Source organism: Aspergillus saccharolyticus, assembly GCF_003184585.1.
Source record: "Aspergillus saccharolyticus JOP 1030-1 unplaced genomic scaffold BP01scaffold_5, whole genome shotgun sequence".
In the NCBI taxonomy this organism is placed as follows: Eukaryota; Fungi; Ascomycota; class Eurotiomycetes; order Eurotiales; family Aspergillaceae; genus Aspergillus; species Aspergillus saccharolyticus.
Window position 1 is genome coordinate 516,785 of NW_020290615.1, and position 254,752 is coordinate 771,536.

General features: G+C 51.6%; 84 protein-coding genes across 84 annotated transcripts in view, besides 5 other annotated features; 47 read left to right on the forward strand and 37 right to left on the reverse strand.

The window, feature by feature from the left end:
* BP01DRAFT_290159 (uncharacterized protein) overlaps positions 1-1,134 on the forward strand; it is a gene marked incomplete at both ends in the record, with an annotated part of 1,732 nt that extends 598 nt beyond the window's left edge. The window contains 2 exons of the mRNA XM_025571603.1: positions 1-500; positions 571-1,134. The exon at positions 1-500 is cut by the window's left edge and continues 598 nt beyond it. Coding sequence (XP_025434116.1) covers positions 1-500; positions 571-1,134 — 1,064 coding nt within the window. The remainder of the gene's footprint in view (positions 501-570) is intronic.
* Positions 1,135-1,186: 52 nt separating this feature from the next.
* Positions 1,187-2,589, reverse strand: BP01DRAFT_353981 (uncharacterized protein). The gene is made up of 2 exons (XM_025574318.1): positions 2,314-2,589; positions 1,187-1,980 (listed from the first exon to the last, which is right to left on the reverse strand). The coding sequence occupies exons 1-2, from the start codon at positions 2,583-2,585 to the stop codon at positions 1,602-1,604; spliced, it is 651 nt and encodes a 216-aa protein (XP_025434117.1). The 5' UTR covers positions 2,586-2,589; the 3' UTR covers positions 1,187-1,601.
* A 1,296-nt stretch (positions 2,590-3,885) lies between these two features.
* BP01DRAFT_380051 (sodium P-type ATPase) lies at positions 3,886-7,504 on the forward strand (the record flags this gene model as incomplete). Its single annotated transcript, XM_025577200.1, has 5 exons — positions 3,886-4,119; positions 4,203-4,468; positions 4,627-6,709; positions 6,798-7,413; positions 7,482-7,504. The coding sequence occupies 5 exons, from the start codon at positions 3,886-3,888 to the stop codon at positions 7,502-7,504; spliced, it is 3,222 nt and encodes a 1,073-aa protein (XP_025434118.1).
* A 420-nt stretch (positions 7,505-7,924) lies between these two features.
* Positions 7,925-9,780, reverse strand: BP01DRAFT_421241 (putative MFS allantoate transporter; the record flags this gene model as incomplete). Its single annotated transcript, XM_025579501.1, has 8 exons — positions 7,925-8,210; positions 8,272-8,337; positions 8,457-8,557; positions 8,623-8,886; positions 8,944-9,202; positions 9,265-9,324; positions 9,388-9,546; positions 9,641-9,780. 8 exons carry the CDS (start codon positions 9,778-9,780, stop codon positions 7,925-7,927), a joined length of 1,335 nt encoding a protein of 444 aa, XP_025434119.1.
* Positions 9,781-10,310: 530 nt separating this feature from the next.
* BP01DRAFT_353982 (putative 2-methylcitrate dehydratase) lies at positions 10,311-12,581 on the reverse strand. Its single transcript, XM_025574319.1, has 4 exons — positions 12,135-12,581; positions 11,286-12,063; positions 11,049-11,233; positions 10,311-11,001 (listed from the first exon to the last, which is right to left on the reverse strand). Exons 1-4 carry the CDS (start codon positions 12,417-12,419, stop codon positions 10,570-10,572), a joined length of 1,680 nt encoding a protein of 559 aa, XP_025434120.1. The 5' UTR covers positions 12,420-12,581; the 3' UTR covers positions 10,311-10,569.
* Positions 12,582-12,959: 378 nt separating this feature from the next.
* BP01DRAFT_380054 (uncharacterized protein) lies at positions 12,960-14,561 on the reverse strand (the record flags this gene model as incomplete). The annotated part of the gene is made up of 1 exon (XM_025577201.1): positions 12,960-14,561. The coding sequence occupies one exon, from the start codon at positions 14,559-14,561 to the stop codon at positions 12,960-12,962; it is 1,602 nt and encodes a 533-aa protein (XP_025434121.1).
* Positions 14,562-15,409: 848 nt separating this feature from the next.
* Positions 15,410-17,407, reverse strand: BP01DRAFT_407677 (DNA cytosine methyltransferase; the record flags this gene model as incomplete). The annotated part of the gene is made up of 2 exons (XM_025578803.1): positions 15,410-16,038; positions 16,095-17,407. The coding sequence occupies 2 exons, from the start codon at positions 17,405-17,407 to the stop codon at positions 15,615-15,617; spliced, it is 1,737 nt and encodes a 578-aa protein (XP_025434122.1). The 3' UTR covers positions 15,410-15,614.
* Positions 17,408-18,391: 984 nt separating this feature from the next.
* BP01DRAFT_413874 (amidophosphoribosyltransferase) lies at positions 18,392-22,726 on the forward strand (the record flags this gene model as incomplete). Its single annotated transcript, XM_025579022.1, has 7 exons — positions 18,392-18,640; positions 18,863-18,965; positions 19,036-19,488; positions 19,539-20,226; positions 20,287-20,755; positions 20,884-20,887; positions 21,372-22,726. Exons 2-7 carry the CDS (start codon positions 18,881-18,883, stop codon positions 22,724-22,726), a joined length of 3,054 nt encoding a protein of 1,017 aa, XP_025434123.1. The 5' UTR covers positions 18,392-18,640; positions 18,863-18,880.
* Positions 22,727-23,115: 389 nt separating this feature from the next.
* On the forward strand, positions 23,116-25,264 carry BP01DRAFT_353984 (aldehyde dehydrogenase family protein). Its single transcript, XM_025574320.1, has 3 exons — positions 23,116-23,423; positions 23,491-23,672; positions 23,734-25,264. Exons 1-3 carry the CDS (start codon positions 23,163-23,165, stop codon positions 25,175-25,177), a joined length of 1,887 nt encoding a protein of 628 aa, XP_025434124.1. The 5' UTR covers positions 23,116-23,162; the 3' UTR covers positions 25,178-25,264.
* A 1,399-nt stretch (positions 25,265-26,663) lies between these two features.
* BP01DRAFT_380059 (uncharacterized protein) lies at positions 26,664-26,921 on the forward strand (the record flags this gene model as incomplete). Its single annotated transcript, XM_025577202.1, has 2 exons — positions 26,664-26,684; positions 26,742-26,921. The coding sequence occupies 2 exons, from the start codon at positions 26,664-26,666 to the stop codon at positions 26,919-26,921; spliced, it is 201 nt and encodes a 66-aa protein (XP_025434125.1).
* A 427-nt stretch (positions 26,922-27,348) lies between these two features.
* On the reverse strand, positions 27,349-28,664 carry BP01DRAFT_389433 (uncharacterized protein; the record flags this gene model as incomplete). The annotated part of the gene is made up of 1 exon (XM_025577921.1): positions 27,349-28,664. Exon 1 carries the CDS (start codon positions 28,489-28,491, stop codon positions 27,349-27,351), a length of 1,143 nt encoding a protein of 380 aa, XP_025434126.1. The 5' UTR covers positions 28,492-28,664.
* A 623-nt stretch (positions 28,665-29,287) lies between these two features.
* BP01DRAFT_371742 (ATP synthase D chain, mitochondrial) lies at positions 29,288-31,281 on the reverse strand (the record flags this gene model as incomplete). The annotated part of the gene is made up of 6 exons (XM_025576684.1): positions 29,288-29,317; positions 29,396-29,482; positions 29,542-29,937; positions 30,498-30,792; positions 30,855-30,913; positions 31,051-31,281. 6 exons carry the CDS (start codon positions 31,279-31,281, stop codon positions 29,288-29,290), a joined length of 1,098 nt encoding a protein of 365 aa, XP_025434127.1.
* Positions 31,282-31,675: 394 nt separating this feature from the next.
* On the reverse strand, positions 31,676-33,034 carry BP01DRAFT_176879 (60S ribosomal protein eL14). Its single transcript, XM_025570834.1, has 4 exons — positions 33,012-33,034; positions 32,737-32,864; positions 32,328-32,591; positions 31,676-32,171 (listed from the first exon to the last, which is right to left on the reverse strand). The coding sequence occupies exons 2-4, from the start codon at positions 32,860-32,862 to the stop codon at positions 32,112-32,114; spliced, it is 450 nt and encodes a 149-aa protein (XP_025434128.1). The 5' UTR covers positions 32,863-32,864; positions 33,012-33,034; the 3' UTR covers positions 31,676-32,111.
* A 916-nt stretch (positions 33,035-33,950) lies between these two features.
* BP01DRAFT_353990 (protein transporter YIF1) lies at positions 33,951-35,555 on the reverse strand. Its single transcript, XM_025574321.1, has 3 exons — positions 35,124-35,555; positions 34,499-35,062; positions 33,951-34,435 (listed from the first exon to the last, which is right to left on the reverse strand). Exons 1-3 carry the CDS (start codon positions 35,409-35,411, stop codon positions 34,223-34,225), a joined length of 1,065 nt encoding a protein of 354 aa, XP_025434129.1. The 5' UTR covers positions 35,412-35,555; the 3' UTR covers positions 33,951-34,222.
* Positions 35,556-35,650: 95 nt separating this feature from the next.
* On the forward strand, positions 35,651-37,882 carry BP01DRAFT_353991 (signal recognition particle receptor subunit alpha). The gene is made up of 3 exons (XM_025574322.1): positions 35,651-35,936; positions 35,998-36,283; positions 36,334-37,882. The coding sequence occupies exons 1-3, from the start codon at positions 35,715-35,717 to the stop codon at positions 37,770-37,772; spliced, it is 1,947 nt and encodes a 648-aa protein (XP_025434130.1). The 5' UTR covers positions 35,651-35,714; the 3' UTR covers positions 37,773-37,882.
* An 811-nt stretch (positions 37,883-38,693) lies between these two features.
* BP01DRAFT_389439 (MFS transporter) lies at positions 38,694-40,586 on the forward strand (the record flags this gene model as incomplete). Its single annotated transcript, XM_025577922.1, has 2 exons — positions 38,694-40,124; positions 40,224-40,586. 2 exons carry the CDS (start codon positions 38,694-38,696, stop codon positions 40,584-40,586), a joined length of 1,794 nt encoding a protein of 597 aa, XP_025434131.1.
* Positions 40,587-41,697: 1,111 nt separating this feature from the next.
* BP01DRAFT_363322 (GTPase-activating protein GYP7) lies at positions 41,698-44,435 on the reverse strand (the record flags this gene model as incomplete). The annotated part of the gene is made up of 4 exons (XM_025576267.1): positions 41,698-42,101; positions 42,153-42,785; positions 42,833-44,201; positions 44,280-44,435. 4 exons carry the CDS (start codon positions 44,433-44,435, stop codon positions 41,698-41,700), a joined length of 2,562 nt encoding a protein of 853 aa, XP_025434132.1.
* An 813-nt stretch (positions 44,436-45,248) lies between these two features.
* On the forward strand, positions 45,249-46,484 carry BP01DRAFT_290266 (aromatic ring-hydroxylating oxygenase subunit alpha; the record flags this gene model as incomplete). The annotated part of the gene is made up of 5 exons (XM_025571605.1): positions 45,249-45,323; positions 45,395-45,547; positions 45,602-45,783; positions 45,852-46,267; positions 46,372-46,484. The coding sequence occupies 5 exons, from the start codon at positions 45,249-45,251 to the stop codon at positions 46,482-46,484; spliced, it is 939 nt and encodes a 312-aa protein (XP_025434133.1).
* Positions 46,485-46,975: 491 nt separating this feature from the next.
* BP01DRAFT_421256 (putative iron-sulfur cluster-binding protein) lies at positions 46,976-48,587 on the forward strand (the record flags this gene model as incomplete). Its single annotated transcript, XM_025579502.1, has 5 exons — positions 46,976-47,254; positions 47,325-47,784; positions 47,838-48,290; positions 48,360-48,485; positions 48,538-48,587. 5 exons carry the CDS (start codon positions 46,976-46,978, stop codon positions 48,585-48,587), a joined length of 1,368 nt encoding a protein of 455 aa, XP_025434134.1.
* A 599-nt stretch (positions 48,588-49,186) lies between these two features.
* Positions 49,187-50,446, forward strand: BP01DRAFT_353997 (Mpv17/PMP22 family protein). The gene is made up of 3 exons (XM_025574323.1): positions 49,187-49,546; positions 49,733-50,044; positions 50,124-50,446. The coding sequence occupies exons 1-3, from the start codon at positions 49,448-49,450 to the stop codon at positions 50,271-50,273; spliced, it is 561 nt and encodes a 186-aa protein (XP_025434135.1). The 5' UTR covers positions 49,187-49,447; the 3' UTR covers positions 50,274-50,446.
* Positions 50,447-51,472: 1,026 nt separating this feature from the next.
* On the forward strand, positions 51,473-56,013 carry BP01DRAFT_363326 (uncharacterized protein; the record flags this gene model as incomplete). Its single annotated transcript, XM_025576268.1, has 6 exons — positions 51,473-51,551; positions 51,795-51,820; positions 52,098-52,275; positions 52,516-52,704; positions 52,743-55,127; positions 55,202-56,013. 6 exons carry the CDS (start codon positions 51,473-51,475, stop codon positions 56,011-56,013), a joined length of 3,669 nt encoding a protein of 1,222 aa, XP_025434136.1.
* Positions 56,014-56,499: 486 nt separating this feature from the next.
* BP01DRAFT_389444 (Zn(II)2Cys6 transcription factor domain-containing protein) lies at positions 56,500-58,822 on the forward strand (the record flags this gene model as incomplete). The annotated part of the gene is made up of 2 exons (XM_025577923.1): positions 56,500-57,255; positions 57,320-58,822. 2 exons carry the CDS (start codon positions 56,500-56,502, stop codon positions 58,550-58,552), a joined length of 1,989 nt encoding a protein of 662 aa, XP_025434137.1. The 3' UTR covers positions 58,553-58,822.
* Positions 58,823-58,912: 90 nt separating this feature from the next.
* BP01DRAFT_380072 (glutathione S-transferase family protein) lies at positions 58,913-59,563 on the reverse strand (the record flags this gene model as incomplete). The annotated part of the gene is made up of 1 exon (XM_025577203.1): positions 58,913-59,563. One exon carries the CDS (start codon positions 59,561-59,563, stop codon positions 58,913-58,915), a length of 651 nt encoding a protein of 216 aa, XP_025434138.1.
* Positions 59,564-60,026: 463 nt separating this feature from the next.
* Positions 60,027-61,578, forward strand: BP01DRAFT_407704 (putative transporter; the record flags this gene model as incomplete). The annotated part of the gene is made up of 2 exons (XM_025578804.1): positions 60,027-60,252; positions 60,311-61,578. The coding sequence occupies 2 exons, from the start codon at positions 60,027-60,029 to the stop codon at positions 61,576-61,578; spliced, it is 1,494 nt and encodes a 497-aa protein (XP_025434139.1).
* Positions 61,579-63,483: 1,905 nt separating this feature from the next.
* BP01DRAFT_413884 (uncharacterized protein) lies at positions 63,484-67,462 on the forward strand (the record flags this gene model as incomplete). Its single annotated transcript, XM_025579023.1, has 12 exons — positions 63,484-63,527; positions 63,593-63,759; positions 63,817-63,985; positions 64,043-64,120; positions 64,182-64,315; positions 64,370-64,421; positions 64,475-64,683; positions 64,737-64,805; positions 64,853-64,951; positions 64,995-65,168; positions 65,217-66,719; positions 66,774-67,462. 12 exons carry the CDS (start codon positions 63,484-63,486, stop codon positions 67,460-67,462), a joined length of 3,387 nt encoding a protein of 1,128 aa, XP_025434140.1.
* Positions 67,463-68,961: 1,499 nt separating this feature from the next.
* BP01DRAFT_177095 (GAS2 domain protein) lies at positions 68,962-73,483 on the reverse strand. The gene has a single exon (XM_025570835.1). It carries the CDS (start codon positions 73,229-73,231, stop codon positions 69,128-69,130), a length of 4,104 nt encoding a protein of 1,367 aa, XP_025434141.1. The 5' UTR covers positions 73,232-73,483; the 3' UTR covers positions 68,962-69,127.
* A 1,964-nt stretch (positions 73,484-75,447) lies between these two features.
* On the forward strand, positions 75,448-77,243 carry BP01DRAFT_421262 (checkpoint protein HUS1 family protein; the record flags this gene model as incomplete). Its single annotated transcript, XM_025579503.1, has 5 exons — positions 75,448-75,715; positions 75,877-75,995; positions 76,129-76,987; positions 77,085-77,161; positions 77,217-77,243. The coding sequence occupies exons 1-5, from the start codon at positions 75,673-75,675 to the stop codon at positions 77,241-77,243; spliced, it is 1,125 nt and encodes a 374-aa protein (XP_025434142.1). The 5' UTR covers positions 75,448-75,672.
* A 1,204-nt stretch (positions 77,244-78,447) lies between these two features.
* Positions 78,448-83,895, reverse strand: sec16 (COPII coat assembly protein SEC16). Its single transcript, XM_025570836.1, has one exon. The coding sequence runs from the start codon at positions 83,790-83,792 to the stop codon at positions 78,534-78,536; it is 5,259 nt and encodes a 1,752-aa protein (XP_025434143.1). The 5' UTR covers positions 83,793-83,895; the 3' UTR covers positions 78,448-78,533.
* A 1,087-nt stretch (positions 83,896-84,982) lies between these two features.
* BP01DRAFT_334703 (aminophospholipid-translocating P4-type ATPase NEO1) lies at positions 84,983-89,388 on the forward strand. Its single transcript, XM_025573174.1, has 2 exons — positions 84,983-87,094; positions 87,144-89,388. Exons 1-2 carry the CDS (start codon positions 85,303-85,305, stop codon positions 89,111-89,113), a joined length of 3,762 nt encoding a protein of 1,253 aa, XP_025434144.1. The 5' UTR covers positions 84,983-85,302; the 3' UTR covers positions 89,114-89,388.
* A 1,067-nt stretch (positions 89,389-90,455) lies between these two features.
* BP01DRAFT_363335 (F-box protein) lies at positions 90,456-91,578 on the reverse strand (the record flags this gene model as incomplete). The annotated part of the gene is made up of 2 exons (XM_025576269.1): positions 90,456-90,500; positions 90,556-91,578. The coding sequence occupies 2 exons, from the start codon at positions 91,576-91,578 to the stop codon at positions 90,456-90,458; spliced, it is 1,068 nt and encodes a 355-aa protein (XP_025434145.1).
* A 1,358-nt stretch (positions 91,579-92,936) lies between these two features.
* On the forward strand, positions 92,937-93,746 carry BP01DRAFT_354007 (uncharacterized protein). Its single transcript, XM_025574324.1, has one exon. The coding sequence runs from the start codon at positions 92,975-92,977 to the stop codon at positions 93,560-93,562; it is 588 nt and encodes a 195-aa protein (XP_025434146.1). The 5' UTR covers positions 92,937-92,974; the 3' UTR covers positions 93,563-93,746.
* A 1,351-nt stretch (positions 93,747-95,097) lies between these two features.
* BP01DRAFT_177140 (RBR-type E3 ubiquitin transferase) lies at positions 95,098-97,253 on the reverse strand. The gene has a single exon (XM_025570837.1). The coding sequence runs from the start codon at positions 97,027-97,029 to the stop codon at positions 95,182-95,184; it is 1,848 nt and encodes a 615-aa protein (XP_025434147.1). The 5' UTR covers positions 97,030-97,253; the 3' UTR covers positions 95,098-95,181.
* A 676-nt stretch (positions 97,254-97,929) lies between these two features.
* Positions 97,930-99,320, forward strand: BP01DRAFT_413889 (phosphatase PAP2 family protein). The gene is made up of 3 exons (XM_025579024.1): positions 97,930-98,283; positions 98,355-98,544; positions 98,607-99,320. Exons 1-3 carry the CDS (start codon positions 98,236-98,238, stop codon positions 99,071-99,073), a joined length of 705 nt encoding a protein of 234 aa, XP_025434148.1. The 5' UTR covers positions 97,930-98,235; the 3' UTR covers positions 99,074-99,320.
* A 470-nt stretch (positions 99,321-99,790) lies between these two features.
* On the forward strand, positions 99,791-103,636 carry BP01DRAFT_313284 (FAR11/STRIP family protein). Its single transcript, XM_025572502.1, has 5 exons — positions 99,791-102,056; positions 102,108-102,220; positions 102,282-102,451; positions 102,497-102,626; positions 102,679-103,636. Exons 1-5 carry the CDS (start codon positions 100,026-100,028, stop codon positions 103,532-103,534), a joined length of 3,300 nt encoding a protein of 1,099 aa, XP_025434149.1. The 5' UTR covers positions 99,791-100,025; the 3' UTR covers positions 103,535-103,636.
* A 210-nt stretch (positions 103,637-103,846) lies between these two features.
* Positions 103,847-105,333, forward strand: BP01DRAFT_389454 (ribosome biosynthesis protein MAK16). Its single transcript, XM_025577924.1, has 2 exons — positions 103,847-104,023; positions 104,201-105,333. The coding sequence occupies exons 1-2, from the start codon at positions 103,962-103,964 to the stop codon at positions 105,132-105,134; spliced, it is 996 nt and encodes a 331-aa protein (XP_025434150.1). The 5' UTR covers positions 103,847-103,961; the 3' UTR covers positions 105,135-105,333.
* A 136-nt stretch (positions 105,334-105,469) lies between these two features.
* Positions 105,470-106,858, forward strand: BP01DRAFT_177189 (uncharacterized protein). The gene has a single exon (XM_025570838.1). The coding sequence runs from the start codon at positions 105,805-105,807 to the stop codon at positions 106,573-106,575; it is 771 nt and encodes a 256-aa protein (XP_025434151.1). The 5' UTR covers positions 105,470-105,804; the 3' UTR covers positions 106,576-106,858.
* A 1,200-nt stretch (positions 106,859-108,058) lies between these two features.
* BP01DRAFT_177200 (putative MFS sugar transporter) lies at positions 108,059-110,047 on the forward strand. The gene is made up of 2 exons (XM_025570839.1): positions 108,059-108,788; positions 108,842-110,047. The coding sequence occupies exons 1-2, from the start codon at positions 108,224-108,226 to the stop codon at positions 109,942-109,944; spliced, it is 1,668 nt and encodes a 555-aa protein (XP_025434152.1). The 5' UTR covers positions 108,059-108,223; the 3' UTR covers positions 109,945-110,047.
* Positions 110,048-111,518: 1,471 nt separating this feature from the next.
* BP01DRAFT_290013 (zinc-dependent alcohol dehydrogenase family protein) lies at positions 111,519-112,742 on the forward strand (the record flags this gene model as incomplete). Its single annotated transcript, XM_025571599.1, has 4 exons — positions 111,519-111,642; positions 111,696-111,715; positions 111,765-112,158; positions 112,216-112,742. 4 exons carry the CDS (start codon positions 111,519-111,521, stop codon positions 112,740-112,742), a joined length of 1,065 nt encoding a protein of 354 aa, XP_025434153.1.
* Positions 112,743-113,401: 659 nt separating this feature from the next.
* Positions 113,402-114,323, forward strand: BP01DRAFT_177306 (uncharacterized protein). The gene has a single exon (XM_025570840.1). It carries the CDS (start codon positions 113,513-113,515, stop codon positions 114,011-114,013), a length of 501 nt encoding a protein of 166 aa, XP_025434154.1. The 5' UTR covers positions 113,402-113,512; the 3' UTR covers positions 114,014-114,323.
* A 1,825-nt stretch (positions 114,324-116,148) lies between these two features.
* Positions 116,149-117,205, forward strand: BP01DRAFT_371762 (acetyl-CoA synthetase-like protein; the record flags this gene model as incomplete). Its single annotated transcript, XM_025576685.1, has 2 exons — positions 116,149-116,549; positions 116,815-117,205. The coding sequence occupies 2 exons, from the start codon at positions 116,149-116,151 to the stop codon at positions 117,203-117,205; spliced, it is 792 nt and encodes a 263-aa protein (XP_025434155.1).
* A 3,928-nt stretch (positions 117,206-121,133) lies between these two features.
* Positions 121,134-124,611, reverse strand: BP01DRAFT_354016 (uncharacterized protein). The gene is made up of 6 exons (XM_025574325.1): positions 124,131-124,611; positions 124,039-124,046; positions 123,915-123,963; positions 123,041-123,858; positions 122,251-122,987; positions 121,134-122,196 (listed from the first exon to the last, which is right to left on the reverse strand). Exons 1-6 carry the CDS (start codon positions 124,227-124,229, stop codon positions 121,262-121,264), a joined length of 2,646 nt encoding a protein of 881 aa, XP_025434156.1. The 5' UTR covers positions 124,230-124,611; the 3' UTR covers positions 121,134-121,261.
* Positions 124,612-124,787: 176 nt separating this feature from the next.
* On the forward strand, positions 124,788-125,694 carry BP01DRAFT_421275 (MMtag domain-containing protein; the record flags this gene model as incomplete). The annotated part of the gene is made up of 3 exons (XM_025579504.1): positions 124,788-124,869; positions 124,955-125,283; positions 125,324-125,694. The coding sequence occupies exons 1-3, from the start codon at positions 124,832-124,834 to the stop codon at positions 125,692-125,694; spliced, it is 738 nt and encodes a 245-aa protein (XP_025434157.1). The 5' UTR covers positions 124,788-124,831.
* Positions 125,695-125,735: 41 nt separating this feature from the next.
* cwh41 (mannosyl-oligosaccharide glucosidase) lies at positions 125,736-128,658 on the reverse strand. Its single transcript, XM_025574326.1, has 7 exons — positions 128,330-128,658; positions 127,781-128,260; positions 127,564-127,721; positions 127,469-127,514; positions 127,036-127,414; positions 126,079-126,988; positions 125,736-126,013 (listed from the first exon to the last, which is right to left on the reverse strand). The coding sequence occupies exons 1-7, from the start codon at positions 128,574-128,576 to the stop codon at positions 125,765-125,767; spliced, it is 2,469 nt and encodes an 822-aa protein (XP_025434158.1). The 5' UTR covers positions 128,577-128,658; the 3' UTR covers positions 125,736-125,764.
* Positions 128,659-128,852: 194 nt separating this feature from the next.
* On the reverse strand, positions 128,853-130,271 carry BP01DRAFT_354019 (NAD(P)/FAD-dependent oxidoreductase). The gene is made up of 2 exons (XM_025574327.1): positions 130,156-130,271; positions 128,853-130,088 (listed from the first exon to the last, which is right to left on the reverse strand). Exons 1-2 carry the CDS (start codon positions 130,193-130,195, stop codon positions 128,896-128,898), a joined length of 1,233 nt encoding a protein of 410 aa, XP_025434159.1. The 5' UTR covers positions 130,196-130,271; the 3' UTR covers positions 128,853-128,895.
* A 154-nt stretch (positions 130,272-130,425) lies between these two features.
* On the reverse strand, positions 130,426-131,680 carry BP01DRAFT_421278 (SNUT3/LISCH7 family protein). The gene is made up of 2 exons (XM_025579505.1): positions 131,108-131,680; positions 130,426-131,048 (listed from the first exon to the last, which is right to left on the reverse strand). The coding sequence occupies exons 1-2, from the start codon at positions 131,424-131,426 to the stop codon at positions 130,654-130,656; spliced, it is 714 nt and encodes a 237-aa protein (XP_025434160.1). The 5' UTR covers positions 131,427-131,680; the 3' UTR covers positions 130,426-130,653.
* Positions 131,681-132,416: 736 nt separating this feature from the next.
* BP01DRAFT_389463 (MFS transporter) lies at positions 132,417-134,405 on the reverse strand. The gene is made up of 4 exons (XM_025577925.1): positions 133,929-134,405; positions 133,159-133,856; positions 132,891-133,095; positions 132,417-132,814 (listed from the first exon to the last, which is right to left on the reverse strand). Exons 1-4 carry the CDS (start codon positions 134,155-134,157, stop codon positions 132,504-132,506), a joined length of 1,443 nt encoding a protein of 480 aa, XP_025434161.1. The 5' UTR covers positions 134,158-134,405; the 3' UTR covers positions 132,417-132,503.
* Positions 134,406-135,774: 1,369 nt separating this feature from the next.
* On the reverse strand, positions 135,775-137,541 carry BP01DRAFT_421280 (M13 family metallopeptidase N-terminal domain-containing protein; the record flags this gene model as incomplete). Its single annotated transcript, XM_025579506.1, has 5 exons — positions 135,775-136,103; positions 136,158-136,343; positions 136,374-136,740; positions 136,996-137,324; positions 137,442-137,541. The coding sequence occupies 5 exons, from the start codon at positions 137,539-137,541 to the stop codon at positions 135,874-135,876; spliced, it is 1,212 nt and encodes a 403-aa protein (XP_025434162.1). The 3' UTR covers positions 135,775-135,873.
* A 376-nt stretch (positions 137,542-137,917) lies between these two features.
* BP01DRAFT_354022 (ABC transporter-like protein) lies at positions 137,918-142,895 on the forward strand. The gene is made up of 4 exons (XM_025574328.1): positions 137,918-138,149; positions 138,230-141,714; positions 141,806-141,889; positions 141,972-142,895. Exons 1-4 carry the CDS (start codon positions 137,946-137,948, stop codon positions 142,624-142,626), a joined length of 4,428 nt encoding a protein of 1,475 aa, XP_025434163.1. The 5' UTR covers positions 137,918-137,945; the 3' UTR covers positions 142,627-142,895.
* Positions 142,896-144,350: 1,455 nt separating this feature from the next.
* BP01DRAFT_380099 (Elongator subunit IKI1) lies at positions 144,351-145,568 on the forward strand (the record flags this gene model as incomplete). The annotated part of the gene is made up of 3 exons (XM_025577204.1): positions 144,351-144,509; positions 144,621-144,777; positions 144,838-145,568. The coding sequence occupies 3 exons, from the start codon at positions 144,351-144,353 to the stop codon at positions 145,566-145,568; spliced, it is 1,047 nt and encodes a 348-aa protein (XP_025434164.1).
* A 191-nt stretch (positions 145,569-145,759) lies between these two features.
* Positions 145,760-146,929, reverse strand: BP01DRAFT_354025 (SNAP receptor SEC22). The gene is made up of 5 exons (XM_025574329.1): positions 146,785-146,929; positions 146,666-146,700; positions 146,471-146,580; positions 146,010-146,415; positions 145,760-145,958 (listed from the first exon to the last, which is right to left on the reverse strand). The coding sequence occupies exons 1-5, from the start codon at positions 146,816-146,818 to the stop codon at positions 145,896-145,898; spliced, it is 648 nt and encodes a 215-aa protein (XP_025434165.1). The 5' UTR covers positions 146,819-146,929; the 3' UTR covers positions 145,760-145,895.
* Positions 146,930-147,038: 109 nt separating this feature from the next.
* Positions 147,039-148,745, forward strand: BP01DRAFT_354026 (uncharacterized protein). Its single transcript, XM_025574330.1, has 3 exons — positions 147,039-147,308; positions 147,377-147,856; positions 147,926-148,745. The coding sequence occupies exons 1-3, from the start codon at positions 147,192-147,194 to the stop codon at positions 148,637-148,639; spliced, it is 1,311 nt and encodes a 436-aa protein (XP_025434166.1). The 5' UTR covers positions 147,039-147,191; the 3' UTR covers positions 148,640-148,745.
* Positions 148,666-150,337, reverse strand: BP01DRAFT_354028 (short chain dehydrogenase/reductase family protein). Its single transcript, XM_025574331.1, has 5 exons — positions 149,909-150,337; positions 149,755-149,840; positions 149,532-149,696; positions 149,407-149,477; positions 148,666-149,345 (listed from the first exon to the last, which is right to left on the reverse strand). The coding sequence occupies exons 1-5, from the start codon at positions 150,187-150,189 to the stop codon at positions 148,794-148,796; spliced, it is 1,155 nt and encodes a 384-aa protein (XP_025434167.1). The 5' UTR covers positions 150,190-150,337; the 3' UTR covers positions 148,666-148,793.
* A 117-nt stretch (positions 150,338-150,454) lies between these two features.
* Positions 150,455-152,779, forward strand: BP01DRAFT_354029 (CLPTM1 family protein). Its single transcript, XM_025574332.1, has 4 exons — positions 150,455-150,582; positions 150,657-151,718; positions 151,790-152,275; positions 152,332-152,779. The coding sequence occupies exons 1-4, from the start codon at positions 150,541-150,543 to the stop codon at positions 152,644-152,646; spliced, it is 1,905 nt and encodes a 634-aa protein (XP_025434168.1). The 5' UTR covers positions 150,455-150,540; the 3' UTR covers positions 152,647-152,779.
* A 2,315-nt stretch (positions 152,780-155,094) lies between these two features.
* BP01DRAFT_363359 (uncharacterized protein) lies at positions 155,095-155,723 on the forward strand (the record flags this gene model as incomplete). The annotated part of the gene is made up of 2 exons (XM_025576270.1): positions 155,095-155,113; positions 155,359-155,723. The coding sequence occupies 2 exons, from the start codon at positions 155,095-155,097 to the stop codon at positions 155,721-155,723; spliced, it is 384 nt and encodes a 127-aa protein (XP_025434169.1).
* A 794-nt stretch (positions 155,724-156,517) lies between these two features.
* On the forward strand, positions 156,518-159,170 carry BP01DRAFT_334750 (Mis6 domain protein). The gene is made up of 4 exons (XM_025573175.1): positions 156,518-156,793; positions 156,845-156,898; positions 156,951-157,978; positions 158,033-159,170. The coding sequence occupies exons 1-4, from the start codon at positions 156,772-156,774 to the stop codon at positions 159,125-159,127; spliced, it is 2,199 nt and encodes a 732-aa protein (XP_025434170.1). The 5' UTR covers positions 156,518-156,771; the 3' UTR covers positions 159,128-159,170.
* Positions 159,171-159,242: 72 nt separating this feature from the next.
* Positions 159,243-160,226, reverse strand: BP01DRAFT_354032 (post-initiation translation factor DPC29). Its single transcript, XM_025574333.1, has 2 exons — positions 159,972-160,226; positions 159,243-159,917 (listed from the first exon to the last, which is right to left on the reverse strand). The coding sequence occupies exons 1-2, from the start codon at positions 160,183-160,185 to the stop codon at positions 159,292-159,294; spliced, it is 840 nt and encodes a 279-aa protein (XP_025434171.1). The 5' UTR covers positions 160,186-160,226; the 3' UTR covers positions 159,243-159,291.
* Positions 160,227-160,527: 301 nt separating this feature from the next.
* Positions 160,528-166,980, forward strand: BP01DRAFT_380106 (AP-1 complex accessory protein LAA1; the record flags this gene model as incomplete). Its single annotated transcript, XM_025577205.1, has 6 exons — positions 160,528-162,975; positions 163,027-163,383; positions 163,439-164,716; positions 164,770-165,001; positions 165,050-165,351; positions 165,409-166,980. The coding sequence occupies 6 exons, from the start codon at positions 160,528-160,530 to the stop codon at positions 166,978-166,980; spliced, it is 6,189 nt and encodes a 2,062-aa protein (XP_025434172.1).
* A 679-nt stretch (positions 166,981-167,659) lies between these two features.
* BP01DRAFT_313330 (CCDC90 family protein) lies at positions 167,660-169,334 on the reverse strand. The gene is made up of 2 exons (XM_025572503.1): positions 168,079-169,334; positions 167,660-168,005 (listed from the first exon to the last, which is right to left on the reverse strand). Exons 1-2 carry the CDS (start codon positions 169,274-169,276, stop codon positions 167,824-167,826), a joined length of 1,380 nt encoding a protein of 459 aa, XP_025434173.1. The 5' UTR covers positions 169,277-169,334; the 3' UTR covers positions 167,660-167,823.
* Positions 169,335-169,511: 177 nt separating this feature from the next.
* On the reverse strand, positions 169,512-172,166 carry BP01DRAFT_334762 (uncharacterized protein). The gene is made up of 3 exons (XM_025573176.1): positions 171,955-172,166; positions 171,732-171,892; positions 169,512-171,675 (listed from the first exon to the last, which is right to left on the reverse strand). The coding sequence occupies exons 1-3, from the start codon at positions 172,095-172,097 to the stop codon at positions 169,610-169,612; spliced, it is 2,370 nt and encodes a 789-aa protein (XP_025434174.1). The 5' UTR covers positions 172,098-172,166; the 3' UTR covers positions 169,512-169,609.
* Positions 172,167-172,440: 274 nt separating this feature from the next.
* Positions 172,441-173,778, forward strand: cdc123 (cell proliferation protein CDC123; the record flags this gene model as incomplete). The annotated part of the gene is made up of 2 exons (XM_025571597.1): positions 172,441-172,571; positions 172,644-173,778. 2 exons carry the CDS (start codon positions 172,441-172,443, stop codon positions 173,776-173,778), a joined length of 1,266 nt encoding a protein of 421 aa, XP_025434175.1.
* A 77-nt stretch (positions 173,779-173,855) lies between these two features.
* Positions 173,856-175,199, reverse strand: BP01DRAFT_354037 (dodecenoyl-CoA isomerase). Its single transcript, XM_025574334.1, has 2 exons — positions 174,784-175,199; positions 173,856-174,663 (listed from the first exon to the last, which is right to left on the reverse strand). Exons 1-2 carry the CDS (start codon positions 174,972-174,974, stop codon positions 174,024-174,026), a joined length of 831 nt encoding a protein of 276 aa, XP_025434176.1. The 5' UTR covers positions 174,975-175,199; the 3' UTR covers positions 173,856-174,023.
* A 259-nt stretch (positions 175,200-175,458) lies between these two features.
* BP01DRAFT_354038 (uncharacterized protein) lies at positions 175,459-176,337 on the forward strand. The gene is made up of 2 exons (XM_025574335.1): positions 175,459-175,731; positions 175,826-176,337. The coding sequence occupies exons 1-2, from the start codon at positions 175,681-175,683 to the stop codon at positions 176,078-176,080; spliced, it is 306 nt and encodes a 101-aa protein (XP_025434177.1). The 5' UTR covers positions 175,459-175,680; the 3' UTR covers positions 176,081-176,337.
* Positions 176,338-177,031: 694 nt separating this feature from the next.
* BP01DRAFT_363368 (serine palmitoyltransferase small subunit family protein) lies at positions 177,032-177,491 on the reverse strand (the record flags this gene model as incomplete). The annotated part of the gene is made up of 2 exons (XM_025576271.1): positions 177,032-177,276; positions 177,374-177,491. 2 exons carry the CDS (start codon positions 177,489-177,491, stop codon positions 177,032-177,034), a joined length of 363 nt encoding a protein of 120 aa, XP_025434178.1.
* A 206-nt stretch (positions 177,492-177,697) lies between these two features.
* On the reverse strand, positions 177,698-178,602 carry BP01DRAFT_177645 (uncharacterized protein). The gene is made up of 2 exons (XM_025570842.1): positions 178,320-178,602; positions 177,698-178,139 (listed from the first exon to the last, which is right to left on the reverse strand). The coding sequence occupies exons 1-2, from the start codon at positions 178,482-178,484 to the stop codon at positions 177,789-177,791; spliced, it is 516 nt and encodes a 171-aa protein (XP_025434179.1). The 5' UTR covers positions 178,485-178,602; the 3' UTR covers positions 177,698-177,788.
* A 48-nt stretch (positions 178,603-178,650) lies between these two features.
* BP01DRAFT_354043 (uncharacterized protein) lies at positions 178,651-179,432 on the forward strand. Its single transcript, XM_025574336.1, has 2 exons — positions 178,651-178,874; positions 178,949-179,432. Exons 1-2 carry the CDS (start codon positions 178,680-178,682, stop codon positions 179,321-179,323), a joined length of 570 nt encoding a protein of 189 aa, XP_025434180.1. The 5' UTR covers positions 178,651-178,679; the 3' UTR covers positions 179,324-179,432.
* BP01DRAFT_354045 (putative chromosome segregation protein Cse1) lies at positions 179,407-183,134 on the reverse strand. Its single transcript, XM_025574337.1, has 8 exons — positions 182,892-183,134; positions 182,458-182,768; positions 182,234-182,404; positions 180,833-182,157; positions 180,699-180,781; positions 180,341-180,644; positions 180,107-180,286; positions 179,407-180,051 (listed from the first exon to the last, which is right to left on the reverse strand). Exons 1-8 carry the CDS (start codon positions 182,959-182,961, stop codon positions 179,607-179,609), a joined length of 2,889 nt encoding a protein of 962 aa, XP_025434181.1. The 5' UTR covers positions 182,962-183,134; the 3' UTR covers positions 179,407-179,606.
* An 805-nt stretch (positions 183,135-183,939) lies between these two features.
* On the forward strand, positions 183,940-188,436 carry BP01DRAFT_363371 (putative GTPase activating protein (Tsc2); the record flags this gene model as incomplete). The annotated part of the gene is made up of 1 exon (XM_025576272.1): positions 183,940-188,436. One exon carries the CDS (start codon positions 183,940-183,942, stop codon positions 188,434-188,436), a length of 4,497 nt encoding a protein of 1,498 aa, XP_025434182.1.
* A 2,553-nt stretch (positions 188,437-190,989) lies between these two features.
* Positions 190,990-191,824, reverse strand: BP01DRAFT_177723 (uncharacterized protein). Its single transcript, XM_025570844.1, has one exon. It carries the CDS (start codon positions 191,709-191,711, stop codon positions 191,169-191,171), a length of 543 nt encoding a protein of 180 aa, XP_025434183.1. The 5' UTR covers positions 191,712-191,824; the 3' UTR covers positions 190,990-191,168.
* An 811-nt stretch (positions 191,825-192,635) lies between these two features.
* Positions 192,636-193,398, forward strand: BP01DRAFT_354048 (uncharacterized protein). Its single transcript, XM_025574338.1, has one exon. It carries the CDS (start codon positions 192,749-192,751, stop codon positions 192,941-192,943), a length of 195 nt encoding a protein of 64 aa, XP_025434184.1. The 5' UTR covers positions 192,636-192,748; the 3' UTR covers positions 192,944-193,398.
* A 468-nt stretch (positions 193,399-193,866) lies between these two features.
* BP01DRAFT_389485 (putative CTP synthase) lies at positions 193,867-196,095 on the reverse strand. Its single transcript, XM_025577926.1, has 3 exons — positions 195,986-196,095; positions 195,787-195,922; positions 193,867-195,729 (listed from the first exon to the last, which is right to left on the reverse strand). Exons 1-3 carry the CDS (start codon positions 196,008-196,010, stop codon positions 194,154-194,156), a joined length of 1,737 nt encoding a protein of 578 aa, XP_025434185.1. The 5' UTR covers positions 196,011-196,095; the 3' UTR covers positions 193,867-194,153.
* A 971-nt stretch (positions 196,096-197,066) lies between these two features.
* BP01DRAFT_265842 (ankyrin repeat domain-containing protein) lies at positions 197,067-198,926 on the forward strand (the record flags this gene model as incomplete). Its single annotated transcript, XM_025571346.1, has 2 exons — positions 197,067-197,572; positions 197,651-198,926. Coding segments are annotated over 2 exons (1,782 nt in total), but the record flags the coding sequence as incomplete, so codon positions are not given.
* Positions 198,927-204,785: 5,859 nt separating this feature from the next.
* On the forward strand, positions 204,786-207,795 carry BP01DRAFT_371784 (mRNA-binding protein PUF3; the record flags this gene model as incomplete). Its single annotated transcript, XM_025576686.1, has 6 exons — positions 204,786-204,818; positions 204,874-205,018; positions 205,071-206,368; positions 206,416-206,694; positions 206,761-207,316; positions 207,365-207,795. 6 exons carry the CDS (start codon positions 204,786-204,788, stop codon positions 207,793-207,795), a joined length of 2,742 nt encoding a protein of 913 aa, XP_025434187.1.
* A 1,059-nt stretch (positions 207,796-208,854) lies between these two features.
* On the forward strand, positions 208,855-209,901 carry cwc21 (U2-type spliceosomal complex subunit CWC21). Its single transcript, XM_025579507.1, has one exon. It carries the CDS (start codon positions 208,916-208,918, stop codon positions 209,648-209,650), a length of 735 nt encoding a protein of 244 aa, XP_025434188.1. The 5' UTR covers positions 208,855-208,915; the 3' UTR covers positions 209,651-209,901.
* Positions 209,823-213,677, reverse strand: BP01DRAFT_354052 (ATP-dependent RNA helicase ECM16). The gene is made up of 2 exons (XM_025574339.1): positions 213,386-213,677; positions 209,823-213,332 (listed from the first exon to the last, which is right to left on the reverse strand). Exons 1-2 carry the CDS (start codon positions 213,584-213,586, stop codon positions 209,868-209,870), a joined length of 3,666 nt encoding a protein of 1,221 aa, XP_025434189.1. The 5' UTR covers positions 213,587-213,677; the 3' UTR covers positions 209,823-209,867.
* A 142-nt stretch (positions 213,678-213,819) lies between these two features.
* BP01DRAFT_354053 (proteasome assembly chaperone 3) lies at positions 213,820-214,899 on the forward strand. The gene is made up of 2 exons (XM_025574340.1): positions 213,820-214,113; positions 214,166-214,899. The coding sequence occupies exons 1-2, from the start codon at positions 213,940-213,942 to the stop codon at positions 214,460-214,462; spliced, it is 471 nt and encodes a 156-aa protein (XP_025434190.1). The 5' UTR covers positions 213,820-213,939; the 3' UTR covers positions 214,463-214,899.
* A 322-nt stretch (positions 214,900-215,221) lies between these two features.
* Positions 215,222-218,352, forward strand: BP01DRAFT_354054 (uncharacterized protein). The gene is made up of 8 exons (XM_025574341.1): positions 215,222-216,415; positions 216,469-216,660; positions 216,709-216,887; positions 216,945-217,056; positions 217,116-217,176; positions 217,246-217,532; positions 217,609-217,715; positions 217,841-218,352. Exons 1-8 carry the CDS (start codon positions 215,474-215,476, stop codon positions 218,130-218,132), a joined length of 2,172 nt encoding a protein of 723 aa, XP_025434191.1. The 5' UTR covers positions 215,222-215,473; the 3' UTR covers positions 218,133-218,352.
* On the reverse strand, positions 218,329-223,493 carry atrF (ABC drug exporter AtrF). Its single transcript, XM_025578805.1, has 3 exons — positions 219,605-223,493; positions 219,170-219,553; positions 218,329-219,111 (listed from the first exon to the last, which is right to left on the reverse strand). Exons 1-3 carry the CDS (start codon positions 223,310-223,312, stop codon positions 218,572-218,574), a joined length of 4,632 nt encoding a protein of 1,543 aa, XP_025434192.1. The 5' UTR covers positions 223,313-223,493; the 3' UTR covers positions 218,329-218,571.
* A 2,649-nt stretch (positions 223,494-226,142) lies between these two features.
* BP01DRAFT_354055 (uncharacterized protein) lies at positions 226,143-227,575 on the forward strand. The gene has a single exon (XM_025574342.1). It carries the CDS (start codon positions 226,379-226,381, stop codon positions 227,489-227,491), a length of 1,113 nt encoding a protein of 370 aa, XP_025434193.1. The 5' UTR covers positions 226,143-226,378; the 3' UTR covers positions 227,492-227,575.
* Positions 227,576-229,585: 2,010 nt separating this feature from the next.
* On the forward strand, positions 229,586-230,278 carry BP01DRAFT_363382 (uncharacterized protein; the record flags this gene model as incomplete). The annotated part of the gene is made up of 4 exons (XM_025576273.1): positions 229,586-229,613; positions 229,726-230,008; positions 230,097-230,169; positions 230,207-230,278. 4 exons carry the CDS (start codon positions 229,586-229,588, stop codon positions 230,276-230,278), a joined length of 456 nt encoding a protein of 151 aa, XP_025434194.1.
* A 447-nt stretch (positions 230,279-230,725) lies between these two features.
* On the reverse strand, positions 230,726-232,454 carry BP01DRAFT_177959 (camp independent regulatory protein). The gene has a single exon (XM_025570846.1). It carries the CDS (start codon positions 232,332-232,334, stop codon positions 230,913-230,915), a length of 1,422 nt encoding a protein of 473 aa, XP_025434195.1. The 5' UTR covers positions 232,335-232,454; the 3' UTR covers positions 230,726-230,912.
* A 4,974-nt stretch (positions 232,455-237,428) lies between these two features.
* BP01DRAFT_178025 (uncharacterized protein) lies at positions 237,429-238,144 on the forward strand. Its single transcript, XM_025570847.1, has 2 exons — positions 237,429-237,659; positions 237,718-238,144. The coding sequence occupies exons 1-2, from the start codon at positions 237,570-237,572 to the stop codon at positions 238,075-238,077; spliced, it is 450 nt and encodes a 149-aa protein (XP_025434196.1). The 5' UTR covers positions 237,429-237,569; the 3' UTR covers positions 238,078-238,144.
* Positions 238,145-239,814: 1,670 nt separating this feature from the next.
* BP01DRAFT_354062 (uncharacterized protein) lies at positions 239,815-240,489 on the reverse strand. The gene has a single exon (XM_025574343.1). The coding sequence runs from the start codon at positions 240,164-240,166 to the stop codon at positions 239,975-239,977; it is 192 nt and encodes a 63-aa protein (XP_025434197.1). The 5' UTR covers positions 240,167-240,489; the 3' UTR covers positions 239,815-239,974.
* Positions 240,490-250,194: 9,705 nt separating this feature from the next.
* Positions 250,195-250,266: a sequence feature (Protein overlapping with rRNA (BP01DRAFT_371791, PYH48216.1) was converted to a misc_feature.).
* Positions 250,267-250,380: 114 nt separating this feature from the next.
* Positions 250,381-250,684: a sequence feature (Protein overlapping with rRNA (BP01DRAFT_371791, PYH48216.1) was converted to a misc_feature.).
* An 88-nt stretch (positions 250,685-250,772) lies between these two features.
* Positions 250,773-251,037: a sequence feature (Protein overlapping with rRNA (BP01DRAFT_371791, PYH48216.1) was converted to a misc_feature.).
* A 122-nt stretch (positions 251,038-251,159) lies between these two features.
* Positions 251,160-251,228: a sequence feature (Protein overlapping with rRNA (BP01DRAFT_371791, PYH48216.1) was converted to a misc_feature.).
* Positions 251,229-251,401: 173 nt separating this feature from the next.
* Positions 251,402-251,525: a sequence feature (Protein overlapping with rRNA (BP01DRAFT_371791, PYH48216.1) was converted to a misc_feature.).
* BP01DRAFT_354066 (acireductone dioxygenase (Ni2+-requiring)) lies at positions 251,495-252,947 on the forward strand. The gene is made up of 4 exons (XM_025574344.1): positions 251,495-251,527; positions 251,585-252,005; positions 252,192-252,563; positions 252,674-252,947. Exons 2-4 carry the CDS (start codon positions 251,976-251,978, stop codon positions 252,806-252,808), a joined length of 537 nt encoding a protein of 178 aa, XP_025434199.1. The 5' UTR covers positions 251,495-251,527; positions 251,585-251,975; the 3' UTR covers positions 252,809-252,947.
* mmm1 (ERMES complex subunit MMM1) overlaps positions 252,946-254,752 on the reverse strand; it is a 1,820-nt gene continuing 13 nt past the window's right edge. Inside the window, exons 1-3 of the mRNA XM_025570848.1 lie at positions 254,632-254,752; positions 254,537-254,561; positions 252,946-254,455 (exon numbers count right to left, since the gene is read on the reverse strand). The exon at positions 254,632-254,752 is cut by the window's right edge and continues 13 nt beyond it. Coding sequence (XP_025434200.1) covers positions 253,060-254,455; positions 254,537-254,561; positions 254,632-254,647 — 1,437 coding nt within the window. The 5' untranslated portion in view covers positions 254,648-254,752 and the 3' untranslated portion in view covers positions 252,946-253,059. The remainder of the gene's footprint in view (positions 254,456-254,536; positions 254,562-254,631) is intronic.

Genomic DNA, 254,752 nt, shown 5'->3' on the forward strand with positions numbered 1-254,752 from the left:
CGGATCGCAGTGGGGGTCGGACCTCATGGAGGGAGGCGATGGTTGCCTCTGCGGGCAGCAGCCCACCGCGCCCGACGCCGGCCCCGACTCCTCCCCCCCGGGAGCTCACCAGGGCGACCAGCCAACTCCGACACACCGCAGTGCCACTCTTCCTGCTGTGGACGCTGTACTTCTTCACGCCCGGGGCGCTCTTCTGCGGACCGGGGGCCGCCCGGCTGGACGCCGATCTGTTTCGCTTCTTCATCCAGGACGAGGCCGAGCACGCCGGGCTGAGCCTGGCGGAGCTGTACCGCATTGGCCGGCAGTCGCCGCGTCGCTTCTGGGGGGAGGCGTACCCGACCGCGGCGCAGCTGGACGATATCGAGAATCTGCCCGCCTTGACCCTCTACCACCGCAGCCATGTGATGCAGTTCAAGATCACCGAACTGTGGCGCCAGGGACAGCGGACCTCTGAGCCCTCGTATCGTCGTCTCGTCGACGAGCTCACCACGATCCTCGACGTCAGTCATCCTAAATTACCTAAATCCCCCTCCCAATCCCCCTTCCCTCATCATACTAAAACCCACCCAGGAAAACAACACCCTCCTAACCACCGCCCAAACCGCCCCGACCGGCGACCGCAGCAACACCAACACCCACCTCCCACACCGCCGGATCCTCGAAACCATCTTCTGGGCCACCATCACCTTCTACGGCACAATCGTCTACTTCCATCTGTGTTTCAAAGACACCATCCCCCAATCCCAATTCCCCTACCACCACCAGCCATCCGATCTCCCCTCCCTCACGGACGCCGTCGATCAGGTCCTCGCCCTCAGCCTGAACCTCCACCGCAGCCGCCCGCACTTGATGGTCCGGATCGTCTGGCCGTTGTTTATCGCGGGCATCGCCACCCCCGATCGCATCTACCAGGATTGGGTCTCGATGCGGCTGCAGGAGCTGGGCCGGTATGGGTTGAATTATCGTCGCGTGAGTCAAAGGTTTGATGAAATTGTGATTCAGGGGTGTGATCCTTTCGGGTTGGGGTTGGGGCTGGGGATGGGGATGGGGAATGTTGCGGCGGTGGAGGGGGAGGAGGGGGAGGATGGTGGGTGGGAGGGGGCAGGAATGGAGATGGAGGTGCAGATTGGTTGATGGATAGTGGTATGTGTTGGTTCGTTGTAGCCACTCTAGCTGGTCATGATGCATCCTATTCTTGGTATTGAGCTGGACGCTGGGCGTGCCAAGGAGGATGCATAACAAGCTCGACGCAGAGCTAAAGTCATTGGAGAGGCGCAACCAGCGCGGCGAGAAGTTAACATTACACAGAGGGGGGTGAGTCACGCCATCACCAACGTCCAACACAGACACCAAACTAGAAGAAGAGCAAGAAAAGCGGCAGCAAACCCCAAGACGCCGATCATCTTATCGTTACATACCCAGACACCTCACCACACAGAAAACCAGGTGACGCTGCTCTCGCTCTTGGCGAATATATCTCGGCAACCAGGAACGGAAAAACCGGCACAGACATCATCACTACTCGTACTACAGAGAGCCGGGGCCCGTCACGAACGGAAACCAGCAGACATCACCAAGTCACTGCAGAGCACCCGGGACCATCAAGAACAAGAACTATGCTTCAACGAAGCCTGACAGACCGGACACCTATACCGATGCTGCTCGACCCACAGGACCAGACACGCCGCATGGAAGACATGGTTACATCTCTTGAGCACCAAGACATCATTTGCCTGGCCTGGCGCAGGAGCGGTGTCGAGGTCTGAGGAAGCAGAGGATAGCGAACCGCGGCGCCAATCGCTCAACCCTGTTTCTAGGTCCGGGTGACTGCCGTGACCACCAGAACGGGGGGGGATCCAAGCGGGTTGGGGGGCTGTGGGCGGATGATTCATGTCATCGTTGGGAGCGGTTGCCGTTGCGGTGGTGGACGTAGTCGGCATCTTCTCATCCTCCACCTTGAGACGTTCGAGACAGATGGCACTAAATCAGACATAAATTAGCATACTCACTCCGGGGGAAAGTGGCGAATCCCAAACACCCCCCGCCCCTCGGATATGCATACGAGTCCCACTCCCTAGTCAAAGACAACCCGGAGGAATGGAAGATGCCAAGGAATCCCGCCAAGCGACCCTCCCCGCCAAGACCAGGGCCCTCTTGGCCAACCAGAAACCCTCCGAGCTACGCGGGTTTTCAGGGAGGGGGAGATGACATCACCAGAACCCAAACACCCCCCCTTCCCAAGAAAAGCCAAGAGCCAAGACCCCAGGAAAGTTCAAACAACCCTCCGAGAACACACGGACAAGAAAAACGTACCAGGATTCCTGGGCGAAATGCCAGGGCTCGTTGGTGCCCGAACGGGTTTGTTCTTCCAGCCAGCGCTCCACGTTGACCTTGGGCACGGGTAGTCGGACGGTCGAGGTGGTGGACCTGGGGATCTGTTGCATCGAGGGTCTGCCGGTTAGGGGATCGAGGGCGCTGTCCCGCCGATGGTGGGGGGTGGTGCCGTCTGCGGCTGCGGCGGCGACGCGGCGGGCGCGACGACGACGGCGGTGCCATGTGATTACACTTTCGTTCCATATTAGCATTGAGGGGTTGACCGTAGGGAGGTGACCAGGAAAGAAAGAGGAGAGGGGGAAAGACAAGACAAGACAAGACCCAAGCTCTTGGCGCCAGGAGATGCTCGCCCGGAAAACGAGATAACGGTCTTGGCAGTGCCATCCTTCGGGGTCGGGCAGCTGGAGAAGATGATACGTGGTTCCGCGGAGAAAACACCAGCAGAACGTACATTGGCAGAAAACTAATGGCGATGAACAAAGCCACGGCTCCGACGATCACGCCGACGATTTCGCCACTCGGGGGTGGGTTATTGTCCGTCATCGGCGACTGCAGGATGGATGGAAATGTAAAGGAGACTTCAAGTCACGGAGAGGAGAAAACAGGACCGAAAGGAGTATGCAACTGCGTGAGAGGTAGACTGGTCCTGCGTAGACTGATTCCTGTGTGAACCGACACGCAGTACCGCATCAAGCACAAGCACGAGCACCAGCACAAGCAGCAGTAGGAGCAAGCATAAGATCAGATCCGTCGCAACAGACTTCTGCAGCGAGAGAAAAGCAGAGTCAAAAGAAGAGGTAAAAACCGGGCTAGCCGACCGGGGGTGGGACACTGAGCTTTAAAGTCCACCCCTCCCCTATTTTCATTTGCGGGAATACGATTCGGCGGTATGGGGCTGTACGGCTTTGTGCTTTCAGTTCTCGGCCGTCACGGCATGCAACAACCATCCGTAAAAAAGGACGGAACAAACACGAGGCGAGGGATTGATGCATCTTCCCGCCCAGCTGGGGCCCGGGGGCTGCCGTTTTCTTCTCCGCGTCCTTGCGGAACCGGACTTGGCAGAGCGTACCAGCGGGAGACTTTCTAGGGCTAAACGTATCATTCGCCCCCCCATTCCTTTTGTACCCATGGATAGCCCATTCCTGGTCTGCGTCATGGCGTTGGCGGGCGGCAAATCGTCTGACTGGAGCTGTGCTTCGCTTGGCACGGTCTGGGCACGACATTTACCCCAATTCAACGATTCACTGTCGGCCATCCATGCGACTTATGCCGAGAAAGCAGGACGGGAGGGGTTCGGAGATAGAGAGATATAAGGCACAGCCATGACCCTGCCTCTTTTGGGTTGTTGGTTCAGCCGAGATTCACAAGTGATCAGATCTAGGACTCCAGATCTTTGGAACAAAGCGCCGGAATCTAGACTTTTGGATTTGGAATCCGCTGTTGTACAGATTAGAGCAGCAGCAGCAGCAGCATCTATGACAACACCCTTCACATAGATCAATTCGCCCTTTCTTTACTTTCCGGAAATAGACACATGACCTCTACCTGACGATGAAATCGAGATCCAACGACAACCACGCCCCGCACCCGCGTCTCTCCCAACCCGCGCACGCATTATCCTGGGAGACGATCCTGCACGAGCTCGCCGTCAACCCAGACCACGGGCTCTCCAGCGTCGAAGCGGCCAAACGGTTGCAGCAGGATGGACCCAATGAGCTGGAGGATGAGGAGGGGGTTTCCTTAGTGGGGATTGTCATCCGGCAGGTGGCCAATGCGATGATGCTGGTGGGTATCACCCTTCTTCTCCTTCTTCTTTCGCTTCGAGGGTTTGACCCTTATGACAAACATGACTCACAATTTCCCCCCAGGTGCTCATCATCGCCATGGCCGTCAGCTTCGGCATCCAGTCCTGGATCGAGGGCGGCGTGATTGGTGCGGTGATCGGGCTGAACATCGTCGTGGGCGTGTATCAGGACTTCGCCGCCGAGAAGACGATGGGCTCGTTGCGCTCGCTGAGCTCCCCCACGGGCACCGTCACCCGCGACGGGAAGACCCAGACGGTGCCGGCCAAGGAGTTGGTGGTGGGCGATGTGGTGGAGTTGAAGGTGGGGGATACCGTGCCGGCGGATGTTCGGTGAGTGCAGTGATTTTGATTTCATTATTTTTGTCTGTGAGGTTGTCCCCAGCGGTGCAAGTACCGTACCGTACCTCGGATCAGGAGTATTGATTGCCCTTGATATCCTTGAGTATCCTTGAGGTGAAGCAGTACACTCATCACTGACAGCAATCTAGACTCATCGAAACCATGAACCTCGAAACCGACGAAGCTTTACTGACTGGCGAATCCCTCCCCATCCCCAAAACCCCCCACCAGACCTACGAGCCCGAAACCGGACCGGGGGACCGCCTCAACATCGCCTACAGCTCGACGACCATCACGCGGGGCCGCGGCCGCGGCATCATCACCAGCACCGGGATGGCCACCGAGATCGGCCTCATCGCGGCAGCGCTCCACGCCTCCAACCAGTCCGCCGCCCGCTACACGCGCCGCCGGCCGCGCACCGACCCAGACGACCCTCCGAAAAAGCGCGAGAAGGTGCTGACCCCGCTCGCCAATTGGGGCGGATCAACCACCGCCTACATCCTCACCTTCCTGGGGCTGAACACAGGGACCCCCCTGCAGCGAAAGCTGTCGGCGCTGGCGCTGGTGCTGTTCGACATCGCCGTGGTGTTTGCGCTGGTGGTGATGGGGGCGAACGGGATGCGCAATGACCGCGAGGTGATCATCTATGCGGTGGCGACGGGGCTGGCGATGATCCCGGCGTGCTTGGTGGTGGTGTTGACAATCACCATGGCGGCGGGGACGCGGTCGATGGTCCGTCGGAATGTGGTGGTGCGACGCTTGGAGAGTCTGGAGATGCTGGGGGCGGTGCAGGACGTGTGCTCGGACAAGACGGGGACGTTGACGCAGGGCAAGATGGTGGTGAAGCGCGCGTGGGTGGCGGGACTGGGGCAGTTGGCGGTGTTGGGCGAAGGGGGCGATGTCCTGAACCCGGAGGGTGGGGAGGGGGTCAATCTGGCCACCGCCGATACAGACCGCACTCAGCCATGGGAGTCCCGCAGGGAGGCCCTGCTCCAGGCGGACCACTCCGGGCCCCTCCTGCAACAATATCTCAATGTCGCCGCCATGGCCAATCTGGCCCATGTGCATTACTCGGACGAATCCCACGAGTGGCAGGCGCGCGGCGAGCCCACCGATATCGCCATCCAGGTCTTCGCCATGCGCTTCCACTGGGGACGAGAGCGATGGACGGCTGGTCGCAACCCGGTGTGGACGCAGAAGGCCGAGTATCCCTTCGACTCGACGGTCAAGAAGATGTCGGTCATCTTTGAGAACAGCGAGACCGCGGCCGCCATGGTCTTCACCAAGGGGGCGGTGGAGCGGGTGCTGGACTCGTGCACGCAGGCTGTCTGGACAGCCGGTCAGGAGGCTATTCCTTTAGATGAGGAGAAGAAGCAGAAGATCCTCCACAAGATGGAAGAGTTGGCCCAGGAAGGTCTGCGCGTGCTAGCGCTGGCATGGAAGCCGATCCTCGCCCCAAGCGAGGCGGTGCCTGCGCGCGACGAGGTTGAGAAGGAGCTCACCTTCGCCGGATTGATCGGGCTGTATGACCCTCCTCGCCCCGAAACCGCTGGCGCCATCGAAGAGTGTCGTCGGGCGGGCATCACCGTCCACATGGTCACAGGCGACCACCCCGGCACTGCGCGCGCCATCGCCGCCCAAGTGGGCATCATCCCCCGCGACATGGCCGGGGTCGCGCAGGACGTGGCCGAGGCGATGGTCATGACGGCCAGTCAGTTCGATCGACTCAGCGAGGAGCAGATCGACGCGCTGCCCACCCTCCCGCTGGTGATCGCCCGCTGCGCGCCGACCACCAAGGTGCGCATGATCGAGGCCCTGCACCGGCGGGGCCGCTACGCCGCCATGACCGGCGACGGGGTCAACGACTCGCCCTCCCTCAAACGAGCGGACGTGGGCATCGCCATGGGCCAGTCGGGCTCCGACGTGGCCAAGGAGGCCTCGGAGCTGGTGCTGACCGACGACAACTTCGCCTCCATCATCCACGGCATCGAAGAAGGCCGGCGCATCTTCGACAACATCCAGAAGTTCGTCCTGCATCTCCTGGCCGAGAACGTCGGTCTCGCCCTGACACTCCTGCTCGGGCTGGCCTTCAAGGACGAGAACGGGCAGTCGGTCTTCCCCATTGCCCCGGTGGAGATCCTGTGGATCATCATGGTCACCTCGGGGCTCCCAGACATGGGACTGGGGATGGAAGTGGCTGCGCCTGATATCATGGACCGACCGCCTCAAAGTGTAAGTGAGCCCTCAAGCCGTTAAGCCCCTTAACCTCCTTCCTCCTCTTCTTGCTTCCAGCACATTCAAACTAACGACCCCGGAACAGAAACAAGGCATCTTCGCCTGGGAAGTCATCCTCGACACCCTCGTCTACGGCCTCTGGATGGCCGCCCTCTCGCTCGCCGCCTTCTCCCTCGTCCTCTTCGCCTGGGGGGACGGCAATCTGGCTACGGGCTGCAACAGCGACTACACCGCCGCCTGCGACACGGTCTACCGCGCGCGCGCCACCACCTTTGTGTGTATGACCTGGTTCGCCCTCTTCCTGGCGTGGGAATTGGTCGATCTGCGTCGGAGCTTCTTCCGTCTCCCTGCCGCCAGCCCCGACAATCACGCCGCTCCAGAACCAGCATCCAGCACAACCACACCCCGCCCCCTCCTCCAGCGACTCCGCAGCTGGCTCGCCTCCCTCCGCCGCAACCGCTTCCTCTTCGCGGGCATCATGGTCGGGTTCGTGACGACCTTCCCGATCCTGTATATTCCGGTGATCAATGACGTGGTGTTCAAGCATAGCGGGATCTCGTGGGAGTGGGGGGTGGTGTTTGTGGAGGCGGGGTTGTTCTTTGTCGGGGTGGAGGCGTGGAAGTGGGGCAAGAGGGTGTATTTCCGGCATCGAACCCCCGGACGGGCGGGGGGGAGGGAGAAGGAGGAGAAGAGGGATTTTAGTCGGTATACGACGATGAGTCGGGAGGAGGGGGGAATGGTGGTGCAGAAGGAGGTTTCAATGGTTTAGATTTTTGGGATGGGGAGGGTTAGGGGAGTTAGGGCTGGAGATAGAATTATATAGATTTGTGCATGGTTGAGTTCACCACTCTGTGACTTTACTCAGGAATACAGTATTCTAGAGATCATCCATCATTGTTGCTCATTGTTGCAACGGGATCATAAGCTCAACCTCCAACTCGTACCCATCCAAGCAGTAATCAACCTCCCGTCAGGCAGGGTTTTAATAAACATACCTGAACCGCTCATTCCTCCGATCCGTCACATCTACCAACTCAGAGTCATGCGCTTGCTCTCGATCATCAACACCGCCCCCCTCCGCCTCAGCCCTCGCCTCAGCCCTCGCATCTCGTTTGCGATTCTCCCGCCGCAGATACACCACCAACCCCGCCAGCACACCCACCACAACAGCCAAACACACGAAAACCGCCACAAACCCGCTCTGGCAAACAATCACCGATTAGCTTGTCCCCATTCAGCCCAGTCAGAAAACAAGAAACCTACCGGATACCGCGGCGCCTCATCCGCAAAGAATAGTTGCGGTCCGACGATATTCCCCACACAATACAGGATAAAATAGATGGCGCTGACGGTGCTGCGCTTGGTGACGCCGCCGACATTGGCGCTGATCAGCGCCATGGAGAGCGGCATGGTGACCGCGTAGAAGCTCATGAGGATGAGGCCGATGTAGCGGGAGGCGTTGTGGTGGGTGGCGGAGACGAGGGCTGTGCCTAGGATGCTTTGATTGTGTGAGTGAGTAGGAGTATGGGAGAGATGTAGGTATAGGTATCTGGACCAACCTGAGGCAAGTCAGAATGATGGAGATGGTGCAGCGGCTGTTGGGGATTCGGGAAGAGGTGTAGCATCTGTGCAGTGGTTGGTTAGTTCGGGGTCCCACTGGGTGTGGAGGGTGGTGGTGTTTTGTTTTTAAGCAGCATAAACAGAAACAGAAACAGAAACAGAAACAGTGGTAGGCAGAACTTACGAGACCAAGACCACCAGAAATGAGATAAACCCCCCCGGTATACCGAGGAGGAGGGTGTAGAGAGTGTTATACCCGAATCCCTGGAGGATCAGTCCCGAAAACTACCCACCGTGTCATCGTCAGCGGTGGATGCAGCAGAGTACTGTATCAAGCGTCGGGAGTCTACCGTAGTGTACCCTCCATTCGGAATATTGCAGCCCAAAATCAACACCCCCAAGAACCACGTCTTGGGATCCCGCAACGCCTCCCCCATCTGGCCCCGGTCGATCCGGTTGGTCTTGTACCCGGCCCGGTTCGCCTTCAGTCGCGCAATCGCGATGGCCTTTTCCTCCGGGGTGAGGAAGGTCGCGTTGGTGGGCGAGTCGGGCAGGCGGAACAGCATCACCACCCCCCAGGTCAAGGTGACGAGGCCGAAGATGATGTATAGCCACTGGTTATGACCCCGTCAATGGATTGAATTCAAGGGAGCGGGAAGCGACATGCTCACCTTCCAGGCTGGCAAGCTCGTCTCGATCTGCCAAATCCCCACAGCAATCGCGCCCCCGATAATCAACGACAGCGAGTTGCCACAGAACCAAATCCCATGGCGCAGGGGCTGCTCGGAGGTGCGGTACCACAGCGAGGTCAGGAGACTGAACCCCGGGGAGACGCTGGCTTCGGTACAGCCCAGGACGAAGCGAGCGATCATCAACCCGGTGAAGGTGGTTGTTGCGGCGTGGCAGGCGAGGACAATCGCCCAGATGATGCTGGCGGTGTCAGCGATCCCATTTCCCAGGACATGCATGCATGGGGTGTTGTCTTCACATACTAAGTACACGCCAGATACTTCCCCAAGGGAAACCGAACCATCAGCAACGAGGCGGGATAGCTAGACAAATGCACATCAGCCACCATCCTCGACAGCCCAAACCCAAGCAACCAACAAACCAACCTGAAAGCCAGATAACCAAAGTAGAAAATCGCCGAGCTCCAACTATACTCTGACCCCGTCAGACCCAGATCCTGCATGATCCCCATGATGGCCGCATAGCTCAGCATCTGCTTGTCCATGAAGGACATCATATATGCCACGAGCATGATGGGGAGGATCCTGTTGTGCGCATCGTCGTCAGCAGCATACACCCCACCCCACCCCATCTCTCCATGATCACAAAAAACGTAAAACGTGGAGGAGATACACACACATCAGATCAATCTTCCGCACCAGCTTCCTCTCCGTCTCAGCTGAGAACTCTGTCGACGAGCCATTCGCCACGCTCTCGCGGTCCTCGACCTCCCTGCCGGCCTCATACTGGGTTTTCTTCTCGTCGGCGGGAGTATGCATGCTTTACACGATCCAATCCGGTCAATCAAGAACTGTGGTACCTTTGCAAGAAGCAGAATGGAAGGCAGCTGTCGAGCATAGAAGTAAAACCTCCGACCCCTAATGCGAACACAACATGTGGACTAATTATACTCCCAGACCTCCCCCCCCTCTCCAAACATGAGAACCCGAACACTACTCACGTCTGCGTATCCTAGTATCAACCGCCCAGATAGACCCCGTGATAATCACTGCCAAATCCAAGAAACCAGGCAGTAGGTATCGTCCAAGCGTAGGATAAGCGTCCCGCTACAATTGGCTGCGTCGGCAACGCTACTAGCCGTACGTACTATACGTTCAAGTTGCCATGCCGAGATAACGGCCAAACAGAACAGTTCTGTCCCCCTCATCCCTCGCCTAGATTCTTCTCGGCTCGGGTTTCCCCAGGTTCTCTTGGGAAGTTGGGGCGGGGGAGGGGGGTTATCAGGTGGGGCATTGATGTTTCCTTTCTACTTATCGCCGAAATCCTATCGTCTGGCACGGAGAGATTGGGGCTCGCCAATCATAGGACTAAGTATAGGGGATTTGATGCCTGTGCTATCTGGGTTATGATCATGGTGGAGGGTATACTGCTTGACCCATCAGCTCGATGCGGATTATCTCGGAGGTCTTGGAGCGTTGTTGTGCTCTTGGCAGGTGGCTCTAGTACAGCTCAAATCGCAGACGATGCGGTATCTCACCCTACGTGGTATCGACGGGTTCAAGTAAACTTGTTTCATTGAAATCGAGGCTACCGCTACATCATGCTATCTAGTGCGCAGCCACCATCTGATCTTTGACATACAGATCGACGTACTTGTCCACATCGTAGTTCTCCAGGGCAGCCTGGTCCAGGCCGACCTTGATAAGCTCGTCGATGCGAGCCTGGTCAAAGTGGGCCTGCAAGTGGCGCTTGTACTTGGCCAAAATCTCCGGCTTGGCCTCTTCACGACGCAGGCGGTGGCCCAGGGGCGCCTCGACCACGACCTCGTCCAAGACGGTCCCGTCGTGCAAGGTGACAGTCAGGGCGTTGGGGATGGTCCGCTTGGACGGGTCATGGTAGTCCGTGGTGAACTGCGGGTCCTCGACACAGCGAATGCGCTTGCGCAGATCCTCCACCAGCGGCGAAGTAGCGGCCTCGGACCCGTCCGCATAGTCGTTGGCCGTCAGGCGGTTGAAGACCAACATGGTCGAAACCATGTACTACCTCAGTCAGCATCCAGTCAGAAGCAACCACTCGATCATCTTACCTGAACACAGTGATCGCGGTCGGCGAAGTTGTCCATCGCCTTGAACTGCTTGTCGATAATGCGCACACAAGCCTCATGCGTGCGGTTAACAATCTCCTTGATGTCCTTGGCGCTCTTGCCCAAAGCCTTGAGCTTCGCGTTCACAATCTCCGCAGCCTCGATCGCGGTCTGCGAGTGAAACTCGGCTAGGAGACTGTCAGACCCCATCCCTCTCCGTCGATGCAGGGCGCAACTTACCGGGATAGGACACCTTAAACAGAACATTCTCCATGACATAGCTGCCGTAAGGACGCTGGAACTGGAATTTCTTGCTCTTGAACAAGACGTCATAGAAACCCCACACAGGGGCAGACAGCACGGTCTTCAAGCCACCCTCACCCTTCTGCACCTTGAGCACCAAGTTCACCGCCCGCTGGCAGGCATCACCCGCCGCCCAGGACTTGCGCGACATGGTGTTGGGCGAATGTCTGTACGTGCGAAGCGACTGGCCGTCTACAAAGGCCTGAGTGATGGCGTCGGCAGTCTTCTGTTCGTTCAAGCCCAGCATCTTGGCAACAACAGCCGTGGTCGCAACCTTGACCAGCACAACGTGATCCAGGCCGACTTTGTTGAAAGAGTTCTCCAGTGCCAGCACACCCTGGATCTCGTGGGCCTTGATCATCGCCTCCAACACATCCTTGACCTTGAGGATCTTGCCATTGGCAAGGTTGCCGCCGGCCCGGTTCGTGCGGGAGATCCAGTCTGCGACCGCCAGGATACCGCCCAGGTTGTCGGAGGGGTGGCCCCATTCCGCAGCCAGCCAGCAATCATTGTAGTCGAGCCAGCGGATGATCGCACCGATGTTGAAGGCACCGTTGACCGGGTCAAGCTGGTAAGGAGTGCCGGGGACGCGGGTCCCGTTGGGCACGATGGTCCCCTCGACCACGGGACCCAGCAACTTGGTACATTCCTTGAACTTCAAAGCTTCCAGACCACATCCCAGAGTATCGAGGAAGACGAGACGGGCGGTGTCATACTACGATGAAGTCATTCAGTCAGTGGTGTGAGTTTGAGCTTGATGGAGAGTGAAATTAGGAGCCCCCGTACCGCCAAATCCGAGTCCACCTTGTAGTTGTGGATATAGTCACTCAACTCCTGAATTTCAGGGTCATAAGGCCGGTCGGTGGGAATCGTCGGGGGAGCTTGCTGTAGAGATGCCATGGTTGAGAACTGGGAGACACGAGGAATCGTCGACGGATGCGTTCTGGCGGTGATATGGGAAACACTGGAGGAGGCAGGTCTGTTGCGGGAGACGATGCGGGAAGAGGAGAGCCAAGTGCGGGGAGGAGACCTGTGGGTCAGCCGTCTCAACGCTGAACAAGAGGCAGACATAATGGGGATGAGGGAGGGAGAAAGAGGAAGGTGAACCAGTGCAGGATATACCCAACGAAGCCAGCAATGAGTGTGTACTTGACAAGGAGGAGGATCGCTGAGATATAAGAGGGAGAGAAGGGGGAATTGCGAAGAAAGGGAGCAAGTTGAGGGTGTCCTTCCTGGGCCTTACGGTTGGAGAGCCCGGAGACAGACAGTACTGTATAAGGACGGAAAGCTTACCGCCGGGGCTTCGGACCGAGGCCGCTTTGTGTATGGGGGGCGGCTATTGCCGGCAACCCTTCACCTCGGCTGGTTGATCCATACTATGTCTACTGTATGCTACAAGTTGAAGACTATACCTTTCTCAATTCTGAATCAATGGAACCATTTTTGGATCGTTCCCTCAATTGCATTCAGCTAGTTGAGTATGGCGATATTCTGTTCTCCTTTTGACCTGTTGACATGGAACACAACTGGGAAAATAGTGCAAACGGTTTCTGTTGAGCATCATGTGATGCCCTTTCCCCCTCACTCTTGGATCCACTTGTCCCCATCTTATCATTTGGCCCCAGCCTCCTCCTCCTCCTCCTCCCCGGAATCCACTTCAGAAGTATCATCTCCATCAGTATCACCTACCACCCTTTGAGACTGCAATCCTCCGCCATTGGAATCAACCTTACCAGGAATTTGTTCGCCTTCCGCATCGCTGCCGCCTAGTCCTTCCTGGAGGTATGCTACACAATTCTGGATGTGGTTGAATGTCCCAATGGCCGCCTCCACACAGGCGTTATGATGCTTCTGTCTCTGCTCCATCGCCTTCCGATATGCCTCATGCCGTTTTTCCGCCTCCCGGGAAGACGCGAGAAAAGTGTCGAAATGAAATTTGGTCCGCATGACGGACTCGTATAGGCCTGACAGGAGTTGTCCATCCTGACTAGTTCGACGACGCTTGCGGTTACGATCCTCGCCATATTCAGCTTCAGGGGAATGAGTAGTGTCAGAGGCACGGTTGCTAGGCGTACGGGCCGGTGTTGGCTGGTCTTCGGGATAACCACGCTTGACTTTCCCCTTTCCTGTGGCAGATGATGGTTCGGTGCTGGGCGTCGTCGTGGTCTGTCTAGTGGATGAACTAGATGAGCGACACTCTCTGACGAAGTCAGTAGGGCTACTCGCCGCTGTAGACTTCTTCGGGGCAGTGGAAATCGTATCAGGATCGGAGCGCTCCTGCTTCACTGGGTTGGTAGTGCCTTTTGAGTTCGGTGTGTTGCTCGCCGTAGCTGCGGCTACTTGGCGATTCACAAGCTTGTCTGACTGCGGAGACTCTGTGCAGGTGAGACGCGGCTTTAAGGACGCGAGTTTCACAATCTCGTAGGTATCCGGTTTCTTGTACTGCAGAACCATATCATTCAAAAACACGGTCCAGATGTCCGTCTCCGGTCTGGGAAGCCGGGTCTTAGGACCAGAGGCCACATCAACCCCCGGGCAGTGGCTTTGGAGTTTGATAACAGAGCCGTTAGACGGGCGAAGGCTGGGGGATGGCAACACTGGCCCAATAATACATCTTCTAAAGTGGAACTGGTTGCTTATTGCATCACGTTGGCGTTGCAGCAGCCAAGTGCAGTACTTACGCCCTTCCTCCCCGCATAGAACGTAATAACCCTTGAAGATGGGATATGCATACAATCCATGTGCTGCAATCACAAACGTAGGGCCACAGGGTACCCTGCTCTGTCGTATCATGCCATTACCGTCAAAGTCAGCGGGATACCTGTCATGACGCTCAGTCGTAGAGAGGTATTTGCAGGCGTTGTAGATCCAAGCGTCTGTCAATTGAACTCCAGCGGGAGGCCATCCGTGCCTTTTCGGGTCCCAGATCCCAGAAACGAGCGGGCCGGAACGGTAGTGTCCCAGCAGATCTCTTCCCTTGGGCTTGCCCTTTTCCTCACCCTTGGGTGACTTGAGTTTGGGGGGTGGAGGGTCCCCGAGCTCCCAGGTATTCTTGGGTGCACGGTAAGCAGCGCAGTGTTCCTGGCAGACCTTACGCAGATCCTCCAGCTGGCTTCTGAAGGCAGGGGTGTCTTCGATGATTGGGTCGGAGACCTCCGCAGCATCCTTGATGTGTGTTATCTTCCGACGAGCGACCCGCGTGGAAGGGGGCATGATGACGGGGGCGACTGAGAATATGTCAAGGAAAACGAACAAGACGTTCTCAACGGTCTGATAGACTTGAAGTAATGATCAATTGAGTAGAAACGTGTTCGAAGAAAGGCGTTGAAATGTGGGTGTTGGGATGTTAGAAGACCAGAGGCAACGGCGAATGTGCATGTGTCGATGACAGAATCTATCACTGACACGGGTCAAAAACACGAGACACAGTCACTGAAACGAGTGCGGGCTGGACGGAGAAATGTGGATCTCAACCGGACGGTTGAAGACGTAGACCTATTGCAGTAAGTCAGTGTTGGGAAGGATGGCCTCGCCTTCCTGCTCGGTCTGTAAGAAACAAGGATAGTCACACACGTTCTCAGTCTGCAGATCGTGCTTAAGTGTAGCGTTCGTCAAGAGAACACATGTCCATCACATATCCATTTGACAAGTAGCTGATCCCTGCAAGTTTTGCTGCTGAGCGTAGGAAAACAAGCTTCGCATGCTGGGGTTCTTGAAGGGTGATCGTCGCACGAAAGCCAATGATCGCGGAGACACAGGAGTTCTTTCTGGGACTTCAGATGCATCTTGCTATTCTGCAAGATCGAGCAGCGATGTGGCTTAGATCCGAGACCCAGTTGCGCTTACGGAGTAATTTCTCTTGTCAATCTTGCTTGTAATAGGCTTGTGGTACGTGACTTCGTACGGATACTACACTTTTACCCAGTTTTGCTAATGGCAAGTAAGATTGCTGAAACCTGAAAATATGATACTAGATAAGCTACCGATATAGAAACGGACACTCTGACAAGCAGTCCATAAAAATCACGGACCTCCTCGATCTTCCGCCACCATTCAGAGACCTGAGAATAAGAACATGATTGGGGACCAGGCGTCGAGCGAACCCCAGCGTCGTGCGACTTGCAATCGACACTCACCCAAGGAAAGACCTTAGCTCGAAACCGATCTAACAGTTCGAGCCCATTTCGAAAGGTATGCATCAAACGAATAACCAAAGCAGGAAACAAAACTAGCAAAAGCACCGCCGGTCCCATGGCAAAGCATCAGCTACGCAGAGATTTTGCTCGACTCCCTCTCGTCGGTCTGTTGAAGTACCCTTATAATCTCTTTGTAAAGCGCCTCCGCCATCTTCGGAGGTACTGCATTCCCAATCTGCTGTCTTACTCTCGGTGGGCAAAAGTGATAAAGAACAGGGAACGTCTGCAAGCAGGCATACTCCCTATTCGTAAGCGTGCGATTTCCATCAGGATGAGTATTCAATTCACCCCCACCGCAGGTAATGGTTCCAATTTGTCCATTGCCATCGAGGGGCGCCTGGCTCGGTCCACGAGCCAACGCTCGCGCAACATCGTGGTGAGATGCGCCAGGCGGGATCCCTGATATAGCCTGATGAATAGTAACGAACCCCGGAAGTCCGGAGCCAGGAAGCCCGTGAGTAGGCTTGGGGAATGGAGGCAGCGCATCTCCTGGTCTTCGAGGTTACCATGTATTAGCACCTCGTCGACGAAAGGTTTCAAGATCACTTACCCAGATGCAATGATAACCAATCTCCGTCTAAGCTGAGGCACCCCGTATTGGACACAGTTCAAGACCCCCCAGCGCACCGCATAACCAATATCGATGAAATCCAGGATCAAACGATTGAAGGTATCTTTGTGACGCTCGAATAAACCACTCGTCTCTTCCATGGTAATGACTCTGGGCTTCGACTTCTGCAGCAAATTCGAACACGAGAAGATGCATGCACTGTTGGCGTCATCATTATTGGACACGATTGTATGCGCTGGCGAGAAGGTTTGGCACGGCGGGGATGCATGAAGGACATCCACCACCGGGGAATCATCGACATGTAGGAAGTTGTAAATGTCGGAATGCCAGACAAGTGCATCAGCATAGTTGCTCCTGTAACTGTCCACGGCATGCCGGGTATTGTCACATGCCCATTCAATTCGTAGACCAGCCTCACGCGCCCCGCATGACATCCCACCAGCACCGCAAAATGCATCACCAAAGGTATATTGACGGCTACTCTTCATCTGTTGGATTTCAGGGTCGTGTCGTGGAGGAGCCGCATCATCAACCAGGTCCACGACTGGGCTACGTTCGAATGCTCCAAAAGGCTTCGTCTGGCCGCGCCAATTCAAACGTAGCATGGCCGGGTCGTAGCGGAATCCTTCGTCTGCCTCTTCGTAGGTCAAGTACTCCACGGATGAGGGATTCTTCTTGCCTCCGTGGTGTTCTTTAATGCGACAGAAAAGGTCCCACGGATGTTTGCGCTTCTTGTCGTCCTGGTCGATGTGGCAGTAGTTTGTGAAGTGTATGCAGACAAACTTCTTGACTCTGTGCACCGCGATATCCACTTTCTCCATCGCAATCCAGACGAGCTCAAATGTCCATTTCGGGATGTAAACCTCTTTGTGGTGCTGGGTTCTCAGGAGGCGTCTTCCCCGAAACCAGATCTCAGCTTCGCGATCTGCTAGGACCTTCTCGACCCTCAAGAAGGTCCCATCAGTGAGCTCCATCGACTGTCCTGCCTTGTACACAATTCCGTTGAGGTACACCTCCGGCAGGCAACGCTTCTCCGGCCTTGCAGGCCGGGATGGCTGCACTGCCACAGCCTGCTGTGCTTCGTTGTATAATCCCTGAAGCCATCTCTCATAGGCCTCGTCTGTCAAGTAGTCCCCGTCATTGATCTCTTTATCCGGGGTGAGATCAATGATTCGGCGTTCTGAGTCATCAGGCTCGATTCCAAGGGTGACGCTGCTTGCATCCGAGTAGCAGCCATCAATAACAATGACCTCCGGCACCGCCGCCTGCAGAGAGGCCTGCGGAGTAGGCATCTTGTCAAACCCGAAATATACAGGATGAAGTCAAGTTTTTTAGAGAGCAAGTTAAGGTCAAGCTTCGAATGAGAAGTGTAGGTTTGGTGAGAGGAAATTGTAGGAACAAGCAGCTGGTAAGAGGAAGTCAAAGAGAGGAAGTTATGAGGTTTAACACGTGGTAAGAGAAGGCAACGGAGTTTATGAGAGTGCAGAGATGGATGCCGGAGAAATCGAACTTCTTGTGTGAATGAGGGTGATGTCTAGCAAAGCCTCTGAGAGCATTTCTCGTAACACAAGTGGCCAGATTGCTAGTAGCCTTCCAACATCAGCAGCCAAAAGACAAAGACAGAGAGAGGCTTGTGTGAGCAAGCATGATTGCTTATGTCGGCGGGTTTGAGCCATTGCTGCAGTGAATTATAGCAAAAGGCTGAACAAACTGGAAGATGGAATGATGCAGGTATTAGTCTTAAATGCATGTATCTCAATCAAACAACCTGTAACTCGATCATCTTTCACAAAAAGGCCTGGATGTGAGACATAGCATAAACAACAACGTGAAGTGTACGTGAAGGTGTATAGATTACCCGAAGTGGTATAAAGTTAACGGAACGGGATGAGAAGCGAAGCACTATCTCTCACCCGCTTATCCCCATTGAGCTTAGACTCCCTGGCACCCTGGGCTGCAGACCAAAGCCGAAGCCGGGAAGGAAGTCCCGATGGCTGACCGCCTTGCTCCGGCATCGGGCAGTATCCTTTTTCTCCGGACTCTCCGGACTCTGGAAGTGGGAAGCAGTTAGGTAAGGTACCGTATTGCCCCTCCCGCCAGCCAGTGGCCCTGGCGGTAAAAATGGTCTTGGGTTGTTGCGTTGGGCCTAGTGGCTCCTTTCGGTTGGTAGTGGGGAACAATGAGTTTTGGGAACAGCGAAGAAGAAGAAAAAAAAAAAAAAAAAAAAAAAATCAAATCTATTAAGATGGGATCCCCATTTTTCTTCCCCTCCTCTCCTCTTTCCCTCCTAAAACTTCTTTAACCATGTTATCCAGCTCACTGTTTCCTCCGTGGACGTGATTTTTGGGCAATCTTGCCACCTCTCTCTCTCCCTTCACTCTCCTTTCTTACATGATTCTTGGAATGTCTTCGTAGACATTTCCGAATTCATCCCACTTTTTGCAACTCGCCAAGTTCCGGTCTCTCCCACCCTACCACCACACTGTGTGTGTTATCCAGGACTATCCTGAATCTTAGTTGCAGATGTGAGTACATGATCTGATTCAACTATTCCCAGAGTGGATATATCCGCGTTCTGCCATCCTCTTCCCTGCTTTATGATGAATTTCGGTTTTTTTTTATAGATGTTAGACTTCCTAAGCATCATTGCGGATAATTTCCGATCTGATTCAAGCTGCATAATCTTTACCCGTCTAAACAGGATTTCATTTGGGAGAATTGACAGCTGACTTGATTCTATTACCCAGAATCCTTCAACCGTCAACATGTGTGGTATCATCGCTCTGATTCAGGCGAACCCGTCGGCTTCCGCTGCCGTCGACCTCCATGAGGCACTCTACCTGCTTCAGCGTGAGTCACTCCGCTTATCAACCCCAGCGACACCAACTCGTTCTCGCCGCTAATACATCTTCGTATGCAGACAGAGGTCAAGATGCAGCGGGTATTGCCACGTGCGCTACCGGGGGCCGTATCTATCAGCTCAAGTCGAACGGTATGGCCGCCAAGGTCTTCAATGACGGCGCCAGGGTGGCAGACCTTCCCGGCTCCATGGGAATTGGACACTTGAGATATCCCACCGCTGGGAGCAGCGCCAATGCGGAGGCTCAGCCCTTCTATGTCAACAGTCCGTATGGAATCTGCATGGCTCACAACGGCAACCTCATCAATGCTCCCGAGCTGAAAAAATATCTGGACATCGAGGCCCACCGTCACATCAACACCGACAGTGACAGTGAATTAATGCTGAACATCTGGGCCGATGAGTTGAGCGAGACCAAGAAGGCCCGCGTCAACGCCGAGGATGTCTTTGCCAGTCTGAGTCGCATGTACGAGAGATGCCAGGGTGGCTTCGCATGCACAGCTTTGCTCGCCGGTACGTCACGTCTCCCAGAACGCATTCCGAACCATGACTAATGTCTTTAGGCTTTGGTATCCTTGGTTTCCGTGACACCTACGGTATCCGTCCCCTTGTTCTGGGTTCCAGGCCCTCCGCAGACTGTGATGGCATGGACTACATGATGGCTTCTGAGTCGGTTGCTCTGCACCAGCTTGGATTCACCAACATCCGTGACATTCAGCCCGGTGAGGCGGTCATCATCCAGAAGGGCGCCGAGCCTGTCTTCCGCCAGGTGGCCCCCAAGAAGGCATATGCTCCCGACATCTTCGAATACGTCTACTTCGCTCGTCCCGACTCTGTCATTGATGGAATCAGCGTGTACCGGAGTCGCCAGCGCATGGGTGACCGTCTTGCCGCCAGAATCCTCGACACTCTCGGACCTGAAGTGGTCAAGGACATCGATGTTGTCATTCCTATCCCCGAGACATCCACCACCTCCGCTGCTGCTGTCGCGCGGTATCTCGATAAGCCGTACTGCCAGGGCTTCGTCAAGAACCGTTACGTTTTCCGTACTTTCATCATGCCTGAACAGAAGACGAGACAGAAGGGCGTCCGCCGCAAACTCAACGCCATGCAAGCCGAATTCAAGGACCGAAATGTCCTTCTGGTTGATGACAGTATTGTGCGTGGTACGACGAGTCGAGAGATCGTCACCATGGCCCGGGAAGCTGGTGCCAAGAAGGTCTACTTTGCCAGCTGCGCGCCCGAGATCACGTAAGTATTTTCTGAAAATCAGAGCTTTGCATCCACACATCTGCTAATGAACTATGGCAGTCACGCTCATATCTACGGTATCGACCTGGCGTCCCCTACTGAGCTGGTTGCGCATGGTCGTGACGCTGAAGCCATTGCCAAGCACATTGGCGCCGATAACGTGATCTACCAGACCCTGGATGATTTGAAGGGCGCCTGTGCCGAGATCGCCAAGGAGAATGGTCTTGCCGAGCCTCATGATTTCGAGGTCGGTGTGTTCTGCGGTAACTACGTTACTCCCGTTTCCGATGGCTACTTTGACCACCTGGAGGAGATCCGCGGCGAGGGCCGCAAGATCAAGGCCCTGGACCGCGCCAAGGAGGCAGTCACGCACGGCTTTGCCACGGAAAGTGACTTCAAGATGGCCGCAAATGGTGTCAAGGTGGATGCCAACGGCAACATCGTTCCTGCGGCAAACCCTGGCGAGTCCGAGGTGCCCAAGGTGGGCATCATGACTGCCTCCAAGCGCTCCCAGGAGGAGCACCCCAAGGTCAAGGACCGCATGGACATTAGCATTCACAACATGGGCGACCATCATTGATTACTACGAGGTTATGGCTTGACTTGATACCAGTCGATGGCATATTTGAGTTGAATGGAGTCTTGGAGTTATTGTAGATGGGTGAATGCAAGAACTGGGAGGAGGCTATCTGCTTGGTTTACATTGGGTGCATGACAAGAAGGAGAGGAGTTGGAACACCCTTTGCCATTGTTGTCACATATGTACCTTTACATTTCCCGATCATGCACCAAAAGACACGTTCTTCTGAGATGACGTACTGTTAAAGGGGCTGAACGGAAGGAGGGTCCGCCACATCATGTGACCCGGGGATTTGTTCCCCCATTACCTCAACTCAACTACAATTATTTGACTCATCTGATGACGATGGTCCATTCCATTGATGATCTGATTTTGTACATATCGATAGATTTTGCCTAATGCATCTTCTTCCGTGTCGGAAGACTGTACGCTCGCTGATTTTCTCCGAAAGACTTCTTCCTTCCACTTAGACTTCATATCACTTGTTCGGAGGAGCACTGACTGCACTTCATCCACTTTCTTCCAATAATGGTGCGCATAACTCGTTCATCTGCTCGCCAGGCAGCATTAGCTGCATCTCAAGCGCAGTCCAGCAATGCTATCTCATCTTCAGTAACGAGTGTCCGCCATTCGCAACGCAACACCTCCCTCCCCGCGAAGACTGAGGATACTATTAGTAGTATTCCCCCGGAGCCTGCCGCCAAACGGCGTAAGAGGAACACCACTACCACCACCCCGAAGATCAACGACAACCTCGACGACCTCCCACACAACCTCGGCGCACCACTCCCTGCTATATCTTCAACCAGCCCCCCGCGCATCAAGTCCGAAACGCCCTTATCCTCGCCCATCAAACCAGACGCCCTCGCCCAGGACCTCCAAACCACTGTCACCAAAGCCACCACGACCCCACCATCATCACCACCCACCCCAACCAAACCCCCCAGCATATCCAAATCCAAAGCAAATCACTACGGCCTTACCCCCGGCCAAACGCCTTTCCCCGACTGGCCGCACCCCACCCCCGAAGAATGTGAGGAAGTCAACCGCCTCCTCTCCACCATCCACGGCCAGATCACCGCGCCGACCACGATCCCGGAGCCCTCGCTGACGGTCACGGGCTGCGGCGAGGTGCCGTCCGTGCTGGACGCACTGATCCGGACCTTGCTGAGCGGGGCCACGACGGGCCGCAACTCGGCCATGGCGTTCGACGGCCTGGTGCGGCGGTTTGGGATCCTGCGGGAGGGGATTGGGAAGGGCAGTGTGGATTGGGATGCGGTGCGGCGGGCGCCGGTGCAGGAGGTGTTTGAGGCGATCAAGCGCGGCGGGCTGGCCGATGTGAAGAGTAAGAAGATTAAGATGATTTTGGATATGGTTTACAAGGAGAATATGGAGAGGAGGGATTTGTTGGTTAACACCAAATCAAAGGGGGCGGCGGCGGAAGGGGAGGCGGGGGGAAGTGGCTCGGATGGATTGGGAGAATCGGAAGGCCACAAGCAGTACGAGATTGCGTGCGCAGACCAGAACTTCCTGAATCTGAATCATCTGCATGCGCTGAGCACGGAGCAGGCCATGACGGAGCTGGTCAAGTATCCTGGCATTGGGCCCAAGACCGCCGGCTGCGTGCTGTTGTTCTGTCTGCAGCGGCCGTGCTTCGCGGTCGATACACATATTTTTCGCATCTGCAAGTGGCTGGGCTGGGTGCCGCCGACTAAAGTGACGGAGGTCACGGCGTTTGGCCATCTCGAGGTCCGCATCCCGGATCATTTGAAGTATTCCTTGCATACATTGCTCATTCGGCATGGGAAGTCTTGTCCAAGGTGCAGGGCGATCACGGGGCAGTCTTCGGCGCGGTGGGAAGAGGGGTGTGTGATCGATCATCTGGTGAAGAGGACGGGGAAGAGAAAAGGGGGTTTATAAAGGGCTGGTAGGCGATAACGTCGTTGAGATTTTGGTGTTTAGCAAGTATACGGAGTAGTATGATGCCATGGTATAGATTTATACATCAGGGGTCGCTTGACTTTGCTGGTTGCTAGAGTCGACTGTCTCCTTCTCTTGCTACTAATACGCAGAACAATGCATCTTGCTCATTCGTTCTTCTGTCCCCCCCTTTACTACCAAACATCTTGTATCGCACTGAACTGCTTAGTTTACAGTGATATACCACCATGATTAATCCCCATTGCTTGAACCCGTAAAGAGCAGTTGAACCCACCGGATGTGGTCCGTGCACCGCGTATCGGAGGTTGCGATAAACAATCGAACCACTCTTTCTTTCCTCCCGCTCCTTCTCCCCCTCCTGGACTTGTCCCCGACAGCGCCTGGCAATTTAATCCTCCCAATCTTCACGCCAAACATGGACTCGCTGGCCCAACTTATCCCGCCGGCTTTCCAGCCCGTTATCCCCCACCTCCAGTCTCAAGGTCCACTGCTGGGGGTTGCCTTGCTTTCGCTCGGGGCGGTGTATCTGGGTTACGTCTACGTCCTGAGCCAGAGGGAGGCTGCTGTCACATTCAATGTTCCCATTCCGGCGGAGGTTAGGGCCAATTGGGAGGGGAAGACGTGGGATCAGCTTGAGGGAAACGAGAGGAAGGTGATCGAGGGGCAGGTTCGAGGGGTAAGTTGATGGTGCTGTGCTCCCTAAAGCGAGAACCTTGAGAACTGATTCACAATTCGTCGCGTAGCAATGGAACGACAAGCTGATTATGAGCTACTGTCCGGCGGATGGAAGAGTCCTCGGCTCCGGAATCAAGCCTGCCACCCCGGAAGATGTCGACCAGGCTATCAAGGTTGCGGCAAAAGCGCAGGAAGAATGGGCCAAGACCACCTTTGCTGAGAGGAGGAAGGTTCTGCGGACTCTGCTGAAGTACGGCCCTGACCCAATGTCTCTATTAGGGTCAGTCACTAACGGATGTTGCTCGAAATAGATACGTCCTCGACCACCAAGACGACCTCGTGACCGCCTGCTGCCTGGATTCTGGAAAGACCAAAGTGGACGCCGCCTTCGGAGAAATCCTGGTCACCACGGAGAAGCTCAAATGGACCCTTGACCACGGTGAAAAAGCCCTGACGCCGGAGTCGCGCCCAACAAACTTCCTGATGATGTACAAGAAGAACACGGTGATCTACGAGCCGCTGGGGGTGGTCTCGGCTTGTGTGTCCTGGAACTACCCCTTCCACAACTTCATCTCGCCCGTGATCAGCGCCCTTTTCGCAGGAAACGGTATCGTGGTCAAGCCCTCCGAGCAGACGGCCTGGTGCACGACCTACTTCCTGGAGGTCATTCGCGGCGCTCTGGCCAGCTGCGGGCACCCCCGCGACCTGGTTCAAAGCGTCGTCTGCCTACCTCATGTCGGCGACTACCTCACCTCGCACCCAGGCATCTCCCAGCTCACCTTCATTGGCTCCCGCCCCGTAGCACACAAGGTCTGTGCCTCCGCCGCCAAAGCCCTGACTCCCGTCACTGTCGAGCTGGGCGGGAAGGACCCCTCACTGATCCTGGACGACGCGCGCACTGTCCAAGAACTGCCCGCCATCGCCTCGATTCTCATGCGGGGTGTCTTCCAGTCTGCAGGCCAGAACTGCATCGGCATCGAACGTGTTATCGCCCTCCCTGGCGCCTACGACCGACTTCTGGACATCGTCTCCGCGCGCATCGCCAAGCTTCACCTGGGCTCCGTCCTGCTGTCCAAACAGGGCGCACCTGACGTGGGCGCTCTGATCTCCCCAGCTTCGTTCGACCGCTTGGAATCCCTGATCAACGATGCCGTTCAGCAGGGCGCGCGCCTGATTTGCGGGGGGAAACGATTCCCCCATCCCGCTCACCCGCTCGGCCACTATTTCGCGCCCACTTTGCTCGCAGACGTCACACCGGAGATGCGCATCGCGCAGGAGGAGCTCTTTGCGCCGGTTTTTGTACTCATGCGTGCCACCTCCGTGCCCCATGCTATCGAGATCGCCAACTCGACCGAGTACGGGCTTGGGGCCAGCGTCTTCGGCTACAACCAGCAGGACATTGCCCGGTGCATCAAGGCGATCCGGTCGGGCATGGTCTCGGTCAACGACTTTGGGACCTTCTACGCGGTGCAGTTGCCATTTGGTGGCGTCAAGGGGTCAGGATATGGACGGTTCGCGGGCGAGGAGGGCCTCCGCGGCGTGAGCAACATCAAGGCGGTGTGCGTGGATCGGTTCCCGAAGGTGATGGCGACAAGAATCCCGCCACGGGTGGACTATCCGATTAACAAGGGCGAGGGCGTGCGGGAGAATGGCACGGGAGCGTGGGAGGTGTGTAAGGGGGTGGTGGAGACGGGGTATCAGCTTACGTTAGCGGGCAGGGTGAGGGGGATTCTGCGCTTGTTGGGGAATATGTAGTTGTAACTACTGGTGGTATGTGTATAATTGAGGAGTAGGGACTGTATTATAGGGTATCATACTGAGTACATTAATCAAAGAACAGAGAACTCATTTGTATATTGACTTTGGTCCTTGCTTCGGCCAAGAAGAGTGACATAGCTGTCTACAACAGCACTATCCACCATCCATCACCTCCCTTCCCAACGAACTGCAGGATCATCCTCCGAACCTCTGCAGGGACATCAGCCAAGCGACAAGTCTTGAGAATAAGGCTGAGTGGCAGGCCTCGATTGGATGCGTTGACATCATTGGAATTATTTGGTGTGCGCAGATCGGCATTTCCGCCCGCCTCCAACCACCACCAACATCATCATCTCGGACCACACTTACCGCGAACAAAATCCTACGGGGTACTAATGCGAAAGGGAAATAAATTAATTTCCTGGGTGCTGTATGTACTGTACCCCTGACAGGCCCAGACAGACCCTGAATTAGACCCTGCAATTTGAAGCGGGTATACTCTCGTGGGTGTGTACGCCGTACTATTGTCATACTCACTTTACGGTGTACCCACCACTGAGGTTGACTTTTCTACCCCAGACAGGGAGTGGAGATGTCCCTGTGTGCTCCCTTCGTACCCAAAAGTCAGGTATCCATGATGTAGTCACGGTGTACTCCGGCGTATGTCATTGGCTTGAAGGGATGAAGTACCTAGCATTTTTGTAGGGGGACAGGCAGACTGAATTAGAATGCGATCCGTGCTTCGATTGCGTGTGGACTGGCAGATGACGTCATTTTGTCTGAGTAAGTTAGTAGCTTAGTTAACTCTCAGTAAGTAGTAAGAAAAGTAAAACTATGGAGTTGTACAGGATGCATGATGTGGGTTCTCGAACCTGCCAGCCTTATCAGTGGCGCGACCCTCAATTCACTGCTTCGTACTGTATACTTTGTAGACATACTTAGGAGGGTAGATACAGTACAGTAACTGGTACTCTCGTCAGCGATCCGCACAACCCTTTCCCATTTCCGCATACGGCGCAATCAACCAAGGCATGAAAAAGAGGAACCATATGTCGTTATGACGGCATCTGTCCCGTGTTGCATTTTGTCTGTCTCTGCTGATCTTGGGGCATTTTCTTCTATTCTTTGCAACACACAACATTCACACACACACACACTCAGACATCATACATCATTCCAGAGGCCACGAGAAGACATACCCAAAGACTAAAAACCTCTTGTTCGAGATATTTATACTCTCTATATCTCCTCACCTCCCCAGTCTTCGAATAGCATACAATGCGTCCTTTTACTGATACCACTGTCCACACTACTGCTTCTTCGAGTTATTCATCCCAGGGGACTAAGACTGCTAAATAAGCCTTCCTCTATTACCATTTGATACCATCTGATACCCTACAACTGCAACTACAACTTCCCAAACCCACAACCGATCCATTAACAACCAACACACACATACATACATACATAACCACATCTCAAAATGGGTGCTGTCGTCTCTTGTGTACGTCCCATCCCACCCCAGGTTCCTCTCTGATAGAGATACTAATGAAACACACAGATCACAAGCGTCTTCCACGCCATCGGCGCCTGTCTCATGGGCATCGTCAACACCATCGGCTCCGTCTGCAAGGCGATCATCGACGGCATCGTCACCCTCTTCGATGTGATCATCTCGTGCTTGACCTGCGGGTACTGTGGGAACCGTCGCCGGACGCGGGGCCGGAGGTCGAGGGTTTAAAAGTCGGAGTTTGATGTGATTTGATTTTGATTTGATCTGCTTGCAAGATACCGTTTGGTGGATACTTCTATTTCACTATCGACATTTCGACTGATGGGCTGACTGTCTCGTCTATCGACTGATGGGTGGTCACCCCTATACCTCATCTACGACTTACGACTTATGGTTTGCGCTGGGAGTTTTCTGTCTGCCTGTTTTGACTGCGCGTTGTTTGATATCCTCGGATTGATTCTGTTGACGAATTTAAATATGACTCTTCTTATTCACTTGTTCTTGGAACCTATATACACACCGTCGGAACTAAGTAGACAAAGTAGAATGTATGTATCCGTACCTTGTAATGATAAGTCCATCAACCACACACACACACACACACACACACACACACACACACACACACACACCCCCCCCCACACACGAACACACATCAACCCTCCTCCTCCCCCACAAACCCCATCTGAAGAAGTAACTCCCTGGCCTTTCCCTTCTCCTCCTCCCCCCACAAATCCCCCCACCTCTCCCTAACCAACACCCTCACGAACCCATCCTCCCCCACCCCCGTCGGGTCTGCATACTTCACCGCCGCGCACAGATGGTTGCCCGAGACCGGCCACGGCACGGGAAACCCATACCACGGCACCCGTACCTGCATCTGCAACAGGGTACAGAACGCCCCAAACTCCCGGTCCCGAATCGTCTGCCGCAGCGCGCGCCGCGAGCGGTCGTGCGCCGGGGTCTCGTCGATGTAGGCGTCTGCGCTGCACAACAACTGCAGAAATTCGAGTTTCGATGGGGTGAACGGCGGGTGGAGGAGTTTGTCGGGGATGCGCGCGTGGAGGGGCCCGGTTCCGCTCGGGGTGACGCAGCTGGGGAGGCGGTAGGTGGTGGGGTGCGCGGAGGAGGTGGGGGAGAAGGGGTGGGTGGAGGTGTAGATGTCGTTGGGGGAGCGGATTTGGAGGGCGCCGTTTTGGGGGTAGAGGGCGAGTTTGTGGGGGTGTGTTTTAGTGGTGGTGGAGGTTGCGGGGTGGGCGAGGAGGATGAGGTCGCCTTTTCCTGGGTTGGTGGCGATGGTCTGGCCAGTGGTGATGCTCGAGAGTAGGCTGCTGCTGCTGCTGTCCTCCTCATTCAAGAGCGAGTGCAGGGTGGCTTCGTCCTCCGGTCTGTAGTACACAAAATCCACTCCCGGCCGGCATTTCTGGCGCAGCGTGTGCAATAGGTACTCGCGCTGGCATCGTCGCATCAGCGGGAGCGTACACCATCGGCACGCGAGCAGAGTCGTCTGCAGGTCGCGACGCTGGACGGGCGAGAGACCCAATTTCAAGTCCAGTGGGTAGGGGAGGAACTCTTTCGTGAAAAAGTCCCTGTCGACCCCCGCGTTGGTGCTGCTGAAGGCCAGCCGGATGAGCCAGATGTATATCGTGGCTGAGGAGAGCGCTTCTCCAAGCCGGGGAGAGGCGCGCGGGAGGTTGATCTCCAGGCTGTGTAGGAAGATCGTCTGGATGATCTCGACCGGAAGAGATTCAAGGCGTGATACGACTGTTGCCTGGTTGGAGGGAGGTATTGAGTTCATTGTGCTCTGCTATCGATAGAGCGATAGACGTCACTGTATACTACTCGGCAGCAGGTGTGGGTGGTGTCTCTCAGTGTAGGTATACGGACAGATAAGTAGTAGTGTTCAAATCGGTATGGCCAGTTTATACATATTTCATCAAGCGTATACTCACAAAAGCAAAGCAGTGTAGGACACATAAATATGATGGATCATGTGGCATATTAAAGCTGTGGAGTTGACAACTTGATTTAACTTGGTCCGCCTCGGTAGTGCGACACTAAAGCTCACTGCGACAGGACGAGATCTGTGATTTCTTCCCTGCTGTAGCCTGCGGTATTTTTGTTTTGATATACTTCAGGATAACAATTCCACCTTGGTCAAGGTTCAGGCGATCGGGGATTCCTCGGGTATATTAAACCGTGGAACGATTGTGTATAGGCAGTTGAATCCAGGACTGTGTGATGCATCTGCAATAAACTGGCTCCCTCCAGGTACTGTACTGTACCGACTGGCTTGTCCGCTTACACTCAAGAAAACATGCTACTTTATACCTCATACAGCATGCAAATGCAGGTCTTATGCTGAGTCAGACCCCGACAGCCTACGACTCGGAAGGATGAGAAACATAAAATGAACAAGTTCTTTCTATACAGCGCCCAACAACCAAGATCACGACCAGACAGAAGACAGGGGATCCTAGCTGACCACCAAGCTTGACAGAGAATAGAATGGATCACTTCTTTGTTGGCGTGACTATATCTCGAGTTGACGGACAAAAGTGGATGGAAATGGGCATACAAGGGTTTCAGCCAGTTTAGACAACGGACATCTCGCCGAAGCGCTCCTGCATGTCGCAAAAGTGGTTAGCCAATTCCTCGACACCCGTACTCTTGACATCACACCGTATCAAGGGATGACAAACCTTGTAGCCGGCCGGCATCCAGCGACCCTTCTGGACAAGGGAGGCGGTCTTCTCGTCGATCTCGGGCTGGGCAGCAGCAACCTCGTCCTAGAGTAGAGAACTGGGTTAGAGGGGGTCGGAAGTAGAGCAGATGCAACGCTACGTACGACAGTGAGGTCCTCGAAGGGACGGGCGGTCTCGATGTTCTCGAGGGTCTTCTGGAGGTTGCGGAGTTCAACCTCGACCTTGCCCTTGGTCTCCTCGGCGCTCTGGACGGCCTGAGCCTCAAAGGCATCAATGGCCTTCAGCTGGCGGTTGACATCGTAGGTGGCAGGCTTGAAGCTCTTGAAGTGGCTCTCGAGCTGGTCGACGATGGCCTGGTTCTTGAGCACCTTGCGGTAGTGGGCGAAGTCGACAGTCTGGGGCTGCTCGGACAGCAGCTGAACCTTGCGGCGCGCGTCGTCGTTACGCTTCTTGAAGGCCTGGAGGGAGGCAGCGGTCTGACCGCGGAGACCGAGCGAGCTGGTCAACTTGGTCCAGTCGATCTTGAGAGCGGCGCTACGCTGTATTTCAGGCAGTTAGTGGGCTAGATCGCCGCAAGACCAAACCAAAAAATCGGCAGAGATAATGAAAACATACGGCGGCCATTTTGAATTATGTTATGGGGAGAGTGGGAGGGAGGGGGAGGTCAAACGTGCAAAGCTGGAGAGTCCGGGAGGTTGAGGGTTGACTCGGCAAGATTTGGAATGGGGATAGAAATCACGTGACTTTACTTCCCGTTTTCCGAACGGCCACAGCACAACGCAGGATGCAGCAAAGGCCAAGAGTATGCAGTAGCCATGACCACTGTGTCCCATCCACAATCTGATGCATTGAGTAGAAAAGCATAATATACTTCTTTACCAGCTACAAGAACACATATTTATCATCTTCTGGATCATTCAATTTTGCTTTTCGGCTAATTGATTTACACAATGGGACTAGCCAAATCATCCGCCATAGAGGATTTCATTCGGACCTTGCACCCACAATCCAGCCTGTCAGCAGGTCAACACAGCTCACCCACTGACGCGTGCGATTAAGTTGACAAAGCTTATATGCTGAGGGCCATGATGGAGTTGACAATGTCGTTGTCGTTCTCCCGAAGAGCCTTGACGGCCTTCTTGCGAGACACATTAGCCTGGGCCATAACCAGTTCGATGTCCTTCGCCTCAAGGCCAGACTCGTCAACCTCCTCGCCGTCATCCTCCTCCTCCTCCTTCTTGGCCTCAGCCTCGGGGGCCTTGCCCTTGGCGTGGTCGTGGTCGTGGTCGTGGTCGTGACCGGCGTGCTCGTTGGCAGCGGCCTCGGCGAGCTGCTGAGCAGCGGAAGCCTGGGCCTGGGAGTTCAGGTCCTCGATCTTGGCCTCACCGAAGATGCTGTGGGGTAATGCGTAAGCTTGGTCGTCCAATGTTAGTGTAAACTCATAAAGACCACGTACATCCAGGTGTTGCTGGTGGGGGAGCGGTAGACATCGGGCTGGTTGATGACGAAGAGGATCTGTTTTCGAGGTGTATTAGCCATTGCTCTTCAAGATATCCATCCAATCGCCATGCAAGCATCCGAGATGATTCACAGTAGGACTTTTGTTGAGCGATCACGGATAGCGGGGTAAAGGATTCGTTCGCAATGCATACGTTCTTGGGTCTGCGGAGAGTGACACGGGTGATGCCAGGGACGTGCTTCAGGCCGAGCTTGCCAATAGCCTTGCGAGCCTTCTTCTCGTTGCGAGAGTGGATGGTGACGGCAGCACCACCGGGGATGGTGGGCTCATCGCCAGCCTCAGACTCAGAGTCGCTGCCGGCATCCTCAACCTGGGTCTTGGGGACCTCCTCGTCGGGAAGCTCTTCAACACGGGGATCGGCCATTTTGTGTGTAAATTGGAGTAAAGCCTAAAGTGGGCTGGAAAGGTGGTTGAAAGGTCAGCAATTCGTACGGTGGTGGGACTTGCAGAGGTGGTGGTTTGGGACGAGGCTCGAATTGGGCCTAAGAGACCCTGGATCTCCCACAAAATTGCAGAGAATCGCCAAAATCGAGCGGAGAATGCATCTGAACGGTCACAATTCCCATTTGAACGTACCTGGACACAGAACAGGGGGCTGTGGTGGATGGAGGGGATTTTTTTGCCTTGGTTGGAGTTGGAAAGACTTGAAGCTGTGTGAATGTCATCCCGCCGAAAATCGTTAGCGAGCTTATTGGGGACCCTCCCCCCGGACACACACGCAGCGGCTCCTCTACAGAACAGTCTACATAGTACATACAACCAAAGCTCTTCAGTTCACGCTTTCTAACTATATCTTATATCTTGTGAGTGACTTGATTTCACAAATCTAAACTTTTTCTTAAATTGGTTTAAATTTTACAATGAAGATTTCTTTTTGCTCTTTTTTTGAAGTCTAAGTCGTGCTTTCATTGCCCATTTCCTTCTCAGGAGTTGACCCGCTGATGTCAAGTCGAAGACCCAGTTGTATCATATGTCATATACTCAGTGAAAGGCGTTCCAGGCGTTGGACCAGCTTCCATTTTTCCATGACGTACGAGAACAAGCCATGTCAGGATATCAAAGGTTCTTGAATCATTTTTATGCTGTCAAATAATGCATACAGCGTATTTTTTGCTGAATATAAATTAAACCATCAGCAAATAAACCCCGTCCTAAGGCACCCTGTCACACTTTGCACCGAGCCCCAATAACCATCTATGCCTTGGGAGCAGCCGCTCTGAGCTTGGCGTGAGCCTTCTGGACCTCGTAGCGAGCCTGTAGAGGACGAATATGTCAGCCTGCATTGTTCCTGCGCACATCCCATAACATCCGAGTATTCAATCACTGAGCGGAAAGTTCCACACAAGCCCATCCTTCGCGCTCGCTCCTCGTGTTGCGCAAAACCACATATTCATTCCATGTCGCACGTACCTGCTTGCGGAGTCTGAGGACCTTGAAGCGCTCGAAGTCGGTCAGGTTCTTCCTGCGCTCGGCGCGCTCGGTCTTCTGGGCGAAACCGCTCTGAGCCCACTTGCCATCGATCTCGTTCTTCTCCCAGAGCTTCTTGACGGGGCCAGTACCGGCGGCACGGGGCAGCTTGGGGATGACGAAGTGGGTGAGGGTGGCGTGGGAGAGAGGGAGGACGTGGCGGGGGACGATCTTCTTCTCCTCGGTGGAGGGACCATCAACCAGAACCTAATCGTGTTGCAACTCGCATGTCAATTCTCATGTTCCCGTACCCAAGCAGAAATCCCATAGTCCCGCCTCTTTCGAATCCTCAAAATCTCGAGTCCCCGGGATCCCCTCGATTTTCCGCGCGAATATCTCATGATGAACGTACACGTCTGTGGTCGACAATCTCGACGATGGCAGCGAGCTTGCCGGTGTAGGGACCGCTGCGGATCAGCACAACGCGGCCAACCTCAACCAGCTTCCATTGAGCAATCTTGACATCGATATCGGCCATGGCGAAGGCTTCCTGTATTTTGGACAAAAAAGGAACGAATTTAGTTGATGTTGCGTGAGTGTGACAGGGTGGTCGATAATTTGGGGGCAGGGGCGACAAGAAACTCACGGTCGACAGACTCCGGGTGGGACGGTGGTGGTGATTTGTTGTCGAAATGTCGGGGTTGTCGAAGGTCGTCCTAAACGCACAAGTCGCTCGTCTCAACTCAACCGGGCTGACTGGATAGCGAATTTCGGTGGTTGCGGCCCTTCGCCCACAAGAGTCTCGCTTAGCAGCCAGTAGCAGGTCGCGGCACGGGGTTTGCGTGCGGCCTAGGGCTGCTTCCGCGGCTTAGCGCGCTCCATCGGGCGCCGGATATTTTCCGTTCCGAACACCGCGCCTTTTAAGCTGCATGTTCATCATCGTTTTGTCTCATTGCGCTGTACTCTTCCTCTGCAAGTGTTCCAGACTCTAGAGCTCCAGGACAAATGTGGTTCTGAACATGACGATCATTTAATCTCTCGAGTCTTGTGATCGCTACACTAACCCGGCAGTGTGCGCGCATCCTATCTTAAACTGGTACGCATACTCCATTTTTCTTTTCTCTTGCGCAATGTTTACATGATGCGGTAATTTGCGATTGACGCAGTGTCTGTGAAGCCCTCGCCGGGGTTTTCTATACAGCATTGCAGGTTGATATTTAATTCTTACATATTCTGATATCTTTTCTCTGTCACTTTGTTGCTCACGCTCATATCACATCTGTGTTCCACTGCTGACTTTTGAAGACTCTAGCAGCAGATTTTAAGAGTACATCCTAACATCGCCTCTTTCTCACCACATAATGGTATGTTCCAACTTCCCATGTTTTCCTTGCCCTCCCCAGTTCCGGTGATTACAAACATGATATCACGCCTAGATAGTAATTGATGCCTTCTGGCAATGATATTTCCCTCATCACCAAGATCTCTGAGGAACACCTTCCAATCCAAATCTTGGATCATCATCATCTTTGCTTTGACTTGTTTCTAACAATTCGCAAAATAGGTCTCGCATTTCTAGCTTTAAGTCTCTAAACAATGCATACACTTTTTATTTCAAATCCTACCCCGTAATTTTTTTTTAGTCTAGTATAATCGCGTCTGATATACGGAGTACTCTTGCCTATGCTTTGCAGGTCCAGCATACCTGCCCATTTAGGAAAATGATTCAAGGGAGGAAATAAGTCATGCGCTTCGAACATCAGAATATATGCGATCATAACATGTGGTAAAGCTTTGCATGGGAATATGCTTGAGACTCCTGCACAACACCCAAGCTTTCTTTTCGTGAGGTCCTTCTATATCATTACTTGAAGCTGATTGAGTACGGACAAGAGCTATCACGACGAGCCCGCACCCACCCCCGCAGCAATCGCAGTCGGGCCCTCGCGACTCAACACCCACATGAAGATGAACTGGATAATGTACGCATAAACGAACAGGAACTGAGTGCGACGGTTACGCTGCGAGCGAGCAACGGTGTGCATAGAACCAGACCGCATCGAGGTGTCGCTAGTAGAATCCGGGAGGAGAACGTATTTGAGGGAGCGGAGCTGCGTTGCGCCGAGAAATTAGCTAGGCGGTCAGGCAATAAGAGAATCGCTCAAGTGACTTACGAGGAAGAAAGCGTTTGCAAGGAAAGTGTAGACAAAGACCACCCAGCCAACCCAGCCACCGGTGCCTCTACCCGGAGTGAGGATCTCCGATGTCAGAAGCGTGAGGATGATGCCGACGAACTTATATCCGGAGTAGGCAACAAGATCGAGGAGCTGAGACTCGTTGTTGATGCTGAGGATGTACATCGCCAGCTTCAAGCACATAATCTCAAACAAGATAACCGCGATAGCTGTCGTGGTGATCGACCCTAGAAGCTCCGGATGGAAGTTCCCTCGGAATCCTGCCAACATGGCCGAGAGTAGGATGTAGGTAACGAGTGCCATCACGGGGATATACATGTCTGGGGAGTTGAGATCATCCCGCGGGGGTAGGAACATGGAGGAGTACTGCTGTTGGGAGATTTGGCCGTTGGGGCCAGCTGCAGCCGTCGTGAGGCGTGCCTGCTGACGGGACCAGGGTTTGTGTCGCCATGGGAAGAGGACCAGAGAAAGCTTGTTCAGGACGTAGGAGTTCGAGACATTAAAGTAATGCTTGAGGGCAGGAATAGAGACATAGCGATTCAACTGCAGAGTGTGATTAGCAATGTATCTCCTCGATGAGAGCCAGGAACCCAGCGCTACTTACGTTCTGCTCCATATACTCCTGGCCAGCCATCATCGCGGTCTTTCCGACCTGAAAACTCATCTGCGCCGTGGGATCATTGATGAACTGGCCGAATCCAGGGCCATAGGTCCCGCTGCCACCTGGCGCAGGTGCGGGTTGGTATGGGTTGCCATAGCCCGCGGATTGAGACTGCTGAGTTGTCGGGGGCGGCGGCGAGCGCATCATGGGAACTGTAGAGACATGCTGAGGCACTGGGTGATGAAGCGGAGGCGACTGCGCCGGAGGCGGAGCGAAAGACTGGCGATACATGTTTTCTTGAGGAGCTTTCAATAAACGTGGGTAGGTTGGCCAGGGGTAGGCTTCGTCGATAATTTCGGGGTCGCGGGGGGGCGCCGAAGCGGCAAAGTGCTACTTAGTGAGTTTTGCACAATGGGTGTTGGAGAGATGGAGGTGTTTATACGTGGCTGAAGGTCCGCCGTGCCTTCCGCTCCCCGATAGTTCAGCTTGCCGCCCACGCCCACACATTCCCCACCCGCGCGGACCTCTTCATCATCAACTTCTAACTCGACCATTACATCACCTCCAAGAATATCCCCAATTTTCACTTCGAAAATGTTGGAAGCCTTCGAAATATTTGACACCTCTGGTGTAGTCCTCTGGTCCAAGTCTTACGCCCCCGTGGGCGCCCACGTGGTCAACAGTCTTATCAATGATGTTTTCATCGAAGAGAAAGCCCAACTGCATGAAGGCCCCAACAATACCTCGCCAGCTTTCAGAAAGGAAAAGTACACCCTAAAATGGAAGAGAGTCAAAGAATTCAACCTCATTTTTGTGGTAAGTGCTACATGCACTTTGTTTTCTGTTTCTCGCCTCTAATCAACATGCTGTGAGTCAGGCCGTCTACCAGTCTCTCTTACAACTGGGGTGGATCGACAAGCTCCTCGACAACATCGCTACCCTGTATATCGATCTCTACAAGGATCAACTGAGAAGCTCCCGCGCGAGGATATTGGAGTACCCTTTCGACAAATACTTTGACCAACAAGTGCGCGAGCTCGAGGGCAGCTCGGGACCTGTCGCATCGGAGAGTTCGGTGGCGAATGCGGTCGCTAAGAAAGATCCGCTTGTTTCGTCTGACAATGGGGGCCCACCACCACCGTCCGTCCCTGGTCTTCTCGAGGGTAGGTGCTACTGCTCATCTCTAATGGTAGAGTCACTGACAGTTGTATAGCGCAGCGACAAGCTGCGCTCGGCGTGGTTACCTCAGATGAGGGCACGCCACCCCACACACCAGATACATCGAGGTCGACAACGCCTGTTGCCGGCCACCTCCTTACCGCTAAACTAGGCCCTGGAGGCCGTATGTCGCGCCGCGGACGCAAAGCCGCCAATTCCAGCGCTAATGCCTCATCCGGTGACGAAAGAAGTCGGAAGGAAAAGACACCGAAGAGCGGTAAGAAGATGCGTCGTTGGGATGCGGATGGTTTCGCCGACGAGGATGATGGCCAGATCCTGGACTACTCGGCGCCAGCGGACCTTGAAGGGACACAGGTGCCGGCGGTGGAGGCCGTCTCCGAAGAGTCTTGGGGCCGAAGAACAGGTAAAGGCCAGTTCGTGCTCAAGGATCTTGGAGACGAGGTTCACTCGATCCTCGAGTCTGCACAGAACGAGAAATCCAAGAGTGCTGCCTCTTCCGGTCTTGTTGGCTCGGGCTTCAATGCCATAGGGGGCCTCCTACGGAACATTGTTGGTGGAAAGGTGTTGACGGAAGCCGATCTAGAAAAGCCTTTGAAGACTATGGAAGATCATCTCCTGAAGAAGAATGTTGCGCGGGAAGCGGCGGTTCGGCTTTGCGACGGTGTGAAGCGGGAGCTGGTCGGGAAGAAGACGGGTAACTTCCAGAGCGTGGATGCAGCCCTGCGTTTGGCCATGGAATCCTCTCTACGGAAGATCCTGACACCAACTTCCTCTCTTGATCTTCTTCGTGAGATTGACACTGTTACATCTCCCACGACCAAGCAAGCGGCTCCCCGCCCATACGTCATTTCCATCGTTGGGGTGAACGGTGTTGGAAAATCGACTAATCTCGGGAAAATATGTTATTTCTTGTTGCAGAACAACTATAGGGTTCTGATTGCGGCCTGTGACACTTTCCGTTCCGGGGCTGTAGAACAGCTCCGTGTTCATGCCCGCAATCTCAAGGAGCTCAGCCAGCGTGAAAACGCTGGTGAAGTGGAACTCTATGAAAAAGGTTACGGCAAGGATGCGGCAAATGTCGCCAAGGACGCCGTGGAATATGGTGCAGCCAACAAGTTCGATGTTGTATTGATCGATACTGCAGGCCGTCGCCACAACGATCAGCGTCTAATGTCATCTCTGGAGAAGTTCGCCAAGTTTGCTAAGCCTGATAAGATTTTCATGGTCGGTGAAGCACTCGTTGGGACAGACAGCGTGATGCAGGCCCGCAATTTTAACCAGGCATTTGGCACGGGAAGAAACCTTGATGGCTTCATCATCAGTAAATGTGACACTGTCGGTGACATGGTGGGCACCCTTGTTAGCATGGTGCATGCAACGGGTATCCCCATTGTGTTCCTGGGTGTTGGTCAGCACTATGGTGACTTGAGAGGGTTGAGTGTCCCTTGGGCTGTCAATCTCTTGATGAAGTGATTTGTTCTACTCATTTCGATCTTGGTGAACGTCGGATGATAATGCTATAGGTGCTGGTTGAACGACTGCAGCTAAATTTAGACTCAATGCAATGCAACTCATGATTTGGCAAGCTCTTTCCCAGAGTAGATCTCAGTAGTAACTGCTGTACATTTGACTCAAGCTAGACACGGTGAATACAGCTTGAAGTCAACAAGTCATGGGTCCAATGTCAAATTGCGCAACAAAATATGGTCGTTGAACCGTACTAGTAGCCCAAACGGGTAAGGCTGTCTGTATGTAATCGATATATATATCAGTATACTAGACTGACATAACCTCCTGCCAGTGTTTGCAGGTCTTTCAGCATTTCAGTTCAATCGCTGAGTCGACACAGACGACAAATTGGAAAGACTTCCGATGCAGAATCTGATCGTACTGGTCAGATGTGCTACCGAAGCATCGACCCAATCATACTAAGCAATTGTTTGTTGTAACTCTGCACGTGGTCAGCGTGGGCGTCAGATGTAGCGGATGACTCAGCTGCAAGCCTGCCGAGGGCTTACATCATCTGCAGGGTTTCGCCGATGATCTTGTGCTGCTGGTGTGGAGTTACTCCGCGCGCAAGACATCTTCGACCACTGTTTTTGCTGACTGCGCTTATCATCATCTTTGCCTTTCTTCTCGCTCACTTACCTCTGCTCCTGAAATACGTACTGCTCGTGACTCAGTGCTCACTTTTTCGCCTGTGTCGACCCCCGCTCAATCGCTTTCAGCCATCATATCCTGGGGGCTCCAACGCCCCCCGCATTGCGAACGACGTGTGACTCTTGAGCTCCATCATCTCTGCTGAAAACGCAGGGAGAATTACTCAGGTCAGCCACACGATCTGCGATTACTATCATATTTCTACAGTCTTTTACAAGATCATCTTCCGCAAAGATGAGGACAGACGAGCAGGGCCCGTTCAACCGGCGACACTCTTCCACACTGCATTACCAAACCTTCGACACACCACCGCCGAAATCTCGTGGAAGACCGAATTCTGGACAGTCTGGGTCGTCTGGCGGAGACTCCCATAATCAACAAAATGACAATGGCTCTGAGCGCGGATCTGGGTCACCTCTTCCGAAGCGGCAGATGGCTATACTAGCCTTCATCTCCCTCTGCGAACAGACAGCCTTCAACTCGATCAGTCCCTACCTACCCGAGATGGTGTCGTCATTCCCCGAAGCTCGACCGAATACTGTTGGCATGTATGTTGGAGCGCTCGCCACGGCGTTTGCGATTGCGCAGCTCGTGACCAACTACTTTTGGGGCTGGTTGTCGGATCGTGTGGGTCGGAAACCGATCATCCTCCTGGGCACCATTCTTACGGCAGTATGCTTCTGCGCGTTTGGGTTTTGCAAGAATTTATATCAGGCTATCGCGGTACAGGCGTTAATGGGTGCGGTCAACGGCAATCAGGGTCTCGTTTCGACATGTCTCGGTGAGATCACCGACCGAAGCAACCAATCCAAGGCGTTCGCCTATCTTCCCGTCCTGTACGGCATCGGAGGCGTCACCGGCCCCATTCTTGGCGGGCTGCTGGTCTTCCCCAAGAATCCTTTCGACAAGAGCCAGCCCAACCCATACCCGTACGCCGCTCCCAATCTCATCGCCGCAGCAATCCTCGTGGTAGACTTCGTCGCCTCGATCTTCTTCCTTGATGAGAGCCTGGAGGAAGCGGATGTCCTCCCCCATTTTGGCCGGCGCGTTCGGGCTTTGTTTGCCTGGCTTTGGGAATGGACCAGCTCCGCCAAACGCGCCGGTTGGATGAAACCGCCGCACCGTGCCTCGTATCGCCATCTCCGAACGCATTCAACCGACAGCCAGGATCACGATAGCGAGTTGGACTCGGCTTCCGAGGTCTCCGAATCACCCCGCCCGCACCAGGAGTCGTTGCTGCAAAGCCAGATCTGGAACCGGGACACAATCCTGCTCCTCCTGACGTATCTCGTCTTTGCCTTGTGCAATGTCTCGTTCAACTCGCTTTTCCCTATTTTCTCGCAAGCCACACCTCCCATAGGTCGAGCTCTTACTCCATCAGAGATCGGTCTTGCCCAGGGCTTCACTGGCCTCGTCACGATCATCTTCCAGATTTGCATCTTCGGCAAGCTGCGTGACAAGATGGGCAATCGTTGGTCGTACCGTGCGGGACTGCTGGGATTCGTGGTCTCGTTCCTCCTTATGCCGTTCATCGGGTACAAGGGCAACGATACGGATAAGGGCGGGGTCACCGGCAAGACTGCTCTCATGGCCACCGAATTGTGTTTTGTCTTGCTGGTCAAGACTGTGGCCTCTGTGGGAGGATTAACCAGTGCACTTCTACTAGTATGTATCTCTGTCTCCTGCTCACCTCACCATTCTTCTGCCCCCTCTCTGATTCTTCAACGCAACCCTGAACGCGTTTCTAACCGAGTATAAAATCAGATCACCAACTCGGCTCCTGACCACACAGTCCTCGGGTCTTTGAACGGCCTCGCTCAAACCCTCTCCGCCGCCGGCCGCGCGGTCGGCCCCCTCATCTCCGGCAGTCTGTTCAGTCTCGCCTCGCGACTACCCAGCAAAGGCGAAGTCATGCCCTTTGGCGTCTTCTCGGCTGTCTCCTTCGTCGGCTTCGTCCTTAGTTTCGGCATCCGAGCCCGTTCTCTCGAAGCGGAGGACTGGGAGAGTGACGAGGACGAGGACGAGGATGTGAACGATGAAGATGAAGTTGATGACGCCGATGACAACGATGGACGCGGTCCATACAAGCCCGGCAGCCAGGACGAGGAAGCTCGTCCTGCTCGTTAGGTTAGAGTCATAGATGTCCTGGATAGATAGATTTCATCTCTCTTTGTTTTTGTGACGAAATTGCACGCATGAGAATAGCACCAGAACTAAGAAAAGAACAGAACAGAAAACGAAAAGCCATACATACATATACTTTTTCAAAGCGGATTCATGACTGACATACGAAACTCTTCTTTTTTCTTCAACCTTTTTGTTCTCTGCTTGCTTTGGTTCAGCTTTGTCGGTTTCTGAATTGGGTTTTGATAGAGGAAAGCCAGCGCGAGCCATCTTGAAGCTGCTGTTTTGCTTGATTAAGCTTGTTGAAGACGAGTCTATTTTTAATGTTTACCCATTTTCGTTTCGTTATTTCTAAGAAAACAAGAGCGGCGGTTTCATTCCTGTTGATGCTCTGCTTTTTGCATTATCTATTTTTATGCATAGATGGAGTTAACCTTTTTCTCTCTCTCTCTTGTGTGCTGTTTGGTCTTCTGTCCTCTTTACCAGGCGACTGGAGGAAGAAAGAATGAATGAATGTATGTCGATAGATTCCTCTTCTTGATCCCGGACGAATTGCATCTGCTTGCCTTGTGCTGCGGTGGCTGGGGACTTTTGGATTCTGCTGTGTAGTGGGTTGGTTGGATGGGTGGGTGCAGCGTCAGGTCTAAATTACAGCAACAACTGCACGGAATAGATACACTGTGCACAAATCTCAGGTTGGTTAGCGGAACCCCTTTCAATGGTTTGACTTCTTGATGGCAGAGACGGAAGATCATAAATAGATTCAATCGAGAATAGGAGAGAGACGGTATTGACAAAATACTGCAGTACGCAATTGACGACATAGATTGCATGATCATCAATAGAGAGAAAGGCCAAATACCCCATATCACACAGTCAAAAGTCCACTGCATCAGCAGTTATGTTGATTTCTCGCTTGAGGTGAGTCGACAACAATAGGGAGCGAGAGTATAAGCGAGAATATTCCAAGCCATGAGCCGCAGGAACATTAATTGAAAAGGATGTATTTATAGGCAATCAAGAAGAAAAAAAAAACAGTTACAGGTATCATAAAATCATGAGTTATCATTGACGAGGGAGTCGCTGGCTGAGTACTGCTAGTCGAGTTGTGAATCTACGAATGCTGCTCCGAGGCCTCCACCGCTGCCTCCTGTTGTTGTGGGGCGGGTTTCAGTTTCTGTTGCGGCTTTCGAGCCCATGGGATGTCCTTGGCGAAGAGTTGTCTCAGTTCTGGGGATATAACCTTCGCGTCTTTGTCGCCTGGTCCATTGCTGGGTCCGGGGGTGGCGCTGCTGCCGGTGCTGAAACCGGTGGACTGTGAAGGGCGTTCGGGGGATTTGCCTTTATTGTTGTTCTCAGCGGTACTGGCGTTGGGTTTGCGTTGATAGGTGGTTGGAGATGGGGATGGGAAGTTGTTTTTCTTGTCGATGGCTTGAACGGCACGTTCGAACCGGTGGAACAGAGATTCGGCGCGGGTTAGGATGGGAATGAGCTCCATGGTGTTGGAGAGCTCGTTGACTAGTTGGGATGTTAGAATATATCTCGGAGACGTCTGGGTGGGGTACGTACTGTACTTCAACACCTCATCGAACTGCTTCAGATGGTCCATGATGACATCCCGATGTTTTTCAAGAATTGCCAACGCAATAAATAAGTGGAAGCTGCTGGACAGGTAGTCTGTCCACAAAGTTTCCCACAGCCGGAGGACGTCCACCCATTCAAATTCACGCTTGTACCAGACCAGAAGCATGCGGAAGAAGAAGAAAAAGTTGGTACTATCGGCAGACTGGAGATGTAGGTAGAGCTGAGGATCCATTAGCTGGACAAGATGATCTAACGTAGTCAGCTGCGCCCGCATGCCGGATTGATCACGAAGGAAGTTTTGTTCCTGGTTAGGCGAGTTAATATATGGTCGCGAGTACAAGAGAGAGGACAATACCATCCTGTCCATGAACCCGGCAAAAGCCCAGAATGCAACGGCGTCATCCTGCATGACAGCATATATTGGAGCTAACAGATCGCTCATACCTTGGACATATCCAAGATCAGGGCTGTACTCGTTATATGTCAGGAGCATGTCCTTCATTTGTTCTAGATGCACGTTCGTTCCGGTCTCAGCGAAAGGCGAATCGGGGTCTGGATGGGGGATGTCTTCGCCCGCAAACAGGGGTATCGTGCGATCTGTGCGATGAACATCTTTCTCTGTGCATGTATCAGTATGGATCAACCGCAATATCCGAAGTACCAACCTATTCTGTTTCTCTGCTCCTTCCACCAGTCATACTCTTCTGCTGTAGAACTGCCTTCAACCATCTTCTCCCACCAAGCCCCCTTCAAACGGATGTACTCATCGCGCTTGGAACTGATCAAGGCTTGACGCTCGTCGCGACTACTATCCCAGGGATACACTCCGAGGAGGAAGAGCCAGGCCTCTTTCCGAACCCCATCGTTGGGGTCCAGTCCTCCGTGGAAGACTCTCTCTTTCACCTCTTCAACAGTCACCTGCAAACGGCCGGTGTGCGGGTCGAAGAAGCCCTCCCACTCTTTCAGTGTCACTGTCTTCCGGCGCTCTTGGATAGACATGGTTCCTGTCTCCAGCTCTAAAATCTCAAAGTCGCCCACGGAGCTGTTCTCCATACCAAGCACATCCCGCGCAGTCCAGATACGTTGATTCCTTTCGCGCTCACTCTGCTCAGAGATGCTCATGGCCCACCGGGCGAGGTAGAGCCGTGCACTGTCGAACTCATCCTGCAAAGTCTGAATCTCGGGCGTCCTCATCAACCGACGAACCTGGGGAGGTATTCTGGGATTGTCTGCCAATTCGTTCGCAGTTCGCCTGGTGAAGGTTGTGATCTTGCTAAGGGATTCAAGCACCTTCCAGCGTGCCTCCTTGAGCGTTTTCACAAACGGGTCCATGCCAGCATCTGGTTGCCTGCTTCCTCCGGGTTGCGCGGGAGCGAGGGCCTGATCTTGGGAGCCCCTCGCTGCGTCTGATGTTGGCTGTTGTCCGAAAGAGACGCGATCCTCCTCAGACGGGTTTATCAGATAGACGCTACTGTCCAGAGCGGAACGCTGCACCTCGACGTACTTCCGGAGCCACCGTAGCACCTCATCCCCACCCCAGAACACACTCCCATCCTCCCCAAATGGATCGAAGCTCTCTCTGGTTCTTTTCTTCTTCTGTAGTATGGTTGATTCGCACTCAGTGTCGTGGAAGAATAGTGCGGGGAAGCTGTCGCCGGCGCGGGAGTTAATCACGAGACTCCCGAACCACCATCCCAGACTCGGCGGTCGCACAAGAAGCGAGTATATCTCGGACAACGGTACGGCGAAGGCATAGAGACCGATTGGGTCTTTGTAGGTAGTTGTGGTGGGAAGGGCCGGCACGAGGTATTTCTGGCGCGGAGGCGAAGCGTCGTCGGATAAGTCGACCTTCACATAGGTGCTGTAAGCGTCGCCGAGGGAGGATTCCGGTACCCAGGCGAGGAGGTAGGAAGAAATATCTTTCGTGGAACTGGCGGTAGAGGTTCCGGAGACATGAGGGAGGGGCTTTTGTTGGACCAGGGCGATAAAGCCGGGGATATTGTCTTTGGAGGAGGGGGTGGGGTGGACATAGACCTATGATGCGCGGCAGAGGGCGGGGTTAGCAATATAGGTAGTAAGACAGCGGCGGCTGAGGGTGGAAGGGAGACTGACTTTGCTCTTGGAAAATAGCAGTTTGACGCCGCGACGGGAAGTCGAGTGGGAGATGGTGTTATAGTCGTCCTCTTCGTCGTCGCTGACATCGTAGTACGAGGCCGTCGGCGAAGGCGGCGAAGGCGGGGTTGTGTATTTGACTCGGTTGTCTGCCATGACGGTATTTACCATCAGATGTGGATTGAGCAATGAAGTGTCGTATATTGTGCAAGGAATAAAATCTCTCAAAAGAATGAACTAAGCCATAAGGATAGGAGAATTAGCAAACAGGAATCAAAGGATGAGTGAGAAATTGCGGAGAGGAAGAGAGAAATTGGAGGGAGAGAAAGTCACGGCGGAGTTGGAGGTCACGACGTAATCGGACGGTGACCCACCAGTCATTCCCATGTGATTCACCAACCTTACCTTTTGTCACCTTTTGAAGTATGTTTTTTTCACAGAACACAGTGAACACACTTCTTATAACTTACTCAATGAGACAAGTTGTGAGAAAGGCAATACCTCACTGCGGAGGACATTGCCACCGGAGAGAATGATGCCCCGCCCCCAGGCAGCAACCAATCCAGTCATTATCATGCCAGAACATCAGAGGATACAGACTTATTCATCATACCTATCGATAAACAGCTTCTGTGCTGACCAGAACCTGAATCCACGAGGTTATCTAATTTGCTTACGGACCTAAATCTTGCACCAGATATAACTTTAGATGGACCTCTGCCATCTGCCTCCTAGCACTCGGGCCTCCATGGAAAGCTACATAAGTACCTACCGTACAAGTACTCTCAGAGAACACGGGATCGCATAACTCCAACAGGAAACAATACGCCTGTCCAATTGGATCAAATGTGGCTGCAGGATACATTTCCCAGGTGCGCATCCGCATCTATAAGAAAGGAGTCCAGACCAGCTGAGCATTGGAATAGCTGGTGGATCTTTTGGAAGCTAAATCTCACTGCATTCTCGACAATGACTGAACTTCACCGTACTTTGCCTGCCTCCTGGTATCGTAGTCAAGGCCTTTATCAGCTTGAACGGAGAGCCGTCTTTCTAAAGGCAAGACCTCCCCTTCTCTGGTGATCGATCCTACCACTAAATCAGGTCGGAAACATCAGTCATGGTATCTCTTAGGCCCCATTACGCGATTTCGGGAGGTGGGTGCAAAAGTAGAATACGAGATTGCTCAGCGCCCATTAGTCGCCTTTCGATGCTCCGGAGATGATCCCTCCCCTGGCCCCGAGGAGATTCAGGTACAATGTGCGGAAACTGTAGGCTTCGACCCCGATCAGGTTGCAGAGAAAAGGCAGCTGACGAGGACCAAGAAACGATTTCTGAGACACCATGTCACCCCAACCGGTCTGGTTTTCGCAGCCTTGGGGGACGAAGCCCCGGACTTCTACGAATATTTCCCAGACTTGGAACCGTTGCTCGAGAAAGTGAATTTTACCAAGCTTCCGTACCGACACAGCATCAAATATGAAGGCCGATTCAACTGGAAGACTATGTATGTAACCGACCCTCCCAAGCATCTAGAACTAAGCCAGACAACTGACTGACCGGTGTCGAAATCAGGGTGGACGGCTACCAGGAGTGCCTGCATTGCCAATACACACACCCGTCCTTTTCCGTCTTTTATCCCTTAACCTCGTACGCGGTCCACAATCACCAGAATTTCTCGCAGCATATGACCGACCCCGAGAAGCCGGATGATGGTCTCTTCCTGTATTTCTTCCCGAATTGCACCCTGAATGTGTATGGCGGGGGCATGTCGTCCTTCCGCGTTTGTCCGACAAGTGATCCAAATGTGACGAGGATGGAATTTGACTACTACCATATGGAGTCGGGTGAGAAATTCACGCAGTACTACAAGTTTGTTCGGCAGGTGGCCATGGAAGATTACGAGCTGTGTGAGAAGGCTCAGGATAACCTGGTTAGAGGCATCTACAGCGAAGGTATTCTGAACCCGGATAAGGAAAATGGTGTATCCTGTAAGTACTCCCAGCAATTTCATTCTGCAGGCAAAAGGGGGCATAGAATAGAGGTTCTCGAGGCCCACTCGTGATTCCAAACTTTGTGATACTTATCATTGCAGTTTACCAGGGCCGCGTGTTCGAGCTTGTTTGTGAACAGTATGCTACCGATCAAGGATGCAGGCAGAGAGAGAAGGAGCTATTACTTGCGAGAAAGGACATAAGACAACTATGACTGTTCCTGCATGAAGTAATTACATGTTGCGTAATTCTCTGATCAATTCGTGCACGCGTCAATGTAGTGGTGGGCGTTTTGCAATTATCTAGTCGCCAGATTGGCAGCCGAGTGTTACATTACCATTCATACTACTGGCAAGCGAAATAAGGAGCTCAAAATTCCAAGACCAGTGATTCTGAAAGCACTGCCTAAACTAGAACTACGGCACTTGTAGCTGTCTGTATATACCCTGGATAGGCTCACCAAATGCGGCAAGTCAAAGAGAGCCTGGAGTTACGGGTATGACCGAGTCGTTAAGGTTCAATCAATCGTATCACCGCGGCGCTTGTCCTACTGGTCAATTGAGGTTTGTTCATGCACGGTGGTGGAGCCGTATGCTTTGACCCTCCCTGATACGGTTGAGCATGATCTATAAAAGCGGTCCTCGACGCGCTGAAGGCAGCAGTGCTCTATCAACCACCCTACCAACTACTAAACTTCTTGTCAAGATGAATGTACCTGACCCATCATCCTCAATGACATTGACCATGCCTCTAGCAACCGGACTACTAGTCGGCATAGCCCTACTCTACCAGACCTGGACCCGGCCTTCCCTCCAAACCATCCTCAAATCCACAAACAATCAACAAACCAAGCTCTTCCAACCCTCTCCTCCATCTTCGCAACCGTCCCACACCATCACCATAAGCAAAGAACCCGACAACCCCCAAGACTGGTACACCGGCACAAGCACATACGACCTCGAACGCCGCGCACTCTTCAGCAAAGTAACCACACCCTCAAAACCAAACCCCCCAACCCAAACACCCAACTAATCCACCTCCCACCTCCCCACAGCACTGGCTCTGCATCTCCCACTGCACCCAATTCACCAAACCAGGCGACTACCACGCCACCACCATCGCTGGCTTTCCCATCTTCCTGATCCTAGGTAAAGACGGTACCCTCCGGGCCTTTCATAACGTGTGCCGTCACCGCGCATACCCGGTCGTCAGCCAGAAAGACCGCGGCTCGTCCACCGTGCTCGGCTGCCGGTATCACGGCTGGAGCTACGATAGTCTCGGACGACTGATCAAGGCGCCGCATTTCGATGGGGTGGTAGGGTTCGACCGCGCGCAGAACGGGTTGTTCGCTGTGCATACTTTTACCAGTCGGACGGGGTTTGTGTTTGTGAATTTGGAGGCGCAGGCGGTGGGGATACCGCCGGAGATGGGGGATGGGTTGGATGGGTTTGGGGGGAAGTCGAGGTGGTTGGGTGGGCGGGTGGTTGAGGGGCGGGTTAATTGGAAGATGGGCGGTAAATGAGGTCCCCTGTTGTTTTTGAGGATGGTTTGCTGAGAGTGCTTGCAGGGAGGGTGAGCCGTTTGATGGATAGTGAGAGGATAGGGCGCGGGGGCTCCCAGCGCAGGAATCTCCTGTCCTGGCTGATGCATGCGCTTGGGCTCTCGCGAGAAGGCCGCGGGAGCATTGACGTCTTCCCATTCACTACAGTGCATGTGGTCAAGGGGACGTTTTATTGGTATACGCTGGTCTGCGTTCCGGTGTCTGCGCAGTGGACGTCGTTTCGACTCGATTTGTACGGCAGCGTGAACGTCGATAGCACAGACTCGGAAAGTACACTACAGGAGGCGATTGATCAGCTGCAGACGGCGGTGGACGCGGCGGAAGAGGAGTATCGGCCATATATTGAAGATGCTAGGTATTACCCAGCGAACATTGTCATGATCATGATCAAAGCTGACATGTGTAGTACAAGCAGTTCTGCATGCGCGACTGCGACTCAGCCAGATGCAGAGGATGCAGGTAAGCAGATCGATGAGACATCAGTGTTAGAGACTACGAAAATTATGTTTGACGATAACTACCTCATAGATTTTCCACAAGCTGTGCTTCACATCCTCAAAGCTCATATGAAGTTTGAAAGGCAACAAGGAACCGAAGTGTACCCCGCGATGAGACAACCGAGGCGCAATGCAAGGTTTGAGCAGGCGGAGCAGCGTAAGTCCTGGGTGTCCCTTGATCACACAGACAGTTGCTAACCCACTTGAAGTCTGCAAGAAATTGGATTGTGGACTTCGAGGCGAGGATGTTTCCTGGTAATTCGTGATTCGTGGGGGGAATAAGTAGCTAGCCCAAGACATGGAATAGAAAAAGGTGGATCGTCTTGGGACTCTGATTAGGCTTGCTTTGTTGTCATTCCATCAGTAACTTGATGCTCTCAGGTCACTGAAACTCATGCTATGTTCAACCTATAATCTAGAATGTTTGGCTACGATTATGGAGAACACGCAAGCATTCTTGTCCATTCTCCACGCCACGACAACGGTCTGAGCTAATACCAAATCCAACTGTGAGGAGTGCGATTTACATGACCGATTTATTTTGTTACATCGATAGCCAGATCTAGCTTGGGGTACCCTTTGCATGATTGGTCAAATACTCGGTCATGCTCTGTTTCACTTCTGATTTGGTTTACTTGACTCTTTCCAATGTGAGCGATTAGTATTGTTGATAACAATATGTATAGTAATTTCGGCTGGGCGGGTAATTCGGCGGAGACCCTGACTTAGTACTGTAAGTTACTTAATATTGTGGGCCGATTTCGAATCCCACCAACTGCCGCCAACGAACTCGCTCGAGGATCCACTGGCTACCGCGGCGGCGTGTAAACCTTCCTCTTTCTTCCACCCCCGCAGCTCCAGCCTGAATCAAGCTCTTGATCGCTACCAAGTATTAAAGCCCGTCTTAAGTCCATTTGATTCCTCTTTCCATAGTAACTCTACTCTCTCTTATTATTGTGAAACCGCTGAGCAATTCATTGCGTGAGAAGAGACTGTTAACTACGCGTTTAGTCCCAATCAGCATAAGCACTAGGATTCCTTCCGAGGCGATTCCACGTGGCCTTGAACCACAAGCGCCCACTTCCATCCGCGTTGCTCGTTTCAGCCTTTCACCTCGCAATGGCACTTCCTCCCATAGCTAAAGCAACCCTACAAGCCGCGGTAATCAATGCTGGGTCCAACGTGCTAGCGCAAGCAATCGGCGCCTACAAAGATGCGGTACGTAGCGTTACGGTCGCAGCGCTTAGTGGCGTTCGCAAGCATACATCAAAAGTGTTCCCCAGTTTGTTCTGAAGCCTAGAACTGGACCTAAAACTGACAAGGTGACACGGTGATATCGGCAATGCCATGAACGAGCTCTTTTGTTTGCTCGTCCTGGCTGCCGCCTCACCTTTCACGCTGCAGAGACCGTTTGAGCTTGACAGCCAAGCACTATTGCAGTTCACCACGTCCGCCTTCGTCCTGTCGCCTCTGACCTTTCTCTGGCTAGAAGGACTCGAGGCTAGATTTCCTGGCCAGAAAGTGGTACAGGCACCCAAGTCCAAGACGGAGGGCGCGGCGGCAGGGACGCAGACCAAATTGAATGTGATCAACACCGTCTTGAAGATCGTTATTGACCAAGTCATTGGGGGTGCCTGGAACACCGTCGCCTTCATCGCGACGATGGGACTCCTACGGGGTCAAGACTGGGAGACGATCACGCAGCAGATTCAGATTGTATGTTTTCCGCCCGTCTCCCAGTGCACAGACGATGATTCCCTGTCCAGTGGAGGCATGCTAACGCCATTTTGACTAGGATTTCTGGCCTATCCTGGTTGCCGGATTCAAACTTTGGCCGTTCGTGTCGGTTTTGAACTTCACAGTTGTACCAACGGACAAGCGACTGCTCGTTGGTAGTCTGTTTGGTGTCATCTGGGCAGTGTATCTTAGTCTCATGTCTGGTTAGATGCATAGTGGGTCTGAGATGATCTACGCATGTCTTGGGGTATGCAACTTTGCGGGGCAAATTGTGACATCGAACAGAGTATTTATAGGATATCTTGCCAGTTATAGATCTGATCGAGAACCAAGAAGAAGCCTAGGAACGTTGTTGCCGATTCTTAGGTATTGACGTCCGCGACAAAGAAGGAACTTGCAAATCTGGGTTCATTCTGGAAAGGTCGTGCGGAAGACTGTTTCATTCGTTTGCGGGGGAGTTCCTTAAGCGCGACACGACATCTACACATTTTAAGCGGGAGCAATTTCACTGCGGTGTCAACATTGCAACAGGAGATGAAACCGTATATCAGTGCAACTCCCGTGGTTCGGCCGAAGAATTAGTCTAGAATACTTAGCCGGGTGGACCTATCTGGCCCCCATCTTATGACCCATCTAAAGGGTATCCTAGTGGATTGTCTTTGGGGCGGAACTCATTGTTTTTCATTTTCAGGTACATTATCCGTACCTCTTAGGTACAGTACCATCGACTCTCTGCAGCATCTGAGACAGCATGATTCAGCCCTGCTGCTGCTTTGAAAGACAAAGCAGATATTCCTCTTGCCATGCAAGAAGGTGCCCATGTCTGGCTCCGGCCGGGGTCCCTGGATCGTCACCGATTCAGGTTGGGTGCAGTAGAGCTATCCTCTATTAAGAGGAATTCAAACTGTCAGGGCCCATGCCATGCCCCGAAGATAAGGTACTCCTTTAGAGTTTGGCCAGCCCAAAACATACCTATTTTTTGCTGCATAATTCGAGGTCGAGGCGGTCGAGGCTCTCAGTTGCCGTCAATGACCGCCATACAATCAGAAGCAACGAAAGTCCTCTATCCTGAAACAGCGCCGGCGGGTCCCCAATTGCTCAACAGTCGTGGCTCTTTGATCACCTGCCAGGAGAGGGATGCATGAACTCATCGTGGGTGCTTACACTTGGATATGACCTGCATGGGAGAGGTCTTAAGGCTTAGAGGCATACTCTAACCCCCTTTAAGACATGGCTGCTGGGTTAACGTCGGTCGATCTCGCAATCGGGGCTGGTTTCATCCCCCAGTGACTTGGTGCAGGTTTGGTCTTACATGCCGGTGGCCGGAAGTTTAAGCGTGTCGCCGGGAGACAGAAAGAATGTTTGCTTAGCACGGTACGGAGTAGATGATGATATCATGCAACATACATGGCTTCTGCTATAATTAACCAGCTGCATGTTACTACTCGAATCGCGAGTAAGACCAAAGGCCTAGGACAAATCATATGTGAGTGTCTCCCAGACACGCAGCAGAGCAGATGAGCGGCACTGCCTCTTGATTCAGTCAAGCGATGAGTGGGTGCGACATCCCATGCGGAGATACAAGACATACAGATACCCGTGGTACGGTACTGTTGGCAGGCTGGCGATTAGATGGCTGAGCAGATGGCGCAGCCAACATGTGCATTTTGTACCAGTCGCGCTCCGAATATACTGTCTAAGCATTGTTTGATATACTACCTTTGAAGAGATAACATTCTGCTGTTTACGGAGTATGTGAGTAGAAGTCAAGGGGGAAGATTCGATGATCCAACTTGCTTACCACGGTTGGTAGTACTGTATTGTACCAGTCTGACTGCATTGGCGTTGTTTTTTTGGCCCCCCGCGGTTCGAGGTGACAGGAACGAATCCCGTCCCTCCTTCCCCATTCCACTTTCCTCCCCTCCCGCCTATCAGCCCCGTTCGTTATCTCCATCCGCGTCATGTTGTCAGTCGGCACTCCTCCACCTACTTATAGTTACATACAAAGTCCTAACTTACTACGTACTGCTAGACTCCTTACTTACGCTTCTGGGGCAAGGGGGGACCAGAGTGGTCTTGCAGCACGTGGAGACTAAATTGCGATGCATTCTTAGTCTTCTTAAGTCCTCCATCGCCGCGCACGCAATCGATCACTTCCTTCGTCCATCTCAAGACACTGACAATCGTCAGCAGTAATTACTCCCATCCAGGTCAGTTCATTTGCTGTCTCCTGTGATACACAGGAAGATGGCGCCCCCAAATGATTATGTGCACGGTTCCGGTGCGATTTATTAGTACCCCGAACTATCCGTCTGCAATAGTAAGCTGATTTGGATTAATCAAGAGGAAAAGGTCATTAACTCGAGTGCGCTCAACTTGCAAGACGCTGCCCGTCATTTCTGCTCTTCGTCCATCAATCGCCAATTTTTCTACTCGGATCATTTTCTTAGATAGCGGATCAGCTTCTGTCTCTCTGCGTCTGAAAGCTTCCTCCAAGGCTCGATTCGGAACCAGCGCGGTGCGAGAAGGGAACCCCTCGGTCGGTCGCATGAACAATGCCCGAAGAGCATCTAGCATAGAGTACCGTCCAACGTTGTGTGGCGTGGATCGATACCTGCAACTTGTTCCACGAGTGTCGCGTTCGTTCCGAAACTATCTGTTCTATTCAAAATCCCAGCCAGGTATCGCAAGCGGGGTTCGGGTGATTTCATGTCACCACACTCATTGCAGCTTTTCGAGATGAGCGCTCTAGATTTGCCCAGTCATATCCCTCACCAGCACGGCATCCAAAAGTCGCTGAACATTCACGATCTGCACGGTTTAGACAAATTGAAGTCCCAGGATGCATCTTGGTCGGATATTGATGAGGACAGTGAGAGTGACGACGAATTCATTTCGCCCATCTCTGACAAGCCGCCATCGTGGTCGGGAACGCGCTGGGCTCGCTTTTTCCCGGAATTGGCTTCTCACTTCTCCCTGACGTCGCCCACTAGCAGTACCCCTAGGTCCCCTTCGAGCGCAGGTCTGGCATCTTGCCTAAACTCTCCGACTAGCCTGAAATCACCCGACTCGACGGTAGGCGAAGAGCGACCGCCGTCTGTATCTTCGGACGAAGCCTCGGACAAACGATCGTCCAGATCAACCCTAAGATTCTCAATCATGAGACCAGAGTCCCTGGTTTCGTCTCCTCGGCGAGACACCTCACTTCCAATACATGCATCCTCTCCCAGTCTCTCGAAACCTTTTGCGGGTGATGGAATGTTACAAGATTCCCCATCTCGGAAGTTATCGAGGCACTTGTCATTCAAGGAGACACGAGAGAGACCGCTCTCCAGAATCCCGTCGTTTCAACTGCCGCCGTTATTGGCTCGCCGCAAGTCTCATCACTTGCCTAGAGGCCGCGAGGCGGGGAATAACAACTATAGGTCTCTGAACTCTCCCTCGTTACCCGACATACAAGAGAATTATCATCGCCCTCCGCTTTCTCAGGCAGCCGTGGTAGCCGTGCAGAACCCGACCAATTTCGCCGACCCACTGCAGACTCAAACAAGGTCACCCCACAACCACCTGCGTCTCTCTGAGAGAAATTCACAGTCACGTAGAGATAACATGGGTTCAATAGCGACACGGCCAGCACCGATCTCTCCTATGAGTATCCATGACGTGCAGCAAGCCATCAAGGCCCAATCCCGAGAAGGAATGGGTCAAACAATGCCAGACCACAAGAACAAAGGATCGTTTTCTTTCGGTCTGTCGGGCCTCAACCAATGGTCTAGCCCACCCAACCTTCATCATTCTGGTAATCATTTTGCTGGAGCAAAATTGATACCTACTCCACCGTCATCCCATCTCACTCAAAGTGAGAACAAAGATGAAGTTGCCGAACTACCGGGTTCCCCTGTCAATGTTTCGAACGGCATCCCTGCATCCAGTAATAGTACGCGGGAGGCACGTTCAAAACACTCGACACGTTCAGCCCTTGACACAAAGGATGTTGACAATCCTGGTTTCAAGGATTCCTCACCACCTCAGACCATAGCAAAGAAGGCGAATGAGGTTGCCAATCACAAGTCGAGATATAATAAGCTGAATGACGCGGTTCTTGTGGGATCCTCGGAGAAATACTTTGTGTCTCACAGCAAGTATGGTGGCCTTGCTACAAATACGTCGCGACGCCAGGATGCCTCGCAAACCCCTACCATCTACGAGCTCGATGCCAACTCTGCTGCCTCACAGATTGAATCGCACAGCAACACCACATCCACCGTTCCCACTTTACCAGAAGCGATGAACACTACCTTGCCTGAGGGTGTTATTCTAACGATTCTGCGACAAGTTGACTCGCTTGACGACCTCTTTAGTATTTCCTTGATTTGCAAAACCTTCTTCCGCACATTCAAAGATCATGAGTTGGAGTTAATCAAGGATGCAGTGTTTGCCATGTCACCCCCGGCGTGGGAACTGCGCGAAAGGAGTCCCCCTTGGAGTACAGATTGGCAGGTTCTCCTTGACCCCGACGCTCCCGTTCCCGAGTATACACCATCCTTGTATCTGAAACATTATGCGCAAGACATCTGTACTGTCGCCCAGCTGAAATCAGTTATTTTATCCCGATGCTCGTCCTTCCTCCGCCCAGAGACGATACGTGGACTTTCCGGCCTGGATGATGCGCTTGCGACCGAGGTGGACGATGCCTTCTGGCGGGTCTGGACGTTCTGTCGCATATTTGGGTGCGGGAAGAACAGAGAAGGCGATATCGCGGGACAAATGGACTGGATCAAGGGTGGGACAAAGATGGCCGACCAACGTGTCTCCGTGGCACATTCCATCACTGATCATTACGATATGGGTAGTGTGTTGTTTGAGCCACCCCCTGGATTCGGGTATGGTAACGCGGGAGGTTTATCACAGGAGCAGCTTCACACTATGACTGAGATTTGGAATTGCCTCGGCGTGCTGCTTCAGCCCATGCACGGGAAAGCCAAAATGGCACGAGAGGCGGGGATATTTGACGGTCACAATGTGAAGGAGAATGCCACTGCTAAGGAGGACGCAGTACTAGGTAAGAGGACGAATCCATTGACTATCTGATACATTTGGCAAAGGCTCAATCAAGCTAACATGGTCGGTGAACAGAGGAATGGACCCATTACATCCTCACACTCGGTCTTTCGGCCGTTTTGAACCTCGGTTCGATTACCACAGACGAGAGCGCCGTTGCAGCCAATTTCCGAAAAGCTAAAACTATGGGCCTGACAAATTGGCTGTCCTCGGATAGCGTTGCAAGTCGATCGTCGTTCTTGCGGGAGGCTGTATCGAAAGCCTATGGGTCACGGGGAGGAGGCCTGTCCGAGGCGTCATTCAGATCATCCAGCCCCATTGTTCACGACTGTTCCCCCGTTGGCGGCAGTGCGGGGAAAAGTGATTCCACTCTTGAGATGCAGCGTCGCAGACAAGCGGCCTACTCAGCCCAGCTTAAGATCCGGAAACAGCAAACCATGAACCTACCACCTCCCAAGCCCGCCGAAGAGCGACCAATATCTAATTATGAAATGATCATCAGCCGTCTGGAAGGCAAATCACGCGGGCCCGCCCGCGCGGAGAGCTTGGTCTCGCCTCCTCGGGGTAGCTCCACCGTGCCGGGTCTCCACCAGCGTAATGCTGCACCCAGCTTGCAGCAACCGCAGGTCCGTGACCCTACCGACAAAGCCATGGATTTGTTGGTTCGGGAGTTAGGCTTCAAGGAGGAAGACGCCAAATGGGCCTTAAAGATCACTGATAGCGGCGAGGGGATCAATGCCAGCGCGGCGGTTTCGTTGCTCACGCGGGAGCACCGCAATCGACAAGACGGCCGAGGAGGTACAACTCCGCCCAGTGGCAGTCTGCTTTCCTCGGTCATAAATAGTCCCGAGTCGAGGACTTCGGGATGGAAATGGGCTAGATCGTGATGCCTGTCAAGATGTTTAATTATGATTTAGACACCTGGTGACTGTTAATTAGTCGTCTGGCTTTGCATGTGGGGTTCGTTCATCAGTCTTGGAAGCGTTCTTAGGGGTATACCACTGTCTATACTTGGTTGTATCTGTTCTTGCAGCCACAAATGATCGACCTATATAATGATATGAGAATTACCTATAATTGGCAGGTCACGAAAGACAATTTGCTGATAGTCCTGTAGGTTCATTAGAATATACATATGCGATTCTCCTTTATCTGGGATCTTGTGAATTGTCTGAGTACTATGTACTGTGTTGATGCGCCAATACCTCAGGCCCCACTCGACCGGGCTGACATACTACGAAACGAAGTAACTAACTAACTAGTTAACGAATTGACCACTTACAAATGAGTCGCAAACCATCCCTTGACATCTGAATTACTCACCAGACGTACCAGGAACGAACAAACAAAAATAACTTAACTTGCACAATAAAATGCAACCCAAAAACCGCCGCCGCCGCACCGGCTGCCTCACCTGCCGTGCCCGCCGCGTCAAATGCGACGAACGCCGCCCCAGCTGCCTCCGCTGCGAATCCGCGAACGTGGAATGCCACGGCTACGAGGCCCGACGGCGAATTGAGATTCCCCACCGCAGACGCTGGGCCCCTGCTTCACCCTCTGACTCGGCCAGGATAGATGAGATTACCACCCCCGCAGCGTCGTCAACCAGTACCAGTACCAGTACCAGCACCAGCAGCCAGGCCAACAGCGCCACCACCACCATCAACGCATCACTAAAAACCTTCCCCACCATCCGCCCTGACGGCCTCCCCCTCATCGGCCTCCCCACGAACCCTACTCCCACCCAGCGGCCGCACACCCGCGCCCGCGACCTCCTCGCCTACCACCAGTACATCTTCCGGACGGTGTTTGTGCTGTTCCAGGCACGAGACGCCGGGTGGTTCTGGCGGGATTGGGTGTGTGAGATCGCGTGGGAGGTCGAGGGATTGTTGGATGTTGTTGTTGCGATTGGCGGGGTGCATCGGGCGACTTTGTTGATGGGTGCGGCGGAAGTGTGGGAGGGAGTGGATGGTGGGGAGGGGAAAGGGGCTGCTGGGAACGATCGGGTTAGAGGGTTGGATGTCAGGGTGATTGCTGTTCAGCGGTATGTGGGTGCTTTGCAGGTGGTGGGGGAGTGGGTCTCTGGTGAGGTTCTGGTGGCGGGCTTGGTGGGGTTGGGATGGTTTGAGGTATGATTTTCCCTGCTCTTTTGTGTACGTGTGTGTGTTGAGGATATTGATATGTGGATTCTAGTGCCTTGCTAGCAACTTGACGGCGGTGGTGAGGTATGTGTTGCTGGGGAGGTATTACTTCAACAATGGTTTTTTGAGAGGGGGTCCGGGAGAGGCTCAGGATGGCAGGAATGGAAGAGTCAAGGATGCACTGCAGACTGCTCTGTCGGATCTGGAGTTTGTGGTACGCATCAATCTGCCCATTTTTGGGGCGTTGGGGATGGGGGGTGGTTTGGGGCTCCGGATAGACGGTGTGGGAGGGAGTGGTTCGTCTTCAACTGATATGCTGCAAGAATTGCTGGATCTTGTGTCTGATCAGGATGGGGAGGTCCGGGAGCTCATCTGGAATCCAATTGCACTCCATCTGCGCCCCTGGTTGACAACGACGGTGGGACGAGTGCTGCGAAGACTAGAGGATTGGAGAGACTTTCATCAGACTGCCCTCTCGAAGCTCAACGATGACACACAAGCTGCTCCTCAGAGATTCACCAGACGCACGATTGACTCCCTGGATATCCCCCCGCGCCCACTCTCCACAGTCCAGGAAGACGAGTACCTGTATTTGGCGCTGTATACCTTCTACCAAGCAAGGCTCCACTGGGCACTGGCCCTGCGCAATAACACAAACAGAACCCAGAGCGAGCTGACTGCCTATCGCTACCTATACCAGCATATGCGCCTATTAGCTGCGGTCCTCGTCAACCGCTCCTCGATCAAAATCATGAGCCTGATGTGCGAGAGCTTGCGGGTGGGCTTCGCGCCCATGCTTCATCTCCTCGGATCGTTGTGTCCCTGCCGCAGCTGGGTGCGTTGGATCATCACCGCGTTGAAAGATCTCGGATGCCACGGACTATTTGACGGACCCGCCTTCGCGACCAGCTTAGAAGTATGGTTGACAATGCAGACACACGAAGATCAAGGGCGTGAATGGCTCCCAGCCCCTCGGAGTCGGGTCATTGAGGTGCTGGTGCCCTGCCATGCCGGCCGTGGTCGGGTCGCGTGGTATGCCCGTCCTCGCACGGGTTCAGGGCATACTCCCTGCGCTGTGGCACGGTGGTCAGCGCCTACGACGACTAATGAGCCAGAGATCGAGTTCCTTGATACAATTCAAACGTTCGACTGGGAATGGGTGCTAGAGCAGCAGGTTGTGAAGGATTGGATAGATTGGGCCGGTGATGGTGGGTTCGATCCTGAGGTGGTCTTGAGAGACCATATTGAAGGGGGGCGTTTGATGCAACGTGATCAGGCGGTATGAAGACATGATTTCCTGGATTCGATACCGATTATACGCCAGCACAATAAGCATGATGTGATATCGACACCACCTTGTCGCGATGGCTGCGAAATTGTGCTCCACTCTGCCGCTGAGATGCTTGCTGATCTCAAGACACTCGACAGATGCCTATGGTTCTCACTCTGGATTCTCACTACAAAAAGCTTGAACCGGTATACTATACGATTCCCCACAATGCCTGCTATATCTGCGATTATGCTATGTGCTAGAGCACTTCGTACGACTCTCGTGCTAGATTAACTGCGGTTTTTCATTGAGTATGCGCTATTCTATTGCGGTAATTGTCTAGGTGATGCCAAACCATTAGAAACAAATGTTCTGTCACCTAAAACCATGCAATTTTGCTGCCAGGCCAAACGCCTCCAATCCAAGCAGCCTCTCCGCATACATGACAAACCGCGGAAACCTGCTCTCCATATCCCCGAATCCCAATCGTATAGACCACAGATATACCACAACCAGGAACGGATCCACGACGGTGAAGGCATCCCCTACCGCATAACCCGTCTCCTCCCCTCTTCCGCGCAGCTTTTCCTCGATCAACGCATACACCTCCTGGATCACTTTTCGTCCTTTAGCCTGAATAGCCGGGTAGGCCGCGACATCATCAGTGAACCGCTCTGTACGCCAGATCTGTGCCGTGGCCTGGTTGTGCGCCACTGTGGAGAGGTAGTTCAACCACTCGTAGACGCGAATCGTCTCGAGCGAGGTGGTGCCCAGCAGCTTTTGATCGGGCACAAGCGAGGCGATTGCCGTCAGGACTGCGGCCATCTCGGTGACTATCTCGTCGTTGACGACCACAACTGGAACGCGCCGTTTGGGGTTGATTTTGAGGAATTCTGGGCTCATGGCGCCAACTTTGGCGAGGATGAGGTTGGTTGGTATGCTGGCATGGATGAGGGCGACGTGAGGGACGTAAGAGCATGCGCCAGGGGAATAGAAGAGGGTGACTTTGGGGAGTTGGTGGGACATGATGGTGTTTTCTGGATGTGTACAGTACTAAGTACGCTGTAATTGGAAAACTGGATTGGGGCGGGAGATGTCGGTAGTTGTTGGCGGGTTATGATTGAGATCCATATCAAGCTTCTTCCTGCTGGAGGGATTATGCCAGTTTCATCCACAATCTTCTTTCTTATCGTCATGTCTTCTGCATCAAGGGCGTGGTTTTGACATTGGCATTTCTAAGCAGACCTGTTCGTTAAGCGAGTTAAGCGACCGAACCGAGGAAGGCGAGCCTGTATTGCTTGCTTCATCAACGTCAACAAGACATGCTTATCAAACCTCACTGGATTGATGCCAGATTAATAATAGCAAACAGGAAGTCTATATTAACACATCATGTCTTTCACCCCAGTCGAATTGTACCTGGTTTCGATTGCTCCCGGCAATTGTGAAACCACTATACTACTACGCCATACATCCACAGTCCTTAAGCATGGCACTTTCGATATCAGGAGATAATTCAGGCAACAGTCCCTTTCACATCCAGCCGCTCAGCCTGCTCCATGAGATTTCCATGCTCATAACCCTAATATGCACCCAAGTCCTGGTGATGGCCTGTCTGGCGCAAGCCATTTTTGCAGGCGGCGTGATCACTCAGGACTTTGCGACTAGCTGTTCGCAGGGAAACTGGGGCCCTGCTGCTTACGGGCTCACGTCAGGTAAGTTGTGCCTCATATAACCGTGAAGTGTGGTTGTCTGAATCAACCTGTATACCAGGTGCGTTTATGCTTCCTGCTGGTCGCATTGGGGATATCTACGGCCACCGACAGTGCTACATCGGGGCGTGGACCGGGCTCTCCATTGCTTCTCTGCTGGCTGGAATCAGCGTCTACTCTCACTCATTCATCTTCTATGCCATCACTCGGGGTCTTCAAGGCATGGCGACAGCCATGTTACTTCCCTGCGCGCTTGCAATCCTAGGCTCTGTGTACAGGGAGGGTCCGCGGAAGAACCTCGTCTTCTCACTCTTCGCTGCCGGCTCGCCCACTGGGTTCACTTTAGGTGGTATCTTTTCTGGTCTGTTGGTTGAACTGGCCTGGTGGCCTTGGATCTTCTGGATTACTGCTATGATCAGCGCAGGGCTGTCTGTCATCGCCTATGGGACTGTCCCTTCAGCAGCACATGCAGCGTCCGACGCTGACCCTCAGCCTGATGTCACAGGCCCAACGTTCGACTGGACTGGCACTCTGGTAGGGGTATCAGGCCTCCTGCTCTTCAATGTTGCATGGAATCAAGCCCCATCCGTGGGCTGGAATTCCGCCACGTGCATCACTCTTGCGACTCTAGGCTTTGTCCTCATTCTGCTATTCCCATTCATCGAGCGTCGCGCCCAGCAGCCGCTCATCCCCATCTCTCGTCTGTCGACAGAGAGCGGCTTCGTTCTGATCGTCATCGCTCTCTCATGGTCCAGCTTCGGCATCCTCACTTTCTACCTCACCCGCTTCCTCACGGACATACGGCACGCCACTCCTCTCAACGCCGCAGCCCAATTCATCCCCGTGCCCATCGCGGGGTGCATAGCATCTTATCTGAATAGCTTCCTCCTCCACCGCGGCGCCAGCCCCGTCAACGTTCTCGCCTTCTCCTGTATCTGGTTCACTGTGGGTGCCGCTCTACTGGCCACCTTACCAATCCACCAAAGTTTCTGGGTGCAGGTGTTCTGGATCCAGGTCCTAGCCCCCTTGGGAATCGATCTGAGCTTCCCTTCGGCAACACTCCTCATCAGTGAGCTTGTCCCTCGCAACCAGCTGGGTGTCGCCGCTTCGCTGATTGCAACAACCGTCTACTATTCGCAATCCATCGGATTGGGGATTGCGGGGACGGTGGAGGCGTACGTCGCGGATGATGAGCTCCTCCAGGGATATCGCGGCGCGGCGTATACTGGGATTGGACTAAGTGGGATGGGGTTGGTGGTTGCGTTGGGGGCTGTTCTCCGCGCTTGCGCTTTGGGGAAGAGCAGAGAGTCTAAGGAGATGGTTGTGTGATGCTCAAAAACTAGAGTTTCGAGTAACGTGAGATTACTCCCTACAGATATCCTCTTCAAGAGGACTGACGTAGTCCTTTGATTTGACGTAATACAGCGATTTGTATAGGCCCTGGTCGAGGGATACTTGGTCGAGTGGCCGATCATTCACTTTGTTCCTGGAGAGGACAAGATTATCTTCCTTCCAAGGGACTGAAGGGTTATGTTATATTGTCATCCATCCCAGTTGACGGTGTCTACGAAGATATTGACAATCGTTCTCTCTCCTTGAAAAATCATATCGGGACAAAGGGTCCGATATAGATCGGAAGATCATTGTGGACAGGGCGTGTTGATCTTTGTGCTGCAGTGCCGCATGGCCCCCTATCCTTACATGAGCGGGATTGTTGCGTACAGTAGGCACACACACCCATGTAATTCCTCCACGGTGGATCGCAAGCAGTTGTGCGGACGAATGTATGCAGGGAACTGGGTAGATTCAAAGTCGAGAACAGCCTTTGGCTTTGGCTCAGCGATCCATTGCGGGTCGCAGACTGAGTGATGGATGATGGATCAGTCTCCACGCGATAAGGGCTGGAACTTTAAACCAGCCTGCCCCGTCGGTCCCTTTCCTTTTCTTTTTGACAAGACTTAGCGAAAGAAACAAACTCCGGGACTATTGTCTGCAGCGCCAACCTTCCCTCGAATTGATTCTTGGGAGCCGGCGTAAGGATTCTGGCTGCTCTTCGCCACCCATTCTTCGGGGACTCTAGCTTAAGGTACCTGCAGCTTTCCCTTTTCTTGTGGCTCTAGAGAAAGCCACGGAATGTGGTCTGGAAATTTCGATCGAGCTGGTCACAAAGTCATTCAAGACATCTTCATGCCACGCTTTGCGGCGAATGGTTTCCTTCCCAATCTTGGACATAGGACACCACTATTGCCGGAGCTATTCCATAAATCGGCCAATTATTGGCGAAATGTGATCTATCACTCTTCCTTTCGGAGCGAACGCGCAACTCGAACGCGTCGATCGCGGAACGAGGAGAAAAGTATTCGAGTATTTTCTCTCCCCCACCGACCCCAATATGACAGATGATCGCGCGATCCTAGGATGTGATCTATCGGGCACTCTGGATGCAATCACATACGTGGTTTGGTTATGCGGTGAACGATGGAAAGGTCGTCGGATTGTGAGGTGATTCCCCAGTATCTTTCGGCTTGTTGGAGGAGAAGCTCAATGCAAGGGGGGGGGGCATTATGTTCTTGAAAGGGAGCGAAACGAGGGGAACTCATTGTCGCCGTCCAGATGCTTAGCCCTGGGATGGACTTTGTATGGAGGAAGTAAAGGGGAAAAAAAGCAACAACGAAGTAGTAACAATGATGATGGCGATAGAGGGGAGAGTCGAACACCAAAATAAACCAAAGCCTCCCTCCCTCCCTTCCTTTTTCCGCTTCTCTTCCCACCTCCACCTCCCATCACTTCTACCACCACCACCATCTCCAGCAAACAACAACTCACCACCTTTCCTCAACCCTCCTGAAACTTCGTTTCCACACCAAAACTCCCCATGCGAGGGATAATGGGTCCTGGCCACGCTAGAGGCCACCCTCTCCCCAGTTCCTCCTTGAAACTACCCAAGTATGCGGCCGTGCCGTTTACTGCTGGAAGGAAGGACGAATCCACCGAGTTTGACCTGCATATGTATGCATGGAGCATGTATGCACGCTCCAGAACCTTCATCCTCCAGTTCATTGAAAATGACGCCTCACCCACACCGTCCCTGACGCTTGGATTTACTCTTTCAAACCTTGTCTGCCCGACACGAAACAGTCGTCATTCCTCGACGCTATCTGTCTCTGTTTTGATTCTTAACTCCTCACGCCGTCTCTCCTGTACTACCACCCCTCCCTCCCTCTGCGGCTCAACATGGCTGTAGAGTATGCTCCCTACACAACTTCCACGGTGCATAGGTGAGTGGGATTACTTCAGTCCGCTACTGCAGCTCGCTGATTGTCCGTCTCTGATTGGTCAGCAGCGTTATCGATCAGCAACTGTCACCGACGGATGCAAAGCAGCAATACGAGAACGAGATTATCCTCAGCAATTCAACCCACGGCGCCCCTAGCAGACTATTTCAGACTAAGACACGGATACTCAGAGCGTCTGATGTCTTGTTATCGTTAGCTGGCAGATCCACAAGCGGTGCGTTGATCCATTGTGCTACATACAATGCCTGACGGGTGGTCTGGATCGCAACAGTAACTAACCTAACCATGAACCCAGCAGGAGCGACGGAGGACGTGCCAAGCGGGGTGGAGAACTTTCAAGAAGTCCTGCGTCTGTTCCCACCCTTTCGAGACGATGATGGCCCCACGTTCGGTGCTGTGGACATCAAATGTCCTGATTGTGATGCGACGTTTTCCTCGCCGTACGACTGAGTACCCCTGCCTGAGTGCCAGATGGAAGCGATTTGACTGTTAGACAGTGACGAACTCCAACAGCACTATTTGACGAAATACTGTCCCGGGACAACAGTCGCAGTATACGTGATGACACGAGATCGGTATTGGCTCCGCGTCCTATCTTTCTGCATGCCGGTATACTAATTGGGCTTTGCGTTGCAGATTGATCACCAAAGGCTATCGCATGGAGAAACGCTTGATTCCAGTTAACTGCCGGCCCATTCGCTTTTTCTGTGATAACTGTGACAAGGTATTCACATTTGGAGAGGAGGACGAGAAGCCGGATCGCCAACCCAGTAGGTCTCTCCCACCTTTGTCGGTTCGGGGCGACTGCTGACAAGGCATTCAAGATGCGCCTGTGTACGTCAACTGCAAACATTGCGGGGAGAAGTGCAATGTTTCGTAAGTCTCGTCTTCGCAGTTTCCGTCATGTGGGTTACTTATGGTAGTACCAGATATCAACCTATCTTGAACGATCCTCGCGATGACATCAGCCCACGCGACATCCAGAGAGAGCTGGGGAATGTCTGCCACAGCAGAAGTCCGAGTATTGCTCAAAGGCCATCGATGGGCGCCAAGTTTCCGAATCCGCCCGCGACGAACATGGACCAGCAGTCTTTTACCAGAAAAGCGAGGAAGTTACGAGACTCATGGTCGTTTCGAAGTCTGTTGACCTCCACCTTCGTATCGCTGGACTATTATGCTGATTGGGTTCAGAAATGTCACAGAGTGATGAGGATGAATTGATTGCCATCAGTTTTGCTGGTCTATATGACTTAGAACGAGGTAAGGGTTGGCGATTACCATCGATTGACCTAGTACTAACGAAGCAGTCCACGCGCCGAACGGTATATACCATCATATAGAAAACGATAATGAACCTCAACTAAACCAATCAACGATAAGTTTTGATGCCAATGGTACACTCACATGTTTTAAGTCTCTGGTCGGACTGCTCTCTAATTACGTGATCAGGGCTGAATGACGCTTCGTTGAACGAAGCCCAGAAGATAATGTGTGAAGATGAAGACCGGCATCCCGCCAATGAAGATGAAGCGATGGATGACGAGGATGATCAAAAGGAGCAGCCTGCATCATCACGAAGACAATCCTTCCTGCAAAAGTTATTTGGTCGGAAAGTACCAAAAGGTTCGTACGCACGACTTGCAGCTGAGTATCAGTACTTATATTTGATAGGGATATCGAGGGCGCGCTCCGCAAGCAACCGAGGCAAGAAGCTTATCAGGAGAGCAAATACAATTCGATTTTCCTTTGTTACTAAATATACCCGGAGTGAAAGTCGAGCAACGGGACGCACAAGTGACCGAGACTCAATAGATGCACGAACCCAGGATACTTCAGAGCAGAAACACGAGTCAGCTGCTGACACAGAGTATATTGCTTTGCTGCGCAACTGTCAAAATGTCTTCGTCCATACTCAGTATATCAATGGTGGAGCTGTTGTGCATGACGCTTCTGGGCGCCAACGGATCATCAAAATAGACGAGGTTGCCCAGGTCTTCTTGCATATCAAGGAGGAACTATCTTCCGCGAACTCTTGGTCTCGTATGCTAAACACAAGGATGCGAGCCGAGAGCGCCCTAAAGCAAGGCAACGGTCGAGCAGCGGTGGTCGAATATCACGATGCTTTGAAGCTTCTCGAGGATAATCCATCGCTGGACACTGATAAACAATTGCGAGCAGCCATGTTGCATGCCTTAGGACAGGCATATCATGGGCTAGATATGACTGGCGAGTCTGAGGCCTGCTATCTGGAGGCTTTGGGTCTTTACAAGCGCACGTACGGACGTGACCATCCCAAGAACTTCGCGCTTTTACATGATCTGGGAGCTCTGTGCGAGAAAGACGGGTATGCTACGGAAGCCTCCGCTCTTTACGAGCGGTCATTCGCAGGTCGGCTGAAGACGCTCGGGCACAACGCCCCGGACACACTGAGCAGCATGCAGGATCTTGCCTCGCTGAAAGTTCTGTTGGGTGATCTCGAGTCGGCTCTACTACTGCTGGAAAAGGCGGTTCCGGCGCTCGATACTGTTTTCGGCCTTCAGAACGCAACCACTCTCAACGCGATGAACCAATTGTCGCACTTGTATCAGAAGCTTGGCCTGAACAAGGAATCTCGGACAATCTGCGGGCGAACCATCCCTCACTGTAAGTCGTTCTTTGGCATTGTCAGTCCTATCACCAGGGAGGCAGTGGTTCGCTATCTTCAAAGCTCCGACAACTTCGACTTCCCTCCAGAGATCAGGGAGATCCTTGATCACTATCAACGCTCGCGCGATCCCGATGCACTGAGAGTCGTTCACCGTCTGGGGCGGTCATACATGGACGCCGGGCTGAACCGGGATGCCGCAAATTTATTCGAGGCTTTGGTCGAAGACTTCCTTGCGGCGAAAGGACCAGAAGCTCCAGAAACGTTTGATGCTCTCAGCGCGCTGTGTGTTTCCTGGGAACACCTTGACTCCGTTGATAAAGCCATTCTGGCATATAAGCAGCTCGTGCACATGGCTAGCAGAACACCCGAAGACCATCACTCTCGGAAGCGCATAACATATGCCGAGAAGCGGATTTCGGAGCTCAACCGACGACGCGAGATTCTTGCGGCGGAACGAAAGGAATGGTGTCTACATGAACCAGCAGCGTGCGAAAACTGCGGCGATTCCACGACTGTACTATGCAATAGTGAGTGTCTTTTTATAGGGTTGGCAGCAGTAGAAAGCTAACATTTTATCATAGCATGCAAGATCTTCCGCTTCTGCAGCGACCCGTGCCACAAAGCCGGCGCCGACACCCACCTCCCCTTCTGCATCCCCTCCGTCTCACTTCGCGAGTCCAAATCCCTCGCCGTGAAGCCCAAATGTCCCGTCTCAACACGCGATCAAGCTCTCGCAAAGATCCGTAGTCTCGACAGCACAAAGCCCGTCAACATAACTGCAAGCTACACCTTTTACCTAGACCCGCGCAACTTCACCACCTTTCGCATGAAACTCAACGCCAAAGCCAACACCATTATCCTCTTCTCCTTAGACTCAGATATTCGCTACACCATCATGGACGCCGTCTCTGCTTCAGCCCACCAGCATCCCGGCAATACCGCCCCCTTGACTAGCAAGGCTACCGGAGGCGTCAACTGGATCTCGCCCGAGCGCCAAGAATCCATCATTTATATTCCACCTTCGACATCTGACGTAGGTCAACCCGATCTCAGGCAACCGAAAGAAGCGCGCTACGTCCTCATTACCCCAGGCAAGGAGATGCTCCGCTCCGTCATTGACAAGCGCATCCGAGTGCGCGGCGGTTCTGGCGAGAAGGAGCGGTTCCAAGCGTTGAATCTACCCAGCCACGAGCTGATCGAATATGCCCAGGGTCTTTTGCTGACGGGATACTTGGGCGAGGCATTCATGTATGTTCTCGAGTGGGTTTAGGGAACCCTATTCCCTGTTTGATTCTTCTGGGCGGTTTATTGTTTCATCGTATTGAAGGTTGATTTCGAGCCTGGGAGACAGTCGTTGAAAATGGTCTCTTTCTTTAATTTGTGTTATATACATACCTATATACCTGGGCTACTTTCCTTATGTTGGGCCTATGCTTTCGATTGCGATTTTGACTTGGGTGTGGAGTTTGGTTGTATGATATTGCATTGGATACACCTTTTGTCTATGGTCAGTGTTCTTTTGTTGAGATATTATGTGTTTCAACGAAGATCATGATACTATATGTATTAGCAAAGAAGACATTGAGTCGGCTGGCACATAAGATGATTGGAATATGAAGGATGAAACCATCAAAAGCTGCTCCAGCCCCCTCTAATCCTAACCCACTATTCTAAACATTCCCACTCGGTGTAAAAGGCAACCTAACAACCTATGATCTCTGATCCGGCGCAACCAATTCGAACATTCATGTTTTGTCTACTTACTTACGGGACTTGGCAGTCGTGTGCTGTACAATTGTTGCTTCTTTATCAGATGTGTGTTTCGCATCTCCAGAGGATAACTTCGATGGGATATTTGCCACTCGTTCTTGCCATCCACAAAGTCCCTGTCCCCAATCCGAACGATCAAACGTTAGTATCTTTTGATAAAAAGGATAGTGATAGATATAGAGTGTATGATTGTTGGATCTAGAATCACGTGACATTGATTGACATCAAAATGAATTCCTACGTTGACTGTAGTGGCTCAGTGGGAACTGACTAACTATTTAACACATCATCGTCCCCTCCATCGAAATATTTTCGACCTTCCTTACGAAGTCACATACAAAAACAAAATTTGGCATCGATTCTTGCTTTCCATCTCTACAAAAATCTACACAGAACTATTGGGTTCTCTCATTGATTGAGCTCCTGCTACCAAGTGGTTTTTGTTACTATTGCTTTGCTTCGTAACGGAGTTAGTTAGTATCAGCGATGCGAGATGTGGTGAGTGAGCTTTTGTCTACTAGATGGAATCAGCTGGTTTTCTGTTTCTGGTTGCGAATGGTATCTCAAGCTCTGTGGTTCGCTGCCGGGGGGGGATTTAGGGAGGGCTTTGTGTGGAAGCTTAGACAACGGATACTGTGTCTATATCATGTTATTACGAATCCTTGTTGACCTTTTTAAGTATTTATCTGGACTCGATTACGGAACGACAACTGACAAAACCCACAGGTAAGAAGCCTTTTGTTTCATTCATTCAAATATCAAATCTGACTGAAAACGGTAGGCGAGTCAACCAGGACCCGCGTGAGAGAGGAATCACCCCGGAACCGGGGTAGAGTAAATGTTTAAACAAATAAGTAGATCACACGAATTGAAGTGGAATGGACCTGCTGATGCATAGTCAAAGGGGCGAGGAAGAAGAGAGGAAAGACCCGTTCGCCTCGCAAATGCAATCAAGATGCTGGGACTGGACTCAGAAACAAAATGCTTGAACGAACACTTTTTATGCACCCGTCTCTTGTCCGAGACACCGACCAAACATGTAAAAGATCCAGGTAACGGCCAACGCCAGTGCTAGTAGACGAGCAAATAATCCAGGGGGAAGAGGTTAGAAAGATGTTTAGGATGTCGGAACAAAATGGGGGTAGAGGTTAAAGCTGGGCAACGATTAACGTTTCCCAAGTCCACGGAGAGCGACCCGCCGGCTGGAGCCGGCAGTCCCCAGGTCGCTGATACTCCGGGACTTCGAGATCACAGGTGCCTTGTCCGGAACAGGCTCCTGCTCCTGAAGCGGCAGACCATAGGTATAAGGACGTAGAGAAGAGCTCCGTCGGGCCTGTCCAAGTACGTCTTCTACCCAGGCCTCACTTTCGGCACTGATCGAGACGTGCCTTGGACGCGGCCCTGCGAGGCCCAAGGGCGTTGTGTGGGTACCAGCTCCTGCGGCGGTGTTCGAGGGAGAATATGATGATCCATGCCGAAACTCGCTTGCTGAGGACGCACCCATCGAGGCATTGGACGAAGTTGATAGTCGACGCCGCGAAACAGTCGACAGAGGTGAGTATGAAGCACTCAGCGCCTCGCAAATGGTTGAAGTGCGGAACTCGGCCATATCTGAGACGTTGGAGGTCCGCCGGGTTTTGCGCACAGCCAAAGAAGATGCTGGTCGATTGCTGAGGACAGAAGGCGGTCGAGAAGGAGTTCTTCGTCCACTGGCAGCAGGAGCTAATCTACTTCTGGGCGGAGACGTGGGAGAGGTACGGGAGAGTCCTTGAACCTCAACCAAAGGCGTGTCCGAAACGTGTCGACGTCCGTGATGAACGGCAAATTCTCTCAGATATTCAGCCAAGTCCGCCCATCCGCCACCAACCCGAACCATGACGCGCTCGCCGTTCTCGCCGACTGACCGCACAAACAGCTTGGTCGGGGCAGACTTGCCGCCCCGGTGCAGATGATAGAGCTTCACGGAGCTTTCTTCTGGAGCATGTGCATGGGAATAGCGCCGGCGGGATACGGCGGGGGTGATGGTTAACGAGGGAGTTGGTGTGCTGCTACGAGCTGGCGAACCCTGAGGGGAGATAGAGCGAAAGCGCTCTCTTTGCTTCATTGGGTGCGATGCAGTTGATTGCCCATCGTGCTCGCTGTCCGCAGACACTAGATGAATTCGAGCATCGAGGGCAGTCAAAATAGAGGAAATCTTCTCATCCAAATGATCCTTGGATTTCCTCATTTGTGTGGTCGGGGTGGACGACCCCGATGCAGCCTTAAGAAAACCAAAACCTGGAATGGATAAAGTCTCATCGCTAGATCGAGTTGCTGGAAGATACGCTCCAATGCTCTCGAGACTACGATGCGAAGTCAATTGCCTCTTCAAACGCATTGCGTTGAATTGTTCTAGTGGCGCTGCCGGGGCCTTGGGGATCGGGGCTGTTGAGCCAGGGCTCTTAGTGTGTTCCCAAGCTTCGCGCAGCGTCTTCGCAATGCCACCCGTGCCCGGCTTGAGGCTCTCTTCACGAGTAACCTCGGGTGACTGACTGGGGGAATCCCGTATGTTCTTGCCTGAGGCTGAAAATCTACCAGCCTGAGACGGCAAAGAGCAGTTCTTTAGGGCAGGGTGTAGATTGGAAAACACATCTGAAGGCCCTTGGGTGGTTGCAGTACTTTCAGTCTTCCCGCCAATTGCGTCTCCGAAGGTTAGCTCTAACCTCTCATTAATAAAACGCTGCAGGGGAAGACTGAGATTTCTGTTCTGCGTTAACTCTGTACGCGGGGACAATTTCTGACTGTCCAGTCGGAAGAGGCGATCTTCTCTCAGCGTGTGATCACTGCCAGGTGCTACAGGATCAGACTTCTGGTAATCAGCCTTGAATGGCGGGGGAGTCTCAAGTAGCAGAGGGGTACCATTGGATGAAGACCCATGTGGCTCGCGCATTTCCGGGCTTGACACAAGCGACGGATAATCCGAGATAGAAGAACCGATCGACATGCGCCTAGGCCGAGCGTCCGCGCGATCTGCATCGAAGATCAAGGAGCCAGGTCTGTCCTTGGAAAGTTTTATCGGACTCTCGAGAGGCTTCTTTGGGGTAGGCTCGTCATTCGTTTCCCTCTGAGAGACGGATAAAGTTCGCACAGGAACATGTTCATCACTGGTTGCAATGACCGACTCTGCTGATGTTCCAAGGGAACCATTGCTGAGAGCGGATACTGATTTTGCCAGACTAGAGGACTTTCGTCCAGTAGCCTCGGTCAGCTCATGCTGACCCGCGTCATTTGCTAGCGAGGTTGCTTCATCCAGGGTCAGCGAAGACGGTAGATTTCCAACAAGTTCAACTAGGCCATTTGGGTTTGTTGTGTGAGGCACAAGGACTTCTTCAGGCTTGAAACCACGCTTGACATGAGTCTGGGGAGACATGGATACACTGCTGTGCCGCCGTATAATGACACTGCCAGTGTCTGTCTGTGGGCTATTCGGAGGCTGCAGGTTATCTTCCGGGGGCGAAAGACAAGTGGACTTTTGAGTGTGACGAGGAACTTCTGCCTCTTCTACGCTCGAGAGCATATCACGATGATCAACAATTGATCGACTGTCCTGCGGACATTCCAAGCTGCGTGCGGAATCCTTGAAGCCCGAGCAGATCTCGAGAGGCGATGTGATGTCCTCGCAAGCTGGAACCTTCTGCTCAGCCATCTGAGAGTTAATCGGCTGTCCACAGGAACCATTTGGAGTCTCCCGCGCGCGGAGTACTTCATCATGAGACTTCTCTTCGTCAGATTGACTCTCACAGCCTTGCGACTTATCCAAGCTCACCACAACAGGGGGAGTAGATGGATTTGCTTCAAGTGGAAGCACAGCCTCTGTCTGGTCAAGACTGGTTGTAGAGGAAGCAACAGTGACAGGGCAGGAAATCGAGTCAATGGAAGTTTGAGAGATAGTGGCTGTCGCATTGCTGGAAGTCAGCGCAGCAGGCATGTTGGTAACGTCCGAAACTGCAGATGAAGTAGTATCATCGATGTCGGCAGAAGTCGTGTCCATGATAGTCGGTAAATCGGGAATTTTCAGTTCATCCTGTCCGGAATCGTCAAGCTTGGCTTGGACAGGAGTGCTTGTCTCTTCTTCGTCAATGGTCTCCATAGGGAATGAGTGACCTGTCTGCACTACCGGGCCGGACGAGGCGAGAGATCGATCTTCGTCTCGGATATCATCTATAGAGAGCTGGTCGGAGGTGTCCTTGCCTGTGTCGAGATAAACGTCCTTCTGGGCAATGGCCGTCACGCGCTGCCACTCATTGTCCACGGTACGTTGCTCTGCTTGCATGGTCCAGGTACCAAATTCTGACTCAATACTTTCAAGGTCATCGATCCAGCAGTCCGGGATAGAATCTTCGCAGTCATCCAAAGCATCGAGCACGCAATCTAATCTGCGGCCAGCGGAGACAACCGTGGCTTCTAGTTGGGCGCGCGTGGCATGGTAGTTTGCGCGGGAAAACAGGGGGTCCTTCTCGCTAGGGGGCTCGGAAGCCTTCAAGAGATCCAATGCAGCCTCCAATTCCGAGCGCGCGAGACGCAGGCTGTGAAGCAAACCTGGTATTTGACGCAGGACCAGTAGACGAACGTTCCAAATCGAAAGAAGATTCGTCAGGCGCGATAGAAGAGGGAGAGCTCGAAGGATAGTGGCAGTAATGACGGCCGTGAAATCACTCAATTGAACGTAGGAGAATGTAGGAGGAACGGACAAGCTGCTGTTAGCGGACGATGGCCGAGACCGGGCTGGAATGTGGGCATTGAGAACGTGCTCTTTGAGCTCGTCCATGTCAATCACGTCCATTTCATCTCGAATCTCCTCAATGCGCTTCTCGTGTTCTTCCACCACAGCCGCAGGCAGGCTCCCATAGTATTCTTCATTGGTGGGATCGGATGGGGGAGTAAAACCCAGCCCTTTCTCCTCGTCGGTGTGCTTCGGCCAACTCCATGACTGAATTTCCTTGTACCACAGATTCAATTTTTGAGCGACAACTGCGGCGCGAATTGCGAGAGCTCTCTCGGCGGGAGAGACCTGGGCGATGCTCTGGGAAAGAATGTCATGCGCGACTTTCTCGTTCTTTGGGACGGCGTTGGTCGAAGTAAGCGCTCGAAGTGTCGATTCGGGGGAAAGGCTGCCGAGTAGGGGATCAATATGCTCATAGTCGGGAATTGGTCGGTCCGGAGATCGAGACCGCGGCGGGTGAGTGTGGTGGACTGGGGTAGGACGAGGAGTGACGCGACTACTGGCCATTTCGGAGGAGCACGGCAGTCGCCGGAAGAGGACCAGATGGGACTTTTGTCGCGAAAGATCAGTAGTGAGGTTGAAGCAATGGAGGTCGGGTCGCAATATCGAAGGTCGAAGAGAGAGAATATAGCTGAAGAGCAAGCATGCTGACGCGATCCCGCCAAAAGTCTATGAAGAGGAGGCCTTGAGGTTGAAGTTTGGTTGAAGATGAGTCGGAATGTCGTAATGGACGGACGGATGCGGAGGTAAAATGAAGGAATTAAAGTCCGAATCAGGCCGACACCGTGGATAATGCACCCAATGATGGGAGGGGGGGGGGAAAGAATGTATGAGGACCAAAGGTAGGTAGAGATCGGGCGGAAATTAACGAGGAGGGACAAGAGGGGGAGGGCGAGATCTGAACGAGAGGGAGAGGGGGGGAGGCTGTGGGATGATGCTCTGCTGACTGAGTGATAGGTGGTAGTGATGATAGATCACACTGCAAGAGCCAAAAACAGGCTTAGAGGGAAGTTAGGGAGAGAGTTGGGCGGCTGCAGCAAGCGCAATGATAACGAGAGTGGAATGACGCTTCAGATTTCGACCTTCGGAGACCAGCTCTTGACCCAAGAGAATGACTGGAGTGGCAACGATGATTCGAAGACTGAAGGAAGAGGGGGGCGAATTATGCAAAGGTGAGTTGGTGGTAAGAATGAGTGAGTGAGTGAGTTGTTGGTGTGTAAAGAGAGGAACGGAGAACGGATTTGCGCGGGTGAGTTGCTGGAGTGGAGCCGCGTCAGGATTTAATAGGGGGAAACTCCAGATTGTTAGTTGAGTTAACTAATGCCAGTCACCTCGATTTACTCCGATTTTAAACCAATCCTATTAATAATAATGTAATAAAAATATCTTATTCTCAAGCCCTAGACCGCATACAGATTGTGTGTTTAGTGCGTAGGGTCTACTTTCTCCATACTGTGTGACTTTCCCTCCACTCCAACCTCCTCCATTTATGTCAACCTTCTTCCCCCCCCCCCCCCCTTTTTTTCTTTTCCATGTCCGATGGCATCTGGCAACAACAGATGCACATCATTTTGTACGACATACAGTGTTCTGTAGATATCCCGTACAATTGACATGACTGCTGTCTTTCCCACACACACACACACACACACACACACACACACACACGAGACCCCCCATCGCCATGCAGAAACCCAACTGCGGAACCTGACGGACACGCGACTGGGTCTTGTCGCCCCCTATTCGGAGTCATCTTAGTGCATGGAAGCCTGTGCATAATCTAACATGGAGTAGAATAGAAATTGCTTGTGCGAAGTATACCGACTCTTCCGCCATGCGCGTCCCAGTGTCAACAGATTGCTCTTGTCGGTTCTCCCGAACCACTCGGCACTGAAGATGCCTCGGGAGTAGATCGGTGATCGACGCCCCCTTGCATATAATATCTCATTTCTGGAACCGTTCTAGCTCTTTGGCCTCTGCGTTTCGCGATGCTTGCGTCGATTGAGGTCTTTTGGGTGTTATCAGAGGCCTGTAATTGCGTGGGAAATTACATCGGCAAATTTTGCATCTCCCTCAAAAGTCTACCGTGCTTGCGGCCATGGGCTGCCCACGGTTTGATAGCCCAAGTAGGATATTGCTGACTCCAAATCTGCAAGGTATTGCTGCGAAAGGAGTCATGAAAAACAGGACCCTCGCGGAATTGGAACCCATTGGATTGGTTGCAATTGAGAATCCCAGGCCCGATGAAAGTCAGAGATTGGTGGTGACAAGGATGGCCTTAGGTATTTTCCTTCACTTCACGGCCAGACAGGGATTCGATCCTTTCATAGGAGGGATACTAGGCCACGCCTATAATCTATCCCTGGTGACCTAACGAAAAGTTTGAGTAATTTGGGAGCTGAGGGGCAGAAGTCTGTAAGGGAAGTGTCTGAGTAGCAAGGACTGCAATGTAAAGCAATGGACAATCGGTGGGCCATTATGTTGCGCGCCACGTGGGTGATATCTGCCGGGATCCCTATGGGGTTTACGAATGTATCATGCTGTGTCATTGGGGAATTGGCCAGGAGCCGAGGCACGTCGGCGACCAACAGCCGTGGCTGAGCTGGCTAAGCTGTCTAGAAGACCGGAGTAGATAAGTGGCAGTACAGTACAGTACAGTACACTGCCCGTGGTGTAGGGTTGAAAGGTGTGTTTGACCGATAGTTACATGCTGTTGGCCTCTACTAGGAGCAAGATGAGATGTCAAATAATTAGCGAAGCCGGAGGGAGGTACGAATTTTGAATGGATTTGCGTTGTTTGCTCTTCGCGGATCCCCCACCGCGACCGGCCGAGCTCCAAGCTTCATCAACCAAAAGAACATCATCCTTTTCATTATCATCATCATACTACACTCTGCGCTCAACATCAACTGCTCCTGTGCCTTTACAGAACTATGATCTAGCACAACATGCGCTTCCGAACCAAGCTCACCAACGCGGAGACCTTCTCCAGTACGTTTGCTGCCTCTGTCGCGTGGTCCATCTAACCGCGTTCTGGCGTTTCGGGCTATCGATCGATAGCCTTAAAGCTCTCAAGGCCTAGACCAGATCACCACATCAGCCTTCGCAATGGCCCGAGTCCACATAGCTAACACGGCGTACACCGTCTACAGAATTAACCGCCTCGCTCTCTTCCCTGGGCAAGACCTGCTGGATGCGATTAGAGCCAGGGAATATCCGCTTCACCATCATCCCCGATCAAGGCACCCAAGTATGGGCGCAGTTGCCTATTGTAAGCAGCAAGTCATCACCACCACCACCACCACCACCACCACCATCACCAACACCAACACCAACCAACCATCACAATCCAACAACTTAACTTGCCATATCCCCGAAACTAAAACTAATCAACCCCACTCAAGGACGCCATCTTCGACGAATCGACCTACGTCCTCGAATCCAACTCCGGCGGCATCATCAACCTCGAAGTCCCGATCGGCGCCCTCCACCGTGCCCTCCGCTCCGCCGTCGACGCCCAATCCGCCCAACTCCGCCTCACCCAGAAGGGCCGCATTCCGCTCCTGGCACTGACCATCCGCACGCTGTCATGGGCGCCCGGCTCCAACGCACTGGGCATCACGGGGCCTGCTGACCCGGGCAACACCAACAATCCCGCAAATAATACTAACAGTACTACTACTAGTGACCGTCCCGCCGGCGGGCCGGGCCCTACTTCCACCTCCGCCTCCACCACCGCGACGGCCACCTCCTCAACCCGCCCCGGCCGCGAACGTGAAACCGTCATCACGCAAGAGATCCCCGTCAAGGTGTTCCACGAATCCGCCGTCGAGGGCCTCCACGAACCCCGCTGTCGCGATCCAGACGTGCACATCATCCTGCCCAACCTCAGCCAGTTGAAAGCCATCTCAGAGCGGTTCACGAAACTCGCTGCCCCCGGCCAGCAGAACGGCAAGAACCCCAGCATCGCAGCGAACATTGCAAACACCGCCCCAAAGCTCGAGCTGTCCGCCAATATGCACGGTTCCCTGCGGCTGGCGATCGCGACGGACGCGCTGCGCATCTCCAGCGTGTGGACCGATCTCGTCAACCCGTCGCTGGATCCGGGGCAGTTGTCGCAGGGCGAGTTGGAGCAGTTGCCGAGTGAGCGGATGCGGGCGCTGCCCAGCGATGACGAGGCGGGGTGGGCGCGGGTGCGGATCGATGGGCGGGATTGGGGAAGGGTGTTGAGTGTGGGGAGGTTGAGTCCCAGGGTTGTTGCTTGTGAGTTGGGCTCCCTGAGATGAGATATGGAGGGTTTGGGCGGGTGGCAGCAGGCTCTGAGCTGAGGATTTGGGCTAATGTTATTCTTGATGGCTAGGTTTCGTCCACGAGACGGCGCTGATCCTTTACGTCTATCTCCCCGGGACTTTCAATGAGGAGGACTCGTGTCTAACGGTAAGTTTGCGGTGACCCCACGAGTGCGGCGTATGGCTGGCTGAGCTTTTCTTAGTACTATATGAACTCATATGCGGCTTGAGAATCCTCGCTGGGAACCACATTTATATCACGACATCTTCTGCTCACGAATCTCCTTTAGACCTAAAGACAGTAGTCGCTTTTATACCTGTACTATAATATAATGCCTGTCATTTGTCACTGCACATAGATCGGCGGTTTTTATCGCATAAATTGCAAGACTTTACTAAACGCATCACACCATGCAGACATCCCCCAGGTAATGCAAGACACGTCCTCGGAGAAAAAGTCTCATCCTCGAATCTCATGTCAGATAAAATGCTGGAAATGACGATTTGGCACAAAAAAACATGACATATGTGCACACATGTAATATACACGGGTTTAACCAGTCATGCAAGACAGAACGCTCGGCGAGCTTGAAAGAAAAAAAAAAAGAAAAAGAAAAGCCGCTCGGGAATCTCGGAGCAGACGGCATGTAACGCGTTCCTCGGAGCGAACTAGCCGACGACCTTCGCTAGACAAAGCCCTGAGGAACTCGTCATAGAAATGTAGTATAAATGGGTAAAGGAGTCCAACAAAGAGAAATCGTGAGACATTATATAGGAAAAAAGGAAGAAAAATATTAGGATAACACAAACATAAACCATGTTCAGGCCTGAGGTTTGAATCCAGGAGGTTTAGAGGGGTAAATAGGAATATGTCCGTGAAAGAAGAAATCATTTTGCCATGACATCAACATAACGTCCCTTCTTCTTGCCCTTGGCGGCAGGGCCTTTGCGTGCCTGTGGTGCACCAAGCAGGTCGTCGATGGAGCTAGCATTGCTCAGCGATGTCGCCGGCCTAGGAGGAGCAGCTAGGCCAGCGCTTGGCGGCGTGGGGAGAGCAGCACTCGTGGAGATGGATCGTGGAATCGGGGGCGCAGCACCAAGAGCCGACGGTGGCGCTGGGCTACCAGAAAGTGGCGGCGGAGGAGCACCGGCAACAGATGGGGGCCGGCTGTCAGCACCGGACAGCATCGGAGATGCACTTGACGCTGGTGGTGGAGGCGCACCGCTGCTGCCACTGGCCGCCCGGCTTGGAGGCGCGGATCCACGCGGGGGTGGCGGCGTGGCACGAGCTGCAGTTGCGCTGTTGGGATCTTTCTTGTTGACCCATTTCTTCAGCTCAGTATCGTAATAGAAGGAGCTCTCTTCGCCAAGCTTGGCTCGAATTGGACCACCGCCGCCGGCATTGTCGCCCTCTTTCTTCCCACCGAACCAACCTCCAAACCACCCTTTCTTAGCCGGAGCAGCCCGTTTAGCTAGGGCAAACTTATAAGTCAAGCGGTCCAATGAATTAGGGGAGAGCATTATGCTAACTTACCGTCGGCCTCTGCTGCCTTTCGGAAGGCGTCATCTGCTTCACGATCTTTGCGTGCCTTTTCCGCTTTCTGAATTGCAGCGGCCCGGGCAGCTATATCATCATCGTCGTCTTCGTCCATGAATGACTTCTTCTTCTTCGCCGGCTCGTCCTGTTCATCCTCTTCTGGCTTTTCCGATTCAGGAGCAACATTGGTTGTCGCGGGAGGCTCATAGCCGCCGCCACTAGCAGGAGGCATGTAGCCACCTTCACCTGGTTGAGAGACAGCCGAAGGGGTCTCGTGGAGCGGTTGGCCAAATGATCCATACCCAGGAGGTTGATAGGGAGAGACCATATTAGGGGAAGCTGGACCCGAAGTAAACGGAGCTTTAGCCGAGGGCTGAGACACTAGATCTTCCTCGACAGGGGCCAGAGGAATATACGAGGTCTGAGGGGGTGTCTGCTGATAGCCTGCATTTGATGGAGGGGAATTATAAAACATTCCCGCTTGATACGGGCCGTTATCAACCGGCGTCGAAGGCTCCTGCGAGCCCCGTCGCTGCGCAAGACCAAAATTGTAAGAGGACGATCGCTGGGAGTCAAGAGACGATCTGCCACGGAATTGCTCAGGTGAAGATGTCGGAGCGTACTGATTATTTGGCAAATAACGCGAAGGAGCAGTGCCGTGACTTGGCTGCACGCCGTAGATGTCCGACATAGAAGGCGAGCGACTCACAGTAGGCGTGCCGGCAATCTTGGCAAAGGGACCAATATCTGCCTCACCACACTTTGCAGGATCCGTGGATGCAGTATCATTGTCTTCGCCAGCAACGAAACTATTGAACTTGGCCCACATTGACCCGGAAACCTTCTCCATGCTGGGTCTTGAAATCCACGACGATCCCGCATCGCTGCTCGACTGCTTCAGGCGCGCGGAAAGCTCGTCAACACCGTTGTACAAATACTGGTTGTGGTATGGCGAAGTCTTCGTTGTTGCTTTGACAGTTGCTGCGATGGCATCGCAGTACTGCTGAGCTTCTGTCTTGCGGCCACGGTCGGCGAGAGACCAGGCATGGACCAATTTATACGCCAGGAGATGGGGAAGCGGCGGCTTAGGGGAGGCCGAGAGAACGGAGCTGGCGTAGTCATAGGCTTCGGTAAGCAGAATGCAGTCTTCGTCATGTAGCGGAGAGGTAGACGACCGCTGATGGTCAGCCCCCAAGAGAACAATGCTCGTTTGAGGATCGTCAATACCACCAAACACTGCAGCTCGGGAAAATATAAAGCATATTTGTGCAGCTTCTGTCCGGCCATAGCTTGAAAGTAGCCGCCCGAGGGCCAAAAGAGCTTGATGGTCCTCTGTACTGCGGTTGCATAGCACGAGTCCGAGTGTTTCTCGCCAGCTTTCCAAGCCTTCCAGAGCGTTTCTGGAAGACCCATGCCCGTCAACCTTACTGACCATTTGCAAGCCAGCTCGTGCTGATGGGGGAACCAGTTCATCTACGCTCTCCTCGATATTTCCGGCGAAGATCTCGTAAAGAGCTGCAAGGGATTCAGTACCTCCGGAAGTCGATCTAACTTCACGTCGAACAAATTCTTGCACGACCTGCTTCCAGACTGAGCGGTCCATAGTTGACGCTAATAACATGGCGTGACCCCATAGACGACTATCTACTGCAGCCCAGACGGCTTTTTCGCGCTCGCCGAGGAGAAGATTGTTGCGCAGTGCCCCGATAGCTTGACCATTGACCGCATCTGGGCGAGATGGCATGTCGGCGGGTGGAGCAGCGTTGAAAGACTGGAAACCTGGTTCAAAGCTCTCGTCTGTCTCGCCAGTTGGTAAATGAGGAAGAATAACACCGCGCAAAGACTTCTGAATCTCAGCTGAGCCCTCCAGCAAACCGTCATGTTCGACCATTATCCGAATGATCTTCCACAGTAGTACCTTCTCGTCGTAGCGCTTGTGACCGTCGGGAAGTGATCGGGCACTCTCCGGAATACCTTCATTCTCGAATGCGGCTATCTTGCTCGATAGCCAGGCAAGAAGGTCCTTCTTCTTAGATTTGGACTTGAGAGGTCCAGGATGCCGAACAATGCTCTCCGTGGGCGGGATCCAATCATTGAATTGGCTTGTTTTCAACTCGCCAGGGCTTGGCTTGATCCTTGGGGCCGCTTGGCCAGCGGCATATCGGGGTACATGCTTTGGGAAACAGGACAGAACTGTACCGCCAAATCCAAATTTGACTATCGGTGCTCCCTTCCACCGTTCGAGAGGATCATACTGCTGATCATCGGTCGGGGGAATAAAGTCCAGCTGCTGAGAGGCGACGCGATTGTGTGCAGAGGTTTGCGCTGGTGCGTATGGGTTCACGGCTTTAGTAGGTGAGGCAGGACCATGAACTGATGCAGGCCTCTGGAGAGGGTCAACTGAGGGTACAGACAATCGAGGGCCAAGCGCTTGTTGACCGGGTGATTGTGTCATTGATCTACGGGGAGGGAACAAGGGAGTCTCTTCAATCGTGGCGGAAGGAACTTGCGGTGCATTGTCCTGAGCAGCTGGAGCGATCCGCTGAGCGAATTGGTTGACATACTCAGGTGGAGCATATTGATTCCTGGGAGGTGACGTTGGCTGCATGCTCACTTTCTCGCCACTTACATCAAGGCCTGTGATTGTAGCTTCAATAGCGGTTTCACCCGGTGTGAAAAGTGGGTTGGCGGCAGACTCAGGTTCAGATTGAACGTCAATGGCAGGAGGAAAAGCCGACTGGTCCAAGGATGAGCGCTTTTCCAACCCCTCCTGGGGACGATAAGAGACCTTCTCATGATGGGCCAGAGGGCTGGATGTACGGGGTTGAAATGGAAGGGTGACAGATTGGCCAGGGTTGATAGGAGCCTGAGAAGCATAACGATTGCGAGGAGGTGGGGGAGCACTTGATGGAGGGGGTGCCGGAGAGTATCTGGGAGAGGCCGGTGGCTTGATTCCATTTTGTAGATTTGGTGGCTTCGGCGAATACCTCGAAGTAGCAGGAGCTGCAGCTGTGCCGCTAGGAGCACTTGGGGTCAACAAGCTCGCATACGGGTCTACTCTTTCGGGTTGTTGTAAAAGAGACTGAGGCTGAAAATCGACCGCCGGTTGAGGCACGGGAGGAGCACTAGCATACGGATTGACCGGCGGCGCAGGCGCTGAGGGAGATGCCGTTGCTGGCACTGAATTGGGGCCCGGTGTGTATCGCCCCGTGCTAGCCGGGCGAGGAGGTGCGCGAGGCGGTGGTAGAGGCAGTTCCTCAAAGAAATTCTTCGGTGCAGGTGGAATAGCGGTGGATGCCGCGTTGGTTGACGGTGTCGGAATCGAAGGTGTCGAACCCGGCGCTTTCGGTGGAGGGACTGGAAGGCTATTGCTTCGCGGCGGCGGCGGCGGAACTCCCGGTTGAGAAATGACAGTTTTGTTGGTAACAATAGGCCGACGAGGGCGAGTAAGAGCCTCTGGAAGATCATAAGGTGATCTGTAACCTTCCTTGGCACGCTCAGCGAAACTCTCAGCTTTCTTGGTTGCCTCAGTCGGACGTGATTGTTGCGCGAAGTAGCCATCCCGGGGAGTCATTGCGGGAATTCCCTGGAGCAAGTCAGACGTAGATGGCTGGTGTGGCACGTAGGACCTTTGCTGCGCTCTGGGTCTGACCGAATTATCTGGTGTACCGAAGGGACTTGAGAGGCTTGTTTGAGCAGCAGGAGCAGAATTACCAAGTAATTCTTGAAAACTGGGTTCCTGCGATCCTCCGGCCGATTCATCTTCAAATAGTAAATCATCATCGTCATCGAGTTCTGCTTGCCATCGGGCTGCGAGGTCGTCTTCGGCCGGCTGGCCCTCGGCGTGATCATCGTCGAGCTCAGCCTGCCAACGCGCAGCCAGGTCATCGTCCGAGGAGCTTGTCTTCATACCGTCCTGTGCACCTGCGGCAGCCAAAGCACTCTCGAATTCCTGCTCACTCGGATCAACAGCACCGACCAGGATTTCGGAATGTGTTGTAGCCGAAGCGCTCTGAAGCTCTTTCTCGCTGGAATCGGGATCATTGGCCGGGACCCGTGAGCCTGCTGCAGCCAGGGCGCTGTCAAACTCCTGTTCGTCTACGTCGGCAGTATCGACCGGGAACTGTGAGCCTGCTGCAGCCAGGGCGCTCTCAAACTCCTGTTCGTCTACGTCGGCAGTGTCGACCGGAAAATGTGAGCCTGTTGCTGCCAGAGCGCTCTCCGAATCCTGCTCGCTTTGATCAAACGCGTTAGTTGGAGAGTTTTGTGAGCCTGCTGCAGCCAAAGCACTGTCCGAATCCCGCTTGCTCGGCTCTTCCGCGTTGGCTGTTGAGTCTTCTGATAGACCTAATGAACCCAACACTTGAGACGTGCTCTTGCGAGTGATATGAGGTTCGGGGCTCTGCTGAGAGGTTGAGTCCTGCACAGCCTTGAAAAACCCGTCATCTTCGTCCTCGTCGCCCTTGAAGACGTTGTTGATGCGACTTTCGACAGTCTCCGAAGGCTCAATCATAGAATCAATGCCCCTGTTCAGTAAGGGAACGCCTTCCTCAAACCTAGTTTCCGTTTCGGGCGAGAAGTATATGGGCTTCGTCTGCGTTTTGAGCTGATGGAAGAAGTCGTCGCCCTCAGGCTCCTCTTGCGCGGGGCTTCCCCATAGATCGTGGCTGCTTTGGATCTCTCCATTGGGTTGTGGTAGCTCATCGCCACGAAATGTACCGGTGGGGCCGGTGGGAGTGATGTTGCCTGACTCCTCCGCGGGCTCAATGCTTTCCGCAGGCGTTTGCGTCTCATCTCCACCATTCGATACCTGCTGAGCGTCCGCTACATCGCCTCCAATAGGCTTTCTGCTTGTGTCTCCGGTTGTATGAAGCGACTCTTCCAATGGTTCGATAACATCGTCGTTTGTCATGAGCGGCTCATCTTGTGTACCGGAAGCATGTGGCTCTGCGACGAAAATTGGCTCGGCTGGCTCTTGGTCGTGATTCGCGGAAGGTTCAGGGACGTTCACATCTGGCGCTGCCGTTTCATGGGTGCCGTTGGCATAATCAGATGACGAAGAAAGTACGTCGCCGAATGACACATCATGAGGGGTTTCCATTGGTGAGCCGAGAGGTATTGTAGTGGCTTCGATGGCGGTGTTGATCTCGAGTTCAGTGGTGGGAGTCGTCACGGGAGGGACATCTTCATCATTCGACCTCAGCGCCGGATTCCATACGGCCGCTGCATTCGGATATGCCATGATGGGCTAGTGATGCTCAGAGACTGCCAAAAGACGTTGGTAAATTCCTGTCTTCACTCAATCACCACTTCCAAGGGATAATTGTGCCTCGACGGCTGACCAGGAAATTAGTATGATAAGGGTCGTCCGAAATTATGTGATACGAAACATGAATAGCTGATCGGGCTAAAACGGAATAAAAAAAAAGCACCTTGCAGCTGTAGACATTACAAAAGATAAGGGGACAATGAAAAAATCATGACTGCATGTTCGGGGGGCTGTACCGTAGTCCTCCTTTCTTGAGTCTCGGACAGCTGCAGCCGTTTGAGGATGGCTTGGTTATGATGCTGCTCCGACAAACTAATGAACATCAGTCCTTGGGACGCGCCCGTCATCCGGGGCGGATCATGGTTCTGCCGACCGGAAGTGCCACCTAACCTGTTTCCTCTAGTGTCACGTGCTACCATTACTCCGCCGCGCGGGTGTGGCGTATCAGATGTAGTAGTTCCAGTTCACAGTGATTAAGGTAGCTACTGTGTGTCGATAGCTGGGAACGAGAAACCTTAGGATGAGACAATCACTGAGAACCACTTTTTCTTGAGCGCAAAGGAAATATTGCTCACACAACAGGTATTAAGCTAGTGTATACCTACCACTTTACTATGCAACAAGAGAAAGCCAATCATACGCATCTTTTGTTGATGCGAGAACATCTCAATTGGAACAACTAAAAGCTTCCCCATCTCTTGTACACGATCCGACATACAATCATCTGAAGAGAGAATTTGCCAATAATGAAGACAATTTAAGCATAGGAATCAGCGTGTGGCTAAGCAAGGTGGCGACTGATGTGGGCATGCCAACTCGAAGTTGATTCTCCGACGGGCATTCGTGAGACTGAATCCCTCAAGGATATATATCAAGTGAATCTCCAGGTCACATCCTCCAGTACCAGTACTAGCATACAAACTCAGGCTGTCCGCAGAAGCAGTTCTTATTGCTAGGAAGGTGGTGATTGCAGTATAGATCATATCCGGTCAACCTGCAACTGGCACAACAACTAAATACTATGTAGTTAGACAATATTGTACTCCGTAAGCAAACAAAAGCAGCGGCTCCGACACGCCGTCATGTGATCGGGCCGTCCTCTGCCTGCCGCCATCACAGCCTCTCGACCATTTAGGCCACCATGATTAATTAATGCCCCAAGCCTCGTTTCTCACTCGATAGTGAACTGAGTCGACCTCAGGAGTGGCTGAAATCGTGCTGATCATCTGCTCGATTGCTCAATCTCGCTTTCACCATTGCTTATCTTCGCTCATCCCCTTGCGCGCATCAGCAGTCGCAGTCGCAGTCGCGGTCAAACCTACATACACCCGCCCCCTCCATACCCCAACAACAGCAGTGCTATGTTCGGGACAGTTTGCTTGCAGTTCACCGTGACATGACAACACAACTAAGTATAAAGGAGCTTCCGGAACGCCATTCTCGCATGGAACGCCCATCTTAATTCATCTCTCTTCTGCCTGCCATGCCTTCATTATCCGAGTATCCACATCCTTACGGCCGATCCAGCATCGCAGGCGATTCTGGCTCCGATGACGACCTCGACCTGGAGGAGCTCGACCCAAGTACAACGCATCTTTATGGAACACATCGTCGATCGAGAGAAGAAGAGACTCAGCAAAGGAGTCGTAGCCCGGGCATAGCGTTGCGAAACCTCCGAGTTGGAGTGGGAAACCGGTGGAAGCGGAGCATCTCTGGTACACTCGGAGGAGGGCAGGAGGATACCGCCGGTTTACTCGAGGATCAGGATCGCGACGACGGAGGAATTCGAAGGTCTCACGCCAGTTCGCGAACATACACGGATGATGATGCCCCGCTGCTTAACGAACGCCGGCGTAGCTCTGCTCGTTCATTAAAGGATGCAGAACGGCTGTCGCAGAAGAGCTCTAGGTTCAGGATTCCCGGTCTCAAGGCTGCAAGAGCTTGGTTTGGTTCCTCTAACTCTACAGTGATAGAGGAACCCAATCCGACCGAGACAAAGCCTCCGCGCGACGTGTTCGTCGGGCAAGCGCAGCGCTTAAGATACCCGCCAAACATTGTATCCAACGCCAAATACACGCCTTGGAGCTTTCTACCCCGCACCCTGTATAACGAGTTCTCATTCTTCTTCAACATTTACTTCCTACTTGTCGCTCTGTCACAAATCATTCCTGTCCTCCGGATAGGTTACATGTCCTCATACATCGCACCTCTGGCATTTGTCGTTTCGATTTCACTCGGGAAGGAAGCTCTGGATGATATCGGTCGCCGGCGCAGAGATGCTGAGGCAAATGCGGAAGAGTTTACTGTCTTGAGCTTTGATAGACCGACTGGCGCTCTGGAGGTGACGAGGAGGTCAAGGGACTTGAAAGTCGGTGATATATTGAAGGTTCGCAAGAATCAACGTCTGCCTGCAGATGTAGTGATCCTTAAGAGTCTTTCAAATGACACCGCTGCCCGACAAAGCTCGGCCCTGGAAAGACCCTCGAACCTTATACCGGCCGACCATGGCGATGAGCCCAGCACGAGTGAAGTGAACGATGAAGCAAGTAACCCCTCAGCTTGCGACACGTTCATACGTACGGACCAATTAGACGGAGAAACTGATTGGAAGCTAAGACTGCCTTCACTGTTATCTCAAACCCTCTCACTCCGCGAATTCACTCGACTCAAAATTACTGCAAGCGCGCCAGATAGGCGGGTCAATGAGTTTCTCGGAACTATCGAGCTGGGGTCGTCTTCCTACGACCCACATGTGGACAAGAGCACCCACGAACGCGAGCAGGATGATCAGGAGTCACAACCGAATTCTGCTCCCTTGACGATAGACAATACTGCATGGGCTAATACTGTTCTTGCATCTAATACTATCACTTATGCCGCTATCATTTACACTGGTTCACAAACGCGCGCTGCGCTGTCGACGTCCCCGTCGCGGTCGAAGGTCGGACTACTAGAATATGAGATCAACAACCTGACTAAGATACTGTGCATCCTGACTCTGGCACTTTCGATTGTTCTAGTCGCGCTGGAAGGTTTTCAGCCTACCAACGACAAAGTTTGGTACGTCGCCATTATGATCTACTTGATCTTGTTCTCGACAATTATTCCGATGAGTCTGCGTGTCAATCTGGATATGGCGAAATCGGTGTACGGACGATTTATTGAAAAAGACAAGGATATACCTGGGACTGTTGTGCGGACAAGCACCATTCCTGAAGACCTTGGTAGAATCGAATACCTCCTTTCCGACAAAACCGGCACTCTGACTCAAAATGGTAAGCCGCTTGATGCTATGGCTAAAGAGAGCTTGCTGACCCAAACCAGAAATGGAGCTCAAGAAGATTCATGTTGGAACCGTCTCGTACGCTAACGAAGCGATGGAGGAAGTGACGTCGTATGTAAAGCAAAGCTTTTCAGGGGACTCCCTAACTACTCCGTCAGCCCTATTTGGCATGCAAGCTGGCTCCGGTACGGCTCCACGCACTAGGAGGGAGATAGGCTCACGTGTTCGAGACATTGTTTTGGCTCTGGCGCTCTGCCACAATGTCACTCCCACAACCGACGAAGAGGATGGTGTTCGGGTCACTAACTACCAGGCTTCTTCGCCTGACGAGATTGCCATTGTTCGATACACAGAGGATGTTGGACTGAAACTGGCATATCGCGACCGACAAACCATCGTCCTGGAGTCTACTCACACTGGTAATGTCGTTGTGCGTGCTCGGATCCTCGAATTGTTCCCATTTACGTCTGAAAGCAAGCGGATGGGGATCATCGTTCAATTTGAGACAGACGAAAGCATTCTGGACTCGTCCCAGAACGAGAACGAGATCTGGTTCTTTCAGAAAGGTGCAGATACCGTCATGACTACGATCGTCGCTGCCAACGACTGGCTCGATGAAGAAACTGCCAACATGGCCCGTGAGGGATTGCGGACTCTAGTTGTTGGAAGAAGAAGGTTATCCGAACAACAGTATGCAGAATTCACTACAAGGTACAGACAAGCTTCGCTGGCTTTACAAGGCAGAGATGCAGGTATGACGAAGGTGATCGGTGAATACCTGGAACGGGACCTGGAGCTTCTCGGCGTGACTGGTGTGGAGGACCGTCTCCAGCGCGACGTGAAACCTTCATTAGAGCTTCTTCGCAACGCCGGAGTCAAGATCTGGATGTTGACAGGAGACAAGGTCGAAACCGCACGTTGTGTCGCGATTTCAGCCAAGCTAGTTGCTCGTGGACAATACATCCACACTGTTGCCAAGGTCAAAGATAAGTCTACCGCCCAGGAAGCCCTGGATTTTCTGCGCAACAAGACCGACTGTTGTCTCCTTATCGATGGTGAATCCCTTGCTCTTATGCTCAGTCAATTCCGGTCAGCCTTCATCTCTGTCGCCGTGCTTCTCCCCGCCGTCATCGCCTGTCGCTGCTCGCCAACTCAAAAGGCCGAAGTGGCCGACCTCATCCGTCATCACACTAAGAAGCGTGTTTGCTGCATTGGCGACGGCGGCAACGATGTGTCTATGATACAGGCTGCAGATGTCGGTATTGGTATCGTTGGCAAAGAAGGCCGACAGGCCTCTCTTGCTGCGGATTTCAGCATCACGCAGTTTCACCACCTTACTAAGCTCCTCGTCTGGCACGGGCGCAACTCCTACAAACGATCTGCCAAACTCGCGCAGTTTATCATGCACCGCGGTATTATCATCAGCGCCTGCCAGACCATGTACAGTATTGCCAGCCACTTCGACCCCAAAGGCCTTTTCATCAATTGGCTTATGGTCGGCTATGCGACGATTTACACTAGCGGTCCCGTTTTCTCCCTCGTATTTGACCGGGATGTCGACGAGGAGCTCGCTAATCTCTACCCGGAGCTGTACAAGGAGCTCAAAACAGGTCGCAGCCTTAGCTACCGGTCCTTCTTCACCTGGGTGTTGGTTTCGGTGTTTCAAGGTGCGGTTATCCAGGGCTTGTCGCAGATCCTCCTCGACACAATCACCGGCCCTCGGCTCATCAGCGTCTCTTTCACTGCGCTGGTCATCAACGAACTCCTTATGGTTGCCATCGCCATCACCACCTGGCACCCGTTCATGATTTTCTCCATCATTGGCACTGCCCTCGTCTACGCCGCCAGCGTCCCCTTCCTCGGGGATTACTTCGATCTCGCCTATATTATCACACTTGATTGGCTTTGGCGCGTTGTTGCCGTTAGCGCAGTGGCTGTCATCCCCGTGTGGGCCGGGAAACTGATCATGCGGTCCTGGAGTCCGCCCAGTTACCGGAAGGTTCGGGGATGATGTTTTATACCCGCTTGTCGATTCTTCTGCCGTGTGTTTTGCATCCCTTAGACTTGACTTCTTGTTCAACACCCCTCTTGTACTCTCTAGCTCGTCCACCTGTCTGCTCTCAGCTATCTCTAAAAACGACCGACTCAGCCGTTGCAACAACCAAATGATGTATAGCTCAATCACAGTATCGGAACTTGGGTATAGAATCTTCATATGACCTACAAGCGGAATCTCCCATACTGTCAAATACCTTCCGCTACCTAATCCACTAGCTCCGATCAAGCCACTCAGACCATCCTAAATGGGAATAATATCCATCTTTAACGCCTCAAAAGTCGCAGTATGGTGGGTTGATTGGTCCGCTCACGTATACTTGACTACTAGTCTGTGGGGGCGGCACGGGGAGAGATGAATAGATAAACACCTTCACCCGCTTACCTCTGTATGTACTTGTACTCGCTAAGTTACAAGGTTACCCCGTCTATTCATATGTACCTACTTCTCGATCCTGTAGAATTCACTCCCAGTGATGCAGCACAACCCTCCAGCACTCTTCCCATCCACCTCCCCGAATCTAACCCTCCTCCCCGTCACCCCCTCCCAACACATCACCGCCACCGAATACAACAGTGCAGAAAAAAAAGGCCCCCTCTCCGTCCCCGCCTACTCACCCACCCGCTCGCCACCAACGGACCACCTCACCTGTTGGAGGAGCAGGGTGTTCCGCTCGTGATGCGCGAGGCGAGCGGTGTTCCAGGGATTTTGTGGATGGAAGGTTCTGAGCAAGGGGGCGAGGATGAGGGTGGGTTAGAGTGGATGTACAACGAGAAGTATGCTTGGTGCTAGTCCCCGGGGTGTAGAGAATTGGAAGCTTACCTGATGTTGGGGGTGTATACCGCTTCGAATGCATTGACAAGGTGGATATTAACTTAAGCATCGAGGAAGACGTGTAAGCCATCAAAGAGACTAATTAGCAGAGAGCTGTGTAGTTTATCCAATCAAAATACAGGTGTAATTTGAGGGCTACACTCCGCAAAGCATATATTGCGTTCTGATACCCAAGCCCACCCTCTGTTGCGTACGACGTGTAACTTAACATGGTCATATCCGAGAAGTGCCGTTCAGGTCGAACACGTCCAAGTTCTGTCTCAGGAAGAGTTCCTTCAGTACCTGGAGATACCTCTCTTAGCGCTTTCTCAAGTGAGTCAAATCGCCAGGCAGGGCAGGGATGTTAGTCAGGTGATTCGAGATGGACTGTCAGTTAGTTGGGGGTTAGAGATGTTCGGAGCCAACGCATTAGCATTGTCTATTAAAGTAATTCCGGCTTAAGATATCCTCAGGACTGAAAGAGCTAGATCAAGCCAGCCTTGATGTTCCTGCGTCTACCATTAGCCGCCTGGACCGATAAACAGTACAGAACTTAGCCATCAGAAGGAGTCGACCTCGCTCACCTTGAAAAACCACTCCTTGGACCCATCCGCCCTGACCCAACTAAGGGGACCGTCAGGATCGTCCGCAAGGGGCCGCTGAACCCAGAGTTCCGGTCCACCCAGGGCCACGCGTCCGTTCTCGAAGTAGACGAGCTGCTTCAGGACGGGACATTGGGCCTTCAGCCCAGGGAGCCGGTTGCGATTAACGGCGTCAGGGTTCGGATTGAAGCCCGGAGTCATGACGGCGATGTGCTCCAGGGAGCGGCCGTACTTCCCGAACAGATTGATAATGGTCGCGCTGAGAAGAGCACGAGGGTCGTTGATCTCCAACCGCTTCAGGTGCGGCGCGGGTTCGAGATGAGCCAGGTGTTCGATGGTCAGCCCACTCACCCAGGTCTGAGGATGACGTAGTCTCCGGTCGTAGAAGAAGCGGAAGTCCTGGAGCCGGGGGGCGTGATCGAGAATGATGCAGACCATGCCGTCGAGGAGTTTCTCAGAGTGGACGCTTGCGGGAATGTGGATGATCAACTGGGTGAGGTTGACCCAGAGAGTGGAAAGTCGGCGTCTGCGGCCGCCATCCCAGAGATCAATCTCGGGTACCACCTCATCATAGTGTGGGAAGTCCTTGAATATGTTTGGAGGTGCGCAGAGAGTGAGCGATTGGAGCTGGAGGGCTGAGGGTTTGTTGGAAAGCAGGAACCGGGTCAGCGCCACAAGGCTGGCCCTGGTGATGTCGTGGTTTTTCCAAAGATGGTTGTGCACCTCGAGGACCAGCTGTTGGGCTTTCTGAAGCGCCTCGTAATCTTCTGGCAAGGTGCGACGCACAAGCTTGGTTTCCTTGGGGCGAAGGTGCACGCTCTTGGGATTGTCGACGTCGAGGTGGATGGACAAAGGATGCAGGAGGCTGCCAAGCCAGGGTGCAAAGGCCTTCTCGCGCATGGATTTGGAAACCCTACCCAGAGCGCACAGAGCCTCAAAGTCCATATGCTCGGTGATGAGCAAGAAGATCTCGGCAGGAAGATCGTCGAGAGTAAGAGTATCCATGATGATGGCTGCTCAATGGCGGTGGTGAGGATGGAATGGTCAACTAGCCTGGAGGCTGTGGGAGTACTTAAAGGTTTGGAGAGACTCTTCCATGTCTAGAGCTTGCAGTGAGGTCTTTCTGTAGCAGTTATCTTGTCGGGGGATTTCTGCATCTATACGGAAAATATCTGGGGAGTGTCCAACAACCGGAATTGCAGCATCTGCGTGGCAACTTGCGACAGAGCCTAGGTGGCTCTCTCGGCTATGAGTTGAGGCACTTGTATTATTATTAAATTATTTTTGTAGTTTGTGCTGATATGGTTGGTTCTTCGCAGACACGTCCGCAGTCATTCAGATGCAGTATCCTGACTTGTAGTTGAAATTGACAATTCCATCATAGATCAGAGCTCAGCTGATGGGAGCTGCCTGAGTTTCAAGCCTGGACAACGTTGGCCATCATGCGTAGTAAGTGCATTATGGCTAGCTGAAGATTAGGAATAACAGAGTAGTCCATCGGCCAGGTCGCAGCATGATAGTATCTACACGATAGGCACGGGCATTATTAGAGCTTAGCACATGCTTCCTTGGAAGATGTGCTCCTCTTACAATTTATTTCCCAGTGATCAACAGAAGTCGACAGCAATGCATGGGAGTACTGTTTTATTCGCTAGACATCATACAAACCAGTGTGGGCTACAAGCCCGGTATGAATTCAGCATCACAATCTCAGAGAAAGTCAAACCTGCCCTAGCTAATTTCATTTCAACTCAACCTTCCCCAACCGTTGTATCCTGATGTCAATTGTTTTAGCAGGGCAACACCTTATCGTGAGTTTATGTAGTTGACCATGTCCAGGGCTCTCTAGGTCTCGTGATCTTTACTCGTGATGCCTCAGGCATGCTGCTTTGGTCGTCTTTTGGAGACTTCCTCAATCTGCCGCTGTTCTCTATGGAGTTCGGTTAAGACATCCTGATGAATAAACTGTAATGATATGCTAGATATATGTCAGAAAGTAGGCATACTAACCCCGCGGCTAATGCAGCTGTGAAGACATCTCTAACCCTAAGCGGGTTGGCTTTCTGTAGCTAGCGGGGCCAACCCTGAACCCTCAGCGTCGACTTCCGCCTCATTGTCAATAGTCTCGCCATCATACGAAGATTCCATTGGCGAGCTCGTATGGTCTAGACCCGTTCAATTCCACCGTCAATGATAGCCCGCGTTAACAATGCCTAAGCCGGTGCAGAAAGTGCGCAGGGTTGCCAGTTCTTCAGCCTCCACCCGCATCCTGTGAGGGGTAAAAGAATGACGGAGCAATTCGTGCTATGTTTTAAAAGAGAATGAGCAGCCCATCATCTCCTTCAAACTCGCCGATTGAACACATCACCTCTCTTACGACCAAAAACACACCAAGCTCACCATGAAACTCATAACCCTCAGCCCCCACCTTCTTCTCCTCCTCATCGTAGTCAGCATAACTAGCAGCACCCACGCCATCCCCTCCGCCTCACTCACCACGCGCGACGTCTCTCCCTTCACCACCGGCCTCGCCGCCATAACCGCCTCCGTCAAGGATCTGGACGCCCGCATCCTGAGTTACCCAGGCGGCGACATTTCCAACATCACCACGGGCGCCGCCGCCTTAATCACCCTTCTCCTCGCCGAGACCAAAGCCATCCAGTCTGACTTCCTGAATGCCACGGAAGCAGCCACCCTCCTTCCATCGCTCGAGAATCTGGCGGGCCAGTTTGCGACAGTTGTGCAGGATTACATCGCCATCCACGACGCGATCGCCGTGGCGGATGAGGGCTGGTACATCTACTCACAGCTGCAGGAGGAGCACACGGCCGCGTTGACTTATACCGGGAGTGTGGTGGCGCGGATCCCTGCTGGGGATGTCAAGGATGCGGCTGCTGGGTGGGCGACTGATCTCACGGATAGCTTGGAGGCTGGGAGAGATGCTTATAAGGATATTGCGGTGAGGCCGACGGGGTATGCGAGGGTCTGAGGAGAGGTGGCGGCTGAGGAGAGAAGGGATCGTCTGATAGGTGCTCTTGCTGAGTATTCCACCTGCATGACCGTTTGATTCGAGGTGTCCGCTTATGCCCATTACAGACTTCAGAAGATGAATAGCTTGACGTGATGCGGAGTATGAGTTCACTGATCTGTATCTACATCTTTCAGATGGAGTATTGAGTTAGTAATCCTTTAGCTAGTTTCTAGCCTGGCATAGCGAATCTTGTGCCTCGATTTCTAGCTGAAATTGTCCACTCCAAGCTCTTGAGACATCGACAGTTTGCGTACACTACACCACATCCGGTTATTGTTCCCTTATCGTCGTATCCTGGAGTCTCCACACCACACCACGTTGCTGAAGAGCGACTAAGAACCAGCTGGATCCATACTCGACAATTGACAACCCGGAAGGTCGTACACCTTTCTTGATTGGGGTATAGTGTACGATACCTAGAGATGAAGATAGCCCATGGAGGAAGACTTTCGTTGATAGTAGAAGCTCGAAAAAGTCCCATGCTGTCGTCATTGCATATGTATATGTTATAAGGAGCCTTTGTTGTGAACAGGTACTTCAGGGCTAGATAGCGGAATGTTCGGTTTGGTTGTTGGTTGTTTTAACTACCTAGCTCGATTATTCTAGGGTTTGTTCATGCAATCAAGGCTTCTTCGAGGATCCAAATTAGATTCAAAACAAGATTGAAGTCCGGCACTGAGATGGGTAAATTAATCAAGTTATTAGCTCTGTACTGGTAATTGGATTGAGTCTTGCTCACTATCAGAGTTAATCGAAGGTCTATATACCAGTAGGTCGTCGGGACTCGGCGAGACCCACGTTGGACACTAAATGCTGACCAGAAAATTAACCTTGAGTTAACTATACCCGGCCGATGAATGGCACAGCAGGCTACATACTCGCAGACAGCCATCTCACGCTGACAACAGAGGAGAACGACTACCTCGAGAAGCCGTGTTTGCTGAAGCAGCTCTTGACATTTTGATGTGAATTCAAATCGAGCAGTCGAGCTCATCAGGAGATGATGGGATGGTTGAGCGGAGGTCGTGCTGAAAAATGAATGTGGCAACGAGAGGTATCGATAGATGGATTCACTGAGTAGATATATGTGTTGGAGTGGAACAGGTGTCTATCTTTAGGAAGGAGATAGAGGGTTGGCTAGGGTCTTGGATGTTTCTTTCGCTACGATGCATCATACACAAAACTCATAGGGTATAAGGATGTCTTATGCAACAAATGCACTGCTTAGTCACTTGTGCAAGTACCTGCAAATGCTGAGTTGATGCGCTTGTCAGTCGTAGCAAGCCTGCCCCGAATCCGCTGAGAAGAAAAAGACAGAAGTTGCAATAAGAGAGAATTGAGGTGTTTGTATGTCCAATCTGAGATAAAACGCGCCGAATAAGCTGCATGATCGCTGTACAAACACGACATAAATACGGGTCATCACAATCATAAATGAAGCGGGGCATCAGGTCTCTGGAAACAACGTAGTTGAGACTCTTGCAAAAAAAAGTATGAGATATGCCATAGACCCGAACACGCGTGTAGTATTACAACATGGCGTACGATTGATCACAGGGGTAGAACGAGAAAAGTCTCTAGAAGTCATCATCAAGTTCGTCACTGTCCCATTCGTCTTCTCGGTCATTCTGAACCAGTTCCAGAAAACGTTGAAGACCGGGCCGCGCATGCTGAGCTGGTTGGCCTTCCCTACCTGCTGCTGCCTGCGGACGACGCCGGACTTCGGCCATGGCTCGCGCTTGCGCTTGTCTCTCAGCTGCTGCGGCTTGAGCCGCCGGATCATTGTCACCACGTTGACCATTACCCCCAGCGCCGTGATTGACTCTCGGAGGCACTGGAGCTGGAGGAGGGGGATTTTGACCCAGTTCCATTGCTACTAAATCTTCCTCGTCGCTGCCATCGTCAATCTCTATAAGCTGAGCGGGTAATTGATGCAAGGCTTCAGCTCCATCAGGATCAATCCCATCGCCGCCTTCCAGATCCCAGAGCTTCTGGTAGCATTGGCTCTCTGGGTCGTTGAAATGACGGTAAGGGTTCTCCTCGAACAGCCAACAAGAGCAGAGATAGCAGAAGTGCGTGTCGCATTTGAAACATATCATATGATTGCAGCCCATTTTCTTCTGGCAAGGAGCACTGCATGTCGGACAAGCGGATGTATACCGCCGCAGATATTCTTCCGTCGCCTTTTCTTCGGCAGTCAGCTCCGCTGCACGGCGAGGGAAGCAACGGACGAGCTCCCCATGCCAGCCTTTCTTGCAGACGCAACAGAATGCGTAGCTGCAATCCTCGCAAATCGCCAGTCGTTCGGCCACTGGTGGCAATTGAGCCTCATCACCAAGGGGATCGAACACAGGGCCCTCTTCTTCATCATCGTCAGAAGCTTCGAGATCGTCGGACATTGGATCCGTGGGTTTGGGGTGCTTTTTTGAGCGAGCGGCACCTTGGCACCATTCGCGGGGACAGTAAACAGTTGACTTGTCCGCTTCGAGCCTTTTCTTGCGCTTAAGCGAAACAAAGCGCTGCACTGTCTCCTGCTCCAGTGGAATCTGTAGCAACTCACTAGGACTGAGTGTTCGGTCGACCTTCTTTCTTTTCTTCGGTACGTCATCCGCAGAGACCTTATTGGCGGTTTCTTTACCACAGCCGGGAGACAAGCATTTCACACTCTCGATATCGCCTTCTGTGATGCAGCTATTGTAAAAGTCTCGCAGACAGGAAATGCAAAAGACGTGCGAGCACCGAAGAAGACGGTGGCAGTTTATACCTTTCTTGGGCTCCAAGCACACACCACATTCAAAGGTCTCCTGATCGAACCTTTCCTGTTCAGCTTTGTTGTTGAAATCCAACAATGCTATCTTCAAATCTCGAGAGAGCAGCATCTCGCCGTTAAGACTATCGCTGTATCCAAAGCCTGTATCACATAATTGTTGAAGGTGGTCGATGTAGGTGTACACCACCAGGTCCCGCCCGCATTCCTCCCAAAGACGCTTGCCATCATCTAAGAGTTGGGACAATTTCGAGGGAGGTAACCATGCAGGATCCGTCTCAAGATGAAACGACGGTGCTTTGTCGGCCGGATAGCCTTCGGGTAACTCGATCTCAAGACAAAGAGGCGGGAAGTGCGATAATATGTGAAAGTCATTATCAGGTTCGAGTGGAGCGATTCGCTCTTCATTCTTGAATGGGAAGCCGGTTTCGCTAGCATCGACGGACGTGGGAGGAGTTAAAATAGCAGGGAAATTATTCTCGGCCAGGTGCGGCTGCTGTTGGAAGCACACGCGTACAGGTGTGGACGGTTTGACAACTATATCTAGCGATGCCTTGTATGGCGTAATGGGATCGATCTTGATTTCCGGGAAAATAGCGGCGATAGACGATAGCTCGACCGAGCGGTCATCGTCCGAAATTGAGTCGGGCTCCGTCATGTTGCATCCGATATTGGTGCCAGAAGGTTTTTCGAAGGCAATAGACAACTTTCCCGAAGAGTTCTGACCGCGGGTTGGATTTGGAGCGGCGAAACGATGGGTGGCGACGCTCGTCGAGTTGGCAGACCTGCGCAATGTCCGATTCAGAGACGATAAACTCGACAGCGCCCGCCGACAGCGAATTGCATTATCTATGAAGGTAGGGTGACAGCAGATTGAGCGGCAAGGCGACAGAGAGGGAGTATTTCTGTAGCTAAACCACGGATTAGTCAACTAGACAGCGCGATTATCCAAGGTGGTGGCGGTGGTCCGACCTCTCAGGTACTGCAGGCGTGTGTGCGGTCTAGACAATTAATACTATGGGGGCGGCAGAACCGTCGCGAAGTCAAAAGAGTTGAAGGCAGAGATAGAATGAATGGAACGATGAGATTCTAGTATTATGCGCAGTCTAGATAATATGTAAAGAGAGGAATCGAAGTGAGGAAGTGAGGAGAAGTGCGTCATGGTTTGGCTGGAGATAAGAGTAATCGGTGGTGGATTGAGAGAGTAAGGATGAGCAGCAGCGAGCGGTAGGAGCAGCAATGGGAGGCAAACCAGGAGGGTTAAGTACTCGCAGAACACGAGTAGAAACAAGGATATTTATGGCACAGAAGGGCAGGCATAGGGAGTCAGGCATAGAGAGCTGAGCTGGATTTTGCTGCCCAGTCCTCGCCAGGATAAATAGTTTCCACTGGAGGTTGAATCAAGTCGACTGATTCTTTTCGGCCTGAGGCGACGAGGCGGCGAGAAATTCCTTCCCCTCCCCCTCATTTTCCATGCCGCTTTAAAGCCCCGTGACTTGGCCTTAATGTGTGTCTTGGTGTCTCCCCTTGCAGACCCACTCACTTTTCCTCTCCTTGGAATTTGGATGCTTGCTCTGCGGTCTAGCTAAATTATATCATCTCTACACCTGCTTGGAGGGAAGACTCTTCCGTATAATAACTCCAGCAATCTGCCCTCTGGATTCATCAATCTTGGTTCGCACGATATGTTTGTTCAATAGTCTTCGATTATCTGTGACTCGGCTGGACTGTCGCGACCGGTGCATTCTTATCGTTTGTTGCTTCTAGAATCTCAGTTAATCTGGCCCAAATTGGAGGCCGCCCGGATAACAGAGAAATCTTCCCTGCTCTCGCAGCAACACGAGACTACGTCACCCACAACACAATGGCCGACGTACCCTTAGCATCCTTATCACTGACCCATGTCCATTATGTGAGTTTCATTCAGGCGTATGGAGGTATATACGCTCGAGGACTATTTATGCTGATGCTACCAACCCGTAGAATCCCGAAGATCCGCTGTCTTTCGTGTCTGCTTGGCTCGCTCTAGTGCCACAGGCCCTGGTGATCTCCTATGTCACCCTTGCCTGGGCAACAAGAGAAGTCGAAATAGCACTGATGTTTGCGGGTCAGATGGGCTGTGAGGCCTTGAATTTTGTCCTGAAGCGCATCATCAAGGAGGAAAGACCGAAACGTAAGTAGACTGACAAGCAAGACAAAAAAAAGCCATCTCGTCCAGACTAATAATGGACGCAGAGATGTATGGCAAGGGTTACGGCATGCCGTCGTCGCATGCTCAGTTCATGACTTTTTTTGCTGTGTATGCTGGGTTGTTCTTAATTGTCCGACATTCCCCTGGCTTGAAACGTCCAGCGTCCACCATTCACTTGGGGGTGCGGATATTCATCTCTCTAGTGCTGTGCGTCGGTGCTGCTGCAGTAGCAGTTAGCCGCGTTTACCTGAACTATCACACTCCGAAGCAGGTTCTCGCGGGCTGTGCTGCAGGTGTATCTTGCGCTTTCGCGTGGTTTTTCATTACGCGACAGGTTCGTATTTTCGGTTGGATTGACTGGATGTTAGACTTGCAAGTATCCAAGTTCTTCCGTTTGAGGGATTTGGTGGTAAGCGAGGATCTGGTTGAGGCCGGATGGCAACATTCAGAAGCGAAGCGACAGTCGAAGCGGAAGGGAAACAGTGAGCGTCGCTCAAAGAAAATTCATTGAAATGGCTATGTCCCTGAGCTGCTAATCAGGGACTAGGGCTCCCGAGAGATACTCTGTTTGAGTAACATACCGGCGATGCCGCAATCTTAGCCTTGACCTAGAACGCGTCTGTGGCTAATCTCTGAGCCTCGACACTCCCACCCTACGCCGTTTGGAACCTTGAAGGCGAGAGTTTCCATCTCAATGGCTCAATTGAGTGCATAGAATAATATCATTACCCTTACACTCACTGGCACAGTAGAAGCTTAATCCTACACGCCTCATAATCCCTTTGTCCTTGAGTTGTACCGAGGTTTAAGTAGTACTAGTAGTAGTGGTGGGTGGAGGGGAAGCTCAGTGGGTCCCCGCTAACTGTAGCAAATGCTAGCCGCGGAGTTAAAGGTCACAGGGAATATATATCCAATCGATTCTTCGGCAAATAACATACGTTCTAGAGTATTTGCGATCGTAACTTGTGTAGGCATGGAAATTCAGCTCAGATTCGAGTCATGAAGAAAAGAAAAGAAAAGAGACAGGAAAATCAACTACAAACAAGGGACACAAGTATCACATCAAAGAAATAACTTGAATTCCACATGCAATCCAGTAGCAGACAACAAGCCGACTCATTGGCCGAACCGGCCGCAGTTGCACGTGACCAGTGGCCGCCGCCGCGGATCGACGGCTTCCCTCAGACACATCGCGTGGCCCGTCGAATTAATCAAGAATGTTGCGGACCGCCGCTTGTTCTTATCGACTTCTAGCTGGCAGACACACTATATTCCTATTCTAATTGAACGTCATGTGGGACGACTCGATTCTAATCTATTCACGCAGTAGCCACTAGTCTAGGCCAAACGACTAGTTCCGTTCGGTTTCACCAAGTCCCGGTTCACCTCAGCATTAATCCCTGTTGGGGGCATTGATGTTCTGACTGCTTAAATCGATTGTGCCCAATTCAGTCCATCAAAATATGTCTAGGGAAACTGTTACATTATCCCTCACAATGGATAAACCTCCAGCCTCCTTGGATGCCGGCCTGGAAGAGCAGCACATTGTCAAAGCGGACGAGGTCGATCAGACGGGAACGGACATCAGCACTGTTTCGGATGACCAGCTCTTGGAAGAGGTTGCTGAAGGGCTGCGACAGGAACAGCAGGAGCAGCAGCAGCAGCAGCAGCAGCAGCAGCAGGAAGCAACTGGCCCCACGACTGCTGGTATTGACAAAGCTCCGAGGGTGACTGCCGCGGAGAAGGGGCCGCGACGCCCAGAGCTGCGCCGGGACTCTTCCGCCCCGCCGCCTCCTCGCCAGCCTCCGCCGCCTGCTCCCGTCCAGCAGAATCAGGATGCTCCACCGCCCGACTCGCTGAGTCTGGCCCAACTGAGACAGCTGGTTCAGGAAATGCCCAAGATTGAGCAACCTGCCTACGCCTTTGAGTATGCCGACTCTCAGCCATTTGTAGACGAGATTGAAGAGTGGTTCCAGTACAGTGAATACGACCGGGCCATGCTGGTGGGGATGAAGTGGTCCTTTGAGCATAAATGGCACACTTTCTGCGAGGATCGATCGGTAGATGCTTCGCAGCAGAATTGGCTTGACGCCCCTCGAGACCTGCAGAAAGCGTTCTTGGGCCATATCATCGAGGGCTTAAGTGAAAGCACGGGCCTGGTTCGCTTTGAGGCATCCGAAGCTCTTTGCTATATTATCACAGGGCTCTGGGGCGCCACCGCTGGCGAGGCTGTGCCTGACTACCCGCGAGGTGTCTCCCACCCAGGAGCCGAAATCCCTCAGGACAAATCTCTACAGGTCAAATGGATCGAGCATAGTGTTCACCTATTCCACGAATGCAACGGCCTTCAGGCTCTACTGAACTGCTTGTGTCGGGTTTTTGAGAGACACCGAAGCTCGTCTTCCCAAGGACAGGAGGGTGCCGGTCCGGACGCCGCCAATTCCGCGTACATGGAACGCGAGGCCAACCTGCTACTGACGCCATTATACTTCATTGTAGAAGTCGGACGGAGACAGGAAGTTTTGGACCCGGAAAATGCATCGCTGCGGGAGACTCTCATGCGGCTGGAGCCGAATCTGCTGGTATTCTTGGTGGAAATTATCGCGAGGTTGCGCTGGGACGAGTCGGCCAATATTCCTCTGACTAGGATCATCCTTCTGTTCTGGAAGACATTACTCCTCTTCTTCGGGGGCAGCAGCAAGTTGAAGGAGGCGAAGAGAGTATTAGAGCCCGCCTTCGAGGCAAGAGAGAACGCTTCACCACGCAGAACTCCTTTCCTGACTGCCTCGCCCCTCGATTATCACAACTTCAGACAAGAGATCACCTCAAAATATCCTGCTTACAACCCGCCTCCACCCGCGGTGCCCCTGGAGCTGGAAAACAACTCGATTTTGCCACCGCTCCCTCAACATCCGAGCCGAATCAACACGTCAAACGGTCCATTTTCGGGTGTGGGACCCTCTGTAGCGGGTGGTAGTGGCTCCATCATCCATCAGTCTGTTCACATTGCAACGCCGGCACCTTCTCCGCCGCCTTCTCCGATCGGGCCTGGTGGTAAAGCAGGAAAAAAGCAGAATTACCAGACGAATCAGAATTTCCCCTTCATGTACCCACCTCTTGACAATGCAAGTAACGACCTCGGTGGAAAGGGGACAACGGAGCTGCAAGACTTTCTTGTTGGCAAGAAGTGGGAGGGGAGTGATGTCCCTGCATCTATCATCGAGGCTGGGAAGTTGTTTTCAACCCACGTCAAGATGACCAGGGCAATGCAGCAACTGTGGGAAGAGAGAGAGCGTTTCATGAAATACGACCGCGGCTGGAGCTCAAATGAGACTTTTCTGACAGCTATGGAGTTCGAGACGGGCGAATTAGCAGACGAGATGCGGAAACTGGGAATAGATGCAAGAGAGAGGTCGAGCATTGACCAGCCTCTGGAGAAAGAAACAGAGAACCAAGACATTCAACAACGCTTGGATGCCGTTGAATCATTTTATGTGAGTGGCCTACGGGCCGAGAATTGATTCCCAAGCTGACAACCGCCGCAGAGACAAGCACTGGTGCATTTGCAGTCGATCACAATCGTCTTTCTCAAGGTCATTTTAACGAACGTCAGTGCTATGGTCAACCAGGCCAACGGACAAAATGGGCAAGGGATGGGGTAAGTAGTTCCTCGTCATCTACTGTGCCGGACATCGAAGCTGATGATTGTGTTCTTTAAGGGACAACTACGGTCCAGCGAATGGATATCCATCCGCCTTGGGTCATGGCCCTGGAGAGAGGAGCATTGAAGCAGCCATTGACGAGTTGGACAATGTACGACTCCGAGAAATAACGTCCAAAGCGATATCGGGCTCTTTTTTGCTCCTGCTCAAGTGGTTCAAGCGGTCACGTAAGTTTCTTCTTGTTGCATGCGAATCAGACTAACGAAGCTCAGATATACTCAAGTTTGAGTACATGACGCAATTACTTCTTGACTCCAATTATCTACCGCTGATCCTCAAGATGTTCGCTCATCAAGACGTCGATCAGGCCGTTGCGCAGAAGAATGACCGCGAGGAGCTGGGGTATGTCAATGTGCTTTTGGATCTGAATCTTGCACTATGCTAACCGACGCAGCTTCTTTCATTTCTGCCACCTCAAGTCCGACCATCCGCCAGCCGAACTAGACGACGAATCTTTACCCAGCGAGGACGAAGCCATCCCTCCGCCCATCACGCGCCAACGCCAGGACACAACCGGCCACTCTTCAGTCCGAGGCCCGTCTCCCGAATCCCTGCTGCCAGAGTTTGTAGAAGGACCACACCGACCCGAAGTGGACGAGCTCGGATACCCGATCGCACCGCCCCCTAAGGAGCCCATCACCGAGTTCTCCTTCCGCAACTTCTTCTCCGCCATCAACTACCTCCACATCATGCAGAAGATCACGCGCGACAAGGCCCACCGCTGCCTCCTGCTGGTGCAGTACAAGTCGAGTACTATCCTTCGGAAGGGGCTCAAGATCCCGGATCCGCATCTGCGCTTCTACACGCTCAAGCTCTTCAAGTCGCAGGTCCCGTTCTGCGGGCGCAAGTGGCGGCAGAGCAATATGCGCGTCATCACCGCCATCTACTTGTATTGTCGCCCGGAGCTACGCGATGACTGGCTCTCGGGAGCAGACATCGACTCAGAAGTCGAAGAGGCGTTGCCGCTAGAGCAGGCACTGCGCGGCCTCACTCACTGGTGGCATCTCCGACGGTACAAAGACGTGATGGGCGGGGATGAGGGCGCGTCTCTCATGGAGGAAGAGCGGGACTTTTTCACCAGAGAGCTCGAGGCGATGGGATGGGGGATGGCTGGCGAGGAGAGTTTCCATGGCAGTAGCGAGGAAGCCGAGTTGGCAGCGGCGGCGGCGGCAGCAGCAGCAGGCGGTGGGCCAATGGTGAACGGGACGGAGTGGGATGGAGCTCCGCTGCAGATGGAAAGTGGGTGGTAACGATACTACGATACTACTACACTTACCTAGTACCCACCCAGTATAGAGCTATGTTGTGCTCAAGCATACCATACTAGCGGAGATCTGACTGCATAGTAGTTGAAATTGATCAGTAATAGCATAATAAACTGCTGAAATATGCCAGCATCAAGAAGCAGTAAGGTACAATTCCAAGGACTGTGTTTGGCTGAGAAGACGGCGACGGTCTTATCGATAAGAAACCGGATGGGAAACTCCACACCCCACGTGACCGATCACTGCGGCAACTTTTTTTCACTCCTGCTCACTTTCGCCCATCGCAAAGTTTTGGTGGTCCGGACCCCAGAGAAAAGATCTATCTCCCACCCCCCTCTTCTTCCTATACCACCGAGAACCTGGGACGGAGGACGAACTTGCGGACATCGCAAGTCACCCACTATCATTTAAGATGTCCTCCGACGAGATTGTCTGGCAGGTGATTAACCAGCAGTTTTGTTCCTACAAATTGAAGTGAGTTTTTTTTTTCTCTTCCGTTCCGGTGCAACCAAAAAAATCCCCCCATCAGATGCTTTACGCGACCTCTACACTACATTTTATCCCACATACTTCTCTATCCTCTTATCGTGAATTTCTTTAAGACTGCCCCCAAGCATTAAATTCATTCCCACTAACCATATCCACAAACAGAACAACCAAAGGCCAAAACTTCTGCCGCAATGAATACAACGTCTCGGGCCTCTGCAACCGGCAATCCTGCCCGCTGGCGAACTCCCGATATGCGACGGTGCGCTCGGACCCGGAGACGGGGGTGATGTACCTGTACATGAAGACGATCGAGCGGGCGCACATGCCGAGCAAGTGGTGGGAGCGGATCCGGCTGTCGAGCAACTACGCCAAGGCGCTCGAGCAGCTGGACGAGCGGCTGATCTACTGGCCCAAATTCCTGGTGCACAAGTGCAAGCAGCGACTGACGCGGCTGACGCAGGTGTCGCTGCGCATGCGACGGCTGGCCAAGGAGGAAGAGCGGTTGGGCGAGACGGTCGTGCCGCGGTTGGCGCCTAAGGTGCGGCGGCGCGAGGCGACGCGCGAGCGCAAGGCTGAGTCTGCGGCGAAGATTGAGCGGGCGATTGAGCGTGAGCTGATTGAGCGGCTGCGCAGTGGGGCGTATGGTGATCGGCCGCTTAACGTTGAGGAGGGGATTTGGAAGAAGGTGCTGCGCGGGTTGGAGAGGACTGGTGAGGGTGAGAGGGATGAGGATATGGATGACGGAGAGAGGATTGAGGATGAGGAGGAGGAAGAGGAAGAGGAGGGCGTGGGGCAGGTGGAGTATGTTAGTGATGTTGAGGAGAGTGACTTGGAGGATCTGGAGGATTGGATTGGTGGGAACTCTGGCGATGATAGTGAGGATTACAGTGAGGATGATGAGGACGAGGATGAAGACAGTGAGGAGGATGACAGTGAGGAGGATGACTCGCAGCATAGTGAGGATGAGGGCGCCAAGAAGAAGCCCGCGCCGGGCTTCAAGCGGAAGCGTCCTGCTCCCCAGGCTAAGCCCCGCAAGAAGGGTCCTCGCATTGAGATCGAGTATGAAACTGAGGGTCCCGGCAAGGTCTTGGCCTAAAGCCTTGTTGGAGATTTCTATGCTCGAAGGAAACGTGGACTACAAAAAGCTCGGTGTTGATCGTCTTTCGTATGGCGTTGTCTGGTTGCTCTTTCGTTTCATGTACTTACTGCCTCATTTTCTTGTTGTCTTATGCTGCGATCGGGCATCTCATACCCAGCCATTGCATATAGCTTGTTGAATGTTGTTGTCGCTGATGCTAGTCGCTTCCCACAAGTAGTCACACGAATAAGTGGCCCGGTGTTTTGTCCTTCCTGTAGGCAGGCCACCAGTTGGTGCTTGGCGGTGAACCAGGCCCCCTCACGTGCTGTTGCCGCGGAGTGAAACACGGAGAGTGGATCCCCAACATGGTCTCAGTCAATCCCAATCAATGCCAAACTTCCTCAGGAGTGCGCGCAAATCCCTATCAATAGTTTCTGCTACGCTTTGTGTCTGATATCTTCGGCATACCGTGTCTTAAACCCCCTCCAATTCGTCTTGGACAGCTACTTTACCACCCTAGTTGCTTGCCTTGCAAGGCGCCCTGCCTCTTGTTCCGCCCTCTCCGCATCCTTCCTCTACCCCTCGTCTTTACGCTCCATACCCCACCATTGGCTGATCCTCGAACCTTGTGATTTTCCCCTTCCTCACAATAGTCTCACCCGGCCAAAGCCTGGTAACCGCAAGTGAAATGACTTCATACTTCTCGTCGCTGACGTCCTCGTCGGCCATCTCGAACCTGGGCACCAGGCTCAATTCCCTGAAACGGGCCATCACGTCTGGCGACGAGCGCGACGACCCGGACAACGAGGACTGCTCGCACATCTCGAATGTGTTACGCGCCTACTACACGGAAAAGGGGCGACCGTATCCCTCTTGGCTGCCCCCCGACCCGAAGGCCCCCGCGCCGGCGCCATCACGGGTCATCGCAACCTCCCAGATCCAGCCCGGCGCTCCAGGGGGCGCCCCAGCGTCATCAGCATACGGACGTGGCGGCGGGCTGGGCGATCTGTGGGGAGATGCAGGCGCGGCCACGCCTCCCACATCCCAGACATCCAGTCTGCGCCGGGGTCGCATGACCGGCGGCGGCGCCAACAGCAACAACAGCACCAGCAGCCTAGGGGCGCCCCTCTCGGCGACGGCCAGTGCCCCCGGAGGGCCGGTCGCCCACAACAGTCTGTCCCCGAGCCCGTCGGCAATGCAGCAGCACCCTCACCATCCAGCCGGGGGCCGTCCCCTGCCCAGTCAGCGAGCCGGATCCTACCAGACGATCTCGGGCCCCGTCACAGGCGGCTCGACGCAGCCGCTGGAGCGCGCAGCGTCGGCCCAGGAACGACTCCGGGCACGCTTGCATGGGGGGCGGTCACCCAGCCCCGGCCAGAGTCCGAGCAGTCGGCCGGGTTCACCCTATGTGGCGGACCCTAGCGCACGAAAACCGGTAGGGATGCCGGGTCGACGATAATGGAAGGAGCCAATGATTACGTCGGACCACCGGAGCAGTCCAGTCCAGATGAAAGATGAAAGGGAATATCCGGAGTCAAGAAGAGACTAGAAGAGACGGAGAAGAAAGCTCCTAGTTTAGTGGGCATCTGGTGTGCAGGGAAGAAAAATTGGAGACTTGCTGGTTCTAGTCCTCGCTTTTTTCCCACAATCGGGTAGTTCCGCTGGAGAAGGTGGGTGGAAGTGAGAAATTAAGGCCTTAGTAACCTTGAAGGTCTGAGGTGGGATGGATGGCTTGCGGTTACATAATTCCTTCCCTGTCTCAGTGAGTGTGGGTGTAATATTTCTCTTGTCGTTGTTGGGGTGTTTTCTTTCAGCGATGCGGTTCAGTTTAGTCTGTTGTTGCAGCTAGCTTGTTACAAGTATTTGAAGGTCATGATAATAAATTGCACCGTCTTTCTCATTGCTCGTGATCTCTTCCAAGCCACAAAGTCAGTATACCCTTGGGAGGACGGCGGTCTGGGACTCATGGGACTGGGACTGGGACTGGAACAGCGCAAACATTCCCCCATGGTCGAATGATGCCGAATGTGTGGGGGTGCAACCTGTTCTAGGCGGGTTTTAGTTTTGGATCAGGACCAGTCTCAGCCGTGGTTGAAGGACGGGGAAGCTTTTGTTCTTCATTTTTTTTTCCCACTTAATTTTCTTTCCAGCGACTCAGAAGAGAGAAGGGATGGGAAAGAGTATTGCCGCTGACTGGTCGAACTGCCAACTAGTGCCCAAGATGGGCATTTCTTGGATTTCGTGGGGGATGAAATGGCACAACTCCAAGTATATTTCTCCATATTATGGGGAAAAAAGGCTCGGAAATGGAGTCACGCGCGCCCCAGAGTAGGAATGGTGCCGGAGAGTCTCCGAAATTGTCCCGGTCCGACTTTCTTGCTCGGTTCGGCTTACCTCACGTTTGAATTGCCCACGGGGAACTTTTTCTTCGCCAGTATTTCTCCGCAATTCCTACCAACTTGATGGCTCCACTCCCAACTCAACTCAACTCAACTACCCATCCACTCGCTCGTTTATCTCTCCCCATCCCGACCTCTTCTCGTGTCTTTCACCCTCTAGTCACTCTATGGCCATGGTTAGCCCCACTCCCCGGTCTTTCTCCCTCTTTCCATTCGGTCATTCTCTATCCCGCCTCTCTCTGTCCTGCTGGCACTCCCTGGTCGTTTCGGCTTCCCAGACTGGTCAGACGGCCCGATGACGCGGTGGTGCCTGCCGACGACCAGGAAATGAATGAAATTTCAACCCAACTGAAGTGGATAGAAAAATTTCAACCATGACGATGGTGTCAGTCAGTCATGAATTCTGGGGTGTCTGGGACTCTGGGGTCTTTCTGGCCTGATGCGCCTTGCCTTTAAAAGCCTCGTGCATTCCCCTCCTCCCACCTCCCCGGAATGGTTGCACTCGATCTGCACACTTCCCCGCTTCTCATTCCTCTCCTCGTGGTAGCCCATCCCTCTTTCCTCTCCCTGTCCTCTCTCTGTCTTGGGGCTGTGGTCAACCCTCCTCGTGCAGAAAGACATTCGGAATATAATTGTCCATTGCTGCACATCGAAAATCTTATCTCCTAAATACTTGCAGCTGGCATACAGCCACCCCACTGACCAATCATGGGTACTATACACGATCTGGACACCGCCCATGATGACTACAAGGATGGCACCGCCGTCGAGATGGACGACATTCACAAGGACCCCAAGGCCATGGAGGAGCTCACCGAGGCTGCCATGGACGCCGAATTACAGGAGCTGGAGGTACAACTGCAGGAAATGAAGAAATCGCGCTTCGAGATTGCCTTCTCCAGCCCTCGTATCTACACTTTCATGCTAGTCGCCTTCGCCTCGATGGGAGGTCTTCTGTCCGGTCTGGACCAGTCCCTGATCAGTGGTGCCAACCTTTATCTGCCCGATGCACTCAACCTGACCTCCAACCAAAGTAGTTTGGTCGACTCTGGTATGCCCTTGGGTGCGGTGGCCGGTGCTATCCTTCTGTCCCCGTCCAACGAGTACTTGGGTCGTCGTATGTCCATCATTGTCTCTTGCATTCTCTACACGGTTGGTGCCGCCCTGGAGGCTGGTGCCGTGAACTTTGGCATGATCTTCGCCGGCCGATTCATCCTCGGAGCCGGTGTCGGTCTGGAGGGCGGTACAGTTCCCGTCTATGTCGCTGAGAGTGGTACGTTCTTCTGTAAAATCCTGTATTGTTCGGCCATTACTGACCTCATCCAGTCCCCAGTCGCATTCGTGGTAACCTCGTCTCCCTATACCAGCTGAACATCGCCTTGGGTGAGGTGCTGGGCTATGCTGTCGCTGCCATGTTTCTCGACGTCGACGGCAACTGGCGCTACATCCTCGGTTCCTCCTTGGTCTTCTCCACCATTCTCTTGGTGGGTATGTTCTTCCTGCCCGAAAGTCCCCGTTACTTGATGCACAAGGGTCGGCCTGTGGAAGCTTACGGTGTGTGGAAACGCATCCGCGGCTTCAACGACTTCGAGGCTAAGGATGAGTTCTTGGGTATGCGCCAGGCCGTCTTCGCCGAGAACCGGGAGCAAGAAAACACCAAGAAGTACGCCTGGTTGGACTTCTTCACCAAGCCCCGTGCTCGTCGCGCGCTTGTCTACGCCAATATTATGATTGTTCTTGGCCAGCTAACGGGTGTGAACGCCGTGATGTACTACATGAGCACACTCATGACAAACATTGGTTTCGATTCGCGTGACAGCGTCTTTATGTCCCTTGTTGGTGGCGGTTCGCTTCTTTTGGGCACGATTCCAGCGGTGATCTATATGGAGCGATTCGGCCGGCGTTACTGGGCCAACGTGATGCTGCCGGGCTTCTTCATTGGTCTCGTGCTTGTCGGCGTGGGCTATCAATTCAACTACAACACTCACCCGGCTGCCGCCGAGGGTATCTACCTCACCGGCATTATCTTGTACATGGGCTTCTTCGGCTCGTACGCCTGTCTTACCTGGGTCATTCCCTCCGAGGTCTTCCCCACCTACCTCCGTCACTACGGAATGACCGTGGCGGATGCCAATCTCTTCTTGTGCTCGTTCATTGTCACTTACAACTTCACGCGCATGATGGAAGCGATGACCCGGACAGGTCTCACCCTCGGCTTCTACGGAGGCATTGCCTTCATTGGCTGGATCTATCAGATCGTCTTCATGCCTGAGACCAAGAACAAGTCCCTCGAGGAAATCGACGAGCTCTTCTCGCGGCCCACTTCGGAGATTGTGAAGGAAAATCTCGCTCAGACCAAGGAGGTTGTCGGCGATCTCCTGAGTGGGCGGTGGAAGAAGGCGTTCTCGCCTACGCCCAAGTCAGAGTAAACGGATGAGTTGGTTGTGGTAGTACAGTCTTGAGGCTATACTTGTGTTCAACCCGCTCGATGAATTTCGTCACGATGTTACAAAGCGTGCCTTTGCATGCGTTAATGATTACCAGATAAAAGAATTAAAAGGAGGATTTACCTCAACGTGCTTTACGATGTACTTAAAAATCAGATACTAGGAATGAAGCTCAATCGATGGACTGGTCAATGCGCAATGATAGGAGTAGTGACTGCTTGATAATTCTCTACTAAAAGCGGGGTGATACCGGTGTTATAGGGCTGCTCCGTAACTGCCAAGAGATAGTTGACACTACTACTATGTCCCTATTTCGATCAACCCACTGAAACTCAGGAAGATAATTGGTAGCGACGTATGTACCACAGCCTCATCCTCCTACGACCGTTGTAGTAAGAGACTACCTCCTTACCAAGAATACTTGCGGTACTGTACTTAAAGAGTGCCAGAGGGTGCCCCCAACTCTAGCAGCAGCGGTTCAGGGCCCCGGCCAGGGCGGGGGACTCATCCCGGGCCGGGAGGCCGACCCCACCCCGGATATCTATCGACGTCGCGCCCGAAAGCGGCTTAGTGCATTATCCACCTCCATGCTTCTCGAACGCAATACGGAGTCCGTGCTATAACACAGTCGAAGCTACATATCACCTCTCTACTGATCAAAGCTGAAAAGTGCTTGGCGCAGAATCAGAATGTGTCATTGCAGCACGGTGGGACAATCGACCGGTGAGAACTGAAAGGTATTGAAGAGTGAGGGTTGCACAGTCTGAAAGAATCGTTATTCGCATCTCTTAGTATATGTATATGAGTTACGGAATGTATGAATTTTTATGTGGACGACTGCTGTTTCAACTCCCGAAGATATCGCCGCACGTCGGAGCTGAAAGGATGTCTACCTCTCGACCTCATAGATTCGGACAGCTGAAAGCAAAGACATATTGCAGAAGGACTTATAAAGCGCCCTCTGGGAAAGTTGTCCTCAAGGACTTACCTCGCTTTCGATCCGCAGCAGCCCCTACTCTCATTCGCTCGATGAAAATATCAATGCGATTCCGACTGCTGCCATTGTCGAAACTTGGCTGACGATGAATTCCGGCAAGGGAAAGGAGGAGGAGGGGAGAAAGCAGAAGAATAGAGACAAGGGTATCAGATTGAGTTAAAAAAAGTTACGTGGCTCGTTCACATTGCTTGATGAACAGCTTCCGTGGATGTGCTGTGACATCAACAACCAACGACTGGCTGTTGTTTCCTCCCATCCCACGTAAATTGACACTGTGGCCGAGGTCGCCCGAAAATTATTGCAAATTCACAACAGGTGAGGTCAATCGATTGACCATTTAGCAATATAAGTGCCATAACCCAGGCGACCAGTAGGTACTCCAGCCTTGCTGCGCAAGCGTAACTTTACAAGGTAGTACTGTGTAGCTGACAAATCATTACTAAGACTAACCAAGAGCTGGACGGTCTGACAGCCTCGCATAGTATAAAGCTCAGCGTTTCTAATGCAGGGAGAAATCGAATCAGAATTCAGTCACTACGCCATCTCAAACTCCTTGACTATGTCCACGAACGCCCCAGCAATGGCTCAACAATGGTCTGTGATGGGCCAGAACGGGATCGAATCCCTGGTATACAGCCAAGTGCCATGGCCAACGCTTGGGGACAATGAGGTTCTTGTTCAGAGTACGTCAGTGAGCTCTTGCTCCTTGTCTCATTTTGATTGATTCAGATCATAGTCCGAGGTGCCTCTTTGAATGTACGTTCAATAGCATGCAGAGTTGCGCGCAACTGGCTGAAATTGATAGCCCCGTGACCTGATGATTACTCGCGGTCAATACCCCTGGACTGTCAAGCTGGGCGTGGTGCCCGGCTCTGACGGCGCTGGTGTTGTAGTATCAGTCGGTCAGAGCGTTACTCGGTTCCGGCCTGGAGATAAAGTAGTTACTATGCTGAACCAAAAGCACATCGCCGGTTCTCTGAACGCCGAAATCGCGCAGGTTGGAACTGGTGCCTCGGTCAACGGTACCTTTTGTTCTGCAGGAGTGTTTGACGAGCACGCATTGGTAGCAATGCCCGATGGATTAACTTTTGTTCAAGCCGCTACGCTGAGCTGTGCCGGGCTTACGGCTTGGAATGCGCTGTTTGGGCTACGCGGGAAGCAACTCACTGCAGGGCAATGGATTCTGGTCCAGGGCACAGGTTGAGCTACTTTCAATCGTATCTTCTCATCTTGCCACCTGCTAACACGAGAGATAGGGAGCGTTAGCCTCTTTGCGCTCCAGTTTGCGCGATCCATTGGCGCCAAAATTATCGCCACGACCAGCTCGCCCGACAAAGTCGGCTTTCTCCGCCAGCTCGGCGCCGACCATGTCATCAACTATCGGGAATCCCCAAAGTGGGGAGCCGTCGCTAAAGAACTGACAGGTGGATGCGGAGTGGATCTCGTCGTCGACACCGCGGGCCCGGCCACTTTGCGGGAAAGTGCAGCTAGCGTGAAGCTTGACGGGACAATCGCAGTGATCGGTATCGCTGGTGGCAACTCAGAAGGACAGGAGATGCCCAGTCTACTAGAGGCCTGGCTTAATCTATATACTGCGCGTGGTGTTTGGGTTGGTAGTCGGGTACAGATGGAGGAGATGTGCCGCTGGATCAACGCCAACCCTAACTTCCGGCCTGTTCTCGATCGCAAGGTTTTCAAGCTTAGCCAGCTGAAAGATGCCTACGAGTATGTGGCGTTGGGAAAGAATCTGGGAAAAGTTTGTATTGAAAATGACTGGGACTAGTGATATCGTACGGGATTGGGGAACTGATAGGTCAATTTGATGGTTGTGCTCGTGGTGCCAAATTGTTCTCCCGTGCTCTTCCTTTTCTCTGCGTTGCTCAGACACTGACTCGTGCCTAGCAGAGGCATAAGAATTGTCACACCAATCGCAATGTCTGCATGAACATGGACACGAGAGGCTTCACTCATTCCGTGTTGGAGGATTAGGCGTGGTCGAGCAAGGCTCGAGAGGCGGGGGGGGATTTGCGCGAATAGATGCGAGGAAAGGTGCCGGTTGATCGATGCTGACGCTACTCGGGGGGCAGAATAGGAGAGAAGCATTGGAGCTGAATTTGTCCCATGCGAGGGGAGCAGAGCCGGCGAATTGTATCTCGCACCTTGATCTGTTTTCCTGTCAGTCAACACACGAGGCTCGAGAATTGTGAGGTGAAAATGCTGCACGTTAGTTTGATACTGCAAGACGCTGAACCGGAGTGCCCCTGGGCGAAGGCAAAGGACAAAAGAGCAGTGGAAATGGCAGGGTCGATGTGTAGCCCGAGCTCTATACATGGTGAAGTGATTGCCTGGTGAGGGGCCATTGCCTGAGGGAGGAGTTCCTTCCTCAGTGTTGTGCTCTTTCCCCCCCCCAGTGCCCAGCAACCCTCGCCGGCTGTTTACCTACCCTCCTCTCCCTCTCCCGCTTCCTCTTCTCTTCTTCCTCTTCCTCTTCCTCTCTTCCTCTCTTCTTTTCCTCCTCATACCACTTGGTTCCTTGATGCTAGTATCGTTTCCATGCGCTCTACGTTCGTCAAGATGTTCTCTCGTGCGTTCTCCTCTGTCCCCATGTTTTCTTCTCTTTTTTCTTCTTCTTCTTCGCCGAAGAAGGGTCCGGTACGCCCTTCTGAAGCAGCCACTCCTTTGACTTCTCTTGTGCAGCCAGTCACTCGTGTTTTGTCTTCTGTTTTGTCTTTCTTTAAGCCTGTGCGCTCTCTCGAAGGCGCGTCCCCTCGTTCAATTTTGGTGAAGGGCGATGTCCGCAAGGACAAGCCAAAGAAGAAGGTCTCATGGGTGGAGACAAACACAGTCCTTACCGTCGATCGTTGGCTCGTTCCAGGCGTTAACGTCTGGAGCGACGAGGATCTTACAGATCCGTCCATTCATGAATTTGATGTGGGGTGTACTCCTCAGAGTACCCCTGTCCGCTCTTTTAACCCTCATATATTGGGGGCTTTTGCTCTGCTTTATCTGGGCATGTCTCCCCTCCTGACAGTCTTTGTCAAGTCATTCTTTTGAGACTGCCTTTTCTTCTCTGTCCGACCTGGTCACTCCTTCGTGTCTGTGCTGCCACTTTCTTCATAGGCAGCTTATTCTGTCCGACCTGGTCACTCCTTGCTGCCAGTTTCATCTTTCTTGTTTATATGTGGCTCACTTTGTCAGACCTGGTCACTCCTTGCCACTCTGTGTTTCTTTTGTACCCACACTCTTTTGTGCCTGGTTGTACCGGAACCAGAGCAGGTATCGCTTACTGTGCAGCAGATCGAACGGCTCGCGTTGATCCCTATCCGAGGTTGATCGTGTCACCGGACACTTGACTTGTGTTGTGTTGGATAGATTTTCCCCCAAACATGGTAGGTGGCATTGTTTCCTGGCACCGAATGCAGCTAACCTTGTTGCTACAGCTTGGTAACCTCGTTGATCCCGATCCGAGGTGATCGTGTCACCGGACACTTGAATTGTGTTGTGTTGGATAGATTTTCCTCCAAACATGGTATGTGGCATCGTTCCTGGCAACGAAAGTAGCTAACCTTGTTGCTACAGCTTGGTAACCTCGTTGATCCCGATCCGAGGTGATCGTGTCACCGGACACCTATGGTGAAGTGATTGCTTTCAAGCTCTGATCAGTGATGATAATTTTCTCGTTAGTACACAGTTAACTTGTGCTGCAGCTTGGATAACCGACGATGAATCCACCGCAAGGCAACCGTGTGTTGGATCAAGCCTTTTTAAAGCTCGAGTACGTGATACCATATTTGTTGCCAACTTGAAGCTAATATCGCCTCGCCGATAGTCTGGACTTCGACGTCTATACCACCGGTTCGCGGTCATGCCACGGACGGTTTTGTTGGATGGAGGCCTTTTAGACTTTGGTGCGTGATACTGTCTTCGTTGGCAAACTACAACTGACCTGTTGTCCAGATCAGATTGTTGATGCTGGATGCTTCGGGGCTTCTTTTTTGTCTTTCTCTTGTTTGGGATTTGGATTAGGGCGTTTTTGCTTATTGTGTGCTGCGTTGTGCTTTTGCCTTTGTCCGACCTGGTCAATCCTTTTCTGCTCTGCCTTCAATTTAAGATTTGCTTTGATTCTACTGTTGTATTTTGTGCAATAGCTGGTCTAGATCCATTGTCTATGGTAGTGAAGAAATCTCAAGCTTCATCGTTTTCAATTGCCGAGTCGATGGCTGCTGGACACCTTTGCATACTACCTAGTGGGAGAACGATCAAGCGGCTAACGCACACTGGAGATTGCCGACATACTTTGTGAACAGCGGTAATAGATGCAATGCCGATATATACACATCTTAGTCCAAGCCTCATTGTATTCGTTAAAACAGACCACTTGCAGTGTTTGCCATGCCGTTGTGAGATTGATATGTCACGTCGGGCTCACTTCCCGACTCCCCGGGAATCCCAAATCAGCTTGTGCTATGAGCCAGTCTTAGTACACCCCATACGTCCTCATGCTTTAGGTCCATCTTAGTCTACTCGATTTGACCCCTGGAAGCTATTATCAGTCGTCTTCGGACTGGCAACGTTCCTCGGCCCGGTCATCACCTCTTGTTCCTTCACTTCACCACTCTCCACAAGCTAGGCACGGACAGGTTACTGCAACATACAAGATAACTATAACCCCTACGTATGACTTCTCTGCTCCTGGAACAGAGCTTGTACTGCACGTCTCAGCCCCTGCCCCTCCACGTGAACGCTCTTCATTTAGCCGCCGTATATCGTCGATACACAACCCCCTTCGCGAAGTCCTCAGCCGCCGCACCGTCCGCTGTCGTTGATATGCTCAGTTGGTTCTTGCAGACCAGAGTGACGCTCTTAGGGACGGGCTTTGACCGTGCAAGATTTCTGCCGTATAGTTTACCCCATCGCTATGGAGAAACAAGCATTACACAGCACTGTTTACCTTGTTCGAGTAGCCTTCAACCTGCAGCTTTCAATCGGTTTACTCAGGATATCGGAATTAAGATTGCTTCTGTGCCCAGTCCCTACCCTCCACTGCGCCATGCAGCTCTTCTGATTTGATGCTCATTCGTGAAGTCTGCAATTGACTTTCCAGCATCACAGGATGTGTTGCAGATGTACATGCCGGGGGGACAGTAGCTGAGACGGAGGCGGCAGTCTTGATATACTGGCGCCCAATCATGCACCACGCAGAAGCCACACTGGAACCCCATGACGCTTTCTGGTCCGAGATTGCGATCTCCTCATTGCAATGGGACAAGTCTTTCCATAGGACCCGCCACGGGTCTCTGAAGGCCGGGGACCACGCCTGGTTCCGTGGAGGCAGGCTCAACGCCAGCTACAACTGTATTGACCGCCATGCGTTTCAAACCCCGGACAAGGCCGCGATCCTCGGCGAGGGTGACTTACCCGGAGGCGAGCCCCATCAGATCACCTATGCGGAGCTGCTCAAGAATGTATCCCATCGCGCATTGGTGCTGAAGAATATGGGCGTGCGCAGAGGAGAAATAGTCACGATCTACATGCCTAACATACCCGAGGCTGTCAGGGCAATGATGGCCTGTGCTCGCGTCGCAGCCGTGTAATCTGTTGTCTTTGCCGGGTTCTCTGCGCCATCGCTCCGGGGCCGGTTTGAGGATGCCTGGTCGAGGGTGATTCTCACCGTGGACAGAGGCGTGCGCGGCGGCCAGATCATCCCCATGAAGCGGATCATCGAAGATGCTGTTGCTGACTACCAGGGGGCCCGCCATCCTGACAATTGCCTCCTAGTCTAGAAGACCCGAAACAGGGACATTCTGTGGTTCCAGCAGACGCAGGATGCCTGGTGGCATGAGGAAATGTGCCAGATGGCCCGGCTACTATGAGCCCGAGTCCATGGGTGCAGAGGATCCACTGTACCTACTGAATACCTCCAGGTCGACCAGCAAGCCCAAGTATCTCTTGCACGCCACTGCTGGCTACCTTCTAGGCTGTGCGGTCTCTAGAAAATATGCACTGGATCTGCATGTCTCGGACACCATGTTCTGCGCCGGTAACGTAGGCTGGATCAGCGGACATAGCTACCTCGTCTACGCCCCGCTGGCCTTAGGTCTTACCACCGTCATCTTCGATGGCACGCCTTCCTTCCCAACCTCTGATCGCTATCTCGCGCGGACCCAAGTGACTCATATTTATACTGCGCCCACTGCTCTGAGTGATGAAAAAGGGCAACCCGGCCGCACCCAACCACGACGTTGAGCGTTTGCGCGTCGTGAGCCTTTGGCCGCCAATGTCTGATAGTGGTGCTACGACATACTTGGCCAGCAAGTGCATGTGCTCAATGTTAGTCTTCTTGTTCTTTCCGGACCCTAGTTGCGCGATACATGCAGAGCAACAATCAGTCACTAACCGGAGAGGGATATTAGACGTATTTTCAAATAGAAACAGGTTGCCAAGCCTTCACCCCTCTGGCTGGAATCACACCTACCAAGCCTGGCAGCGTCACTTTGCCATTTTTCGGGCTCAATATCATGCTGCTTTGATCCTGTCTCTGGAGAACCAATTCGGGGAAGTGATAAAGAGGGGTTGCTGGTTTTGAAATCAACAGTGGCCCTAACATTTGACCTCACCGCGCCATCGAACGACCAGATTCCGATCAGTCGCCTGTTCACACTCAGTGCAGAGCGAATTACAGCGTTGAGAAACGCGTGCAATCAAGCGCTCCGCACAACCGACAAGCCCTTGTTCCTCAGCTCCAGCGACATCATCACAGCTCTCGTCGGTCTCTGCGGCAATGCTGCGAATTCACATACCTGACCCACCTCACCTCTTACTTCGGACCCCCAAGGTCATTATCGCGGCTCATGTGCGCAAGTCCACCTATAGGGACAACGCTCTTTCCGCCGTCGAGGCAACGTACGACGCGACCAACAAGACAATCCCAAATGGAGGCCAGGCGGCACCAACAGGGCTTCCAGCTTCCTTGGACAAGGATTCCCTCGCACAGTTACTGGCCATTGCCGTCTCGCTGCGCGGGGAGATCAAGAAGTTCTCCGAATCCTACATCAAGGGCATCTTCCGGTCTATCACCGACACGACGACCGGCCGACCCTCTTCCTGGCATACGGAAGCAGTATCATCGTGTCTACTCTGCGATGGATGGATTTTTATCTGGATTTCGGACGCCTTGAGGTGGTCCAGCACTAGGATATTCTGGAAAGTAAGGTCAAGGGCGTGTGCTGGGTGCTTCCGGCGAAGGATCACGGGGGTGATCTCGCGTCACAGCCGTAAGAGCTCCGGTTTGTGCTGGAGAAGGCGGCCATGGCACGGCTGCAGGAGGATGTGCTGTTTCGGTGGTTGCTCGTAGGATAGGTCGGAGATCGCGCGGCAAGAGAGATTTCTGTCTTACAGTCGCGCATCATATTTCTAGTCAACTTTGAGGAGAAGCCCGAGTGAATGAAGACCGGAGTAATGGCGCCCAATCTTTGTTTCTATGTTGCTAGCTTGTGCGGACCACGCAACAAGTAGGGCCAGAGCCTGGTCCGGATCAGAATTGGGGTGTCGGTTACTTCGCGTACAAGTCCTGTTTGTGTTCTAGGTGAGGGTTCCCGCTGCTGCGACTCTGTGTATCGATTGGATTGACATTTCCTTCTTGTTGATCAAAAGAGGTTAAAGAATATATTGTGGTGATCCGCAATATCAAGCACATACGACCACAGGGTGTGGAAAATAGGGCTTCCCGTCCGCTCAGCCGTACTCAAGCCACACGCCGGGAGGTTAGTAGTTGGGTGGGTGACCACCAGCGAATCCCTTCTGTTGTATGTTTTTTGTTTGCTCTTTGTTTGCTCGTATCTGTCATACATACTCACACAGTGTGGTCTTCGTTTGATTCACCTGCGATAAGCACTGGCCTGCCAGTACCTGCAGCTCTTAGAACCGTAGAATATAGCAGCGTACTACGGCCATGACAATCTCCAACTCATCCTGCTAGATCCAGTCAACTTTTTCGTCCTTTGCAAGAGCAGGCCACGTTGAGCTATCGGGCTCAGTAGTGGCGCTCTTGACTTCACCCTGGCCATCGGACTCGTTGGAGCCGGACCCGAACCCGGTTAACGTGGCACTGGAAGAGTCTGTTCTCTGCGTAGAAGTGTCACTGCTCTCTTGACGTGCAGTGACGATCTCAATTGTTTCATCTCCAGGTTACTTCACGTGCGAAAGAGAGGAGGGTCTCATTGACAGATACCATGGCGCAACCGGAAAAGCTATCCGTGATATGCGCTGCTGGCCTGGGATCCGACGAGTCTTGGATAGAATGATTCAGTAGGGTTCATAGGGCCTTGTTCAGGCAGTCTTACCAACAACAGGGTGTAGATTCATCGCAATCATGGTTTGATTGAGATTCTTAGTCAGGTGAACTTCTACCTGGGATTTGGCGCTAAGCTGGTGTCCACCGGCTGGATGGAAATCCACATCTGAAACTCTGCTCAATCCTCGTGTCCTTGTATTGAAGCTATTTCAAGCTCTTGTGGGATGTTTCACGAACGGAGCTTTGGGGCCTGCTTTGGAGATAGCAACAAAAGCGCATCAGCGTCTGATCGAACCCTGTCCCAGTGCTTGGATGATCACATTGGCCTTCGGTTTTCGGGTATGTGGATGAGGTCACGGCCCTCTGAAAGCATTTCTGACCCACTGCTTCCGATCCAGTTGTCGGAAGCCTGCGTGCGTGCGCATCATCGCGGATGCAGCCCAGTACTCGACCTTCCTAGGAACAGAACTAGTTCATTCCCATTTATATGCGTCATCCTCATCTAGTAGAACCGTTTTTCTAGACTCACCAACACGGGATTGTGGTCGACAGGCTCGCCAAAACTGGCATGGACATAGACAGGTCTACCGCGCGATGCATTGCCCCTTCTGGGAAGTGGCGGCGGCGGCGGCGGCGGCGGGTTCTACAGCCCAAACGAAGGATTTGATAATCCGGTCTCTCCTCCCGGGATATCGGAAGCTGTGCGGCTGTCAAAACGTCGAGTCTTCGTCAAACACCCATCGCATTCTATACAGAGAAAGAGTAGCACTCACTCTCGCTCAGCGGAGGGCCTCCAAACTATTGCTGCCACTGCGCGGCGGGAAGTCGGAGATTACTGTCTTGAGAGCTCCATGAGTAACAGCAAAAGTCAGCCAAAAAAATCTCCGGACCTAGACGAGCGTCTCGCAGCTGTGCAAAGAATGATTGAATTGCACCGTGACACAATTCAGGATGCGCCAGGGTATCTTCAATGTTTGGTGGATAAAGTTATCTCGTTCTTCCTGGCGTCTAAATTAATCCAAATTGTAGATCGGAGTTTATCAGTAGGAGAATGTTAGCCGACCTGTTATTAGGATGACGGAATGAATAGACTTTCTGATGGAAATACTGGGTTCGAGTTTTCATATCAGGCTTAGCGACTTACACTAGTACAAGCTAAAAAGAAGAAAACAAAATACTTTTCTCATCAGCGTTTCTTCAAGATAGAAATAACAGCTCTCAGCGAGTCTAGATCGTTGTTGGTATACGTCAGGCACTTGGCCTGGGAAGGCGCAAATCTGGATAGCACACTCCCATAGTAAATAGTAACTCGCTCCTAAATAATTTGGTCAGGTAGGCAATATACTTTATATCTATTGAAGGGCTTGCTACATACCTGACACCTAGTGGCTCGAAAGACAAAGACCAGTTCCAATCAATAATAACATCATGCCTTCACTGAACAGCCAGATAACAGCCAAAGCTCCTCCGCATGACTGGACTGAGTCATTTGGGTCAAACATATCACATGATATATTCTTAAAGGAGATAGAATTTCTGGAAGAGAACAGGAGATTCTGTTTTGCTAACGGATCAGGATCCAGACAGGAATGCTTGTCTTGTAAGATTGTGAGCGGAAGGTGATCAGGTGGAAAAAGAAAAAAAAGAGATTCCTGGGTCCGAGCAAGACCTAAAAGCAAACCGCCTTTCGTCACGGTAGTTGAAGTTAACGGCTATGAGTTCCCGGCGAATAGATTCCAGTACGGATTGGGTAGCGGTTTTTGTTTGCTAAACCTTACGGTAATGTCACTCCAAGCAATGCGGTTACACATAATGTCTTGAACTAGCAAGAAAGAACTCTATCATGCTTAACCCTAGCAACGTAAGCCAGCACATATCTACCAGGAATCTAGCCAACTGACGTTGAGACGCATCCCTGACACGAGATTCAGGCACAAACCATTCCATTGGTCTCTCTTTGTGGGTATATAGACAAGACAGGCTGCCAGAATACACTGCAGAGAACTAGGCTACACAATCAAAATCGCCTCTTCATCCTCTTCCCCCGGACCACCATTCTCTCCCGCGGTGTTCCAGGTGTACCAGAACTCGTAGCTCATCACCGTATGATCAGCGTACATCAGTATCAATCGATATCGTCGGGAAGGATTCCACCCTCGCCAGCTTTCTTCGGGATGATAGGCCCGGGTGGCAAGAGCGTGGCACTCTGGAAGAGTAAAGGGTGTGGTGGACGAGGACTTGGATGGTCGTTGGGTGGAAGACGAGCTTGAATGAACGGAAGCTGAGGGTTTTTGGAAGTCTGAGGGCGGGATGAAGGCATCGTGGACGAGCGAGATAGACGGACGTGGTTCGTGTCCTTTAACACCGGACCATTTCCTAGCCGTGTGGGCATGGTAAGAAGGTCGTGCAGGGAATGCTGGGTTTCTTCTAGACGACTGCGCTTGGCTCTCTCGTGTGTCGATGACTGGAGTAGCATCTAGCGGCTCTTCACTCATGCCGGGACCAGTATACTTATACCGAAACGTGAAGTCATCATTCCTCACGTCCCGTGGAATATAAGGCACGTCAGGAGGTACCTCAAACCCCTGCACCGGACCGACGGTCATACCCAACAGGGGAATCAAAGGACGATCGCCATACTTTTCCTGATGCTCGAAAGGGACAATCCAGTCTACACGGAAAGAATGTCCGATTACCTCGGACTCAGTGAGAGCAATTATGGCCGCACGACCCTTTTGCGATGCTGCAACGACAATCCCATGCTCGGGTACATATTTTACCATGTTGAAGCGGTCACAGGAGCGAATAGAGACGATGGGGTGTGTGAAGGGCTGCCGGAGAGGTTCCCCGCAGACGACCTTGGCATGGGTTGCAAAAGGGTGAGGAATAAGCCGAATGTCGGTTTGAGAGAAATGAAGGATAGGAAAATTGGAGTTCATGGGGGCTGCGCAAAATTAGCGGTTGTATTTGGCTTAGGGACTGAAGAGGTCCGACTTACGGTCAAGGATTTGAAATCTAGCTGCCATGGCGGACGCTTCGTCTGCCTCGGACTCGTCCAATCTAGCATAATACCGCTCAGTGTGCCAGTCTTCTTCGGAATCCGAGTAGTCTTCCATATCATCATCACTGTATTCGGCTCCAGGAGCATCGCCGCCGAGTGCTTCGAGTAGCGCGAACTGGAGGAATTCCGGCGTTGTCAACGGGGCTTGACCGGGAGGAAGAGGCGTGCCATCAATCTGCTGCCCCTGATTATCAGGAAGCCCAGTACTCATTTCGGTGTCAGACATGCTATCCAGGCTCGTGTTGTCCTCAAATATAGAGCTATTCACGGCCCGGTAGCTGGACGTACCAGCCGGGTCCACGGCTCGAACGACCGCGGACGGGTTATCAGGCCGCCGAAGCTCTGCTGTCAGGTCGTCACTCTGCATTTCTCGTAGTCTCCATCGCGAGCCATCAAAGATAACGTTTCGCGTAGCATCGTTTGGTTTGTTGATGCGACATTCTGGTCCCAAAATATCAGGAAGAAGCGTTTGCTCCGGCTCAATCCTAGGCGCAGGCGGGAAATAGTTGTATATTTGAGAAGCCTTCGAGATCTTACTATTGACTCTAGTCAAGTCGTATACCATTTGTCCATTTTTCAGGCGGCGTTGGAGGGACCCGCCACACGCTTCTTCCGGAGACTTGAGCAGATGAAAGCTCCGAGGATCTAGAGCGAGTACCGCCCAACCACGATCTCTGTTCCAACTATCAGTGACAGCCAAAACCGGGGATGTAGGTCACCTGCTTACTCTAGGTGCATAGACTCTGGGAATGACCTGAACGACACATCGTTGAAATGGTAGACATTGAACGGGCCGAGGCTTTCCCAGGTTTTCCACACGAGAAGCTTGTTGTCAATGTCCGTACTGACCATCCACATTCCATTCGGGTCCAGGTCACAATTTAGAAAGGCAACCGAGGGAATATTGGCAAAATGACCCGTGTATGTCAATCTGATATTCCGAGTTCGATGCTTGTGCGGCATCAGCTGCCGTAGCTGGGCCAATTGCTCCCCGCTTTTGATGTGCAACCAGGTCTGACCGTAGTCGGCAAGATCATCTGCTTCCTCGGGGCCGCAATCAGACTCGCTACTCTTGTCCGAAGAAGAATCAACCAGAGCGAATGCGAAAATAGTGACAAGGCCTGTATTTGCAGTCACAGCAATGAGACGGGCGAACTTATGGATAGCCAAGCCCCAGGCGCTAGCTTCGACGTATTCAGCGAAGAACGGGTCCACCTGGGAACCATCAATGGGTCGACTTTCATTAGTCTTCATGGCTCGCTTCAAGGCCGAATAAACGGCCTCCACCCGGTAGCCGCAGACATTTCCAGAGTCGGTTACAAGCAGCAAGACCTCTTCTCGACCCAGATCCTCAACGAGGATGTTGTTGATTGCGTGAGGGGACGACGGTAGGATATAGCCTTCAGCATAGGGCTCCCGCATGACCGGAGTGATAATCATCTCAGGCCGGTTGCCTAGGGTCTGATAAAACCCCACCGGCTGCCAGACATAAATTTGATGGTTGTAGGCGACAAATAACAAGTTGCGACGCTGCGACAGCGCAATCTTTCCACCAAGAATTAGCGACCCAACTGGACGGTGCAACAACGTTAATAACCTACCAGGTTGTTTCTCCATGTCGCGGTTTGAGGAGGGAAAGTATCAGTTGCACTGTGAGCTTGTTCAGTCTCGGCTCAGCCGTGGCACCATGCCAGGATTTGGGGTTCTTGGAAATCAAATACGTACGTAGAATACTAAAGTGGGTGATCAGTATCCAGATTAATAACTACTGACTGGAGATTACGGGTTGAGGTACGAGGTAAGAGATTAGCACGTACTCTATCTGCCCCTTTCTCCACATTCAGGGGTCTAAGTTGCAAACCCTCTCGTGAACGGGCCTTGGGTGATTTGTTGCCGGGATCGCTACTGAACGCCATTCTGGTGACGCAACACACAGATTGTGGTGACACTCGAGACCGCTGAGAGCAGACACTAAATAAGCGTCAAAGCGAGTCTCTGGGGCGTGCCACCATCCGCGTGAAAAGTAGAGAGTGGTCGAGTGGATCGGAGTGAGACGACAATAATAAGTGCGGACAGAAACTGTCAATCGTAGCAAAAGAAGCCGAGAAGGAATTGGATTGAGTCCCCGGTGACATCACACGGAGGAGAAATGCTTCAGGCTCTTGCGACTCCGTGTCATGAGGCTTGAGCATACTCGAAAATGCTGCGGAACGCACAGAGAAACAAGAATGAAGCTTCTCTCTGAAAGATACTACCTAAGTTAAGAAGATAGGTACATGCATCATTCGACCGGAAGTGGTTTCGCGCTTGTTGCATTTGAACAAGTCTAGTCTAGTTGAATGTTACCAGTCGATTATGAAGTCAGCCAATCCAACCCCACCATGATTCGCCGCCTCAGGCTGGATACTGCGCACGTGCCACCCAGTGATCGCCCGCCGCTTCTCTCTTTGCCTAAACCAACTGGTAACTTACAATTAACAGAAGGAGTTTTGGTGCATCAATCAAAACCTCCACCATAATGGATTTGGTCGCAGGTGTACGCAAGGAAGGCAGCCGGTATGTACAGTTCCAACTCTCCCCAGACCCTTGCACCATGTTCAAACGAACAGCTGAAACGCATACTAATATCTCATCTTGCCAGCGGCGGCCGCGGCGATTTCAAATGGTCCGACGTCAAGGACTCCTCGCACCGCGAGAACTACCTGGGCCACTCTCTCATGGCCCCCGTCGGTCGCTGGCAACAGGGCAGGGATTTGACGTGGTACGCTAAAGGCGATGCAGGCGATGAAGATCAAGCAAGGAAGGAGCGTGAGGAGAAACAACGTGTCAAAGAAGCCGAGGAAGAAGCAATGGCGCGGGCTCTGGGTCTACCCATCCCAGCCAAGGCGTCAGAAAATGCCAACTTGACCCCACTTGGTGGCCCGTCAGGAGCGGAGGATAGGGAAGCTGACGAGGCTAGAAGGGGAAATGGTTACGGTCCATCTCGGGATGATGTTGACCCGCGCTTCAGTCGCAGACGGCGAGGCGGACACAGCCGGAGCCCAGGCAGAGATCGCAGGCGGGATCGGGCAACTGAAAGGGATAGAGATAGGGATAGAGATAGGGAACGGGAACGCAAGCACCGCAGACACCGGGACGAAAGTGACCGGAATCATCGGAGTCACCGACACAGATCGCGATCAAGGTCGCGCGATCGAGACCACGGAAGAAGGCGATCACGCTCACGCTCGCGAAGTCAAGATAGAATACGCGACAATTACAGGCACCGTCGAGAGGATCGTCATCGCGCAGATCCAAGAGACAAGGAACACTCTGACCGTCGGCGCCGTTGAACATGGAATCTACTCGCATCCAGGGAGTCTGGAGTTTGGGTACAAGTAAGAGTGTACAATACTTCGCAAAGCTTGTTATCTAGTGTGTATCGCCTCAAGATAACTTCACCGGCCTATGTTCACAGTTCGTCGTGGCCCTCTGCTCCGCTGGCGGGAAGATCGGGCATGGACATGATCTTTACAACCATACTTGTCCAGCCGGTGAAATGCTGTGTCCGCTGGCCTTGTCCAGTCTCAGGGTTGTATTGCTCCCAAGCAAATCCAGTTGCCTTCCACTGTCTGAAGACATTCTCGACCAAGTTCTTTCGCAGGTTGGAATACAGCTCACGGGCTTGTTCACTATGAGGACCGGGTTTGATTGCAACATCCTGTGCGCAATTGTCAGCCTCATCTATCATTTCACTATCATTTCAAATCGGTGACCATGACTTACATAGAGATTCTTGACCACGAGATAGTTGATATTAACCCAGATGGGACTTCTCCAATAGTTCTCATCGGTGCCATAGAACTCATCCTTCTTGCTCAAACTTCGGATACCGAAGTCACTCCAGAGTTCTTCCGGGTTGCCAATGAGATCCAAAACAGCCTTCAAGCGAGGGCTATCAGTGCCCAGCATTCCAGTCAGGAACGGGAAGATTGAAATGTAGCCCTTATGACACACATGAACACTCTCCTCGTATTCGTCGATCGTGGCATCGCAGTACGTCTGCGCGTCGTCGTCCCAGTGCAAATCATCAATGTTGCGCTCAATAGCGATCTCGTAGTTCTTGAATTCTTCGGCATCTTCTGTGTTTCCAAGAGCTTCGGCGATACGACGAATGGCTCTGGTCATCATGCCCATCCAACTGATCAAATCGACATGCAGCTCACCAGGGTGAGGAGGCTGAGGCCGCGGGTAATCATCCAAACCGGAGGTCAAAATGTGCTGAACTGATCGTCCCCGCCAGCGGTACGCTTCCTTGGTAGAGAATGCTTCCCTGTCGTAGGACTTGATGTCTCCAAACTGAGTATTTCTGTACCACGAGTAATGCTTCTTGAGTAGAGGGTAAATCGAGCGCATATAAGCGTCACCCAACTCCGGAGTCTCTACGAAAGCCGAGTTAAGTCCCTCCGTGATCTCATAGTCAGTTGGCTGGTTGACGGAAGCGTTCTTCCTGGCATCGAGTTTTTCGATGAAAGCCTCCAGAATGATGAAGAGTGTCGGGGGATTGGCATAATGAGGATATTGAATAGTGAACTCTGGCGGGACTTTGCTACGAGCCTCCGAGCCGAGAATCTGCTCTCGAGCAATCCAACCATCCTCATCCATAAGGTTGAACCAGCTCTTAACAATCTCAAGACTTATTCATGTTAGCAGCGTACAGTTAGAGGGTTCCTGGGTACATACGCTAGATCCATGTCCCAATCAACAACAGGAATCAGGTGGAAACCCTCGTCCCAGAGAAAGCCTCTAGGGAAGAAGGGGCGGGAAGGGACGCAAGTAAAGAGGCTCTTAGGTCCTTCGAGGACTGGACGAGCACGCGTACGGGCTTCTGCGGTCTCTTCCCAGAAGCCCTCATTCTCCTCGTCGTACTCAGGTGCCTCGGATCGATCAACAATGTCTGTACCATGAAAGTAACCAATTCCACCAACAAGGTTGGACAACATTGACTTGGAGAACTGCAAATATTCTGCTGTGTCAAAGGGAGCTTGCGGGGGATGGATTTGGTTGAATCTATCAGAGAAAGCGAGAGATGCAGTGTTGATCTGCTCAGTCAGGATATCCGCTAGTTGGATAGTTAGCTGGTAGCCATAGCAATTGGTGGGCCTGGTCTTCTCACATGTCAAAGGTAGTGGTGCGGATCCAGATGAGAAAAGGATATCGAACTGTGTTCAATTAGACACTGGCCATCAAAGGTCCTAACATGTACTTTACCTCAAATGACCCCTTAAAGACCTTCTGCACAAGATGGATGTTGCCATCACCGGGTTGATTCTTAATAGTGAATAGTTGGGAAGCAGGCGGAGGGTTCTCCTGGCCATGCTTCTCGATAGCAGCATCGACCTCTTCCTTCATTTGGGAAAACAAGATCACTGCCATCGTATTAGTACTTTATTCCTCTATGCAGCGGTTCATCAAAGGCAAGATTTACCTTTGGTCTGCCAGAGCTGTTCCGGGTTTAGAGCCAAGCTGGAGACCAATGTACGGTCCAGGGGCTTCTCATCGTAGGACGGGTGGTCATTCTCCGGGTGATCATTGCTTCCAGGGCCAGCAGTAACATCAATGGAGAATGCTCCAAGATCCGATGTATAGCCAGTAAGCTTCACATCACCTTCGAAACCGCGGGGGTCCTCGGATTCGATGGTCACGCCCAGATTTCCGAGTCCCTCCATTCCCGTATAGAAAACAACCGTTGTAGACTGGTCGGGGGAGCCGTTCTCGCGGGGCACACCTTTCACTCGAGCAGCCCAGCTGCCTCCGTGCTGTCCACCGGGGACCTTGATGAAATTAATTGTCATGTCGAGAGCATTGCCTTCGTCGTGGATCGTCTGGCGGCCACCCTTCCGGATATCGTACTCGTCCCAGCCGTAGCCGGCCATTCCCTCATTTTGTTCGCATGTGTGCCTAAAGTCTTTGGAGCTTGTCAGTACATATGTGCTCCGATTGCCCTTCGTGATGACAATATGTCGCCGCGACTTACTCTGCTGCGCCGTGGCATAATTGTCCACATTGGCCCACATCAACCCGGCAAACAAGCTGTTAGGAATACGAGGGCGAACGCCAAAGTACAGATTCGGCTTGTAAGGACCCCATAGTAGAGACTGATTGTTGGCTCTTGCAACCTCGTTGGTCAAGACTGATAAATCATCTGCAGGAGCTTGGTCGGAGAGCACCGCAGCGGCATTGAGTAACGGCGCTAGCAGCAATGGAAGTTTGGAGAGATGCATTTTCTCAGAAAACCATCAAAGAAATATAGACAAGTCTCACTAATGAGGATTGATCATGGGAAGAAGCCTAAGTCGTTGAAGCTTCCCCCGGTTGAGTGGTGGTACAAAGTACAGATTTACTACGAAGTTATCTGTCATTTAATCCGCAGACGCAATCGGCCGCTCTTCCGCTCCGCAAATTACGTGGCCCAAGCTCCGCAATGCCGCGGCCGCTCACCCAAGGTACAATACCTGCGCTAGTGCTGTACAAGAGCTACGCATCTACGAAAAAGACAGCCACAGTATCAACTTTATTCGGCTTCTATCTATATTACCTCCTTCAAAAATATGCTCTAGGGTCAAGCGCTTTAATGCGTGCACTTTTAGCCTCTCCATCGAAGACGAACTCGCTGATGAGTTTACCAGTTCCAGGTGCATTCTGGATACCCCAGCAAGTGTGGCCAGCTGCCAGATACAACCCCTTCGTACCTGTATGGCCAATCATTGGGCCCCCGCGTGCAGCGGCCACATTTGGCAGATAGCAAGCCTGTCGCGCACAAATCTCTCCATTGCGAAGGCGATCAGATATACTGCCAACCTGTTTGATTATCTCTTGGCATCGCACGTCATCCACCTCGACTTCGGCGGACGTTGGAGGCAGAGGAACAGTTTGATCGCCCTCGCCGCAAGCGTAGACAGTATCGTCCGGTCGAGCATAGATTTCTGGACTCGCAACATTCGGACGCGAGGGCTTGCTTGGATCAAAGTTGGCCGGTAATGCAATGCTGGTGAAAAGCGTATATGCGCTGACCGGTTGTTCGGGACGGATCACAACACTGTGGGCACGAGTTGCCGTGATGGGTGCTTTTGGCAAGACAGTTCTAGTCCAGGGGCCGGCAGCAACGATGACATCTGTTGCAGAGATAGTTTGCGACTCCCCGGACGTCTTATCAGTATAGGTCACCGACTGGACGGCAGCGTCAGAGTAGTTGATGCCAGTAACAGAGCCCAGGGTGATCTTTGCGCCACTTTCCTCGGCTAGTTTCGCGATGGAAGTGGTGAACAGATAGGGATGAACTTGAGCTGTCTCTCCGGGATCGCTCATACTCTCATAGCCTCTCACGAGCTCAGGCTCAACCCAGTCTAAGTCCTTCGGGACGCGGGCAGACTTCAGCTTCTCTAAGGCAGCAGCGCTTCGCTTCTGAAGCGACACAGACTCTTTCGACTCGCTTCCGCCTTTCTCTTTCTTTTCAGGCAATTGTCGACCATCAATGATGAGCTGGCCACAATTGACTTCTCGGTAACCCCATCGGTCTTTGCCATTGTGCTCCTTGGCCAGATCAGCATGTAACTTGTAACTCAGCGGCACGATGCTGCTTGGATATGCCCACAAGGCCAGCAAACCACCGGCTTTTCCCGATGCTCCTCCTGCAATCTCAGTAGCTTCGATGAGAGTGACCGAATGGCGTGATGGATCAAAGGACGGATGGCGCGTTAAGTAGTAAGCCGAACAGCATCCGACAATACCACCACCTAGGAACGAAGTGTTAGCGAGCACCTTCGGTCATGCGGGGTAGAACTGCTGAAGCAATCAACATACCCACAATGACAATCTCACGGCGTTCACTGCTAGCAGACATTTTGCGATACGGCGCAAGTCGCGAGCCTATAGTTCTTAGCGAAGCCACGATGGCGATTGCGTCGCAAGAAGTTGTGTGGTTCAGGGGAGAGAACCAGAAGAGGGGAAGGAGGGGCAAATTGACATTGAAAAGCACGCACATACGTCACTCCGGTCATGTGTCTCCGAACGCCTACTGGAGGCTGCTAAGAGCCTTGAATTGCTTGATACCTGGTTCGGTCTGAGAGAATGCAGGCAGAATTTCATGATATTTATGCGCCTGTTTCCTTAAGTTTGAAAAAAGCAAAGGCCACCCGTAGTCGTACTCCATCAATGCATTTTGCGGCAAACCCATGAGGAACAAAAACAATGATATCACCCAATAAAAAAAAAGATAACAAGAAGATGAAAAGACACGAATGAGAAAATGGCTTGTAATGGGCAGGCCACAAAGCCTGGAGAAGAGTAGATTTTGTGAAGTCACTGCCGCGATGGACTGAGTGGTCGGTTGAATCCTCCTACACGGTTCATGTACTGTCTGTACTCCGTTTTCTTCTCTTTCCTGACCCCATAGACATTATTACCAGGAACCTTAGTATTTTTCGTACTTCGGAACCTTGTGAAGCCCATGCTCCGACGCATCATCGCTTCGAACTCGTCCTCGTCGGCGGGTTCGTCGATGTCCATTTCGGTCACGCCATGAGGCCGGTTGTGTCGCGATTTCGTATCCACAACATCATTTGACTGTGTTCGGGGATCTTTGCGATCGGTGTTGCGGTCCCCTCGAGGACCTCTGGGTGGCGTCCTGGATCTGTCTCTGTTGCCATTTCGGATAGGGGACCGCGATCGATATCTGTCCCCTTTCAATGGGTATCCTGGGGAGAAGTATGTTAGAAGATTGCACTAGCCCAACGAATTCCAGCGAGCCGCATACCTCGTCTATCATGGTACCTCTCCCTGCTGACGCTCCTCTCCCTTGTACCTCGTCCATCTCTGTCTCTGTCTCTGCGGTCGCGGTCCCGGCGATCTCCTGACCTGCTCCTATCACGCCGTCTATCTCTCCTATCCCTCGAGCGAGAACGGTATCTTCGATCATCTCTAGGTCCATCGCGCCGGACGTGCTCCTTTCCATGCTCCCGCCGCGGACTTCTGGTGTAATCTAGCTCTGGCTCGGGCGATCTTGTTCTCCTGTCTTGATCCCACATTGTAGAACTATCGGGTCTCCGTGCGCGTTTTGTTGAAGGCTCTGCCATTTCTTTAGTGTCTGTGGATCTGACCTCGAGATAGTGGTATGCGCCAAAAAGACGGGTAAACTTGTGTTGTGAAGTTGAGGCGTGAGGTTTTGTTCCCGCGGCGATTTATGACGGTCACGGGATATGGTAAGATGGCTGGTGGGAAGGCTTCAATGAAGGTCATTTCATGATGGTAGTCATATCAAAGCGGTTATCAATTGCATGTAATTGAGCGGGTTGAAGCACGCACGAGCTAGTTCCAGGCAATGGGACTTGGTGACTGACTCCAGAACACCAAAGCTCAAAGCGTGAAGTGTTACGGTCGCCGGTTAGCACCAATGGCGCGGCCGGCTCTTAGGAGGCGACAGTGCCAGCATTTGTCCTCTTGTGCATCCGTTAGATCAGTAGCACCAGCTTATTAAATGAATTTGGTGAGGAATCAGTATAGCCTATGTTACACTACTGACCGGCTGGAAAATGTGGGATATGTTTTGCAATTCATGGTAGATTCCCAAACCAGCAGATACTAAGACCTGATGCTTGACTGTCAAGATGAACTACTATATAACTAACGAACTGGATTGCTGCGGAAATCGAGCGAGTGTTCATTGGGCGAAATAAAAAAAAAAAATCTTCCCGGTGAACACCATGGCTGGGTTTCAAGTTGGTGGCTGCGTATATTGTTTTGGCACTGGGGGCAGATCGAGAAGAAGAGTGCGAGGTTTCGAGCTGCTGGCACGGGGCGGGTTTCTTGTCTCGGGCTTCTAGTAGTTGTTTTTTAGAGTGAGACTCGTGTACTTGGCATATTCCTGCAGAAATTGAGTCAATTTCCCTTTCTACTCAAGTCTTACTTCGTGCTGTTTTTGTGACGAAGTAGTCCTGACTGACTATCATGTAAACAGAGGATCTTGAATAGTTCTATATTAATCTACATTGCGGACATATATATATATATGACAAAGTATGAACCTAGAATACTATCTTACTAGAACAGAGATCTAGTACCGCTCCCGGTAGGTTGCGACATTATAACCAGATAATTCGAGATCCTCCTGTCCGGCAAAATGAGTCTTCTGATGTGCTTCTGAATGGTGTCGCTTAGAGTGTCCCAAAACCAGGCTCTGGCACAAGCTCGTAGTCCTGACGGGGTCTGATTGCCAAGAAGGTAGGCAAGGTCAAAGCCGCCAGGATGGCTGCCAAGACGAAGGGAAACCCTGTGTACTCGATTCCGAATCGCAGGCCGAAAGTAAAAACACTGGAATAGATTGGACCGGCTAAAGAGGTACTCATGACGTGGAGAACAGTAAAGACGGAGTAGACCACGCCGAGATTCTCTGGCGTAATCACCATTGTCACAAGAGACCGGAGGGCCGCTTGTAGACCCCCAGCAGTCGACATGAGTATAACCCCTAGCGGGCGTCTGTTAGCCGTTGACTGGATCTGCCGTGCATGGCTCACGCATGCACAGGAAACATTTTAACATACCTATAACGGTGCCTGAGATGGAAAATCCAAGCCCAAGTAGCATCGCGCCCAGGCTAAGCATCATTGCGCTAAATACGGCGATAGTGTAATCAGTGAAATACGCATTCATTCCAGAACGAGCCAGCAGTAGACGGCTGGCATAGGGGAGCAGAGCTATAAGACATATGAATTGAATAGCCTCTCCCAGCGCCCATAAATAGTTCGCCTGGAGTTTCACTTTCGTCAGGAGAAAAAAACTAGAAAGAAAAAGTCAAGGACTTTGACATACCTGAGCAAAATCCCAGCCGTAACGCTCTGAAATGTAAAGCAAGAGCACCATCGGAAGCGAGTCTTCACCAAGCTGGCTCAGAAATGACAGGCTTAGGAGCACAATGAGCGGGGGGTTGAAAAAGATCATTTTTAATCCTGTGTGCATCTGCTTTGAAAGCTCTCTCAACCGAGACTGTATAGTGTCGGCAACCGTCGTGTCAAGGGAGCCATTCTGCAGGTGCGTGCTATTTGTTTCGGATAGACGCTCTTCCTCAGTTCTCAGAGAGGCATCCCCATCCACTTTCCTCTGGTCGATCGGGTTCGGCTCTCGAGGTGCGGCGAACACAGCTAGGAAAATACAGAGTAGTCCCAGAGCCCAGGGCAACCAAACATCACGGCTCATAAGAAATGAACTGACAATCTGGGCCAGGAGGGCGGCTGCAATTCCAGTTGCGCGAATCACAAAGAATGTAGTCGTCCGCTGTTCCTCTGTAGTGACTGCTGCCGCTATTAAATGAAGCATTGTGGTGATGATAGCTGGGCCGCCGCCGAGCACTTCAAACATCGGAGCCCAAAGAATAAGACGAATTGGAGCTGAATAGGAGCATATGAGGTAGCTCCATGACTCCTCGAAACATACGCCCAGTAATGCCAATTTTAGAGCCGTACCGCGTCCATAGCGCTCAGCAAATATACTCCACGGGATCACAAGAATTGCTGTTCAAGGCGAGGCAACCCATTAGCACCAGTATCGACAGAAGACAATATAGGAGCCAAATGAGAATTTACTGGGCAATGCCCCCAACAGTCTCTCTGTTCCTTTGAGAAAGGCTAATTCCTCTTGCACTCGGTTGTTCTTGCATTCGGTCAGGGGCTGGTTAAATTGATTACAAATAATGCTTTCGTAGATCTGGGTTCGTGGAGCCTGTTGGATGTTTTCCCCAAGGAAAAACAGGAAGGCCGTAAAAAAGAGTGATAGAAGCACACATTTTGGTCGCCTCGAATAAACGGAACTCATTTTGTTCGGATGTATAGATCTTAAATAGGGGTGTAATGAGTGATTCGATGGCTCAGTAGTTAACTATAATAGAGAGAAAGATAGGAGGCGTAAAGAGAGGAGAACTGGCCTTGGCATAGGGACCGTAAGGTGTCCGGTTAGTACCTTTCTTTGGGGGCTTATCTGAAACCAATCGGGTTAACCCTCGAAGACACGCATCTTGAAATCATATCTCAGAAGCAGTAAGCGGGGTTTGACATAATAACTAGTAGCATGAATTCAATATGAAAGTGGATACAACAACAAGATTGTTGCCAAGATAAGTCAAGTTTCCCGGCCCGATCCTTGTACCGCTAATGCCGCGATCCGGGCTAGAGAAGAACTCACAGGCGCCCTGAGCGCCGCTTAGTTTGGCCCACTGACCTTACCGCTTTAACCAGTGAGATTCAGCAACATTATCATTACAGTTTGATAAGGCCTATCGTTTATTTGTGTCGCATTACCACGGGGCAATTCGGGGCACACGCTCTGCGCAGTCTGCTCACATGTCAGCCGAGTACAATACGTATCATGTTGAAACTGAAATGTGCAATACTTTCATACAGCAAAGAGTACTTTTCGAAACGTGGGACACTCTGAGAAATCTCGCCTCTTTATATGTGAGCAGATTTCAGTTACGTTGGCCTTATTAGCTTACTTATTCTTGGTGTGAGCTATATCAATTGTACCGTTTGCCACTACTCAGACAAAGGTTCTTATTCAAGCTCAAGCTCAAGTCCCCAACTACTATCTCTAAGTGTTTTTGGTTTCAGCAAATTGCTCTTTAGACCATGGATCTTACTTCAGATAAGTCGGCCACAATGAGCGGGCCACAGGCACAATCGATGAGCATGATCCCTTTCTTCCTTTTGACAATTCCATATCTCCTGGTCCGAGAGAACGTCGTGCTTGTCGAAATACCGTCTCTTTGCCGATTCTAATTCACATCAGTCTTTTCACTTTGTGGGTGACGGCTACTTTCTTTGTCGTTCAGATGAACGCATGCGTCAATCATTGTCCAGCAAGTAATGTATACTGTGAGTGACGGGCCTCCCTGCTTTTGTTGCAATTCCAGAGGCCAAGTGAAGTCGGCTTTTTGGCAAGTGATTGACGACCCATAGCACCCGCAGAGAGTGCGATTGAGACGGAACCGCGTGTTTTCCAGGTGGAGATGGCTCCCGGAACTACTCCTGGAGGCAGTCCATATGCAGAACCACCACGCCCAGAATTGGACAAGGCATGGTCTCACCTTTTAGAATGTAAGTCTAACGCCAGCCGTGCAAGCGCTAAAGCTGTAAGACTACTTGGTGGGCTAAACAGTATCATCGGGTAATTCACGGATGAAGATTCCAACATTCGCTCAACGCTTGATGAGATGAACAAGATTGATCCGGCGAGAAAGGATGATGCCATAGCGCTTCCTGACGGGGGCTATTTTGGAACCCTCCAAGTGTGGCATGAATTGCATTGCGTGGTAGGTTGTTCTGCTATGCCATATCGCAATCCGCGTGACTTTTGACAAGATTTGATACATTAACAACCGACCCCCTGGGCAGAAACATCTTCACCGATTCATTTACGCAGAGACATACTTTCTGGAGCTCACAGATACCCAACTGGCGGACCGCCAACTTCACTTGGAACATTGTCTCGATACTTTGCGGCGGGGTATCATGTGTCGAGCGGATATAACGCCCATTACGATGCGCTGGGGTCATAAGCAGGCGATGCCACTGGGGTATGCGATCTCGATGCCCATCGAATTGGGTGTTTCCCGATGCTGCGAGTACGTGTTTCCTCCGACATCCAAAATGACTCTGAAATAATCTGCTTGAGTTTGTTTTGGATGTTGTATACAACATCCCGAGCGTAATCCTGATCTGTCTCACTCAGACGTTCCTGCACATAAGCTCGGCTCACAATCCAGCCTAGTGAGAGAGGTCAGTATACGACTATCGAGGAGAGGTACTCTTCCATCTCACCCAGGCTATCCCTGACATTTTGTACGCAGAATCTCCATCTTTCGCGCTCATACTCTGGGGTTTGCCCTGCAAGTTGCCGCAGGAAATCCTGCAGAGGTCGGAGAGAATCAGTCATAACATGACTATAGTACCTTTGAATGAGCTTCCAGGACAAATATGCCTGCATAATCTTTGGATCGGTTTGTCCTATAATCTTGGATTGCAGCACCAACTTACCCCTCGAAGGAACGAGAACTGGCATCAGGCGGGAAACATTGAGGTCCTTAAGTACTTCGTCGATGTCTAAATTGGGTATTAGACCTTTAAATTGGGCAAGGGACACAAGCTGGTCAGATGTGGACAAAAATGAGCCGGTGTCATCATCAGCAGCTATTCCAGCAATTCCAAATTCCAACCGTACAAAGGATTTGGCCATTTCAGGATCGAAAATAGATTCTGCGTTATTGATCTTCAATACTCTAAGGACCCTCTCCACGGTGCCGACATAGCCTTTCGCAAAGCCCGGGTCCAGGTAGTGGGCGCTGGAAGGCCAGTCCGAAGTCAAAGGACTGCTAAACGACAAAGTGTTTGTCCCGTGCGCCGCCTGTGTGAATGGTGTCGATTAAAGAGATTCTGAGAACCGTGACGAGTCGATGAGAGGTTACCTCGAGACAAATATCAATAAGCACTCTGACATCCACATCTAAAAGAAATCTTAGGAACGTGCTAGCCTTGTCGGCCAGGCATCATTCGAATTGTTCATATGCTCTGCCAAATGATTCAGGAGTTAATCTAATGGCTCGAAACTCTTTTGGAGAAGTATAGCTTCATTCGTACAAGCTGCGTAGCTGCTTCGTACTTTGCGCAAATTTGCAATGTAATTGTTCGCAGCGTAGGAGCCTTCCAATGCTTCATCTGTTTCAAGTATGGTTCGGATGAATTCCTCGCTGTGGTCCTGCATCACCGTCCTCGGGCCGATATTCGCCTGATCCGGTCGCATAGAGTGAAGCTGGCTCCAACCTCCGCAAACATACGAGTGAAGGTCAGTGCAGGGATCTGTCAAGGCACTTTCACTGGTAATACCCTGGAGAAGTTCTGCTGAGACTTGGTAGCAAGCCTCCGACTTACAAACCTCGTTGTTAGTAGCAAGACCTGGTAAAGGTAGGGTGGTCAGTCCAATATTCAAGACTATATCAAAATCCATAGCAGATCAGCGATATACCGAAGAGTAACCTGAATCAAGACACACAGCCGGAAATGAGCATTATACTAATCGCAGTCCAGAAAGAGCACAGCTTCACAGACAATCTGTGGACTCGTATATACACGATTCAGGCACCGACTCAATCTCATTGCCACTGCCTGTAATGATGACAGGGATGGGATAATATCTAGTTTCCACCATGATTACCTGCGTGCTTTTCAAAATAGGCGGAGGGGAAGGGCGAGTTTCTTCCTCGCAACAGCAGGATTTGGGCTCGTGATTGATAGATATATGCTTAGCATGGGGTTGTGCGGGGATTGCTCAGGTTAGTATGTATTTAGATAATCAAAAAAATCATTGAATTCCAAGCATGAATGATCAGTACAGTCATCCTAAGCTAGCGTACCGTACAGCCCATAGAAGGCCCATTGTCGAGCTGCCCTATCAATTGCCCTCGATAAGCCAGCGCTAAGGCTAATTAATGTAAACCTGGCAGTCCTGAGTTGACCAACCTATATGAACCAGGCCTTTGCCGGGATCACCTGTTAAGGTCGCTCGCCGCGCTTCACTTCTCTGTCAAAAATACTAGCAATTCCCTGCTGAGAATGAATCAATGCAATGACGATCAATTTGGGCCCGGGATAACAGGTGGTTGTCGCTCCAACTTCGATTTTACACTATTATTTGAACAGAGTATTCTTTCCTTGCTTCCATCAACCATCTTGATTCTGGTGTTTCCAGGTCGACTTGCCCACCTTGTGCGGCAGGACATCAAAACAGCGCCTGGCATCCGCATCTACAAGAGAGTGGTAAGCCTCCCTCACAATGATCCACTGAGGACTGAGGACGCAACCAGGAATAAACAGTTGATATCTTTGGATTCCCATAGATTACTTATGTCATATTCGCCGCTTTGCAAATAACACTACTGGCCGAATGGGCTTCCGCCGCCACACCCCATAGCCGCATGACCATTCCAGCAGCTTCGCTCGCGGTCGTTGACGCTCTAATCATCATGATCCTGTCAGTCTTCGAGTATCAACGGTCTTTTCGACCCTCTACAATCCTGAGCGTCTATCTACTGTTTAGTATGATGTTTGACGCCGTTCAGCTACGAACTATTTGGCTACTGAAAAGTCATTCAGCTTTGTCTGCCATTGCGACAGCCAGCCTGGCCACCAAGCTCTTCCTGTTGGTACAAGAAGCCCAGAACAAGCGCAAGGTCCTGCGGGAGCCCTACCGGAGTTTGTCGCCTGAGTCCGTCGCTGGCGTGCTGAACCGTAGCTGCTTCCTGTGGTTGAACCCTCTACTATGGCAAGGTTTTCGCGCCCTGCTATCTGCCCAAGACGTGTTTCGGGTGGACTACGACCTGTCTTCGGCCCTTTTGAAGCAAAGATTCATTCAGAACTGGTACACATCGAGATCTGGCGCTCATCCCAGGCTGCTTCTCTCGGTCGCTCAGTCTCTGCAGCAACCAATCCTTGCTGCGGCTATTCCCCGGCTATTTCAAAGTGCCTTTACTTGGTGTCAGCCCTTTCTCATCTTTCGCGTCATCAGCTACGTGAATAATGACGAAGAGAAGAATCCCAGATACGGCTATGGATTAATTGGTGCAACTGCCCTGATTTATGCTGGGGTCGCGTTCAGTAATGCCATATACAAGCACAAGACGTTCCGGATGATTACTATGATTCGCGGCGGCCTGATATCGCTCCTCTACGATAAGACTTTGAAGCTGAACGTTGAAAGCATCACGGATTCAGCGGCCATCACGCTCATGACAACAGATATAGATGGCATTGCAACCAACTGGGTCAACGTGCATGAGATATGGGCATCGCCTCTTGATGTAGGGATTGGGATATACCTACTGAAGCGGAAGTTAGGCGTCGCTTGTGTGGCGCCTGTGGCGCTAGCTCTTATCTCTACCTTCGGAAGCGCCCAGATTGCAAAAATGATGCGGGGACGGCAGGGTTATTGGCTCGGGGCAGTACAAAAGCGCGTCAGCCTCACATCATCCCTCTTGACCAATATGAGGGGGCTCAAAATGATGGCCATGGCATCTTTTCTCGGCCAGAAAATCCGGGAGTTACGGTCGATAGAAATCGCTAAGGCGAAGGCCTACTTACGAATCGAGTGCTTCATGAATATGTGCGCGAACATGTCGGCGCTTCTCTCCCCCGTTATAACACTTCTGATCTATGCTTTTGTGACGATGAACCCTGGGTCCAATCAGCTGACGAGCTCCTTGGTATATTACACTCTCACCATCGTCTCCTTAATGTCGTCCCCATTGGGCCTGGCATTGAATGCGGTTCCAACGTTCCTAGCTTCCCTGGCATGCTTCACAAGAATCCAGAAGTATTTATTGTTGGAAGAGAAACAAGACTATCGGGATGTTAAGCCCTGTCATCAAGTTCGAACTTGCGTTGTCTCTCGCACGCTGAACTCAAAATCCCCTGATACCGAAGAGATTGAACTTTCTGGACGTAATGTCGGCGAACAGATGGACAGCCCATGGTTTTCGATTGTGGATGGCTCTTTCGGATACTATCAAGAGGGAAAGGCCGTGCTAACCGATGTTTGCTGGGACTGCCATCCTCATTCCATTACGATGGTTCTTGGACCAGTCGGATCGGGCAAAACAACGCTCCTCAAGGCCATAATGGGCGAGGTCAAATGTCTTAAAGGTTCCGTCGTCATATCCGAATCAGCCATTGCATATTGTAGTCAAGATGTTTGGCTGCAGGACCATTCTTTGCGTGACAATATCCTCGGAGGGCGTACCTTTGAGTGCGAATTTTACCACAGAGTGCTCCACGCAACCTGCTTAGATTCAGAGATTGCAAAACTTCCTCATGGGGATCAGACGAAGTTAGGATCAAAAGCAGTCCGCCTTTCTGGTGGCCAAAGCCAACGGGTTGCTGTTGCGCGGGCAATCTATGCACGCGAACCATTGCTTCTCCTAGATGACTCCTTCAGTGGTCTGGATAACACGTCTCAGGCCTTGGTCCACGACCGTCTTCTCGGCCCGAGAGGGCTTTTGCGGGAGCTTAGGTGTACCGTCGTCCTAGCCACACACAACACGCGTTACATTAACTATGCGGATGCGGTTCTCATCGTTGAGAAAGATGGCTCCACTCACTTAGAAAAACCGTCAGGCATGAGACTTGAAAGTGACAGCTCTTCTCTAGGCAACTCTCCACATAAGCCAGGAGAGGAGATCCAGGCCAGCAGATGTCAACCGATGTCTGAAAACAGCACACAGCCCTTATCGAGTACATCCAAGCCCCTTGCGAAGGACATAGCTCGACAAAAGGGCGACCTTTCTATCTATGCGTATTATATGAAGAGTGTCGGTACTTATAACCTGCTCGTTTATTTGTTGCTGAACTGTCTCTATGTGTTCTGTACTCGTTTCGGGCAAGTCTGGGCAGGGTTTTGGGTCAATGCGGCCGAAAAGAATCCGAGTCGAAACAGTCATGTCCATGCTGTATACGGCGGATCTTACGTGGGGATCATGACCAGTGCCATGCTCTTGTACGGGGCCGTTCTCTTCTTCATGTTTCAAGTGATCGTCCCGCGATCGGCTCAATGGCTTCACTCGAAACTTCTCAGAGCGGCGATTCAAGCGCCCTACAGCTTCCATGCTGCCACCGATATCGGAAGCACTCTCAATCGATTCAGTCAAGATATCACTCTGATTGATGTTGATCTTCCGTCGGCCGCAGTTGAGTTCTTTCTGGACTGTTTCACATGCCTAGGCCAGGCAATTCTTATTTGTACCGGAGTGCGATACATCGCAGCATTCTTGCCCGCAGTGATGTTGGCGACCTACTTGATTCAAAAGCTATATCTGAGAACATCCCGGCAGATCCGCTATCTAGACTTAGAGGCCAAAGCACCGTTGTTCAGTCAGCTGCTGGATACGTACAGTGGGCTTCTCACGATCCGGGCGCATGGGTGGGAGGACCGATTCCAAAAGGAGAATATCGTCCTACTAGACGAGTCCCAACGCCCCTTCTACGCTTTATACTGTATTCAGCGTTGGTTGACCTTTACGCTGTCTCTATTAGTCGTTGTAGTAGCAGTTGTCCTAGTGACATTTGGGACACAGATCAAAAGTATCACGTCTGGGAATGCAATAGGCACTGCACTAATCAACGTCATCAATTTCGCTCAGACACTGAGTTTGCTCATTACAGCCTACACCACACTTGAAACCTCAATAGGAGCTGTTGCAAGAATCAAGGACTTTGTCACAGATGTAAGACTGGAGGATGACCTCATACAAGACGATCACAATCCGCAGCTTCATTCGCCTTCCCTAGGCTCCGGACGAATCGAGTTTAAGTGCACCACCGCATCCTACAGGTACAAAACCCCACCCCCGATTTTCTACATTTTTCCCCCTCAAAAATTCTTCTCGACTAAGGCTGATATCTCTGTTTCTACTACTACACAGACCCATGTCTAAACCCGTACTAGACCACATCACATTCTCAGTCGAGCCAGGTATGAGAGTAGCTATCTGTGGCCGGTCAGGCAGGTATGTCATATATAGGCTCTGATACTATAAGCTAACCTACGAGAATCATCAGCTAAGACATAGGAACTTATTGATCTTATAGTGGAAAATCCTCATTGATCCTTGCCTTGCTCAAAATGCTCCCAGTGCATCACGAAGAGGGCACTATCCTAATCGATGGGATGGACATCAATACCTTATCGTCTACGACAGTCCGCTCCCTCTTCAACACCATCCCACAGACTCCGGTTCTCTTCCCAGGTAGTATTCGTGACAACCTGGACCCTTCCTCTGTCTGCTCAGATACCGAGCTCCGAGACGTCCTCCAAGCTCTCGACCTGTGGACGATTGTGACAGCGAGGGCGGGCGGGTTGAATGCCGATATTGAAACCGCGCCACTTAGTCAGGGCCAGAAGCAGCTACTGTGTGTGGGACGCAGCTTCCTCACCAACGGAGACCGGCGTATCCTTCTTCTCGACGAGAGCACGAGCAGCCTCGATGCCGAAACAGAGGCGGTTATGATGCGCTTCTTGACGGAGCGGTTCGGGCCGCAGCACACGATCTTGGCGGTGACGCATCGGCTGAATACAGTGAGCGCGTATGATCGCATCGCTGTCCTGGAGGGAGGCCAATTAGTGGAATGGGGCGAACCGCGATCACTCCGAGAGCGTGAGGGTGGGTATTTCCGTTCGCTCTGGGAACACGCGCAGGAGCACAGACTCTCCCCGGGGGTGTTATCTGGACCTAGCTCGGAGTAGATACTATTCTTTCTACTCTTGCTAAACTGTAGTGCAGTTCAATATCGTGGTGGACTATTTCAAGTTGCTAAAACCATAGGTAGAGGTGGATAGAAGGTAGAACAACCGCTACCAGACACCCCCAAGCACACTTCACGAGAGGATGATGCTCCGAATCTGGGTTTTTCAAAAGCCCCGGGAACTTCTGGTAAACCCAAGTGGCACTGGATAGCGCTCGTATGACCAGAGTGAGATGCAAGCATCCGCACCAGATTCTTCCCAGGTGATAATGACGCGACAGCATAAGACCTTGGCATCGCCGGGACCTTTGTTGCGGACCGCAGAACTTGGCAAAGCCCAGCTCCATTTCTGGGGGTGCGGGAAGGGATCATGCCTCGTCATATGAAAAAACTGTGAACGATTCTGGGGACAAGAGTCCAAGGTAGGGCATGGTGGGTGATTCGTAGAGTGTATAGCAGCCACCTTCTTTTTCCTGCAATCACAGTCCACAAATGATCCACAAATAATGTTCAGTCGACTATTCACCAAGAATAATAGAATGGTAAGAATACTTACCCGTATCTATTGATAAGTCAAGGATATGCGAAGAGAATCAAGAACAAAATGTAGAGAACTAATGTGCTTCACTACTACCAGATGGTTTTTAAGTTCTTAAAGAGACTTGAAGTCTTTCATTTAAATACAAGATAAACAGATATAGTATCTTTTAGACATTTATAGATGCACAGTTTTAGATGAATTCAAGACAAACACTCAGCAGCACCTTTCACACCACATATACTGTGAAGTCTGTAATAGATATAAAGCACATCATGTAAGGGCCAAACCAGCCCTTCCAACCTTTGCAGATAACTGCAAAGGTAAATCTACATAGCAGGCCTCAGGCATCTGTCACGTGATAGATAAGTGAGCAGACTACAATCTCCGACGTAGAATATAAATATCTTGTAAACTAGATAGATCAGTAATAATATCTTAAAATAATAACTCAATATCTAACCTGACCATAACCTGGCGGTCAGGTTAAGGTATAAAATCAGATTAACCGCCGGGTAGAACGGTTAACCGCGGTTAACCGTTATACCTGGGCTAGGCCTGAAAGGGCTAGATTAGGCAGAAATAGGCAGAAATCAGGTGTAAATCAGGCATAAATATTCTGCTCCCTTTTACCGCCTATTTTAATAGGCTTGGTGCCGAGAAATTAAGCCCGCCAATTACTGCCGGTTAACACGGTCAGGAATATATATATTTTTTATACCTGACCATTAACGTGCGGTCAGGTATAAAAATTGAAATTAACCTGACCTGACCTGGCCGTTAGCCACTCTACAGCGAGCTGATAGAATCACAGGGGTTATCCATAACAAATTTCTATTCTTAAGATTAATTCTTACCTTAGAAGAAATCACAAGATTCTTGATTAAATATAGAATTATTATATTATAGTAACTATTGTATTAATGATATGTGGATGGACCGACAGCGAGCTGACAGGGCCACGGGGGTTATCCATGACATCAAGGCTCAGCTTGAGCCCGGTGGATCCGACTACAGCAGCAGGCGCTGAGCTTAAACTTAGGCAAGTTCGCTGATTGGAAGTGTGAGGTGCGCCGGACCCCTCCACAGGCAAAGGCAGCTTCTCCGTTCATTGCATGCAAAAACCGACCCCGCAAATCTTCGCATTTTCTTCACTGTCCGTCGTTTCTCTGGCCGATCCCAGCGAAATGGCTCCCACCAATACTTCCCACAGACAGACTCATAATCTGCTCTTGATCTCAAAGCTTCTCAGTCTCAGAGATACCGCGTCACCCCTCGCGCTGGTACTGGATTCTCTAGAGCAGCCCGCAACACCGCTAATCAAGGAATATATCCGGCGCGCAAAGGTGACTTGACCCGTGCTTGTATAGTCCCCACCGATTATGGATTTCTCAGGCGCTTGTTCTCTCATATCTATGTGTCGCAACTGGCGTCAAGGCGACTAACATTCTGTACAGCTATCTAAAGTCCATATCACGTTTGTCGCATTCGAGACGCTTCAGCCATTGGAGGGCGTCGACGCCTTTGTTGCAGCTCGAAAGAAAAGTCCCTTGGAAATAGTTAGGGCCGTCAATGCAGCTCACACAAATGTCTCTACCAGCGGTCCCGTCCGCAGTACGTATATCGCACTCAACTCTCGCCTGTCTCAGTCATGACACTGCTAACAGAGACCAGGGCGCCTGATCCTGATCGATGCCATTAACCCACTTCTCCATGCGCGAAGAACCGACGCACACTTCAACATATCCTCATTCCTGAGCTCATTCCTCATGCCCCAGAGCCCAACAGCCTCCAAAGTTGAAGCCTCGCTCGTCGTCACTTTCCACCAAGATGTCCCTAGCCCGCCCCCTCCGTCGCCTTACACCCCATCGCCCCTCTCCATGTTGACCTACCTCGCAACCACCATCGTCCGCCTTCACTCGTTCTCTCACATATTAGCTCAGAAGGCTGCTCGTGATAGGAGTCTGGTTCCGCCCGTTTTTGGTCTGGAAGAGGAGCAAGACGGCGTGCTGCTGGGCAGGTTAGACAAGCCTGTCGGCAATGATTCAGCCCAAGGTGTGGTACTAGAGCTGGAGCACCGAAGAAAGAGTGGCCGTGGCGTTCTGGAGTGGTACATCCTCCCGCCAGCTTCGCACTATCCTCGGCAGTATGCAAAGGAAATCGTAACGTTATTGGACGATCACCCCTTGTATCGCCCACCACAGGAGCCAAGTTTCGGTGCCGGAGAAGAAGAACCCGAATCGACTTTCGAGCTTCGTCTTACAGATAGACAGAGAAGGGATCGTGAGGGTGTGGTGCTGCCGTACTTCGATGCACAGCAGGGTGACGGTCCAGGCGAAGGAGGCCGGATTTTGTACGATATGGGTGAGGAAGACGACTTTGATGAGGAGGAGGATGAGATCTGAGTTGGACGGACCGGCCATAGTCTGTTTCACGGGGTTGAAAGCTATTTAGTGTCCCATCGAACGATGGTCCGCTCCTTATAAGCTCACCCAGCATGATCACCCTAACGACTTATGACTTTGTAGAAGGATCCAATGCCTATCACATTCGCGTCATACAGGCCTCGCGCTACACATCCTTCCCCAGGCAATGCAGCAAAATATGATTTAATTCAGAAATTCTCTCAAGCTTTGAGCCAAGGACGATGGTGTCCCGCATCCACCGAAGACATTAATTATGCATACATTCATATTAGTGGGTATACAGATTTGTTGCTGCCAAGTGCAGGGTTAGAAGAAGCGCCACCAGATCATGAAAAGGAAGATGAAACCGACACCCGCAAATGGTCCGTACTATAAACGAATTAGCGACATTTATGCGTGTTACGGAGGTAATGTACTCACCTGCTTGATCAGCAGCTCCCAGTTGATGCGGACGGCCGCTTTTCTGTACTTCTTGCTGTCTTCCCGAAGACGACCAGACAGTTCTCCCATGCGTTCCAAGCTATCACCACGGTACAGCAGGTCTTCGATGTTCTTGGTCATCACCTTCGTTACATCCCGAAGCTCGTCATTCAAGCGGTCAAGATTCGCCGACGCGCGACTGTCCTGATAAAGCTTCTTGGTCCGTTGAATGAAAGTATCAAATTCGACAAAGGCGTACGGTCGCAGGGTGGGGGATTGGTATTGTGCAGGTGAGTATGTGGTAGTAAATTCTGTTGCAAGGTCGGCGAGATAAGTGAAGGCAAGCTTGCGCGGATAGGAGCGATCGCAGATGCAAAGAAAGCAGATATCGTCTTGGATGATGTAGCTAAATGACGAGCGGTGAGAAGAGTAGGATTCCCGAGCATTCATTTCGTTCTTACTGTAAATTGAACTGGCCGGATTCGATGCTCGCCTGCGGCTCCGAGTTGCGGTTCAAGCGACGGAATATCATCTTGGCCTGAGACTTGATCTCCGACAGTTCCACTTCTGACTATACAACCAAGAAGCGCTTTGTGTTAGTGACAGTATCATAACCGTTCCTTTCACCTGCGAGAGCACTCTGATAACCGACTTACCTGTTCATCGTCCACCGACGCCGCCAACATCAAGCCTGTCTCCAAACATTAGCCAAGCTGCAGATGCACAACCCCCCTCCACTCTTCGCCCGCCAACAACACCAGCAGTCAAAACATACCATCAATCCTGGCAATTTGCGTTGATCGAACCATCTTGGAAGTGAGACTTTCAGCGCTTCTCCTTTTAGAAAAACGAGCTAACTGCCGTATTAGTGATTGTGTTGGAGACACCTAACTACTACCACTTATCTGGCCAGGCCGCGGAACAATGGCCCGCAAGCGCAAGGCGGTCGATGACGGCAATTCGGAGTGTCAGCGAGTGACAAGGTGTGTACGACCAGATGTCCGCCAAGGATGATCCCATCTTTTCCAGTGACCGACCGATTATCCTTGTGGAAGGGGGAAGGCTTTTACTATCTTCTTTTTTGGCAATGCTAAGCAGAGGTAATGTTACAGGAGCCAAAAGACCCGATTGTCGAAGGCGGAGGAACAGAGCAACGCGGGCGGATCTAACAAGAACTGCACAATGTCACCGAGAAACGCCAGACCCAAGCGCAATCCGCGGCGGGCCGCGAACAAACAATGGAGCGAGGAACATTTGATGACCAGTTCGAAGTCGCAGCTGGTTAAACTGGACTTGGTTGTATGTATTCAGGCATTCGGAGTGGAATCAATTTTGGTCCGCGAGAACTAATGGCCGCGATGTCATAGAAACTACTTTCGCATCCCGAAGCCTGGACATGCCTCGAGGAGAGCGAGAAGGAGGAGATCCTGAAACTACTTCCTGATGATGCGCATCCGACCCCTTACCCTTCACCCGACGACCCTGAGGCGAAAATCCCTCCGCCCCCAGATTCATTTCTACGCTACTCGAACAACTGGCGCGACGGAATCCGTCAGTTCCAGGTCGACCTCCAACAAGGCCGCTATGAGCCGGAATGGCAGCGCCAGGCGGAGCTGGCCTCCAAGGAGCGGGCGGCCGGGAAGTTTGACCGGTTCAAGGAGGAAGAATTCGAGGAGTTCTGGGGTCAGAAGCAGAAGATGGACCGAAGCTCGATGGCCGGGCAGAGCTCTCAGGTCAAACTGAAGACATTGACTGATAACGGAGTGATCCGCCAAGGCGATATCCTGAAATACTCCCGAGCCTTTTCGACAGGTAGCCAGAAAGTTCTTGTTGAGAAGGAAGCTAGAGTACGTGGAGTCTGCCGCTTGCTATTCTATGTCACATAGAGAGTGTATAGGTTGCTGACGCCGGGCTAGATCGTCAATATTGAAGGCCCAAACTTGACATTCGCCGTCCCACCGGGACAGCGTACCTTCCTGACCTCTGCGCCAGCTTCTGCAATAAGTTCGACAAGCCCAGCGGGTGGTGCCAGCTCGGCAGCAGATGCAGAAGCTACTGATGCGAATAGCCAACACGAGCATGATGGGGTTGACCCAGGCACGGGATCGAAAGCTGAAGGGACAGGAGTTGGCTCCCGTCTCAAACGCAAACCAAACGCCGAGCTTTCCGACAGCAAGAGACAGTGCTCAGAGTCCCAGCCCAATGGTGCAACAGGTCATCTAGATCTGACCATTACGGAAAATGAGACATCCGCGACACAATCGCCTCCGGGTATTAAGAGCAAGTGCTCGGAGTCTCAGACCAGCACCGCAATAGGCCATCCTCATTCGGAGACCGAAGAGAACCAAACATCAACCGAAAAACCGCTACCTGAGGCGAACTCGAACCAGAGCTATTCCACCACAGCATCATCTGCAGATGATGTCAAGGAAATCGTTTTACCTAATATTCAGGGGCTCAATGCGTTAGCCTCCAAAATTATAGAAATCGACGGACGGGTCAAGAAGGTGCCGAATGGTAATTCTTGGAAGGAGTTTCGAGCTTACAGACACAACCAGGACATGGGAAGCTTGTGGGAGATCAGGCAATCCTGGTTTATGCGTGAGAACAAGTCAGGGAGAAATACCTGAGTGGCATAGGTGCCGTGTTAAAGGTGATTACAAGGCGCATGTAATCGGTTCTTGGATTAGCCTAGGGTAGATATCTCATTTAGATCGAATATGCCCAGTCGGTAGCTGGCTGAGAATACTTTGTCATACGCTACACATGGTCCTTCAAATAAATTCAGGCCGCGTCCTGACCAGTGCTCATGCCGTCGTCCTTAGGTAGTCGGCTGGCATCATCGGCTGCGTAATCCACAGCAAAGCTTGATTGAATGAAGTCCTCCAACTCCTCACTGACCGTCTTAAGCTTCTCCTTGACACTAGCGACACCTTCCTGGCCCACAATGTGTCGGGAGGGCGGGTTTTCATGACCACCGATAGCCGTAATAGCATAAACGGTCTCCGTTACTAAGACTTCCATGTGCGCAGAACTGAGTGGAGGGTACGTTGAAATGACATCTGGTGCAGAAAATGGACCGTCTTCGACAGGATTCCCTCGGTTGGGGCTGGCCAAGCCGTTCGCTGTCCCTGCATTTCGAGTATCATGGTTCGGCAGGCGAGATACGAGACGATTCAATATTCCGCGGAAAAGTGGCGCTTGGTTGACTGCGGAAGAGTAGACTGGCGTGATCGGAGGTACACTGGTAACTAGATTGGTCAAGATTCCAATTTCGATACTGCATTGAAAGATTGTGAGTTTGACATTGAACGGCGCTATCTCGTAGGCGAGACTCTGGATAGGAGTGGCAACGTCAGCCACAAGTGTTCGATGTGCATCACTTAAGTATTCTTACATCGCAGAAGCCTTCCAAAGCCCAACCTGCGGCGCAGTACATTCCCAGCCCTGGTGTGCCGATGTGAGCAGCTATTTCCTGTCAGAGTTCATGCTCATTACTAACACGTGTTTGCTGGTCCTTACTTATGCCGGAAAGAATCATGATGTGCCCCGATTTTTGTCGACGCATATGAGGAAGTGTCGCCTTGATGATGTTCAAGGGCCCAAAGTAGTTGATCTCGAATTGGTCCCGAACTAAGTTCAAGGTCTGCTGGGAAGCTGCTAGCTCTTCCACTGTACCAATGAGGGCTATGCGACTTTTAGCTCGACATGTCTTAAATGTGAAGTACGTAGATTTGACTCGTACCTTGGCTAGTGCAGCACAAGAGAATGTCTACTTTGCCAAAGGTCGCAACCGCTTGCGCGACGACTGCTTGGCATTCACCGACCATTCTGCGAGACAACTATGAGCATGCGCCAGACGTTCCATTTAGGGACCACATGCAAAACCTTCTGCGTACCTTATATCTAAGGGAACAGCCATAAATCGCTGTCCCCAGCCCTCGTCATTGTGCCTTTCGATCTCAGCCAGAAAAGCGTCGAAGCCATCGCGACGGCATTCGTCTCGATCCGACTCTGAGTAAGCCCGTCCGACCAGAGCGCAGTCACCATGCTTGAGGATCTGGCGAGTCACTGATATCCCGATGGGTGAATCTCCAGCCGTAATCACCCATACCCGTGGTTCATGATGGGTAGGAAACTGGGGGCGGGAGTAATCGGGAGAGGGATGATTGTCCGTCATTGGATTTAGGCCGACATTCGATAGCCCAGCATGTCGATTGCGCGACGAGACGCCCTGCAGAACCACGTAGATCCCGGTCTTTCGCCGGGAACAATGTGTCAGTATACGTGGGGCAGAAGGTCTTTGCGCGGAGGGGGTGCAACCTCGGTGATAGATGGAGATCGCAAGCTCTTGGTCGGCAAGACCCGATTTATGTCATGCCGGCGGCGATAAGACGGACCCGCAAAAACACCCGGCCTTAGTCTACTTGGACCACCCTCCGTCCTTCGTCGCGCGCGTGGCCTTTTCTCTCTCATCCACCCCTTCCACCTCGTTCTTGCTAACCAGGTGCGATAACAGCGGGTCGCAAAAATGCCTGAACAGAGACAACGTAGGGAGGAGGAGGGCCAAGGCGTGAGTTTATGCTCTGTTTCTGCATCGCCTGGATTCTTTCGAGTTGGCTGACATCTACGTTTTTGCTTTTCTAGTCTGGCCTCAGAGGCGTCCTTCAGGGTCTGGCTTTCTTCATGTTAGCCAAATTCATTATGGGTCAGTTCATGGGCGGTAATCAACAGAGTAGCGTCTCAGGTGCAAAGCCAAATGACGTGCCCAGTTTCGCTACTCGTCCGCCTCGCAGCCAGATTCCCAACTACAGCCACATCCCTGATCTCGTGACTCCAATCTGGCCTACCGATAGCGTCCTTGATATGAATATATATGTTTCGCCTTCTATCGCGGTTCCAAACTTCAAGTCTCTTCCCTCTGACTCACTTGTCTTGGAAGAGAGAAACTTCACGCTCGGGAACTACAGCGACATCAGAGAGATCGACACCACTATCAAAGTTCCGAAGGAAGTTCAGCGCAACGGTACACTCTGGGCGCACTTTTTCGTTGGATTGAGTGGGCATCAATTAGACCCTACAGCCAAGGATTATAGCACGGACAGCGCAGTTCACTTCTTCCGCCCATTGAATCAGTATCTTCCCAAGAAGAAGGCTAAGAAGCTCAAGAATCTTCTTGCCTCAAATGAAGAGGCTGCAGAGCAAGAGGACGATGGCGCCCCGGCTGTGTCAATCGCTTCGTTTTACCACCCCAACTTCACGGTTTCTTTCGTTCCCGACTCTGGTGCCCAGAAGTACCGCCAAGTTCATCCTGCTATCAGACACCACATACAGCTGGAATCTAGCGGTGCGAGAGATGCCACCGGACAGAATGGATGGTATTACCCGATTGTTTTTCTCAACACATTTTGGCAGCTCAAGACCCATATGATGGAGCTTAACTCTACTGTTGACACCGTTCCTCTACGCATCACTCTCAATAATCTGCAGAATTGGAAATTCAACATGATGGCGAGTCTTGACGCCAATGCCAAGGAGACCGCCAGACAGGCTGCCTTTGGAAACACTGCCCCTGGTGGCGGCGATGGGTCCGAGTTCGAAATGATAAAGGAAGTCTTGTTGGACACGAACATCTGGCTATTGGGTACCACCGGTGTTGTCACCGTTCTCCACATGGTCTTCGAAACACTCGCATTCAAGAACGACATTGTAAGTCATGTGTTTCCATTTTCGGACGGCGCTCCCATCGAACAAAGCACTAATTCCTGGGTTTCTGATAGTCCCACTGGCGCAAGAAGAAGGATGTTGTTGGAACGTCCGTCCGCACTATCCTTGCCAACGTGTTCATGCAAGCAGTCATCTTCCTCTATCTCATGGACAATAGCGAGAATACATCCTGGATGATTCTTGCCAGCCAGGGATTCGGTATCTTGCTTGAAGCGTGGAAGATCACGAAGACTGTGGATGTGCGCCTGCGACCACCCCCGGCTGGATCCTTCTTTTCTTTCCTGCCCTACGTGGTGGTCTTCGAGGACAAGCACAAACTCAGTGAAACGGAGCAGAAAACCAAGGAATATGACGAGATCGCGTTCCGTTACCTATACATCCTTGCCGTGCCTCTTCTCGCAGCATACGCAGCCTACAGCCTCATTTACAACACTCACAAGTCATGGTACTCCTATGTCATTGAGACTTTGGTTGGGAGCGTTTACGCCTACGGCTTCCTGATGATGGTCCCTAGTCTGTACATCAACTACCGACTAAAGGTCAGTACATAGTCCGATTGTTCTCGTTTAATCGCATTACTGACAAGCCGCTCTAGTCTGTCGCTCACATGCCTGGCAAGGCATTGATGTACAAGTTCCTCAACACTTTTATTGACGATCTCTTCGCCTTCACTGTCAAGATGCCCTGGCTTCACAGACTCGCCACGCTCAGAGATGATGTTATCTTCTTCGTCTGGCTGTACCAGAGCTGGAAATACAAGATCGACTACACTCGTGTCAACGAATTCGGCCAGGGCGGAGACAGTGATGATGAAGACGAAGCTACCCAGGCTGAAAAGCCCAAGCTTGAAGCATCAGCTACTGCGTCTGGCAACGAGAAGTCTAAGGAGGCCGCTAGAAAAAGAAAGTAAGAGCTGCTCATCATGACGCAACGACTGTTTCTATGATAAGCACATGCTTGAAGGCATAAGCAGACACTGTAATAGAGTCAACATAGTCAGTATGTCTTTATTGATACAAAGAATTCATTAAACAACACTGAGTGCTATCAATGCTCATTTCAGCCCATACAAGTAGCTTTCACGTTCACATACAAGGCAAAAATTGTGAATTCCAAGGATCTGCTTCCCGCTCTTTGAACTGCCGCTTACTGCAACATCCTTGCCACATCTTATTTCGCAAACGACACCAAGCCAGAGCTTGCAACACAAGAAGTTTCTGATTGCCATTGACCGTGATTCCTTGAGATGACTTGGCTTGCGAAGAAACAGAATCCTTAGAGCTCATCGGCGCGTACTTTCCGTTCATATGTTCGAAAAAGTGGCCTGGGTGTGTGATTCTGAGGGTTGACACGGCCACCGCGCACATCTTGTACCAAGATCATTAGTTCTGTGAGTTCAGTCAGAGATTTACAGTGCTCAAGCGTACGCAGATTCAGAGATGACGAAGGTGAGTCCGTCTTGCATAATGTGATTCTGTCATCCACCGACCGTCTCGGCAACACTGAAGAGCTAAAATAGTATGCGCGGAATTGTTTGCGGTAATGCAAGAATGTGTTCGTGGTCAGCGTGTCTCCTGTTGTCAGGATCGACAGTCTGTACTTACCGGTAGACACCCCGCGCATAGGTGGTTGAAAATGCCACCAAGATGCTCCCTCAAGATCCAGAAAGCTTTGCTCTCCCGAACAGTCTCAGCCTCCACCGGCAAATGATGCACTCGTGCCCAAAGTTATTGCCCCCACAGTATCCCGGACACTGCCAGAGTAACCACCTGCCAGACAATTCCGGACAACATGATATCACTTCCGAGTGAAGCGTCGTCAGGATTGGTGGCTGTGGCTGCAAGATCACCACCTCTGCCTTGAAGAATGAGGGACAGGAGATCACAAGTGACGAAAATCTAAGGTTACAGACCCGCTCTAAGCAACGAGTACTGGCGGTCAAAAAGGTTGACACGGTCCTTTAGCGTCAAGTAGATAGCGGCCGGACCAAAGCGCAGGTGCAATGATCAAGGTGCAAATCTGAGTTTCGAACCCGATGTTGGACTATGCGTTACTGTGCAGCATGAGTCGGCCAATTTATCCTCTTCAAGCTTGGTTTCAGACTCGAATCTCCCAGTGTACTTTACTGCAGTTGGTACCCATGGATTGACTTGCTGATAATCTTGGAAACGGCTCCTAGAATCACAGCAATGCCGAGAGACCACATGCGCCATTTGAGTAACTGGATTAGCTGGACCAGACAAAGAACTCCGAAGATGGCACAGAAGGCAATGCTTGCGGCGAAGTTGGGGGCTTGTCCCTAGATAGTCCCTTCGATGGGGCATTCAGAAGTCACTTTTGTGCACTCAGTCGGTGCTCCATCTCGAGTGATCAACATTGTGATGGCAAGGCTTTTTAGAGAACTGATTTACATGTGCAGTTTGAAAATAATGCGACACTTGTCAGTGTTTATGTATAGTTCAAAAGGGATCGCTCGCATCTTGATAAGTTCAATCACCGTTGATATTACTATCTAAAACGAAATTGCCTTGTGGTTGGAATCCATTGATCATGGCAAGGGTCCCAAATAAGGCCGGTGTTGTCGCCGCTCTAGGCTGCACAGACCTGATACTGGCCTATACTACGGAAGACTTCCTTGCGGAGAAGGATTATGCGTACGAAGACCCAGCTCAACAGAGCGTTGAGGACGTAAAGCATGAACCTGGGGAACTCGCGGCGGCGCCAAGCCGGAGGTTTGGAGCTGCCAGCGAGTCTCTACGGCCGTAAGATCTGTGACTAGGGCAGCCTATATAGCTGCCATTATGAAAGTACAATCTTCGCAATAAAGTCCTTTTACTGCTGGATTCACCGTCTCTATCATATCAATCAAACTTATTTCTATCTGGAGAAAATAGACTCAACAGGGCATATATCCTTTGCTCCGCTCGGTAGATTGATAGAGGAAGGAAAGTCAGAAGAATAAAGAAAGAGAGAAATAGAATTACTTAGTTCTATATAGAAGACTATTATTTAGTCAGTCCCGTATAGAATATCTTTGATGTGGGAAGATCTCTGACACAGAGAAATCTTTTATGTAGAAAGATATTCAGGAACGGGAAGCCCTTCAGCTTAAAGCTAGTAAATGAAGATCCTTCTTCATCAAAGATCTTCATAGAGCTGATCAATTAAAAGTCTTCTTTATGGAGCTAGTAGCTAAAGATTTTCAATACTCTATATAGTATAAGATCAAACACTAGTTAAAGACCTCGTTAAAGACCTTGATAGAGTTAGCTAGCTAGTATAGTTAGCTTAAAGACTGATTCTGCTGGTAGAATCATGGGCACATGATAAATAATAATCACTTTTCTACAATCTCATCATGGCAGCTATAGGCTGCTGTATGAAGCTCTACCCGCGGGACTTTAATTTGTCAAAATGGCTCGCGTCAGAGGTTCAAGTACTCACAGGGAAGGAGCTGAGACAGGGCTAACTTAATCCCCAGACTGACGCGAGATTGTCAAAGCTTAAGGCATGGCATCCCACGCCTTCTCCATCACAAGCCAAGTCACCAGCCGGAATTTTACATGTACATCATCTCTCACTTATTGTGGTACAGTAGACCCTCACTCTCCGTGATTTCTAGGCATGTCAGGTCTGACGTCTTCTGCCGACGGAGCTCATCGACAGTGCGATGCTCCTGACATTAGCAAACTCCGCAGCCCGGTGCAACAACCGCTGGCAGCGCGCCCCCCACCCTCAACAGAAGGTCCGATTCGTTCCGGAGACTCGATGATCGACGTGCCGCCCCAAAAGGACGGCGATGACAGCGATCCCCGGATGCAACTAAACTATGCACACAGGGAACCGGAGGCAGATAGTAACGCTCGAAATGCTTCTACACCCCCAATTGATGTTATTCTTGGCTATGGGAATGTACAGTCGCCAATATCCCAGCTCTGCACAGAAATGGAACTCGAGAGTGGAATTGGGCCTCTCCAAAGATCATAAATACTCCTAACTGCACCACAGATAGTAGTACTTTGGGGACAACTTTACGATTTTCCCCTGGGACGCGAAGAGGAGATCTAGTACTCGAGAATCTACTACTTGACTCAAGCCAGAATGACTTACTGGCGAAAACAACGGGGAACTTACCGGTAGCACACCGCGAAGTGAATGAACAGCCAAACTATTTAAACACACAGGTGCTGGAGATCGACTGGCTTTACTGACAGACGCCTCAGAGCCAGTGAAACATCATATCCCCACCACAAATCAGAGATGGCAACCTGGACATCTCCAAGGATGTTTGTGGAGTGGTACTCTATACTAGCGAAGCTGGCGTTCTTTGCCAAAAATTAGTTAACACCTCATTGTCTAGAATGGTTCGAGCCTGCCCTTATATGTCTGTGGCTGCTGCTCAGACCCATAGATCTGTCTCATATTTCCCTAGCAGAAACTGCTGTTGCTTTAGCGACTCTTCCTCAGTGTGAATCCTATAAACGAGAGCCTCGAAGCCCAATTTTCAAGATCCTAGAAGGGTGTGAGAAAATGTCGCGGAGCTATCACTGTACTCAAAAGTCCGCAATATGGATAGTTCTCGTAATTTTCTGGTCATTAAAGATGTCACTGTATTAGAAGTGTTATGTTGTGAGAGCCAGTTCTCACGAAGGGGAGAGCCCAGGTCAGGTTGCCGCCATTTTGAGTGTCGCCAGTTGGTTACCAGATTTGGCAAGGTCTCGCGCATCTTCAACTTCCCGCGCCTTTTTTCACAGAGTTATCTACCTGACAGCATTTATGGTCGACAAAAACGTGCATACCACGAAAGAATTTAAAGAAGCGACTCGGCGGAAAGCAGCAGGTCTAATTATTACTCTTTACTTCTGTGGTAGTACTGTTGATCTGTCGCGCCGTTGACGCGACTTTCGAGTCCGCGCGCGACTTGAATGATCGAAAGTGATCAAGGCCTCGGTGCAGTCTGATATGCGCTGCGAGATACCGCACTCGATCTGCACCGCGATTAATTTACTAATAGATAAGCAAGTTTTAGACTACAATGTCATCCGACTCGGACAGAGGTTAGTCATGTATCTCACCTTTGTTTACTGTCGTTTTGACATTCCATTTAGGCTCCGATGCTGCACCAACCAGCCTACAAGATGCGATTCAGCATCTCGAAGCAGGTCAGTCGCCAGACCTATCTCATTATGGAATCTCTACCCTGACACTTGCCAGTCTCGTTTTTGCCATCAAAGCAGCGATACACGGATGCTGGGCAGTTAGCCAGAACAATAGCAACACATGCCTATGAGAGCGGAATTCCCCAGTCTGGCCTAGAACATCTGCTTCAGGTCCTTACGAAGAGTAATCAACTTGACCAGGGAACAATTACTATCCTAGTTAAGAATCTCTACCCGCAGGAGAGGATATCCTCCAAGACTGTCACGCAAGTTGTGTGCTGCCTTGGCCCTGCTAAAACAAAACCTAGTCCCGCAACGCAGGCTTTGCTTTTGCGATGGCTGATTCTCGTATACGATTTTCTCGATGATCGGTCTCATCTAGCGAAACTATACGCGGTTCTCTTTAACCACCTTGATATGTTAAGCTTACGGAAGCCGTTGTGTCATCTACTCTCGTTAATTACGAGACGGAAACATGTCAAGCCTTTCAGAATCCAGGCTCTTATGGAGCTTCTTGGTGCTGCTGGATGCGATGATAAAGAGCTTCTCACTCTCTTGAAAGCTTTCAAGAACTACTGTCCCGATGTAATTGTGGGAGATCTTGGGTCTTCGGGAAGAAAGGCACTATTCTTCAAGCACCCAGATCTTGAGTGGACAGCCCACGTGCGACAAATCCAAGAAACGCATTCGGAGCGACTTCAAGCTGCGCAGCCATCAACTTTCCAGGTAGTGCATCGTGGTATGGTTAAGAGAGGCAAAATGGAGGTCATTGTACCTGCTGTACAAACATCGCGGGTCTCATTATATCATACTGCGCTTGAAGAATTGCGCAGTGTGGACCACTTTGTCGAAAGACTTGATCGAATCGAAATACCTAACCAAATCATCTCCATGATGGGAGATCCCTTGGCTCAGAAGTATCTCTTCCTGACTCAGTCCGACGCTGCACATCGTCGTCTGAATGATTGGTTGAAAAGCTTCCTTGATGATCAATTGGAGCACATGCACGAGAACGATCACGAAGGGACCGAGTCGCTTGGGTACATTATGGATCTTGCACTCAACTATGCGCAATATACAAAGGTATGGGTCCATGACACGTCTGTGTTTCTCTCTAGAAATCTTACATGACTACAGGAAATTCCCCACCCGTTGGTTCCATTCCTTAAGCAATATATCCTTTCGTGGGACGGCTACGACAATCAAGACAGAGTGCTCCTTTTATTGTCATATTTACCACTTCAGGAGTTCAAAGACCTGCGAGAAGAGTTCCTGGGCCACCTAGAGGTTTCAATATTAGACGGCACACCTCGCTCTCAAGTGACCCTACTCGACTTCTACTCTTCGCTAATTCACCAATGGGGCGTACGTTTGAGATCTCAACCGCTCAGCGCTCGTGAATTCAAGCCACTGGGCCGCCTTATCTCACACGCAGAATTGTTGGCTCTATCGAGTCTCGAATCTACAATACAGCGTACGGCAGAGGTTGAGCCCGAAGGACAAAAACCTGCTACACTGTCCGTCCTTGAATTTTACTGCACATTAGCCGAACTGTTTTCGCATGCACCTTTGAACAGGAGCATCCGTCTTACTATCCCCCTCGCTCCAACAGTTTATACCCTTGTCTTTACCCCGATAAGCTCCGTTATGTCGATTATGAGCTCAGTACTCGCTACCTACAAATCGTCATTCGAAGCTTCTCTCACTTCCCCCGCCCTACAGATTCCACATGCGACCGAATCATTATATCCGACAGACCTTGTGGGTCAATTCAACGGGTACATCATGGATATCTGCAACTTGATCTGGCGCAATCGCGGACTCAACTCTGATGACCCGAACGCACTAGGTTGCTTGATTCCGGCACCCATTGTCAACGCCCTGACGCGCTTTATCCGTAATCTGAACGATAGTTCACGGGAGAGAAAGCGAGATGTCAACTTCTTCTACACCATATCCTCAGTATTTTCGCTGAGCCACCATGTCGCTCTATGCAATATGTCTGCAGCGTGTTTTGCGGATATTGAGGAGAACAATGGCATTGATGAGAGTCAACCAAGGTTGCAGAAACCTGTGACTCAGAAAGCACTCAGTGCCCTCGAGAAAGAGGGAGGCTTGAAGCTGACCTGGCAGGAGTATCGTGTTCGGATGCTTGATTGGTTGGATGCAACAGGAAATGTGGGCATTGGAAATCTGATGCGCAGCACTATGAAAGCTTTGAGGAAAGAGTAATAGCTGCAGAACTCAATGATAGTCGCTGTATATCATGCCGAGCCTGGCTCTAGCAGCTTTTCATCTTGATGATATTCAATTTACATCTAGTATGACATGTTAATTCTATTATACACTCTATACGTGCTCGGCGTTGGGACCCGCGTAACTTAGCCCGCATAATGTTAGAACAGCTGACGCGTGTTCATATATATGTCGTTGACACATGGCTCCTCTCGAAGCTTAGCCATGGCTTTCTCGATATGTTCCACTTGCTCTTCGTCTTTGAGGTCCACCATGGTGTCTTTGTTGGGATCCCAGAATATTTCTAGTTCCTCGACGGGCATTCCAATTGCCTTTGACAGTGATTCTCCAACACTCTTCGTTTCTGTGGGTTCTGTGAAGACAATAAGGCGACCTTCATCGTCAGATGTAATATCGGTTGCGCCCGCTTCGATCGCCTGGTCCAAGTAGTCATCCGGATCCACACCATCCTTCTTCTCGAAAACAATTCTACCTTTCTTCTCAAACAAATAGGTTGTTGGGGTGGCGGACCCGCCAGCGTTCTTGATGGTATGTCTAATGTCCTGCAATAGACGGGCTTTTGAGTCGGTCTGGCATTCAATCACGAGCGCAACATTATGTGGCAGGATAGCCTCAACAGTGACTTGCTCCAGCGCCTCACCGGTCAGACTAATGCCCTTTCCTCTGGCTAGAGCGGCTTCAATAACGTTCTTGGGAATTCCGGCTCGCTTCGCGTTCGAGAGGGCAAGGGACAGGCGCGGATTGTACTCCGGGTCAGGGCCAAACACTCCGCCGAATTAGCCTTGACATACAGTGTGGTTGTGAGAGACTGTGGCCTTACACTGAATTGCATTGCTGATCTCCTTATTCATGAGTTGGCGCTCCTTGCTCTTTAGCTTGTCTTCCTTGGCTTTATCGTGCTTGATCTTAGACCACCGGTTATGCCCAGCAAACCATGGGGCGCTGCTGCTGAAGCTACGGCAACCATAGCATATGAACTGATTGGCGCGGGTAACGCGCTGGTGCACCAGATTCTTGTGCATTAAAGACGCCATTGCAGAGCAGACCTGAGTCTATCGATTGGCAGACGGCACCATCTCTACCGGAGATGCAACGAAAGGTATCTACAATCAGTCCGCATCTTTCCATCTGATAGCGGGACCGGCACAACAGTTTCTCCGGCACCGCCCGTCCCCGGAAATGAGGCCAAGTGCCCGCTTAAAGGGGCGGGGAGGGGGCCGCGACACATTCGAACTACGTAGTGGAAGGTCGGCCAGTACTCGACTGCCCACCTAGGCGCCAGATTGCCCCCTCCCTCCGAACCTGTCTTCATTCTCGTTCCTCGATACAACTTAGAGCCCGAATGGGTGACGCCCTAGGTGGCACGATCTAACCCAATGTCTGCATCTGAGAACGTTACGTCTACTTCCGCCGCCGATAATGCGGCTCCCCGTGCGGAGCTCGACATCAGCAAGCTTCATGCGCTTCCCTCCGAACAACAGGACCTCTACCTCCTCACCTTTACCTCCGACCTAGTTCAACACTTATCAGGATTGGATCAGGCGCAGGTCTCATCGCAGCAGAAATTCCTGAAAAAAGAATTGTTCAAGATTTTGACGCTTTCTTCGCCAACAATCACGCGGGTCATTCGCAATAACCTGGGACGCTGCTTCGGTGCTATCTTCAGGAAAGGTGATCGCGGGGTACTCTTTGAAACAGTAAATGACCTGCTAGGAATTTTGAATGCAAGCAAAAATGATGCCGAGCTCAAGACCAAATTCGCTGCAGCCCACTGTTTGGGAGAAGTGTTCGCGGTCGCGGGGGAGAGTGTCTTTGCCCAAGGCGGCGTTGTTGTGTCAAGCTTACTGAAGCTCCTCAAAGCCTCGAGCAACCATACAGGATGCCGTGGGTCAGTGTTTTCCGTTCTGCGAAAAGTGGTAGTTGGCTCTGGGGTCCCGGTCGACGAAACTACAGCACGAGACATCTGGAAGCAGGCCCGCAATGCCGCAACCGGGGATAAATCGACCTTCGTTCAGGTCCACGCATGCCGTTGCCTCGAGCAACTCGTGAACACAACTCCATACTTCAATAATACGAACGACTTCGATCACCTGAAGGCCGTGGTGTGGAAGGCGGTTGACAGTCCTGTCGCTCCCGTCAGGCACGCAGCTGCAGCCTGTCTCGCTCGTGCACTAGCCAAATTGCATGCTTCAGATACCCGGATCACGTCTGTGCCGAAGCCTAAAAAAGCAAAAAGATTGTCAAGGAAACCGACAGCGAAGCCGACAGAAGATGATGAGGAGGCAGAGATTTCCGAGTCGTCAACCACCAAGAAACCGGAAACTCGTCTGTTTTTCCTTCTCCCAGACCTCCTTCGCCAACTCTCCACGCAGTACCTAAAAAGCACGACTTCGAATCGAGCTCGCGCTGGTATCGCCGTATGCTACAAGCACGTTTTGCGAATCCTCGGCGACAAGATAATAGAAGACCGTTATAGCCAGATTGCGACTCATCTTTTGTTCGACCTTTTGAACCATCCCACAGTGACATATAATCGGTTCCGAATGTTGATGACGAGAAAGTTTGTCAAAAGCATTCTGGAGGATACAGTCGGGCGCGAATCGCTTCGGGAGACCAGTCAGCTCAACGCGGCCAAATGGTTGATCAATGATGTCCTCAAGGATTATCCTCAGGTGGTTCAAGAACGGCGCGAGCCAAGCAAGCATTCTTTGACGAGCACTTTGAGCGCACTGTCTTCCCTGATTCAATGCCTTGGGTCCGCATTTGCGACTCTCGCTGAGCCTTGCCGCGAGGCTCTGCTCCAGGTCCTGTCTCACCCCAGCTATACTGTTCAAATTCACGCAGCGCACTGTTTACGCAATTTTGTCCTTGCCTGTCCGCACCAATTACTGTCTTGTGTCACTATTTGCCTGAATACCTTGAACAGAGAAGTCAGTCAACTGGGCACTCCTCGGCAGTCGCCACGTCGTTGTGTGGGGTACGCTAATGGTCTCTCGGCCATGCTAAGTACATCTCGACTACAACCTCTATATGGGTCTGTCGATGTATTCTCCCGTGTATTTACTCAAGCAACCGACCTCTTGAAAACAAGCAGCAATTCTGAGCTACGTGCCGCATGTACGCAGATACAGGTTGCTTGGATCCTGATTGGTGGTCTAATGCCACTCGGTCCAAGCTTGGTGAAAATACATCTGTCGCAATTGATGCTGCTTTGGAAAAATGCGCTTCCAATCCACCTGAGCAAGGAAAACTCTGCTCAGCGTGGAGTATTGGAGACGAGCTTTCTTGCCCATGTCAGGGAATGTGCTCTGGGCGCATTGCTGGTCTTCATGGAGTTTAATAGCAAGTTAATCACAGCGGACGGAGCGAAGAGAATAGCAGGAATGCTTCAGAATACAGTTGAATTTCTCGAAGACCTCCCGCGGCAAAAGGCTGTAAATGAATCATCGCAGCGTCTCCACCCTTCATTGCAGTTGCACGATATCGAAACGATGGTCCGACGACGTGTTCTGCAGTGTTTCTCCAAGCTACTTCATGTCCACCCTTTGAGCCGTGGCGATGTTATCTCTCAATCTAGCCTCTTGAGTCTGGCAATTTCGTCCTTTGCAGACCCCGATGCTGCCCAGGCGGGTCCTCTAGAAAGCTCAATTGCTGCCTCGACTGCACAATTCGACACTCTGTGGGATCTCTGCGATAACTACGGATTCGGAGTCACGGGAATCACCCGTGACTATGTTCGCGCGGCGCTCACTGGCAAGAACGAGAATGACAATGGACCAGCATGGTCTGCTGTTGACTCGGCGGATCAAAGTATCGATGATGCCGTAAGTAGAGGGCATGCGTTCTTGCTACTTGCTTGATACTGACATATCCAGTTGACTTTCCCTATATTTCAAGCAAGCGAGCACGATTCAGTTCTGCTATATGCTTCAAGGCAAGGCGACTGTCTTTTGGCTGATCCGCACGCAACCGGTGTTGTGAATGCGGCAATCGAGCTTTTCTCAGTTGCAATCTCATTACACGGGCCCAAGGTACAAGAAAGCAGTGTAGAACAGATTGCCACATACCTTGTATCGCCAGGGCTTCAGCGGAACCCTGGCCGCAAGGCTGCTATGAATGTTAATGTTGCCGTGGCGCTTCTCCATGCCCTCAAGGTATCGGCCAAGGGAATCGGTCCCGGTGCCGGGAAACTCAATCCTGCTACTGATAAAGTCCTGCAAGAGCTCGTCCAGGTAAGACATCCAAGTCAGTGTTCCAAGCCTCAAGACAGTAAATTGACCCTAGCAGAAATTTGTCACTGATCCTGATCTAATTGTCCGCACGATCGGCGCCGAAGCGCTCGGACGGCTCTGCGAGAGCTTTGGCAACACGTTCACAAATACACAGGTCAATTGGCTTGTGGATACGATCGTCGAAAATAGAGAACCTAATGCCCGTGCTGGCTGCGCTACTGCTTTAGGTTGTATCCATTCTCAAGTCGGTGGTATGGCAGCTGGTCTGCATCTTAAGACCATCGTTGGTGTTTTAATGTCTTTATGTAACGATCATCACCCTTTAGTCCACTTCTGGGCTCTTGGTGGTCTAGAACGAGTCGCGAACTCTGCGGGATTGACCTTCTCGCCCTTCGTCTCCAGTTCTCTTGGAATGCTCGCTCAGCTGTACAACGCAGATACTCACAACGAAGAGGCAGCAGCCCTGGCTACATCCAATATCGAGATGTCCTTCCTCACTCCTGTCCTGATCAGTCGCTGCGTGGACTCGCTAATCAATGTGCTCGGACCTGACCTTCAGGACATTGCAAAGACAAGGAACCTTATTCTCACCCTGCTCAGGCAATTCCAACTGGAGGACAATTCGGCTCTGGTCACAGAGAGCTCAAAGTGCTTGGATCACTTGTCACTGTATGCGCCGGCATATGTCGACTTTTCTGGATATGTTAAACGATTGCAGGTCGAGCTCTCTGCCGATAATCCTCTGATGAGAGACGTGGCTATCCGAGGCCTTAGTAACCTAATGAAGAGAGACGCTGCTTCTGTTATTCGCACCGCTACCCCGGCTCTTGAAGAGGACATCTGGCTTGCATTTGACGATACACCTGATAATCCGATTTTGAAGGGTATGATCCAGGACTGGATGCAGCAGACAGCGCTTGAAGAGACAGAGCTCTGGATTCAACGCTGCCACAATACCTTGACCAAGACGCGCTTCAAAGCGGAGGAGCCGCCTCTTACATCAGCGGTGAAACCCTCTGCTAACGACATGCCGGACGACGAGGTTGCAGGATTTGCATCCGCTATTGCAGGGGCCGGACAGTCAGATGGAACAAATGACACAGTATCCGGGCAGGAACTATTGAAATGGCAGACTCGGAATTTCGTTATGAGTTGCCTGAGTGAGCTCTTATGTTTCGTACAGGAAGCTATCCTGCCGGATCAGGTGATCCCCGCGGAACTTGCTTTACAACAGAAGGTCGGAGATATTGTCCGCATGGCGTTTTCAGCTTCCACAGCAAACGTAATAGAGCTTCGCATCTGGGGTCTAAAGATCATCGACCAAGTGCTGAGGGTATGTTCTCTGTTCGGCCTTTTTTGATTGAGCTTACTGACGTACAATCTCAGATGTTTGGCAAAACTCCAGACCCGGACTTTACTGAGGCGTCTCTTCTTGAGCAGTACCAGGCCCAGATCGGATCGGCTCTTACCCCGGCGTTTGCTGCAGACTCATCTGCAGAGCTGGCGTCCGAGGCCATTAATGTCTCAGCGACATTCATTGCCACGGGTATTGTGACGAATGTTGAGAGGATGGGCAGGATTCTCAAGCTTCTAGTCCTTGGCCTCGAAAATTTCTCCAGTGAGTAACCTTCGAGCTACTGCCTCGCCTTCTGCTAACGAACCCAAGATAATCTGGACACCACCGAAATCGGGGAATTGAAGGGCCTCAACTCCAACGCCAGAGTTATGGTCAAGATGGCCTTGTATTCCGCCTGGGCACGGCTTCAGATCGCTAGCATCGAGCAAGAGTATCTGAACGAGGTTGTGCAGCCATACCTTACTAAGCTCACGCCGTTGTGGCTCTCCTCTCTTCAGGAGTACGCACGCCTGAGATTTGAGCCCGATATCTCTGGAAGTTTGGGTACCGGGCCACTGGGCGGCGATTTGGACGAAGTGTACGCTGCGTTGAACCGGGAGACACTATTGAAGGTTTGTTTGCTCTGTGTCAATACACAGTCAATCTATATACTAAGATTCGCTTTTCAGTTCTACCAAGACTCGTGGTTAAATCTTGTCGATGCAATTGCTGGGCTAGTCGAGAGGGACATAGATTTCGTTTTTGACGCCTTAGACGGCAAGTCCGAGCTCGAGAAATCGAAGCCGGATGAAGAAGAACAAGCTGCGTCTAAAGAAGAAGTGGGAAGCAAAGGTCACGACATTAACTATCGCGACGAGCCGGTTGCTTTCTTCTTCGTCCTCTTCGGGCTTGCATTCGAGGCTTTGGTCGACCAGTCGACTACTCCGTCACAAAGACTGGAGATTCTCCAGGCACTCAAGCGAATCCTACGACCGGTGATTTCGGGCAATGCGATCTATCAGGACGCTATCTTCTCGGAGACTATGGACTCGTTGGATCGGCTCGCTTTGACGGAGGGCACTCCTATTCAAAATGTGATTGTGGAAATCGCACGCAACCTCTCCCTAGACCATCCGTCGGCCAAGGGAGGCGAGGATCGAGACGACCATCTATCCGACGACATCGAACAGCTTTTCGAGTTGACGAGGAGCATCATTCTTGTCCTTGCGGGATTGCTACCCAACCTGCGCGAATCCGCGCCCCTTGCGCGTTTCGGCGTGGGATCAGAAGATGCCTTGTCCCTCATCCGGCTCTCGCTCTCGTCCCTTGTCAATGTTGCCTCAATATTCCCATCGATTATCCGCAACGATCTCAACGCATGCATCTTACACATTTTCAGTACAATCTTAGCTACGGGCTTGTGTCAGGCCGAAGTCGTTCCCCAGGCCCTGCCAACATTCAAGCATTTCATCAGCAGCGTTAGCAATAGTCCAGACATTGGCCCGGAAGACCCGGAGAACGTTGCCGTCGTCTCTCGCCAGTTACGCGGCTGCCTCACTCGCTTCCTCACGACGCTGACCCTTGCCCAACGGCGAGAGTCCGAGTCCTCACTGCCGTGCGCTAAGAACACTCTTTTGGCCATCGCCATCCTTCTCACCACCGGCGGCCACCTTATCCCACCCCAAGACCCGGTCGTCCCTCGCGTCTTAGACGAACTGCTAGACTGCCTCCAGGATGTTGGCCTCGCCAACGTTGCCGCAGGCTGCATCCGGTCCATCCTTCTAACCTCTACGCCCAAATCTACTACCAGCGAGGCCATTGCCCGATACCTCACTCCGCGCCTCATTGCGTTCTACGTCGGTTGCCCCAGGGAGAACGGCGACATAGCCAATGACCCGGAGAACTCCAAGACCGTCATCGCGCGCACTCTCGTCTCTTGCGTCACGAATGCCGTCTTCTCCGCGGACGCGACGCCGACCGCCATGTCGCTCGTCATGTCCACGCTGCTCTCCCGCGCCGAACGCGAGGGCACCGCCGTCTACACAGAGACCTCCGCCCACCTCCTCGAGCTTGCGAAAGCCAACCAAGTCATCTTTCGCGCCCTGGTGGCCACCATGCAACCCGCGCAGAAGTCGATGCTGGAGGACATTCTGCGCAGTAGCGACGCGAACTCCGGAGCAAACAAACAGGCCCGGGATCGCGCGGACTCGGACCACGAGCAGCAGAGCATGCCCAGTATTGCACTGCGGATGGACTTTTGAATCAAGTCGCGCTTTCAATTGTCCTATCGCGTATACTCGAAGCCCGTCTTCTGTGATCTTGCTCTCTTGTTGATTAAGTGACACAAATCCCAGTTCTCCCAGCCTTCTAAAACAATGTAATCTCTTCCGTTTGGTTTTACGTCTGATTTACATGGGTTCCGCATCTTTCATGTCTACGTGCTACCGCTTTTGTAAGCCCGCTGCACACTTCTCATTGTTCTGTCTTGTCTAATATTAAGAGGAGTGGGAGGGGTATGACATACATGGGTTCTCACTGTCACTTATTGATTGATGTTACTTACATGAGCCGAGATGATGTGCACATGGGTCGAGATGATCTAGGTGGGACGAGTCTACTCTTCTCACTCGGTTGTACGCATATCATGGTATCGAAATATTTGCGCAAGACATGATTGCTTTTCTGTCCCTTCTTCTTTGCATATATGAGGAGCTCTATTGCAAGCAAAATACAGAATGTTAATAGAGGCGTTGATGATAGATAGAACGGTGTTATGCTATGAATGTTATTTTGTCTATGCGCAGGAGATTCTTCATTGAGTTGACGTGTTGTGGTGAGGGGCAGGGGGAATCGACATGAGTCCGAGGCGGAAGTAGCAGTATGGGGTCAGTGGAAAGTGCACAGGATAGGTGAGGATGTATATGTCTAAGGCATGATAGTAACAGAGAAAAAATCTATGAAGATGGGAACAGTCAACTGTGCCCTCTAACCCGCGGTAAAAGTCTATGAATCGGGAAGAGATGGTTATATAAGGGAGATAGGGCATGATACGAGAGACAAGGGGATCGTTGGTGACTCAATTCCAGCAGCTTGTGCTATCCACTCTAACCCAGAGATTCGCCGAGATGGATCATAGTCGGAGGAGGTGTCGACTTCGGTGGACGGATAGGATCCGGGGTGATGACCCGGCTTTCCTTGGCTTTGTTGGCAGGCTTCTCAGCATTTTTCTTGCCCTTGTCCTCCCCCTTGCGAATGGAGTAGTACTTGAGGAAGAGAATGATCATGACTGGTGCGCGCGTCAGCAGTTTACCTTGGTTTATAGCTTGGGTTTGGGGACAGGCTTAGCCGGGAAGACTCACAAGCACTGATGGCAATGGCCATCGCTGCTCTTCTTGTTAAGATCCACCTTAGACCCTCAATCTCGCTTTTGCCATCACTATTCAACGACACGGTGATCTTATAGTTGAGCTCCTGCACCGAGGTATCTATGTTGCGCTGCTGCTCGCGAGTCGACATCTTGTGATCGTTGAACATGCCCTTGATATCGTCCTTCAGACCAGCCAGCTCTTGGTTCAGTCGCTGGGAAAGGATGTCCGCTTCATGCTGCAACTGGGTCCGGGACGCGCGCTGCCGTTGCATCTCGGAGGTCCGAGCCATCTGCAGTGAGGACTGCAGCTCCGAGCACGCCGCCCGAAAGAGGTAGGATTCGTTCTCGACGTCCGACTTGGATGTAAGGCTCTGCCGGGCGAGATCCAGGTTGCTCTGGAGGATGCTGCGGACGGCCTTCATGATCGTGATGGATTGCTCGTCGGAGAAGCCGCTTTTCGAGAGGTCCCGCACAAGCGAGTAGGTGTCAAAGTAGTGCACGTAGGGGGCCGGGGATAGGTTCGGGGGGTTGCTCGTGGGGTCTGTGCCCCCTCCCGTTGTCAGGTAGGATGACGGGGATGGCATGTGGAGGACGCCTTCAAGTGGGTTCTGCTTGAAGATGTGAGGGTTGAATTGAGATTCTTCGGAGGAAGATGGAGGATGCTCGTTGTTATGGTTGTTGGTGGAGGGTATCGGAACTGCCTCTTTGGTAGAGGCCGCGGTGTCTTGGAGGTCGGAGGTCGTGGGCTCGGTGTCTGTCTTGGGCTTGGACCTGGTGTCCAGCTCTGCCTTCTCTGTGTTCACACTGCTTTCGCTTGACTGGGCTGATTGTGCGGCCTTGTCCTTGGAATGGGGAGAGGTGGCTTCTGTAGATTTGGCCTTGTCCTCCTTGGGCGATGACTGTTCTTGCGGGGCAGCGTTGGACACATTGGTCTCCTGTTCTGAAGGGGATTCGGGGGCCTGTTTCTCGGAGGACCCATCTTTCGGCTTGGAGGGCGGAGGTAGGTTGGCTTCTGCCGCAGGTCCGTATCGTCGATGGTAGGTTTCCGGGGCGTATCTTTGACCGGTGTGAAAGGGGGCTTGCTGGTTGCGGGAGTATGGAGCACGAATGGAGCGGTAAGTCGTAGGTTCGCATGACCTCACCGCTCGCATCAGGTTCGGATAGAGAAAAGGCAGCCTCGGGGTAGCCATGGTGGGAGAACGGAAGACTGGAATGGCACGGGGGAAGAGGTCAAAAAGCACCACAAGCAACAACCCGCATGAGAATGGCCAAAAGGAGGAGATGAGCGCATCGCTTTTTCCCGCGGCGAAGTCATTGTGACCGGCGGAAACGTGACGTGGGCGGTGAGCTGCCCTCCGCGGACACTACACCTAATATGTCCAAGTCTATATACAAGGATTGTGATTGGTGCGAATGTCCATTTGTGCAGTTCTAGTAGTTAGTAGTGATGATGGCTCTATATACATAATACATATACAGTAACAGTAATACAGACTGAGCCAGTGGTAAATGAAACCTACACCTTATGGCTCGATCGCATCCGTCAGAAGGCCAAACAGAAGATGAGTTCGCTTCCAGTGCTCACGGGCAGCCTGATCGATTCTCATCGTGGCCTGCGATTGATCTTCGAGCTCCCCACGAATTGTCCCCAGTACCTCAGCCAGATGGCTTGTCTCCGAGTCTCCGACCTCAAAGGCATTTTTGAAATAAGAGGTGTCAAAATATAGCTGGACCATATGATCTTGGAGAGATTTATATGGGTCTGTGTTCTCCGTCTCAGTCTCCGGATTCGGGGGTGAATCATCATCCCCGTTCTGAGTTGGTGGTTCGCTATCATTAACTTCAGGCAAGTTATCTTTAGCCTCTTGTGGGGCAGTAAAGGATGACTTCATCTGTTGCATAGTAGAAGCGGCAATCTTGACGAACTCCTTTTGCAAAGTCCTTTTGAGACACTGAACAGTGGAAGCGTCCCAAAGGCCAGGACCGTAATGACTCATTGACTTCGTTAGTCGGCGCAGGTATTTGAACGCTGACGGAGATGGTTGCACAGGGATCGCAGGATCACCCTCCCAAAGGGATCGACCTGGAACGCCTCGGTCTGTTCCGACTGAGTAGGCCGGCGGTTTCCAGGGCCTTGTGTGTGCCGATATTTTGGTAGAGAGGATCAGTTGCAACTGAGGAACAACACCATTGGCAAATGCGTAATTCGCTGGCATAGACTCGACTGGGACTTCTCTCTGGATCAACCTGATGAGCTTAAGCATGAATGCGGCCTTCTCGCTCAGACTCGGATTCTGAAGTGCTTTGAAAGTTTCGTTGAACGAGTTGTCCAGGGCTTCGAATGCTTTTTTGATGGCAGCTTCCAGAGCCTCCCGCAGCAACCGAGGATCATCATCGGTCAAGATTGCCGGAATGCCCACTTCAAGATCCTCATCCTCACCTTCATCAAGAACATCCGACCATCGTACCTGGCGTAACACGTCGATGGAGCGTTTTGACTTGTCCACTGCCTGTAGCCAAGCTTGATATTGTCTAAGAGACACAAGAATATCCCCATCCCGTCCTAAGAGTCTGTTCACAACAGCTTGCTTGAAATGAGAAGAACCATTCGAGTAGTCAATTGAGATGAGACTCTCGTCCCAAAGTGATTGAGAATGCGAATGAGTTTGATCGCTCCAGCTAGCAATAGTGGACGCGACACTTTGACCGAATTTATCCAAGTCTTGAGCTTGGTCTACCAATATGCCCATAAGCCGTTCGTTCAGAACAGACCTGATGCCCTTCAGAACTTGCAAAGATGAATGGGCAGGTGTTGAGCTCCGAGAGCTTAGCCAGAGTTCTAGGACTTTCGCGCGAAGAGTCAAGAGTTCTGAGAAATCCGACCACTTCGTTAGTGCTACTCGTGACCCTTGTACATACTTCTCGAAAGCGGGTTTAGACCATTTTTTGATGATGTTCTCAATTTCTGCCTTGGACAGTTCACTCAATTTGATCCAAGGTGTGAAATTGCTGACCTCTGGAGTGACCCAGCGCCCAAGGACCCCGAGGTCCAGATCTTCCAGGCCGCGGACCTCTGGGTCTGTGAGCAGTGGCCGCGCCTTCAGTTTGTTTAATACATCGGACAGCCGTCGCGAGAGCAAGATCTTGGAGGTTTGCAGTGTTCGAATATAAAGGCGCAAGCTGTTCAAGATGTTCTCCCCCGTGGGATCGTTTACTTCCAACTGGCTTCCAATCGCGTCCAGGCGTATCTGATGGAAGTATCGTATAGCATCGTCTGAAGAAGAACTGGTTGCTAAGCAGTAAGCAGCCAAAGCTTCGATTATTTCGTCCGGAGTTGCCTTGGCAGGGGCAAGGCGCTTGTCGACTCTTCTCAACAGGGTCCGTCGAAGGGAAGCGAGTTGGTTGCGGAGATTCTCGACAAACGGCGGCACTGCCGGTTGTTGTGAGAAAGTCTTATGAAGCAGTCGGGAGATCACCATGAGTTTTGCGACGAGTAATAACGGGCCTCGTCTTCTCAAGAGCCGCGAAATCGATATCGCGGAACGATGAAGCAGAGCAAGCTGGCCTGTGAGGGAACGTTCGGGAGAATCTGGTACACGCCATCAATTGGTAAAGGATCAATTTCGCATTCAGAAGTAGCTTTACCCTTGCACGAAGCAACTGCCTGCACGTGGGTGTACGCTTTCTCCATCAAGCGCGGGTTACATCTCCGTCCTATGTCAGCCAACGTGGAATCCACTTCCTCCATTCCACGATTCATGGAGACGATCTTCTCCGCGGTCCCGACAAGCTCCCGATATCGCGTTCTGCTCGCGCAGGTTTCAATCAGTCGCCAAGTAGATCAAAAGCTGGTGCAACTAGGACATACCCAACAAGAGCCCGGAGCTTCTCCTTATTACTCGCAATGTCCCTCCGGAGCTCCTGCTCCACGCGACGCACAGTAGGGATTGGATATTGGAAAGCATCCTGCCATGATTTCAGGCTCTGAGGATCCGGACCGTCTGGAGACATAGCGGAAGAAGTCCAGTGCTGGGCGAAAGATGACCAACGACTGCCGAACGACGGTTATGCCGACCAGGCCGGGGGCTCGGAGAACATTCGATGTTGCTACGCAGGCCAGAACGAGTGGATGACGATCGCCGGTGCCTGAGGCAGCATATGACATTGTACTGTACTGAAAGCTGAATACTAACACGCCCACCGTATCCACTGATCCCAATCTAGCAAGACTTTCCTGACTCAACGGTCAGAAAAAAGTGGCTGCCCCGCAGACTGCCTTTGCGATCGACGAGGCACATCCTTCTGCGGATTCAATCTCGCACCGTATCTTGCATGACTTGCATCCGAAGCCGATATGCCTCATATTGACCCGCCAGACGTTTCTGCAACGGAGGGATCCTCCTCCGAACCCTTGACAAGGCTGCCCTTTCCTCCGATCACATATTCCCACATCTTGAACTGCTCATACCATAGCTGGCAACCTCGGTACGTTTAACCGTTTGACAAACCAGTTAACCCATGCAGACAGACTAACCCGGGACTTGTTTCAACCTGCAGATATCGTAGTTTCGTTCCCAAATCTCGCGCAATTCCTCTCAGCTCCCAATTTGTCTCCTACCTGCGTGCCGACGGCATCGTTCTGCCACCGGAGGCTGCCCCGCCCACGGACGAGGATGATCTCGACACATTCTCCGACGATGGCGAAGCCGAAGAATCAGATCCATCCGTCGAGTGGCCAGAGATCCACTCCCAGATCAAATCCACGATCCGCGAATATGGAGGAAAAGTAACACCCAAGTTGAACTGGAGCGCTCCGAAAGATGCGAGTTGGATGTCTGCTACGAACGATTTACAATGCCGTACTCCGAATGACATCTACCTGCTTCTAAAGAGCAGTGATTTCATCACTCACGACTTGGAGCATCCCTTTGATGACTGCGTTTCCGACGACGCTGCTGTTACTGCCGCCGCGACCGAGAATGCCGACTCCGTGCCCTCCACGACCCCGCCTGAAGTCCCCTACCACCTCATCCTCCGCAAATATGTCAACTTTAACCCTTCTCTTGAGTTTCGATGCTGGGTGCGCAACCGCGTGCTGCTTTGTATCTGCCAGCGAGACCAGAATCACTTCGACTTTCTCTTCCCCATGCGCGAGGCACTCCGGTCTCGCATCCAGGCATTCTTCGACGAGAAGCTCAAGAGCACATTCCCGGACCCGAGCTTCGTGTTCGACGTATATATTCCGCCTCCCCACGAAAAGGTTTGGCTTATCGATATCAACCCATGGGCCGAAAGGACCGATTCGTTATTATTTAGCTGGCTTGAGATCTTGACAATGAAGGACCCTGTCGGTATTCAGGAAGAAGACGATGAAGCAGGAGAGCAATTTGTTCGTCTCTCCCTCAACGGCGCCAATGGTATCAGTGCAGAACAGGCCGAAGATTCCGAGTCGGAAAGTGAGTCGGAATCAAGTGACGAGGGCGATGATGCCCCGCTGTTCCCTGAGTTCCGGCTGGTGAAGCGCGATGATCCCGAGGCATATGCCTTCACAACACCACAGTATTCGGCTCACAAGTTGCCAAAGGAGGTGGTAGATGCCTCACTCACTGGACCGGGAGGAATGAGTGAGTTCCTTGGGCAATGGCAGGACATCCTGGCCAAGCAAACCCAGGAATCTGACTCGGACGAGTGATATGCTACGAGGTTATTAGGTCTTGGTGTTTCGGTCAGAGTTCGGCGGCGTTATTGACTAGAGTGTTGTGATATCAAAACAGGCCTATGAATAAAATTCCTATTGAGCGTCTCACAGTATCAGACTCAGAAGCCTTGCGCTTGCACAGTGCATCGCGCATCACTTCAGTCAACCTCAGCCCAACTCTATATAATCCGTCTAGTCCGAAATACCGATCCCCAAGACTGTTCAACAGTCTTCCATCATCACAACTTATGCTTCTTCTCCCCGGACGCCAACTTCCGGAACTCCTCCTGCGGCACCCCGCTTAGGAACCGCTCCATCCCCGCAAAGACCTCCAATCCATTCTGCCGATCCAGCACCTCTCTCCCCGGCCGGCGCACCAGCTCCTTAATCTTCAATAAACTCTCCTGGTTCAGATGGGTTCCCAACCGCTCCTCTACCTCCACTAGCACCTTTGCCAAAAACCCATCCGAGTCGTCCCGTTGTCGCGAGTCCGCCTCAAACACCTTGTTCACAAACCCGGAGGCCACCAGCTCTTCGCATGGAATGCGCCGACTCATCAGCAGCGCCTCGTTGGCCTTGGCGACGCCTAGCCGCTCGACAAAGGCATGCGATGCCCCGCCCTCGGCCACCAGGCCCAGCGAGGAGAACGGTGTCAGGAGGAAGGTGTGCGGCGCAGCGTAGATGAAATCCGCCTGGGCGACCAGCGCAGCAGAGAGGCCGACGGCGGGCCCATTGAGCGCCACGATCAGGATCTTGGAATGGTGCGCAAAGGTGCGCGTGATGTCGAAGTTGTTGGCTACGAAGCCGCGGATGATGTCACGGCGGGCGTTACTGTTCAGACTGCCGCCGTTGGGGCGGGAGATGGTCACGTCGGCGCCGCTGGGTCACGTTAGATTGAGTTTTGTAAAGCAGAAAGTCGGCCAACGTGGACATTGGATAAATTGCTGCGTTTGAAGAGGACTTGCGGGTTTAGAGACTGATAGCAGGGACAGGACTTACGCGGAGAAGAACCGTCCCTTGCCGGTGAGAATCGTGATATAGATATCCTTGTTTGCGTCGGCTTCGCGGAGGCGTTCGCCGAGGAGGTAGTAGAGATCTTGGTCGAGGGCATTGAGTTTCTGGGGTCGGTTCAATGTGATGATAGCAATTCGACCTTGGTAGGCTATTGTGATGAGACTCCCGTCGGCCATGGTGGGTGAAATCTGGAGGTCGATACTTAGCGTCGTAGGGGCTTGTTGCAGGTCGATTTTAGTTGCCGACTCGGATATATGCAATTTGGCCAAATGAAGGACAAATTGAGTTGTTGATGTCAAGCCTCACGTGCTTCTTCTGAGCAGGAGCCTCTTCAGTTTAAGTTATTTCGAGCCAGATATATGGCTGGTAATGTGAATTTCCTCTGGTCAGGGAGAAGGGAGAACAACGCTATATCTACCTGGGGGGAATATTGCGCTAGACGGGGCCAATCTCCGCGCAGCAGGGCCAGGATATGCGGGGAGATCCCCAGCGGGCGAGCCGAGAGAGAATGAGCCGAGGCTCAACAGCGACGGCGAGGTCGCTGTGGTCACATGACGAACGGTATCCAGGCACGTGGGATGTTTGCCTGATTTGCAATTGCTCTCGGGGCTTCGGTGGGCTCCGGGCTTGTCAGAAAGCTCCGTGGAGATAACCGTATCAGACCATTTGGATAAAACCAATTTTGTCACTCGGAGACAGCCTCGAGACTCGGAGTAGACTAACTATTCTCAACCACCTTCGAAACACCCTCGTCCATCCTGATCAACATACACACATCAACCCCGCTATCAAGTGCTGAATAAACCGCATCTAACCCATCGGAATTTCATCAGCCCCCCCACCTTTCTCCGCCACTGAATCTCCATTACTATCCATAGCGCAATGTCCTCTATTCTCCGCAAACTCCAGGGGGGCAACCTCGAAGTCTTCAAGGTAAAGCATTGCCTACATCTTCTTTATATGATACACAGACCACACACTCGATCAAATGAAGCCGGCAGCTACTGACGCACCTCTTCCCCTTCAGTTCGGAACGTATGTCCTTTTCCCCATCGGCTGGATGTACTACTTCGGCACGAACCTCGATGAGCGCTTCACTGTCCACGGCTTCTGGCCCACCGCCGAACAATCGCACAAGATCCCGCTCGAGAAGGAGGAGATTGATCGCGAATTGAACCGCATGCGCATGGCCGATGCTGTTCGGCGCGAGCGGAGACAGAGGCAGGCGGAGGCGGAGGCACAGCAAGCTCAAGTGCAGACGCAGTCATCGAGCGCGGAGTAAAGGAATTGGCTTGGTATCATGGAAATCTGCTCATCAAGTATCCGGAAGCGACAATTCCGGTGTGGCAGCAATGCTTATGGGGACGTCTGCTCCGATAAGGGAGGTACGTGGCACATGTACTATGTTTTGGCGGGTATATTTGGGGTTTTCTTTTCGTTGTACAATAATCTTCTTTGAGCATGACCGGAGTTTTTCTGTCCTTCTTCCGTTTCTTTGTATCTTACATGGGAGTTCATAGTGACAGAACAAGATACGATTTGATGCTTTTCGCGATGAGTAACCCACTATCAAAGAAGTCGAAATTCGTACTATTTTCGATCGGGATCCAACAATTGCGAAGTCGGATCTGCGCAGGGGCTTTAGTGCTTCGCGCGGTATCTACCAATGTGTAGTCCAGTTTGCAGTCCGTGTTACGGAATCAAGGTTATCCGCACTGCCATTGAAGAACAGTAGGCGGCCAAATGGCCTGAAATGCATGCACATTAATCGAGAGGATCTTTGAGGGTATCCGATCATAACAATAGTAGCCTCAATACAGTATGGACAGAGAAAGCGGGTCGAGGTGCAAAAGTTAAAAATGTCACAAGAATCTAATGATGACGAACGCCTAGAATGCGCCGACCCGGTCTGGATAGTTTGCTCGAATGCCATGAATCAACGTTGCAACGACATCGTGAACCAAGAGGCGAGAAAACCCCGGGCTTTATCGGGCGGTGCTGATGCGAGGCCATGCTCGAAGATGAACCCATGCGGTGCAGATGAGAAGGTAGATTAAGAAGCGGTAGTAATGAAAGTACTAATAGCGGAAGAATTGTAATGCGTCCCGGTGGTCTCCCAGCTGGAATGCACTCCAGCGGGTAAGTTCGTCGTGAATCCGAACTTCCGATTGCCGAAATCCGAGGGAGAAAGAAGAAAGACACATCCATGCAGAGATCATGCCAATAAAGGATATTAGAGTTCGGCGATGGAATCAGTAACGGTAGCAGCTTGATTTTTGGCTGTCTCGTAGAGAACGTCCATAGTCTGAGTACCAACTTCTCGGAATACGGAACTAATGGTAGGGAGGTTTCCAGAGATGAACGGACGTTCACCGACCCAGTAGTAGTATAAGTGGCTGTAGATGGCCCGAATATGATCGGGCAAATAGACGTAGATTCCGGTGACAATCATCGTGAGAAGGGTTAAAAGGAGCGAGTCTTTTCAAATTACAGCGTTAGCGCATGGCAGAAATTTGGGGTTGGAAGCATTTTCTCTAAGCAGGAAAGTGTTCCGGAGGGACACAAGCTGACATACTAAAGATGAACTTTTCTGTAGGGGTGAGCATGTACACGGCGAAAGTCACTTCATACTGATATATCTTGAGTCGAACCCAGCGCACCAGACTCGTGACAAGCCAAAGTAGGAATGTCATTGCTGTGATCCACCAATTGCGACTGCGTTGGAGCGACTGACGAGAGATGGTCAGCCGGTAAGGCTTGTCGATATGGTGCAGCGAGCAAGAGAGGAGAAATCCACTGTGTTGGAGTTGTGTTTTGGGGAGAGAATCGACTCCAGGGGATTTACCACGAATGATCTAGAGGGAGAAACACTTTGTTAGGCAGCGCGCGGTGAAGGGATGAGTGCGAGTAGTGCCAAGATCTACCAAGCATCCATGATCTGACAGGCAGAAAGACTGACAGCCGAAGAGACAGGCTGTGAAATTCCTAGTCTAGGCAGACGAGTAAATGGCCGAGAGGGGACGGGGGGCGAGAAACAGCGCGGAATCAAAAGACCGCCGTATGACGATGGGCTTCGCAAAACGCAGCCACTTGAAATGGTAATAAATGGTAAATAAAGGGTCAAAGGGAGGATAAAGGTAAAAGTGGCAAGTAGTACTGCTTTTGTGTCTTATGGAGGTGGGGGAGAGGAGGTGGGAAGAAGGGAAAGAAGCTGGAGAATGGTTGGGAAATACGTTAATACTGAGTACTCCGAGTAGCTTCAAAAAAAAGTAGTAGGGAGCGAATGAAAGACGTCCATGCTGGATCTGGACAACTGTTTCAAAATTGGCTGCAGACACTAACTAGATTGACGACCTACACATTAGTCTAACTAAGGCTCTAAGAGTCTAAATACGGCAGCGCAAAGAGGTTCCACTCAAGGGTCCAGCAGACAGATTGGTTTGTCTGTCCAACGCAGGCAGTGCAGACTGCAGACACTCAGCACAGTCTGGCTGGATTTCCGTTTCGGATCGTATTCGTACCGGTAAGTGCTTGCTTGGTCTCATTGGCGTGTCACCCCATAAATCCACTGATAAGCGTACGTCAGCCTCTCCGCTGGAGGATGATTTTCCACGGCTGATCAAAAAGCATGAAATAGTAACCCAAGTCTCAAAGAAATAGAACGCTGTATAAAGTTGCAACGACATGTTTTAGTGTTCGATGGTCAGAGGTTGCTGAGCGAGGGAGGGAGGGTCTTGTGTATTACAAATGTCGTTTGGTATAACTACTAGAAACGTATGGTAATGGAATACCGATTCAACACAGGTTGCCGTAGCTTCTTCAATCATGAGCACCTTATCCCGTCTGGTGAATAGAATACTGCCGCAACTCCTTCACTCACCATGTTCCGCGCCTTACACCTAGCACACTGTACTAACCCCTTCACATACCTCTCATACATAAACCTCTCGCGGAGATCGTTTTCTATCTCCGCCCTCTCTCTAGCCGATAAGCCCCTCCCTCCTCGACTGAAGTTCCAAGATGCCGACTTGACCATTTCCTACCTCAAGGGCACTGGTCCCGGGGGGCAAAAAATCGTGAGCCACGTCTATAATGCTCTGGCCGGCCCTTACAAGCATCACACGCTAATCATGCTCTATTGAACGCTTAGAACAAAACCAATTCCGCCGTCCAGATCATTCACAAGCCCACCGGCATAGTGGTCAAGTCACAAGCTACCCGGTCGCGGTCGCAGAATGAGAAATATGCTCGGCAGATTCTGGCTGATAAAGTCGAACAGCTTCTCAATGGAGACAATAGCCGCGCCGCCATCAAGGCTGATCGAGCACGAAAAAAGAAAGCAAGCAAGATGAAGAAGGCTCGGCGCAAATATCGTGACTTAGAAAAGGGCCAAGAAGGAGCAACGGAAGAGCTTGACAACGTCGAACTCATGGGAGAAATGGACGAAAGTGCAAGCGAGTTCTTAGAACATCGGCGAGGAGGGGAGACGGACGTCGTTCCAGACACGCATGGGCAGAAGCAATAGCTTATGCCTTTTCAAAGTTGTAGCAGGTACCGCGTGGTTCTAGCTTGTTATTGGTAGGCACACGCACCATTACACAGACAGCAGTAAGTACATCAAGTTATTAAGCAGGTTGAATTCTTCATCTATAGTTCATCAGGACATACAGGGATGCAGCCGCACCCACATATCATTTCCTCTCCGTGGTTTATTTTAGGGGAATATGCAAATAAGAAAAAATATAAAGCTTATAGAGACGCCAGCAAAGTGCCTAGACTTAGGATGCTAAACCAAGTCCACGACTTGCTTATGCAATGTAGCTGGTGAGCACGCGCTTGGCATCCTCTCCAAGACGCTCTTGAACAAAGCCAGATATCCGGCCACTGTACTTGGCATCTGCTTCCTTTAAATACTTTCCGGTCCAAGCCTTGAGATCGGCACCAGTCTCGGGCCAAGGGTCACGGGGCACAGGCCGGATGCTGTTCAATGCGGTAAAGCCGACACCAAATGCCATATCCTCGACGTCGTGCTCAGCAATGATATCGTCCTTGCTTGCAGGAAGAGGAGGAAGCTCCAGAAGCTTGAGCAGAGCTTCGCAGGTGAAAGCCCACCCCTTCTTGTAGCGGTTGGCAAATGCCTCCGAGTTAGCCAGGGTCTTGGTGAATGATAGTACAGCGGTCTTGCGATCCAATGGGCGGGCCAGCTTTTGCGTCTCTGGGAGGATAATGTTCAAGTAAATGGGTGTGAACAGGCTACAAACATGTCAGCATGTTGATCACCGGGCAATGGGGGCAGAAAAATCCTTACTCTGGTTGTACCTTGTCTACCACTTGAATGAAGAAGTCGGCGCTGTAACCCCTCTCGTCCTGAGCGGATACAAAATGGAAGAAACGAACAAATCGAATAGTGAGAGTTTCAGTCTTCGAATTTTGGAGACGTGTAAGGATGACCTGCATGATAGAGACGAAATACTGCTCAAGTGTTGCACTACAAAGCCGTCAGTAAGTCCAACACGGATTCTTTCTCGAATGAACTACTCACGGAGGGAATCCTGTAATGACGGCCTCCAACAGATCGAAACCATAACCTTCATTGGTCTTGGTCGAGAGCAACTTCTGAAAAATACCGAGGATAGGTGCAACCTGGTCATTTTGCATGATGTACTGAGCACCGCGAGGAATGATGCTGGATAGCAACCGCACAAGCGCCGGGATGTTACCCTTCGACTCCCACATGACAGGCATCAGGATTGGCGCAATCAGATTTTGGTAATAGTTCGGCAGGGTTCCGGAAGGATTGGCTTCAAGCAGAGCAGCAAAAAGCTGGAAAATGTAAGGCATAAACTCTGTGAATGTATCAGTAACAGTCCGTACATATTTGTGCCTGGGCATAATAATACCTTGAACGTCGCCTTGTAGGATTTCGGCGAAAGGCGTGTAGAGGGCTTGCTCAAGTTTCTCCGGATTGGCAGGGGCGGCAAAACTAGTGGGAATGTCAGTAATCGTAGCCCGGATGGCCAGATAGCGCACGAACCGTATAAAGGCACCCAAAGCTTCGAAATGGAAGTAATAGAACCTGGGGTTGCTAGGGTTGCGGCTGATCACGGTTGTGATGTTGATCAGGTGCTGAAGGACCATGTCAGTGTGGGGGACAACACCCTCCTTGATGACAATAAGAACTCTCATGGCACATCTCATCAAGAACTCATTCTCCTGGACCTTCTCAGGGGCAGGGTCCTTTTCGATCAAAGAGAAGATGTGTTCTAGAAGATCCTTGGCCAAGGGCGTGATAGTAGCAGGAGCAATAATCGGTTGGCCCTGGCTATCCGCAAGGTATAGCACTCGCTCAACAGCAATTGCTGCATAGCTATACACGACAAAGTTCGAAGAACCAAGCTGGTTGACAAGCATGGGAAGTACTTCTTGCCACTGTTCCTTGGTGATGATACTCCGGAAGAGGTACAGATACTTGATGGCGTCGACCTTGAGAATGGGGTGTACTCCCTCACTGTTGACGAGGTCGGCAGCAAGATGCTTCTGGAAATAATCGGTAATGCTAATGAGCGAATTCGTAGCGGTGACACCGTGACTGGCAGTCGCAACTCCCTTGGCCGCCACAGCGGAGTAGAGATAAGTGGCAGTATCCTTGGCCTTCCAATTTGAAGCAGGATCTTTGGCATACTCCGCAAGATAGTGCTCTGTGTACTTAAGGACCACAGTAGTGACGGACTCTTCAAATCTCTCAGCAAGACGTCTCAAGAAGTCAGTAGCAGCACGGCGTCTGGTGTCGCTGTCGGAACCCTCCAGGTCGCGGCGGATGAATTCAATCGGCTCATCCTCGAAAAGCTCTTCGTCGGACTCACGCAAGCTAACATTGGGCAGAATGACCTTTTCAATTATCTGGCTAAGTGTGCCTTCGGCTTGGAACACAACTGCATGCTCAGACATGCCAGCAATGGAAGTCAAGAACTGCAGAGCTCGGCTGACCAGAATGTCGTACTTGGTTTCTTGTCCGACCGTGGTCAGGAAGTTCCAGGAGCTCTCAACAAATTGGCCGACATGAGGCTTGAACTCATCCATATATTTCTGAACATAAAGAGTCAAGACTTCGAAAATTCCGGCGCGAGCGAACTCCAAAGGTCCGGCTTCGGTGTCATCATCAGTGTGCAGCAGTTGGTTATCGTACGTGAGGTACTTGAGCAAGAGCGAAGCTATCCCTGAAATATTTTCTTCGAACATGGGTGGAAGATCGTGGCAAGAGAGGTCGTACATCAACTTGACCATCAAGTTGAGCTGAGTAAAACCTTGAATGAGGTTTTCTTTGTTGGCTTTGTTTTGTTCAAGGAAGGTGTCCAATCCCTAAGATCGATTAGCACAAGGTCAAGGCCATTCCGTGTTCTGAAAGTGAGGATGAAACATCCCGGGTGATACGTACCTCGAATAACGCCAAGAAAGGACTGCCAAATCTCTCGAGGACATGGTTGATTTCACTGTAAAGCTCATCCGACCGGAACAAGGGTCTCCATCTCTTGAAGATGGAGTGCGCAACTTGTAGGACGCCGTTGTTGACCGTGGGGTTGATAGGTTGGAGCCTGGAAACGAGATCCTAAAATGGTCAATCGAGAGCGCAGCGGATGATAAGCGCCAGTGATCACTCACATCCACTAGGGTATCCCATCTCTGCCAGAAGTCACTATCAGCAATTACGCTGACAGCTTCACCGAGCTGGCTTTGGATGTTTGCAGGCACGGAGATCATCAAGCTGATCAGCTCCCGCTTGATTGTGGCGACCTCGTCCTCTTGGAGCTTGTAATTTCCATCTTCGTCGGTCCAGTTCCTCTTGATGAAGTTCTTGAAGCAAAGCGCACTAGCCAGACGGGTGGTATAAGGGTAAGTAGCGGAGGCAGTGATTTGAAGAAGCTGCAAAGAGTAGCCCGGCTTTTTCTCCTCCTGGCGGAGAGCAAGTTCGGCTGGCAAAAATGTCAATTATTCGCTCGGGGATGTACAGAAAATGAAACATGAACAGACATCTCAGAGTGGATCGAAGAACAGATAACTACAGTGGCAACAGAGAGCTAAAGGATGATACTAACCTTGCTTGTTTTGCCTGGGGTCCAAACTTGCCTCAAGGAGCTGCGCAAGAGCCCCAAGACCGTCAGCCATTTTGAGGAGTGGGGTAGAGGTCGAGGTGCTCAGACAATGAACGAAATAGGTGGGGGAAAGCTTGAACCAAGAGCTGTTGAGATCAGTCCGTTGTTAAAAGGATATGGTCACCGTGAAAAGTGGGCGAAACTCCTTGGTAGAGTAGATTATGTGTTTGACAAGATGGATTCAGCGCAAGCCGGAGGAGCTAAAGTTCTGGTTTGGGCAGTTTGTTTGGCGGTTGCTTTGCAAAATCTAGGCGGTGAGAGCAATCACCGCGGGGTGGTTTGGCCTGTCAGGTGACTGTGCGGATCAAACCCTTCCCGAGCCTCCGCCAGATCATCATCATCGATGCTCTGAGGGGAAAAGTGGCTTGGCACACTCTTGCTCTGGATATAATCTAACTTCCTTTAATTGTTTACTATAGCTCTATTGAGCCGTGCTTCTGCAAGCGAATTCTCTCCTTATATGGCAATATATTCACTGCCTATCACCAAATCCGTTGCTTTTTGTCACGCGGGGTAACCCGTCCATCGATCAAAAGAGGTGGTGACAGTGTTTTTAAGTGTAACGCCCATCCCGAAACCTCATAACCCTTCGTGGCCCTGTTGTTGTCATTCAAGGTCTTCATATGACCCGCCAATGGTATGTGAGCTCGTGTGCAGGGTGGAACACCGCTCTGGACTTTGCCTGCTTCAGCTGACCATAGCAACCTGTGATCATGGCCCGTTGCTAACTAGTCATCCGCCAGCGATACGATCCGTTGCCTTGAAGAGCCAAATTTAGCCCTCCATTGTACCAGGGCGCATGCAATTTGACGATGCTGCAGTTCCTTCTTAGTCTCAACATTCAGCACCAAGTTTTCCCCGAGTTTCCCATTCCCTAGGATTATCCAATTCAGGTCGCCCTCTCCTGTCACTTGCAGACAGCAGTGATCTTGTTTATCACAAATACACGGATGAGCGCAATAATAGCCGCCCTGGGTGAGAGCAAGCATCAATGCATCGTGGAAGCGTCGTTTCCAGCTCTTCCGACACCTCAGGTGCACGGGACTTCGACGCGGCACTCCGAACACTGACCCAGAGGCAGAATTTAGGACATGCTGCCGATGAGGCAGAACAAGTTGCGAAGTCGGTCCAATGGTACACTCCGGAACAAGCTATCGCTCTCTGGGAAGCAGGAGCATATCTTATTCAGAATGAAAGCTCTCTAGAGGCTCGACGGAGTGGTTCGCTGCTGCTGGAAGCTGTCGCGGCACGGCAAGATCTATCCCCTGCAGCACGTCGCACGGTTTTCGACGCAATATCGAGCCCTTCGGAAAGTGATGTCATACCAGCGCGTATTCAGGCGCTGATAAAGCTGTCGGATCATGGGAGAAGAATGGAGTTCACTGGTTCCTCTGTCTTTCCTCTGATATCTGCTTGCCTTGTTCCGCTCTATGAAGTAACCTCTTCAGTTCGGATGAAAGCTAGAAAAGTAAAGCCAGGGAAGAATGGACTCACCATTGATGACACTATTTTGGATGATGTGCTGCAGTTCGTGGTCGATCTCATCACTTTACAGCGGAAGCCTCCTAGCAGTGAAGAAGTACAAGCACTGTTAGAACAGCTTTTCGCCATATGCAGAAAAACAAGCGTTGCAGCAGATATCAAAAATTCGCTCAGCGTGTTTGACGCGGTCATTTTATACGCCGACGTACCCGATGGAAGTTTTATTCCCTTGCTTGAGGTATTGTGCAGCATCCATGCCTCTGTCAAACCTTTGTCGGGTCCGACGTCAAGAGTTGTCCGAAGTCTGGCGAAGTCGAAGAGGAAGGCGGATATGGTCAAGGAGTTGTTCTCGTTTCTGACAGAATGCTCCGAAGAGAAGAGTCGGAATCTCAATGTTGTGCGAGGAACTGTATATGTGTTGACGGACATAATTCGTGCACATGGCCAGGACGGGATTCCAGAAATGCAATTCGAGCACTTGGTTGACTGCTTGAAAGCCGCCACGGGGAAGGATGAGAGCCGGCTGGAAGCAGACATACTGGATCTATGCTTAAATATTCTGGAGGGGGACTATGTCCGAGTGGCTTTAGAAAAGGACTGGGGTGCTTTCGTCGATTTACTCAATGTGTGTTCCGCCAGAGCCGTTGATGAGCCTGAGCAACCGGACCCCACAATCTCAGACTCTCAACAAATCACCCCCAAAGGCAGCGTTGTCGATGATGCCAAATCCAGCATCCTTGCCAACACTATTCAGATTGCTTCCAGCCTTGAATCCCTCTGGGACCGTTTGAACAAACAGCAACGTTTGGACTCCACCCGATTCCTCATGAACGCCTGTCGCTACATCGAGCCTCCGCAGGCTGAGCTCGTTCTGGACACCATGCGCCAGGAGCGTTTCTGTTCTCCTGGGAGTGAGGATTGGCTACTGCATTCCCAAAGAATAATTCGCTGCTTCATTCGCTCACGCACAAAGCCCTCTGATATTCGAATTCTCGCGCTAGATACACTGAAGGAATCCTTCAACAGCCCCGAGTCACTTGCTTATTTCCAAGAGGAAGGTCTTCTCAAAATAATGCTTGAGAGATTCAATGAAGAGGACGACATATTGCTGCTGGAATCGCTGGTCGCTTTTCTTGTTGACGTTTCCATCACAGTCAGCGACCAAGATGCCTTCGATCAGCTAATTCATGCCCTTGGCTCTCCTATGAGTAAAGATCTGGAGAAGGAGAGTCTCGCATTCTCGGAAGCAACCACACTGTCTCCTGATCGACAGTCATTCACAAGTGTACTGGAGTCGTCTCTGGCGAATGTCTGCGCGGCTGGGCTTGTGAAAATATTTTTGCGAACACTCAACATGTCAGCAAATAAGGCGACATCGGTGTTCGAGGCCCTGCTGAAAATAGCGCAATCCCTTGAGCGGCCTGTGGATTCACGCCTATCCTCCCTTAAGCTACTTTACCGGCTGCGATGCGATGCCACCGGTTCTATAACCGTTGTCTCGACTCCTGAAGATGATTTCGTGATGCAGGTATCTGGGCGGAGTGTTGACGCAGGCTCCAAATCACATGAAGATTCTACTGCCGACCTAAGTGCTGACAATGACCAATCGCGATCAATATCAACTGCTCGACACCTACCACGAGAGCCCTCAAGCAGCATTTTATCCAGATCCACGGGAAGAAATTCGATTGTTGCTTTCCGATCCTCAAGGCCGACGCCCCCAGTCTGGACATTTGCAACCCCTCAAGTTCTTCCAGAGGAACCTCCAGTTGAAGCAAGTCCGTATGTGTATGCTTATGCGACCGCCAACGCATCGAGTCCAATCGAATCAGATCCAACGCAGAAAGTAGCTTTGAAGGCGAATATGTGGTTGGAAACAGTTATCTCGTTATTGCAACGTGAAACGAACTGGGACATCTACAGCTACGTGCTCACTCATTTGGCAGCTCAATTGCAGAACAAGGACTTATTCAGCAATGCTGTACCTCAAATCAAACTGTTACGCAGTGTCTTGTGTGATCAGGTCAAAAACGATAGTTTTCGTGAACCACCACCATCAAGTGGCACCAAAAAGACCGATGTTGCCGGGTACATTTTCGACTTCTTATGCGTTTTGATCAGTTACCATGAGCATTTCGCTAAGAGCGAAGAAGATGAGCTTGTGCGTGCTTTCATGATGGGTATCATCGGGTCTTGGGGTGGCACTTCTCGTGGTTGCATCCATGCTCTTTCTGTCTGTTGTCATGAAATCCCTCTATCGGTAACGAAATCATTGAACGGGATTCTTGACAAGATGTCGAAAGTAATCACGATGTCTAATCTCGCTGTCCATATCCTGGAATTCCTCGCTCTCCTCGCCCGTTTGCCCGAAGTCTACGTCAACCTGCGTGATGAAGAAATCCGCACAGTCTTCGGCATATGTATTCGGTTCTTACAGACATCCAGAGAAAGTCGATTCAAAGCCGACTCGCCTACTCGAGCTGGCCCTGGAGCTGCTAGACTTGGCAGCACTGGATCCTTGATATCTCTCCCAGAATCGTCAGAGGATGGCATGTCCAAGTACATTTACACCTTGACATATCACGTGATGGTGTTCTGGTTTCTGTCTTTAAAACTGCAAGATCGAGCAAAACACGTCAATTGGATTACCAGCAGGCTCATCTTCAAGGACGAGTATGGAAAAGAGACTGTTGAAGAACAAAGCCAAGTGTTTATCGATCTCATGCAGAGGGCTGCTTTCTCAGATCTCGGCGATACTATCCCGTACACGACGTTTCCACCTTCTCCTGAAGACGGTCCAGTATGCACAAAGTCCTGGATTGTAGGCATGAGTATCGTGACTGTTGAGACAGCTGGAGTCTCTGGATTGACGCAGGTAACGAAGAGGCAGGCATCTGGTACCACGTACGCAACGTACCAACAACGAACCGCACCTGTCCTGCCTCACCAAGTTTCTGCGGCTCCTGACGCGCATTTGCATCCAGGCACCATGCGCACCGCGGTTCTACCTAGTCATGTAATGCTCCAGCTAACAACCACAGCCTTCCCGACACCTACCGTTATGCAACCAATTCTCTTGCCCGATGATGACATGACCCGTCGCGCTCTAAGTAGTTTTGATCGCAATGACATAGTCGATGGTCACAAGATCGGCGTCCTGTACGTCGAGAACGGCCAAACAACAGAGGCCGAGATCCTGTCCAACACTGGAGGTAGCGCGGATTATGAGTACTTCCTGTCCAAACTTGGTACCAAGGTTCCGCTTCAAAATGCTCGCTTCAACACCCAAGGCCTGCATGCTGATTTCGATGGCGATTCCACTTATGCCTGGAGAGATCGAGTGACAGAGATTGTGTTCCATGTAGCGACGATGATGCCTACCAATTTCGATACCGATCCGGCCTGTGTCAACAAGAAGCGTCATCTTGGGAACGACTTTGTCAACATTGTGTTCAATCGGTCGAATACACCGTTTAACTTCAACACGGTGCCCTCGCAATTTAATTTTGTGAACATAGTCATCAACCCCATCTGCCGCGTCACTGATGACCCAGCGGCATTCGATCTCAAAGGGTGCAATTTCGACAATTTGTTCTATCAGGTCAAGGTGATGAGCAAGCCTGGTTTCCCTGAGATCTCACCTGCAACTGTGCCCAAGGTCATTTCCGGAAAGAATCTCGGTGCTTTTGTTCGTATTCTCGCCTTGAACGCTTCCGTACTCTCGCTCGTTTGGAACAGCCAAGGCGGCGAGCACGTCTCATCCTGGCGCAACCGGCTGCGGGAAATCAAGAGACTCCGCGAGCGCACCCTTGGCTCCCAGGCGCAGAGCTCCGAGGCTACTGAAGCCACCTATCCAGGTCAGCGGCGCAACACGAAGGCTAATATCTTCTCCGAGGAACTCCCATCCCGCACCGCGTCTGCAAAAAGCGACTTTGCCACGGATTGGAACGCAGCTGCGGATGCGAATATCCTTCAAAACCTGGACTTTTCGCGATGGGGACGCTGAGTACTCATCACGTCTCACACTCAATGTTCGCTTCTTTGGAATCTCTAGCATGAGGAAGTTGATTGGTGTCACAATGGTTTTCTTCTCCACCCGTGTCTTTTGTTTCCTCCCTTGCCATGATAAACGAAATGTATATCTTACCACTTTACGTCCTGCGGTGTTTTTCTGTAAATACCCCCTTTGCCATGCAGCGTGCAGAAAAGTTGTCTTTTTCAGTCTGAGTTTTTCAGGCTCATTCTTTTTGTGTTCGCGTGCTTGCACCTATGGTGCGTGTCACGTCTAGTATCATCTTGCAAAAAGGGGTGGTGAATCTTGTGAATTGTGGTTCTCATCTTCCAAAACATGTACTGCAATTGGCCCAGCGATATGATCCCACCTAGGTATTGGGAGGCATTTCCATGAACAAGAAAGTAGGATGAGCCGTTCCTCGAACGAGTATATAAGGACCGATAGAAAGGACCGACCCAAGACTGGCATGGATTTTCTGCCAAGGTCACTCACCAGCAGCATGGGTGAAATCCCCGAGCATGCAGGCAGCATTCTTTGTCTAGCCCACTGCTGCGTGATACCATGATCAGAGAACATGATCACTCATGTCCCAACGCGCCGTAAACCCGATTATTTATCGTAGCATATAATCATCGAATAGCGTACCGACTACTACTGCGATTGCTACATTTCACTCGCTGCCTGCCTGCACGTTCCCTCGCATGGGGCTGGAGGGTCTAATACATTTCATGAACTACCCCAACCGCCTACCGCCCCCAGCTCAATCCCAGAACAATCTCAGCCCAGCACGCGGCCTTCGTCCAAGATCATTTACAAGTCCACGACGGGATCGGCAAGAAGCGAGAAGAAGAGGGAATTGAGAAAAGAGGGAAACGAGGGGGGTTTATACTCCGCGAACGCTCAGGTGACTTCTCCTCCGGCACTCAATCAGGAAGGAACGTCGCGAGATAAGAAGTAACTTGGTAGGAAGATTAGGTAGACCAAGGTGGTTATGTAGCTGCCTAGGTAGGGACCTGGATAGGGGGTGAACAGCCGCGTGCATTACAAATTTGGAAGTTTACGATCTCTAGCAGGCCCCGTCCCTGTCCCCGAATAGCAGGATGCAGAGAGAATGCTATTGCCCACTGGCACCGGTCAGCATGGCCCGCAGAAACCCTACTATAGGTGTAAGGTCTACATCGGCGACAGCAGTGATAGGTAAAAGTCCAAGGAATCGGAACAAAAGGAAACGACGCGGCTAGATCTATGATGAATATCGAATACAAGTGGTGCCAGAGACAAACATAGGGGTCCCGATGGAGACTGGCGGGGTCAAGAGAGGTGAGACACAAGCCAAGCCAGTATGCAGTCTTCCTTCCTGGGAGCGTCGACGGAAGGGGTTCTAGCATCAATGAAGAAGCCATGTGGATGTAAGTCATCGAGCGAGTGAATCTGGGTATGACTGTATAGTGGGCTTGCCGTCGATCTGGTATCGCGAGAGTCAAATAGTATGAGGTGGGTTGTGACTTGCTGTATGGAATCTCAGTCGGTTTGGTTTACACTTCCTAGAGAAAACGAAGGATGATCTCTTGAATACTGTCTCTCGTTGTCTTAATCTACTGTTTCCCACCTTACTGCAGAGCAAGTGTCCACCTTCCTAAAGTTTGGTTGAGCGCTGGCAGGCGGGTGCGAACTCGGTGGCAGATCTACCCAAGGCCCTGCGGCCAGGGCGGACATGCTTCCCGTGATATGACTAGCTCTCATCACAATGCGGTGGGTCGCGGCAGAGACCTCACAGAGGAGACAAAATGAACCCAGGTGACGATCGTAGGTTTTGTCGCAAGTCGGTACCATACTTCCAAGATCAAATGCAGGCCTTCCGTCATAAGTAGAGACGATTTCGATGCCTCTGCGGCTCAATACTACAGCGCGAAAAATGTACAGAAGCATAGCCGTGTTCTGAGGATGGCGACATGGGATAACTTCTATCTTTAATGAAGCATTTGTAGTCAATATTCATGTACCTTGAGTGCGGCGAGAGTTGCATCGAGGCGGGCTACTTGACGAAATGAAGAGTAACTAGCCGCTCGATGCATCAGAACTAGTTACATACATTACCCAGCTGAATGTCATGCTTGAGAGACAAACCGAGACAAGAAGGGGTTCGGAGCTGGTTTATCGAGAATGGTAAAGTGGGAGAAGAAACAGTATGCAGAAGGCTCAAGAGAGACTTTCAACAAAACCAAATACGTGAACGGCTTCTCGGCCCTAGAGACGTGGCAGGGCGAGAAATCCAAGGTGACCAAGCACAAAGAATCGAACGCCTTATGAAAAGGATGGGGTAAGAAGGAATATGAATCAAAAAAAGGCAGCATCCCCTTGACCATACACGATCCTGCCCAGTATATGACCCCTAGCAGTTCCGGAACCGATTCTCGCCCGTTCAGTGAGAAAAAAAGCGGTGCTGTGGAGCTTGCCGCGGTGATCAAAGAGTTTCGTGCTGGGCATGGTGGCGGTGACAGAACAATAGGTGTTTGGATATGTGCAAAGTCCTAGTGGACAACAAATTGGAGTGTTCAAAATATGGATATGGAAACGAAGCAAGCGGCGGGTTGAAGATCGTGATGCTTTTTCGAGTATCGTTTGAGGAGGCGACAGGGGGGAGATTCGGTCATCCGAGGGTATCAGTTGGAGATCAGTGGGTGTAACAAATGGCCGTTCTCATATTCACCAGCACAAGTCTTTTAAGACCATCTGGCAGAAGCCTCCTTCTCTTTGAGCCCACCCATGCGCTCGATATCCAATGACTGAAACCGTTCAGCATCGCTTGTTTGATAGGGCGGCAGCTCGTCGTTGCAAGGTTCCAAGCCAACACTACCGGCCTCACTAATCCGCACAACCACCACACGGCCTGACTTGCGCTTTCCGGACTCGTCTTCCTCCTCCGGGAAAGTGATGCGGATCTCGGGAACCGGGCTGGGGGGAGGGCTCGAAGAGTTTTCAATGAGGCTGCGCTTCTCGTCGTAAACAAGGACCGACTCCGTCTTAGCATTCGGCGAGGCGGACACTGTGAAGCGGCGGTGGCTGGGCACGCATTGCCCGTTGTGCACGGGGAGGTCGGAAAGACTGCGGTCCATCCGCTTGCGACGCAGAACAAGCAAAGCCCCGATCAGAACGAGACCGAGTAGGACAAGTACCAATAGCGAAATGAGAAGGTCGACCATGGCGGGGGACAGCCCATCACCGCTATCGCTGCGGGCGGCAAGCTTTGAAATGGTGTTCAACATTTTTACGGATTCAAGGAGTGTCTCCGGGTTGGCTTTTCGTCGCGATCCCGTCAGAGATAGGTCCACGAAGGAGGTAATGTTCGCGTCAAAAAGATTTAAGAGTCGAAGTCCCAGTCGTGCTACGACGATCGTATGACAGCGAAGGGAATAATTGGGTAAAATAGATGGTGATCACTTGTAAAGGCCTCGAGCAGGTGGTCTTATGACAAGAGAATGGCGACAATGATTAGCTGAGTAAGTGATCAGTGATATCGAAGTCGTTAGGACAAAAGAGAGAATGTATTGGGTCGGTTGGTTGAGGTTGGTCGTTTGGCGTGAAATCGGTGATATCTCGCTGGGAGGAGGTTCGATTTCGACCAGGCTGGGTCAGACGGAACGAATGGACAGCAAGGTGAGCAGCTGAAAGAGTGAAGCCGACACCTGCTAAGGATGTGAAGAGAACGTGGTAGAGGAAGAGAAAGGAGGAAGAATGTGGAAGAGGGGTTGGTATGGGGGGAAATGGAGGAAGTTGTTGCCGGGGCCGGGAGGAAAAGAGGGAATGAAGAATAGCAACAAGAACGGGGAATAGGAAGGAAACCAGAAAAGAGTGGACTTTGGGGGGGAAGAAGAAGGACTTGAGGGGAGAAAGGGAAAGGGAAAAGGTGGACACTGGACAGTAGCAGCAGGGCCAGGAAGAACGAGGCGCAAGGGCGCTTACTTAGGCGTAAGCTCACTCCATACTAAAAAGTCCAGACTTGCGGTTCTGGCTGGCGACTATTGGGAGACGAGAGGAACTAGAGCTCAGTGCAGTTTAGCTCCGGTCATCTTAGGTTTTCTGGTCAACTGGTAATTTCCATTGTTCAGCCTATCACACCCCGAGTGTTCCTGAACCACTTCATCTTTGGTCCTTTTTTTAGCTGACCCGCCCCTGAACTACTGCAGCTTCTTAGCTGATCCTCTCCAAGGCTTCCCTTCGGAGTGCGACACGAGCAGCCTTCGCGTGAAGAGAGACAGAGGAAGAGAAGGGCAAGATCTATCATCATCACATCCAGCATAGCATGTCTTGTGTCTACTACTGTTATGGCACAGACTGGGTGAGACATTCCTCTCGAGTCTCGAGACATGGCGGATACTTCCGGATCCAGCCCGGAAGGGGGGATTTCCCGGGTCTCTCGCACAAACACCACAACAAGAAAAAACAACACCCTACCCCAGTAACTTACATCATGGCCAGGAATGCTGTTCTCTTCTGACCTCGCTCCGTTCTCACCGGCATGCTGTACTGGCACCAATCGTCAGCAACCAGGATTCCAAAAGACATGTGACATCAAAACCCACCTGTCAGACCCAGGGAGGTGAATTGCAGCTCCATCTGTCACCTCGGTGGTGAAACGCAACGACTGTTAGAGACCCCGTCGGTACCGTTAAACAAACAGCCTGACAGCAGCCACATCCACCCACGTCAGACCTACATCTTGCGGGGAAGGAAACAAATGGCGAGGGACCATCATATTGCCTATTCTTGAGTACAATTTGAAAGTATATATCTGGTCGCAGACGTGTCATATCTTGGTTGTACTGCTGGGTAGGTGACTACCGCTTCGACTGGACTGTACTCCGTACGGTACTGCATAACCTATCATCTTATCATATGTGATATATATAGTAACGAGGCAGAGGTCTTTCTCCCCTCTCCTGATGCTAGTACCACACCTGGTCCATATCATGAAGATTACAATGAGTCGGAGCCAGATCAAAATAGATAAAAAGCCTTGTCTCTCACCCTGTTGTCTCGTCTCAAGAACGAAGGACAGTCAATTCCCTTTTACTCCCGAGACCAATGGGTGTATATCAGTGATTGATAGCTGCAACAAGTCAGGAGCATTGTTTATGCCCACCCTGCTCGTTTCTTTTCCGAGACATGCCAGGTTACCCAGTAACCACATCCCACATTCTCAGTCCGATCGGAAATGCGGCATGCCCATCACTCCTTGAAGAAACGATGAACACAACAAACATGGTCATCGATTCTTTATCGGGTTCTCTAGTCCAGCTGACGCTGCAGGGGTTCAGAACTGGCCCGGTTTAAATATGATGTTCAGCTGTTCTTCATCCATGGAACCACATTTCCTCTCACACTTAAACTGCAGACTTCCAGAGAGAGGGTCCAAGAACTCCAAGATGTGAATTTGGTGCGACACGACGAACTAAGGTGCATCCATCGTACCAAGACCACAGTGATTTGGTATTAAATACACATGAAGCGACTCATAAGCCACAAATTGCATTGACACTGCCTTCTAACTACCGGATTTATATTTTCAACGCCCAGAAAGCAAAGTAAGTTAAGATTGCCGTCATCAGAATCCCTCCCAATGGAACTCCCGCAAGGCTAGTCGTACCGCTGCCCCCCCACTTGTAAACCAGAAGTTGTCCTTCACTCACACTCTCTTCCTCTGTGACCTATTGCTTGCGAGCAACGCTGCGCTGGCCCTGAACGACGGCCTCGGATACCTCGTCGAGACAGCCGGCCGCGGCAGCGAAGAAGCCGAGGAAAGCCCGGCTGGGGCTTAGAACACGGCTCAGGTACTCGGGGTGGAACTGAACACCCACAAACCAGGGGTGGTCCTTGATTTCAACAATCTCCATACGCTCGCCCTTGGTGTCCTTGCCGATGAAGGTCAGACCGGCCTCTTCGATCTGCTCAATCATGGCCGGGTTGACCTCGTAGCGGTGACGGTGGCGCTCCTCAATCTGCGAGACAGAGGGACCGTACATGCCCCGCAAGCGGGACCATTCTGTGTTCTCCTGGAAAATACAAGGGTGCTTGCCAAGACGCATCGTTCCGCCAAGCTTGCCCTTGTCGACCTCGGGCATATAGACGATAGCGTGGTTCTCGGCCGCGGGGTGCAGCTCCTCGCTACCCACGTCCTCAATGCCAACCACATTGCGGCAGTACTCAAGGACAGCCAGCTGCATACCAAGACAGACTCCCAAGAAGGGCTTCTTGTTGGTTCGTGCCCAGGTGATAGCCTTCATCATACCCTCGGTACCCCGGTTACCGAAGCCGCCAGGAACCAAGACACCGTCCGCAGTGCAAACGGCATGCCACGCCTTGTGGTAGTCGGCGGGGGCGGTTCCGTCTTCGAGGTGCGACGAGTCCACCCAGATAATCTTGACCTTCTTGTGGCAGAACATGGCGGCGTGTTCAAGGGCCTTGGACACACTGATATAGGCGTCGTGAAGAGAAGTGTACTTGCCAACCAGGGCAATCGTCACCGGATCGTGCAAGAAATCCTGTCCCTGGGCGAGATCGACCCAGTCCTTCCACATCCGACTGCCCCGCTCGATCCGCTCGGGAGTGGGTTGGATCGGCTTCAGATCGAGCATCTGGGTGATTGTGTTGATAAGCTTCTGCTTCTCCAACAGAAGGGGAACGTGGTACGTCGTCGTGACATTGTGAACGGCGATGACCTGGTGTTGCTCGACAGAGCACATGTTGGCAATCTTCTGAATCGTGCTCGCCTCAAGGGGCTGCTCGCAGCGACAGGCAATCAAGTCCGGGCTTAGACCGGCACTCCGCACATCGCTGATGGCTCTTTGTGTAGGTTTCGTCTTCTGCTCACCACCCGGTCCAGGAGGGATAACGGGCACGTAGGAGACGTGGATCTGGACGAAGTTGCCCCTACCAGCCTTGCGCTGAAGCTGGCTCAGAGCATGGATGAAGGGAGCACTCTCAATGTCTCCGACGGTACCACCCAGCTCGATAATGCAGACGTCAGGCTCGGCGCGAGACTCGTCCACGGGAATTCTAGCAACGCGCTCAATCCATTCCTGGATAGCGTCGGTGATGTGGGGCACGACCTGAACGGTCTTGCCCAGGTAGTGACCAATCCGCTCGCGATTGATAACATCCTGATACACCTTGCCCGTAGTGATGTTGTGATCCCGAGTAAGTGATGTGAGAAGGTAGCGCTCGTAGTTGCCAAGGTCAAGGTCCATTTCACCGCCGTCATCAGTGACATAGACCTCACCGTGTCTGGGTGAAGTCAATAAACGGGGTCAGCACCAGAAAGCCGGATCTCAAGATACTGACTCGGTAGGTGCCATAGTGCCCGCATCGATGTTGATGTAAGGGTCGATCTTGATACTGGTAACCGTAAGACCAGTAGTTTTGAGGAGCAAACCAGTGCTGGAGGCAATAATGCCCTTGCCCACGCCGGAGATGACACCTAATTGAGACATTCTGTTAGAGATTTGACGTGATCAAACACGAGCAATGAGTTCAATCTTACCTCCAGAGACCAGAACGTACTTCATCTTTGCAGCGACCGACCGAGATTTTGTGGTGACGACAGACGTGAATCGATGCCGCAAGAGGGGTGCATGGGGAGAAGGCAGAAAAAAAAGTTCAGTGACTCCGATCGGTGGAGAAGTCACGTGAATGCTACTTATCTTATCTCGAAACACTTCCGATACAGGGAGGTAGATTCGTGGGTTGGCGACGAGAAGACTGGCATAAATAGTAGTATTGGAATAGTTTTGCTCTTACCTCCTCCTTTTGAAAAGAATGATATATAATATTTCTTCAAAGATCAATGTATAAGACACACCGATCCTTTTCCCATGCATTTCAGATTTGAGTCATATCGAGTCACCAGGGTTTCATTTTCACCGCGCTTATCTAATCGGGCTATAGCAAATGAAACACGCCTCGTCGTTACTAGTAGAAGCCTAGAAGGCAGCACCGCCATCTACTGGGAAGCCAAGTCCCTAGCCTGGTGGATGCCTACCTGGACTCATGTGAATTTCCTCAGCCTTGCGCTGCGTCATGCAGCAAACGCCGCTCAAACCTTCTGCACATCCACCAAACAGCAAATTGCTCAATAAGGTCAAGATCTCCAGGCCATATCGGAGAGGCTTTGTCGATCAATGGGTTCTAACTCGAGAAACCGTTCCGACAATAGCAGACAGGGGCCCTCATCATGGCGGAGGGTTGATCGTGTCACAAGCGCGTCGAGCAGTGACATCTACATGTATACTGACAGTGATCTCGAGCTTGATGGAGTAGACAAACCGAAGACTCTTCACGAAGCAGCCTACCAGGGTAATTATGACGGAACGAAGTTACTACTCCGCAAAGGAGCGGCTATCGACCTTCTTGACTTGAACGGAGATACCGCGCTCCACATCGCTATTCTAAAGAATGACGATCATCTTGTGTCGTTGTTGATCGATCGAGGGGCAGACGTCAACTTTGTTGGCAACCGGGGTATGACTCCTCTGCTTCTGGCCAGCAGTCATTCCAACTATGGTGTAGTAAGGCGTCTCCTTGAAGTCGGGGCTGAAGTTGACGCCACGGATGGCGAAGGGAGGACTGCATTACATCATGCCTGCATTCAAGAACGTGAAGACATGGTCGAATTGCTCTTCAGTTTCCACGCTCAAGCTAATCTTCGGGATAATTCTGGGCGCACGCCGTTGCATTTAGCACTGGCTCGCCACCAAACTGAGGTGCTGAGAACACTTCTTCACCACGGAGCAGATGGTCATGCAGTGGACCCCGAGGGCAGAGCACCGCTGCATTATGCTGCTATAGCGGGATGGGTTGGACCAGTACGTGTGCTGCTTCAGCATGGAGTTGATGTCAACGCAAACAGTGAAGATGGGAATACAGCATTGCACGTCGCCTGCATCGGTGGCTTCAAGCAAGTGATGTGGCTTCTGCTCCATCATGGAGCGAACGTATACGCCAAAGACTCTAACGGATTGACGGTGCTACAGTTGGCTTCTGCCTCAGAACAGTCGGCGAGCATAGTGCGCTTACTACGCCACTTCGATGAGAAGGCTGAGGCAGATAGTGCTACACGCGCACGGTCGCGGTCGGTCTCTCCTCCATGCAGCGTGCATGTATTAGACTCGGCTAAAGACACCACAAAAGACGAGGTTGATATTAGAAGCGCGTCTAACCATGAGATACTGAGAACGCGAAAGGAAGAGCCGAGGCGCAGGCCGAGCCGTGATGGGCTGGGATTAATTGAGGACGATGTAGCAGACGCTGAAATAGATTCCGCGCGAAACAGGCTGGGTCGGAATGACTGGGATGGTGTTCGCCGTGAGAATGGCGATGGCTTTACACTGGCCAAGTATGACGGTCATGATATCTACTGCGACGCCAAGATGGAGTCAATCCATTCATCTACACATGAGGGGCAGGAGATGCATGCAGTTCAACTCAAACTAAATTTCATGAAGCCCCATGCGCTGAAACACCGCATTCGATACGCAGAGGTTGATGTGGCCCTTCAGGCAGCTAGCTCAGGAGCTTCGCCCAATATTCGCACAATTATGCCACAGGCTGACCGGGTGGAAGTGTCGGAACAGGAGATAACGACAGGACAGAAATTCACAGTTGGAGCGAATGGAAACGGCGGACCGTCCAGTCTCAATATTAGCATGGAAGGCTCCAAGGGCAAGAAGTCCACGTTCAAGCGGGTTCGAATCATTCATGGAGCGGTCAAAGACCGGATGCATGCCTCCTGGCGATTGTATGAGGAACCTGGTAGCAAGAGCGGACTACCAGAGATAGTTCGCCTCCTTCTAGTGGTTCAGTGCGAAGCAGAGTTCGAGCTGCGTGTAGCAATGTCCGCCAAGGCCAGCCATTCCTTCTCATTTGGAATTCCGCGCACGGTGTCAGCAAGAAAAGGACCGTCATATCTGGTGCCCAACTTGGCGGATATCATGTCCCTTGAGCAAGCGATGAAGCTGAAATTGATCCTGGGCGTCGCAGACCGTGCGGCAGTTGCGGTAGAGGATGCAAGAAAGCTCGAGCAGCAAGTCACCCGGTCGATAAAGGAGCATAGGAAGAGAGCTCTGATCATGGAGGCAGGGGCCAGTGAAAGCAACATCCGAGACTGGGCGGCAATTGCAGATGCATCTAGCTACGGGGATTTCGCTCTCTTGTGCGAGAAACTGCTTCGCACGAGTAAAAGTGAGTACCCTGAGGTGAGATCAGGACGAAGGCGTTGGAGCCCTCCCCGAGCACCGATAATAGAAAGGTCGTACTTGCGGCGGAGCCCAAGCCCCTATGCAGAAGATCGCGCGTACACGCGACGAATGCGCGCAAGGCTTGGGGTTGATGATGCCGAGGAGGCGATTGCCCCTACACATCGCTCGAGGAATGTTCACGGATTTTCGGCGGTTGGCCCAGGCTATAAGGTATCACGGTTGGCCTAACGAGTCACGCATGAGTAGTGATTTGTTCGTCGGCCAGTGTGTCTATAACTATAACTGGCGAAGGGAAGCCTTCAAGACGAGTTTTGGCAGTATAGCTCGATATCGAGAGCATTGCACGTGGAGATTTTCGGGCTCATTGGTTGCTTATCGAAGTATACTCGAACGAATAATATGGATGGCGAAGAGCCTATGGGATACCGTGAGGACGAACAATAATATGTCATGGGCAGTTCAATGTCCCTGCATGTTTTAGAACTGCACGATCATATCAGCAATTGTCATATGGGCTTCTTATATACGAGCTTGTTAATAGGATCATAATTCATGTCATTCGACATGCTAAGTAGTAAAGTGTGCATCAAATGACATCGAACAGATTGAAGCTTGAACCACAGGTTCCTAAGTTGTGCCTGTTCTTCTATCATATCTTTAGCCCATAGATTATCAACCTTCACGTAATCAATACAAACTAAGAGGAGCAAGTTTTTAAATTGTTGTGCAGTGTGAAGAATATATTCAACAACCTATGATCACATGACCCTGGTCCTTCATACTTCTTGACCGCAGCCTGCAGTCAACATGGCAGCATCAGCTTGTTAGAAACTATAGCCCATGTAAGGACTCTTGGCATAGGTTTTAATGGCACTAGCTACACTGCTTGGTTGAATGAGCATTTGCAGAATCAGGATCTACTACTCCGAGTCAGCATTGAACAACATGATTCATCAGGCCATAATGTTAGCAATATATGTATTTGCAATTTCATTAAGTATCATTAAAATAACTTGAAGGGACTCTCAAGCTCACAGCCTTTTCAAAAACCGAGTGACCAAATGTCTTGGAAGAACAATTGCTCACTTCTAAGGATACGTTAATTCGGTTTATGACTCGCGAAAGTAGTCCTCCATTTTTTTTAGTTCTGATATAGTCGCCACAGATTCCGGGCTAGAACCCGAGTTCAGCTTAAGTTGTACATGACCGCAGTATCTCTCCACCCCGGGAATTCAACGTACTCAGCTACCTTCAAGAAGTTCCCATTATGACAGTGTCTTTTTATCAACTGACCCTGTTAAGCTAGCTGCTATACGGGGGAGCGCCAGACACCGAAGGCCCCTCACCCGAGTCATTTTGGCGAGCAATACCTGGAATGGTCCTGAATCTTCGAGAGCCAATCTTGCCCAAAGCATCATCCAGGCAGGTTATTTGTTATACAACTACGCTGAGCACCGGAAGACGGATCCGAGGCGAGCTTCGACCCCGAGTCAACACTAGTACCATCTTCACAAACATGGTACAGGCTACAGTAGCCAGACGAGATGCGAAATGAGCTCACCTTGTTACGCGGCCCGCTGACAATCTGAGATTTCAAATGCTAGTAAGTCTCCCTCGTCCGGATAGCACGGCAGAACTGTTTCATGAACGGTGACTACTAACTACCCTCTGGATTTAACGGAGAAGGAATCCTTCCATAGAACGGGCAGGTAGTGAACCAGCCTACGCAAGAGTCATCGTGTACTTTTCACGGAACAGGCATCGTCGTGATCCTGCGCTCAACCCCATCTGACTCCAATAATTCTCACTTAAGTCTCGTGCTGTGGTTTCCTTTCTCCGTAACCTTGAGTAGTGAACACTCGGAAGCAGAGCCGGATGCTACGAGTCATCTACCAACACGACCCATGTTCGTGGTGTATCTAGCAATGCTTTAGATACCCGAAACATGCTTGCCCATGGCATGGATCTACAGTCTTTAGGCGTGTTGACAGCCAGAGACGGTCGGTGGTAGGTGGATGCACTTGAATTGCGGGACACATACGTAGGGGGTCGGAAGAATGGGGGTGGATGTAATCACCGCTCCCCTCTCAGCCACTTGTATGGGTACTAGTATATCAAGTGGTTCCGTTGATAAGGAATCGTTCGGGGTATGCAAGGTGAATATTGTGCCCGAGAGCCCTCTCATTCGTTGATTATCGTTTCTTGAGGGCAGGACGGACGTCAAGGCTTCCACTCAAGGTCAGTTGTGCCTTTGAACTTACTCGGTATTTAATGTCTCGCTAGTTCTATTCCATTAGGAGAATACGGCTAGTACCTACGGAGCTACACCGCATACGAACTCGCACATGCTACATGAGATTACCTCGAGAGGCAGTGCGATAGAGTAGACATGACGACGAGAGGAAGTAGAGCCCGACCAAGGAGATGGCGAGGGCGAGGTCCGTCCCCTGGGAGTTCTTTGGTTCCTCGGCCGTCAAAACGGCAGGGCGGATGAAACCTAAATCAATGTTACTGTTTGGACGCAAGGGGTGATGATGAACGCGTGCCTTTGTTCAATCGAGTATAGCGGGGAAATCAACCAGATAAGCTGGGACTGAATGCATTGATGGCATTTGTACTTATGAGTCGCACCAGCGAGAGAAGAGCGTGGGGATAGGGATAACGTGGGGGTGACGCCGAGGGGTGTCCACTGCCTAGTAATCGTGACGCGGGGCTAGGCATGCATCACGGAAGGGGGAGGGTGATTTAGATTGAATAGCTGCGTAGAATAGTAGTCTTCTCCTCGCTCATGGTGTCGGTCGGTTAAGTGATCTAGTACAAGGCTAGTAGCGAGCAGCACACACACACACACACACATATATATATATATATATATGATACAGTCTGAGTTGGTTGCCAGGTGGTTCCATGGTTGTTTGAAAGCCATTGATTATTGTAGCACACTCTATTAGTACTAGTCGAATGATAGGGATGGAAAGACTTCAACGAGCCGGTAATGTGTGAATTGAGCAGTTTATCAACGTGCAATATCAATAGGAATCAGGGGCATGCAAGAGCAAACTGGATCATGCGGCTTGTGCAATCAGATGAAGTGATGGGTAGTGTTGCGACATGGGGTAGAGAAACACGGTACTTAATATACAAGTACGTCGAAACGGGAACATCGCTGTAGGAACTGCTCGGCCCGGATAATCAAGGCATCATGAATTTCATTGTCGAAGGAGGGTCCAAAGGTGGCTCGAGAATAATAATAAACTCTGATTTATCAGGAAAAATTCAAGCTAGTTTAGTGGATCCGATCGATCGGGCTGGAGCGCAACTTAACCTTTACGTGTGCTGCCAATCTTCCTTAGTATCAACCACCAACCTCTCATGAAAATGTTTTGTAAGAAAAAAACTAAGCCGTAATGACTCAAACACAGTATAGAGTATAGGCAGAGTAGCTGACTTGACTCAAGTATCGGGTCAGGCCAGCTTTAAGCCAAGAACAAGGGACCGGAAGTTACGATCTGAGGTGTTGGTTAGGAATTGATGTCCGTCCGAGATGCTGAAAATGCCCCCCCGACCTTCATGGATGGGGGACCCCTCAGCCCGCCGCCCGTCTGCCAGAAATGATAGCTACGGGGACGACTCGGGAGATGGAAACGGAAGAAAGAATCCATTACGCCACAGTAGCCGAGATGTCCGACAACCAGGTCAAGACAAATAAGGATAGTTATGATGATGCTGATGATGATGATGGCAATGATGAATGATGGGGATTGGGAGGAGAAGGGGAGTGAGTTTGACTGTGGCGGTCAGCCTATTCTGCTGCGGTCCTTGGTTAGAAGGTTCTCCCCTCCCTCCTCAACTTTGTTTGTGCAACCCTTGATAACTTAGCCAGTGCCAGGAAAATTGGTAGTCACAAATAGTATCTATCTCCTGGTAACATTGGAAGAATCGGCAGGGTGGAAGAAAGTCCGGGGTGAATTGTGGGTGATGAATGAATGAATGAATGAATGAATGAATGATTGACCTTCACAGTTGAAGTTGAGAGAGTCTCACGCGATACGCCCAGACTTGACAGGATTGAGGGGCCGGTCGCCTTAGATGGAAGCCTAAAAAAGAAGCGGCGGGAGCGAATTTGGACGGCCCCAGATTCAGCGCCAGTGTAGAACTGGAACCGTATCGGAATGGAACTGAGAAGTGGGTGACTGGGTGGACAAGCGCCTAGAAAAAAGAAGGGTCGGGAGGGCGGAGGAGGGCTGAAGAGGAGAGGATCTGGTACCTGCTCGTCCAGTGCGCCACCCATACGTTGTGCAAGTCACTTGAGAAGGATCGACAAGATCGTCTGGTATTGTCATTATCCTGTATTGTTACCAAGCTGCGGACCACCAACTGGTACCCAGAATTCTTTCTCTGTTTCTCATGAGCAGCACAAGCAGCTAGCAAGCAGTAGCAGCCTGGCAGCAAGACACGCAGCACTCTTTTTTTTTTTCCAGCTCAGTTGCTTGTGCTGCTACTGATTGCTTATCTATCAATTTTCTCGAACTACCTTAGAGGTAGGTATTCATCCAACTCATCCTCCTCTTCATCAATCAATCAATCAGTCAAACAATCGACTCCCTCCTCATCCTGGCTGCTGCTGCAGACTGAGTAAGGCTCAATCTATTCCTTTCTTCCTCACTTTTCGTTTCATTCATCAATCCTCCCCTCCATTTCATTCCCCTTACAATTCGTCATAATTTTCCTTTTTCCCCTCTCCCTCTCTGTCTCTCTCTCTCTCACTCACACACTCTCTCTTTACACACGGGGTCATCTTTGGTGCCTCTTTTGTGCTACCAACTTTCACTTGTCGCGGGTCAACCCAGGTCTGTTTTTTTCGGGTTCGATTTTTTTTATTATTGAAATAACCTTTTTCCTTTCCCTACCCTGAAATCATTCCGACCTTCAACCTCTCAACCACTGCAACTCTCTCAATACGTGATTCTCTCGTCTTCTTCCTTCGGTCGCGGTTTTCCAACCCCCGTTTATTGTTTTATTTATTCTTCTCTTTCTGAACCCTTCTCCCTCCTTATATAAACCACCCTGCTGCTCCTGTCGAGTTCCAACTCCCTGTGGGAACTTTCAAACCCAAACGGAACGGAGAGGTGCGATAAAATACTGATCTACTTTGGGGCCAGTTCGGGTGTCATGCTTGCCTTCGCCTTGTGTCACAACTGAATTACATTAATGCCGTGCTTCGTCTCTCGTCCACATTCCCATCGTTCGACACTCCACTAAATCACGCCGTCTTACGCAACAAGCACATTCTCCTTCCATACCATCTACAGTCTCCTTCAACCCTTCGCCCCTCCCCACACCCCTTGCCGCTGCGAATCATCCGAGCTCCTAACGTTTGTCTGATTAAAACTGGACCCGTGTCGGCTATCCCTCTCTGCTCCGAAGAGCACATGAGGACGATCTGCAAAGTTCGAGGTTTCTGGAGCATGCACGGAGCATAGTCACATCGCAATATCTTTTTGGCGATTTTTGATCTAGCGCTGCGTGCTGAGCATCGCGCTGCCAAACGAAGAAGCCCAGGTTACCTTGCGTTTCTTCGCCCGGCCTACCTCCTTCCTCTGTTAAGCATTTTTCGCCTGCCACGCTCCTCCTCCCTTCCGAGCTCCATCCCTTTGAGACCCCGGTGTAAAATCTCGCATTGCTTGACCGTGTCGGTTCTGGACAAAAACACCTTTCTATTTTTCCCGTGGAACCTGTCTGCTCCTTTCTGCCCCCTTCCCTTCTTTACCTCGATTCGCTTTCTTTTGCCTCTCGTGTGAGTTTATCCTTCGTTCCCAGACAGCTTGATGGCAGTGGACCGATCATATGGCTAATGATGCTGCAGTCCGCTATCCTTTTACAGACCTCGTGCCCTCTTTCTCCCCATCCCGGACGGATATACCTATTTGTATCGTTTCAATCACGACCGTGGTATTGAGCGTACACCGGAGCATCCACATTACCAAGAAGAACACACCAAGCGTCTTTGGAGTGGGCAGTAAGCGACGGCGATATATTCATAAACCGATTATACTGGACAACGGAAGTGCATGGTGAATGCTCACTATGACCTCCAACAATTCTAGCACAGGTCACAATGTAGGTGGTAGACATATGTGGCAGAGGCGCGCAATGTGGCTGACTGCAATCATAGGGACGGTCGAACAGAGGGTCCAATATAAACCCAGCGAATGTGGGTACCAATAGGCCACGAGCCTCCCAGAGAAGTATGGGAAACAGTTTCGGTAGCAACAACGGAAGCTGGAACTCTAACAACATTTGGGGAAGAAGTTTCGAAGGTAAGAGATACATGAACATGCCTAAAGAGTTGAATTGACAGGCAACACTTAGACCAACACACCTCGGATAATGCCTTTGAAGGCAAGGCTGGTTCAAGCTCCCTATTGTCAACCTCGGAGTCCGACAGCTGGAACAGCCGGCCCAATCCTTGGGGATCCATCAACACACCTGGTAGCGCACTAACCAGGGGTCCCAACGGCGGCATGGCTTCTTCGCCTGTTCAGACCCGGGCCAATGATCGCAGCGCAGCCTCCTTGTCTGAAACAGCAGAACCTTCCTCGTATTTTGCGATTCAGAAGTCGGGAATGAGCAGCTCTTCTGTTAGCGCAGCCCATCCACCATACATGAATGGGAGATCCGAAGGCATCTCTCCTTCGAGCGACGGTATAACGCTTGGAGGCTTCACAGGGTTTCGCAGTAACGATGGCAGAAGACAGGTCAATACAGCTACATTTGGCAGCAGCTCTGGGGCTTCGGGCTTTCCAATGAAGCCCGGTTTCTCCAACCTCGAGAACACCAGAGCGGAAGAGGCGCCTTCCTCAATGACCATGCCAGGTCTTTCTCAGCCTCTGACCGATTTCATTCCTCAGCACATGAGCCGGAATTCTTCTTATGCGCATGTCTCCCACAACTCTGCGTCTTTTGTGCCGCACAGACCGGCCCACTCATCCTACTCGTCGTTCAACTCCGAGACTCAGGGGTTCGAGGGTAGGTCCGGATCGGTAGACATCAGTGCGGGGCTTGGCAAATTACAGCTCAGTGATGGTGGCATCGCGGCGCACCCGGCCACGCGGCCGGCTTTTATGACACATCAGTCATATGACAATGCTATGCAGCGGCTGAACTATCCGGGCGGGAACGAGGACATCAACTATCACATCGCTTCTGGCTATGGAAATGAGGATGTGGCCACAGACTTGTCACTTGCTTATCAAAGCGCCAGGGCTCGTGTCATGGAGGGCCATCCCATCTCACCAACCGAGTACAATCGAATGGAGAGTCCGTTTTATGCACCTGAGAACGGTCCCCATTTTCGGAATCCATCTGTGAGTCAGCTGTCGGACAATGCAGTGTTCATGCGGGTACGGGAACAGCATCTTCCTCCGCAATCCGCCGAACCCCTGCAGCGTGTCGCCTTCAATGCCGGCTACGACGTTAATGTCAACGGCTACCCAGCAGGACAGAGACTTAATTCCTTGAGTGGATTCTACCACCCTGCAGCCCAGCTAAGCGCAGCGAATCTCGTTCAAAGGGGACATCGCGAAGACCTATCTTCGCAGGTTGCGCGGAGCGCTGTTCTCGAGGAGTTCAGGGCCAACAGCAAGGGAAACAAACGTTACGAACTGAAGGTGTGTAGGCCTCTCCGATTATGATGAATGGTTACTGACAGCTTCAGGATATCTACGGCCACATAGTCGAGTTTAGCGGGGATCAGCATGGCTCACGATTTATCCAGCAGAAGCTCGAGACTGCGAATAGTGACGAGAAGGAGCAGGTTTTCCGTGAGATATGTGAGAATACCCTGCAGCTTATGACTGACGTTTTCGGCAACTATGTGGTCCAAAAACTGTTTGAGCACGGCAACCAGACTCAGAAGAAGATTATTGCCAATCAAATGAAGGGACATATCCTGGGCCTTTCGAACCAGATGTACGGGTGCCGTGTGGTGCAAAAGGTAAGCTTCACTTGTAGTATCTTGGTGATGTTTTGCTTTTACAGTCGCTAACGCATCTCCCCTCAGGCCCTCGAGCATATATTGACAGATCAGCAAGCGTCTATGGTCAAAGAGCTAGAGCATCATGTTCTTCGTTGTGTGCGGGACCAGAACGGCAACCATGTTATTCAGAAGGCAATTGAGAGAGTTCCCTCGGAATATGTGCAGTTCATCATCAATGCCTTCAAGGGACAGGTGGAGAAATTGTCCGCTCATCCGTACGGGTGCCGTGTCATCCAGCGCATGTTGGAGCATTGCCAAGAAGCCGATCGTGAATCAATACTGGCTGAATTGCACCCGTGCACAGCCAAGCTCATATCTGACCAGTTCGGCAACTACGTCATTCAACATGTCATCGAAAACGGTGAAGAGAAAGACCGGTCGCGAATGATCAATGTTGTCATCAGTCAGTTGCTGACATATTCGAAACACAAATTTGCCAGTAATGTGGTGGAAAAAAGTATCGAGTTCGGCGAAGAATCTCAACGTCGCCAGATTATCGACACGCTGACCAGTGTCAATGATCGGGGTGAGAGTCCGCTCATCGGCTTGATGCGTGACCAGTATGGCAATTATGTCATTCGTAAGTGATACCTGGGTTCCTGTCGGAGTCTGCCGCTAATTCTCGCAGAAAAAATTCTCGGTCAACTTCAGGACTCGTCCGAGGAGAAATATGCCCTTACACTGCGCATCCAGCCGATGCTCGATCAGTTAAAGAAGTACAGTTACGGCAAGCAGATCGTTGCTATTGAGAAGTTGATCGCTGGGACCAATCCCGGTCCCGCAGGGTCTCTGCCTCACGCAGCAACGTCCACCACGCCGCCCAACTCCCATAAATCATCTCCGCAGCCATCGAAGCGCGCGGTCAATGGACTCGAGACTGGCCGGGCCCCCGTTGTTGGAGCGGCCCCTCCGACGCCGCCTCCGACTGATAGTCAAACCGGTGCGGACAGCTCTGCTGAGTACAAGAATATTCCCAAGACGACTGTGACCTCATTGGCTGGATCGGGACCAGCCCAGGCGGACACGAGCGCCTCCGTCGAAGTTCCTGGTACGACATAGATTGCAACGACTCTATACCTAATCTTGCTTTCTTTGAAATATAGCTTTATTCTTCAGATGTTCAGAGTTCTTCAACGATTTATTGACCGGGGCGTATACATACAGGGCTCTGAAGGATGGATTGCTCCTCACCTTCGCGCTCTTCTTCATGGCTTGACGGCGCAATATGCAGGGACACGGCGGAGACTTGAAGTCATTTGCTTTTTCGCTTTTTACTATTCCCCACCCCTTTTGCTTCTTGAAACTTATTTCTCTATTTCTTTAATATGCTTATGGATGTATTTCTTTCTTCTGTTTACCTTTGAAGTTCTGTGTGATGAAAACGAGGACATGCCTCCATAGCTATCGGTATTTTCGTTTCTCTGTCCTAACAACACGAAGGATCGGCGTCAATTATTGGTGAATTACGGGTTACGGGGCATTGCGCTTGATTTCCTTCGGAGGGGTTTAACAAAATGCGACCTTGGACATAATGGGAGACCTGGAAATAGGGAACATAAGGTATGCCTAGAGCATGTAGAGGCTCCGCTCTCTAGTATACAGACCACGAAATGAAACGCGACTGTTTTTACGCTTATTCGCGAACTGCATTCTCTGCTTATGATATTGATGTAAAAACCGTGGTGTTTGCACCTGCTATCGAAGGCATTTGCATGTTTGCATGTACGTAACCGGCGCGCTATCATCACGTGATAGATAGACTGCGGTACCAACCAAGGCGGAGGAACCTTGACGGAGATATCGTCGTTGTCTGCAATAATTCCAGCTCATCTTCGCTACGCAACCAACGGCCAGACAGTTCCTCTCGACAATCCTATCTCGTGACTTTAGTCTTGCCTTCAACTCATCCTCGAACACGTACATACTCCACTAAACCGACCCATCGCCGAAGGATCGCTACTGATACCCCTGCGGACGAACAACAACCCTCCCAAACAAGCAAAACCGATCTCAGCTGCTCATTCTCTCTCCCTCCTCTTAAGAACTGAAATCACGATCTTAATCGCCGAAACCCACCCCACTACACCCTACCTAGCCCCTGACGAAACATACCGAAGCAAAATACAAGAAAAAAAAAAAAAAAAACAAAAGGCAATAAAGGGTCAAAAGAAAAAAAAAGATGTCCTCTAACGTCGGCCTCTCCACCCCGCGTGGCAGCGGCACCTCGGGCTACGTCCAGCGCAACGCTGCCTTCATCAAGCCGCGCACCACAGGTTACGGCCAACCGTATCCGCCCGTCTCCGGAGCGAATTCCGCGATTGAAGGTGGTCGTCCCTTCAAGCAGCGGATGCCGGATCAGCAGATCCTCGAGCATGATCGGCGGCGGGCGGTGGAGGTGAAGGTTATGGAGTTGCGAGAGGAGTTGGAGGAGGAGAATGAGCGGTTGGAGGAGGAGGAAGCGAAGGAGAAGGCGAAGGGAAAGAAGGCGGCGGCGGCGGGGAAAAACGAGGAGAAAATGGGTGAGAAGGAGGAAGGCGAGGAGGGTGAGGAGAAGGACCAGGATTCGCGAAAGGATCGGAGACGGGTATTGTCGGAGGAGGAGATTGACGAGCGATGCGAGGAGTTACGGGCAAGGTTGTTGAAGGATTTGGAGGTGGAGGAGCGGAGGGCGGCGGAGAGGAAGGAGAGGGATGGTAGAGGAGGAGGAGGAGGTGGTGGTGGTGGTTATAATGGTGGGAGGAGATGGGGCAGGGAGAGAGATATGCCCCCTCCTTCGAGGAAACAGTTCAAGTCGTATCAGGTGCATGAGTTGGCTGAGGCGAAGATTGAGGAGAGTGAGCGGTTGAGGAGGGCACTGGGTATTCGGGAGGACAGGGAGACGGGGGAGATTTCCGGGGGAAGACGGAGGGATTAAGTGCATGTTTTTGGGGGTCTCATTTAGGCTTGGGAATTTGATTCGGATGGGTGTTTTGGGCGTTACGTTGGAGGCATTGTTTCTCTTTACTGCCTCTCCCTCATTCCTCCCTTTTTCAGTTCGGGATTACTGGATTGACACGAATAACCACACATACCTGTGTATTAACTATATCATCTTAACTTTTTGCTTGCAAGCTTCATGTTCTATGTATAGCTCAGCTGGTAAATTTCTCAATCACCCATCCCTCCTTCGGATCCTTCCTCTGAATGACCTTCTTCGCGGGCAGAGGCCACCTGGAGCCGCCGGCCTCACCCACCAGCGACGGGATTACCCAGCAGGAGCGTCGCTCGGGAATACCCTCAATAGTCTCCGCCTTTCCTATCGGCTTGCCGTACTCGATTAGCGGCGTGTTGTGTGCGATTGCAGAGAGCTGCAGTCCGCTCGGAGTAGCCAGGGGGTACATCCGGATCTTGGGTGCCTGTTCTGCTGACACCACTGATGGGGAAGATTGTTGGAGATGGGAGTAGACAATGTACTGCGGCATCTCCTTGGCCGACATCTGCGCAAGGATGGAGGATGGGTGCACATAGACGCACTTCTCGGTGACTTCTAAGCCCGGGCCCTCGCGGGACTTCATCAGCGTAAAGTATGGGACGTCGATTGCTCGCTTGGGTGTCCGGGCCATCTCCGGGGGTACAGGCGCCAGATCTGCGCGAAGGGCCACATTGTCAATGAAACCCGCGGTGACAATCTGCTTGAGCGCCTTGACCTGCTTCTCAGACGGCTCCGGCAGACGCGCTTGATATGCGGGGACGAGACCAGGGTTGTTGGTTCGCACAATATCCGTGAGTTGACGACGGAGTTGAGTGGCCTCCTTGAAGGCCTTGGCACGCAGGAACATCTTTTCACAGAACGAATCGCCGTCGGAGGCGTACCCGTAGGCGCAGATGGCTGACAGGTATTTCATTGCATCAGAGGTGTCGTCGTGCTTGCTAAAAAGACGATGGACCCGGGCGTAGTCTTTGTGGCGCTGCTCCCGAGCCGTGTCCTCGAGGCGATCCGCGTTGGTGTATACGCCTCCATCATCGTTGGCTCTGGGTGGCACAGGGTCAATCTGACTCTGGGGAACAAAGAGGTCTCCGACTGCTAAAGCTGAAACGAGGGCAATGACGTACGGCATGCAGCCGTGCTGGTGACCAACGTAAAGCATCTTGCCGAACCGAGGAGATAGAGGATAGGTAGAAAGGCGGTTACCAATCTGGGTAATTTTGCCCTCCGAGGTCAAAGCTCCCAGATTCTTCAGGAGCTTTTCGGCCTTGGCCAGGCCTTGACGGCTAGGGGGCGTGGGGAAGGGGAAGTTGATGACATTGTGCAGACCCATGCTCTTCATCTGCAGCACGACACCTTCGATCGGTGTGCGTAGAATCTCCGGTTCGGTGTACTCGGCAAACTCGTTCTCATAGATTGCCGACGAGTAAAGACGGTAGCAGTGGCCAGGACCAGTTCTACCAGCACGACCTGCTCGCTGGTTTGCACTAGCCTTGCTGATCCATTCAATCTGAAATTTCTGCACTCCTGTGGACAGATCATACTGCTTCTCCTTGGCTCTGCCGCAATCAAACACGTACTTAATGCCAGGAATCGTCAAACTGGTCTCTGCCACATTGGTAGCCAGAACAATGAGACGCGAGCCCTCCGGTGGCTCTTCGAAGATTTTGAGCTGCTCCTTGGTAGGGAGCTGGGAGTACAAGGGCAGTACGTGAACCCGAGTGGATGAGCTCATGGACTCTTCACCTAAGTCGAACTCTTCGTCTTCTTCACTGTCAGGCTCATCCAAACCAGTAATCTCATAATCGCTTTCATCATCTCCTTCACCGCCAGGAACAGATATATCGGCACCGCCGATTTCCAGATCTTCGGCCTCTAATGGCGCATCGTTGGCCGAGATTTGAACCTTCACCTGGTTTGGGTCTCCTCGCTGGGTAGGCTTGAAGGCCTGCTTCAAACGCTTGGAGAGTTGGCGGATCTCGTTCTGTCCAGTCAAAAATACAAGGATACCACCTGGAGGTAGCTTCCGATGGCCTCGAGATACTTTGCGGAAGGCCTCCTCAATGTAATCACGGTGAGTGCGTCTAGAGAAGTGAATCGTGACGGGATATTGACGACCTTCAGCCTGTACTAGTGGGGGTGGTCCCTGGCGGAATAGACTGGGGTTTTGCGTGAAATCAGAAATTCGCAGGGTAGCAGACATGATGACCAACTTCAAAGGCTTGACAGACGGATCTTCCTCGCTCATAGATTTCCGGAGATCGACGATTCGGCTCACCATGCCGATGAGGATATCCGTGTTGACACTTCGTTCGTGGGCTTCATCAATCACAATGACAGAGTATTTGCTCAGTGAGAAGTCTTCGGCGATTTCTCGGATGAGGATACCATCGGTCAAGAATTTGATAGCAGTCTTGCTGGTTGCCGTGCTGTCGAACCGGATTTGATAAGACACACGGTCGGAAAACTGTCCCATCTCATCGCCTACACGTTTCGCCATACTGACAGCAGCGACTCGGCGCGGCTGGGTAACTGCAATCATCCCAGGGTTGGGACTATCAGGACTACCGTAGCCGGCTTCGAACAGAAATTGGGGTAGCTGAGTGGTCTTTCCGCTACCAGTCGCACCCCAAATCACGATCGAAGGATTGTTGTAGATGGCTTCCATGATCTTCTGCTCCTCTCCAACAACAGGCAGGCCTTCACGTACCTTCTGTATCTCCTCAGAACGATTGACTTGGACACTGAACGCCTTGCGGTTAGGATCTCCGGTGGTGACTTGAAGCTCTCGGGGCAGCGGCTCCTCCTCGTAAACGGTATTTCTTACGGGTTTCTTGGGTTCGGGGATGAAAGGCATTGGTTCGGAGACGATTGGGACTGTCGCAGGTTTGAATCCCACCGCTTCATTGATCTGCTGCCTAGCCCAATCCTTGAATGCGGACTGTCGTGGTTTGACTTTGCTGAGATCACCTGTATCGTCTTCGTCATCCTCGTCATCCTCTTCATCATCTTCGTCATCCTTTCCATCATCTTCGTCATCTTCGTCTTCATCCTCGTCGCTTTCTCCTTCTTCCTCCTCATCGTCTTCCTGGTCACTCCCACTTTCGCTGTCCTCGTTACTAGTGTCATCATCCTCGGACGTTTCATCTGAGTCCCGGTTGGTTTCTTGTTCAGCCGCCTCGCCTTTTAATTTCTTGCGCTCATCTGCTGAGTTTTCATCATCTGAGCCAAAACCGTCCCATGGAACTTCAGGCATAGTTATCGTGATCATTGGTTTCTTCGGTGCGCGCTTCCGCTTCTTGAGAATCGGGAACCCATCTGGACCTAATTCAAGTGGGCGCTTCAAGCCGCTGCCTACGTTCTGTGGCTCTGCAGATGTATTTGCAAATGTATCTGGTATAGTAGCGACGGCAATGGACTTGGCTGGAGGTAGCGAATCGTCTGAATCATCGTCGGAGTACTCGTGGACAGGGCGAGCATTGTGGCCGGCGACGGTTGGTCGCGGCGGTCTCTCATCAGGTCTTTTGCGCTTTCCGAGCTCCTTCGAACTTTGGAGAGCGGAGGTATCGATCTTGCTTTGCGCGAGCTTTTTCAACAATTCAATGTTCTCTTCTTTCTTCAATTTTGTTTCCTGCACGTATGGATTAGAATTATTCGTGAGACACATACGGGCGCAATACGCACGATATACTTATCCAGGCGCTTCTGTTTTTTGGAGGAGATAGCAGGGTTCTGCGCTTTGAGTTCCTCCTTCAGCCGCTGGCGCTTTGCTTCCTTTTCATTTTTGGAGATGGGCAAAATTTCGGCGGCATTGGTGTCTACTCCAGTTGACTCCACTTGCTGCCGATGTTTTTGCTTCCGCTGACGAGGAACAAACTTGGGCATGGTGCCTGGAAGCAGAAGCGCTTGCTCCTACTCGATTAACCAGGATCGAATGACCGCAAGATGGATAAATATTGGAGAAAATTGGGTTATGATAAGGATGCTTGACCCATGAGGAGAGAAAAAAATCCGCGGCGGAATGAATCTGCCCCGCAAGCGGTGAAGGATATACTCACCGCCTTTGGTGATGATCGACAGCGGGGAATGGGCGGGCTACAGAACCATCGTCTTTACTATCTCCATAGCTTTTTTGCTTGCTTGTACTTCTGATCATTGTTTATGCAGCTTGACGGACATCCTGCGCTACTTCAGAGTCTTATAATCCAGACTGAAACTTGTGAAACTTGTCCGACATCATGGCTACCGCACTCGATTTCGATCCTTTCCAGAAACCAGTGAACCTACCCTTCCCCGCAGTTACAAAACAAACCGCTGGAATCATCAATGGTATCCCAACCGATGTTATGCTAGTCAAGTTCAGTGATAGAATTATGGTCACCATATCTCAAAAGGGCCGACTTGGTCACTGGGTCTGTGATTTTTTCGAGCAAACCATCGACTTTCTTCACTAACCTCCCGCAGCTTCACGTTCCCTTGGAGAACAAGAATCCCAGTACAGAGGGCTTTCACAGCATCCCTGATTCTTCAGATGATAGCCTTCTCCCAATCAGCAACCTGACCGCTACGTCACTTCTGGGAGGTCGTGCTCCAGGTCATGAGATTGTTGGCCAGCTGTATGCTCGTCAGATCGCTAGCGCTATTGTTACCAAGACGCCAGATGAGAAACGGTTGCTTGTCCTGGGGCTTGGGCTGGAGACTGCCGTTGCTGACCGGGATATCTTCTTTGCTGTCATTGATCTGGTACTGCAGTGTATCTGAACAGTAAGATGTAGCGGGCTGGAGACGGCCATCTGCATTGCCAAGTCGAAGCTATGACGGATTCAAGTGGCGAGTACCCGCCTTTGAACCGCGAAAGAAATCGAGAAACTTCCTCTCGTTTCTTATTGGGCTCTTATGGTCTTCAAGTTCGGGAGAATATTATGACTTCCAGCTGGAGGCTGGGAGAATAAACTGAATCAGATGAAGCCGCGAAGATTCTGGGCCAAGGTCATGATGGCAGCCGCAATGGTGCACCTCCCTGTTGAGGAGTGAAAAGACATTTACCGGAGGGGAGAAGACAATTCGCGCTCTGTGGGCGCAGTTGGATCAAGGAACTACGTGCCCAGATGGTGAGCAGCATAGCCTAGCCCTCAGATAGCATGAGTGATTTCGGGATCAAAAGCAGTGTGAATTATTATCAGGTATGAGCAAGTCAATATTTGAAGACACTCATGATACAAGCCAGCTGCAACTTAGTCGGTAAGAGCATCCTGAGGCTGCTGTTTGCATATCAATTCACGGTAGGTCGCATTAAGGTCATGAGCAGAAGTCACGGTGCACCAACACTAGATAGATCCTTTGTAAATGACAGCACATGCTCAGTAGGTGTATCTGACATGTCGGAATGCTGAGATGAAGGGATAGTGAGGCCAGAGGCATTGTCTCAGCCCTCTGTCAGCTTGGTCACGTGTTGGCGGAGAGAGGTTCCCAGCGAGCGTTGGACAAACGCCCAGCAACTTTTCATCATAACTTTCACTACTTCTCCCAACTACTGCTTTCAATCCAGTACTCAAGTGAATCAACCTTCTTAGAGCATTTGTGTTCATACTCACGGCAGCAGAGCGCATTTAAGCCCACTTCTAGCGGGATTCATACAGCAACTGACACCAACCTTGCAACCAACAACATCAATACAACACTCGATTCGGTAATACAGCCGCAGAACTACAATACGCAACCATCGTGAACACTTCCAATTCTCCATATTTACAGCAAACAAAAATCGTCAAAATGAGCTCGGAAGACGGAGATGATCCTGATCTTCGAGCAGCAATTGCTGCTTCGCTGATCGACATGACTGCTCCCGCGGACGGATCGCCATCGCAGCGCTGTCAACAGCCTGTGGTCGATCTAACCGGTGACACCGATTCTGATGCTGAGGATCGGGTGCCGGCCTTCTTCAAATCAAATTCTGTCATAGGCTCTGACACTGACGATGAGGAGGATGAGGACATGAAACGAGCGATTGCGCTCTCCTTGCAGGAATCTAGAGAAGTTCAGGATCCCTCCTCCGCGAGCCCGTCAACGACTCTGGGTACCATCACTGATCAAGCTCCCAACCCTCCTTCGTTGATTGAGTTGATAGATGACGACGATGACTTGGAGAGAGCTATCTCAGCATCAGAGGAGAGTGTTTCTGGGCAATCTTCAGCATCTCGCTTACCTATCACGCAGCAAGCCAACGCGAGCCAGACTCCTACTTCTGCCCCAGTGATAACTGTCGGAGATGAGGTCACTCAAGCTGAACCAGCTAGGCCGGCCTATTTCTTTGGTCTTGATCGAAAGCAAATGGAGCAGGAGCGTCTTGCGCGACTCGCGAAACGCAAAGCTGACAACAGCACGTCCCACGATGAGCCTGTATCCAAATCAACCAAAATAGAGGCAACTCCAGCTCCTCGTACCAGCCAACCCAGCCGTAACTTAAACATCTCCGGCATTCATGCTTCAACATCTTCACCTCTCCAATTTCCGGATGGCGTGGTGAAGAAGACATGGGCGTTAGGTCATGCCCGAAACGGTTACGATATCAAGATTGAGGAGGTTTTGCAAAAGTCAGATCTAGAGGTGGCAGTGCTAAGCTCGTTCCAGTGGGACCTGGATTGGCTATTTTCCAAGACCGACAACAGAAGAACTCGCTTTCTCTTAATGATGGGAGCCAAGGACGAAGCAACCGTGAGTACAATTCGCTCAGATCTCACGTAAACAGAAAACTTACTTTCCTCGAGAAACGCGAGTATGAAGCAGAGGCAGCAGCTCTGCGCATTGTTCGAGTATGCTTTCCGCCGATGGATGGTCAGGTGAACATCATGCATTCGAAGCTGATGCTCCTTTTCCATCCTACATATGTACGGATCGCGGTTCCAACCGCCAATTTGACTCAATATGACTGGGGGGAAATGAACGGAGTCATGGAGAACGTATGATACACGACATGGGTCTAGTGAACGCCGCTAATCGGGGTACAGAGCGTCTTTCTCATCGATCTACCGAAATTGAACGATAACCAGCAGGAGCTTCCAAGGACCGCATTCTATGAAGATTTGGTACACTTCCTCAAAGCCTGCACTCTGCAAGAAAGCATCATCGCGAAGCTGAAGAACTTTGACTTCTCCAAAACAGCCAAATATGCATTTGTCCATACAATGTAGGCTCCTCCAGTATCTTGGAAGAAGATTCCTGCTGTGACTAACCAGACACACAGCGGAGGTGCACATGCAGGAACCGCATGGGAACGTACAGGCTACTGCGGTCTCGGGCGTGCGGTAAGAAATATGGGCCTGCGCACATCCAAACCACTAAACATTGATTTTGTTGTAAGTAGCCTTACACTCCGTCTTCGCTCCCGACCTCCATAGCTGATCCTTTGCTACAGGCGTCTTCACTTGGCTCTCTCTCCGACAATTTCCTCAAATCCCTCTACCTCGCCTGTCAAGGTTCGTTAACTTCACCCGTCTCCATCCAAACCACAATGGTCCAGAAACTAATCTAGACCTACTCGTCAGGAGACAACGGCCTAACGGAGCTTAGCCTTCGCAGCTCCAAGACCTACCCTGCAAAACACATCACCAACCCTGCCACCCTCATCTCCCAGAGCACAGCTGCAGAGTGGAAAAACGACAGGTTCCGCGTGTATTTCCCCTCTCAACCCACCGTTGCCAGCTCCAAAGGCGGGCCCAACTGCGCAGGAACGATTTGTTTCCAATCGAAATGGTACGATGGCGACAACTTCCCGCGCCATGTCCTCCGCGACTGCCAGAGTCGTCGGCAAGGTCTCTTGATGCATAACAAGGTAATTCTCCTTCGCCAAACATGCCCATCTCATACCATAATATGGAGATCTGGCCAACTAAAGCTATGAACTACAGATCCTTTACGTTCGACCCGATGAGCCCATTCCCCTCACGCAGGACAAGAACTCTGTTTGCCGGGCGTGGGCGTATGTCGGTAGTGCCAATCTCTCCGAAAGTGCATGGTATGTATTGTCCACCCACCGCCTCGGAAAAACCCCCTCTCTTGACCCTCTCTTTCCTCTTTGGTCCCTATTCCACTCTGTCGAGGAAAATTCGATTACTGAGATCTATACATTTTCCGATGCAGGGGCCGCCTCGTGATGGACCGATCAACCAAACAGCCTAAGCTCAATTGTCGCAACTGGGAATGCGGGGTTATTGTCCCCGTTCTTGAGGAACGAGGCCAAGGGGTGTCAGAGACTGCGGGCTGTAGTGTCCCGTCCTCGATAACAGCCACAACGGCAGGAGGACCGGCAGAGGATAACGATCAGGCAGGAGGCTCAATGGGCTTGTTTGACGGAGTAGTTCCCGTGCCGATGCGGGTGCCAGGGCGTCGGTACGAAGGGAGCCTGCGACCTTGGTTCAACTCGCAGGGCTGAATCTGGTTTGCACCATTACGCTGGGCAGTTTCGAGGCGGTGGGGTTTGCTGTTTGTGATGCCTTGTGCCAGCGAATAGGAACCTTGGAGCCTTGGAAGGATTGTAGGTAGCCTCAGTCCGGTTTGGGTTTATGGATTATCATGCAGATTCAAGGTTTTGCCAACAAGAATGGTATGGTATGTAAGAACTCCTTCTTTCTATCTAAATAATAAATTCCTCATAAACAAAATGAATCCCTCTGCGCTGATGCATAACCAAAAATGCGTTTTAAATCCTGGTATCTAGAGATATGTACTTTTCATGAGATCCAAGTAAATGAATGTTCATACCCTCCGATCAGTGTTGAGAAAACAATCCGAGCCACTGACTCCCATGGCACGTGACATCATATGGATCGCCAGCGACGAAAGGCTACTCTCCCTTCACAGAACGACCCCGCTCACTGCTTCTCTTCCTTGTTCTTCTTGGTGAACAGGCCCTTGATGCCCCCGATCACCTTGCCCAGTGCGGAGAATACATACCCAAGACCGAAGGACCAGCCACGAACACGCACACAGTAGATCATAAAGTAGACCAGGGCCCAATTGATAATCACGTACGCCAGGAAAATGCCAAAGCAGCGCCACTTGTCGCCATCGTGCACGTTCAGGGTGTGCATGTACTGAGTGCCGTTGGCGTAGGGACAGTACTGGCAGTCCGAGGTGGCGCTGGGGTTGGATAGGTAGCCGATACCGACGCTGGAAACCCAGTCGCCGGCATAGCTGGAGCAGGTCTGGCCGGGAGGAGGGTTAAAGTGAGTGGTCTCGGTGGAAGAGCAGCCGATAGTGACGGTGGGAAAGACGGCCGAGATGACACCGCGGAGCCACCAGGTCACCGGATTGACGTAATACATCCAGTACTTCCAGAAGACGGGGTAGTCGGAGTACGGGCGGACAATACCGTTGAAAAGACTGGTCATGACGAAGAAGAAGGGGAGCACCTGATTTGCATGTTAGACGGAGAGCAAAGAGGCCATGGGCGAGGAGAGCAAAACTTACGTTGGAGATGACAGTGAAGGAAGGGGCAAAGGCACAGATCCACTGACCCCAGCTGGCTTGGAAGAGGAAGAAAAGCATCGACATGAGGAAAACGTAGCCTGCGCTACTGGAATCCGTGGGAAATCCGGCCGGGTAGTACCAGAGAACCCAGTAGATCAGAGCGGACACGATTGCCATCGGGATCTCGCAGATGATGTTGGCGGTACAGAAAGCGAACCAACCATAAATCCGACTAGGGTATTCACGTGCTTCCCAAAGGGCACGGTTGATGTAGAACTTCGGGACCAGACTGTTGAGCACAATAGGTGGGAGAAGGATAATCAAGAAAGTCGAGAACATGCGATTCTGCATGCTAGAAATGGTGTCGCCCAACATCCAGAAGGTCTGCGATTGTTAGTACGGGATGAAGAACGGACCAGTCCGAGAAGTACTCACAAAGCCGTTGAAGATACCGATGATGACACTGACGAACAACTTCCCATAATAGTAGGATGGATCTCTCCAATACTGGCGGAAGATTCTCATCATAAGATGGTATGTCTGTGTCGTAGCAGGGGCTGCGAATTCATACTCAGTGCCCGATTCGGGCAGGGGAATCTTGCTGCGCTCGTCCCGGATAGTCTTGATCTCGTCCATAATTTTCTGATTTTGTTCCGAGTTTTGCCATTCCTCGTTCCAGTCATACGTCTTGCCATCCTTCTTAGTCGCCTTTGCAGCCGTTTCAAGAATGAATTCCGCGACATTCTTGGACGGGGGACAGACAACTCCACGATCGGCGAAGTACTTCTTCACATCGCGGCCCTCATGGCCGACGGGGCCAAAATAGAAAGTGTTACCACCCGGATTCAAGGCTAAGATCATGTCAAATTGCTGGATCAGCATGGACGAGGGTTGGTGAATTGTGCAAACAATAGCCTGTCCTGCCTGCGAAAGCTTCTTCAGGAATCGCACAATGGAGAAGGCTGCTTGACTGTCCAAACCACTGGTGGGTTCATCAAGGAAGAGGAGCAGACTCGGCTTGGCAGCCAGCTCCACACCAATGGTCACTCGCTTCTTTTGCTCGACATTGAGGGATCCGATGATGGCATCCTGGATCTCTTCCAACTCCAGCAGGTCAATGATCTGGTTGACATAATCCAGTTTTTCTTGCTTGGGAATCTTCCGATCTTGACGAAGGAGAGCTGAGAATTCGAGAGCCTCGCGAATGGTGGCGGTGTTGTCATGAAGATCCATTTGCTCACAGAAACCAGTACCACGTTGGAATTCCGTGCCCAGAGGATGACCGTCAACAAGCATATCACCCGTCACCACACCCGTCTTTTGACGTTGAGCCAGAGTGTTGAGCAGCGTTGTCTTGCCGGCTCCAGATGCACCCATCAGCGCAATCATGAGTCCAGGCTTAGCATAGCCGTTGACGCCGTTCAGAAGCTTCCGAGTTCCGTTACCGTAAGGCACTGTGTACTCAACGTTGGACCAAGTGAATACTCGGTCGCTAGACGAGATGCGGTTAAATGACTCGCTGTTGGCGCCCGACTGAGATGGTCCCTGGCCCTGCATTTGCATCTTTTCTTCATCGTTGCCTTTGCTTGCCTGAGCCTTGAGCTGCTTAGCACGGCGGGAGCGTTTGAACACCAGCGCACCACCTCCACCGCCAACGAAAGAAAGAGTTTCAGCTGCAAACACAGTGACCAGAATGTAAAGAACAGTAAAGGCAACGACAACACCAAAGTTACGCCATAGATGGTGGCGCGTGAACTGGTAGGTTGTCTGCAGGTAACTGCTGCCGGCGACAGTGGTCTGGCCCAATTGAGAACCAGTCAGAGCACATCCCTGGTATCTCGAGTCAAGGCCCGCGCCTTGCGGTACCAGCATTGACGAAGCACAGTCCATTACGCGATTGGCAAACTCGTTGGAAAGAACAGCCTCATAACTGTATGAGAGTGGATTGACGTAGAAAAGCCACCCAAACCAGATGGAACCGTCGATAAGAGATTGCTTGGGAATAACATAGCCGACGAACAAGATCAGCACATTCAAAGCAATACCACTGAACCGGACCGCATCGTCGATGGATGGAGACAAGGCCGCGAACATGCGATACATGGAAGTAATGCAGAACGTGGTCGTGTACACGAACAGGAAATAGATCCAGAACTTCGATGCGTCAACGTCAAGGCCAGCCATGAAATACACGATGATCGTGAAAGGAACAACCATGCAGAAAATTGCCGGGAAATCCACGACAACACGAGCGATCGAGACAGCGGAAGGACGATAGAACGCATAGTCTTTGTGGCGTGCGACAATAGCACGTCCGCTGACCGCAGGCATCAATTCGGTCAATTGCAACCAGCCAAGGAATAGGATGGAGAAGAACAGAGCACCACCACGCGAGAAAGCACCGCCCGTGTTTAAGGATTCTCCGTAGAACAGGGAGGAGACGATAAGGCCGTTGGCCAGAATGATGAAGTACTTGGTGTAGAGTGAAGTTTTGTCGCCCCACAACAGCCAGAATTCACGCTGCACACACGCAGCAACCTGGCGGACCAGGGACACTGTGTACGGAGACTTCTTGGAGACGGTCTTACTCTTCGATTGCGCCACCGATTTCTGGAAGCGACGAGTGCTCTCTAGGTTAGTATCCTGTAGCTGCTTCTCATAGCCAGCGACATCATCCAGGAGTCGCCTGTAAGCACTGCTTTGTCGGAAAACAGCCTCAAGCTCCTCAGCAGTCTTAGGAGTAGATGCTTCACGACCTAACTGAAACTGGCGGGCATTGACATCGCACAGGGAAGTCAGGAAATCGGCCGTGGTCGATCCGTCCGGACAAGCAAAACCAAGGTTTTCGAAGTACTCTTTAGCCTCGCTGGCGGGGCCCTGATAGAGCATGCGTCCTGAATCAATCACCAGGACCTTGTCCATCAGTTCGTAGATGCTCTCTCCAGCTTGATATAGGGTGACGAAAGTCGTCCGCTTGCTGACGTCAGTCATGATTCGCAGTGACTTCGCATAGTCCAACGCCGTACTGGCATCTAGACCACGGGTTGAGTTATCCCAGCAGACAACCGAGGATTTGGTTGCCAAAGTCTCGGCGATACTGACACGTTTACGCTCACCACCGGAGACACCTCGAACATATTCGTTTCCGACGACCGTGTTCTTCGTGTGGGAAATCCCGAACATCTTCAACAAGGCATCAATGATAACGGGAATGCTGTCCTTGTCGTGTTTCTTCGTCTTGTTGATCAACGAGAACTTCAGCGTCTGCCACACAGTCAAGTTGGGGAAGTGTTGGTCGTCTTCCTGGTTGTAGTTGACCTCACCGCGGAAATGTTTGTGCTGCTCTTCAGCCGACATACCACCGTAACTGACTTCGCCCTCGACACCGGCGAAGGCGCCTCGATCATTGGCAATCGTTTTAAGGAAGGTGGTACAACCGGCCCCTGGTCTACCTAAGACAAACATCATTTCACCTTCACGGACCGCACCGGTGAAGTCATGAAGTAGGTCCCTCACGGGAGGCTTGCGACCGAAGTGAAGCTGCGGCACGAACCTGCAGATGATTTTGTAAAGATCGGGACCAAAGGTACCGATAACAGCATCAGGCAGGGTACGGACAAACGAAGCCCCGGTCTCAATCCCCTTGACGGTAATGTTCTTGAACACGACGCCGACTTTCTTCGCTGGCTCTCCTGCCGTGGTTCGTCGCTCAAGATGACCCCCCATGAGGAATTCCCCCAAGTCGAATGCATCGTAATCGCCTTCAGTGGAGCCAGACAGTTCATCTCCTTGCAGGGCTTTCTCCTCATCGGCTCGAGAAGCCCTCGAGCGACGCCGTTGAACATCACCTTTAACGGAACGAGTACGATGCAAACTAAGCCTGGTCAGCTCTCGTCTCATCTCCTCTAAGTCCTCCATTGCACCCCGACGAGAGACGGGCCCAGTGCCCCGCTCCCCCCAGTGACCCTCGTGGGAGCTCTCGCTATCGCTCGTCGAAAGGGGGGTTAGCGTTGGATCGGATGCGACAGCATGCGACACATGGTGGCTTGCTTTGTGGCTATCAGAGCCGGGTTCCTGCGCCACCGTCGGAATTTCGTGCAGGTCGCCCGGCATACGGCTTCCTCCAGCCGTGGTGTTGGACATGACTGACTTTTTACTCGCAGGCGGATCGAGGCGGGCTTTCGGAGCCTGTCGATATTCCGGAAGTGAGAAGCAACCAATGCGTTTTCAATTCAACTGTTGCCGGAACCGCGGTTATAGAGTTCCGATGACGTTGATCGAGATGGACCAGTGGCGGATCGGAGGAGTATTAGGAAGAAATAAGAACAGGAATAGTAATGAGAATATTGATAATGATGTTACCGGATACGGTGCAATCCGGAATATATGCAAATTGGTATGTACAGCACTGGAGCTACAGCCGGAATGCGTCAAGAAAAGAAAGGAAGGTAATTAGAGAAATTATATCAGGAGTTGGACACGTATAAGAGCCCAGTGAGCTCCCACCGACACACGCCTGCAAAGAGGAGAGGAGAGGGTCTATAAAACGACAAATGCAAAGCTTGAATCACCCACGCCAGGAAGACAAGTTAAAGAGCTTAATATATAGAGGAAGACCAGGAGGGGGCAGCCGAAGGAGGTCGTTGCATCATGGTTTAAAAGCCGCCAGTCTGGCTGGTTAACTCCGGTGGGCCACCTTTGACAAGAAAAAAAATCTGGCAGATTTGTCAGAATCTTCTAGCCGTGGAGAATGGGCAGGGTCTGCTTCAAGCAGGCATCAATCAGAGGATGCAACGAGGTGGATTGGGTGGAGGGACGACACCAACCGAACTGTGGATCGAAGGTGGCTGCTGGGCGGCGATGGCAGTAACTTACTACAGTACTCCAAAAAGGTGGACTAGACTTGACTAGTCCAACTGCTGGATGTTCCAGAGAGGAAAATGAGTCAGGATGAGCATGAGGGGTGTCATCAGGAAGATCATAGATTGGACAGAAGGGCAGCTAACTGATTCAAGATCGGCTGGGCCCGATTGAACCCAAGAGTCGCTAACTAAAGAATTGAAGCATGAAAAAACTTGTGCCGGAGATAAGGCCGGGGCAACCACCTGAAAGTTAGTTATCCTCGTGTGTGATTGGTTGGGTCGGGTCATCAACGAAGTCCCTGAGTAAGCAGCAGCAGGCTCATTTCACCGGAATCCATATTCCTCCCTGACTATTCAGTTATTAATAATGATGGTTGCTTACGACGGACAACTCATTCGTTTCCGGACAAGAGATCGGGGTCTGAATTCGGTTAGCCAAGATGCTTGGATTCGTGATCATGGATGATGAGGACGACTGCTCGTCTTGGCTGCAATTGCATTGCCCTGACTCGCTCCCTCCTTCACCTCTAGTAGTGTCGACTGTCGGCAACATAGTAAAGGCAGCGCACGGATCAGGCAGGGATTCTAAAGGCTAATGGTACATTTCGATAGATATCTATCTTGTGCCTGTGGTCTCCCTGTAGTTTCGGTTTCACCTCAACTCAAAACCGCCATAGTACTATGAGGCAATGATGACACTCCCGTCCCTCTATTTCTTGTGAGTGAGTGCCGGAGATTTCGGCCGATCTCTCAGGATGAGTATCGATTGGTTGGGCAATGCTCTGGACGCATTAGTAATGCAGCTTTTTCTCGGCTTTGCGGGTCGCTGGCTGGTTGCCGAGTCGGTCTCCAGCCGAAGATCAGTCACATTAAGTCTTCCACAGACAACACAATCTTATCTTCCATCAACCCAGGTGGCCACACCGCTCGAAGCGAAGTAAAGCATCGACAATTTGCGGTGGGAGACCACCAGCTGATACCTTACTCAGAGGATGAGCATCGCCATTGAATCCACTTTTTGCGCTGCCCGGCATGCATCCCTCTCGGCCGCGCTGCCCTGTTTGGCCTCCCGATATCAATTTGATGGGTGAAACGTCCTCTCTGGCCGACGGTGCCGAACTAAAATCCCACCGGTCCCCATGCATATCACTTTTGAACCCTCACACTCGGCTGCGACACGCAGCGGCTCTGACACGCACCAGTAGGAAGTGGTTATACAATGTGTTCAGAAGATAAAGACAAATCCACACTAGTCATAGTATTCTTTCGCCAGCTCAGCGAAAGAACAAGCACAAGGGTCCATATGGCGGTATGGGCTGCCCATTCGGATATACCAGACAGCTACGCAAGCTATCGGGTTGAAGGACGTTGATTGAGGTTGAGGCGGCCAAAGCGCCAACATGCAGGAAAGAATGGTGATTAGACTCTGCAGACGTCTTGCCCCGCGAGATTTGCTCAAAGGTCCGAATTCGTCGTCTCGAGGCACTTGTGCTCTCAGCTCGCCTGCAACTGTGGCCACCAACACCTCTTTCGTGGCATTCCCATTGCCCGCCTGTCTGCTGTGCTCGTCCATAAGTCAAATTTAGCATCACGGGTAGTGCTCGCCAAGGCGAACCAACAGCTGATACTAACCACGTGTGATTGTGGAACCTGTGGATTCGGTACTTTGGCCGGTATATTACGTGCTCGCTATAGTCCGGGCTTTCCGGCAATTAAAGACCGCAAGCTGTACTTGCCAGGCGGAGTTGTAAGCAATTGTCGTGGATCACGGTTTGGAGAGAAGCCTGTGAGAGTACTAGGAGTAGATCGTAGCTATGGTAGCACGAGGTATGTATCTCCAGGTAGCATTGGCGCAGGCTTTGAATTTAGCATTGATTCTCAACCAAGGGAATTTGATCGTGACGGGATCAGCCCCATCCTTCTCAATCACCAGCAGGACAACATCGATCGCAAGACTAAGGTATTGCCAGGCGCAGCAGCTGACATGCTCTGGTTTGAGAAGCACTAGACTCAAGGCGTCGACTGATTCCTCCCATCTTGGCAGCCGGCGCTTGCCGTTCGGTATCGCATCGTCTCATCTGACTTGCTTCCCTTAACCTCACCTGATAAAACCTCATCCATCGGTCGCTACCATTGTCGTCATTGATCACTTTCATTTCATTGCCAGAAATATGACTAACATTACTCATTCTACCCCGGACTCCCATATGCTGGATTTGAACCCCAGTTTCAGACTTATTGATCTACAACTGGCTCATGGAGATCCGACACCGGCTAACTCGCAATGGGCGTTCGAGCTGACAATAGCGGGAGAAAAGCAACATACTCAACGATGAAGACCTCCACAATGGCCACAGTGACCATCGATCACTCTCCAGCTCCGTCACGACCCGTTGGAGCGGCTCCCCCGCCGTCCTCTCGTCCCCCGGTCCTTCAGCCATCCGACACGACGAAAACACCATCAAACTCCCCGCTCCCCGATCCCAACCTCGTCAACCCTCGTCTCCTCATCAATGGCGCGTGCATCTATGAGCGTCACCTTCCTGGGGACGCCTATATCACGGCGCGAGTGCAGCGCCTACAGCATGGATATTACTCCAGCGCCGCCGTCTCTAACCAAGACGTCAATCATGTGGACTTTCTCGGGTTGACCTTTGTCTTCCATTCGCCCAACACGTTGTCGCATCGTTTCAAGGCCGCGACCATTCGCGCATCCGTCCACGGTTCCAGGGAGTCCTCGAGAGCATCGTCTGGAGGCGGTCGGAGCCGAAACAACAATCCTCGGTTCCTGATGCACGCACCGCACCTTCTTTACGGCGCGGTATCACCGGAAACCATGCAGTGGAACTACAGCCTCAGCGGGTCCCTGGGGTTTGCTGATCTGCCGCTGATCGCCAGCCTGTCGCCGAGCGGGGGCATGAACGGACGGTACAAACGGTACGAGATGATGCGCATTCAGGGCTCTGTTCGGTCGCGGAAGAGCCCCCGGGGCCGCAAATACGATGTTGAAGCCGGCGAGGTTGTCTGGTCCCTGGAGGAAAATACGCTGCAGCGATCGGGACTCCCGCGGGAGTTCACCTTCGCTATGCTGATCCAGAAACCCCGCGCGGACAGCCGGGTGCATTTCGCGTTGGAGGTTGAGCCAGTGCTGCAGAGCTGGTGCTGCAGTTATCCCGGGTTGCTGCTGGGGTTGCCTTGGTACAAGCCTGTGCGACGAGGACCGGTGGACTTTCGCGAGCAGGTGGGCCAGCGGTTTGAGCCCGTCACTCAGGATAGGGGGTTTAATTATGCGGCTCTGGAGAGCTCATTCGATGACTACGTTCAGATGCCGGGGCGGAAGCTTGCGGCTGGGGTAGGTAATCTCCTCAGCTTGAGCCGACGGGTTCAGTGGCTAACGAAGTTAAGGTATCCCCCGACGGTGGAATATTCCAAGACGACAATGAGATCCGACGAGACGTGAAGCGAGACTTGACTATGATCGATCCGCTCGTGGCTGCGCCCAAAATACCCGCCACGGCGAATGCTGCCTGGGAGGTGGTGGGCAAGCCGGCGTTGAATCAGGTCGCTTTGCCGACCATGCCGGGCTTTGACCCAGGCTCGTTCACCATGCGGCTGCTGTTAGCCAACGACCCAAGTACCAAGCATACACAGGTGGCGTCGGAGTTGATCACGGTGCGCGAGACGAAAATGGAGGAGAGTAGTGGGACGCGAGAATCCCGTCGAAGCAGTCGAGGTCAGAGCAATTAGAGGAGCATTGCATAAGTCGGAGGTTTTCTGTTCGTCCCTGCATTTACCAGCATGATATACCCTTCCCCAGTATTACGATAACGATCAGATGGCATTTGTTTTGATTATTTACTTCCGAACAACAATAAAAGAATCAGAGTTTCAGTCTTTAGGTTCTGACTTCTCCCGTCTAACTCTTTGCGAACCTCATCCAACGCGACCCCCGCACAATCCCCGTAAGTTCCAGCATGGTCGAGCTCCCCTGCCTCGATCTTGTGACCATACTCGTTGATCCCACAAACTCTTACCTAGCTCCGACTGTCTGCAGTCTACCCACAGGCAATCCTCCCCGTCTGCTACCTGTTCCCCAGGAGTCCACTGCATCCGCGTGCACCGGCTCTCCGGGAACCCTTCCACCGGAGGACTCCGCATCCCACGGCATCGGGGGATTATCATACGGGCCCCTGGCAAGCCAATTTTCTAGGAGTTCAAGCGGTGTGAGCACGGCATCCTCTAGATAGAAGAGCGCCACTTGAACGGCCGGCGCGATGAGCGCGGTGAGATCTATGCTCCTCCTGCATCAATTCGCCACCATCCAAGCGACAGACACCCCACCACACTACAAGATAGCGAAGACTAAAACAAGACCTATGACAATATAGTGACGCGCAGGTCCAAATTGCCATCATTCCTCCGGTTTCTGACAGACAGTCTCATCTGCTCCCTGAACTCCCGCATGGAGAAGCAATGCGCCTATGGGGTTCCAAAGCCAGTTGCACCCTACTCCTATCACGCAATCAATTGCGGAATTGGGGTAGGCACGGACCGACATAACGCAGAGCACTAGATTGACCATCCCATCGTCACTGCCTTCATCTTCTGTAGCGGCGACGACAGCAGCAGCAGCAGTACACTCCTAAGCTTCACAGTCAAGCAAACCTCACTTAATCGCCCGTGCGAGTCCGTACATTGTAAATCAAGGCGCCGGCTGTCTCGATCGTCGCTTGCTCCGAGTCTACCTCGATGACGCCGTGGAGGAAAGGCGCCGGATTCCGGGTTGCGTTGTCGGGGCTGCAGCCTACATCTAGAAGGCGGACTTGTTGATCCCGATGTCTGCTTGGTGCGTGCGGATGGCCGTGTACAGTATAATGAGGGATGGTAGGAGGAGGAGGAGATCGCGAGAGTGTAGAAGGCAGCTTGAGAGGACGTGTAGGTGCGCAGGGTTGGATCGCGGGTCTTCGTTTCGTATGGACGTTATACGTGTGCGATATGCGGTTGGATGGAGGTCCCTGAAGTGCATCCAAGCCCCTGGCAATGATGGATGGTACGGTAGGAGCTTACAGGGCTTATCATGCAGAGCGACTTCGGCGGGGTGTGATTCATATAGTTATTAGCCCGAGATGACGAGATGACATCGTCGAGTTTACCGTAAGCAGAAAGATACCTTCACCGAGAAGCTACAGTGTTGTGAAATGCGGACACAGCACAAAAGACTCATTTCATTAATCCGACACAGTGCACAATCCACACTCAGTAGTGCTTGAAACATTCCCCATCGAATCCGTCATGCTCCCCGATAATCCCATACAACCACCCGTCTAGGTGTCCTTCCGGGCAGGAAGTCATGCTCATCTTCCCAGACAAAACACTGACTCGGATACGAGTGGTAAAGCAAAACGCAGCCTGTAGATTCATATTCCTGAAATCACCAAGGAGACTACCTGGAGCAATGGTCGCTAATTAATGCAGAGCTCGCGAGTGGAACAGTCGCAGGTCTCCACCAAAAGAACTAAGACTCACCAAGTGGGGTGGCGCAGGAAAGACGACCATGGATAAGGATTTGGATGCCACCTCACGTACGGTTGGAAACTGACCTGCCTGTTCTGGGAACTGGTCCAGATCCACGCTTGATCGGAAGATTTCCAAGATACCTACATTCTGTGAATGGACTATTACGAAGTCTATCAGACCCCACTGGAGATCGAGGTCCAGTGAGAGATCTCGGTTTGTCACCTCAGACCGTCCAACAACAACCTAGTAGCAAGTATCAGAGGAATATAACGAATCTCTATCATATCACAAGGATTGACAATAGAAGAATGGCTATTCATCTCATAGTAGTAGTAGTAGTGGTGTCCTCTGCCGACTTCTACAACAACAACAACAACAACAACAACAACAAGCCCCTCAAATTTACAGCCTACTCAGTAGTGGATCATCCTGCCGGATCCTGTAATGATGCGGAGGAGGAGTGAGTATTCGCGAGCAGGTGACTAGCTGGCTTGCAATGAGAAAAAGTCGACTGACTCGTTGACTGGTTTGATCTTTCACAAACACAGACCCCCCAGAGCACAGAAGAAACAAGGATTCCGAACCATTGGCTTCATCTCCCAAAAACACCGTGAAACTCCTGTAGGGACATAAGAACGCCCTGCTCTATCCTCCCCAGCCAACGAGACCCGAGCTGAACACATTCAGAAGCTTAGAGTACAAGTCAGATCAGTCATTTGCTCACTGGTAGGAAGGCACTTTCTATATACAAGACTGCTGGGAAAAAAGGGTTGAGAGAATGAGAAAGAGAAAGCCACAAGAAGTAGGCACCAGAAAGAACTACGAACGCCAATTCAAAATCCGAGCTGATAGCACCTATCATTGCGCTTCAATGTACACGACCCATGGCCATTATGTGACATGGAACACTAGGAATATGATAGCAGGATCGTCATCACAACCAGCAACAGCAACAGCAACAGCAGGAATCGCAAAGAATGAATTCAGATAACCGCCCCAGAACCATGCCACCCAAGCCAACCCATTGCTCATGACCACATAAAAAATATAAAATCCCCGCAGAGAATCAAAACCACCGACGAATAGGAGAAGGAAAGACGAGACAGGTATTTTGATACTGCATCATATCATCGTAGTCAACTGGGAAAGAAGCGCAAAAGCAAAGAGAAGAGAGACAGCCACCCATACCTCCTCTAGAGCGAGTTCTTCATCCGGGTAATCATCCACAGCATATATGCATAGTCTATTCCCAAATTGCCGCCCTTCTGGAGAATAAAAAAAAAAGACTTATAAGAAGAAAGTGGGTTCGGGAGAAGTGAAGGCTAAACGAGCGAATACAACAGGAGACAAAGAAAAGATAAGAATCAAATCTGAGGTTGCGCGGGGGCTGCCGTGGTCCACGTCGAAACGGGATACCCGGCATGTGCGCCCGGGGCCGTGGCCCCCACGTAATATTGGTGTCGGTCCCCGCCCGTGTAATAAGGTGTAGGAATGGGATTGGATTCACGACGCGAGATACCTGAATCATATCCTCCCAGCCCTCGCTGTTCCAGGTGCTGGTGCACTCCGTCTAGCGGTCCCAGGCTGAAGCTCCCGCCCCGAGAGTATGTAGCAGGAGTCGACGGGTCGATGGGTGACGTGGCATCCGTTGCGACGCTGCGTGAGGAAATCGACGAGTTACGGTAGGCTGAAGGACTGTGGTCAGAGTGGGAACGGTTGCGATCGCTCAAGGAACTGGGCATGGCCGTGTTTAGAGCTGATGGGATCGACGAGGACAGAGGATTGTGACCCATTGCGTCATAACTGGTGCCATACGAGGGCTGTCTGAATTGCGTGTAGTCCTCCGGTTTCGGGGGCATTGCAGTAGGAGCGGAGGGTGCAGGGAGATATGGATTAGGGGCGGATGGTGCCGGAATCGAGCCTCCCATCGAATATCCAGGAATCGGCGTAGATTGTGGCGGATGAGTCGCCGCGTAAGGAGTCGCGTGCATGTAGAATTCAGGGTGAGGGTTCGGCATCGCATAGCCTGTAGGCGCTACCAGGTGAGGTCGATATCCGTACAAACCATGCGACGGGTCATTCGGATTCTCTAACCCTCCCGTATCCATATCGTCAATTGGGGCCCGAAAGCTTTGCTTCTGCGTTAGTTCTGCCCGAGGCCGGATGTATCTCAACGACTCGACCATCGACGGGGGGCTCAGCATTCCCCGGGTCACATCCTCCACGCTGTAATAAGACACTAGGTGGTGCGTCACGCCCGACACCGTCACGCTCATTGTCTTCTTCACCAACCCAGAATCCTTGAAGCCATACGAATCCACCAGCGAGCCGACCAGCGCCCGTTCCACGTCGGATTGATGCGGTCTATCGCCAAAGGGCCCGGTTGTTGAAGACGGCGAATACCCTCCGTTGCTATCATGCCGCGGATACGGCTCACCCGGTCGCGTTGACGGTACCGGACGTCGATTGGCCTTCTTCATCGCTCGCTTCTTCTCGCCTGGAGGGAAGGGCTTCTCCAGCTCTCGATACACCAAGAAGTTGCCCAGGATACGACTGGGACTCCAGGTCACACCATCCGTCCACCGCTTGATCCCCGACGAATTCTCTTCGTAGATGAAGACACTGCCGCTGCGGACTAAATGACTCCGTTCCCGATCGTGCGGACGTCGGGGGACATGGTGCAGCACACCAGTCAGACAGGCCTCGAATAGAATCAACGCATCTTGTGTTGTTGCGACATATCCCATAAAGGTGGGCTCCAACACCGTGGTGGTGCCGTTGACCATTGTTTGCCTTTGTTGAAGGTTCGAACCTAGTTGGCAAGGGGCCAGAGAGGTAAAGCGGATCAAAGTTAAGACCACCGAAGATCAAGGTTTCCCAGCGACACGGCTAGGTTGACCGGGGTGTGTCAGTGGGAAGTCCAGAATTCCCGGAACACAGAAGGGGAGGGGGGCGATCAAAGAAAAAGGAATGCAGGATGACAGCTGCCAAAAGGCTCGCTCGGACTGGTAATTTCGCTTCCACTGATGGATTTCTGGCCAGTATATGCGCGACAGCGCACACACAAAGGAAATAGCAAAGCTTCAAGTAAAGCCCTACCAGCAGGAAAACAGGGCGGAGGGAGGCGAAAAATAACCTTTTCGGTTTTTGGGGTGAGGGGTTTGGTTTTAAAAAAGAGAGATGGGGAGTGGAGGAGGAGAAGGAAGGGGAGAATGACTGGAAGGAAAGGAAAGAGTCGGAGGAGTAGGAGTAGGAGAGAGAATGACAAGTCGAGTTGGAACCGATGGGAGCTTCAACAACAGTCTTTCTCGACAGCGAACCGTAGAAAAGGGTCGATGGCGCAAGTTTAAAAACCTCCCCCCCTCTTTTTCGTTCTGGGTTTAAGAAGCAAGCAGCAGGAGACCCGGATCGACAGCAGAGCACGGGCCCGTCCTATTCTCAAATCAATCCTCGTAAAAAGAAAGGAAAAGGTGGGAAATCTGGAGAGAGGCAGCGTCTGGCCCAGTGGCCTTAGTTGACTTTTTCTGGGTCAACTGGAGCTGCGGTTCCACGGATGGCGATCGGATCGAGTAAGTCTGTCTGTACTCAGTCTGTACGGCGTAGGTTGAGTCTCCAACCTAACCAAAGCTGCGGCAATTCCCCCCTCCAAGCTTTCTGCTGGCAAGTTGAAGCCCGTTTTTGACAGGGAGTCTAAGTCAATCGGTCCAGGGTTGGAGGTTGAGGAAACTCAATTGACGGCGATCCAAGAGAAGATAGAGAGATAGTAGTTAAGGTAACTGTTTGGGAGCAGGTATGTAAGCCAATCGTCTCACACTCAATCTCACAACTGTCACTGGTGCCATGCGACACCAACTGCGCAAATAGGTCCGGAACGTGCAATTGAAGATAAGAAGTGTTTCAGATGCTCCGTGGAGGAATAAGGAGGGGAAAACAAGCAATGTCCCAATGATAGGATAAAGGAACAATAGACGTACAACTTCCAGTGGCACAGGGAACAGAGAGGTAGATCACAGCACAACCAAACAAGTATAAGTAGTAGTAGGGGTAGGAGTAGAATCAGTACAATAGTATAAAGACGAAAATTGATGTTGATGATGATAGTAGTGATGATGATGATGATGATGATGATCACAACAGGGGAGAGACATAGAATTAAAGTAATCCCGACGGGAGAAGATATAATGTTTGCAAATTCACTGGTGGATTCTCCCAGTAAGGTAAGGTGAGAAAGATGGAGATCTGCTGCTCTGTTCTGCTCTGCTCTGCTCTGCTTTGCTCTTCTCTGTCTTTGGTGTTTCCCTTTCTCTCTCTGGAGTGGCGCTTTAGTAATGACTATGGGGGGCAGATGAACCAAGAGAAAGAGATAAAGGTAAGAAAAATAAGGGGAAAAAAAAATCAACCACCATTATTTTAATTGAGATGGAAGGATAGGTAAAGACCCATTTCCCCCCTCAGCCCAAAAAAAAATAAAATGGGGACAAATTAAAATTAATAAAAAAACATCGAAAGAGAATTAAGAAGTAAAAAAAAAAAGCAAAAAAAGAGAAGGAAAAATAAGAAAAGATCGAGGCGGACCCCCCCCCTTCCTGGTGATCAAAAAAACCAGGAAACATCGCAGGCGATGAATGGATGGAAGGCCAGTCAGACTAGGCCAGAGCCGGGTGTGGGAGCGGGTTGCAGGGAACGCCAAACGGCCAGACGGGGTCTTACTCTCTTTCTCTCTCTCTTTTGCTAAGAGAGCAAAAGACAGATAGTCGGAAAGATTTCCTTCCTTTCCCCTCCTCGCATCTCTTTCGCTCTTTCGCGCACTCGCTCTACTCTCAGAATAGTCATGTAGAGCGAGCGACCGGCGTACTGCAGCGGGGGAAGAGGGGGGCATTGGGGGCTTGGGGGGGGGGCGACCCAGACTGGTAGGTCCGAGCAGAACCAAAGAGGCAGAGACGAAAGACGGATGAGTGGGTGCAACTAGTGATCCCAAGGAGGAGGACGAGCCCGCCAGAGGACTGGCAACAGTGGATCTCCCCGTCCCATGAAGCCTATCGCGGCTCCATCAACTGCTCTCCTCCCCTCTCATTTCTCCCCAAAGACCAGACAGACGGTAAGGGCCGACAGTTCAGAAGGCAAACCCACTCAAGGATGTAATAGGAAGGACTTATGATTCATACACCCAAGAATAGAGGCGAAATTCAGAGAGAAATAGGCCGGGTAGGAAGTTACATGACCCGAATAGCAAGACCCAGATTCTCAGCGATGAAGAGAAAGGGTCAGAAAGAGAAAGGGAAAATAGTACTAATAGCAGCAGAGCGAAGCAAAGCCGAGCAGAGCAGATGATAGTAGCATGAAAGTGAGGATACCAACTGAGGAGGAAACATGGAACCATGAAATAGATGACACACGACTCACTAGTGACGGAATCATTCACAAGCAAGTCCAAGAAGCGACGAAAAAAGAGAACCGAGAGAAAAATAGATACAAAACAATCAGACAAAATAGAAACAACAAAAGAAGAAAGCCAGCTTCAAGCCGAACATAATGGTGATGCGTAGAAGGAAGCCAGGCAAGTGGATGGGGAGAAAATCATAGTCCTCATCCTGGTTCAGGGGAGGACTGAGACCGTCTGACTGACTGACTGACTGACTGACCTGAAGAAATTGAGGCAAACCCAGCGGGGATGAGAAAGCAGGTACCCCGTTTCACCTCGCTCTTTGGGGGACACAACCTTAGCTGAAGCAGCTAATTTTGACGTTCGATATTTCTTGCGCGACTGTCTTGTCACCTCTGGTCGGCTTTTCCACCGACTGTTAACACGAAACAACGAAGCTCTCCCAAAATAACGGGTAGCAGCGAGGATGCACGAGATACTACTCCGTAGCAGAGTGCGAGGATTTCAAACTACGATAAAGGGAGCAAAAAGTGGATCGTCGGGGCGAAAATAAACCAGAAAACGTGACAAGGACCAAATGAGGCCCTCGAAGACTTGGGAGTGTTAATGGCAGGTACGCGGATGATAGGCACCGGGGAGAGCAAAGTTGGAGGAAGACGACGACGATGATGGTGATGATGGTTATGGTGATGATGGGGATGGGAAAAGCGGATACACTCGGGAAGGGGCCAAGGACTGACTTAAAGGATCAACGTGGAAAAGGTAGGTAGGTAAATCGGGGGGGTGGGATGTCGATACAGGAGCTAGATCCAATGGAAATTTATGAGAATAGTAGAGTAGGGTTAAGTGGCTGGTAACGAAAATTCAGGCAGGAAGCAGTCGGGAGAGCGTCAGCCAGTGCTGTCAGATCGATTGAACGAACCAGATACAGTAGTAGGTGGTCGCAATTTCTACCAGTCACACATATGAGGGCCACTGTACTCTAGCCCATCGTTGTAGATCTAGTGTAGCAATAGTCTTCGTCCCTGTACCATGGGAGCAACAGGTGGAGCTCCTTGAACTGGGGTACCCATAATAGTTATACTTGATTATATTAAGATGAGATCCTAAGACTCGCCGATAACCCACCCCCTGCCAATCTCCATAATATCTATCAGATTAGTATGATTGCCGCTGTGCCATGGGATCCAAATTAGATGAGCACGAAAAAGCGCGCGGAGTATTAGCTTAATAGCTAGAGGAGGGGGAGGCTGTGTCGGGTAAGGAATTTGCTGGCACAGTATGAGGGCGGAGTGTGTAAGCCGTCTCGCATGGCAAGACAGAGAGACGCGAGTGAGCTTAGACCTGTCTGTGAGTGAGCATGGAGTGATTATCTTGTATCGTGTCCGAGGTCACCGGATCTCCTTTGGGACCCTTGGAAGGTGGGTGGAAGGTGGTGGGAAGCTGGAGCATTGAATCAATCAATCAATCATTTTATTCATTCTTCGGAGGAATTGCTTGTGAAGCATCGTACCATCACGCTCTCCTTGGATGACAATTCCATCCCATGATGTCTGTCTGGCAGATTTTCCAGTCCAGTCAAACCAGTCACTCTGGCACTCCCCCTCCCACCATCCCTAAGCTAGCAGCACTTGGCCCGTGAACATCCACGGACGGATTGATTGAGGGGTTGGCTGCAGCGGTGGAGCCCAGCCCATCCAACCACGGCTCCACCCCTGACGAAAAATTGATGTGCACCCTGTTGTTGATTAAGAAGTACAGTGGGAAGTCCATTCCCACTAGGTCTACTAGAGACGGTCTAATATCGGTACACTAACCTGCCCATTTGTACAGTAAGAATACTCGGCGTGGTCATTGCCTGTCGCTATCGTCTCATCAAAAAGAAAAAGGAAAAAAAAAGAAGAGGGGCAAAAAGAAGAAAAATGGAAATAATGATATATTCTCGCCATGCTTCGCATCTGTGTTCCGAACTCCATCATAGGTTAGTTACATCACAAATGACGTTCCGTCTCCTTATGACTCCACCACATGGAAGATAATTGTGAATGCCGGGATATTTCTGCCTCTTCATTGGGGATTGCAATCCGGAGATACTTTAGTCTCTATTGTGGCCTAGGTTAGTCAATCCTTCCAAGTCTCTTTTTGCTAAAACATCAAATCATTCGAATCAGGTAAACAACTCCATTCGAACCGAAGTGGTGAGACTAGCAACGGCCGCCAAGGACTCAGATCTCCGGCACAAAAAGGACGGGTCATTATTGCATGGCGTAGCAGCGGGGAGTCTTCGGATTGGTCCCAGAAAGAGGGTCTGGAGAATTCGGACTCTTCATTTGATGTACGGTGCATTGAATCCATCCATGCTACACATCAAATAGACAGGCGACTCTGTTCCTTCTTTCAGGACGGAGTCTGACTGTCCCAAAGAGGCAAACGCACTCCGAAGCCGAGCTTGAGGCCTGAGGCTGCGACCAACAGCGCCGCGTGCCAGTAAATCCTGACACCCGATCAACGCAAGTAAAAAGACAAGAGAAGACAAATCTACGCACAGATAACTAGATAAGTGACGGCATTTTTCTATGGCCTGTCATAACTTCATCCATGCTAGTCCCAATGCGTTTGCTTATCTTGGTCGATTAATATGTCAAGATACTCGGTCTACCTTCGAGTATCTCAGCTTACGGTGATGAAGAGACGACGGCGTTGTTCGTTTCCAGAAATCCCTTCAGCAGTGGGTGACAACGCAACGATGGGTGGGTGACCTGTAAAGACTAACGACTACGGAGTAGACCGCGATTTGTTACCGGAGACTGAGAAGGGGACTGTGCGCCAGCCAACTTCCACCTCGCATGTCCGATCACCATGACCATTTCGTTAATAACAATGTAGATCGGAGAGTGAGATGTTGCTTGGGAAGGCTTTTGCATGAGACTTTAGCGTTTGATCCAGATGGGCCAGGAATCCCGCCTACTTGTCCTTATCTTTGGTATACCGGTAGATGCGAGTTCACTGGGATGTTCACATCAGCGGGCGGGGGTTCCAGTCAGCCTCCATCGGGGTCCGTGCAGAATTTCAAGGGAACAACAACAACAGGGATGCCCAATACTGTTGCGCGGATTGCTTTGAGCGACCCGGAGATATCATACTGACAATGTTTAACAGTAAGCCAGCGATGGCATTTCTGCCACGATGGATACGACTTACGTGGAGACACATGTAAGGTGGAAAGGAGAAAGAAAACCCAGCCGGCAAAGAAGCGACAGGTCTTTCCCCACAATGACGATCAAATTGAGAAAGGCACAGCAGGGGATCGAGGAACGGAAATGCCAGAAATACCGATAATGTCTTGTCGAGCCATGAAAGTGCTTCGAGCTAGGTCGACTAGAATCATCGGTAACTTTGTCAGGATTCAGGGGTGTCTTTCCCAGAGTTAACATTGGACAGTCGCCAAAACCTTCGCGGGAGATCCCCAAGCAGTCCCAGAGCTACGGTGATTGTGATGTATATTATCGTCGGAACGGATCCTGTCCTGCCGAGTCAAGCTCGGAGGCATCTGGTAGGGGGTCAACCGCTCAAATTGGAACACTGCATTATCGGCAAGGAAACTGCGTCAATGTTGTCATCTCCGGCCTTTGAAAAAAAGGCCATGGGGACCGCAGGAGCTGTGATGGGTTCGGCGGCTCCGCTGGGAACGACCCGACAAAGCGGGTGAGCAGACGATCGCGTGCTTGTCGAAACTCAATTCAATCATGGGGAAAACCAACAGATCTGGAACCGACTAGACTCTTTCGATCGTATATAGCCTTTCGCTTTGCACCCCTATAGCCCGTTGTGTCGCCATAATTTTATGATCATCCTGCACTTGACTGGGTAAGCGAAATCTGGGGTTTGGGGATCTTCGAATGAGCTTGGTTTGACAGGTCCATTTTACGATTCCGAGGGCGGTAAGCCAGCAACTTGCCCAAGCCAAGGAGTCCCCGGGCCCATTGCTGGGTTTTGAATTTCTTCATCGACAACATTAGGACTTAACAGCCTGGGGCTTCTTTAGCCCTGAGAGCTTTAGCAATAGGGCTCTTTTCTCCCCCAGGTTTTGTGAGGTCAGTTCATGTCAGCTTGTGTGAGGGAAACTGCTGCCTCGCGGGCACAGAATACCGTTTTCCAGAAACTACTAACATGGAAGACATAGCGCCTACTCCATACATTGGGTGCGTCTGACGGCTGCAAGAATCATATTGTGTATGAGGAATAGGATGGGCGAAATGTTACACTCGATTTGCAAGACCCGAGTCCACGGTAGGTCAAGTTGCTTATTGCGCATTTACCATCAGACATTGCGCAGGCTAGTTCCTGAATGTCAGATCGACTTAGGGTGGTGCTTAGGTATGTTATATGGAAGATGAGGGCCAATTCACACTACAGTATGGCTTCAAAGCCTAGCATGTCTTGAGATGTCCCATCAATGCCCATGTCTCTTATATTCAATGGACATTAAGCAGGTGGGAGGTACCATATGTATCCTCTGGGACTTTGCCAAATGAGAGCTGCTCTCCCCTCGTGTTTTCGAACCATAACCTCGGGACGGCTTCGGCCGGGAGGGGGAACCAATGGCTGGTGAGGTAAGTGAGCCTGAGGATTTAGCCGTCAGGTCCGGTAGTACTCAGTACCTACCGGTACTCCTTTAGTCCTACAAGTACCGAGTATTTCCAACTGACTTGGAAGAGTACTACATGTCTTTAGTCCGTACAATACCTCGGAATGTCATTAGCAACCTGCCTCCCGTTGCGGATTCACATAGAGCAGTGTTCTACTGAGTACCCCGTACTTGTCGCTTCGTATCCATCCGTCCCTCCTGATGCGAAGGAAGGCGAATAAGTGGTCTGGTCCGGTGCCATAGAATGAACAACACTGTCCGTGCCTTTTGTGTCTGGATTCGGATTGAGACCCCACTTCATCATCTTAAAAGCAGCTCTGAGTGGACAGAGTACCGCCCCTCTTCCCGGTCAACTGATGGATGTCCCCTTCGCGCACCGCGCACGTACACGGCGGTTAGAGAGGGGGGAAAGACTCGGGCGGAGGGGAGGAAACGGAACCGGGGGGCACAGTCATTCGTAACAGGAAAATAAGCGCTTGGCGATTCGCCCAGCGCCAAAATGCATTGAGCAACGCCACGAACGGTGAACCATAGACCTGGGAGATCTGCTCCACCAGATAGGAAGGAGAGTGGCTAAATAATCCCATTTTTTTCTCTCTGGCTTCTCAACTGGACCCATGATAATTAGGTACTACCCTTTTCGATCAATAGTTATGGCAGACACCCGGATTAGTCATGATTGGTGAGAATGGCATGTGAGTACTGTGTAAGGTATTGATCTTGATGGTGAACTGGGTTGGCTGGGCGGATCGTCCTAGGGTCGACAAGGCGAATTAAGGAGATTTCGAGTGGTACGAAGCACCTCAGATTTCTACTAGTTGTCCCAATGCTCAGAGAGTCTACCACAATAGTTAGTCGGAAGAGGGGGAAGTCAAGGGGGGCGGAAGAATGAATAACTTAGCAAAAGCAGAGGACGAGTGAAAGAAGGATGTGGCGCACGCAATGACATCTCACCCACTAAGCAGAGAAATACCGCACAATGACAGGAAGGACTGGATCTTACTCCATACAGGCAGCACCTACAGGCGATCATCCCCTCCTCCCAAATGTGTCCACTCATAGTGGCCAGAATGGGGCGACGTAGAGCAGACACGAGTTCATCGACATCACACTAGTATCAAGTAGTACTAGCCGGTACTGTATAGCAGATCATTGTAATTTAACAAATGGGTCGAGCGCGCCCTCAACACTATTCCCTCCCCACAAAAAAATAAGATGAGGGATAGAAGCAGTCTGCAAACCAGTTTTCAGCCAAATAGCCCCGGGACCAGGGGTAATTTGTAAACATAAGGAAAAGGAACCCTTTAGGAGAATAGGGGAGGGACTCGAAACGAAATGCAACAAGCATCGGTCTAGAAGCACAGTGGAATATCAACAGTGCCAGTAGTCCAAGACAAAGAAGTGTCTGTGTCAACAGCGTCTCGCTAGTGATTCTATCCAGGAATCAGGGATCCATGCAGGGCGCAGGAAACAGCGCCTCTTCTGCATGCTAGACGCAAGAGACCTATTTGAGTAACGCATGGCAGCACTGCACACCAGAGAGGTAGGTAGTATGCTTTGGCAATAGCTTCCGACCATAAGTAACACTCAGTGACAGGCATCCAATCACTGGTAATTCCAACAGTCACATTCGCGCACAATCCAATCTCGTCCACCGCTGCCATTATTTCCCATCCATCTTGAACCACAGCTTTCCATCCCGTACGCGGCATGCAAACGACCTACATCTCAATGGTAGACAGCAGTTGGCGACTCGCTGCATCCTGGATGCTAAAGGCTACGTACGGTACGATAGATTCCCAGCTTGGCTAGCCTGCATAGAACCAGGATGCACAATGCTTCACCTCTAGCTCGTGTAGTGAGGTGACTCGATTTTGGTGGCACTCTTCTGGGGAAGGGAGCTGATGAACCTGGAGGAAAGGAGGCTAGAGCCCTGGGCTTGTCAGGACTGTTTGTTTGACACCATGGCCCTCCTGATGGGCTCCTCGAGAGATGGGCGATTCCGATGAAAGCCTTCGGTCATTATAGTGTATATCAGAAGACTAGAGCGGGACCCTCGAAAATAGATTGTTTCTCGGAGCCCATGATGTGCAAGGCTATGCTTGTAAAGCGAATTGCGAACTAGACATCGTCATTTGTGTTGGGCGGATGAAACTGTGCCTGGTACTCCGACACTACACTTTGGATACAGATTGTCAGCGTATCCGCTGCTCCATACATACTAGCGGGAAACTGGATCCAAGTGAATGGATGAGCCACCTGGCACTGCGGGCAGCTACCACCGTCTACTAGGATCTACTAGGTACCCCTAGTGTCCCTCTATCCTGATATCCATCTAGCAATTTGGTGAAATTGAGAAGTGGGTGGCCAATTTAGCTTACTTCCCTGTGTGTAATTCTACTCCAGGGTTGAGGGAGACTGTACCTTAGCGTACTCCGTAGTTAGTGAATCCGGTTATGGTGATCGGTCGGGCGCTCCCATATTATGGGCCCTAAGTCCAACGAGGGATCCACTGTCAGCAATAGTTCGGGATAGCGCTCGTCCGGGCAGTTTTGAGATCAACCACAAGTTAAGCATTCTGCGTGGTAGTTGAATGCGGAGAAAGCCAGCGCTGAGCTCGCTGAGCTTGCTGAGGTTCTGAAGGAGAAGACTTGGAAGTGGAAGCCTTAGGCCGCTCTAATTTTAATTCGAACAACTTACTGACTCGCTGGTGTCAATTGTAAAAGGGGTACGTAACGGACTGCTCCGTGCTGTACAGTAGGAATCTCGATAACGAATGACTAGGCGGACCAACCTACCCATTGATAAATTTACTGTGGACTTAAATGGCTTCATTTATCTTTTATTAGGCACAGGGTCTTGGCTTCTTCCTTTTACATGAAGGTCCTAAACGGAATCCTCGGTACGCCGACGCCCTCGACCGCTCTTCATTTCCCTCCCAACAATTACAATTGTCACGACGGTCTTGTGTCCCCCATCCCCACCCACTCCTGAAGATTTGATTGCTTCGAGTGCTGTCGAACGGAACACCGCTTAATGATTGGGGGTAAGGGGGTTGGCACGATCGGTCGTACGTTCCCAATAGTCCAAGCTGTAGTGCTGTACACAATGCGTGAGCCGGTCCTGCAGAATGGAGAATATTGATCATCGGCGATTCAAATCTAAGGTGATAAGAACTGACATAGGACCGTGTCAGAGCTTGGAAAGTATATTTTGTGTTTCACAGTTGCTGCGAATGTCCGACAGAATCTTGACTGTACGCCGTAAACACTACTCCGTACAGTTTAGCCATACCTCGCTTCACCTAGAATGGTGACACATCAGCAATATCATTTCGAAGACTCTTTCCCAGCGAGAGCAATGTTCCCTGATCTGCGTGCCGTCATCCAAGGCCGACAAGCGTATGTACTGTAGATCAGGCTAGCAGGAAATATGGATATCCATAGCATAGCGATGCTCGGCACCTATGCCCTGCCCTGGCAGTTGCGCATCGTTTCATGCACACTAACCACCTTCCTGCTGAGGATGTGAGACTAATTTGATCAATGTCAATCATGGCCATGTGGCCGATCAAGATTACTGACCGCAAGATTGCTAAGCCGTTTAGTCCGAAAAATTAGTGCCCTCTAGGAGGTGTAGCACGGCGAGTCTGTTCAAGGGGAGAGGATGGAAAGGCTAAGGATAAATTAGTTAGTCGCTTGGTATTCATAACCTCCCATGAGGTAAGGTAGTACATTTTCTCGAATCTAATAATGCAATGTTGATCCCAGGGCCAACCAAGTAGGACCTAGTTCTGCTTAGCGTTGCTTTTACAGCACATCCTAATATGCTGATAGCCTGCTACTTAGAAATTTTCCATGGACCAGCCTTCGCACATGGCAAAAACTAGTAAGTTACTCCGGAGTAGGCTACCTTATTCAGCCTGCCACTAGCCTTGTCCAATACACTTGGTATGCTTCCACACTTGGCTTTTTGCCATTCAGCATCTGAATACAGTAAGTGGTTCTTCTGACCGGCCATTCAGCGCAGGCTTCTAGATCTTGTTCGCGTTGTTCGTAAGTAAAACTCCAAACCCTTGCTTATTTGATGCTTTCTTCTTTTCCATCTTCAGATTTTTTTTCTCTTTCTTTCTCTTCTCAATTGCTGGCTTTCCTGCCGGAATTTCAGCTGCCCAGACGTTTACCTCAGCTTGCATTCACATGCGACGAGAGCCTTATCAGGCGCGTGTAAGCGACTAATAGACGAGGTGTTCCGCTGGCGGTGTAGGTGGTTGAGTCGGTGCCCAAGTACTAAGTACCTATCCTCAAAGTATGCTTTCCAGCCTTGTAACTACTCCTAAGCTAACTAGTCAAATTACAATCGAACCCTCTTTGTCACCTGCAACCGCTCCTCCCTTCAACAGCCGCGTCAAAAAAAAAATAAACAGATTCAAGAATAAAAAAAATAAATTAAGATCAACAACAATTTTATCCATCCCAGCCCAAGTCAATTGACAATAGACGGCCCCCCCTCCCACTACTCTGCCACTGCCCACTACCCTCGTTGGTTTGTTTTCCATCCCCCACATTCTCGTCAGGGATCCAGATCCAGACCATCAGACAAAAAACGTGGCTCGGGCGCCTGCGTGTGTCTCAAAGTTATTACTTTTATGGAATTCTTTGCGACACAAGTTTGAGACAACAGACCGCCCTAGACCTATTTCCTTCAAAAGCACTGTGATAACGGGCATAACCGATTCCCCTTCGTCCAGCTCCGTGCACCTCGCGTGCGTTCTCTTGGGAGGGAACTCGGTGTCAACCCCCTGGAAAATGTGGTTTGATGTCATCGGCCAATCTAGGAGGATTCCTGACTCGGTTCTTGGCACTGCGCCTGGCAGCGTCCCATCACTAAATATCCATGTGTGCAACCCCTACTAGTGCTGCCGTGGGTAGTAAGGTACTCCGTCCCTAATCCTGACTAGTATCTAGGCAATCATTTAGGGTCGGATTTTACAGCAAGCTCGACTTTAGTGCTAGTGGAGTGGGGTTCAAATGAATGGGGTGCGTGCATTTCCTTCCTATCATTATAAGGAGTTTTTTTTTTTTTTCTCTGATCCCTGTCATAAGGCCATGATGATATAGGCCCAGACAAGGGAGTGTTGTAGCATCTACACCGTACCGCGTACTTGCATGTAACAAAGCGGGCTGTACTTGTACTAGCACATGGACTTAATCAAAGAGAAGCGAGAGAAGGAAGAGAAGCCATTTCACTTTGATACCCGTAATGGTGATCGACATGCACACTTACTCCGGAGTAAACTGACTAGCAGTCGACTCCACTAGAATAGACGGGGACAGAGATGGTCAATTGGAGACGTTGACGCTTGCGGCCTGTAAAAAACAAGTGGACGCCAAAAAAATAATTACTCAGTGTCATCCAGCCCTTGGAAGCAGCGGGTTTGAGGCACTCGGCGTTCGGGTTCCAGCCTCTGCTCCCCTTCATTCTGGGAGTCACCAAGCAATGAAAGGGCCTTTCGACCGAGCTAGCGATAGCCAAGAGACTCGGGTGGCATGTTGATAGGAGCGCTCGTTTAGCACACGCTACTTTCTCCCTCCTCTTGTGAGTCGTTTCTGAAGTGGAAAAGGCCGGGTCTCGTTAGGAGCCTGGAGTCACAGCCACCGAAGACCCGCGCATGAATCGGTGTCAGGACTCGGGGCTAATTTGGTTCGAGCTGCTAAATGTAGATCAATGGGCGGCATTAAATACGGCGGTATCTATAGCTCGTTTCGATATAGCTTGCCTTGGAAATAATATGGGGCAATGGGTTCGTTCAGCATGCTCAAGGAGTGGCTGTTATCCAAGAGCACTTTTGGAGGGGCTTCGTTTAGCTTGCCTTCAAACGTGTGCTGACCATGGACTATTTGTATAAGGGCCTCGGGAGAGTAATGATATGCTGAAGTGTGAAGAAAGGTCTCTCATAACTTGAAAGGCAATTAAGCTTTAAACGGGCACGCAGGCATACTCAAAAGCATGATCTGCTTGTTTTTTTTTGTTCCAGGAAGAGAGGATCCTCCTTAGTATGAACTATGAATCGACGAAGAACCATCGTTGCCTTTTTTTGGTGGCCAGGATCTCTCGTGGCTCCTCATCCTACCTGTCAATGCAGCATTGCCCCGCCGCTTGGTGGCTACAGATGGACGGCCAAATACTTGGCGTTATTCTGGGTTTGCGCGAGATCCTAAGTGTTTGCGAATCTACCGAGCATGATTGTATGGTTGTAGGTTACTAGTAGCGAGTCATGTGCTTGTACGGAGCATTGAGTCTACCTCGAGACACTTTCTCTCACTTCTCTACGTTTCAGGGTCTCCGTAACCTTATCTGTGGATGTGTCCGGTCTCGGCGAGCCGTGCTTGTGAGTAGTGACTCTAGTTGTAGTGAGCACCCTGGACGTGATAACTTAAGTAAGTTTAACCTAGCTAACTAATCAATCAGTCACAGTAAGTAGACTGAGTGCAGTCAAGATCTTTAGATCCGTGACAAGAAAGAATTCCGAAGTAGCCTTTCGGAACAACAGCAGAAACAGCCATACCATCCAGAAAGGCACCAGAACCGTGATGGGACCATTCAAGAGATCATCAAACTCTTCAGAGAACGAGTATCTGCAATGGAGCACATTTTCCTGAGTCTAGACACAAAGTCTATGTGCGTGTGCTTTGACACGATCAGCCTAGTCCTGAGTTCCTCCTCGGTGGAAAGCCCCGCGGTTGGTACAACTCCTACTATGAACATACTAATCTCTACTACGGACTATTACTGTGTAAGCTGAAATATCCTACAGCCAAAAGCTCGAAGACCCATTGCCTGACTAAGGTCACTGTTCCCGCTGGTGGATATGGTCAGATCTGATCCCAGCTGTCGCTCGCTCGCTTGAACAAAGAAAGATGCAAGGGGTAAAAACTCAAAGCCAATCTGATCTGAGCACTTTTCCCCTCCCTTCTCCTCTCAACCTCATCTCCAGCCGATATGTGCTAGGACCACCTTCAGATCTTTGTTCGTTGGGCTATGCGTTGCGCAAGACGATCCAACCAAGATTCTGTGAGGTCACTTCTGTTAAACCCGTTTCGTCAACAGTCTGATCTCTTCTGCGCCCTGTGTGGATACCCAAGCCGCAGCGGAGGTACATGCGACGATGGATTGTCGTGTGCACTGACAATATGGGCTCAGCCTGCCTGCAGGACGAAGCAAGGCTCTTCTCGTCTACCTGCCCTTTCTTTGTTCTCCCTGTTGTCTGATCTGATGGTAGGGAGCAACTAGTGTCTTTTATCGTTTGCTTTCATTGAGGACTAATTCATCTCTATCCCATTTCAGAGATCACCGACCAGTATTCCCCCCTCCCGAAGCCCGAACCTCCCGTTCACATGCTCTCCGGAGAGTTACTTCCGGGAGGCTGATCAGCCCACTGTGGTATGACAGTCCTTCTCGGCGTGCCTGATGGCTGTGTCAATCACATGGCTGTCAGATTTTTTGACTTGCTCAGCAGGCAGGCAGGCAGGCATGTTGGGCATTGGGCCTGGCAGGAAGGGCACTCGGCTATACGGTACTATAGACGCTACCCTTGCAGCACTGCGAATGCACGATGGGCTTTTGTAAGCGTCAATGCGGATCGTCGTGGTTTTCTGCCTAGTTCCTACGCCCCTTCTACCAAGCACGGGATCTCCGCACTATATCGGAGTCCCCGTTACTGCTAGTCGCAATTCCGATCGCATACCTGCAAGTATACCGTGCATATGTTGGGCTATTGGCACAGTGGCACCAAAGCTAGATGCGCACGCGTACGAGGTGACCTGACTATTGATTCATGATGATAATCAAACCGGTTTTGGCCTTCCAGGCCACCGGAACCTATTCCCACCACTGTGATACTGCCTCATGTCATGTGCGCAGTACAGATTCTTCGAGCGGGCTGGAAGTGGAGCAGCTACACGGATGCACGAATTCTCAATGCAGCTGGATGCTCTACCGTCTAAGCAATACCCGGTGGTTCGGAATGCATAGATTATGTCACTAGAGCAAGTTCATGGGGAGCTATCGCGAAGAACAAATCAGGGCTTGGATATCATCTCTGCAATCAATATACGAGGGTCCACAACAGATACTCGCAATTCGGGATTTGGTGGCTATTGACCCCGTAGGAGGCAATCAATGAGCAAGCGGACTTCATGAATCAGGTAGCTCGGCTCACGCCGTTCATGTTGTGTGTCGTGTCAATGTCTCAGACATCTTGACCGCCGATTATAAAAGCTCGGGTCTGGTGGCAACGACAGAGAGGTGAAGCCCAATCGTGCTCTCGCAGATTCTCCCCTCCGTTTACCTAGTATGATTTGTTGAACGCAGCCCGGGTCTGGGACCGTGGTAATGTTGCGCCTTTCCTTCCCTAGTTGAGTAACGAGGCTGCTGGAGCCGAGCCCATGGCGGCTGGAGAACGAATTGTCCTTCCTCAGCTCCAGACACTGACTCAGGCGCTCCCGAATTCAAGGCCGAAAGCCATTGCCTCTTTCTGTCGGATGTTCGATTTTTTGCCCTTGAGATCAGAAAGGGACCACACTGCATGCCACGTCAAATACCAAGCATCGAGCACCGAGCCCGCTGTACGAGCCGTCTCAGACGATGTACGAGCCATATAAAACGACCATTGGGAGCGACGACTACGCGTCTCTTTCGGGAGTGTAGGCTCTAACAGATTTTCTAGTGATTAAAATCGCGGTCCACGTCATTGCACCCTACTGGCTTGAAGGTCTCCACCTAGTGTGATCAGTCTACATAGTTCCTTTTACTCCACTGTTGGATTCGGTCGTGTCAGTATCGTGTCCAGAGATTGTGTTCAGCGCACCCAAACAATGACGCTTTAACCAGGAATGTGGCGATCCCGAGATCGCAGCGTCGGCCTTGGAACAAACATACGTGCCGAACAAGGCAGATCGTCTTCTAATGCTGAAGATTGACCACATTCTCGGGCACAATTTCTGTGCTATATGCTCTTCTCAAAGCGATGGGCTAGGGACATACGATCTCTATCCATACGACTCAAGTGACTTGCCATGGGAACGTAGATTAGTACGTTCTGTCTGGCAACATATGTCTCGCATATACTTCCACTAGACTGACATCTGACGTCGCATCTGCGTGCGAATAACCCTGCTTCGTTTTTGAATTATGTTTGAATCTAAATTGCGAACGCGCAGCTCTCCTGATCCAATAGTGCGCATTGTGTGTACAGGAATTCCATATATAAGAGAGTCATTTGGCACAGTTGCAAGCACTGTGCTCTACAAAACTTGATACTATGACTCTCCCATGTGAGACTCTAGGCTACACTGAAGCACGAGTCGGTTAAGCTAAGTCATCATTTGTAGCATCTTCAAGTGTTGATTTTGTCATCATAACTAGGTTTAACTGCGAGCTGGCTAGTCCGCCTTCTTCTATGTTTGGCGTAGCCAACAACGGAGCTAGATGAGCTATGCGATAGTGGTTGAGCCTGTCTGCTCAGTACCAGAATGATAGAGTCGCAAGTACGAAACCAGAACTCTTTCTCATGCTTTGCATGCTGATAGCCAGGCAATATATATTCAAGTGATTTCATCCAAGTTAAAAGATTTTCCACACTTTGAGCATAGAGGCTCACATTCTGTCCCATGAGATGTACAGGACGTCCCAAAGTGTTTTCTTTTTCAATGAGACAGTAGACTTCATATACTTCATATACTTGGAGACAAACAATGAATACTGATTCCAAGATGTTTTCTATACAGATAGTCACATGAGCACGGTATAATGTTTCTCCGGGGGTATTTTGCTCCCATCACGGTTCACGAACATCATGTATGGGTTCTCTTCCATCTCTTCCGCCAGCTCATTTCGAGTCTTGATCATTCTTTCTTCTCCTTAGCTATCCAAAGTCGGTCGGTTGTCACTCTGTGGATGGCAAAATTGGTCCTCAGATTGCACTTGTGTCGCTGTCTGTCCTAAGACCTCACGTGGCTGGGAGACCACCGGGAGTCGGATAATCTGGCCGCTTGTGAAGGTCATTATACAATTACATCACATACGCTGAGACCGACTGGAACATCATCATCAAGCGACTTCCGGTTCTGGATAGTTGTACTTCCGACTCTGTGCCGCTCACTACACACCATCTTTACCGTACAGTGAGATGACCAGAATTGCTTGCTTCCGACATTTGATATGAACTTGAAGGCTCCCCTCTTCTGCTAGCATTTTCGTCTTGACTCAATCATCGCATTGACTCACAACTCATTCAACTGCGCCAAGTCCTATCAGACCGGAACTGCATAATGGCAGTAACCATTGCTTTTCAGGGCTCTGTACGAGCCTCGAACCCCCTCATTCGCTCATCCTCATCCTTAACTCTTGGACACAACTCCGTGTATAGAATAGGATGGCAAGCGTTGCAAGTGAAAGGGACGTGTAGTTTTTCGAGTTTCACGCGAGTCGGTCGCTCTCGGGTTATTCGAGCAAGGTGCGATCTTGTTTCTTACTTTAGCCGGAGGTCCAGTTCTGAACACATGTCTAGCTCATCAGCGAAGAGTTGTAACGACCTCTTTGCGAAGGAGCCGCAATGGGCAGGTCTCACTTTCCAACAGAGACGCTGGTCGGCGCAAAATTCAACTGGGCCAAAAGATACTCAAAAGTAGGTATCTTGGCTCGGATCTCGTCTCACGCTCCTTTCGTCGGCGGACTCCCAGAGAAAATGACTTGCCTTGTCAAGGACTAACAGATAAACAGCACTGAGCCCAAGTCCAAGACTTCTGCTATTCTGTCCAAAATCCCTCTACCCACTAGCCATGAGAACATCTACACTCTACCCAATATCCTCACGTTCACCCGACTAGTTGCGGCTCCTCTGGTAGGATACTTCCTGGTGCAAGGCCATCATACGGCTGCATTGGGTCTTTTCGCGTACGCCGGCATCACGGATCTTGTGGATGGTTACATCGCACGTCGATGGAACCTGCAGACGGTTGTCGGAACGATTATTGATCCTATGGCTGACAAGTTACTGATGACTATCGGTGTTGCCTGTCTTGCTGTCAATGGATCAATCCCTGGTAAGGCACCATCATCTACAGTCCTAGTAGAATCCGACCCAACATGAAAGAGAAGAAAAAAAGAAAAAATCCTCATGAATCTGAATAGTCTGGCTCGCCGTTATCATCCTCGGCCGTGACGTTGGCCTGGCCATCTCGGCCATTTACTACCGATGGATCTCCCTTCCTCCGCCCAAGACCATGGCCCGGTACTGGGACTTTTCTCTTCCGTCTGCCGAGGTCAAACCTACAACAGTATCCAAGGTCAACACTGCCTTGCAGCTTCTGCTCGTGGGCACCGCAATCGGTATGCCTGTGCTTCCAGAGACCGTAATAAATGCATGGCATTTGAAGGATACCATGACTGCATTCCAGTAAGTACCGCCCTTTCCCTTTCTCTTTTTTTACTTTTTCGTACCTGTTGTGGTGGGTGGTGTTACACATGCTGGGCGTATAAGAGCTGTTCCTGGATAATATCTGGCACATACGACCACAGGGTGTGGAAAATAGGGCTTCCCGTCCGCTCAGCCGTACTCAAGCCACACGCCGGGAGGTTAGTAGTTGGGTGGGTGACCACCAGCGAATCCCTTCTGTTGTATGTTTTTGATGGAAATGTTCTTTCTCCCTCCCTCTTTCGCCACGCCCTTTCTTTTCCCATGATCTTCTTGCTTCTGCCTGTCAACCTACATTTCCGGAGTTTGTTATATCACGGGTAAAAAAACCATGCTGACAGGACAGATACCTCGTTGCTGGAACCACCATCTGGTCGGGTCTTAGCTACGTGTTTTCCAAGGATGCCGTCAAGATTTTGACGAAGGAAGAGGTTCAAAAGCGCATTGCGAGGGCGGCAGGGAAGAAGTAGTAGTGCGTATATATACTCAGTGAGTAGTATGTATATAGTTAGCTAAGATCTTATGATAGGATTCCACCAGACTGCTACCGCCTAACTTGAACATTCTTCTTGTATAGAAGTATGGACTCCATTGACTGTATACAATGATCATTCTCCATAGCCACACTACTATACTGAAAACACACTACAACAGTAGTGATGTGCTCTGCTGATGTAATGGCGACATTGTGAAGCCGACAACAGATTTTGCCGCGGACCAATCGGGGGGTGGGGATTCACCAGCAGCGGCGCATTTCCATCTCTTAGTTGTCACTGCCCCGCCGGCGACTTTGACTACAACCTTTACTTACTTCCCTGTACTTGTTCATCTCACCTCAAGTGTCCAAATCCTTCGTCTTCCATCAAGCAGCAATCTGCGTGCGGATATCTTCAGCAAATTCATCAAACAAATCCGTCAAAATGAAGGCCTACTGGTACGACAACAAGCCGGTGAGTCGCCAGCGCAACCCTCGCTCAAACAACATCACCCTCGCCCTCATCCCCCCCTTCCATGCCCCCCCAATCCCCCCCCAAAACCGACTTCAATCTCATCCTCGGGAGAAGCACCTCTTCCCCCTGCCTCATCTGTCTTCCCGCTTTCTCAGCAGACAACTGCTCTAACCAAAAAGAAAACAGGGCGACCAACGCCTCCCCCACGACTCCGCGCGCCCGGTTACCGAATCCTACCTCCGCTCCCTCGGCGTGATCTACCACCACCTGCCTGACCTCGCCTCCGTCGACGCGCTGGCTGCCGCCCGTGGCTACAAGAATCGCGACGAGATTACCGTCTCGCCCGCGACCATGGGCGACATCTACGAGGAGAAGGTCAAGAGTTTCTTCCACGAGCACCTGCACGAGGACGAGGAGATCCGGTACATCCGCGACGGCCGCGGCTATTTCGACGTGCGCGGCCAGGAGGACGAGTGGGTGCGCATCCAGCTCGACAAGGATGATTTGATCATCTTGCCCGCCGGCATTTACCATCGGTTCACGACGGATGAGGGGAATGTATGTTTGTTTCTTCCTTTTTGTTTCGCGCTTTATGGGAGGGGGGGTTTGTTTGTCTGGGTTTGGCAAGTTGGGGAGTTTTGAGGCTAACGTGATCATTCTGGGACCAGTATATCAAGGCGATGCGCCTTTTTCAAGAGGAACCCAAGTGGACGCCGTTGAATCGGAGTGAGGAGTTGAACGAGAACCCTCATCGCGTGGGCTATCTCGGTACCCTAGAGAAGGCGACGGTTGCTGCTGTCTGAGATTTGTGGGGGCGGTTGAGGAGAGAAGAGGGGACGGCCTTTGGGTTAGGCCTAGCTTTACGTCGTTGCTGTGATGAAGTATGGTTGTATATAGAATAAGGCACATGAAATTATGACACTCAAGTCTTACTAGAAGAAAATCATCATCTCCCCTCAGATAGAACGCTGTAAAAAGAAAATCGTTATTCAGTTTTCGAGATTATTGCCTGGTTCAGGAATCTTATACAAGAACCACCCCTCGATTTGACCTTTTATTGACCCCCCAAAGACCCAGGCATATGCAAATCACACAACCCTCCCGAACTCTCCTCGCGTAGCATACTTGCTGGCCGCAAGTCCCCCGTCTCCACGTTATAGCTAGAAGTTCGCGAGACGCTGTCGAACTGCGGCCGTGATGCCAACCCACCCCGGAACCGCAGTCCCTCCGTCTCATGCGCACTTAAATGATCCGACATGGCCCCCCGCGATGCGCCATTTGACGCCGTCTCGGACTCCTCGCCTGTCCGCACCCCCGTGCGACCCATTCGCGGCCATAGATCCGGCAAGCCCACAACCTGCACACGAGGTTCGACCACACGCTCCTCGAACCATGCATGCACTCGTGCTTCGACCAGCTGTGCAACCTTGGGCACATCCTGGAGGCGGCTCCGGGAGCCAATCAAAGATCGGACCGACAAATCGAGACGGTAGTCCGGTAGGAAAGAGAACGCGACGTTGCTTTTCGGGGTGCCGGTTTTCGGAACCGATGCATCGGGTCCCTCGGCTTCGGCGGAGGTGGCGGTTATAGGAGGAGATTGCGTACCGTCCCCGGGACTCTTTGTTCCATCGACCGTGGGAGGCGACGGGGACGGGGATGGAGTGTGGAGGGGGTCCGTGGATGCGGGCACAAGTGAGATGCATAGAGTCCCCGAGAAGCGGACCACCGAGACAGACAGCGCCACAGGCAGGATAGCGGAGCAGGGTTTTGGGTAATTAAGTAAAAGCGACGTCTCTATTGCTATCGAAAGGTTGTCGTCGCTCAGGTCGACGTCCATCAGCGCCTGCAGGCGGCCGCCGTCGGAAGCCGGGTCATCGACTGCGATAATACGACAGTTGCTGAAGATTGGGAACTCCTCACCCAGGGAGATGTCCGTTACTGCAATCTTGTCGATAAACGAAGGCTTCTTCTCGGGGTTGTTTAGAGCGGCATTGAGCGAGCTGAGGATCGATGATGTCGGTGAATCCTTCAGCAGGTATGCGGTCTGTCGATACTGAGCGATCGTCTGCGCGATCAACACATTGAACCAGTCCAAGGACTCGGGCTGGTGTGACGAGTGGTGGATCCGGTGCCGGCCATGCTTGGAGGTGAGGTTGGGGGGAATGGCACTGTAGTAGGTTTTGCGCAGAATTGACTGCGTGTTGGTCGAGGAGGAAGGGACCGGGCGAAGAACGTTCGAGTTCGACGGCTTTTCTCTAAGTGACCGCGAGTTGGTCTCATTGGGGCTCAGATTGTAGATCGAATTGGACCGCCGGTGTGTTGAGGCTCGGTGCGAAAGGCCGCGGGAGGGAGGAGGTGGTGCTTCGCCGAAAATGAAGAACTTGATAAAAGCGCCGATTAAGAGGACCACAGATAGTTGACCCAATAAAAACCCCTGTGTGAAAGATAAACTGAATCACGCAGTTAGTTCCTTGAACCTCCCTTGAGCACAAAAGCCATAGTCAGAGGAGAATAATGGGTGAGTGACGTACGAGGATTGCGCGGGAACGGGTTCAGCTGGATCACATCGGAGGTCAGCTCAAGGGTCAGCTCAAGCACATTCCAGAGAGCCAAGTGAAGTACACACGTTGTTGAAAGGACATTATCAGTATACTCTCGCCTTGGTGAGATTCTACCCATCGGCCATTGCCTCTGCTGAAGGGAGTACTGGAAGAGTGCGAGGCAAGGAAATCTCGCGAAATGACGGC

Coding starts and splice junctions, on each gene's coding strand:
- BP01DRAFT_354028 (XM_025574331.1), bottom strand. CDS start 150,189: ATGACGGACAATCATCCCTCTCCCGATTACTCCCGCCCCCAGTTTCCT. Junction 149,841..149,908: donor GCTGTTCCCTTAGATATAAG/GTACGCAGAAGG, acceptor GTTGTCTCGCAG/AATGGTCGGTGAATGCCAAG. Junction 149,478..149,531: donor CATGATTCTTTCCGGCATAA/GTAAGGACCAGC, acceptor GACAGGAAATAG/CTGCTCACATCGGCACACCA.
- BP01DRAFT_354032 (XM_025574333.1), bottom strand. CDS start 160,185: ATGGCGTCTTTAATGCACAAGAATCTGGTGCACCAGCGCGTTACCCGC. Junction 159,918..159,971: donor GATCAGCAATGCAATTCAGT/GTAAGGCCACAG, acceptor AATTCGGCGGAG/TGTTTGGCCCTGACCCGGAG.
- BP01DRAFT_354007 (XM_025574324.1), top strand. CDS start 92,975: ATGAAACTCATAACCCTCAGCCCCCACCTTCTTCTCCTCCTCATCGTA.
- cwc21 (XM_025579507.1), top strand. CDS start 208,916: ATGTCCTCTAACGTCGGCCTCTCCACCCCGCGTGGCAGCGGCACCTCG.
- BP01DRAFT_354016 (XM_025574325.1), bottom strand. CDS start 124,229: ATGGCGTTCAGTAGCGATCCCGGCAACAAATCACCCAAGGCCCGTTCA. Junction 123,859..123,914: donor CGACATGGAGAAACAACCTG/GTAGGTTATTAA, acceptor CTTGGTGGAAAG/ATTGCGCTGTCGCAGCGTCG. Junction 122,197..122,250: donor TAGATTTCAAATCCTTGACC/GTAAGTCGGACC, acceptor AATTTTGCGCAG/CCCCCATGAACTCCAATTTT.
- BP01DRAFT_354055 (XM_025574342.1), top strand. CDS start 226,379: ATGGCCACAGTGACCATCGATCACTCTCCAGCTCCGTCACGACCCGTT.
- BP01DRAFT_353982 (XM_025574319.1), bottom strand. CDS start 12,419: ATGTCTGCCTCTTGTTCAGCGTTGAGACGGCTGACCCACAGGTCTCCT. Junction 12,064..12,134: donor AGGTGGACTCGGATTTGGCG/GTACGGGGGCTC, acceptor ACTTCATCGTAG/TATGACACCGCCCGTCTCGT. Junction 11,002..11,048: donor ACCGCGATCACTGTGTTCAG/GTAAGATGATCG, acceptor TGACTGAGGTAG/TACATGGTTTCGACCATGTT.
- BP01DRAFT_413889 (XM_025579024.1), top strand. CDS start 98,236: ATGGCCGACGTACCCTTAGCATCCTTATCACTGACCCATGTCCATTAT. Junction 98,284..98,354: donor CACTGACCCATGTCCATTAT/GTGAGTTTCATT, acceptor ACCAACCCGTAG/AATCCCGAAGATCCGCTGTC. Junction 98,545..98,606: donor CAAGGAGGAAAGACCGAAAC/GTAAGTAGACTG, acceptor TAATGGACGCAG/AGATGTATGGCAAGGGTTAC.
- BP01DRAFT_354045 (XM_025574337.1), bottom strand. CDS start 182,961: ATGGCTGACGGTCTTGGGGCTCTTGCGCAGCTCCTTGAGGCAAGTTTG. Junction 182,405..182,457: donor GATGGGATACCCTAGTGGAT/GTGAGTGATCAC, acceptor TGACCATTTTAG/GATCTCGTTTCCAGGCTCCA. Junction 182,158..182,233: donor CTTTCTTGGCGTTATTCGAG/GTACGTATCACC, acceptor AATCGATCTTAG/GGATTGGACACCTTCCTTGA.
- BP01DRAFT_177959 (XM_025570846.1), bottom strand. CDS start 232,334: ATGGTCAACGGCACCACCACGGTGTTGGAGCCCACCTTTATGGGATAT.
- BP01DRAFT_354025 (XM_025574329.1), bottom strand. CDS start 146,818: ATGGTTCGATCAACGCAAATTGCCAGGATTGATG. Junction 146,701..146,784: donor GCAAATTGCCAGGATTGATG/GTATGTTTTGAC, acceptor GTTTGGAGACAG/GCTTGATGTTGGCGGCGTCG. Junction 146,416..146,470: donor TCCGGCCAGTTCAATTTACA/GTAAGAACGAAA, acceptor CTCGTCATTTAG/CTACATCATCCAAGACGATA.
- BP01DRAFT_354029 (XM_025574332.1), top strand. CDS start 150,541: ATGCCTGAACAGAGACAACGTAGGGAGGAGGAGGGCCAAGGC. Junction 150,583..150,656: donor GGGAGGAGGAGGGCCAAGGC/GTGAGTTTATGC, acceptor TTGCTTTTCTAG/TCTGGCCTCAGAGGCGTCCT. Junction 152,276..152,331: donor ACATCAACTACCGACTAAAG/GTCAGTACATAG, acceptor AAGCCGCTCTAG/TCTGTCGCTCACATGCCTGG.
- BP01DRAFT_177200 (XM_025570839.1), top strand. CDS start 108,224: ATGGGTACTATACACGATCTGGACACCGCCCATGATGACTACAAGGAT. Junction 108,789..108,841: donor CGTCTATGTCGCTGAGAGTG/GTACGTTCTTCT, acceptor GACCTCATCCAG/TCCCCAGTCGCATTCGTGGT.
- BP01DRAFT_354038 (XM_025574335.1), top strand. CDS start 175,681: ATGTCCTCTATTCTCCGCAAACTCCAGGGGGGCAACCTCGAAGTCTTC. Junction 175,732..175,825: donor GCAACCTCGAAGTCTTCAAG/GTAAAGCATTGC, acceptor CTTCCCCTTCAG/TTCGGAACGTATGTCCTTTT.
- BP01DRAFT_389463 (XM_025577925.1), bottom strand. CDS start 134,157: ATGAGTTCCGTTTATTCGAGGCGACCAAAATGTGTGCTTCTATCACTC. Junction 133,096..133,158: donor ACGGCTGGGATTTTGCTCAG/GTATGTCAAAGT, acceptor GTGAAACTCCAG/GCGAACTATTTATGGGCGCT. Junction 132,815..132,890: donor CATCTCAGGCACCGTTATAG/GTATGTTAAAAT, acceptor GACGCCCGCTAG/GGGTTATACTCATGTCGACT.
- BP01DRAFT_354052 (XM_025574339.1), bottom strand. CDS start 213,586: ATGCCCAAGTTTGTTCCTCGTCAGCGGAAGCAAAAACATCGGCAGCAA. Junction 213,333..213,385: donor AGCGCCTGGATAAGTATATC/GTGCGTATTGCG, acceptor CCATACGTGCAG/GAAACAAAATTGAAGAAAGA.
- BP01DRAFT_354019 (XM_025574327.1), bottom strand. CDS start 130,195: ATGTCTGCTAGCAGTGAACGCCGTGAGATTGTCATTGTGG. Junction 130,089..130,155: donor CCGTGAGATTGTCATTGTGG/GTATGTTGATTG, acceptor CTTCGTTCCTAG/GTGGTGGTATTGTCGGATGC.
- cwh41 (XM_025574326.1), bottom strand. CDS start 128,576: ATGCATCTCTCCAAACTTCCATTGCTGCTAGCGCCGTTACTCAATGCC. Junction 128,261..128,329: donor TTATGCCACGGCGCAGCAGA/GTAAGTCGCGGC, acceptor CAAGCTCCAAAG/ACTTTAGGCACACATGCGAA. Junction 126,989..127,035: donor GATTGGGACATGGATCTAGC/GTATGTACCCAG, acceptor AACATGAATAAG/TCTTGAGATTGTTAAGAGCT.
- BP01DRAFT_389454 (XM_025577924.1), top strand. CDS start 103,962: ATGTCCTCCGACGAGATTGTCTGGCAGGTGATTAACCAGCAGTTTTGT. Junction 104,024..104,200: donor TTTTGTTCCTACAAATTGAA/GTGAGTTTTTTT, acceptor ATCCACAAACAG/AACAACCAAAGGCCAAAACT.
- BP01DRAFT_176879 (XM_025570834.1), bottom strand. CDS start 32,862: ATGGCCGATATCGATGTCAAGATTGCTCAATGGAAGCTGGTTGAGGTT. Junction 32,592..32,736: donor AGATTGTCGACCACAGACGT/GTACGTTCATCA, acceptor CAACACGATTAG/GTTCTGGTTGATGGTCCCTC. Junction 32,172..32,327: donor TCCTCAGACTCCGCAAGCAG/GTACGTGCGACA, acceptor CGTCCTCTACAG/GCTCGCTACGAGGTCCAGAA.
- BP01DRAFT_354053 (XM_025574340.1), top strand. CDS start 213,940: ATGGCTACCGCACTCGATTTCGATCCTTTCCAGAAACCAGTGAACCTA. Junction 214,114..214,165: donor AGGGCCGACTTGGTCACTGG/GTCTGTGATTTT, acceptor AACCTCCCGCAG/CTTCACGTTCCCTTGGAGAA.
- BP01DRAFT_177306 (XM_025570840.1), top strand. CDS start 113,513: ATGCGCTCTACGTTCGTCAAGATGTTCTCTCGTGCGTTCTCCTCTGTC.
- BP01DRAFT_354026 (XM_025574330.1), top strand. CDS start 147,192: ATGTCACCGAGAAACGCCAGACCCAAGCGCAATCCGCGGCGGGCCGCG. Junction 147,309..147,376: donor TGGTTAAACTGGACTTGGTT/GTATGTATTCAG, acceptor GCGATGTCATAG/AAACTACTTTCGCATCCCGA. Junction 147,857..147,925: donor TTGTTGAGAAGGAAGCTAGA/GTACGTGGAGTC, acceptor ACGCCGGGCTAG/ATCGTCAATATTGAAGGCCC.
- BP01DRAFT_178025 (XM_025570847.1), top strand. CDS start 237,570: ATGTCAAGATACTCGGTCTACCTTCGAGTATCTCAGCTTACGGTGATG. Junction 237,660..237,717: donor TTCCAGAAATCCCTTCAGCA/GTGGGTGACAAC, acceptor ACTACGGAGTAG/ACCGCGATTTGTTACCGGAG.
- BP01DRAFT_354043 (XM_025574336.1), top strand. CDS start 178,680: ATGTTCCGCGCCTTACACCTAGCACACTGTACTAACCCCTTCACATAC. Junction 178,875..178,948: donor GTCCCGGGGGGCAAAAAATC/GTGAGCCACGTC, acceptor TTGAACGCTTAG/AACAAAACCAATTCCGCCGT.
- BP01DRAFT_177140 (XM_025570837.1), bottom strand. CDS start 97,029: ATGACGGAGCCCGACTCAATTTCGGACGATGACCGCTCGGTCGAGCTA.
- BP01DRAFT_354054 (XM_025574341.1), top strand. CDS start 215,474: ATGAGCTCGGAAGACGGAGATGATCCTGATCTTCGAGCAGCAATTGCT. Junction 217,057..217,115: donor CACTAAACATTGATTTTGTT/GTAAGTAGCCTT, acceptor CCTTTGCTACAG/GCGTCTTCACTTGGCTCTCT. Junction 217,533..217,608: donor GTCTCTTGATGCATAACAAG/GTAATTCTCCTT, acceptor TATGAACTACAG/ATCCTTTACGTTCGACCCGA.
- BP01DRAFT_334762 (XM_025573176.1), bottom strand. CDS start 172,097: ATGTCTCCAGACGGTCCGGATCCTCAGAGCCTGAAATCATGGCAGGAT. Junction 171,893..171,954: donor AAGCTCCGGGCTCTTGTTGG/GTATGTCCTAGT, acceptor CTGCGCGAGCAG/AACGCGATATCGGGAGCTTG. Junction 171,676..171,731: donor GGCAGTTGCTTCGTGCAAGG/GTAAAGCTACTT, acceptor GGCGTGTACCAG/ATTCTCCCGAACGTTCCCTC.
- BP01DRAFT_353981 (XM_025574318.1), bottom strand. CDS start 2,585: ATGCTAATATGGAACGAAAGTGTAATCACATGGCACCGCCGTCGTCGT. Junction 1,981..2,313: donor CATTTCGCCCAGGAATCCTG/GTACGTTTTTCT, acceptor TGTCTGATTTAG/TGCCATCTGTCTCGAACGTC.
- sec16 (XM_025570836.1), bottom strand. CDS start 83,792: ATGGCATATCCGAATGCAGCGGCCGTATGGAATCCGGCGCTGAGGTCG.
- BP01DRAFT_334750 (XM_025573175.1), top strand. CDS start 156,772: ATGTCATCCGACTCGGACAGAG. Junction 156,794..156,844: donor GTCATCCGACTCGGACAGAG/GTTAGTCATGTA, acceptor CATTCCATTTAG/GCTCCGATGCTGCACCAACC. Junction 156,899..156,950: donor GATTCAGCATCTCGAAGCAG/GTCAGTCGCCAG, acceptor GACACTTGCCAG/TCTCGTTTTTGCCATCAAAG.
- BP01DRAFT_177645 (XM_025570842.1), bottom strand. CDS start 178,484: ATGTCGTTGCAACTTTATACAGCGTTCTATTTCTTTGAGACTTGGGTT. Junction 178,140..178,319: donor GACCAAGCAAGCACTTACCG/GTACGAATACGA, acceptor TCGTCAATCTAG/TTAGTGTCTGCAGCCAATTT.
- BP01DRAFT_389485 (XM_025577926.1), bottom strand. CDS start 196,010: ATGAAGTACGTTCTGGTCTCTGGAG. Junction 195,923..195,985: donor GTACGTTCTGGTCTCTGGAG/GTAAGATTGAAC, acceptor TGTCTCAATTAG/GTGTCATCTCCGGCGTGGGC. Junction 195,730..195,786: donor GGCACTATGGCACCTACCGA/GTCAGTATCTTG, acceptor GACTTCACCCAG/ACACGGTGAGGTCTATGTCA.
- atrF (XM_025578805.1), bottom strand. CDS start 223,312: ATGTCCAACACCACGGCTGGAGGAAGCCGTATGCCGGGCGACCTGCAC. Junction 219,554..219,604: donor TCGGTATCTTCAACGGCTTT/GTGAGTACTTCT, acceptor TAACAATCGCAG/ACCTTCTGGATGTTGGGCGA. Junction 219,112..219,169: donor CCTTCACTGTCATCTCCAAC/GTAAGTTTTGCT, acceptor CATGCAAATCAG/GTGCTCCCCTTCTTCTTCGT.
- BP01DRAFT_354048 (XM_025574338.1), top strand. CDS start 192,749: ATGTCTTGTGTCTACTACTGTTATGGCACAGACTGGGTGAGACATTCC.
- BP01DRAFT_334703 (XM_025573174.1), top strand. CDS start 85,303: ATGCCTTCATTATCCGAGTATCCACATCCTTACGGCCGATCCAGCATC. Junction 87,095..87,143: donor CGGCACTCTGACTCAAAATG/GTAAGCCGCTTG, acceptor GACCCAAACCAG/AAATGGAGCTCAAGAAGATT.
- BP01DRAFT_354062 (XM_025574343.1), bottom strand. CDS start 240,166: ATGGGATTATTTAGCCACTCTCCTTCCTATCTGGTGGAGCAGATCTCC.
- BP01DRAFT_313330 (XM_025572503.1), bottom strand. CDS start 169,276: ATGGCTACCCCGAGGCTGCCTTTTCTCTATCCGAACCTGATGCGAGCG. Junction 168,006..168,078: donor GGCCATTGCCATCAGTGCTT/GTGAGTCTTCCC, acceptor CGCGCGCACCAG/TCATGATCATTCTCTTCCTC.
- BP01DRAFT_177189 (XM_025570838.1), top strand. CDS start 105,805: ATGACTTCATACTTCTCGTCGCTGACGTCCTCGTCGGCCATCTCGAAC.
- BP01DRAFT_353997 (XM_025574323.1), top strand. CDS start 49,448: ATGGCACTTCCTCCCATAGCTAAAGCAACCCTACAAGCCGCGGTAATC. Junction 49,547..49,732: donor TCGGCGCCTACAAAGATGCG/GTACGTAGCGTT, acceptor TTCACGCTGCAG/AGACCGTTTGAGCTTGACAG. Junction 50,045..50,123: donor TCACGCAGCAGATTCAGATT/GTATGTTTTCCG, acceptor CATTTTGACTAG/GATTTCTGGCCTATCCTGGT.
- BP01DRAFT_354022 (XM_025574328.1), top strand. CDS start 137,946: ATGAATCAATGCAATGACGATCAATTTGGGCCCGGGATAACAGGTGGT. Junction 138,150..138,229: donor TCCGCATCTACAAGAGAGTG/GTAAGCCTCCCT, acceptor GGATTCCCATAG/ATTACTTATGTCATATTCGC. Junction 141,715..141,805: donor TGCACCACCGCATCCTACAG/GTACAAAACCCC, acceptor ACTACTACACAG/ACCCATGTCTAAACCCGTAC.
- BP01DRAFT_354037 (XM_025574334.1), bottom strand. CDS start 174,974: ATGGCCGACGGGAGTCTCATCACAATAGCCTACCAAGGTCGAATTGCT. Junction 174,664..174,783: donor AAGGGACGGTTCTTCTCCGC/GTAAGTCCTGTC, acceptor AACGTGACCCAG/CGGCGCCGACGTGACCATCT.
- BP01DRAFT_353991 (XM_025574322.1), top strand. CDS start 35,715: ATGTTGGAAGCCTTCGAAATATTTGACACCTCTGGTGTAGTCCTCTGG. Junction 35,937..35,997: donor AATTCAACCTCATTTTTGTG/GTAAGTGCTACA, acceptor GCTGTGAGTCAG/GCCGTCTACCAGTCTCTCTT. Junction 36,284..36,333: donor CGTCCCTGGTCTTCTCGAGG/GTAGGTGCTACT, acceptor ACAGTTGTATAG/CGCAGCGACAAGCTGCGCTC.
- BP01DRAFT_177095 (XM_025570835.1), bottom strand. CDS start 73,231: ATGGCCAGTAGTCGCGTCACTCCTCGTCCTACCCCAGTCCACCACACT.
- BP01DRAFT_353984 (XM_025574320.1), top strand. CDS start 23,163: ATGGACTCGCTGGCCCAACTTATCCCGCCGGCTTTCCAGCCCGTTATC. Junction 23,424..23,490: donor TCGAGGGGCAGGTTCGAGGG/GTAAGTTGATGG, acceptor TTCGTCGCGTAG/CAATGGAACGACAAGCTGAT. Junction 23,673..23,733: donor GTTCTGCGGACTCTGCTGAA/GTACGGCCCTGA, acceptor TGCTCGAAATAG/ATACGTCCTCGACCACCAAG.
- BP01DRAFT_313284 (XM_025572502.1), top strand. CDS start 100,026: ATGTCTAGGGAAACTGTTACATTATCCCTCACAATGGATAAACCTCCA. Junction 102,221..102,281: donor CAAAATGGGCAAGGGATGGG/GTAAGTAGTTCC, acceptor GTGTTCTTTAAG/GGACAACTACGGTCCAGCGA. Junction 102,627..102,678: donor AATGACCGCGAGGAGCTGGG/GTATGTCAATGT, acceptor TAACCGACGCAG/CTTCTTTCATTTCTGCCACC.
- BP01DRAFT_353990 (XM_025574321.1), bottom strand. CDS start 35,411: ATGTATCGCCAGTCTTTCGCTCCGCCTCCGGCGCAGTCGCCTCCGCTT. Junction 35,063..35,123: donor AGGAGTATATGGAGCAGAAC/GTAAGTAGCGCT, acceptor CACACTCTGCAG/TTGAATCGCTATGTCTCTAT. Junction 34,436..34,498: donor TTGCAAACGCTTTCTTCCTC/GTAAGTCACTTG, acceptor GGCGCAACGCAG/CTCCGCTCCCTCAAATACGT.
- BP01DRAFT_354066 (XM_025574344.1), top strand. CDS start 251,976: ATGAAGGCCTACTGGTACGACAACAAGCCG. Junction 252,006..252,191: donor ACTGGTACGACAACAAGCCG/GTGAGTCGCCAG, acceptor AAAAGAAAACAG/GGCGACCAACGCCTCCCCCA. Junction 252,564..252,673: donor TCACGACGGATGAGGGGAAT/GTATGTTTGTTT, acceptor TTCTGGGACCAG/TATATCAAGGCGATGCGCCT.
- BP01DRAFT_177723 (XM_025570844.1), bottom strand. CDS start 191,711: ATGTTGAACACCATTTCAAAGCTTGCCGCCCGCAGCGATAGCGGTGAT.
- BP01DRAFT_421278 (XM_025579505.1), bottom strand. CDS start 131,426: ATGGCAGAGCCTTCAACAAAACGCGCACGGAGACCCGATAGTTCTACA. Junction 131,049..131,107: donor GAGGTACCATGATAGACGAG/GTATGCGGCTCG, acceptor ACTTCTCCCCAG/GATACCCATTGAAAGGGGAC.